At 36.8% G+C, this 288358-nt stretch overlaps 3 protein-coding genes across 4 annotated transcripts; all 3 read left to right on the plus strand.

Annotated features, from left to right (window-relative positions):
* The first annotated feature begins 14460 nt into the window (after positions 1-14460).
* On the plus strand, positions 14461-220466 carry igsf9bb (immunoglobulin superfamily, member 9Bb). Of its 2 annotated transcripts, XM_030154685.1 has the most exons (21): positions 14461-14724; positions 76232-76423; positions 96713-96859; positions 119364-119515; positions 130405-130522; positions 147904-148045; positions 153996-154141; positions 161707-161849; positions 164726-164866; positions 164964-165080; positions 167633-167783; positions 170744-170867; positions 173930-174105; positions 185059-185285; positions 188635-188719; positions 193126-193290; positions 194962-195007; positions 200142-200207; positions 208248-209885; positions 215211-215338; positions 219333-220466. In XM_030154685.1, the coding sequence occupies exons 1-21, from the start codon at positions 14661-14663 to the stop codon at positions 219545-219547; spliced, it is 4383 nt and encodes a 1460-aa protein (XP_030010545.1). In that variant the 5' UTR covers positions 14461-14660; the 3' UTR covers positions 219548-220466. The 2 variants fall into 2 exon arrangements, with proteins under 2 accessions (XP_030010545.1, XP_030010546.1); XM_030154686.1 differs by lacking the exon at positions 200142-200207.
* A 14825-nt stretch (positions 220467-235291) lies between these two features.
* On the plus strand, positions 235292-245331 carry cfap58 (cilia and flagella associated protein 58). Its single transcript, XM_030153514.1, has 18 exons — positions 235292-235297; positions 235828-236100; positions 237160-237308; positions 237390-237540; positions 238240-238434; positions 238586-238723; positions 239359-239518; positions 240356-240438; positions 240700-240891; positions 241010-241171; positions 241385-241531; positions 241817-241957; positions 242067-242290; positions 242805-242913; positions 243036-243140; positions 243379-243498; positions 244628-244752; positions 245005-245331. The coding sequence occupies exons 1-18, from the start codon at positions 235292-235294 to the stop codon at positions 245114-245116; spliced, it is 2592 nt and encodes an 863-aa protein (XP_030009374.1). The 3' UTR covers positions 245117-245331.
* Positions 245332-255726: 10395 nt separating this feature from the next.
* fez1 (fasciculation and elongation protein zeta 1 (zygin I)) lies at positions 255727-283894 on the plus strand. The gene is made up of 10 exons (XM_030154690.1): positions 255727-255999; positions 258276-258642; positions 266335-266422; positions 271216-271302; positions 271722-271887; positions 276918-277228; positions 278991-279071; positions 280078-280153; positions 280255-280320; positions 282892-283894. The coding sequence occupies exons 2-10, from the start codon at positions 258308-258310 to the stop codon at positions 282906-282908; spliced, it is 1227 nt and encodes a 408-aa protein (XP_030010550.1). The 5' UTR covers positions 255727-255999; positions 258276-258307; the 3' UTR covers positions 282909-283894.
* Positions 283895-288358: the final 4464 nt, after the last annotated feature.

The raw sequence follows: 288358 nt of genomic DNA on the forward strand, positions 1-288358 counted from the left end.
TTTTTTGTTTAAAAAAAAAAAAAAAAAAAAAAAAAAGCAAATAGGCCGTTATTTCAACATTATGGTCTTGCACTTTAAACAGCACCATATTGTGTTTCAATTTACAGTTTTATTTTCTAAAAACAGTAGAAATACATCATTTCTACATACAAATCTGGTTTTGTTCACATACTCTTCCTGTAAGAACTACATCTATATTTGATTCAATCGTTAACACAAAAATCTTTTCAAATAAACAACTTTGCATTGTGTTGTCACTTACAGTTTTTTTATGTTGCAATTTTCTGACTTTTTGGTGTTAATTTTACAGTAATTTTTTTTACAGTGTACAATCCAATACATTAACGTCTTTGGCAGAACTTCACAGCTCTTTTTTCTAAACACTCAAAATTTAAATTTGGGGTAATTTTTTTAATATATGAAAATTAAAATCTACATATAGCCCCTTTGAACACTTGAATACACTGTGGCCAAGTGTCTAAACTTAATGACAGTCCCTTAAACTACTCACCTGGATCAGACTGGATTCCCCAGAAGACCGCTGTCAATCAAAACAACAACAACTGACAATATCTAAGACTTGAATGTCACACACACACAGGTTTGATAAGACTGCAAAGACACAAACTGTCAGTTGTCTGGTTCATAATAAAACTTGTTTTTGTGGTTCTGCTGGGACACTGTAGAGGTGTGGAGGACTGTGCCGCTGGGTTGGAGCCATTTGGAGACATATTGATAAATTGCCATAGGGGGGCATTGATTCCCTTCGTGGTTCAGACTGAGTGCTCCCGGGTACATGATAAACCTGTTTCCACATTAGCCTGGTCCCACAGCAGGATGCAGACTTTTTGAAAGCCTCGATTTGCTGTTTCAGATGAACACATTGCACCACATTCTAATAAAACACACAAGTGAAGGTTTATTGCCAGAATTTTTTCATACACCTGGGCCTCTGCAGACTGGGCACTTTATTTAAATGATACATAAAGCTCATATGTACGACAAACGGTCAAGTATTCATCCCATATGTTTTAATTTTATCTGAACATTTAGTATCAAATGCTGTGACCTAACAGTAAATTATTATTTGTAGTTTCACTAAGGAGGTCAATGGGAAATTTGGCCCCAGAATATACTGTAGAGTTTTTATATATTGTACCATGACAAATGAGATTGTTGCACTGCGAAGGAAGATTCTTTACTTAATTAAAAAAACAAAACAGAGTATCGCATAAGTACTTACCTTCAAGTACAAGTACAGACACTCACTGGCCACTATATTAGGTACACCTGTTCAACTGCACATTAAAACAAATATGTTCTAGGACAATCACGTGGCAGCAACTCTGCAATTAGATGTGTGAACATAATTTAGAAGAATGAATTGATGAAAAAGTAATAAAGTAATAAAAGTCATGTATTACTTATGGGCACACCATCGTCAAAATGTTTCCTCTACAGACAGTCTTTGTCAGGGCATTACGCAGAAGAAGTGGTTGATTTTAAAACTGCAGTGCATCATGGGATAGGACTGTCTGTTATGAGCACCTGATTCCTTCATATATGTCTGCATTTTGTGTTTTTGACCCAATGTAACAATTTTTTGGACAATATTTCAATCTTAGTTGTAGAGGATTAGAAGGTACAGCTGTGGAAAATGGAAACACTCAAATATAGCACAAGGACTTTGACTGTATGTTAAGTACAGGAGTAAAATGTTGAAGCTATACTTAGATCCAGTGGTGCAAGAAAATATGATCGTAGCCGTTATGGATTTAGTCAAACTTTTAATGATTCAGCTTATGATGCTTGTTTGACTAAAGTCCACAGACATTAAAAATTCTGGAAAATGAAAATATTGTTCCATGAAAGTCTGATACTCCACAAAAAGGAAGTGGACATACTGTTGTATAAATTGACCACAAAGACTGCATATGTGTGGTCATGCATAAAAAGTAAAATAAATTAATGAATTAATAATATCAAAGCTATAAGGGCTAATCTAGAGAGAGAAAAGGATAAAAGACCATGAGGCCTTTTGGACATTCTAAAGGTGTAATTTAACACAACGTTAACAAAGAAAACATCCAGACAGTTAAAGTTTTACTGAATCCAAATGGAGTCCACACTGAATACTGACTTTACCTGTGGGGGATGTTGTGCTTCAATTCTGAGCCCATATTTCCTGCATAATTCATAATAATTGTTAGAATAAAGACACATGCATATCACAACCCTGCCAAAACAACAAAGCTGTTAGAACCAGAGACACAAGACTTGGACCCAAATGCACAACCAACAAACAGGAATAAAGTTAAAGGGTGTTTATTAAACCCGGACAGAATTAACAGTTCACAAAAAGGTTTCCTTAAGGAGTCTTCGCAGGTTAGACTGTGTGAATTCGTCACGGCGTCTGAAACCAGCAAGGGAATCTCTCTGCCCGGGTCGGGAGCACACGAGGGGAACCCGACTAGGATAAAGCAGAGAAGAGTCAGGGGACAAACCAGGTCATACACAGAGGATCCAAAAAACAGGCAACGGTACATGGGGGAAAGGCACAGTACTAACCGTGAGTCCAGGCAAAAGGTCAAAACCAGTGAGGCAGAATCAGGCAGAGGTATCAGGAGGGGATCAGGCAGGCTCAGGAAACGAGGAAACAAACCGGGTCAGGAACGAACAGGCAGGCAGGCAGACAAACAGGTTCAGAGAATCGCTGGTAAGTAAACACAACACTAGGAAGGAATACGAACTGGCAACTGACAAGAGGAGACACAGGGTTTAAATACACAAGAGGGCGGGAAGACAATTGGACACAGGTGGAGACAATCAGGGAGGAGCAAGGTAATCAGGTGAAAGGGGAACCCAAAAGGAAGTAAAAACACCAGACAAGACACATGAGGGAAAAACTACAAAATAAAACAGGAAGTGACAAACAAGACAGACAAAACATAAAAGAGTCTGGTACTGATGTGACAAAAGCTAAAGGCTGACGAAGACTTTTGGAAAGCCTTGCAAATATGCACTATATGGACAAAAGTATCGGGACACGTTGAATTCAGGTGTTGTTTTTCTGACAGGGGTCTGGGATACAAAACAATGATTACAAATGTCATTATATAGTTTAGTATTATGATAAATATCAAGGCACTTCATTGGTAAGTTTAAACTTAAAGGAAATATTGATATTGGAGCCAAAATACATTTTTGTTTGTTTATTCCTCTTTTCTGTTTTGACCTTAATTTAACCCTTTCATGCATAGTGGTCACTACAGTGGACAGTCATTCTACAGCTGTTCTCTTGTATATTCATGGGTTTTGTTGTTTTAGTTCCATATCAGCCAACACAGTGGACGCTTATGGATCATCCCATACACTGCAATTCATTCCATTACTGTAACTTTGCTGTTCTTGATAAACCTGATCTGCAGTAACATGTTTCAGTGTAAATCAATTGTTATTTGTTAGAAAAAAAGTTATTGTTTTTTTTTTTTTTTGCATATCATCTCCATGAAAAGAGTAATAATAATTAGCATTGGAATATGTTAAAATGTGAGAAAACATCAGATTTTATTACATTGTTTTTATATCAATTTCTGATATTGAGTTTAAAACACGTTTCTTTACTTCAAAAATTCAAAAAATTAAATGCATGGACATTTTTGTAACACCATGAAAAAAAACCCCAACTTGATCATATTGTTTTTTTCATGCCTATAGAGGAATAAAAACACTCAAGAAAAAAAATCTTAACTAAGGTTCTCATAATTAATGCGTGAAAGGGTTAATAGTTGTTTAGTGGGTGTGGCTGTGATGATGACGACGTGCGCAATTCATCATGGGTGTTGGTATGGCTGTTGTGAGGTTACATATACCTGCCATGTGATGTGGACGGTGTGTGTAAGGACGGCCCCAAACAATTGTCTGACCATGAACCACAGCGTGAATTCAGTTTTGTTTATTTATCGAGAGTATTTTGAACATCGACTGTGACCTGTTTTGAACGGTTGGACTTGATATTTGTCAATTAATGGATTGACATATCCAAAGACAAAGAAAACCATCCGGACATTCATTCATGGACACGTCAAAAAATACAACAGGTTGAACCCTTCTACACTATAATAGTCAACTGATTCAACTGATGTTCATAAACTATTTGGGCAAAAATATTGAGACGCATCACAGCTTGTACAATGTTCTGTTCATGCTGATTTGATACATAAACATCAATATTTCCTTAAAGTTTAATGGGAGACTTTTTTTCCTAAGTGAGATGTGAAGAAAGTAGATGGTTAATTGTGGTAGAAAAATTATTATTTACAGTCAGAGCATTAAAAGTATTTTTGAAATTTAGAGGTAGAATATTGAAAATCATAATTATGGATAGATTAAAAAAACTGTGTTGAGAGAAATTTAGTAAAAACAATCTCTGATGCATTTTGGAAGCAACAATAACAGTTTAAACGAAACTAACCGATCCAATGTAATGATATTTATCCTAATATTTAACTAGAACTATAACTACGTTTGTCAATATTTTGTATCCCAGACCCCTGTTGGAAAAGAAACATCTGAATTCAACATGTTCCAATACTTTTGTCCATGTAGTGTTTGGCCCAATCCCAATTCACCCCTAGGCCCTCCCCTTTACCCCTCCCCTTTGACCCTTGCACTTGGCACCACCCCTCGAAGAGGTAAGGGTTAGAATATTTCCCTATGAAATGGGATGACCCTTCGAGACCTGTTACACCATCAGCAGTCATCGACGCTGCTATAAACAGATGCGACAACTTTGTTTCCGAAAGACTCACCATGTCGTCAGCAGCTGTAATCATCTCTGTTCCATCACTGTAAGCCTGGATAAGTAGAGTTTAGTCAAAAAATTTGAGGCAAGTGATTGCACTTAAATGATTTGAGTAATGACCGACTAATCAATTGGTTTAAGTGGGTTCAACTTTAATGCTAAAAGTATTGAACTTAAACTATTAAGTAGAAAACACTAAAAGACAAGTTATTTGTACTTTAAATCTGTTGTAAAATCAACCCCACTATCCAACCATTCAACTCAGCATTTTAGATTACACCAACTAATTTTCCTCAATAGCAGCCAGATTAATTTATCATTGATCATACAAGTTTTCTTTAAGATAATCAAACTCATAAACCTATTCTTGACTATAATAGTTTTGAATTTATATATACTACAACATTGTAGTATGCACGGAAGTTAGCTTACTGTTATTCACTTGTATAGACAGGGCATGTAACTCATCAAATCCTTAATATTTACATTGTACAGTAACAGTTTGAGATGAACAGGAAAGCCATTGTTCTTCCTATGGCTCTGACTCATGGTGCAGCTCTACAAAAATACAAAAACAAACACAAAAAGGCCAATAAACACTGCCATACACACATTAAATACAAATTAACACTAACACCACAACCCCGCTGAACCCCTGCACAGAAAAATAACACATTTTCAACAACGTGCCCAATACCCACAATGCAATGCAAAGATAAAAAGGTGTGGTCATGACTAAAACTTTGTGATTTAATTCCATTCAACTTAAACTTTTTCGTACTTTCAACTATGTCTACAAATTAGTAGAATATACTGAACATTTTATGGTAACATCATAAAACTTAAATCATTTAAGTGCATTGTAATTAAAGCATTTTAGTAAATACAAATTCCGGGCTTACAGTGAGGCTTTGGTCATCTTTTTGCGACTATCAACCGCAAACTGCAGAAATGCGATATATAATACATTGAAACTACATTAAATGGTTGATCAAATGTTTAAGTTATTTACAAAGAAAATACGTACATTTGTGTTTTTCTTTCATCACACTGCTGCACTGTTTTGTTGTGTTTACTTCTATCTTGCTATTATTTGAACAGAATTATGGGAGATTTCTCACACTTCTCCCTTTGTAGTGTGGTCGAGAATCGGGACACCCCTACGACCACTCGTGAACGTCCAAAATGGAGGGGTAGGGGTAAGGGGGAGGGGCCAAGGGGTGGAATGTGTGTATATGCGTAATGTACATATTCACATTGCGGTGCAGTCCTGCGTTAATCTTGATGCTGTGATTATAAGAGAATTGAATTGAACCCTTTCATGCATGAATTATGAGAATATTAAAGAAGATTTTTTTTCCTGAGTGTTTTTATTCCTCTTTAGGCATGAAAAAAAGTATGAAACACTTTTATAAACCTATTTTTCATGGAGTTACAAAAATATCCACTCAGTTGGACTCAATGCGTTTAATTTTAGAAGCAAAGAAACATGTATTTACTGAAATACTGCATGAAAATTATGAAATAAAAACATGTTTAATGCTGCTAAGCTGATGTTTTCTCACATTTTAACATACCTGCATGGAGACAGTATGTAAAAAAAAAATTGTTTAAAAAATACAAAACAGTTAACCCTTTCATGCATAGTGGTCACTACAGTGGACAGTTATTCTACAGCTGTTCTCTTATATATTCATGGATTGTGTTGTTTTAGTTTCATAGCAGCTAACACATTGGACGCTTTTGCATCATCCCATACACTGCAACTGATAACATTACTGTAACTTTGCTCTTCTTGATAAACATGATCTAAAATGTTTGAGTGTAAATCAATTCCTTATTATTATTATTAGACCATAATTAACAACAAAAGTTTTTTTTTTTTTTTTTTTGCATATTATCTCCATGAAATGAGTAATGACTAGTATTAGAGTATGTTAAAATGTAAGAAAACATCAAATTAGCAGCATTAAAATGTTTTTATTTCATAGTTTTCACCAAGTATATCTGTAAATGCATGTTTCTTTGCTTCCTTAAAAATTAAACACAGCTTAGTGGACATTTTTTTAAACTCCATGAAAAACAGCATCATAAAAACAAAAAGTATTTTCATGGTTTGTTTTTTGTTTAATGCCTAAAGAAGAATAAAATCACTCAAGAAAAAAAATCTTGATTAAGGTTCTCACAATTCATGCATGAAAGGCTTAATTACAGTCTAATAACAATTAGCAATTTTTTTAAAACTCAAACATTTTACAAATTTATAGTAATGGTGTGAATTACAGTGTAGTGGATGATACATAAGTGCCCACTGTGTTGGCTGATATGGAACTAAAACAACAAAATCCATAAATATACAAGAGAACACCTTTGAACAGCTGTCCACTGTAGTGACCACTATGCATGAAAGGGTTAATACGGTAAAGTAATGCAACAGCTCTTTAGTTGTAGTCTCACCAAATGTTGCATTAATGACCACAAGAAAACACTCAACGACCCACACCTGGCTCATTACATAAAACACTACACAGTAAATTTGCCAGTGTAAAAAATGCAGTGTCAAAGTATTTTAATTCTTTCGGAATTATTCCAACAACGGACAGAGTAAAATTTAACAAGATAACATGCGGTGTTGGTGAAAATAATTGGAGTTAACAGAGGTTTTACACTGTCAGTGTCATATATTCAGTGTTAAAGTAAATTAACTCTCTCAAAGTTAATTCAACACCGATAAGAGCAAGATACCTTTCAGTGTTAAAAAATAATGACTCTGAAAAGCCCCGCCCACCAACCTCCGTGCTGAAACTGAGTGAGAAGTTGGACTCTGGCATCGCCATCTTCTTCGCATCGAAAAACTGCGTTTGTAAGTTTGTGTAAATAAACTATTGCTTTTGTTATTTCATCCAAGCAGAATCTGTGTGCAAGAATATAGTTAAGTCGTCGTTGTCACTGTTGGGTACGTGTTTTCAAATACCGAATTTCAAATGGATGACGTGATATCGGGTCGGCAGCTTTCATTTTACATGTCATTTTATGTTTACTTTTAATTGCAATATTTAATTTTTACTTGGAATAAATTGGGTCCAGACATAATTGTATCTTTTTTTGGCCCCTGCAGACACTGGGGCTATACTACATCATATGTAACACTGGTAGGAGGCAGGTAAAAATCAACACTCTTTGGAGTAATTTATTTATCAACATGTCGTGTTAAGTAGGTTTAACACTGGAAAAGTTATTTCTTAACACTTAAGTCTTCAGTGTTGAATGTGAATAACACTATGGGTGTTACTTCTCACATAGTGTAAAACTTGATTGACACTAATTAGTGTAGTGTAGTGCAAAATATTAACTCTTACTAGAGTAAAGTTGACTCTGGAAATGTAACTCTATGTTCAGTGTAAATTTTACACTTTGTAGATAGGGACCATATGCTCACTGAGGTAGTGTTAAAATTAACTCTTTAAGTGTTATATTAACACTGGCGATTTTACTGTGTAATTGCAAAGTTTCATTTTTGCTTGCAATAAATTGGGTCCAGACATAATTGTATCTTTTTTTGGCCCCTGCAGACACTGGGACTATAGTACATCATATGTAACACTGGTAGGAGGCAGTTAAAAATCAACACTCTTTGGAGTAATTTATTTATCAACATGTAGTGTTAAGTAGGTTTAACACTAGAAAAGTTTTTTCTTAACACTTAACTCTTCAGTGTTGAATCTGAATAACTCTATGGGTGTTACTTCTCACATGGTGTAAAACTTGATTGACACTAATTAGTCTAGTGTAGTGCAAAATATTAACTCTTACTAGAGTAAAGTTGACTGGAAATGTAACTCTATGTTCAGTGTAAATTTTACACTTTGTAGATAGGGACCATATGTTCACTGAGGTAGTGTTAACCCTTTCATGCATAGTGGTCACTACAGTGGACAGATATTCTCCAGCTGTTCTCTTGTATATTCATGGGTTTAGTTGTTTTAATTCCATGTCCTCCCCAGACCCAGCAATGCATTTTTGTCCTCTGTAGGGGACTAAAGTTTGACAGTTTTAATAATAATAATAATAATAATAATAATAATAATAATAATAATAATAATAAATGCTGCTCATTGCAAAGGATATTCCATTAAAAAAAATAAATAAATGAATATAATTTTAAAAATGTATCTGAAAAAACTGTTGCATTATGCAGTTTCCAATTAAGATGACTGTTTAATGTAAAAAAAAAGCTATGGACTTTCACTTTACTGTATCTCAGGAGGATATCAACCAACACAGTGGACGCTCATGCATCATCTACACTGACATTCAGACCATTAATGTAACTTTGCTGTTCTTGATAAACCAGATATGCACTAACATTTTTGAATGTAAATCAACTGCTAATTTTCTCAAACAAAAAGTTTTTTTTTTAATTTATTTTTTTTAATGTATTATCTCCATAACTAATATTAGAATATGACAAAATGTGAGAAAACATAAGATTAGCTGCATTAAAAATGTTTTTATTTCACAGTTTTCACACAGTATATCACTTTATGATGATGGGTTTTAAATATATGTGTCTTTGCTTCAAAAATTTAACGCATGCCGTCCAGCTGAATGAACGTTTTTGTAACTCTGAAAAATAGGTTCATAAAAAAAATTCAATCGCACTGTTTTTTTTTTACATGCCTAAAAAGGAATAAAAACACTCAGGAAAAAAATCTTGATTAAGGTTCTCATAATTCATGCATGAAAGGGTTAAAATTAACTCTTTAAGTGTTATATAAACACTGGCGATTTTACTGTGTAGGGAGGAACAAAAAGCAGACTGAGCAGCAGGCAGAGCACACCATGAAAGCTGAATGTGAATGCACTATTTGCACTTCATACAGCTCCTCTAAAGCATGCTGACAGTTCGCTGTGAAGGATGGCTGTTTTCCCATCATCATCGCTGTGGCCAGACTGGTTGTGTTGAACATGACGGAAAAAAAAAAACAGGAAAAAAAAACAAAAAAACAGAGGCCTTCAGCTGCATCTGTATCCAGTGATGTCTCTGTCTGACACTTCTGACACTCCAGACTCTCTCGGTTGCTTCTTGTATTCGAGCCAACACAAAGCTTTCTGAGTTGGAAGAGAGATGGAGATCAAGGAAGCCCTGGGAAAAGACAGTCACACTGAAGCAGAGGCAAACAGAGGCTGTAAGTAACTTCCCATGATGCACAGTGTTTTGTACCTGAACGTCTGCCATGAAATGACACTTCATATTAGCCTTTATGTCACTCTTTGCATGGGGAAAAAAAAAAAAAATGCACTAAACATCCTAGGAGGAGATCTTTACTGTGTTTACCAGCACATGCACAATCATGACACATGAAGTTAAGTGCAGGGAAATTAGTTGTAATCAATATTCTGCTGTGATGCGTTCAATTTTTAATATAAACCTGCAGCTGCTTCTTCATAAACACTGACGATGCACAGAAATAAGCTGGACTCAGATGTAAATGTATGGAGGCAGAGCTGATGATGCTCAGGCTGGAGGATTCCGCTCCTCTTATTGCGCAGGATGATACTGCAGCTCCTCTACGGCTTCACACTCCAACCCACCTTGAAACGGCTCCCCCTGGTGCTGCGTTCAGGCTTTGTGAGGAAAAAGTAGATGCGTGGAACTTTTTGCAACCCACAGGTAACATTAACTAAAATCCCAGATCTGGTGTCCTGTGGTTCGGTGCTGCAGGTGGAGGCTCACAGAGGGTGGTTCTGGTCTGAGAGATGAGCAGAATGAGTGGGTTTTATTAGATTAAAAGACCCGAAAACCACCTGTTGATTTGACTGTGTTCTACTGCCAGGACCATTTGAGTCTTTACAAATCTGTAAGATAATCATGGTCTTTTTTTTTTTTTTTTCTTTTTTAAATTAATTTAGACCCTGATATCTTCTTTATGTTTTTGTTTTATTTCATTTTCATCATATGGCATTTTAGGATTAATATTTTTATGCTTTAGACTGAATGAGTCTTAACAAATCTTTCAGTTATTTAGTCTGTTCTTAAGTCCAACAAAGCTTCCGTAATGATTTTAATCATATTTAACTCTTCCCATTCTTCATTTGCACACATTTTTCTTCAAAAAAATATTCTTTTTTTTATTCTTGTTCCATCAAGAAGTTAATTTCTGTGGTGAAACTTATAGACTGAAATCAGGAAATGGATTTATTGGAGGACTTATTTTACTGGAAGTTTATTAAGTCATAGTTATTATTTAGTGTCTAATACAATATGACATATATTTCTTTAGGTCTGTGTGTTTTATTTTAGGATAGTTTATGTTTTATGTCTTGTACTTTATATGTACTTAAGGTTTAATTTCTATTGTTCATGGCGAATTTGAAACATAAAAATTTTATCTTCTAATTCTGATTCTTTCTCTAATGTACAAAGAGAGAATGAAGTAACTGAATCCTCTGATTCTTGTGGTGTAAAAATATCATAGATTTTATTGATGTTATTCGAACTAAAATGCATTTGGTCTTGAATTAAAGTTAACACTGAGAGTTAGATTTATAATCTCTATACACCAATTTAGGTTTGTATGTTTTTAGGAATGTAGGTTCTTATATTTTACGTGTTTTAAGTTTTTATGTATGTTTTGGTTTGTATTGTTTGTATTGTGTATTGAAAGTATAATTTTCCCTCTAATTCTGATTCTCTCTTTAATACATAAACAAACTCTAAGATCTAATATATTTAAGGTATATTGATGTTTTTTAGGAATCATATTCTTATATTTTGCGTCTTTTAAATATAATTATGTATGTACAGTTTCTACTATTCATGAAACATTACAACTTTTTCCTGTAATTCTGTCTAAGGAGACCATGAAGTTACTGAATCCTCTGAGTCTTCTGGTGCAATAATATCATAGATTTTATCAACACATTGTTAGTTCAAAGTTTTACTTTTTAATTTGCATGTATATTTAGGTTTGTGGGCTTTTAGGAATGTATATTCTATTTTTAAACATGAAAGTATTATTTTAGTTTGTACTATTCATGCAACATTCCTTATTTTGTTCTGATTCTGTCTTTAATAAGGAGACTTTAAAGGTAGTGAATGCTCTGAGTATTCTGGTGTAATAATATTATAGATTTTATTGACACATTTTTATTTGTAACTTTTATTTTTAATCTGCATGTATATTTAGGTTTGCATTTTTTTTTAATATGTAAGTATTATTTTAGTTTGTACTATTCAAGCAACATTACTTAATTTCTTCTGATTCTGTCTTTAATGAGGAGACTCTAAAGGTAGTGAATGCTCTGAGTATTCTGGTGTAATCAAATCAAATCAAATTTTATTTATATTGTGCCAAATCATAACAAAAGTTATCTCATGACACTTTACATATAGAATTAGTCAAAACCAGACTCTAAGCCAATTTACAGAAACCCAACAGAACCCTCCAGGAACAAACGCTTGTGACTGGTGACAGAGACGAGGAAAAACTTCCCTTTAACAGCAGAAACTTCGAGCAGACCCAGACTCCTGGAAGAGGACCGTCTGCCTTGACCAGTTGGGGTTAAATAGAGAGGGTAAAGGAAGAGAAAAAGAGAGAGCGATAGAGATAGAGAGAGACTGGGGGAGAGGGGGAGAAGGGGGAAGTAGAGGGAGACACATGGATGCAGGTGATGCATCTAACTAGAACTAGAACATCTATGGAACTATATAATAAACACTATCATAACTATATGGATAAGTGAGTGATGACGATGAAGGCAGGAGAGAGGCAGGAGCACAGCAGCAGGTCCAGAGATGATCCAGGGAAAACCTGTGATGATCCAGGGAAAACCTGTGAGGTGATAAAGCACAGAGACTCCAGGGAAGAAGTCAAGTCAGTAACATTTATTCACTGGGGCGTAAATAGAAGAGAAAATTAGGGAGAGAAAAGGGCAGAGAGAAAGAGGAGCAGAGAGGAGGTCAGAGAGGAGGAGGAGCAGAGCAGAGCTCAATGTATCCAGATGAGTCTCCCAACAGTCTAAGCCTATAGCAGCAGAACTAAGAGCAGCCTGAGCTGCCCTAACAATAAGATTCATCAAAAAGAAACGTTTTTAACCTACTCTTAAACATAGAAAGGGTGTCTGCCTCCCGGACTGAGGCAGGTAATAATATGATGGATTCATAGATTTTATTTTTGATCTGCACATATATTTAGGGCGACATGGTGGTGCAGTGGTTAGCACTCGTGCCTCACAGCAAGAAGGTCCTGGGTTCAATTCCAACACCAGTCGACGGGGGGTGGGACCTTTCTGTGTGGAGTTTGCATGTTCTCCCCGTGTCTGCGTGGGTTCTCTCCAGGTACTCTGGCTTCCTCCCACCATCCAAAGACATGCACTGATAGGTTAATTGGTTAATCTAAATTGCCCATAGGTGTGAATGTGAGAGTGATTGTTTGTCTCTATTTGTCAGCCCTGCGATGAACGGGCGACTTGTCCAGGGTGTACCCCATCTTTGCCCCTATGTGCCTGGGATAGGCTCCAAGTGACCCCCGCGACCCTAGTGAGGATAAAGCGGGTTCAGAAAATGAATGAATGAATGAATGTATATTTAGGTTTTCCTTTTTAAAAAAAAAAAAAAAAAAGTTAGTATTATTTTAGTTTGTACTATTCAAGTGACATTACTTATTTTCTTCTGATTCGGTCTTAAATTAGGAGATTCTAAAGGTAGTGAATACTGTGAGTATTCTGGTGTAATAATATAGATTTTATTGACACATTTTTAATTATAACTTTTAAAAAAAAATTGAAATCTTTATTTTGAACATGTAGATAGTGACATCAAAACAAAAATCAACCAACAAAATATAAGTACTGGTACATAAAAGGTTGATAAGCAAACTAACTAACTAACTAACTAACTAACTAACTAACTAACTAAATAAATTAATACATACATACATACATACATACATAAATGAATAAATACATACATACATACATAAATGAATCAATAAATGAATACATACATACATACATACATACATACATAAATGAATAAATAAATAAATACATGCATACATACATACATACATACATACATACATACATACATACATACATACATAAATATAATAGCCCTGCGATGAACTGGCGTAATGTCCAGGGTGTACCCCGCTTTTGCTTGTAAGTAGCTGGGATAGGCTCCAAGCGACCCCTGTGACCCTAGTGAGGATAAAGCAGGTTCAGAAAATGAATGAATGAATGAATAGTAAGAATAAGATAAATAAATTAAATTAAATTAAATTATACAGTAATAACTTTTATTTTTAATTTGCATGTATATTTAAGTTTGCATGTTTTTTTATATATATATATATATATATATATGTGTAAGTATTATTTTAGTTTGTACTATTCAAGCAACATTCCTTATTTTCTTCTGATTTTGTCTTTAACTAGGAGTCTCTAAAGATAACGAATACTCCGAGTATTCCGGTGTACCATGAACGTCTCAGCCCTACCGGTAAATAGACGACTAGTTTATCCAATCAGCGTACGGATGCCTCCCACATTCGCCAATCAGGTGGTTGCGGAGGCGGGCGCGCGGCTATCTAAAGGCCGGGCTTGGTTTCACGGCGTCGTCCGCTCTCGTCCCGTTGGCGCAGGTGATCCGTCTCAGGATGCGAGAGGAGCGAGGAGGAGAGGGGAAGAGAGAGGGGAAAGCGCCGATGGAAAAGTGTCCAGGACTCGGCTAACGAAAACCCAGGATACCGGCCCGTTTTAAGTCTGTCCCGGGCCAAACGGCGATGAGAGATTGACCGAAAAGGGGCACTTTGAGATATGCTGAGCTTTAACTCTGGTCGGCGATAGTACTATGATTTGGTATGTGGCCACTTTGATAGCAAGTGTATTCAGCACCCGAGGAACGGCAGCTCAAGGTGAGTCGAAGTGCAGGATCTGTGTCCGCCGGCGTTTTGTGTTTAAGTTTCCCCCAACCCTATACATTCACCCCCCCTCTGTTTGTTTCATGTGAACTTTGAATGCATCGCTCGTATGTTAAAAAAAATTTCACTCTTACGTCATGAAGTTGATGCGTGTGTCTGTTCATCCGCGCACCTGAACGCATCCAAGTGATGCACCGTCAAATACACGAGTACTAATGCAGGATTTTGGCTTCTTATTTCCCTGAATCCCTGTGAATTTATGCAGTGATAGACGGATCTGACAAGAGTTGATAGATTTTTTGCAGTGGGATTTTGGTTTTGGACATATTCCATTTCCATGCCCACACCTGGGAGTTTCTACCTCTGCTGTTTTTTTTTTTTTTTTTTTTTTTTTTTTTGTAGAGGGTTTTCCGGGCTGCACCTGCACACCAGAACAGGGATGATGTGATGGTTAAAATGAAGCTGATGGAGATGTCATGAATACACTATAGAAGTGGATGCACTGTCCGGCTGCAGTTCAGTCTGTGTCCGCTAGAGGGAGGGGTTTCTGAGCCCGCATTGCAATATGGTTAAATTTGAGATGTTGATGATGGATTTGGTTCACTTTGATTCATTTATTTGTTTATTTTGAGCATTTAGAGCACAGGTGTCAAACATGCGTCCCGGTGGCCAAATCCAATAAGAAATAGTGACATTGCACTTTACTAACTTATTTTGGTTATTTATTCCATTTCTTTGCGTTATTTATTATTATTGTGACTTCAACTTTTTAAAATTTTTAAATTTTATGTTCTTATCCTGATTTTTATCCCGGATTGTTTTTTTTTATCTCCTCTGGTTTTTATTGTGTTCTGTTGCATTTTGTTTTTATTTATTTGATCTTATTTATTTATTTTATTCTTTTACTTATCCATGCTGCTATACTGATGAATGGTGGAACACGGAACACTTTTTGTCCTGTCTTTTTGTTCTGTCTGTAAGCGTGATCAAGTACCTGTCCTACATGTTCAACGTATGTATTGTTGTAATACCAACGCAATCAGGATGGGTTTGTGAAATACAAAAATTACACTGAAGATATTAACAATCGAGAATGTCAAAATCATTTTAATTCAGGTTCCACATACAGATCAGTTAGATGTCAAGTAGATCAGACCAGTAAAATACTCTCATATTAAACCTATAAATCAGGGGTGTCAAACTCATGTTAGTTCAGGGGCCACATACAACCCAATATGACCTGCAGTGGGCCAGATGATTAAAATAACAATAATACAAAAATAATATCAATTCCAAAATTTGTATGTCTAATTTCTATGTTTTAGAGTGAAAAAAGTAAAATTATATTATCAAAATTTTTACATCCTTTAAAAAAATGTTGAAAAACATGACCAAACAACCATGACCAAAATGAAATTTATTAAGAAAAAAAAGTGCAATTTTAACAATTTATGCCATTATTTGTCCTCAGCTTCTCATTTTCACATGTTCATTACAACTTACAGGTCACAGTGGATCTACAAATACACATAACATTTAATAACAGACAGAATATTAGTGCAATTACTCTTAATTCTCTTAAGACATTTCAGGTTGTTCATATTTGTTCGGGTGTTTCACATTTTTTTTAAAAGGCGAGTTTGTGAATGTTAACATTTTTTTGTAATTTTACTTTTTTTTTAAATACTAAAACAAAGGGAAAAATTTGTGGTTTTCATTATTTATAGGTTATAATGATAGTATTTTACTGGTCTGACCCACTTTAGATGGAATTGACCTACAATTATTTTGACATCCTTGATTGTTAATATCTTCAGTGTAATTTTTGTGTTTCACTAATTCATCTCGCGGGTCGGACTGGACCCACTGGCGGGCCGGTTTTGACCCCTGGGCCGCATGTTTGACACCCTTGCTATAAATAATGAAAACAGCAAATTTTCTCTTTGTTTTAGTGTAAAAAAAGTAAAATTACATGAAATTGTTGATATTAAAAGACTGTTATTTTACAAAATATGTGAAGAACCCTGAATGTCTTAAGATAAGTAAATGCAATTTTACCAATATTTTGCCTGTTATTAAATATTTTGTGTATTTGTAATTGTAATGTAAGTTTTAATGTACATGTGTAAATGATAAACTGATAATCTGAGGTAATCTGGTAATCTAATATTGTTAAAATTGCAGTTGTTTTTCTTAAGACGCTTCCAGTTGTTCATGTTATTCCGATTTTTGTAGATATAAACAGTATCATTATTATCATTATCATTTAATTTTACTTTTTCCACTGTTATTATTTGACTGGTTCGGCCCACTTGAGATCATATTGGGCTGAATGTGGCCCCTGGAAGAAATGAGTTTGACACCCCTGATTTAGAGAAAACATGCAAGTTCAAAATTCCAAAAACATTCATTTTAACTCAAAAAGGAGTGGGAAGAAGAAAAATTTTTTTAATCCCACCCCCATTCTCACCATTAAATTCAGTTTCAGACTACTTTATTTATGCCCGAAGGGTAATTCAGTTCACAGTTACCCTGCAATATTGGACATCCAAACAATTAGAGACAAACAAACAAATGCGAAACATTCATAGCAGCATATGACAGCCTCATACAGACACATTCACCTGTCAGTACCCATAGAACCGCAACCAGGCAATGACTAAGATGCTAAAAAATAATAAAAACACAATCCATAGCAAATCAAATCACCTTCAGTTCCTTCCCAGCGTTAAGCAGCCTGATAGCTGAGGGAATAAATGAGTTGGAATATCTGTTCGTTTTCCAAGGGGGTGCATACTAGCGCCACCCAGAGGGCATGAGAGAAAAGTCAGGGAAGAAAATGTGCCCAGGCTGATCTATAATTCCCCTGGCTTTCTGGACCACACGTTTCTAACTAAAATAACATGAACAAAACGTGTAAATAACTTAACATAACGTCTTAAATACTCACTCCTGTCCTTAGACTTCAAGCGAGATCGCTTTTAATGTGAGTTTTAAGGCTTTTAGTGTTGGTTTGGAGATTTACTGATTGGTACAGTGATTTGGCAGGGGACTGACCACTTCATCCTTGACCTCTGACCCCCTCATACATGCATGTGTGAAGAAAAAGGCAGAATCTTCCATTCAGAATATATATATAGTTGCTTATAAGTATAGTTCCTGCATGATATGAGGAAAATCTGGAATAATTTGCCACTTAATCTGAGGTCACATGATGCTAGCCGGAGCTTCATCTAACTGGTCAAATACTTTTTCTCCTATTTGACATTTAAGGCAGATGTTTTCCACTAAGATGGTGAAATGTGGCTTGTGGATGTCGTGACATCTCCTGAAAAATGGAGCAAAACTCATAAGGAGCTTAACCCTTAAGGACCCAAACAACCGCAGACGACCTAAACCATCTACTGATTTAAACTGTTTAATACCTGTTGATCCGTTAATCATATCAATACATGTAAATAATTTATGTAAAATGCGGTTTGTCATTGTTTCATGGTCATCAGATATGACCCATTTGGATGTTCAGAGGCTCCATAGTTACCATGGAAACACCGTCATCTTCTACAACATTGACTCACTAGTAAAACCCATGGAGTTGGATCAATGACAGTGGATGGAGACACTGGGTTTATGTTCAGTTAATGAAAGATTTTGCTGAAAAAGTCAGTTTTTCTTCAGTTTTCTCTGTTTTTTGTATAATAACCCTCAACCTTAATTTGAGTTTTTTATGATCATCTACATGATTAGTGAATTAAATATAGTAAAATACCTGATTTTCCCCAAAAAACAGCAAAATACAGAGGATAATATTAGAATAAATAGCAATAAATCACTTAAGAAAGGTTAAAATTGCAAGAAAAATACATTTGTGAACTGCCACCCAAGTAGCACTGGGTCTTTATGGATTAAATGATCAATTGTCAGTGAGAATCCAAAGGTGTGATATGTGTCTTTTTAAGGATAGTTTGTGTTCAAGTCTGTCTAATAAGTTGAATTTAAGTGTTTATTAGGAACAAGTGTACATGTCACATAACAGTGACTTTCTGTCATGTTGCATTTTTTCACATTATGGTTAAAAAAAAAGGAGAAAAGGTCATTTATCGTACACTAATGAAACTAATAATCAAAGTAAAGACCAAATCAAATAATACACATGCATATAAAAGACGATTCTGAGGTTTAAGGTTAAAAGATGCAAATGAAAGGAAGGTAAATGGTGAGTGATAAAAAGAAAAGTGAGTAATAACTGAAACTAAATGATTAACACGGTAGAGGAAAGGAATACTATACTCTTGTTTAGCTTAGTAATGAGGGAGAATTCTTAAGTTAATGCAATAGAGTTGGTTTTACTTTTGCTTTCAAGAATCCATCAGAAATGTGGGGACAAATAAATAAATCCCACAACCAGAACCCTGCATCTGGACTCCATGGGATTGGTTTCACTTTGTATAAGCTATAGATGCTGTTAAATTATCAATATATTAGACTTATTTGAGATTAGTTTTCATAGTTTTGTTAATTAAAATGCATCTGTAGAAAAAAGTTAGGGAAATTAATAGAAATAAAAAATTGTACCATTACTTCCACATCGTTTTCCACTGTGTGACTGGTGCTCTTTCAACAGAGTAACCTTGTCACGCCCCATTCTTCTATTAAGAGTTATACAGAGGAATAAAAATAGTGCTGTGGCAGGTTATTCTGATTATTATTTTAGCATACGAGGTCTTCGTGAGGAAAACCACAGTGAGACTTATAGTATAATTTAGCATAAAGATAACAGAATATCATAACATTCTTTATTCAGGGTTCCTGTGGGGTCTTAAAAAGTCTTGAATTTATGAATGTCATTTTATATCTTAAAAAAGTCCTGCAAAGGTATTACATTTGATATTGTAGGATTTAACCCATAAAGACCCAAACCTCCACCGGCAACCAAAACCATCTACTGAGCTTAAATGTTTAATAACTTCTGATCTAGTAATCATATAAATACATGTAAATAATTGGTGTAAAACACAGTTTGTCATCTTTTCATGGTCATCAGATATGACCCATTTGGATGTTCAAAGGCTCCGTAGTTACCATGGAAACACCCTCATCTTCTACTACGTTGATTCACCGGTAAAACCCATGGAGTGTGATAAATGACAGTGGACGGAGACACTTGTTTTTCTTCCATTTCCTCTGTTTTTATATAATAACCCTCAACTTTACTCTGAGCCTTAATGAACATCTACATGATTGGTAAATTAAATATAGGAAAATACACGATTTACACTGAAAAAATGTAAAAAAAAAAAAAGGAAGATAATTTTCAATCAATGGTGATGACTCACTTCAGAAAAGTTAAATATAGAGAAAATTCTTTTGGGAAATGCCACAAAAGTAGCACTGGGTTAAATTATGTTGCCATAAATGTGTTTAAATGTGTCTATTAAATGTCCAAACTGCAAAGAAAGTAACGTTACACGACTCAGTTCCATCTGTTCCAACCCGACTATTCATGTTGAAATTAGGAACCGACTGTTGCTAACTTTGCCCCGTTGAGAAATTACTTGGAATGGTGGGAATCAAAGTGTTGGAGTAAACAAATACATTTTCCTAAATTCTTTGAGATACAAATTTTTGCCAGTATGGCTGTGAAATAGGCATTAAATTCTATTCTAAGTCATCTTAAAAAGGTCCTAAAAAGTCTTAAATGTAACTGGTAGAAACCTGTAGGAACCCTGTTTATAACATGGGCAATCTTTACATAAAGGGTTGTTTTTCATTTGAAGCATCTACGACTTCAACATGAGTAAAATAATTTGCTAATCATTGGACCAACATGTGCTCAGATATGGTGGTGTGTGCATGTGATCTTGGCTGGAAGCTGTAGCGATGCTGCAGAGACATCACACTTCAACCTAAAAAAAAAAAAAAAAAAAAACTTGCATCCCTGCTACTTTCCCTCCCTTCCACTCATCTTCCAGAGAGGATAGATGGAGGAAATTGGGACAGCGTCTGTGCTCCGGCATCACTGATTAGATGCTGAAGAAAAAGGAGCGGCTGATGATAAAAACCTGCTTTTTTATCACAGTCTGGGAGACTTCTGATGCCAAATCTTGCAGGTGAAGTTATAGTTTTGTGTCGACGTCCCTCTGTCACGGGCTTGGCTGGATGCACGGTGAATAGTTATGTAATGTCCTGCTTAAAGAGGATACTCTTAAGCACCGCCTGCCAAAAGGAAAAGACTTAGGGAGATGTTTTTAAGCGGCTTCCCTCGTCTCTTCAACGCTCAGAAGGCAGCAAAAATTAACTTGTGGATCGAAGAGGAGTAGTGACTTGTTTGTGTTTTACGGACTTCTCCTTTCAGTCGGTGGAACTGGTTCTGCAAATGGTCCTTTACCCGTTCTTAAACGCATCGCCGGAGCTTGCGGTGCTCTGCTGCATCCGAGCGTGTGCACACAAACACAGATGAACGCACCAGCCGGCAGAGGTGGCGGTGGCGGTGGCAGCGGTGGTGGCGGGCATCCTCAACCTCGCTGCCGTCTCAAGCTGGCAGCCGGTAAATGCCTCGCCCTTTGCCAGTGACGACCCTGGACCTGAGCCAGACCGCCTCCTTCATCCCACGTCCCCCCCTCCCTCGCCTCATTTCATCCCTCCCCGTTTCCTCTCACTTTCCACAGAGTCTGACTCAGGTCCTCGCCACCTTCCCTAGCTCACCCGGTCTTCCCCTCTTTTTCGCCCCCGTCTGGTCGTCTTCCTCCGCCGTACACTCGGATGAACCCGTCTCCCTCTGGGATTTGAGTGGCCTCTCAGTGTGGAGGGAAGGGAACATGGTGGGTTGTGTTAATGGAGGCTCAGGGCGCGCTCCACAGCGACCGTCTGCTGCCATATGCAGGCACACTTGTTACCCCTGCCCACGTACACACACACACACACACACACACACACACACACACACACACACACACACACACACACACACGTCAACGCACAACCATCCCCCCGAGGAGCCGAGTGTCTTTAACCAGGATCTGAACATATGCCCACTAACAGGCTGTGTGCCCCAGACTAAGTTGGACTAATTATGACTAAGCTGGGGGATAAATGCCACTCCGGTGCTCGATAAATACATACAGTGAGCCTCAGCATGGCCAGAGGGCGGGGGCTCAGTGGGCATCAGACAACTAAGAGGATAGTGCAGAGGAACAATGGAAACAACATACAATGGTGAACTTGTTAGAATGCACTGATGGACTACATACTCTTATATGAATAACTTTATCTTAAATCATACATGGGTGCTTCTATGAAACTGGGTTCATTCTGGTACAAACAATGTGACCTAAACCAAGAGATATTTCCTTCCCCTGTCATACGTAATGTTCTTATTGTCATTATGGGGCGGTACGATGGTGCATTGGTTTGCACTTTTCACTACAAGAAGCTCCTGGGTTTCATTCCATGGGCCTTTGTGTGGAGTGTGCATGTTGTGAGAGTGAATGGTTGTGTATTCATATTTGGGTGCTTCTATGAAACTGGGTTCATTTTAGTACCTGGTACTTTCACAGCTTTTTAGACCCAATAATAAAAGAGAAATTTAGACATATTTCCCCCTAGGATGTACCTTATGATGACCTCAGATAAATGCCAAAAAATTCTACTCTTGCTCTGAGCCATCCCAAAATTAATGATTTTTTAAAAAATAAAATATTGGAGCCAAAAATAGGACCAAAATTTGGACATGAAAAGCTACCCAGGTGTCAGTGTGTTTGATCTGGAAAACATGGCTTGAAATGGTCTTATATAGCACTGTAAATAAAGACACTGTGTTAAATTTGTTGATCCTAGTGGTTTTTCTAATCCAGACGTGGGTTTTACATGACTCTCAGTCTCATTCCAGGTTTTGTGTGTAACCCATTGTGTCCACTTGTGTTACATGCAGAATCTGCCCATTTAAACACATATAAATCATGAGTGATTTTGCAAGAGCAGCCACTTTTGTGAAACACTCTGCCTTGCATAATTAATTCGATTACAAAAATGTACCTGTGAGAGAATTAAGATACTCAAAAAAAAATAGTAGCACATAATTTTCATGTCCTTTTCACCGTGTTACATGAAGATTTTTGTATTAAAAAAATAATATAAAATATATAAAAATGTGTTTTATCTGAAAAATAGTTTCTCTTTTATCTCAGTAAATATTTATTTTTAAAATAGACGCAAAGTGCTTCCAAACTTGCTTCATAACATTAGTCTACATCTGGTTTGAATTTTTAGCCCCCATGTCCTGTTTTCATCGAAACACCCATAATATAAAGTTGTGTAGCTGTGGCTCAGGAGGTCGTGGGTCGTCCAATAATTGAAGGGTTGGTTCAAATGTGCTGTTTTGTCCTTGGGAAAGACACCTCACCCACTCTCCCTCCCTCCAGTGTCATTCCCACTGGTGTATGAATGGGTGTGAATGTCTGGGGTGGATTGGCAGCCACATTTGCCCCAGGGCACATGTAGTTTACCACCACCAGAGAGTGAATGAATAATGGATCATTAATGTAAAGGGCTTTGGGTGCCTTGAAAAGCACTGTAGAAATCCAATCCATTATTATTGATAAAAAAATTCAGCTTTCTTTAGTTTGTCCACTCTGACATGGATATTCCTCTAAAACAGATATTCTTCCTCCTGCCCACATGACACTCATTTTACTAAATATCTCAGAAAAATTGACTTCGAACTGGCCCAAATGCTCAGAAAAACCATAGTTGTTGTTGTCCAGCTTGTGCACACCATGGATAATACTGGACATAACAGACGTTGAGGCTTTAATCAGTGATGAAGATGAAGCAGCAACAACATTTCAGAATGCAGCCTGTTTGTTTCTTGTAATATACTGGTGGCATTGTACCCGTGGTGCCATTGTACGATAGCATGAGAGGCTAAAATGCCCTGCTGTGGTGCAACAGTGGCATTGTACCCAAACGCCCTCCTGTGCTGCAACATCAATCGAACAACGTGCATTATATAGTAGGATTAACCCATAAAGACCCAGTACTACTTTTGTGGCAATTCCCAATCTTAAGTGATTTAGCCCCTTTTATTCTAATACAATGCTCAATATTTTGCATTCTTAAGTAAAAATCAGGTATTTTGCTATATTTAATTTACAGATTACAATTGATGTCCTTAAAAGCTCAAATCAAAGTTGAATGTCAGTACATCAAAGACAGAGAAAATGGAGGAAAAAGTTACTTTTTCACTAAAATATATCATTAACCAAACATAAAAATAAGCGTCTCAATCCACTGCCATTTATCAGACTCCATGGGTTTTACTGGTGATTCAGTGTTGTAGAAGATGACGGTGTTTCCATGGTAACTACGGAGCCTTTGAACATCCAAATGGGTCATATCTGGCGACCATGAAAAGATGACAAACTGCATTTTAAACCAATTATTTACATGGATTGGTAGGATTAGAGGATCAACAGTTATTTAACTTTTTATATCAGTAAATATTTTTGGTCACCATCATCCATAATATTGAAAAAGAGTCAATGTGAAAAAGATTTATGCCTTGGTCACACTAACAGATATTTTGTAAACTTGTAAATTTCAGGTGTAACTTCATTACACAAAGACATATTAGACATGAGGAAAATAGGGTGTGACGCCATCGTTTTCCAATTTCTCACTTTTCGCAGAACACACAGATAGACACAAACAAAAATTTAGAAAATCTACATTTTAGTTCCTTTACATGTGGACCAAATGACTAGAAAAATATGTGTTTTATTAAATATCTGCATTAGTGTGGACAGGGCATTAGAATTTCACTTGTTCTACTTAAGGTGAAAATCTCTGTGATTATAGATAAGCACAGCACACTTTACCCTTTCTGCCATTTCTGTGGTTGTCGTACTAACACTTAGCCACACTTTGAAAATTCCCAACTATATTTAACCAAAGAGCCGCTATCGTAGGTTGAAATGGAAGCCAAAGTGGAAGTATTGTTTGACTGACGGGCTCCACTTGACTCCCATGGAAAGAATGTCGACTTCCATCTACAAATAGAAAGTCAGTCATTTTTCCAGGCGTCGCTCTGGTCTCATTTGCTATATTTGGGTCCTCTAATGAGTGTACCGGCGATCCTTTTGCAAATTATTGCTCCACTAATAAGATTTTAGGGCGAATGGAGAGCCTTGATGTCTGCCATGTGGGCTTTGATTGACAGCTGGGATCCACAGCTCGGAGTCTGACTCTGTAGAGCATCTTGTTACTGAATAAAAAGTTGTTTTTTTTCTCGACTGTAGTTAAGAAATTATACCAGTAAGACGGTCAAAAGATTTAGCTTCTGAAATGTATCATGTAGTTTACTGATATTTGCCTTATGACTGTATCTTAGCTACATTAGCTAAAGTTGGCTTTAATGCAAAGATTGATGAGCTCTTCTACTAATTTGGGTTTTTATACATTTATTAAACACTATGACGTGTGTAAACACTTGGAAAATACTTCAAATAATATGGCAGTGTTTAATGTACTGAAGGATAATGACTTAGGTAGAACAACAATGCCATTTGGAGCACTACTTAAGCCAAATTAATGCAAAACTAGTGCATTGACCCATTGGGAACCACGGGTTCTAGATCCTCTGATACAGTTTACTCCTTTACTTCCTTTACTTTCTTGGTAAATTCCACTGGTATTTTCAGTTGAATAACCTCTCAGCTGATGATTCTATGATTTTGAGCATAGCAACATGATTGGCCATTGGGAGGCTATTGTATTCCAAAATTACTAATATCTCCCAAAATATTGATCCTGTCAACTTGCCGTTTTCACTAGTCTCTTCCTTGACCAAAAATACGCAAATATGCCAAACTGCAGCTGCCAGCTCTTTCCGGATTTTGTGTGATGCCCGAGACACACAGACAGAGTCCACTTCCCCTCTTATAATTTATTATTAATTATTAATGCAAAGAGCAATACAAAACTTAACTAAATGGCTTTTTTCAGGTATAATATCAGAAGTTGGAACCCAGTGGACTTCTTAAGTAAAGTATTTTTAGTATTATCTTCTCTAGTTTTACAAATCTTCATACAGATATGGAAGTAATAATCATGCAAAATTATGTGAAATGAGACATTTTATGGACAATTTTAATATTTTCTTGCTAAAGGACCACCAAACTCTCAAGTTGTGCACCTAAACTTAGTTAAAATGAAATATATGAAGATGAAGTAGGTGGTTTTAATTCAGATGACATAAAAAAACTTCTGGGGCAGAATCTGCTATTGCCATGACCCCCAACGAAACCTTGGGTAAACCCTGATTTAAGCAGCAGAACCCGCTCAAACTCTTATTTAGGCAGTTTTGGCTTCATAAGACACAACCATGGGCCTCAGCCTGACTCCATACCTGGCTTCATCCACCTTCACACCGTCTATGTCATTAACTGAGGCTGAAAGAAGCTCTTCTCAGCTGCTTGAACCTCCTACTTGGCACTTTGGTTGAACATGGAACAATGGAGGCGGCGGCAGCTGTAACCTCTCAGTGTCTGAAAGCACCTTTGTCTCTGGAAATTGGATTTCGCTGGATTACATTTATACTTGATCTCTGCTCCACACTTTAAACTCACAGTTTGCATTTCCCACACACAGCAGTTTCTCTTCCAAAAGTTACATACAATAGTCAGATAATGCAGTGGCTGAACATATTCGTCAGCTTATGTTTGACATTAATGTTCCAGAGACTCATTACTGGTTCAGTTTCTGTGTGTTTCTTGATTCAACCATGTAAAGCATTGATGTGTGTTGTTCCTGGAAGCTGCCCATTGGTTGATGTAATTCATTTGCACTTCTGACCACGTCTACCGCTGGATGATTGCATCTCAGTTGCATCTTGGTTGTTTTTACACCTGAAGTGTTTTTGATCCTCCTTAACCTGCTTCCCCTGGGTGCTTATCATTAAGAGCTGGTGTTTATTTGAGTAAAATGAGATTCATGTGGAGCTCTGAAGCTACAGAAAACAGTTTTTGGAGCTTGTTTCTGTGATTTTCTGATGGCGTCTTCTCAGTCAGAGCATGCGTAGTTTTATTTTTGGGTAAACTATGTGTGTAAATGGAGCTGGCAAGCAGTGCAGCCGCCTAATTAATTTCATTCCCAGAAACTTTCCTGGTTTGGCTGTTTTTTTGATGATCCCTACAGTATGATCACTTAATGAGTGTTCTCCCTGTAAGTGGGTGGCTACTTGGCAAAAACAAAGCTGCTGACCAAGACGTGGAAAAGGGAGATCTGTGTCTCATACACAGCGTGGATTAAAATCTCATGGGTGTTGAGCATTTTCGAACAGAAGGAGCTGTGTGTTGGCTGTTACATGTAAGTGTTGCTCAAGACATATTTGGTTTTTATCTGGGCTGTGATTTGAACTTTTACAGGTTTGATGTAGATTAGTGAGTAAAGCAGCCAAGAGATGAATGTAGACCTAAAGAGAAGCAATAGATGATTTTATTTAACCCATAAAGACCCAGTGCTACTTTTGTGTCCAAAATGAATTTTTCTCTCCATTTAACCTTTCTTAAGTGATCTATCGCCATTTATTACAATATTATCCTCTGTGTTTTTCATGTTTTTCTGTAAACCGTGTATTTTCCCATATTTAATTTAGATGTTCTTGAAAACTCAGTTAATTTAAAGGTTATTATATCAAAACAGAGAAAACTGAAGAAAAAGTGTCTTTTTCAGCAAAATATATCAATAACAAACCAAATGTCTCCATCCACTCTCTTTGATGAAACGCCATGGGTTTTACTGGTGAATCAATGTTTTAGAAGATGACAATAGTTGCTTATCCATTGGACATCTGCGCAAAACTTTACCGATATTTACTAAATGTTGAAAAAACTGAAGTGCGTAATGTCGGTTTTTCCATTAAATCACAAATTCGATGATTTGTTTATTTATTATTGTGAGATGACACGAGAAGTCACTCCATAAACATGGCAACGAATGTAAATATGCTGTTGATTTAAAGATATATTCATTATTATTATTATTATTGTTATTGTTATTATATTACCCCTTTATCTCGTACTAAATTAAAAAATGATTGGGTTTCCTGGTGTGTCCACACATACCGCGACATGTTTCTTCTTCTTTGCTTGTTGTAACGTACGTCAACATTCGTTTTTTTAATGGACACTATGAATAGCCCCACTACTTCCCGAACTTCAGGTGGATCCTTTATTTCCTGTCTTTGATTATTGGACACAATGATTAATCCAAGTGTTTCTGCTACTTCTTGATGTGACTACTGATTAATTAGGTACACCTGGATTAATCAGTGTGTCCAATAACCAAAGACAGGAAATAAAGGACCCGTCTGAAGTTCAGGAAGTAATGGGGCTGTGCATAGAGTCCATTCATCTGGCTCTAGTTGCGAAAAAAGGTCTTTCCATTGCAGTTTTGCATGTTATACTATTTGCGCTACGCCCAAAAAACCACCTCTTGCCAGCGCAAAACCTTTTAATCGAAAAATGAGAAACTGTCATTTTTCCTTTAGGTAATTTTTTATGCGTAAGTTATATTTGCGCAATTTGAGGGTCAATGGAAAAGCGACTAGTGTTTCCACGTTCACTACAGAGCCTCTGAACGTCCAAATGGATCATATCTGATGACCATGAAAAGACGACAAACTGTATTTACATGTATTGATAGGCTTAATGAATGAGACGATATTAAACATTTTAGATCAGTAGATGCTTTTGGTTACTAATGGATGTTTGAGTCTTTATGGATTAAGTATCTTCTGATGGTAAAATCCAAGATATAAGCAGAGGCGAATAGAATGAATCACCCCACACTTCAGAGAGTCTAAACTTACTTGTCCACTAATATTTTTTGCAAAATTCACCTGGGATTTCGGAGCCTGCAGATGAGGCTGCATCCTATCAGCATCCTAGAGTGTATGAATCTATTTCCATGCTCTTAGGACTTCAAACAGCTCACTCTCTTTCTGCAGTTCTTTAAAGTACAGCCTCGTATTCGACTCGTAGTGGAGGTGTGCATTTCCCCTCATTGCAGCAAACGTTTCACTTGGAATCAGAGTGAGATGGCTGAGCCCTGTGGTCCCCAATAAATCGTCCTCTTAATTCCAACATTCCACTTCCTGGATTGAGGTCACGCATGTTGTTAAAATCAGAGGGTGCATCTCAGCTTAAAACCCCTTGCACACTGAGCCGCCCTTCTCCCCCCCCAAAAAAAAAGAAAATGAACATGTTAAAGTTTGAAGATGTCGGTTGTTATTTTTAGATGTAATTTTCTTGCTGTCGGCTTCAAATTGAGCCTCCACTCCCTGGCATTTCATTATACACATCGAAATCGGATCACTTCCTAAAACCCACTACTTGATCCTTAGTTTTCTTTTTGCAATGAGAAAGACATTTAAGGGTTTAGAATAATTTTAGAGTATGACTGGGTGTATCAACAAATAATTTAATCTGGATTATGTTTTAGTAAATTGCTGCTAATAACTACTTTTTTCTTAAATGGGTCAAGCTTGTTGCAATAATTTTATTTTAAGATCAGCTTTAGTTTTATGATCAGTTCGGTTTACTTGTCACTGGAATAATATAAGCCTAACAATAGTTTATTTATACACAAACAGTGCACAATGTAGACAAATGTATTTCATTGAATATATAATTAAAATTGGTATTTTTATCCACCTGTTAGGCTTTGTGAACAAAAATTGCACACAGAAAATCTGATGGAAGTAGTTAAAATATACAAAGATTATTTCTGAAATACAGAAGTGATTTTTCTTTTATATCACCAAAATATATCATAAAGTAGATACCAATAGAAGGTGGCAAATTATGCAAAAATAGTGATGGAAATTACAACTTTAAAAAAATATATTTCTGGTGTTTTATACAAGTGAATGGATGTGATTTTCATGTTTTTAAACAAAAACTTTACAGAAACTACTGCAACCTGCAAGCAGACACAAACAAAAATTCACTCTGAACAGACTTAAATACACTTGACTCGATTTAATCGGAAATAGCATAAACAACCCATAATGCAGTGTTATAATACAAAATAGTAAAACTAGGACTGGGTGATCTCACCATCTTGGATCACGATCAGCCTTGATTCGATTCGTGATGTACTTTTCAGAAAGACTGTGCAGATTAAAAAACAGTCCTGTCAAAACTTTTCCCATTCATCTAACATCATTCATCGGTGTAATTACGATATTTTACAGAGGAAATGATGAATAATTACCATCAGTCCTTCAGCCAGATTCTAAACTCTGAGTCTGATTTATGTAAATGATTAGAATTATGCTAGTGTGAAAACTGTATTTATTCTATGATGGTGCAAAATGGGCCGCCACAGTGTCTGTTCATTAACGGAAACACTGCAGCTGGATATTTGTAATACACTTCTAGATATACTATGTAATTTTGCAGAATTTCTAGAGAGATACAATCACATCAGTCAATCAGATTTTTATTATACAGCATCAAATCATTACAAAAGTTATCTCATGACACTTTACATATAGGGTTGGTCGAAACCAGACTCTCAAACCAATTTACAGAAACCCGACAGAATCCTCCAGGAGCAAACACTTGTGAGCTGTGACAGTGGCAAGGAAAAACTTCCTTTTAACAGGAAGAAACCTGGAGCAGACCCAGACTCCTGGAGGATGGACGTCTGACAGGACCAGCTGGGGTTAAAGAGAGGGTAAAGGAAGAGAAAAAGAGAGAGGGAGACTGGGGGAGACGGGGGGAAGCAGGAAAAGACACATGGATGCACAGCAAACTGAACTTGAACTGTTAAAAAGTAGATCAGCTGGTGTTAGTATAATTACCAATAACTAGAACAAATGTTCATAACTGTTACTACTACTGCAAGTACAAGTATTAACAGTGGATGTACTACTACTGTAACTGTTACTACCAGTGATAGAAACCATTACCATCTATGTAACCATATGTAACTATATAATGAACACACATAGAGTCATCACACACAGCCTAAGACTCTATAAACCAGAGAAAACCAGAGGATCACTTAGAGTTTAGTTGTAACTCTCCTGTATTTGACATGAGAAAATTGTAATTCATATCATGGATCATGATTCAACCTCAAAATATCTGAAGTGTTGGACAGATCGCTCAGCTCTATTTGGTCCTCGGCCCATTTCAGGATCAGGATTAACTTTATTGGCACATAAGGGAAATTTTCTTGGACACAGAGCAGCAAACATATTCACCATATACTGCACAGGGTGGGGAAGCAAAATTTACAGTGAACATTTAGTTGTTTTTTCTCAGCGGGCACTACGTCAATTGTTTTGAAACCAAACATATATTGATGTCATAATCATACCTAACACTATTATCCATAGCTTTTCAGAAACTTTTGCCCATATGAGTAATCAGGAAAGCAAACGTCAAAGAGTGTGTGATTTGCTGAATGCACTCGTCACACCAAAGGAGATTTCAAAAATAGTTGGAGTGTCCATAAAGACTGTTTATAATGGAAAGAAGAGAATGACTATGAGCAAAACTATTACGAGAAAGTCTGGAAGATACTATTAAAGAAGAATGGGAGAAGTTGTCATCCGAATATTTGAGGAACACTTGCACAAGTTTCAGGAAGCGTGTGAAGGCAGTTATTGAGAAAGATAAAGGACACATAGAATAAAAACATTTTCTATTATGTCAATTTTCTTGTGGCAAATAAATTCTCATGACTTTCAATAAACTAATTGGTCATACACTGTCTTTCAATCCCTGCCTTAAAATATTGTAAATTTTGCTTCCCCACCCTGTGCATCCAGGGTGTTTGCAGAGGTCTTGAAAGTCTTAAAAAGTATGGACTTTTGATACGCTGTTTTAAAGTCTAGAATTTTGTGTGAAAATAAAGTAAAGTATGGAAAAAGATTCTCTCATAGTTGAATTTTACAGTATGCTCAAAGGCACACAGTCATGTAAGATAAGAAGTACATGAGGAAAGCATTTAAAAACTAGATATGATTTCACTAACCGGTCGGTACTGGAATGATTCTAGTGGAACCTGTTTGTGTAATATCCATGTACTTTTGTGATTTTCATATGTTTTGAAAATGTTTCTGTCAGTAAAACATAATTCACTGCGAATTATGCATTCCTACATTTTTTAAAATGAGCTTTTCTACAACACACAACAGGTACAATCTCAACCAAAAAGTAGGCACGCGAGTATGAAAGTACATAGAGTCAAGATCTTGGGGAAGAAAATAGCAGTTTTGATAAAATCTGGAATTTTTATGTAGATAAAGAGTAAGCACCCTGTACAACATATTAAAACAGATAAAAACAAAGTAGTCGTCATCCATTCTCTTTGGACATTCCTTGGAGAACAAAGTAACTTTTGCATAGAAAAAGTAGAACAGTTATTGACTGCTGTGCTGTGCATTTGACATGAATGTATCTTTGAGAGGAAAAACAACAAATAAAATCACCATTGAAAGGCTCAAGTGAATTGTTTCATGCTACCAACATAAAAAAACTTGTCACTTGGCATTCATTTATGCATCCCATATAGAAGGAATTACATTGTAAATCAGGTACTGTATATCTGAGGTATTGTCCACCTAGACCTAGACTACACCGCAAAAATCAAAATCTTGCCAAGTGTATTTTTCTCATTTCTAGTCAAAATATCTCATCAGACTTAAAATAAGACATAACTTGTAAGTGAGATACAAGAACTTATTTTAAGACAATAGATCTTGAAAAACTTGAATCTTGAATTAAGCAAAAAAAAAAAAAAAAAATGCCAATGGAACAAGTGAAAATTATCTTGGTAAGATTTCTTGAAATAAGATTTTCAAGATCTATTGTTTAAAAATAAGTTCTTACATCTCACTGAAAAGTTACTCTTTAGGTCATTATGTCTTATTTTAAGTGCGATGAGATATGACTTTGACTAGAACTGAGAAAAAAAACACTTGGTTTGATTTTGATTTTTGCTGTGTAGATGATTCAGGAAACAAAGAGAAGTTCTGTTGCAGCCTGTCTTTACAGTTGTAAGTTCCTGTTGTACTTGGTATTCCCACTTAGCTTCATGTTCAGGGAAGGCCTTCACTCCCACTCAGCTTAATGAAAAGTAGCACCCCTGTTGCTCGGGGCAAATGGTACACTTCATAAAAGTCACCAACCTTTAGATGTCAATCAATCTGGTATTTGGGCCAAGGAGCAGTGAGTGACGGCTGCTGTCAGGGCCCCGGGGGCCCAGCAGCCTCCATTTTGGTTCAGTGAACTAGTCTGTCGGGGGCTCTTGGCTGGATAAGTTGATAGGAAAGATTGTCAGCAGAGATGCTTCATGTGTGGCTGTAGATTGTTGCAGAGTCCTGTCAATTATGTATGAGGAGTCCACAGAGCTTCGGTGTTGTGCTAATGTCAGGGTGTTTCTATTTTCAGTCCCCAGAAAGATGCCTCGTCTGTGTTTATAGCACGGTTATTAACGCTGTTGCATTTGGAGCAGGTTGACTGTTAACACCTTTACCTGTCGCAGCTAGTTTTATTTATTTATACACCCCAGGTTGCTTGTAATATTACTTTTTTTCTGGCTAAAATTTGCTTAGAGGTCTTATTTATGTCTTTGTGCATAAGAAATCAATATAAGTGAATCCCCAAAGGAACTTTGTGTTGGTAAATGCAAGTTATGCAAATTTACAGGATTTCAGTTCTGTTGCAACATGTTGATGGTCATATGAACTATGTTTTCAACTCAAAAATGTCCAATTTCATCACAATTAATGCTATATTTTCATGTCACAAATGGCCAAGTTATATTTGAACTGAATTTACCTGAAAAACAAATATTCTATTCTTTTAGATTCCCCAATTTTTCTTCCAAGATTATATACTACATATCACATGTTTTATTTTTACAGGTTGCAATATGGAGTATGGTGTTGATCCATCCTGCTTATGTTACGCGAATAAACACATTAAAAATGTCACACAGTTTTCTAATAATAAGCATTTTTATAAAGACATAACAATTCTATATTGTTATTTCCTCTTTAGTATGATGATAAACTATACAATAAATAATTCTGATCCTAGTTTTTGCACAGGGATCATTTGTGGAAACAGTGACATGGCTGCCGAGCATCAGTATGATGGGATCCGTAACAACCATGTCACATCCATCCACTGCCACATTTTGTGTTTTTGTGTCAGCTGTTATTGTTTTAGATCCACAATACTAACATTTATGAATAAGAGGATAATTAGCAATAGTAAGTATATGTTTATTACTAATAAAGTACTGGTACTGACCAGAGCATCATGGGTAATGTCACGTCCGTCCACCAGCAAAAGTTTTCACATACACGTGCTATTGAAAATCCAATATTTCTGAAAATATAGCTTCCACTGTCAAATGATATCAGTAGTCTGTGTACAAATGGATTAGCATTATTTCAACACAGTTGTACGCATTTCTTACAACTTTTTTTTTTTTTTTTTACAGAAATGGCCACTCATTTGACCCCCTAAGTAAATTTTAGCCGTTTCACATATTACAGCTGTTGAAATCATAGTTAAGATTCAATACTTCAACTCTGCAAATGCACAAACTGCCCCTGATTCAGAAATTCTACCTCAGGAGATTCATTAAGCTTTGATTAGCTTTTATTGCATGGAAAACTACGAAGCTAATTTTGACTAGGTTTCCAGTTAGCGGCTGTGAGTGCATTAACTTTTGTCTGTACCATCACTCAGTGTCCGGGGGTTGTCACCTAATTCTGTGCAGGGGAGGACGGGGGGGCGGCTTCTTATCTAGTATTGCCTTCTTGTGTAACCTCAATTATTTATCTGAAGTGAAAGGAGCATGGAGTTGTGTTTGGACTACTGCTGGAGTTCAGCATGGATACAGACACTATCTCTGCTTGTCTCTGGGCTCGCGAAAAGACAAGTGTTGTGTTTTATCCTAAGCGGACTGTCTTGCAATAACCTCACAGCCTCAGATCTGCAGGGGCCTAAAGCAGATCATAGCAGTTACAGATATGAGCGTGTGCTGTATACTGATCACGGCCCGGCGTTTCAGGAAGGACGGCTGCTCTCATATCCGAATATACCGTCCCAGTGTCCTTTAGCTGACTCATCTTAAAGCCATCCAGCCAGTAATTGCTGTATCCCTGGTGCTGCAGTCAGAGTACACGAAATGGGCACATCATCAAAACATTGTCCGGTTGTATCGACATCTTGTAGTACCGCTGTGGAGTTAGCAGTAGGGACTATTGAAAATTCTATTTTCGTTTAATTCCTTTGATTAGAGCTGGGGGGGGACGTCAAGACAGAGTGATATTTCATTGCCGTTTAAAGGGCGCATTTTTCAGTCGAGGTGTGCATTTATTCGGTCGTTAGAACTGGTCATTTGAGGGGAAATGTTGGCAGAATCTAATTTTAGACTTAAAAAAAAAAAGAAACAGGGGAACACTTGTGGACACTTTTTGGTGTGCGGTATAAAGGAAAATAAAAAAGTTTATATGTTTTAAAGTTTAGATGTTAAAACTCCATCAGGATTATCATAAACTACATTTTAACTCCTTTTACCAATTGGAATTATAATAAATTCAGCAATACCTTCATGCTGTTGGGTTTCCTGAATTGATTAGTTAATAGTGATAGAAATAGGACATTTTCTGTTTTCATTCTGGTATTTTTATGCAGGTCAATGGAGGTGATTTTCATGGTCATTCCAATTCATTTGCAATAATTTTGCTTGGACCGCTTATGAGCTGAAACTAAAGCTTTACATAAACTACTGCATGTTAAAGCGGACACAAAAGGACTGAACAGACTTAACCCATAAGGACCCAGTGTGACATTTGTGTTAGTTCCAAATGAATTGTTCTCTGTATTTTAATATTTATTTATTGTAATATTATCTTCTGTATTTTGTGTTTTTTTTTCAGTGAAAATCAGGTATTTTTCTACATTTAATTTCCTAATCATGTAAATGTTCATAAAAGCTCAGAGTAAAGTTGAGGATTATTATATCAAAAATAGAGAAAATTGAAGAAAATGTGACTTTTTCAGCAAAATCTATCATTAACTGAGCATAAACCCACTGTCTCCATCCAGTGTTACTGATCTAACTCCACTGGTTTTACTGGAGAATCAATGTTGTAGAAGGTGGTGTTTCCACATTCACTATGGAGCCTCTGAACGTCCAAATGGGTCATATCTGATGACCATGAAAAGATGACAAACTGCATTTTACACCACTTATTTACATGGATTAGTGGATCAACAGGGATTAAACAGTGTCAGTAAATGATTTTGGTAGATGGTGGCTGTTTGGGTCTTTAAGGGTTGAATTCACTCAACATGATCATAAAAACCATAAACGACCCATAATGCTGTTTTATCAGATCTAGGGTTGGCTTAATATGATCTTGATTTGATATATAATCTACTTTTCAGAAGGCAAGGCAAGTTTATTTGTATAGCACATTTCAGCAACAAGGCATTTCAAGGTGCTTCAGACAGGACGTTGAAATACAACGACAGGGAAAAAGAAACACATTTAAAACATTATAAAAGAAACATGTAAAAGGTGATTAAAAACAGCAAGTAAGAAAACGACACATAAAATCCAAAAATGTAAAAGCGCACACATATTAAAGTAAGGGTTGCAGTGCAGAGTTTTGAAAGAGAATTTAAAAAAAAAAATTACAAAGTAAAAAGCCTTTTAGTCAAAGGCAGCAGTGAACAGGTCAGTCTTTAACCTTGACTTAAAAGAACTCAGACTCTCAGCAGACCTGATATTTTCTGGTAGTTTGTTCTAGATGTACAGAGCATTGAAACTGAACGCTGATTCTCCATGTTTAGTTCTGACTTTTGGAACTCAGAAGGATTGTGCAGATTAAAAAGCATTCCTGTCAAAACTTTGCCACTCAGCTAACATTCTTTCATTGGTGTAATTACAATATTTTACAGAGTAGAATGCAGTAACCTGTGAAGCTGTAGCATTAATGTCACTAATCAGTTTGTTCATAGTGATACTTTAGCACCTACACCAGGGGTGGGCAATCCTGGTCCTCAAGGGCCGGTATCCTGCATGTTTTAGATATTTTGCTCTTCCAACACATCTAGTTCAGATGATAAGCCTATCATCAAGCTCTGCAGAAGCCTGATAATGACCTTCAGGTGTGCTGGAAGAGGGAAACATCTAAAACATGCAGGATACCGGCCCCCAAGGACCAGGATTGCGCACCCCTGACCTACACTGAAGTGTTCGGTTTCAGTCCACATTAACTTGCAGAGTTAATGTAAAAAATAGTTGTAGAAATAATGATGAATAATTACTATCGGTCCCGGAGCTGCAGAGTCAGATTCTAAACTCTCGTAGGAACACTTGTGGACACCTTTAGGGGTTTCTGGCTCCTACTTCCAAGGTGCATGAAGACGAAAAAAAAAATCTACATGTTTAAACTTCATCAGGATCACCATAAACTACATTTTGACCCCATTTGCCAAATGAAGTTGAAATCAGTTCAGGAATACCTTCATGCTGTTGGTTTTACAATCTGACAGCAGAAGTGATTAAGATGAAGGGCAGGGGATTCATTCAGTGGATCGATTTGCTCTTTTACAGACATGTTTCTGAATGGAACACTGAGATATGCAGAGCCTGGACTCTTTTAAAGCTAGGCTGAAACAAGCAGTACAAGCCTGTGGGGGCAGTGTTATGATCGGGGATTGATTCAGGTGGCCAGGTCTAGGTTCACAAAAATATGTGTCCATAAAATGATGGAAATAAATGTGAAATTACGTAAGTATATTGTGCGTATGTGTGCCATAATCTAAGTTAAAGAATATTAGAGTGTAGGAGGGTGTGTATGTGTTTCTGTGTTTACTTATATGATGCTAACACCCCCATTTTTTGCCTCTTTGGGTCTGATCAGTTGGTATGTATCACTCATGTCCTGATTCACTCGTTTACATGACACTTTCCAGAAAAAAAACAAGACAACCATTTGGTAATTGAACACAGATAATGAATTATAAGTGAGTCTGTTGCTTTTGTCTCTATATTTACCCCGCCCCCTGAAGGTGAGGCAAGGGGTATTGTTTTTGGTTTGGTTTGTTTGTTTGTTAACACTTTAACAGCAAAACTATTGGTTCAATTCATACCAAATTGATTTATAGATTGCCAGTGACCCAGAATAGATGTGGTTACATTTTGGGAAAAGTAGGTCAAAGTTCACATTTTTTATGATTTTTAAAAAAAATCTTCCAATTTACTTATAATGGGCGAAATACATGCTAGGTGTGGGGTTTGTTGTGCCTGGCACCACTTGTTCTGCATTTTGTTGTGATAATACTGGTCACATTCATAGCAGTCATGTGACATATGTTTGAAACATGCTGATGTTCAGAGCAAGGTTATTATCGTTAACGAAAACTAACGAAATGACGAAAACTAGAATTGTAAAAACATTTTTGTTAACTGAAATAAATAAAAACTATAATTAAAAGAAAAAATGATAACTAACTGAAACTGTATTGTGTGTTTACAAAACTAACTAAAACGTATAAAAATTCTGGATAAAATTCCCTTCATTTTCGTCTCTCCCAATGTCAGATTGATATAAATTCAATTTATTTCCCTCAAGCAATTTTAGCTGGCCCCATACGATATTTAACGGTCTGTCACTTCTTGCCACTTGTCGTTTAATTGTCTTCTCATCCCCACTCTACCTGGAAACATAGAGACTAAAGTTGAGAGAAAGCAGCAGAGTCCTGTACGGGATTTATCTGAATTCAATGGTGAAGAAGAGAAATGATATAAAGAAACTAAAACTAAACTAAAACTAAGCATTTTGAAAATAACGAAAACTAATAAAAACTAGCAAACTTGCTCTAAAAACTAATTAAAACTAACTGAATTAGAGAAGAAAAAGTCAAAACTAAATAAAACTAAACTATAATGAAACATCCAAAACTATTATAACCTTGGTTCAGAGATCATTTCTGAAACTTTGAGTGGATAGAGCTCAATTAACATGGAAGTGGTATTTAACAGTCTTTTATGACCCATTGGTTGGATTTTCCATTAAGGAAAATTACGTTTTCATTTGTGCAATTAGACTCTCTTTGGAAGAAGAAAAAATCAAATCAGCAAAATACTTGAAAATGAAATCGATCAGGAAAATGACAGTCTCCTTAAAACTAATAATGATGCATGGATAACCTCTTGCTTATGCTGATGTTTACATCTAGCTGTGCATCTTTCTCCAGCTGTGTTTTTTATGGTATGTCTCATAGATTGCAGGCTTCGTTAGTGTGTTGGTAAACAGCTGCAGGTTTGGCGTTGGACATATGGACGGACAGATGTACACAGTAGCACAGTCCCTAATGGGAAGTTTTATTCTAATGAGCGAGTAGGCAGGGACTGTGAAGGACTCAGAACATGTTCATGAAGCTTCCTGCTGCGCTCAGCCTGATGCATCACTCTGAAGTTTTTTTCAGGCCACTTTAACATGTTGAAGTGTAGCCTCCTAGTGTGGCCACTGCATCTGTGTTCCATAAAAGTACCTGCGTATGATGGAGAGTTTGGTTGAAGTGTTGCTGAAAAAGCTGCTCTGCTCTGATATTGCTTGTCAACTCTCCAGCTCTCCACTTCCTCGGGTCTGGGGTCTCTCACCGGGATTGTCACCACACAACGTTATAATAAACCTCTGAAGTGATCCTGACATTGTTTATAGACAGCGATAATACATTCTACTTCCAGTCCCTGTCTGCAGTCAAATGCAACCAACGCGGTGAAAGGAAAACCTTCCCCGGAGTTGACAGTGCTTTCCTGTTCTGCTCCGAAATCCCAGAAGAAGTCAGATCGATGCTCGCCCACTGCCAGCTTCACAGACATGGAGACATGAACACTGGCACCGGCGGGCAGAGGAAGCCGTTAGATGCATGAGTGAATACAGTATGTTCACTGTAACAGGCAGACCGGTGTGACTGGAACGACGCTCCAGACTCCTGCAAACTCCCTCAGCTGATTTTAAGAACATGAACTAGAGCTGCTGATGAACCTGTGTGCTGCTTTACATGTCCCAAATCATATGACACTTTTACATTTTCCATATATTTTTCATACACCGCCATTCTGTAGCATAGCTGAAACAATACGCTTATTATGAATAATAGTAATATAATTATCTTAGTACTGTTTAGCATAGGGGCGGTTGATCTGGCAAAAAGATCAGATGATGATGTTTTGTAGGAGAATCACAATAATCCACAACCTGAACCACAGTTTTATCACCTATAATAAAATACAGGGAGTAACAACCAGACTATATATTTTCCTAGTGTGTGATACTTTTTGTTGTTTTTATCTGTGTATAAATTCAGAATTTTTTGCATAATTTTCAACCAAAATTTTCAGCTGTCACTAGGGCTGTGCAATTAATCAAAATTCAATTATGATTTTGATTATTACACGTAACGATTACAAAAATTATGTAATCAAGAAAAAACGATTATTAATTTTGAGTTGTTTAATTCACGCGCACGCAAGCTACCATGAGCTGCTCTGCCCCGCCCCCTTCTAAGCTCCAGCTGCCAGCTAGCCGGCAGGTCCACCCCAAGAGGAAAGTTGTACCTAGCGGCCTAGAAAAATAGCAGGAGAATCACAGCAGAAGTGCTTGGTAAAGAAAAAAGGCAAGTCAAATTCAATTGTATGGAATCACTTTGGGTTTGATGAAGAGCAAAAACCCATTACATGCAAAAAGTGTTTCGTAGTTGTGTCTGCACCGACCGGTAACACAGCAAACCTTTTAACCATCTAAAGTTTAACCACCGCCGCCTTTATCATAATCTTATGAAAAACTAAAACACAAAAAAAACTCTGTCTACAACTTCGTCCGCAATGCAATCTTCAGTCTCCGAATCTCTTTACGCTGCAACTCCCGTATTAACCTAACTGAAACCTCACGGCACGCCACTGAATTTACTATGTTTCATACTACATTGAACATACTTGAATTTATAATTTGCACTTTACGTGAGGTTTTTTTTTTTATTGCTCCAGTTCTATGGCAAGTCTAGAGCAGTTTAATTCCAGTGCACTGTTTGTTTACAAAAGGAAACATACTTGAATTTACAGTATACTTATTTGCATTCAAAGATTTTTTTGTTTCGTACAAAAGTGAACATACTTTGTTTTAATGGTTAAAAGCTTTATTTATATTTAAAGAGTATATCTTACATTGTTTTGCAAGAAAAAAAAAACAACTTTAAGGTTTACGAATAATCGTTTTTAATAATTGTGATTTCAATTATTGCTAAAATAATCGTGATTATTTTTTTTTCTATAATCAAGCAGCCCTAGCTGTCACACATTCTTTAAAACTCTGACAGCAGCCATTTTAGTAATTTTATTTGGGATTTTTTATTTATTTTTTTTAATGTCAGCAGGACCAATAGGGTCTTTTAGTCTGCATTGGTATTTATTGATTATTTATTGTCGATTATTTAAATGCATTTATTCGTAGTCGCTTCCAATGATCTTGTATTTGTGCACTGATTTATTTCTGTTTGTCACATTGCACTTTGGATATGGGCTGATGTCGGTGGTAAGCTGCAAATAATTGCCCGAATGGGATAAATCAAGTTTTCTGAATCTGAACCTGAATACAATTATAAAACGTTATAATACTGACAATATTTAGATGAAGTAAATATGAGTCAACATTTTTATCATTATACAGATAAACTGCCATAAATTAAACTGTGACTTAATTTGTCTTGTTGGAGTTTTATAATGAATCAGAGGTATTTTGACAGAAACCAAATATGTTTAGTAGTTGATGGTCTTATGGTAATTCTTTGTTTAACCAACCATTTTAGGACCTTATCTTGAACCTTTGAAAGCACTCAGAAAAAAAAAAAAAGCAACTTATCGATTAATCTGGAAAATTATTGACAGATTGGCAATGAAAACAAAGCCCTGTTATTTGATACATCAGAACAGCTACAACCTCACCTCATTCTAGTAATGTTCTCTTTTTAGTGACATTACACAATAACAATAGACCTATGCATGGTTCCATTCATATCATTTAAGTTTTTTGAACTCTCTTCGAATATTTTGTACAACGTTTTGGCAGATCTAGTCATTTTTAAGTTCTGTTTTTCTGTTGCAGATGCAGCTGTGGTTGTTGCATTCATACCGATTGCTTTTTATATTGCATTGTTTGGCGAGGCCATGTAAATCACAGCTGTTATTATACTAATGTTGGTATGCTGTCACATACCTTGTACACCAGTAGATGAAGCAACAAACCTCCCATAAAATACACCCTGAAACTGCCAGGATCTTAAATCGTACCATGATACAAATTCTGCATCACGCCACCTATGAGTTCACACCCATCCCACTTTACACCGGAGGGTTTTTCATTGCGTCGGTGTGGTTTTTGTAAAAGCTTCCTGTTAACGTACACCTTACTGCTCTGTCCTGTCCTGTATACTTTCTCTGAATACTGTACTCCATTTTACTCCCCCTCCCCTCCCGTCATCCTGAGCTGGCCAGCTTCCTCCCCTGTCTCATTTTACAGCCTGGCCCACTGATGCAGCACAGTCAGCTTCCTCCACGCCGACTTCTCCAGACCCATTAAACATTCATTGGATAGGGCCATAAGATATCTCGCCATGGCCTCAGCTGTTCTACTCTAAATTCAGCCTCAGACCCCGAGCTTCACATCATAACCCTGATATTGCAAACCAAGAGGCAGATTCTATAGGAATGGCTGTATATGCACCGGGTAGACAAACAGGACTCATTGATTGTGTTGGTGTCTGGCACAGTACAGGACACACGATACCCTCGATGCTGTACGGCAGCGCTGTCGGAGAACGTAGGGTGATAGAATTTGCAGATAAATTGTTGTGGTTTGCAGTTAATTAAGGCCAAAATAATAATAAGAGTATTTAATGATTACTTAGGCGTGTCTTTTTCATTTATCAGCATTCACAGAGGAGGTGTAACTGTAAGTACCAAAGCAAAATCACGCACTAGATTCTCTCTTTCTGCTTCATTTAGGCACAACCTCAGATTTAATAGTCATGAGATGTGACTGGAAAACAAAGTAAACGTTCATTATAGGTGTAATGATTTTCAAAATGTATAGTCTGGATACTATCAGTAAGGTTAAACTAAAGATGCACGTTCTCTGAAATGAAGCCAGTGTGAAAATATCTTTAATTGTAATACCACTGATGGCCACTAGATGCTGTTTGAAAAGGATTTTGCTCCCATAGACTTACATCAAACTTCTATCTCCCTTTATCGTCTTTGTCAAACATCTCTGACAAAGATTTTTCACTCGCGTAAGTGTAGGTTTTTTTGTTTTTTTTTTTCCAGGATTCATTCTGATCTCATTTGTTATATTTGGACCCTTTAATAAGTGCTCTAGTCCATCTTACATTTTTCTTCTGTAATAAGATTTCAGGCCAAATGGAAGTGTTAATGTCAGACCTGTTGGGTTTTGACTAACAGTTGGGATTGACAGCTCACTGGTGTGCTCGCCAGACGTTCTGCGTATTTAATGAAACAATTTTTTTTTTTTTTTTATTCAGACACATTCAGACAGCTTGACTCTCGTTGTGTTAAATAAGTTCCACTAATAAGACCACCAGAGGACTCTCTAATGCAAATTCTGAAAATTTTAACATTAGCTCACCTATCTCTGTCCATTTTGTTTGACGAAATACTAATGTTTGGCCCCAGAACTTTTGTGATTTTATTTTGTTTTAATGTTATCCTCCTCAAAAATGCTTTTCACTGCAAAGGACTTTATGTAAATTAATCTTTTTTAAGTATCTGAAAAAACTGTGGCATTATGCCTATCAAGACAGTTATTTGCTACTGGATGAACTAGTGATTTCCCAATCTGGATTTTTTGCTTCCGAACCAATCCGATTTTTTTTGGGATTAGTTTTGCCGATACCTATCCAATACCAATCCGACATGAACTTTTTACAATGAAATTTTGATTTGAATTTGGCGTCATTATTGATAGGTTATTATGCTGTTATTTTACTTGAGATCACAACTGGGCTGCATGTGGAACCTGAACTAAAACAAGTATGACACCTTTGACTCTTAATAACTTTAGTATAATTTTTGCACTTTTCAAATTCATACTGTGGGACAAATTAGAACCGTATATTTTCCACTGTTGTAGTGTGTCTATGGACAGGTCCGTACAGGTATTATATGGGGGTGTGTTCGGTGCCGTGTGTTAGTGATGTGAAGCGGGTTACTCAAGGGTTGGGTTGGGGTGGGTCAAAAGAATGTCAGTTTATTCACGGGGCAGGTTGGGTCAGATCAAATAATTCTGAAAAAGCCTAACGGGTTAAAAAAACACCCGACTCACGCATCACAACCGGACCTTTTAATGAGTATAAGTGCAGAGTGAAAGTGAAACTTATAGATGCTTTACTAGTTCCTCTAAGCCTCCCTCTGTTGTGCAGCTTTTCCCTACCTCTGGAAACTTTAATTTGAGGGGGCAGGATGCTTGCCCACCCCCCCTTCCCGAATCAGGCCCAGATTGGCCCAATCTTGTGACTAAATCTGATCCGATCTTCTAAAAAATGCCAGATTAGCAGCCGATACTGATCTGTAGGTGGGATCGGGACATCCCTAGTAGAGCCCGACCAATATGGGATTTTTGGGGCCGATGCCGATACCGATATTGGGGGCTAAAAAAAGACGATATCCAATATCTCGGCTGATATCTGATATTGGCTGATAACTGATATATTGGCCGATATATGAAATAAGAACACTGATCTACACAGGATATAGTAATCTTATATTAGATAATTGTGGACAGGGGGATAAACAGTTGCATAAATCTTTGTTTATCTCACAAAGATAATTTACACAACTTTCAAACGCAAACTATGCAATCACAAAAATAAATAGAGCAAAAAATATTACTGACCACAAAATTATGTTTTCCCTCACAAATTTTGATGTGTCTGCCTCACGGCACTACAATTTCCCATGTGGACTAAGGACTAAACTGAGCATGTGCAGAGTGAATTAGGTGAGTCCTAAATTGTTCCTGATTGGAGCAATTGCAAGAGTTACAACTGACCCGTGTTACAACTGTCCCCAGTCTCCCCTTCACTAGTAATACCCAGGTGTGCCTGCAGAACCAAACTGTGAGGTAGACAGGAAGCGCATGGAAATGGGTGTGTGTGGGGGGGTGAATAGTTCATAAAACGGGGTATGTGATTTTCAGAGGGGTGGGGGGGTTAATCGGTTGGGCTCTAATCCCTTGCATGTACTGCAAATGTCCAAATGCGTACACTTGTAGGAACTGTGCTCATCTGTTCATACTATAGTGTTCTTCACAGGTTTATTTATTGTTATGAGACTTATGAGTAGCTAACTAGCTCTTTAAAACCTAAATCAGTTCATATACTGTCTGAATATGAACCCAACCCTTTATGGCAGAGCAGAAAGTGTCGCTATATCATTAAAAAAAAAAAAAAATTATTGTTGACTATTAGCAGTTGTTTGAGTCTGTGTGTCCACGACTCTGCTAAAGCATGGGTGATGGATCAGCTTGCTCTTTTCCACGGCTGGCTTCATGGTGTTAAGTAACAACCTACTTAACCTATTGCTGACATTATCTGTTCTTAATCATCCCATTAAGAGGTCTGACTGTTGTCTCAATACAAATAGATGATAGTTTGCTGAAGAACTGACAGAAATCTAGTCATTATGTGCAGTGTAGCAGCTTTGGACAAAAAAGATGAAGAAAGAAGCTTCAGAGCAGGTAGTGCACTATGGACGTGAGGTGAGTAGGGAGTAGCTGTCATGTATAAATAGAGACATATTAGTGGGAGCTGCCATAGTGTCTCCTCCAGCATCAGGTAAAAGTTGCTTACGGTGAGAATTGGACTGCAGCATTTCGCCAGCATTACGGGATTTTTGTCCTGGATCCTCCGTAGATCCAATAATGTCGTATAATCTCATCAGAGCCAGTTGTTCAGTATCTGCCACAGTTGTAATGTTAGCGCTGTCTCCTTCCCTTCCTTTGACCTTCTTTGGTATTAAAGCGTGAGGTGTGTGGTCTTATTTGGCAGCAGTCGGAAATGTTTTCTCACTGCAACTTCCATGTTGCTCCTGTAGGCTTTCACAATGCTTGTTTATCTGGTTTTCTGTGACTTTGTCGGAGCAAAGACAGCGGCACATTATCGCCTAATGAGCAGCCGTGACTAGGACTACACTGATGAGCGATCCCTCAGATAGCTGATGGCACTCAGCTCTGCCTTTTCCTCTGTCAGATCTCAATTGGACTTTGTTTATCGATTGTGGTCGGCAAACACAGGTCAGGTCCGAGGAGACAAGATGGTGACTAAACGGAGTGATAGCTCATATAACTACAAAGATATGTTTCAAAGTGACTGTTCCCTTTGATGTCAACAGTTCGCTGCACTGGCTAGGATTGTAAATGTCTCTCTTAAGAAACACTTTCGCTTAATTGTGGGTTAAAAAGTAAAAGTGTCAATGTGAGAGCAATAACTGTATGTAAGGAATGCTGACTATAATGATATCATGAAGAAAAGATTTGGGGATTTGGGCAAAATTTTTTGTAATTGAGAGTTTCACTGTTATATAAGCTCCACTTTTCAAATGAATAATAGATTTTTATCATTAAATAAATGTCAAACCATTACCTAATGCTAATTTTAAATGGGTCAAGTAAGGTATGCGCCATGGGGAGTATGTGGCAGTAATGCTGCAAGGCTAGCAAATATTTTAAACCTGTTTATAGTGATTTTTAAAACAAGTTTGATGAAGTTGTCATAGGCCTGCAGGATGTGGTGAAAAGCCATATTGGGATTTTAGATGTTGATTTCTTTACTTGCTTGGTTATCAAATAAAATGCACAAATTTAAATTAGTAAACTGCAAATAAGTACGATAATAATAATAATACAAAAATTTAAATACTTAAAAAAAAATTCTGTTATCAGTGTCACTAAATTCTAAATATCACCAAACAAGGTTCATTCTGATGTGGACCTTTAAAATGTTGATTTTGTGATTATACATTGCACAGACTAAAGCCTGGTTTTATAGCCATTTTATGTCTTTATAGAACAATATTAGATCTTTGAGAACTTAGAAGTGTAAAAATACATTTTGACCCAAGGAATAAAAAATGGGATATGTGACACAATATTAAACTTTATTTTTTTTATAAATGTCATTGATGTATCCGTGCTGGATGATAGATAATGATAGATAATGTTAGTATTATGGATGAGTCATGAATTTTTCTTTGTGTATATGACTCAAGATATAACAAAAGTTTCTGTATTAAATCTAGTAACAGTTGGAAAGGGCATTAATGTGCACTAAAATAGAAGAAGCCATATACTCATAAAGATGTATTCACAGTTTTGCAGAAAACGACGAAACATTAATATTAAGTTAAGACTCAGTATCAATTAGACATCAAAACTCGATTTACTGAATGCATGCATGAGCCCTCCATGCCAGGGGGCGGCTGTGGACTCCGGGGGCTGTGGCGCCTTCTTTCACTGAGGTCCGCTCCTTTCTGGTGGGTGTGGGGCCCCAGTTGGCCCTCTCCCACTGGTTGGGATGCGGGGCTGTGTTGCTGGTGCCTGGTTGCCGGGGTCGGCGGCTGCCTCCTGGTGCGGATGGCTCCCTGAGACAGCGCCTCCTCTTTTACTTTTATATTTTTGTTCTGGTCTACCCGTGCTCAGCCAGTCTTCTTAAGTATGTGTGAGCTTGTGGGTTTGCATATATATGTGTGTGTGTATGTGTGTGTGCGGGTGAGTGGGTGGGGGGCGGTACTGATTTTTAAACTGATATGTAAAGCACTTTGTGCTACAGTTTTTAATGTATGAAAAGTGCTATATAAATAAAGATTATTATTATTATTATTATTATTATGTATCTCAGCTCGAAAACATACCACCCAATAGTGTGGTGTAATAATTGTTTTTTCATCGTAAAACAAGTGGAGAGAAAATAGGACTGACAACAAAAGCACAACCACTGTCTTAAATGATGAAGTGTACGTACCCAATGTGCATGCAAAGTCTGTACTTCTTGGTCCTCTCATCTCCAATAACAATACCGTAATGGTGTCTCCGTGTGGTTTGATGGTGCATGGCCTGCTGGTGCTGCAGAAAACTTTAATGATTTTTCCCCAGAATCAGCAAAAGAAGCAGCAACTACTTCCCAAAGATAGTTAGGTGCACCTGAAGTGTGACCTCTCCTGTAGTTGTGGTCGTCTTTTGTTGTCGTCAGGTGAGGCACATTAAGGGTGAACTCGCAATAAATAATAAGTGAAGTTCAGTGCTGCTGATTTGTATGCTCCGCAGTTCACCGCCGGGGTTGACCAAAGCTTACAGCGGGCCTTAAAGTAATCCTCAGAAGTGGTCGAAAAGAACAGCCAGTGGTTTTGGCTGAGAAGAACAAAGTAAAACCTGCTACAGCTTAGATAACAGTTATGTAATTGGACAGTGGCTGTAGAATCAGGAAACAGTATCTTGTTTGTGTAAATGTACTGATATGGTGTGAAATACTGTTGGACAAAATCACATGCACAGAGTTTATGTGGTTCTCAATTAAATAGATTCAATTATACACATCATATAGCTAAGAGAACATGCCTGGAGGAAACTGTTAGAGATGATCTTTAGCTCCATCTGGAAGTGCGTGACTTCAGGATTGTCAAAGTGCTGTTATTAAAAGACATCTGTTGGAATGACTTGAATATTTACAGTGTCTGGTACCAGGATCTGTTATCTTTACAGGTTCCAAAAGTCAGAATAGAACTGGGAAAGAAAGCTTTTAAATGTTCTGCTCCCACTGCCTGGAAGAACCTACAGAAGGAGATCAAACTGAAGGAGCTGGTCTCTTTTAATACATTCAGTGTCATTTTAAATGAATGGGAAAAGGACAAATTTGGGTGTATATGTTTTTTCTAATTGATTGAATCGAGTTCTGCTTTGAGATACTTTTAGTACCTTTTAAAATAATAGTGACGTTTTATATGTATGTTCTTAGCAGTTTTAAATTTGTTTTCAGTACTGACTCTCGTTGTGTTTATGTATATACGCTTTTGTGTCTTCTCGCTTAGACTACTGCAACAGCCTGTTTACATGCTTAAACAAGAAGGAGCTGGCCCGTCTACAGTTTGTCCAGAACTCTGCTGCCAGGCTCCTGACCCGCACAAACAGGAGAACCCACATCACTCCCATTCTTAAATCCCTCCACTGGCTCCCTGTTCTATATCGTCTTCATTTCAAAATTCTTGTGCTAACTTTCCGGGCCCTACATGGCCAGGCCCCTGCATACATTGCTTCCCTGATCCAGCCCTACAGCTCGACTCGTAGCTTGAGGTCTTCAGGACAGCACCTGCTGATGGTTCCACGCACCTGTTTTAGCACATGCGGTGACAGGTCTTTTAAAGCTGTGGCACCACGTCTATGGAATGACCTGCCTCTACACCTACGGTCCATGGACTCTGTAGAGAGCTTTAAAAAACACCTCAAAACCCTTCTGTTCAAAAAGGCTTTTTAGTCTCCCACCTGACCCAGGGCCACCATGAACTGATTACACTCTATGTATTCATCATAAAGTACTCCATGTGTCCCCTCCCCACCCTCTCTCTCCCCCAGTCTCTCTATATCTTTATCACTCTCTCTTTTCTCCTCCTTTACTCTCTCTCTTTAAACCCAACTGGTCAAGGCAGACAGCCATCCTTCAGGAGTCTGGGTCTGCTCGAGGTTTCTGCCCGTTAAAGGGAAGTTTTTCCTCGCCACTGTCACCAATCACAAGTGTTTGCTCCCGGAGGATTCTGTTGGGTCTCTGTAAACTTGATTTGATTCTGATTTGAATTGGTAAAGCACTTTGTGACTCTGTCTGTGAAAAGTGCTCTATAAATAAAATTTACTTACTTACTTACTTATATAATGCCGCATTTCCACTACATGGAACCGGCTCGGCTCGACTCGGCTCGACTCAACTTGGGTACCAGGTACTATTCTTGGAGACCGTTTCCATTACAGTATACTACCGACTTTACAGTACCTGGACGTCATAGTGATGCGGCGTGTTACTTCTGTGTCGTCTGCTCAGAGAGTTGCTGATAAACTCGCTTGTTTCATGTTGTCTTGTCAAGCTCATGCTGAATTTGTACGTCTGCCACCAAAGACTGAATCTCCTCGACCAACCATGGTGTAGTGTTGCGGGCTGTCATCATGTGGATTAACCTACCGTTATATTTACTGCAAACTTCCACATCTGTTTTTTATAAAACGGTGGGTCACAGAGACAACTGTCTGACCAATCAGTGGTCTGCAGTGTTTACACATCACGCTTTAGTATCTGTTCCCCAGTGTTGGAACCTCGGCGAAGGTGATACCAAAAAACTAGTACCGGGTACCAGATTCCAGGTCCTTTATCGTAATGGAAATGCAGAAAGACTGAGTCGAGTTGAGTCGAGTCGAGTCGAGCCGGTACCACATAGTGGAAACATGGCATTAGTGTGGATGTATGGATGTAAATTCCATTTTGTGTAACTTCTGCTGCTGCTGTCTTGGCCAGGACATTCTTGAAAAAGAGATTTTTAATCTCAATGAGCTTTTTTTCCTGGTTAAATAAAGGTTATAATTAGGGGTGTGTATTGGCAAGAATGTCGCGATATGATACAAATCACAATACTAGGATCATGATATATCATGATACTGTTGAAAAGGCAATTTTTTTTTTGGTTTCTTTTTTTACAATGATTATTTCCTGGAAGAACTGAAATATGCCAGAAATATGCACAAATACTAAACACGTTTTTATTTGATCACAACAGGATCTAATGCTATATCACAAAATGTTCCTGTGTTCAAACTGAAATTACATTTTACAGACATTACAGTTTAAGATCCTGCTGAAGTGTTCATATTCTATTAGTTCATAACTAATATCATAACATTATTTTTGTACAATTCCAACAAAAGAACTACAATATGCCTCTCTCAGACAGTAAAAAGTGCTTTTAGGATGCTTTAAATAACCATTATTTAATAAAACAGTGTTAAATAATAATAGATAAAATATAAACAATAAAGAAAACGAAAAAACAAAAATGAACCTCCGCCATATCTGCATTTGAATAAACACCTAAAAATATTGATACAGTACTTTTTAATATCGATACAGTATTGTGAAATGAAATATCGCGATATATTACAAAAATGATATTTTCTAACACCCCTAGTTATAATAATAATAATAATGATGATGATGATGATGATGATGATGATAACAATAATAATAATAATAATAATAATAATAATAATAAAAGCAGAGAACCTGTGCATTTTGCAGATATTTATGTTGCAGAGCTGTAGTAGAGATTAGAAATGTAAATGACAGATGATCCATGTTTATTAGTTGAATATTTTCTGCCTTTTTGGACTTGTGCTTTGTCTTGAGTGGTTCAGCTCCTCACCCAAACAAAGCACACCAGGCAGTAGTTTCAGACCGTTTATGGGCTGTATGCTTTTCCCATATTCATTCTCTCTGTTATGCTCATGCATGCTTTAACAATTTGAAACAATGAGGTGGAACATATTTACTGTAAGTTTTAGGAATGTGAGAGACAGGGGAATGTTAATGAGGTTAACAAAAATCCAGCATGTCGTACATGAGGTAATAAATGCAAATTAAATCATCATTTTTTGGATATACAGTGTTTTAGTGCTAATGTGTATTATCTAACAAGGACTGAAATACTGATCTAAAACTTTACAAAGCGAATGCGTAATGAAACCTGTGATCGACTGATATCCTGACCCATTTAAAAAAAACAAAAAAATACATGAAGCAGCTGACGCTTCTAATTTGTTCGGACAGCTGAACAGCTGCAAAATGTCCATTCATGACAAGAACCTATAACTTTGTCATCAGCCCATAATTGGTAGCATTTACTGACATGACGTTCCAGGCTTCAGTTGGAAACTCTCCAAGAGCAGCTTGGGCCAAAGTTTGATTAGGGCGTTCTCACCTTCCCGGCAGAATTGCATCACGGGTATAAATGTGCCAGAATCTGATTTGTGTTGGTGCTTGACAGGTGTGTAAGCACCTGCCATGCAGCCGTTATCGAAACAGCAGTCTTTATTGAAACAGCAGCGAGAATGCAGGTAAAAGCTCCACACAGTGTCAAGAGTGTTGTTTTCATCACCTCCAGGGTCATAATCAGACAGGAAGCAGTGCAGTAAAATTTTAGCTTCAGATTTATTTTGATTTTTGCACATTTCCACTTCCCCAATTAAAGAGACGGAACAGACTAGTATGTAGAGAAATCACACAACTAGGGTTCTAATGTGTTACCATAAGCAGTTACCCTCATTTTTTTTTTTCGTGACTATTCCTGATCCAACTTCAGCCATTTGACCTTAATTCGAGCCAGCCAGCAGGAAGTAAGAGGCTCAAAAACACTTCTTTGTCCGGCCTTCAGACACTCCATAGTAAAATCTAAGACTCTTAGGGAGACTTCAACAGGTTCAATAGTTTAAGCAGCAGTTTTCCTTAAAATGCACCCGTACCAGTAGAGTTTAGCAGGACAGTGTAGTGTCTGTCTAATTAGGCAAATCAAAGCATTTTATTTTTCAACATCTAACTGTGATTGAACTCTAATTTCAGTTATTTCCATGTATTTTTTTGTAATTTCTTGCACAACTGCAAAATTTTCAACATTTTTTCTATAAAGACGCATGAATACAACCTCAACAAAATGATCAAAGATGCTAAGATTTATTGAGCCCGTTTACGTGACCATAAAAATCTGATAACAGGGAGTGATCATACAGTTGCGATAATCACATTTGGTGTGTTAACATGCACTTTAGAAATAAGATAATTGAAAAACCCTGGTTTGGAGGTTTTCGTCTCATCGTGACGGCAGACTCAAACCTCCTATTATTGTCTTCCTTTCTATGATTTTTTTCCCACACATCTGTAGATGTAAAAGAATGAAATAAATCAGGTATTGACATTGAAGTATTGCTGAAAAATCCAGATGTGTTAATCTGACTTCTCATAATCAGATTACTGCTGTTATCTGATAAAACGTATCACATTATGCTGTTTACGCAATCATTGAATAATCTGATAACTCCAGAAATCAGATAATGATCGGAGTATTAGTGTGCATGTTAACAGGCTCATTGTCTTTTGTTCCTACTCTGACTATTTTCCATTTGTACCATCTGATTTGTCTGAGTTTCCCGCAGCCACATGTCATAGGGAATCATTTTCAATCTCTGGTAGGGAAGAGGAAACATGCAGGGGGGGCTTCAGGGTAAAGCTAGAGGGCAGAGGGCCAAGGAGACACTGTTTAGAGCAGTGTTTTTCAACCTTTTTTGAGCAAACACCACTTTGTTATCATGACACCCCCCCCCCCAAACAAAAAAAAATTTGTGAGACGAGGGGGGGATGTAGCGCTCCATTACAAATAGTTGAGTGGGGGGTGGGGTTCAGTGGTCTGTAACACATTGTTTAGCAGGGGGAGTGGGTCTGATCGAGCTGGTGGTGGTGGTGGGGTAATGCGACGGACATTATTACCGAACACTGTGGGGGTACCTTATTGCAGAGAACTGGGGTGGGGGCACGGTGATTCGCCATTGACATAACATGCAGCTTCATATTGATACTTATACACACTAACGCCCCCATTTCGATCTCAGCGCCCCCTTCTCAGCTTTCTCATTCCAAATACCCCCCAACGGTGTCCCGGTACCACCCCCCGTTGAGAAACAATGGTTTAGAGAGCTGGAAGAACTGCTTTCTAGAGGTGTTAAAGGTGCACAATCAATAGAGAAGTAGCAGCTGTTTATGTGTCATTAAGGCAGTTATTTTATTGAATATTTGGCAGAAATTTGCAAGGACACTAGTGGTAAGCATCACTAACCCCTATAGAAGTAGGTCATAGAGGAGGACAGGATTAATGGACAGAATACTTTGCGGATTCGTTGTTGACAGGAACACTGTGATAAAGCCGCTAACCTGAAGTCTGTGTCTGAAAGTTGTTGCCTGACAGAAGCCAGACAGTCACCTTGACCGGGCGGCTTTGGCTCTTTGTGTAACAACAGATGGAAATTGCATCCAGTATTAAATGCCTTTGAAAATCAGCCTGTATTATTCCACTGTCATACAAATAGTCTGGAAGTGCTAGATGTTCTGCTGTCACTTAATATTGCAGCGCCGCAAGAAAACAGCTACAAGCATTTCAACTTCTAGGCTTTGCTTTGCTCAATGCCATGTGATGCAGGAGGGATCGAATGCTGCTAAATGCTGGCAAGATGATGAGAGGCGCAACTGGAGTTTGAGGATATGGGGCTAGAATCCAGGTCAAGTCTTCTACCCTTTGCTTGTGGTGTTAAAGAACCTTCTATGTGATGGATGGAGCATAAGCTGACAAATGGCAGCTCCTCCCAGTCGATTGTTTCTATGGAAGTGTGACCTGATGGTCTTATATTGTCAATGTGAACCACAGGGATACTGCTGTTTTATCATCTAACTCCTTCACTGGAAGAAAAAGAGAAATATTATGTTATCCATAGTGGTAACATTGTCAGTATTTGAAAAATATGGACAGTATCTGGAAACTTTTTTGGATGTATTTGTAGATACCGCCATAAACGCTCAATATTGGACCTGGAAATATCAAAATTGGACCTGCATCCTTGAAGTACATTGAAAAATCACTAAATTTAATGTAAAAAAGATTTTGTGTGCTTATTCGACGTATCCCATTTGAAGATATAGGATAAAAATTTGACATTTTACATATTTATTCATCTTTTGATATGAGAAATCTTGGAGCTGGTAGCTAGTGAATAGATAGATAGATAGATAGATAGATAGATAGATAGATAGATAGATGAGAAATTAGGTATTTATATAAATATTTATATATACAGAGAATTAGAATTAAAAATTAAAAATGTTAACATTTAAATAGTATTCACATATTTATACTTTTAAAATCTGTAACAGATGAATGTAAATATTTACATATTTATTTACAATACTTAAGTTCTTATTCTTGTGATATACACTGCCTGTTCTCGCTGGGATTTAACTCTGCAAATAGTTCAGATCTTTCCCTTGGATAATTACAAGAGTGATTAAAATGTTTCAGTTCTTTAACCTTTTTACTGATGCAGTGAGGAGCTTCTCATTTCTTAAACGACCATCAGTTTGTTATAGAGCATTAAGTGTAGACTGTCTTTCAATGGAAAAATGTCAAACGGTCTGATGAGTCCAGATTGAACCTGTTCCAGAATGAAAAGAAGTGGATGAAGTAATTACCCATCATGCCTAGTACCTACAGTACAAGCACATGGGGGGAGCGTTATGATCTGGGGTTGTTGGGGTTGTTGGTCAGAACTACATCCACAATGTTATGTGTCCGAAAAATGCTGGAAATAAATGTGGTCACGTTACTGGTGGTTCAACAAAATATTAGATCTTGGGACTTTTTTTGGCCTGACTGTTGTAAAACTTAATCTACTTTACCTATAAAACAAAATTCTAAACTTTGGCTTTTACGCATTTCTTTATTTTCTCAACAGGGAATTCTTTTTGTCTCTCCCTCTTGTTTTTGTACTTTACAAACCAGATTTAGTGTGTCACTTTTTTAAGTTTAACCCTATGGTTCCTGTATATTCCAGTTTTGGTAAAGGCTATTGCAATGAGACAAAAGCCACAAGGACTAAAATCATTGCCGTGATCAGACACATGTACATGGGTATTATCAAAACTATTGATATCAAATGTACAGACATTGTTTTTCCATATTTATGATCAGAAACCAACATCCAAGATGTCAGAGGCAAAATTGCTAAATTTGTGTCAGTCCACATACTTAGGGACCTGTCTGTTTAAAAATTCTAATTGTGGTATGTAGATCCATGATATGACATACCAATCTGCAAATATTTTTCATACCTCGACAAAAGACTGAGTAAAACGTCAAAAAATGCTCACTGTATTATAATTTTACATTATTATTTTAAAGAAGATCCATATTTTATTAAGTTGAGTCACTTCTCACTCTATTTTAACATTCATTAACATGAAACCAAAGTAATAATCGACACTGGGAATATGTAATATTGTGATTTAAATATTCAAACACATAAATCTGTTAGCTGTTTCTAGTCTGTCGTCTACAGTACATCTCAAAGTTGAAAAATAATGTCCCAGATTAAATTGCGTCTTATTATTGCAATTAAAAACATCATGATATGTTCTTAGGCTAGATATAACTCCAAAAGTATTAGCAGACGCACATGTTTCTGCGTTATTGATCTAAAACTGTAATGTACTTCTCTTTCATGTCACACCGGGGAATAGATGCTCCTAATGGCTCCCTCTAATGCTTCTGGGTTAGAGATTATTTTGATGCCATTTTTAAATTCCCTGTTTGGACTTAAAATGCTGATTTTTGTTGTGTTCAGTCCTCTTTTAGTAGCTTACTGAGCTGCCACTTTATCTGACGAGATGCTTTGTATCAGTGTGGTATCAGGCTGGATTATGTCGCTGATTATGCATGACAATAATTGTCTTGTAGTCAGATGAATCCAGCAGTTAGACAAATGGGTTGATTCATACCAACATCAGGATTCAGACTAATTGAATACACCCAATTTTCAGCTGAAACTCCACCATTGTTTGATGTTTAGTGTCTGCAGCGTATTCCATAAATGACTGCTTTGAGAATTGAGATGGAAGTATCAGATGGAGATGAAATTTAAAGGCCAAGTGATAGGAAGACAGAGGAAACATTGTACGATCACAGACATTCACAGGAAAGGGGCTTTTATGCTGCAGTTTTTTGTAAAGTTATTGAAGTTATCTCGCAGGATTCAGTAGCTGTTTCTCAGTATCAAGGTTGCCGATTATGTTCTTGCAAACTCGGCGAGTATGGTCTTGGTAAGAACAGTCCCAGAGAATGGACTTCCTAAGAACGCCAGTCTCTCTGTAATTGGAACAGTTGCGTATTTGTGAACTTTCCTCTCTGGTTCTGCTGTATTTCTGCCATTTGCTCCCTAACGTATTCCCACAATCCACCACAATATGTCACTCGATTTGATTTCATACATTTGCTCGACTATTTATATGTCATTTATATTTTCATACATTTTGTATATTCTTCAAAACTGGATAAACAAATTTAGTTGAATCCCAAGTCATGATAATAAAGATGTATTTCTTGCTATTCTGCCTCTTCTGTATGTTCCAACATTGTGTCACATCTGGAGACGGTCATCTACGCAGTAAAACATTTCTGAATTAGGCTAAGTTATCACAGAAGTTGCCGTTGCCTTCGAGAAATGCATCTTGGGATATTTGCCAACCAAGTCTACATGAGTCACCAACCAGTGCATGCTTGGTTTAAGCTAGCAGACAAGAACAACATCCTGGTAATTCCATATCTTCATTGTTTGTGTGAACTTTTAAATGGAACTGATGACATTTCACAATATCACAAGAATGGAAGAACAGAAAAGAACGCATATTGAGAGACGGCCAGAAACTAGGCTGTGCATAAAACTAGGGATGCACCGATACTGATACGAGTATCGGCATTGGCTCCAGTACTGAGTGTGTGTACTCGTACTCGTAAAAGACATCCGATACAAATGCGCCGATACCACTTACGGCCGTTTGACATTCACAGTTCGGTGCAGCAGGTATGAGGAGGAGGAATAATGTGTGTGGAGTGTGAAGAGAGTGGAGATTTTTCAAAGTAAATGATGGTGATAAAAGTAACGCTGACTGACAGTAATGTTAGACACAGATACGGACGCAGCGTCCTGTCCGTCCTCTGCATACATTCCATCCGTTTACCAGGTGCTCGCGGATGCGTAAACAGAATGAAAATACCAGCGGGAGTACGGAGCAGTGCGGACCGCCGCCAACAGAAGTGAAAACGAAACTTATCACTCATTTGTCTTTTCTCTACCTGCTGAAGCTAAGCTTTTAAACCTTACCAGCGAAAACGCTGCAATATTAGTATCACATTAGTGTTGCCTCTGTCATCTCCATGTTTGTTATTACTGACTTTGTTCTTCTTCTTCTCAAAAACTTTACTCTTCTTCATGGTATTTGTCCAGTATGGTTAATTCAGAGCAGCGCCCCCTGATGGATTAATTGAGAAACGCTCATTCCAACACATTAAATGTCAGTAGCAGCACTTTGTTCCAGTCAGACTAATGACAGCGATAATAAAGCACATTTACAAAAGGAACTAAGAACTGGAATGGGTTTATTAAGTACTCGTATCGGTACTCGGTATCGGCAAGTACTCAAATGTAAGTACTCGTACTCGTACTTGGTCTGGAAAAAAGTGGTATCCATGCATCCCTACATAAAACATCTATATGTACTATTTCTACTCCTTATTAAAATAAAAAAATTACGACATTAGTGTGCTTAGAATAAAAAGTTGTAAAGTTCTGCCTAAGATGGTAATGTATTGGATCGTAGAGTAATGAACTTAATTAATTTACAGCAACGGGCCAGGGGGGATTTATGGTTTTACTGTGGCTCTGTTCTTTCTAGAAACAGACCTAAGCTAACAGAGCTATAATGTAAACTATCAGCTAACACAGCGCGTGAGGATTACAAAATGCTGTGTTTTTTTAAACAATTGTCAAAATAAGCGTCTATGAGTTTTAGTTTGAGGTAGAAAACTTGATACCCATAATACAGTGATAATACAGTTTATTCAGTGAATGGATACATAGCGTTGAGTCGTTGGTGGGTTTGTAAGATGTGTGCACTAAACAATGCCATTCATAGGATTAAATGTAGTGGCCATTTACTGTATATTAAATTCCCTTTATGCATTGCTCATCCCTGTGGATTAGTGGTCTGACGGGCAAAATGATTAATACCTCCATTAATTTCACCGGGCTGTCGTTTTATTAGCGCCACAATATGATTCCAACTTTGGAATAAGATACTTAAAGACTAAGTGCAGGTGCATGAATAATAGGCTATATGACAATGCATCAACCTTTCTATAGCCATCAATAATTTATGTCGCATTGTGTAAAAATCTCATTTATTTTTAATTTTTGTTGGCACTTAGCAGTGTCTGCATCTTGTCAGTGCTACACAGTGACAGGAAGGAGCCAGCACAGACAAGAACAGGGGACGCCTGAGTGTATTCAGTCTTTTAAGTGCCAATGCAGTGTCTCATACTGAAACACTATGCTAGACTGTGTCGCGTGTGGCCATGCATCACACTCGTATTGTTTATTTATTGCCTCTCACTAAATTTTTATGCACAGTCTCATTTGTCACCCAGAATAAATATAGAAATGCGTTTTTCGGTGAGCCTTCCACATGAAGGTAAGCCTATTGGTACTGCCATATATAGTTTTATGCTGCTATATATCACCTATTATACTGTTAACAGAAGATAAATGACCTAACTTTGGAATCCCTGGACCTGGAATCATTTATCACACATAAATCATGCTGTTCCATTCAGTTTCATTAGGCTTGGAAATGAAATGTTCTGGTGTTTGAACTTTCTCCAGCAAAAAGAGTATATTTAAAATGAAAGTTTAGTTTTATGTATGTGAAATATTTAGGATGGAAGTCAATGTGATTTTGACCTATGTGTTTTTTCCAAATTCAAATTATTACCAATCATGGGGGCTGATAATGGATATTTGGAGCTGATTTACTTTGGCAGTTATGTCAAAATTTAGAATAACACAGCCTCCAACACGTGACTTGAATGCATTTTAATTAACCTGTTAAGCTCTGGGTCATTTGTTTCCAGTCGGAATCATTTCAACAGAACACAAAACAATGAAGATGCCAGTAGCAGAAGCTTGATTCATATAAAACCAAGTTATGATCGGGAAGCGGCAAAGCTACGAAAAAATGCATAATCATCGTTTCATAATGCAACCTTTATTTTTGTTGGATCTGCTTTGTGTTAGCTTAGTGATGTTTAGTGTTAGCTTAGTGCTGGGCAGTTTGTCTCGTTGATCTGTTGTTTTATGAAATTATTCATAATGCACGCTGGTTTTCAATATTGGTTTTGTTGAACTTTTAACTGATGTTCTTCTGGTTTACATGGATGTATAGATTGTGTATATTGACACTTAGTATTTAAGCATCATGTAGGATTACCATGGCAACACAGACAGACACACAGAACTTTGCATCATTTTGTCCAAACATGAAGTGCAGACCCCTCCCAAACACATCATCATTTTTTATAACATTAAGTGAATGTTTTAGTACGTAAATAGCTCCCTAAAGTTTTATAAAGTGAAGGACAAATGAATAAAACTAGCACAACTTAAATTTGTGTGGAAATGTTATCATTAATTGTTGCAGATCAACCCCTCAGCAAAAAGTGTTTCCGTATTTTTCTGCGAGTTGTCATTCCGACTTCGCCTTTTTGACAGATGCTTCTTTTCCCTTAACCTTATTGACTCAATTAACCTTGATTCGGCATGGGATTTTTTGTTTCCATCACTTAATAGCTCATTCTTCAAGGTCCCATCAAGTCTTTTATTTTAAGTTTTAAATACTACCATCACCGCAGTTCCAAGAGAGTTTTAACAATACGAAACATGATGTATCATTACTATAATCATTACTGCATCAGTAAGTATTTCATGATGCAGGTGATTTTTAACAAGATAAGCTAAGCTAGCAGGAAATCTGCAAATTTTATTTTATTTTTTTAATTGAACAATGAATAATTGAACAGTGTATATTAGGGATGTAACGATTCCCGGTATAACGATAAACCGCGGTAAAATCGCAGACGGTTAGTATTACCGTTTAAATTCTAATTATCGTGATAACCATGTTTGATTACTGCACTTTTCCAGAGAAAACGCCTATGTAAAGATCTGCTTTTATGTCAAATATTTGAGTATAGTTTTAATTTATTACAATTTAAGTTTTACATACCTAATATTTGGAACCAATATTCACTTTTAAAGTCTTTGAAAAGGTTAATTCAGCATCTTTGTATTATTTATGCAATAAATTATATACATTTTTCAAATCGGATTTTATATATTTTTTGTGTTTTCTGGCCTTTTGTGTTGATATAGTAGGTTAAAGTGAAAAAATAATAGGCAGATGATATAGATGAAGTTGTGCTGAAAAAAAAGATGCCAAACATGAGTATAGTAAACATTTGTTTATATAGTATATAAAGGGAAAATCAAAAGGACTGAAAAACGGCCAAAATAGGCTCAGACCACTAAGGGTTAATATTTGAATGTTTCTGTCAAGAGAAAGTGCATGGTGCCAATTATTTTATTTGGCTTTTTTGTTTGTTTTTTTTTTTGTTGTCAAAATACAACTTGGTTAAATTATTTCAGTGTGTGTATAAGTACTTTTTGAACATTTCGAGCACAATTTCAACAATACACCGCGATAATGATGATAACCATGATAATTTTGGTCACAATAACTGTGATATGAAATTTTCATATTGTTATATCCCTAGTGTATGTATACATACTAGTATACATCAAAGTGGGATAAAAAAAAAAAAATCCCATTTCATAATATATTTTACATTTCAAATATATAGAAACAAATGTAAGTGAAAATAAAATTAAAAAAATTAAAATAAAAAAGCTCGAGCTATAAAATAGAAATTATATAAATTAAATAAGATTATATACTTGACAGTTTTTTGATAAAATAAAATTTTGAAATCTGCAAAAATGTTAGAGCACATTTTCTAGTTACCTTGAAGCATCGACCACAGATTTCAGTCTGAAGTCCCACACTCAAGCATGAAAAAACTCTTAACGCTACATTTTGTGAACCAACAAAAGCAGCGTTTTGATAATTATAACTTCCAGTGCCAGTTGTTAGAGCTGCTGTTGCATTGAATACGACATCGCAGTATGTTTACATTACATTGCGATGATGACCCGATGAGGGAGTTCTATACCTGCAGTGGAAATGCGATGGTGTCAAAACCAAACTGAACTGAGACCAGTCGAGGCAAGTCGAGCTGATACCATCAGTGGAAAAGCAGCAATAAAGACAGACTCGTGTCCACTGCATCGTGTCCATTCAAGGATTTCCCCACAGGACTTGGCAGCTTTAGATGAAGTTCCTCTATTGTGGCTCCAGGGATGGATAATGGCCGAACACAGACCTCACAGCTGTTAAAACAGATCTGCCTTGGAATACTTCAGTGGTTTAACTCTTAGTACTTCTTTATATCCAGGCATTAGAGCCACAGAGACACTAGAGTCAACCTCAGTAAATAAGAGACAGATAAAGAGGTTCTGTTTTTCTCCTGAAGATGGACTCTTGTTTCTTTAGATCAGTGTTTCTCAGTGGGGGCACAGGGACACCGTTGGGAGGGGGGGGCGTTTGGAAAAAGAAAGTTGAGAGGGGGGCGTTAGTCTGTGTAAATATCAATAACAAGTGGCATGTTTTGTCAATGGTGAATTTCTGCTAAAAATGTGAAAAAACTCTGTCCTGTCATAGCTAGGGATGTAACGATTACTGGTATAATGATAAACCGCGGTAAAATTGCAGACGATTAGTATTACCGTTTAAATTCTAATTATCATGGTAACTGTGTTTGATTACCACACTTTTAGGGGAAAAAACCCAATGTAAAGCAATGATTTTATGTCAAATATTTGAGCATAGTTTTAATTTATTACAATTTGGATTTTATATACCTAATATATGGAACCAATATTCACTTTTAAAGTCTTTGAAAAGGTTTGTTAAGCATCTTTGTGTTATTTATGCAATAAATTATATACATTTTTCAGATCGGATTTTTCGTGTGTGTGTGTTTTCTGGCCTTTTGTGTAGATATAGTAGGTTAAAGTGAAAAAAGTAATAGGCAGATGATATGGATGAAGTTGTGCTGAAAAAAAAAGATCCCAAACATGGACACAGTAAAAATTTGTATTTATAGTATATAAGGGCAAAATCAAAAGTACTGAAAAACGGCCAAAATAGGCTCAGACTCCTAAAGGGTTAATACTTGAATGTTGAATGAATGAATGAATGAACGAATGAATAAATTTATTTTTGGTTTTACATCAATCATTGTACTCAGTACATCAATTGTAATAAACATAAAAACGAAAAAAGGAGTAGGCTAGAAGCAAAAGCTTATTTTTTTGCTGATCCTTTTCAACTAATACACTGCTTACATCAACTTAAATGTGTACAGCATCGAGCATTTACATCATAATAATAACAAATTTAAAAAAAAGTCAACAACAAAAACACACCTACCATCTCAATTCAATATTTCTGAATAATTTAAACTTAAAGTACTCTCTTTTTTTTTTTTTTTAAACTTCGCCAAAGGAATGGATAACTTAAATGCATCTTTTGAATGTTTGAATGTTGAATGTTTCTGCCAACGGAAGGTACATTGTGCCTATTATTTTTTATTTATTTCTTTATTTTTTCAAAATATAACGGTTAAATAATTTCAGTGTGTGTATTAGTACTTTTTGAACATTTTGAGCACAATTTCAACAATACCGCGATAATAATAACCGTGATAATTTTGGTCACAATAACCGTGATATGAAATTTTTATATCGTTACATCCCTAGTCATAGCTGCTGTAGAATTAGACACAGTATAACCTACTTACAGGTGATTAAAAACCAAAGAAACATAATACTGAATATCGTCTACAACATGCACAACCATGCTGCACCTTTAAATACAGATACAAGTTTTAAGATATGTTTTATAACAAATACACTGTTGCTCATAAAGTTTCAATAATTTTGTTTTCAGACATATTCCTCTTTTTATTCCTATTAAAACACATCAGTAATCACCTTTGACCTGGTGCAATGATTACATACTGAGTCCCAGTTACACTTTATCTCCTTTATCTATAAATCACATCAGCACAATTATTTCATGAGAAGAGATAAAAAAAACATATTGATTCCAACTTTATGGGCAACAGCGTAATTCAATTGAATTAGATTTTTAATTCAGTTATATCTATATAGTCTTGATAATAGGTGATTATCTCATGTCACTTCATAAATTGAAGTCAAAGCATCAAAGCTACACTGTCTAACACTGATATAGTCATTTATAGATATTATATTATGGAAATGCAACATGTAGCTGAAAAAATGTTCAGCTCTCACTAAAATTGTTGTGTGAGTAAAACGATGTCCCTTCATTATGACCTACTTGTGTTGATCGCTCATTCATTGGTAACATCTAGGAATTGTGTTATGATAGACATAATGGATAGTAAGAAAAAATTGCATTTAAGACCAAATCCACCAACAAACAGGTCAAGCCTTTACACAGTGTAAAAATAGTGAAACTTTACCAAATCTGAGTCACTAATAATGAAAAATTCAGTCCAAATGCTGGTTGGCTGTAGTTTCCAAGATACAGTCTTGGGTCAAATAGTGAATTTGTGTGAATTAATGAGAAAATGGGTTTTACTTAAAAACAATGTTTGTCTCCCAGCTACCACATCTACTTTAAAACATTATCTTTATAGAGGAACTTTTATTAATCTATTATATCATTGTACATACAGTCGCGGAAAAAATTATTAGACCACCCTTGTTTTTCTTCCGTTTCTTGTTCATTTTAATCTCTGGTACAACTAAAGGTGCATTTGTTTGGACAAATATAATGATAACAACAAAAATAGCTCATAAGAGTTTAATTTCAGAGCTGATATCTATCCCTTTTCCATGTTTTCTTGATAATAACCAAAATCACTTCAGTTCTTACATCAATATCTATGGCATTGTACTGACAAAAACAGTGCTTTTAGGCATTCTGTGTTTTCTTTTCTGTCTGTTTTAGTCACATGATAAACACAGGAGTTAGTACTTGATTGTTTTTGATGACTTTTGATGCTCTAATAATTTTTTTCCGTGACTGTAAATCAGTATATATACATTGAAAACACCAGCTAACCAGCACTTTGGTGATTTATTTTCCACTTCATCTTATCTAAGTTTGTAAGAATTAATCTCAGAGGCAATTTCTAAAAAAAATTGGAGACCAGTGTTATATAAAACTCTGTTGGGAGAGAACAACAAGTGAGCAAACACACTGGTTGCACTAGTGCTTTTTAATCAGTCAGTGTCTTCAAAGCATAATGTACCTTACACACTTGCTACAATACTCCTGCGACTGTCATAAATACCCAGTGAGCAGGCCCTCCCTCTCTCTTCCGCCTTCGTTTATACCCCTGATACCGTGCGAGTGTGTATATGTTTGAGTGCACCTCGGCGGTTCTATCTTGCGATGGTGGCCTCCCCTGAGTCTTTGATTGTAAATGAGCTAAAGCCCTTATGGGGGGAGACGGCGAGCGAATCAGCGCTCCGTCTTCGGCAGCTCGCGCTCCCTCTCCGTCTCATCTGTATAAACAGTGAAGTCATACCTTCCAACGGGCCTGTTTTTGTGCTATCGGCGATGATGTCACCGGCAGCCAATCAACACGTAGTGCTGCTTGATACAGAGTGTGTGTGTGTTCATGTATGTGTGTGTGCATGAGGTGGGGGATGGGGGTGGGGAAGAGAGGGGGGTGGGGGTTCACCACTGGGAAAAGCACACTTGTTCAGTTATTATCTGGTTCTGCCAGCGAGCATGAGAGCATACATGCACATCACATCATGAATCCACAGGCTTCATGTGATGCAGCTCAGCCCCTAATGATGTACGAAGGTGATTGGTCCATATAGAAATAATTTTATAGTGTATTTTAACATTTTATGCACAGAAATGGCTACAAAATCTGCCGAAACACAGCTCCTCTGTTACTTGTTGATGCAAATTTCGCTCTGAATCTGTGTGTTTTTAATTAATTAGTCCTGCAATTACATTTAGACCTAATTACCAGATAAAAATCTTCTGTTTAGTGCAAAAAGCTAGAGCTAGACAATTAGTCGGTGACCTCAGTTCAAGGTGACTGTGGAGGGTTTTCATGCCTTCACTCCACAGACTTAATATGCATTTGAAAGCTCATGCTGTCAAGTCAAGGTGGATAATTTGGGTTAACGCTGTTGAAAAATTATGGCCAGCCTTGAATGATATTCAATTTTTGCAGGAACGTAATTTGTTTGGTCTGTTCTATGAAAGAGCGGATTCTGGCAATTGCAGAGCAGATAAATATAAAGTGTTCGGACTGAATGGAATCCTGTCTGTTTTTCTTCCTCTTTTAGACAAAACATAACCTCTGTTTAAGTTACCTGGATACAATATACACCAATAATATACCAAATAGGGATGTAACGATTACCGGTATAATGATAAACCGCGGAAAAATTGCAGACGGTTAGTATTACCGTTTAAATTCTAATTATCATGATAACCGTGTTTGATTAACACACTTTTAGGGGAAAAAACCCTATGTAAAGATGTCAAATATTTGAGTGTAGTTTTAATTTATTACAATTTTAATTTTATATACCTAATATTTGGAACCAGTATTCACTTTTAAAGTCTTTGAAAAGGTTCGTTAAGCATCTTTATGTTATTTATGCAATAAAGTATATACATTTTTCAAATCGGATTTTAAATATTTTTTGTGTTTTTTGTCCTTTTGTGTTGATATAGTAGGTTAAAGTGAAAAAATAATAGACAGATGATATAGATGAAGTTGTGCTGAAAAAAAAGATACCAAACATGGGTATAGTAAACATTTGTTCTTATAGTATATAAAGACAAATCAAAAGGACTGAAAAACAGCCAAAATAGGCTCAGACCACTAAGGGTTAATATTTGAATATTTCTGCAAACAGAATATGCATTGTGCCTTATTATTTTATTTTATTTTATTTTATTTTATTTTTCTTAAATATAACTTGGTTAAATTATTTCAGTGTGTGTATTAGTATTTTTTGAACATTTTGAGCACAATTTCAATAATATCGCGATAATAATGATAACCGTGATAGGAAATTTTCATATCGTTACATCCCTAATACCAAAACACATGTGGAATCAAGACAGATGTTATTTTCATCATCCTGATTTCTCCCAGGTGAACTGGTAGTGATAACATGTTGCACAATAGTGTTACCTTTTACAGAAACAAAATAGTCCTGTGAATGTATTTGAGTTTAATGCAACATAAATGCACATCTACATTATGGAGCAGCAGTGTGGACATTGCATTTCTCTGATTACTTTTGACCTCTGAATTTTATAGGTGAAAAAGACTCAACATGGCTCTTCCTTTTCTGAAGCTGTTTTGCTGATGTAAATGTGTCGATTCACTCTACGTCAAGGGCTTTGTGTAAAAAAAAAAAAAAAAAATCAATATCAGTATCAGCACCCTCTAATCAAACATGTGCGACCCACTTGTCCTTCAGTTGGAGTCTGACATATCATTTCCATAAGGTATCCTGAAGGTATCCCTCTATTCAGAACCAAGGTTTAAGCCATGTGGACTGCAGAGGGTTTAGAAATTTACCCCCATGTCTGTATTTCATGTGTGTCCTCTGGGGATTATTAAAATCTGCTTTTTGTTTAACTTCATTGGCATTATTCCCTGGTTGTGATGTCAGGACTCACCCTTTGCAGATAAAAAAATGTGATCATGTCATCCATCTCATCATCTTTTGAGACTTGCTTTTTCAGTAAACCCTGTAACTCCTGGTACATTATTTCAATTATTGAAATAAATTATGTCAAGTATTTCAAACAGGCTGCTGTGAATTTGCGTCTGTTTCAATGTCTTAAAAGCTGCTGTGAGTGTGTGCTTGTGTTCCTTTTCTTCAGTGGTTTTGCTTTACTGTGTGTTTTAGGCTCAAAACAGGTGGAATAACAGAAAAAGACAAAGAGAGGAATTGAAGTTTTGCAGGTTTTTACTAAATAACACACTCAGAATGTATATGAGTAATGGAGTTAGGATGGTGAACATGAGTAACACATTAAACAACTAGAAGCACTCGGAGAGCGCAGACCTTTGCCAAGGCTGATCAGTGGCCCCCCCTGTGGGCCCCCCCCACGCCAAGGAGGTTATGTTTTTGCCAGGGTTTGTTTGTTTGTTTGTTTGTTTGTTTGTCTGTCTGTTTGTCTGTCCGTTAGTGTGCAACATAACTCAAACAGTTATGGACAGATTTTGATGAAATTTTCAGGGTTTGTTGGAAATGGGCCCCCCCGTGGGCCCCCCCACCCCCGATCACCACCAAAATTTAATCATTTCTTCCTTATCCCATTTCCAACAAACCCTGAAAATTTCATCAAAATCTGTCCATAACTTTTTGAGTTATGTTGCACACTAAGGGACAGACAAACAAACAAACAAACAAACCCTGGCAAAAACATAACCTCCTTGGCGGAGGTAATAACAAGTGTTTGAATTTTGGCCCTGTAGTTTTTGTTTTGGGGCTCTTTTTTTCTAAATCAGTCCAGCTGCTTTTTAGTTGAACTCCAAAAAGCAGTTACATGGTCAAAACTTAGTAAAAACTCACAGTAAAAAAAAAAAAAGACAGAAAGAAAAGAAAGTCATGTCAATACTGCAAATAACAGCAAAAAAAAGACAAGGAAAATAATGTAAAAAAACAAAACAAAACAAAACAAACCGTCTATTTTTATAGTGAGTTGGTCTCACTCATTGCTCTGTGTTTTGCCCCCGATTACAATTGAGCAAATTGTTGAATTTTTATGAATATTTAAAATAAATCATACATCCAGTATCGTCAGTGGCTAAAGGGTTGATGCAACTGCCATCTATTCCTCTTCATCGCTTTTACATCCCAAACAAAGTGACAAAATATTTTTCCAGTGATATGTAGCATCAAAGAAAAAGTGGAAAAAAAAAAAAGACGAACTAAATACAGTAATAACAAACTCATCTCCTCCAGTATTTCCCTCCTTAGTCTTTCTTTAGATGGAGCATCCGCATCATCCTTTCCATGGAGTGGACATGATTAATGATCCCTATGAAGAGGTCCACAGTAGGGGTTTCATTTAAGCAAAGCTTTGATGACAGATTTCGTACTTGCAACTAGGAAGTACATTCATGGTACAGAACTGTACAATAATCCTAGTCCAACATTCTGTTTTTTGGGTTTGTAAAGTTCTAATGACCACACATATGCATTTGTCAGTCTCTGTATTAACATGTGAAGTGCAGCAGGAAAAACAAAAGCTTCAGGGGAAAAGACTGCTTCTGTAAACCAAAGTGGTAGTATTTAGTGCAGGGGTCTCAAACATGCGGCCCGGGGGCCAAATGCGGCCCGCCAAAGTTCCAATTCGGCCTGTGGGATGAATTTGCAAAGTGCAAAAATTCCACAGTCAAGGCTGTCGAACTCATTTTAGTTCAGGTTCAATATGATCTCAAGTAAAATAATAATAACCTACAAAAAAAGAATGACTCCATATTTTCCTCTCGGTTTGATGTGAAAAAAATAGTATTACAATATGCCTACAAATAATGACAACTTCAAATTTTTGTTGTTTTCATTTTAGTGCATAAAATAACATTAAATTATGAAAATATTAACTATCCTGTAACAACAGAATGGGAATAACCTGAACAAATATGAACAATCTGAAATGTCTAAAGAAAATTAAGCACAATTTTAACCATTTTCTGCCAGTTACTAAGTATTTAGTGTTTTTGTAGATCCCATCCTTAATGCACATGTAGAAATGATGAGTTGAGGCATAATATTGTTAGAATTGCACTTATTTTTGTTAAGAATTTTCAGTTTTTTCAGGTTATACACATCTTTTTCATTTGGATAGTTTATAAAAGTAAGTATTTTCATAATTTAATGGGGGTTTTTTTGCACTAAAACACAAACAAAAATTTGGAGTTGCCATTATTTATAGATTATTATGCTATTATTTTACTGGTTTGGCCCACTTGAGATAAAATCCGTCTGAATGTGGCCCCTGAAAGAAACTGAGTTTGAGACCCCTGATTTAGTGTGACCTCCCTTTGTACTTAACATGTCTTTGACCCTTTTGTTCAGACAATATGATGTTTACTGCATTAATTTTCTGAAGTTTTCTACCAGGTTTCATTCAACACGTCAGATATTTCTAATTCTTCGTGCTTCTTCTTGTCATGGGGTCTGAGGTCATATTAAATTGTGGCTTTAACCTTTACAACACCTTCAGTTGAGTTTTTTTGTGTGTTTTTTTTAAGATTGTGCACATATTTCCTGTATTTTCGTGTTGTTTGTGAAGAATAGAGAATGAGAAATAAATATTTATACTCATTTCAACCTTAAAATATCAACAGGTAAAGGTGGAATGTAACTTTTGCGCAGTACCGTTTAATCCTCCCAAACTACTTCTAAAATCTTAATTTATCTTCATTAGAGTGACTGTGTTTGCTGTTGAGTTTAACAGCTGAACGTCTTTTACTGCTGCCTTTATGGACTTGTTTACCAGTTTAGATCTGAACTAAAAACACAGGAGTCACACAGAAACACAGCTGGCTTGGTGGTTGAGGCGGATGCAGAATTAGTGTTATCATCGTGTGAATCTGGTTGGTTTGAATAACGCTTCAGGGCTTCACTTGCTTGAGGCAAAAGCTTATCTAGACCTGATATGCTGATACTGATGTTAGTGCATATCTCCTGATATTGTGTTTTAGCTGGTAAATCAGAAAGAAACTAATGGAAAAAACCCAATCGGACTCTTTCGGAGCCTCTGTTGAAGTGTCTTGTGATTTTCTGATGTTCCTGAACGAGACAGTTTCTCAAATATTCCCACCTGGACATAAGAATCATGAAGATTTTGTGCGATACTGCTGCTCTTATCGATACAGAATTATTAGTATTATTTTTTTTATAATTTATTTATTTTTATTTCTTTTTCACATGTTCATGGACATAAAATACAACAAACAGTTGAGGGTTGAGGGTTGCAATATTCAACAAACGATATCCATAAATAAAACAATAAAAGGAAAATAAGGGCATTACAATACCATTTCAGCGCCAGTCCATTTGTCCCATTTTCTATTAAACTCATCTTTTTTTAATCTTAAGGTATAAGTCATTTTTTCCATCATCCATATTTCCGATACTATATCCAACCATTATTTATATTTAGGTGAGTCCATAGCAAGCCAGTATCAATACAGTATTTTGCCCAAGGAGATAAGGCTTGCGGAATCAATGACATCTTTTAAATCACTTCTTAAAACACATTTTATAGACTTGCCTTTATGTGATATCTGTCCCTTTTTAGTTTTAATTTTTTAAATATGAATTTTATCCTGTTTGGTTATTAATTTATGTTCTCATACATGATGTTTTATCTCATTCCTTCATTTTTACATTGATTTGACAGCATCATGTTATGTTATCCCTGCCCTCTTTACTCCGATTCACTTAATTTATTTGAAATGTCATGTTTTTGTATTTGCTGTACATATCTCTCTTATTGTGTTGCTTCTGTTTTAGTGTCTTTACTTGCATCTTGTATCCTGCTGTTGTGCCCTTCTGCTTTGTCTGTCAAAGCACTTTGTCAACTTCGTTTTTAAAGGTGCTATATAAATAAAGCTATTATTATTATTATTATTATTATTTTAATTGTTTTCTTATGTAGACAGGTGAACGTCTTATACAGAAATTGAATTAGTGAGAAAAGTTTGCAAGACAGCCGTTATGCTGCTGTAATCCACAGGAAATCTGTCTCCTATTTTTTAGGGGTGTTGGAAAATATTGGTTCTGCAATATATCACGATATTTCATTTCACAATACTGTATCGATATTAAAAAGTACTGCATCGATATTTTTAGGTATTTATTCAAATGCAGATATGGTGGATTTTGATTTTTTGTTTCTTTTTTTTCCTTTATTGTTTATATCTTATTTATTATTATTTAACCCTGTTTTATTAAATAATGGTTATTTGAAGCATCCTAAAAGCACTTTTTACTGTTTTTACGGAGAGTGGCAGATGTTAGTTCCTTTGGAAACTAGGAGAATTAGAAAAATTTTGTGATATAGTATTAGATCCTGTTCTGATCAAATAAAAATGTGTTTAGTATTTGTGCATATTTCTGGTGTAATTCAATTCTTCCAGGAAATAATCTTTAAAAAAAAAAGAAAACAAACAAAAAATTGCCTTTTTAACAGTATCATGATATATCGTGATATATCTTATCGTGATCCTAGTATTGTGATTTGTATCATATTGCCAGATTCTTGCTGATACACAGCCCTACTATTTTTGTAATTATTTCTCCAATTAGACACCTCAACATTCAGACAGTGTTGTCGTCCTCTCAGCCTCTTTCTGACTCCTCTTTTCAGATCCACATCGAGGCTGGAGTTGGACTCAGAACAGGGGTAAAGTAATTCATCCGAACGTGTTTTCACAGACTCATATTTCAACTACTCATTTCTACAGAAAACCCCACTCCTGCTCCCTCTTTTCTTTAGATATTTTTAATTATAAATGAAGTCTGCCTCCCGTCGATTTATTGCGCTCACAACTTCATGTATTGCCTTCTGCTGTTTGCGCTCACTAATGAGTCGACGGCTGGCTGTATGCCGTGGTGTCAGCGCTGAAGAACCTCCCTGACTGCCAGCTTCCTTACAGGCCGCAGAGGGACGAGCAGCGAGTACATCTGATTAGCCGTTATCGACTGGTAAAATGCTACCACACCGGGTTTCCGCTCATAAAGCCAGGCTACATAGTAATTAGCCTGGAATCGATGCAACTGTCCAGCAGCTATCCCAGACACACAGCTCCATCAGCGAAGCTACCAGTGAATCCTTTTTCCAAAGCGTTAACGGTCCAAGGTGCTGTTGAACATCATTACCGCTACATTACCTCTCTTTTAAAGTTTTTATCTGCCCACATACTGTCAGACGAATGAGATGAAAAAGATTCTGTCAAGATGAATCACATTCATGTCACACACGGCGGCCGTTAATCTTCCTCCTCCCAACCCACTGGCCTTGGCTGGGTATTGAATTTGTCTCTGGCAGCCACTGCCATCCTGAATGATGGAACTTGTAGCTTAGCACATGTTTGCCTTATCACACGTAAACACTCACTCGCTGGGTGAGACAGTGATTTCTTTACAGCCTTTTTTTTTTCCTCCGTTGTTTTCTCATCAGAACCATCTCGAACACGGCATTTGGGTTAAACCAGAGGAATTAGCTGAAGTTGTTTAATACCAGTCGACTGATGTGACAATGTAATCACAACGTTTGACAGCTTAATGATTACGGATGAGGAATGTTGATAAGGAACGTCAGGAATGGAATGAAAAAGTATAAGACTATTTGAGAAGTTGACAGACTGCTGTCAAGTGCTGTTGAGCGAGTGGCTTCTTTCCAGTGTCGCTGAAGAATAGACTAGTAATTGTTGTTTTCCATACGGTTGAAGTAAAATAAGTTCAACTGGAAATGTTAGGTCTGACACAGCTTGTTTTATACAAATAGAGAATCCAGTTTGCTAGTATGTAATACTCTTGTCTTCCTCTTTTTCACTTCCTTTTTCATTGTTCTGTGGCTTGTTACCCTCCGTCAACATAAATGTGTAAAATGTTTTCACATCTTAGTCCCTAAACCAAACCTGGGAAGCATGTGAATCTCAGTAAATGTGCACATTATTATCTGCAAGGTGAAACAAATGACTAAAAAGACAGTAATTGCTTTAAGGGGAACCAGGCTAAAATAACAGAACCGTCTTCTCTAAAGACGCCAAGTTAAAATACATTTACTGAAACAGAACACAGGGTTCCTATACAAGTATGGAAAGTATGGAATTTGATTTTATAACTTTCCAGGTCTGGAAAAATATGGAAAATAGAAACAAATGTGTAGAAAATGTTCATGTTTCCTACTATTACTGCTGTTCTATTTTCTAAAACATAAAATTATGAATATCTAAAAAAAATGAAATGGATTGATCTGTTTTTTTAAGGCATTTGCTAGTGCAGCTAAAATGTTTGTGTGAGAGCACAAACATTTGGGCAGATTAACCAGTTGAATGCCCAGCCTTCTGCTCTTATCCTCCTCCAACCCATTTTAAAGCCCGCCCAGGTGTTGTCAAGTTTCACTGCTGCTTCGATGGACAGGTGATGTCCGCACAGTGTTCGTGAGGGAGCTGTTCAACATGCCTTGTATGATAATTGGCAGGACTCATAATGGGTAGAAGTAAATTCTCTGACGAATCCTAAATATAAAGACTGGTTGGCTGGTTGGAATTTTTTTTACTGAGACAAATGGAAATGGAAATTAGCGTCTGGAAAAAATATGGAATTTCTAAATTTCAGATGTGTAGGAACCCTGAGAACAGGACAAAAACAGTGTAAATTGAAAGGTAGTTCACCCCTACTGATGCTGTATAAAAGTACTGCAGTAGTTTATCTATATTCTATAAGTTAAATACAGGGTGTCCCAAAAAAACGTATACACACTTTAAATAAGTGTAAAGAAGGTGTTTATTAAAATTCCTTTAATTTTCAAAATGTAATAGAATTTACAAACATCATTTTATTGTTTTGTCACCACCTGTTCTCAAACCGGCGTCCGTTCTGGTCCAGGCATTGCTGACATTGCCAAGCAATGGAATCACACACATCACGAAACTATTCCCTTGGTATTTATGTGCATTCACGTTCAATGGCTGCTCTCAATTCAGCAACTGTTGCAGGTCACATAGTGTAGACGTTTTTTTTTAGGTATCCACATAAAAACAAGTCTAGTGGTGTGAAGTCTGGTGAACACGGAGGGTATTCAATGAAACCCCTCCGTCCAGTCCACCTGTTTGGCAAGTTCACCAGACCTCACACCACCAGACTTTTTTTATGGGGATACCTAAAAGACAAAGTCTACGCTATGAGACCTGCAACAGTCGCTGAATTGACTGTCTGGTGTCTGGACCAGAACGGACGTCAGTTTGAGAACAGGCGGTGACAAAACAATAAAATGATGTTTGTAATTTCTATTACATTTTGAAAATGAACCCTTTCATGCATGAATTATGAGAACCTTAATCAAGATTTTTTTTTCCTGAGTATTTTTATTCCTCTTTAGGCATGAAAAAAACAATGTGATTTTTTAAAAATTTTTTTTATGAACCTATTTTTCATGTATTAACAAAAATGTCCACTCAGCTGGCAGGGTTCCTGCAGGGTCTTAAAAAGTCTTAAAAGTCTTGAATTTACAAATCTGCATTTAATACCTTAAAAAAGTCTTCAGAAGGTATTAAATTTGATATGGTAGATCTTAAATTATGTTTCCTCAAACTTCTTGGCTTTACTGTGTTTAAATGTCTGCTAAGAAAGTAAAGTTAGTTGACTCAGTTCCTCCCGTTCCAACCCGACAATTTATATTGAAATTAGGAACCAATTATCGCTAACTTTACAGCCCTGGTGAGAAATGACTCGGAACATTGGAAATTAAGTCGCTGGAATAAATAAATACATTTTCCTAAATTCTAGGAGAATTTTTGCCAGTAAGGCTGTGAAATAGGCATTAAATTCTGTTCTAAGTAGTCTTAAAAAGTTTTAAATTTAACTTGTAGAAACCTGTAGGAACCCTGAGCTGGACACCGTGTGTTTAATTTTTGAAGCAAAGAAACTTGTATTTACTGTCATACTGTGTGAAAACTATGAAATACACTTTTAAAAATGTTGCTAATCTGATGTTTTCTCACATTTTAACATACTATAATAGTAGTTATTAGTCAAATAATGTGCAAAACACAACAACTTTTAGTTGTTTTTTTTTTTTTTTTTTTTTAAAACCTGTTAATTACAGTCTAATAGCAATTAGCAATTGATTTACACTCAAATATGTTGCTACAGATCAGGTTTCTCAAGAACTGCAAAGTTACAGTAACAGAATAAATTGCAGTGTATTATGGGATGGTGCGTAAGTATCCGCTGTGTTGGTTGATATGCAACTAAAACAACAAAATCCATGAATACACAAGAGAACAGCTGTAGAATAACTGTCCTCTGCAGTGACCGCTATGCATGAAAGGGTTAAATGAATTTTAATAAACACCTTCTTTACAATTATTTAAAGTGTGTATACATTTTTTTGGGACACCCTGTATATGCAATCTCACAACACACCACTGAAGTTCACAAACACAAATAAACACAACGGTTTAGAGTAGGATTATATAGAAATCCTAGTCATTTCAAAGAGCCAATCAGTAGTAGACTGAAGTGGCACCTCCAACCAATCAGGAGGAGGCTCAGAAACTGGACAAAGAAAGGGCCAATAAACGCTAAACACAGGAAACAATTAGAAAAGGTAATAATGCTAATGCTAATGCTAATTCTGATTTGTCAGTGCCAGCTCTAACTACGAAACGTAAATCTTCCTTCACATAAACATCTGAGTTGAGGGATCCGTGTGGTTCTGACCCGTCGGTTCTGTCCGTTCAGGTGCCCACGGAGTGCGAGAGGAGCCCCAGTTCATTACGGCACGTGCAGGAGAGAACGTCATCCTGGGATGCGACGTGTCCCGCCCCCTGAACGGCCAGCCCTACGTGGTGGAGTGGTTCAAGTATGGAATGCCCATCCCCTTCTTCATCAACTTCCGCTTCTACCCTCCTCATGTGGACCCGGAGTACGCCGGTAAGACCGCCGTCTCAAGCACACATTTTAGGAAGTCTGATCTTCTTAGGTTAATTCAATTTTCTGAGGCGTCACTGGAAAGTATAAAAAGCTACAACAAAGAAGGAAGACGTCAAAGATGAATAAAGTAAATAACTGCTGTCGTCTATAGTTGGAGGAATGTGTAGACGATAATAGAAGACTTTTAAAACGAGTGTGGAAACTAACTGGATTTGGTTACAGATATGAATATGGGTCATAAACTGTGGAGGAGAACTTGTTCAGACTTTGATGAGAAAACATCTTTAATTTTTACAGTTCTTAAAAACTGATTTAATTAGAGATGACTGATAAGAAATGAATAAAGTTAATTTAAGTTTCACTTTTAAATGCTTTTGTCTCCTCCTTGTCCTCTTTCTTTTCCTTTTTGTTCCACTTCTTCATCCTCTTTCTCTTCCTCTTCTTTTCCCTCTTCTTCTTACCCTTCTCTCTGTTCTTCATACTCTTCTTCCTGTTCTTGCTCTTCTTCCTCCTCTTCCTCTTCTTCTTGCTCTTCCTCTTCTTCCTGTTCTTGATCCTCTTCTCTCTGTCCTTGCTCTTCTTCTTCCTCATCTTCATTCTTTTCTTCTTGCTCTTCTTCCTGTTCTTGCTCTTCTTCTTCCTCCTCTTCATCTTCTTCTTACTCTTCTTCTTCCTCATCTTCATCCTTTTCTTCTCGCTCTTCTTCTTCCTTTTGTTCTTGCTCTTCTTGCTCTTCTTCTTCCTCCTCTAGCTCTTCATCTTGCTCTTCTTCCTGTTCTTCTCGCTCTTCTTCTTTCTGTTGTTCTTGCTCTTCTTCTTCTTCCTGTTGTTCTTGCTCTTCTTCTCACTCTTCTTCCTGTTGTTCTTGCTCTTCTTCTTCTTCCTCCTTTTGGTCCTCTTCTTGCTCTTCTTCTTCCTGTTTTTCTTGCTCTTCTTTCTCTTCTTCTTCTTTTTCTTCCTCCTCTTCCTCTTCCTCTTCCTGTTCTTCTTGCTCTTCATCTTCTTCCTCCTCTTCCTCTTCTTCTTCTTCCTCTTCTTCCCCCTCTTCCTCCTCTTCAACTTATTCCCGTCAATGTAATTTTACAACAGTGCCAGTTCAAGAACAGAACATTTACTGCTAAGCCTGCTACATCTCTTGTACTACATTATTTATTTTACAAGTTTTTTAAGGAATCCTATTTTCCCTCCCATACTTTGTAGTCTTTCTGTCTGTGTGGATGTTAAATCAAATTGAGAATTATCTTATAAAATCTTAGGTGGCACCCACAAGACCCTCTTCCTTGTTAAACTTGCCTTGTGAAATTTTAATTATATTTCGCATCAGTTTTGTCTCTCTTTTTGAGTCAATAATAATCCAAATATCAGATTATCAGAGTATATCAGTAGCTGGCAGTACTGATGCTAGTATTTTTTAGTCTTGTGCAGAGTTTTCCCATCAGTAAAAGAACTTGTATTTAGTCTAGACAGTAAACTGTCACCTTTTCCCTGACGGTACTGGGTCGGATCAGTGGTGTGCTTACTAATGGACACAGTAATAAATATGTTTACTAACTAATGTTGACAGCTTTAATGAGATGACATTTCCTTTGGAGGCAGAGACTCTTTCCACCTCAGTTTATTTATGTGCGGCGCTCAAGGTGAAGTTTGTAGCAAAGGTGAAAGGGATTTTCCCCTGCCCTGCTCTTGAATTCCTTTCCTCTGATCATTACATTGCAGAAATAATCCCCCCTTTCTGTTATGTGTTTGATTCAGAGAGCTTTTATCATCCGCTCCTTCTGTCATTCTGTCACTGCAAATTAAATACAGTGTGCAGGCAAATTTACCCACAAATATTTAGTAGAACCTGTGGAAAGTTTCTGTACTTTGCACGCTATTACTGAGACAGAGTTATAAACAACAGCAGCAATTTAGAACAAAACAGAATGATTTTAGAGGATTATTTTGTGCCAGTTATTTGCTTGTGATAATAAACTATTGGATTCATTTATTAATTACTGAAATTCAGTGCAACATGGTGAACCAGTATAACACCAGTAAGTTTATTGGTATTGTGAGCATAAACAGCTTTACTGAACAACTGTGAGGTAGAATTTGACTAATTATTGGACTGGTCCAATATTGAATCCAATATCGACCATTTTCATGCATTCATCATGCGTCGATGCCATTTTTTTAAATTGACATCCAATAGACTAAATATATGGACCGTGTATTTGTAAATGTAGCTGCCTCTGTGGTCTTTCCTTTTTATTATGACACCAGTTTTCGTCATGCAATAATTTAATAATAATTTTAACTGCAATTGTATGCGGCAATTTGTGCTGTTCTTATGTGTATTAGATGCTTTTTACAGCAAGGCTTATTCCCTCATTTACATTGCATGAATGTAAATTATGTGCTGTCTGCTTGGCACTGCAGTTTGCAGTAAATTCAACCCTTTGTGGGTGGTTTGTGCATTATATACAGTATCTCTGGGCCCCTGGAAGTCATGCAAGCCTTTTGTGGACCTTGCTCTTTGTTTTCAGAGAAGTTGATAGAAACTAGAGCCTGACCGATTAATCGGGCCGATTGTAGCGTATCATCGATTATTCAACATCGGTCAGTATGTAACTCAGTGGTTCTCAACCTTTTTTGGCTTGAAACCATATTTTAACATCACACATTTCTGGTGACCCCAGACATTAAAAACAGAGATATTTTATGGCTAAAATTAATTTGTTTTTGATCATGTAATTGTTTGCTATACTATGTTGCAAATAAATGTTAATTTTAGATGACATTTAGTCTATATAATGTATATTATTGTGGATGGAGGCAGTAAAGCCAGGTGTAGATTACTGCACAAAGTGAGAATTTTATTTTCCTTGGTCAGGATATGTACAGTCAGTCCAGCTTGGATTTACAAGGCTGACAATTAATACTGAACAAACAATAACTCAAACTATGAATTATGAAAGAGCTGCAGCATCTGAAACCAACCACAATGAACATTTGAAAGATAAACAGTACCACAGTGCTTCAGTTTCAGCTTCAGAGTTTGTCATGTCTTTTATGGATTGTGATTGTCTATGCCAACTCACCATATATTTTTTATCACTATGTCTTTGTTTTTGTTTTTTAAATCAATTACTAGACATTTCAGGTGACCTCATTTGAATTCCAGGCGACCCCACGTGGGGTCCCGACCCGAAGGTTGAAAAACACTGATGTAACCTATGTATTAACTTTTTTGCGCTGAGATTCTGTTGCTCACTGCTCCTGTGTGTCTGTGGTGCGTGCAGAGTTATAGGAATAGTAAAGTGTGTCAGTTTCACTTTCACTTCCGCTCCAATTATCGTGCTACCCCCCCATCACGGACTGCTATATACCGATATATTGGATATCAACCGATATATCAGATATCGGCTTATTTTTAGCCCCCAATATCGGCATCGGCCCCAAAAATCCCATACCGGTCGAACTCTGATAGAAACTGAAAAAAAACTTGTGTTCTTGTAAGTTACAATAGGTAATTTCACCAATCTTTAATCAATAACCACTTCTGTCTGAGGAGTGTTTAGATCCAAGAGAAGCAAAATCAATGACTTAGTATTTAATATGGTTGTTAATATTGGAAATCTTTAAAAAATAAGGGTTACTGTAGTAATCATTTACTTTGACTGTGACACATTAGGTTTAGCGCTTTTGATGAATTGGCTGAAATCTGAATCAGATACAGGCAAAACATTTCTTTTAAAAGTGCCCTTTCCAGCTTGTCTACCCACCACAACAGGAAGAAAAATAGTCTGACAGACTAAGAGATTGTGGTAAAAATACAGACGCTTTGTGTAATCTTTTCTGCATCCTTACACACTCTGTCTTCATTGATTAGATCGCAGAGCACAAGCACCTGACAGGAAAGGCTGCTGAGTTTAGGAAGCTTTGGTTTGAGTTACACAAGTCTGACCACAAAAAGAGAGCAGCCAGTTATGGATGTAACCCCAATTCCCTGAAGATAGGAATCACACCATCCACTGTGGGAACTGAGGATTTTCATATCATGGTGAAAACCCACTCAGCAGAATGAAAAGTTGCATTTGTATGTTTATGCAATCTCAATGTAATTTATCATTGAAGGACTTTCCCTTTTTTTTCTTTTTTTTTTTATCTCTTCTTAAAGGGGTTAAATGTATGATTGATATCGCAAATTCTCAACAGTAGGAGAATGTTTGTTACCAGAACGTATTTAGGACCAACACCGCCAATGAATCAACACTATGTATCCACAGACTGTATCACTCACTGAATAAAGTATAAAGCCCATTGTTTGCATTCATCTGTATTATGGTATCATCAAGTTTTCGTCATCAAAATTAAACTCATGGCTGCTTATTTTGACAATCATTCTAAATAACACTGTGTCTTATAATCTTCACATGCTGTGTCAGCTGATAGTTTACATTATAGCTTTGTTAGCTTAGCTCTGTTTTTAGACAGAAAAGTAAAACCACAAATCACCTTTGTTTTCTGTACAGTTTTGTTGATAGCTGCACTAAAGATCTGTTCGGAATCATCCAAACAAGGTCAGAATTTACAGATTAGTCTGAACCATGGATCATCAAACGGCAGCTTAGCAAAGATAATCACATCCTATAATAACTTTATATTAGGGCTGGGCAAGTTAATGCGTTATTACCGTGTTAATGCATTCATTAAATAACGCAGACAATTTTTAAAATCTCACGTTAATGCCGTTTTATTATAACTCATATTATTCTGCCCCTGCTTGTGTGCGTGTAGCGATTAGCTCGGCAGATAGACAACAGGTTTACCAAGAAAAGCCAGACGCCCAAAACTTCCCTCCAAATCTTTTACTTGAGACTCACTGTAAAACTGCAACATACATACAAAATATGTCTCAGTTCTGTTCATTGCCTTAGTACATTTACATGGCATTATACATTTAAATGAATGGGGAAAAAGATTGCTCGCTCAATGAGAAAATCCATAGACATGCTAACAATTAGCATTTACAGATTCATTTAAGATTTACAATGTCTTTTTATCCAGCAACAAAGGTTCACATCAGAGATATTTTATACTATTCATTCTTACAACAACTGAACATAAAATACTCACAGGCAAACTTTTTTTGGGCCATACAAACAGAGTGAAAGAAACGTGTCTGTTAGTTCCTTCTTATGTCTGAACTGGCTACGGTAACACTGCAAGGACAAAACATACATTAGTGCAACTTATTCCGTCCACTAGAGGGCCCCCTTTGGTTGCTTTTAACAACTGAACATCACATATTATTTTGAAAGTCCGTTGCTCTGGCTCTGTGAATATACGTAGGTAAACCATGGGTTACAGGAAGAGGGGGGATGTTAATCAGGGTTGGTTTGCCAATCAGCATCATCATGTGTTTCAACCAATGACAGCATTTGGGGTGGGCTTAAGACTCCTGTCAGTCACTCTCAACCGGAAATAAAATGGTGGGGACATAAACGTGGAGAAAAGTACCGGTCTTTTCATTTTCATTTTCATTTTAAATGTCTTCAGATAGTGGGGTTGAGAAGGACAAAGTTGTTTGTAAGCACTGCAATGTGGGATTATTTTTTCTATCACCAGAGTACTTCAATTCTGAAATATGACTTAAAGGCAATACACGCTGTTGATGCCGGCAACCCCCCCCCCATATAACTATACGATTAATCATGATTAATTGCAGAAATCCACGCGATTAATTGCAATTAAGAATTTCAATTGTTGCCCAGCACTACTTTATACCTTCCTAAGCCTTGGATACAAACTCACCCGAGTAGAAAAAATGCCACAATTTCAGCATCAAATTCTACAGGTTTAATTTAGAGCTGTTACCAGTGGAGAAAATACTATGGCCTCTATTTGTATCACTCCTTTTCTTTGACTCTTAAAATTGTTTCTTATTGGTTGTCATCCCATCTTGTCACTTTCTGATGCTTTGGTCAAATGTGGTGGTTAGATGTGTTAGTTTTCCTCATTTTGGGAGTCTGGCAGAGTAGCTCATTACTCCCTCTAGTGGTCACACTATTTCTCCAGCTTGTAGTAAATAAATTCAGTTCATATCTCTACAACTCAATACATTGGCATCTTTGGCAGAACTTCACAGCTTTTTATTATTAACACCTATGATAATTTTAAGGCCTTTTTTTCAAAATATTGAAAGTAGAAATACTAAATATACATATAAAGTGCAGAAACAATTTTTTCCTGGGTTATGGTGAGTTAAAACTATTAAACTGTGACATATAGGATGTGGCTGTAAATATATGGTTGTCATGGATAATATATAAGCTTTTTGGTAGTTAATGTACAGCAATATGACTTAATACAGCTTTACATCTGAACCAAGCAACAAAGTGTCAAAGTGTGCCTTCGTTCAGCGACAGCTGAATGAATAATGATATTAAGCTCCTGCTGTGAATCAGCGTGACAACAATGTTCCATCATGGAAAGAGGTCACAAGTTATGGTCCAAGCTGCTGAGATAACAGAGGCTTACATTGTACCCTCTTTAGATTGGGACGATGTCGAGGGCCAATGAGTTGTGCCAACCATTGGAGTCCCATATCCTAGTTACCCATCTGCCCCTGGTTTCAAACAAGCCATTGTCTTATTTTTGAAACAGGAAGTAGAGGAAAACATCCATGAGAGCGACTGAGGCAGATAAACAATGTTACTGTTTAATAAAAAGTGTTCAGCGGAAGAGATGGACATCGAGCAGTAACCAAGCAGGAAGAGGGCAAAAGAGATGGAAGATGAAAGTGGAAATGAATGGACAGAGAAAAGGGATTGTACTATGTTACACTGTTAAAAAATAGACCTTTTCTTGCTTATTAGGCCTGCATTTGGCCTTAAAATCTAAAAAGCTGAGGATAGAGGAAGGTTTTGGATTGGTTTTACCATAATATCTGCACATAAATATTGATAGATAAAACAAAAAAATATAAATAACAAATATAAAATCCTCAAAACCCATAACACAGCAGCCATTTCACACATGAGTTGAAAATGTGAGTTAACTGTAAGAATTTAGTTGCAAAATTACTGCGGATGGACCTTCTTGATATTATCCAACAAGGACGGAGTGATCTTGCAATCTCAGATGGTAATTGATCTTAATTTTAGAGCGATAGTACAGATTGCTATTGAATAACAGCACTGCCCAAACTTTCCTATTCACTTGCCATTTGTATCAGTGTAATTAGTGTATTTTAGAGGAGTGATATTGTGTTTTTTTAAATGGAATTATCCATTTTAAAACATTTCCCTGTGCTCTACATAAACTGTAAATGCTATGCTTGTGTCTGAATTCTTCATTAATTCAACTCCACAGGTTCATCTTCAACAATACTTCTTAGTAATGACACCAGAAAGGTCATTTTTAGTGTTGGTCCTTTAAATGCAAGTGAGCCACTTCATACCCCGCCCCCTCCTGGTTGTTGACTGTGCACTCTGTCCTGTTCAGCCACTTGTGTTCGTTAATACAACCAACAACTGAACGTTTTAGGTAATCGGCTTGAAGTTTGGACACATTTTCAGTATGGACTATAACTGATGCTTCTGACAAACAATTATGGCGTACTTGGAGAAATGTTCGTCGGATGTCTTGACCTTATATGTGCAAATGTCTTGACGTAGCTAGTTATGAAATGTAACAAATTAAGAAGTAATTGAAACGGGTTGTAGAAATTCACACAACTTTTGCCGGAATGAATATAAAGATAGTTTTGCAGCACCTGGAGTGTTCAAATTCCAACTTTCTGAACTATTAGGGTCCAAATACACAAATAAATGAATCAAAGACTAATAAACGTGGGTTTAGCAAAATATGACTCTTTATAAAGATTGTTTCATCATAAGCTCCTAACTTTAACATCATCTGAGTAAGCAATTCTTAGACTTTGTTCGTTAGCATAGTCTGTCTTAACCTGCAGAGTTTGTGCATTGTGTGGTTACACTGAGGAACACAAATAAATATTGACCGATGAAATGACGACTGATCCAGCTTCTGAACGCCAGTGTGTCAAATTTACACAGTTTCAGAATTAAGTACAAATCTCAGAAGAAACAAATTATGATTACAGTCCGTGTAATTTATATCTCAACCCAATAAAGCAGCTTTTCAGTTACTGAAACGTAAACTGAGGGTGCACAGACCCACAAACAGCTGTAACTGTAGGCAGCTCTAGTCAAGGCCTGGAAAAGCATCTCCAGGAGGAAACTCAGCGTTCGGTGATGGAAACTGCAAAGTATTAACAACAATCCTCATATTTCTATCTTAGTTTGTCCAATTACTTTTGAAGCACCGAGAATGGAGGGATAAAATTGGTTGTCACACCTCAATGGTTAATACAATATTTGTGTTTAAGCCCTTGAGTCAAAGGTGGGGTCTGAGATGTTTTTCTGGAGCATTTTTTATTATATTCCTTGAAATCCCCTTCACACCCCGATTACAACTAATTAATTGAATGCTCTAACACAAAAATTTAAAAAATCAGTCACCTGTGGAACGGGCAGGACTGAAAAAACACCATCCAATCATTTTGAGTGCTCACTTGAAATGATTGAACGGTGATATGTCGATCAAACTCAACTGCCCCCCCCGCACGTACCCCTCTTCGCGTTCCCAGAGGCTGGAAGCGCTTGTACAGGAAGCTTAGCCAGAACCTGGCTATATTAGTTATATTAGGATGGAAAGTTCACCAGCAAACTGTTTTGTCACTAACATAAACTGCTAGGAAATGTAACATTAGTCACATAGGTCTGAACTGGGGCTGTTCTGGAAGAGTAGGGGTGTTGGAGGAAACTGAATGAGGTATGCATGGATATGTGAGCTGGAGGCTCAGCTGGGGCCATAGTCGGGGTAGGAGCCTGAGGCGTACGGGAGCGAAGCAGAGGACGGAGCCTCAGCCGGTGTCGGAGACGGTTCGGCCAGGCCGGACCGGACCGTAGACGGTCCAACCCGGGTACAGAACAGAGAAGAGCCTCAGTCGGCGAATTGTTGCTGTGCAGCACTCGTGAACCCTCGGGAACAAGCATTGCACGTGTCACTACTCTGGAGGCATGGCTTCGGAGGGACGCCTGACGAAAGGGGTTTGGACTTTTGAACTGAGTATTTTCAAAATGTAGCTTGCTCAAACTGTTTTTCTAAGATCTCTGCTGAAAGTCGACACCCCAATCACGTCTGGATTTGTTCATTTCAGATCCAACTGTGGTGGCAAATTTATGACATTTGTGTCACTGTCCAAATACTTTTAGACCTGACTGTTTGTACACTTTGGAAAAAGTGTTTACTTCACTAGTTATTGTCTAAATATTGCAACAGTATTGCCCCGAAATGATGCAAAAATGCAGTTAGTCTGACAGCAACAACAAGAAGCCACCAAAAACAACCCACACCAAGTCCTCCGTAAAAAGTGCATTATGGGAGATTTTCATGTGCTCTTGTGATGATGTAAAGTTTATGTTTGGTATTTAGTGCAGGGAGATGAGGCAGAAGGCAAAAGAAAAGCATTTCTCTTAAAGTCATCAAAAATTTTGACATTTAAGATGACTTACGGTGGCAGACATTTCCTGCAGATAATAAATGTGCTTCCCTCTCTTCTGATATATGGATGGGAATGAAGTTTACTCCAGACAAACTGAGACAAACTGACTTCAGTTAGACATTTATTACAGTTTATTACACAGTGGCATTGGTTCAACTGTTAACATCAGATTCTCCATCCAAAAACTTTAGAAAACATTCATCACATCCATCCTTTTTTCATTGTAAGGAAGGGCCACACACGTCATAAAAATATGGAAAAACTGCAGAAGGAGGGAAGTGCTTGGATTTAATTTATTATCATCATCTGCACATGAATTATGCCAGCCACTCAAATGTCTTCAGCCAAAATTAGCATCGTATCAGATGCCCACCAGGGTTTTCCCGAGGTTTCTGGAGTACTCATGGGCTGCAGTTGAAGCCATTCTTGTGTGCCATAAAATAATAATCACAAAATAACATTGTTAAACAATAGAGAGTGGATCTTAACTGTGATTTAGTACAACCACAAATGACAGTGTAATGTTGTGAGAACTCCAGACATAATTTTTGCTGCTGCGAGTGTTTTAAAGGTACGAAAAACTCTTGATATTCTGGAAGATATAAACCCTCACATACAACAGCAGTTCCTCAGAGAAAAAATGTTCCTTCCTAAATGGTAGGAAGACTAATAACTACATTCAGTCACATGAAGTGGGTTGTGAGAAGGGATTCCCCATTGTCTGCCATATTATCCAGTCACCAAGGTAACTCGTATAGATTGTCTATTACCCCGTCCACACTAATAGGATCATTTGGGATATTTTTCTCTAAGTTTTAGCCTCTCGTCCACAGGTAAATCGTATGTTATGTCCAAAAAAAGTCTAAATTTTTAGAAAATATATGGGGAAAGTGATGAACCTTTCCATCAGAGATTCATGTGTGCCCACTGTTGCTTTGCGTAACGCATGTGTATCTGTAAGCATTACAACAGTAACAATAATGTCAAGTACAGTTTAACTTGACGTTGGTGCACCACTTCAGACAAAAGCATCTACATCTCCTGTGTCCAGTATTTAAAAACCTCCAGAAATAATCCTTTGGGTTGAACCAGCAGGTGGTGGAACAGTTTCCAGTATGGGGTTGTTATCCGTGGATACATATGGAAGTTTTCCTTACACTCTTTGAGGTGCTATTTCTGAGTGGCCTCCTTTGTTCTCACATTGAAGGGGAAACAATTGTTGTGCCTGGATCAAGGGAATCAGACTTTTCTTTCCCCATTCCCAAAGAAGACCATCTCTGCTCGAGTTTGCATCCAATTTAATCAGTTTATTTACAATTAATTAATTTTAATATCTTCAGGGTTAGATTGAAACCACTCACCTAACAAAGAAAAGCATAACAAGCTAGAATGGACTGCTGAATTTCTAGATTGGTTGAGATAGTTTTACAAATTTTTAGATAGGCAAAAAATTAATTTCATTCTACAGACCTCTACACCCAGCTATGTCCTTTTTTGTAAGCCAACACTATCAGCATGCATTGAACGATCGAGGACCCCCACCCCCACCACCCCCTCCATCATATACCCCTTATCCCTGCACGATGATCACTTCACACTTTATACACTACCTCACAATATTAAGTGCAATACAGGCCAGTGCCCAGTCAGACTTCCTCCTGTTGGATTTTGCACATGCACAAGTGTTTTTATACATAGGTCTTTTCTTATTCTTTATCTTTATTATTAAACAAAAGTCTTTTTTATGTACATATTGTTTATATATAGATCTGTTGGGCTAAATCTGGGACCTCGGGTACCAAATTTTGTACCATCTCATGTGTAAATGTGTGCTGGTATGACAATAAAAAGATAATAATAATAAAAAAAAAAAATCTTTGAATCCTTGAAAAATTAGAAGACAGGTTAGAGCTCCCCCATCAGGTAGGGAGGAAGAAAAGTACAGAAGATGAACAATCCATTAACAATAATACAGTCGGTGGAAGTCTTTTTGAGTGTTTTCAGTTGTTTTTGCGTTCTCATGTGTACAGATATCTAGTAAAATGTCCAGAGATAAAAAAAAAAAAAGACCTAGAAAAAAAGCTATCTACATGAGTGTGGATAGGGCATTTGACTCAAGATACACCCTTCCATACTCAACACTTCTCTTCCCTTGGTGTTCATTTAACCTGAACGCTCAGGCCTAGTACAGCTGCTGTTATTACGTTGCATCGTGCCGCTGTGGTGGTGAAAAGTGACCCCAAAGCATCAGAAGCAGCCTCACGCAACGCTGGAAATTTCAACCCCAGGCCAGTCCTCCTGTGGTATCAGAGTGAATGCCAGTCACGACAAGCAGAGCCGGGTGACAGAGTCAATAGAAGAGACAAAACTAGACTCACTGGATGAAAAGAACAAGATTGGAGGCACAGCTGGACTCGTGCTGTAATTATTCCTTTGACTGAAGTTTGTTGGAGTGATGTGTTTTCACTGCCTTTGATACTTTACTGCTGTTTCTGCATAATGTCATTTTAGATGAAATTCTACTCAGTCATCTGTCATCAGCTACAGCTTATCTAGAATGGTAATTTCTGAACAAGTAGAGAGTATATCTGCTGTAATTTAACCATGAATTATACTGTGTAAAGCACCTAAAGGTTACAATTAATCAGAATAGTGCATTCAAGACAGCAATGGACACTGCATTACCATCTTAACCCATAAAGACCCAAACACCCACTGGTGACCAAAACCATCTGCTGATCTAAACTGTCTAATACCTGTTGATGCATTAATCTTATCAATACATGTAAATAATTGGTGTAAAATGCAGTTTGTCATCTTTTCATGGTCATCAGATATGACCCATTTGGACATTCAGAGGCTCTGTAGCCAATGTGGAAACACCGTCATCTTCTACAACATTGATTCACCAGTAAAACCCACAGAGTTGGATCAATGACAGTTGATGGAAAGGGTTCATTTGCTGAAAATGTCACTTTTTCTTCAGTTTTCTCTGCTTTGATGTAATAACCTTTGAATTTACTCTGAGTTTTTATGAGGAGCTAAATTAAGTATATGAAATTAAATATAGGAAAATACATGATTTACAGTGGAAAATACAAAAATACAGAGGATAATATGATAACTAGAAAAGCACTTGGAGGGCGCAGACCTCCGCCCAGGCAGATCAGTACCCCCCTGGATCACCACCAAAACTGAATCATTTGTTCCCTGTGCCAGTATCAACATTTCCTGAAAATTTCATCAAAATCTGTCCATAACTTTTGGAGTTATCTTGCTAAGAAACAAACAAACAAACAAACAAACCCTGATGAGTAATACCCTCCTTGGTGGAGGTAATAAATTACAATAAATCATTTAAGTAAAGGTTAAATAGAGAGAAGAGTTAAGTTGGGAACTGCCACAAAAGTAGTCCTGGGTCTTTATGGGTTAAAGGGTACCTGAAATGAATTTTCATTGCTAGCTATTTTAAAAGATCTCATGTAATACATCAGGTAACCGCTTGTCAATAGCCCCTTGCCAAATATACACGAGTACAAAGTCGCGTCTCTGTCAGTCCTTCATGGTCAGTGACATGTTGCCTCCTTCATGGGCTGTTCCAGCGCCGGTAGTGATGCAGACCCGTTGATTTGTCCGATTACCTGGGCTGCGAAGGACTGGTCACTGACCCCGTACAGCAGACACCAGTCTAATGCCGCATGGTACCAGCTCGGCACGACTTGAAGTAAAAGGACCTGGAATCTGGTACCCGGTACTAGTTTTTTGGTGTCTGCTCCGGTGAGGTTCCAAAACGGGGGAAGACATACTAAAACGTGACGTGTAAACACTGCAGACCACTGATTGGTCAGAGAGTTGTCTCTGCATCATTGTGTCATCAATGTGTGACCTGCCATTTAAAAAAAACTGATTCAGAAGTTTGCAGTTAATCCACAAGATGGCAGCCCGCAAAAGTACACCGCGGTCGGTCGAGGAGGTTCAGACATTTCTGTCCTTGGTGGCTGACAAAAAAATTCAGCGTGAGCTTGACGGGACAACACACAACGAGCAAGTTTATCAGCAACTCTCTGAGCAGACGTCATAGAAGTTGTGTGCTGCGACACTAGGATATCTAAGTACTCTAAAGTTGGTAGTTTCCGGTAATGGAAACGGTCTCCAGGAATAGTATCGGGTACGCGAGTCGAGTCGAGTTGAGCTGAGCCAAGCTGATTTCACGTTGTGGAAATGCAGAAAAAGATGACACATTATCGGCCAGTGCTGCGTGGCATCCGTAGGACAATGGTGGAGTGCAAAGCTTGCAGCTGCACAAACATCAAGAGTAAACATGTGCTCTCCACTCAGTCTTGCTCACTGACTGCTGCTTGTTTACTCGCACTTGATTACTCGCTGGTATATCACTTCCAGCCGACAATGGCTACTCCCCATAGATTCTGCCCCCCCCCCCCCCGTAAATCATATAATAAAAAGTTCATGTGTTGTGAATTTATGGCTTTTTTTTTTTTTTTTTTTTACTGAATTTGCACCTCTTTTGCTTATAATACATAAAGGACAATTAATGTCGTAATCCTGACCAGTTCAGTTACTCTTTAAAACTAAATCAGGCCAGCTGCAACTCCTCTGATAATATTGACTCTTAATTATGAAAGTAGAGAGTAGAATATGTTACTGCTGCTGTTAGTTTCCCTAGTGGTCACTCATGGTACTGCAATGACAAAAATCCAATCGTCGACAACTGCATTTGCAAACAACTGGATATTAATGTGATTATGATGAGCTGTAAGAACAATGGGCATGCATTTTAAACCTCCTGATAGCTCAGATGTTCATTTTCTACACTAGTCCATGTGTACACTGGGCTGCATAACAGAAACGTTTGCATTTCATTGGAAGGAACAGCTGCCATGTTTTATTTCAGCCTTCAGTTCAAGTAAAGCAGCACATCCATGACTTTAATTAACCCATGAAGTTGACTAGCAACTGTGTTAATGCACAAATTACATTTTGGGTGCGTCATCGTACAGAACATCACAATCTGTTGTCTAAAAGCGGATGGGATGCTGTCTTCAGGTTGATGCTTCCATTAGGCACAAACTATTGGAATATCTTGTCGTGTTATTTCAGATCAGTACATGTTCCTGAATCACTGGAAACTGTTTGAAATGAGTAATTGATGCTGTGGGGTTTTGCTCTGTTTAATTTGCTGTTGTGCAATGTACCGATATGCGAGTTTCATGAAGTTTTGCACACTCTGTGTTGTGTATGTGACACTAACATAATTGCTACTGAAAGCAGATAAGAATGAGTTCTGAATGAGCAGCAGGATGTTCTGTTAAATGATACTAAGGACCTTCTGTGACTTCTTACTTCAGTTTCTTTTTAGTTTTTCTCAGACTAACTTTCCAACTCCTCGTGATGCTTTCAGAAATGTTTGACTTCCTTCCCATTATTTTAATTTTTGCTCCCTTCCATCAGTGAAATGTGGGTAAATAAAAGCTTAAACATGGGCACTTCTCTGCAGGCTTCAGTGTCACTGTCGCTTCTCCACAAACAAAGACTTGGACTTTTTCACAACTAAAAGGGACATTTCTGGACATATTTAGTTTCCTGGGGATTGAATGCTTTCTTCTGAGCGCTTGACCTCTTCATATAGTCAACAGGGAATATTTGACGCTTCATCTCGGGATGAACGTCTCGAAATAACCCAATAATATTATTGTATAATAAAAAATATGACACAGTAGCCCACTCTTAATAATGTAAGTGAGAAGACTTGTATACTTTTTCACACAGTGTTTTCCGTGTTTATTTGAGTGTCGCAGCTTTGATTATAGAAAGTGGACACTCATCACTATTATTCTTTCTTTCTTTCTTTCTTTCTTTCTTTCTGTTTTTCCATCCTTTCTTCTTTCCTTCCTTCCTTTCCTTCTTGCCGTATTTCCTTCCCTCCATCTTTTCTTCTTTCTTTCCATCTTTCTGTCTGTCCTTATTTCTTTCCTTTCCCCCATCTTTCTTTATTTCTTTCATACATGGTAAAGACCATAAACAGAACATAGAACATAACATAAAATGTGTCTATGAGTACAGCTTTAACTTACAGTTTTGGAAAAAATTCTTAGACCATCAAAAGTCATCAAAAACAATGGTTATGCAATCAAGTACTAACTCCTGTGTGTATCATGTGACTAAAACAGACAGAGAAGAAAACATGGAATGCCTAAAAGCACTGTTTTTGTCAGTACAGTGCCATAGCTATTGATGTAAGAACTGAAGCGATTTTGGTTATTATCAAGAAAACCATGGAAAATGGATAGATATCAGCCCTGAAATTAAACTATTATGAGCTATTTTTGTTGTTATCCTTGTATTTGTCCAAACAAATGTGCCTTTAGTTATACCAGGCATTAAAATGGACAAGAAATTGAAGAAAACAAGGGTGGTCTAATAATTTTTTCCACAACTGTAGATAAGTAAACGAGGATAAGACCAGCATGCCAGGACCCAGACTCACAGGGGTTTTCCAACACTCTGACGTTCCAGCAGTACTAAAAACCTTTGCACAAACTTCTGCAGGTTAAAGTGAACTAACTGAAAACTTGTAAAAAATCGCAACAAACAGACTGAAATAAACCCACTGGCTTAGTTACTGGGATACCCATGATGCAACACTCTCTGTATCATAGAAGTGAACCAAAAAGCTTTGAAACCCTGATTAAAAATGACGCTCATATCTTAACTAGAATGCACTGTGAGCGGCCGGATCTACCATTTCCTGTTTAATGTAAAAACTGTGACAGAAGTTCTTTTATTGGACGCCTCTGTCACCTCTGTGTTGGAAAGTTAAAACTGAAAACCGGATATTTTTTTTTTTACCCACAACATCCCGGTCCAGCCCTGCAGCTCCCCTTAAAGGTCAGAAAATGAGTTGTGTAGCTGTGAATCCCACTGTACTTTGACCTGTTTTTCACAGAAATAATCTGAAGGGCTGGATTGCATGTTGATGGCATCACCCGGGCTTCAACTCTAAAAGGCTGCACAAAGACGGTTTTGATGAGACTGTACCCTGCCCAGATCTGAGAAAACCAGCTGGACGGCAGCTTTATTCTCGGTTCTAGATGGACCGAGTGTCGCACACTGAGGATCATTGTAAACTGCTGCCATATTGTCATCAGTCTGCTCTGATGTCCTGTGCATCTGTGGTCTGTAGCACTTTGTGAACAGTAAATGAAAACCTGTTTTACACCAGGCAGAAGGAAAACTCAGCCAACGTAACATTTATAGACACTGGGTGAAAAGACATGGTTTGCTTTTGTCTGTTGATAATCGTTCATCTTATGTTCAGTACTCGTGCAAACAAATCAAAGACAGTCGTGTAGAAGAAAGGGCATTATCATGATATAATATATATCAATGCATACATTTTTTTTTGTTTTGTTTTGTTTTTGAGGTTCACATTGCCCACATTCTCTGTGAAAAACATTTCTTTGTTTTTTCTTTTTTTTTGCTCATAATAGTCCTGACTGTTCTGGCTCTCGATCTTTGAGATGTTCAGATTTTTCTCATTTTAACCATAAAGAAGGGTCACAAGTCTATGTTTTTCATCACTTTCATCTTGAAAATCATTGTACTCTTTGTCTTAAAATCAAAATGAAGTCTTCTTTCATTCTTTACATTCTGTTACTTTTTTGTGAGAAATGTAGAAGTTGAAATGAACATCTGGTTTCTTCAAGTTTCACAAAGCCTTTAAGCTCAGAAAGATCTAGAGCTATTTTGTGTGAAATTTTCTAAAAATTATATGATTTATTGGCATCTATTATAATATTATCCTCTGCTTTTTGCTTATTTTTCAGGTGTTTTTTCCATATTTGATTCACTAATCACGTAAATATTCATAAAACCTCAGAGTAATTTCAAAGGTTATTGTATGAAATCATAGAAAACTAAAGAAAAAGTGACTTTTTCTGCAAAGTATATCATTAACTACACATGAAACAAGTATCTAGAAGCACTATCATTTATCAAACTATATGGGTTTTATTGGTGAATCAGTGTTGCAGGAGATAATGGTGTTTCCACATTCACTGCAGAGCCTCATGGATGTCCAAATGGGTTAAATGTGATGACCACGAAAAGATGAGAAACTGCATTTTACTTTATTTATTTACATGTAACAATAGGATTAGTGGATCAGAAGTTATTCCACATTTTAGATCAGCGGCTGTTTAGGTCTTTGGGGGTTAAACTAGGCAGGAATAATGATGTGACATTTTGATATTGACTGTTTAATATGTGTTTATCTTGATACTGTTTTGCCCAGACCTCTTAGATAGTCAGCAGTCTGAGAGTCCTCAAACTGTGTGAGTAAATAAATGAGAATAGAATGGAAGAGGACGATGTGATAGAGTGGAAAGATAAAAAAAAGATGTGCAGTATTATCTTTGATGAGGCATTTCTATTAAATGGTAGACATCTTTCTACATGCAGAAGCTGCCACTGCATCAAATGGAACCTCAGATATGACAAGAAGTTAATGTGCTTCAACACATTCATTTTAATGGTGGATAAAACCGTTCAAGTGGAACCGCTTCATCAAAACTACTATCGAGGAGTTCACATTTTAGAAATAATTGATAGATTGTTGACATTTCCATAAGCACAAGCTGTAAGGGACATTGGACATCACTGATGAGAAAATGGGAGTAAAACCGAAAATGCGAGTATCCTGATGGTTTTTGGTTTGTCAAGTGATTAAAAATATCCCCAGTTTTTCGTAAACGGCGAGCAGAGCCACTGATGTGACCTTGGAGGGCAAAGCATGGAGACCACAGCAGAAACTGATAGTAAATACAATGTACATCTTTATCAGTGGTATGGGATATTTTTGACATTCAGGGGAAATAGAGCGTATCTTTCTTTTTCCTTTGAGAAAGAAAATAAGGGGCATAAGCGACGGTAAAATATAAATTAACAAAAAACAGCTGTTTAAGTTCACATTAACAGCATTTTTACTTTAATATCAAAAACAAAATGACACAGATTGATTTGTCCACGGACGGTGTGTTTATGACGAGTGTGAATCTGTGTTTGCGCTGGAATTATGTAGTCAGTACAAGTGCCGTTTTGACAGACAAGATGAAATGCTTATGCACCATGACATATGACTAATAAATATGCAAAGAGCAAAGTGCAGAAAATTGTACACAAAGGAGGTAATTTGTTGCACGCTGGGGTTCGTCTCCACTTTGAACAATTAATTTAACACTTCTTCAAAGTATATTCAATAAATGCATGGCCTCAATAGATTTTTGGTGTTTTCAGTCCATTATAAAATGAATTTTCTCCATTTTATCTCAATTTACATGACTGTAATTCCGTGGAAAAAGAGAAAAGGAGTGCCGCTCTGCTTTCATTTTTTTCAGTGGAGGTTAGAGTATCACTGTGTGTTTGCACAGACACCCTCATGCATGGTTTCTTGTTCATTTAGTTTTATGCTTGAATACATCAAGTCAAAAAAGGACATCCAGTAAACTGTTTGGACAAATTGTTTAATCTTGGGCACAGAGAAATGGGAGGGGAACCAAAGGGCAGGCGTCGTATGAGCAAACACAGTCACAGAGACGATCCATGTACTGTATACAGTAGAATTAATATGCAGCTCACACTCATTAAGTCAGATACTCATGGTGTCTCCTCGCTCATTTCCTTCCAGTCAGCTGAGAGAAGAGACAGACATGGTTGGAAGCTGGACAAATATAATCTGATATATAAATAGCCTAACCAGGACACACACAGTCACGCAAACACACACCAACTAGGGAACAAACATCAATTTGACTGTCTTCCTTAACTCTCAGAGACAGCCGCCAGTGAGGCTGATGCATTTACTTACCTGGCGTGTTGTTCTGCTGGAGGGACTCAAGAAGACAAACACAGAAAATTAGTGTGGAATACTCTCAAAGTGGGAAGGATATGGTGGGGTGAGGGATTAATGAGGGATAGCCGGGCTTTGATAATACCGAGGTTTTGAGCCGGCGTGTGCTCCCTGAAAGCCTTTTGTTTAGACCTTATTGCCAGTCGCCATCTGTTATGATCCAGTTGCCAGATTGCCTAGAGCAACATCATCAATCCCCCCCTTTCAGCTTTTGATCTGTAAAAGTAAAATGCGGCTACTCCTGACTCCATACTCGCAGAGTCAAAAGCCAATATCTGTTATGATGGATTGTGACTCCACGTAACCCTGAGGGCCCTCTGTTGTCATGTTGGCCACTTCCCTCTCCTCAAAGGAAGTAATGACCTGTCCTTGCCTCAGTGCATCTCTAAAATAGACACACACATGGAGATGAGGACATCCCAATAGCACCCGAGCTTAAGTGACAGATTTCAGTGTGCATACACAACTGCAGCTCCACTTTGATGTAGATGCAGAGTTGAGCTGTAACAGCGAGCGGTGTCTTTGTTTAGAAACAGGTTTGATGCACTGAGATGTTAACACCTACGCTAACACATCACGGTGCACCCTGTGAACCCTGCATATTTATATCTGAACTGTCTAAAAGTTGATTTTCCCTTTAACATTCATGTGGTGTTTCTCCTCTCTCTCTTGCTCTTTGTTCACCTCTTACCTCTTTCCCTCCATTTCCTTCATTAAATTCAATCCGCCCATCCTTCTCACCTCTCCGTGTCCCTTCCTGCTGACACCTCATCTTTGTCTCTCTCGCCGCCAGGCCGGGCCAGTCTGCACGGCAAGTCCTCCCTGCGGATAGAGAATGTGCGTTCGGACGACCAGGGCTGGTACGAGTGTAAGGTGCTGATGTTGGAGCAGCAGTTTGACACCTTCCACAATGGCAGCTGGGTGCATCTGACTGTCAACGGTAAGAACAGCGTGCAGATGCTAGATTAATGCAGGGCCTTGAAAAATCTAAAACTGTTTTATTCATTTATTTATAACCTTTATTTAACCAGGAAAAAAGCTCATTGAGATTAAAAATCTATTTTTCAAGAGTGTCCTAACAAGACAGCCGCAGCAGAAGTTAATACAAAATACAAAATAGAAATCACAGCCATACATCCACATTAAAAATATACATAAAACACAATAAAAGTCAGTTCTAAAACCATACATAAAACACTAAAATAAGAACATACATTTCAAACACCACCATTATTTTAAAAGGAACTAAAAGTAGACAACAATGTTCCTTAAAAGCATCTCAAAGCAGAACTCAATTCATTTATTTGAAAAACATCTACATCCAGATTTATCCTTTTCCCATTCATTTAAAATGACTTTGATTTTATTTAAAGAGACCAGTCCTTCAGTTTAGTCTCCTGTAAGTTGTTCCAGGCAGTGAAAGTAGAACATTTAAAAGCTTTCTTCTCCAGTTCTGTTCTGACTTTGGAACTTGTGGAAAAATCTAATAATCAGGTTTATTTAGGTCTTGAACTATCTTAGGTCAGATCATCATGAAGTCAGTGTATCTTTAATAAAGTTGTTGGAAATGCACTCTGGTGGTTTTGAGCTCAATAGCCTCTTCTTTTCCACTGCAGGAACTTTACCAGGAACTTTTAAAAACCTTGCCATGTTTCCATATAAAATATCCAGGTAAAAAGATTTCCTACGACCCTAAACCTTCCTTGAAAAAAGTTTCTGGTAGGGGGTAGGATGTTTCATAAAAGTTTTAAAAGTCTTGAATTCACAAATCTGCATTTACTACCTTAAAGAAGTTTTTAAATGTATTAGATGTGGCAGGTCTGAAGTTATGTTGCCATAAACTTGTTGGCTGTGTTGTATTTAATGTGTCTGGGAAATGTCCAAGCTGCAAAGAAAGTAACATTATTCTATTCAAGTTTCACCCGTTCCAACTCGACATTTTATATTGAAATTAGGAACCAATTATTGCTAACTTTGCAGCCCTCAGTGAGAAATGACTTGGAATGGTGGAAATCAAGGTACTGGAGTAAATAAATGTATTTTCCTAAATTCAAGGAGTCAGTTTTTGCCTGTATGCCCGTGAAATAAGCTGTGAAATGGGCTTTGAATTCTGTTCTAAGTTTTAAATTTAATTTGTAGAAACCTGTGGGAACCCTGTGTTCCTACAGCGTCCATTTTCAGAATATACTCTTGAGTGTATTTGTCTCTTTGCTCCTACAAATGCATTATAATCATCCGTCTGTCCATCTGAATAAAGAGTGAATTCGGCCAATATGCTCAAAAGAACATGGGCTTCATAAGAACGCATTTTCTGAATACGCTTAGGAGAAATTCTAAACAGCCAAGCCTCATTTGAATGAATTTTCGTGAAGTTTGAGGTCCGATGGAAATGCCAGTCACACAGGTTACCAGGAATTCTTTTATGCAGGTGATTAAGTTTCCGGTAATAAAAGTTCCTGGGAATCTGGTGGAATCGAGGCTTTTTTTAATGCTGTCAAATGGAGCATTTTCCAATTAAACCATTGGATACACTGATTATTATTCTGGTTTATAAGGATTCTTTGGATATGAATGTTCCAGCTGTGGTAGAAATGGATGAATCCAAAGAAAAGTCCACATTATCAACAGACAACCTTTTCCAGAGTTATTTGAAGGAACAAAAGAGGGAGGCTTTGTTCACACAGTGGAACGTTTGCCTCCAGTGAAAAACTATTTTTAATCAGAGTTTGCAGCTGCATGTAAACAGAAGTATTAGGGGACTGTTCATTTTCATTAGTCATGTAAACAGCTTATTAGGTATTTTGTCTTTTTTAGAATAAAGCCAATAAACACAATATTATGTGCATGTTAAAGTCAATGTAACAGAAGTATGAAATAAAACCAGCATGAAAGAAATAAGCTAGTCTGGTGTTGTCCCTTATCAAAAAAGGATGAAAAATGTACAGTACTGTGCAAAAGTCTTTGGCCACCTTTATCTTTGTTGTTTTTTCAGGGTTGAAATGAGTATATAAATTTATTTCTCATTCTCCTTTCCTCAGATACAACAAGAAAATACAGGAAATATGTGCAAAGCCTTAAAAGACTCACAAAGAACTGAACTAAATGGGTTTTAAAGGTTAAAGTCACTATTTAGTGTGACCCCTGACCCCATGACAAGAAGCAGCCTGGTGTAAAACATCAGTAAATCAATGCCATGAATCTCACATTGCCTGAAAAGGCTTCAAGACATGTTAAGTGCAAAGGGAGGTTACATGAAATACAACTTTGGTTTATAGAAGCTGTTTTTTCCCTGAAACTTTTGTTTTTACTGCTGTACATACTAGTACTTTATATGTCCAGGTTGGAGCTTAATACAGAGACCGAGAAATGCATGTGTGTGATCATTACAACATTTACTAAACCAACAAACCAAATCTTAGACCAGGACATCTGCATACATTGTATCTCTAGAAATACTGAGGAAAATATTTTGAATGTTGCATTCATCTAATATGGGTGAGTGTAAGTTGAATGAGATCTGGTTTGAAGATGGTACTTAAAAAGTATGCCACATCTTCTGCAAGAAAATGCTCAAATCAGGATGTTAGATGTAAAGGCTTTAGAGCACAGGTGTCAAACATGCGGCCTGGGGGCCAAATCCGGCCCGCCAAAGGGTCCAGTCCGGCCCTTGGGAGGAATTTGTGAAATGCAAAAATTACACTAAGATATTAACAATCCTTTTAGTTCAGGTTCCACATTCAGACCAATTCAATCTCAAGTGGGTCAGACCAGTAAAGTACTATCATAATATCATATAAATAATGACAACTCCAAATTTTTCTCTTTGTAAATGTAAATATTTTCATGTATTTACACTACAACACTACAAGTATAATTTCACAAACAATGTAAATAACCTGAACAAATATGAACAACCTGAAATGTCTTAAAGCTATACCTACCGATGTGGCATTTCTCACAGCACTTAGTAAAAGTTTGAACATGAACAACCCGCCTCCCTCCAAAGCCCCGCCCCCTTCCTTCTGCCTGAGCTCTGAGGCTCCTCCTCCTCTCTCCTCATGCGCGATGGAAACGGAGGAGGAAGCAGAGGTGGAGGTCCGGTCCGTTTTGGCGTGTCCGCGCACCCCTCCCTCAGTAATCAGATGCATCATCCACCTGCCGCGGGCCCGCGGCTCCTGTTCCATCAGTAGACCTGGTCTGTGCAGCGCTGGGTCAGTGTCACTGCAGTGCCCAGGGGATGGGCGCGCACACTGTGAACGCACGGCCTCCGCAAATTTTCCGTGGACATTTGAAGTTTCATAGTCCATACAATTATCATCCTACATCATCTTACATGTGTGACACCATGTAACTGCACCTGTATGAGTCCCACCGTCATAAAAGCTGAGCTTTATGCAGACCTGTTCAGTCCAGTACAGCTGACTTCCGGACTTTTATCTCCATCCTTCATTCATCAGACTCCCGTTTGTTCCCCTCAGTTGTCATTTCTGTTCATAAATCCGTTTATTCCCTTCCACATGTGCATGTCAGTTCTATCCAAACACATCCTAGACAGTAGACTGTGGTCAGTGACAGGAGAAGCAGCGCCAGTGAAGCGTCAGATTCAGAGGGACACATATCGGATGTGAGACGGCGATAATGGATCGGATGCTGGACGGCCGTAATGGATGATTGACAGGAGGCTCAGTCAGGTTCGGCCAATTATTTTATTCGGACCGACTAAAATGATTGGTCAGACTGTTATTAGAAATATATGAGAATTAAACATTTTTGAGTTTCAATACCTGGTGGATTTCTTTTACATTTTAGTTTGACACACACTTATTAGGAGCATTTTAAGATGACAAAAGAAAAGCGTAAAAATGCCACATCATACGGTATAGCTTTAAGAGACGTAAGTACAATTTTAACAAGATTCTGCCTGTTACTAAATGTTTTGTGTATTTGTAGATCCACTGTGATCTGTAAGTTATAATATACATGTGTAAATGATAAACTGAAGCATAATGTTGTTAAAATTACACTTATTTTTTCAGTTTGTTCATGTTATTCACATCTTTTGAAAGGATAGTTTGTAGATGTAAACCTTTTCATAATTTAAATCAACTTTTTTTTTTAGAGAAAAGTTTGGAGTTGACATTCTTTATATATTATTATGTTATTATTTTACCAGTTCGGCCCACTTCAGATCAAATTTAGCTGAATGTGGCCCCTGAACTAAAATGAGTTTGACACCCCTGCTTTAGAGAGAAAAACATAAAGAAACTAAATAATAAATCCTCAGCAAACACTCATCCTCATCAAAACCTGTTTTTAATCCACGTCAGGAGCATTAGACTTCAACACAACATGTCAAAAAGGTCTTCAGTTACATTCACAAAGGTTCTCTAAAAGTTGCAGAAAAAGTGTAGATAATTGCAATAACTTTAGAAAATGCCCCCAGGTCAAGTTTACAATTTCTAGTGCGAGCACTTTTTTTTTTAATTAACTACATAATCTTCTATCGAATGTCAGATATTTCCCAGAACTCAGTGTTATATCATCAAGTGGCTTGTTTTGTTTTACCAGCTTTATTCATTTTGCAATCGCATACAAACAGTGTTCAACATTTCCCATGAAATTAGAGATAACTTTTGAATTAATTTTATGTCAAATTAAAAAAAGAGTAGAAGTTTTAGTTTAGTGGTGGATAACATCATTCACTTCAGCAGAAGTACTGAAAGTCCTATGTGACAATATTCCACTGCAAGTTCAGCATTCACACTGTTTTATCAGTAAAATGAATGAAAATTGTTCTTTGCATTTTATTAATATGATGATATTCAGTCATTTTACTGCTGCTTTAATACAGGTTGAGCTCATTTGTATGACTTAACAAACTATTTGTAGTTTAATCTAAATCAATACATCATATTTTATAAGATTAACTTGTGTTTGTAGAATCATTGTCCTGTGAGAACCTCACATTTTCAACTTGACATGAGCATTTATTCGCAACCCATACATTTTCTTTGCTGGGCCACAGCCAATAGCAGAAGCTTCATTCATATAAAACCAAGTTATGATCAGAAAACAGTAAAGGTAATACAAAATTCTTATTCATCGCTTCATAATGTGACCTTAATTTTACACTTCTTTGTCTCATTCAGTGAGTTTCAGGAGTAGAGAAATAATACTTAGTACTGTTAGTACTGTTGGATCTGCTTAGTGTTAGCATAGCGCTGCAAAGCTTGTGTCAATGGTCTGCTGTTTTATTAAATTATTCATGACATACGCTGGTCTCAGACTGTTAGCTTGTTTTAGATACTTGCTCATTTAAGTGTTTGTGGTTTGGATTGGGTTTTGTTTTCCAACAACTGGTTTTGTTGAGCTTTTAGCTGACGTTCTTCTGGTTATGTATAGCATGTGTATATTGCTAAAAATGTTGCATAGTATTACCACGGCAACAAAGGCGGAATGGCAGGGGCAACCGGGCTTAAGAAGATACCCCATTTCATCCTTCAGTTTATCGCAAACATTAAAAATCTACTTATTTCTAGCATTCACACTGTTTTATCAGTAAAATGAATGAAAATTGTTCTTGTGTTTTACTAATATGATGATATTCAGTCATTTTACTGCTGCTTTAATACAGGTTGAGCTCATTTGTATGACATAATAAAGTATTTGTAGTTTAATCTAAATCAGTACATCATATTTTGAAAGATTGTCTTGTGTTTGTAGAATCATTGTCCTGTGAGAACCTCACATTTTCAACTTGACATAAGCATGTTTTTGCAACCCATACATTTTCTTAACTTGATAAACCCTGGGCCATAGCCAATAGCAGAAGCTTCCTTTATATAAAACCACATTATGATCAGAAAACAGCAAAAGTAAAAAAATTCTTATTTTTCGCTTTATAATGTGACCTTTATTTTACACTTCTTTGTCTCATTCAGTGAGTTTCAGGAGTCGAGAAATAATACTTAGTACTGTTAGTACTGTTGGATCTGCTTAGTGTTAGCTTAGCGCTGCTTAGTGTTAGCATAGCGCTGCAAAGCTTGTGTCAATGGTCTGCTGTTTTATTAAATTATTCATGACATACGCTGGTCTCAGACTGTTAGCTTGTTTTAGATACTTGCCCATTTAAGTGTTTGTGGTTTGGATTGGGTTTTGTTTTCCAACAACTGGTTTTGTTGAGCTTTTAGTTGACATTCTTCTGGTCATGTATAGCATGTGTATATTGCTAAAAATGTTGCATAGTATTACAATGGCAACAAAGACGGAAAGGCAGGGGCTACTGGGCTTAAGAGGGGACCCCATTTCATCCTTCAGTTTATCGCAAACATTAAAAATCTACTTATTTCAAGACATATAGACAAAGGAGAGGAAAAACTGAATGCTGACACAAGTATGAGTAAAAGTATGAAGTTGCTTGAAATGGAAGCACTTTAATAAGTAAAAATGGATTAAAAAGTAAAAAAAAAGTCCTGGGAATGAGAACATAAAGGTAAAGTTTGTGTCAGGTTTTAAATCAGTTTTGAGTCAGAACCACAACGTCAAAGCCGAAGAGGTTCAGGTCCCATAGCAGCAGATGAAACGTATCGTCAACAGGTTTTGCTCTTTGTAGCATCAGAACCGATTTATTTCAGTCTGCGCTGTGTCCGGAGCATCTTGGATTCAAGCCTCGCGGTAGCATCAACAACCGTGTATCATGTCAAGTTGTTAAGTCATTCCTTAACAAAACACAAGGTGCTATAAACGCCTCCTGAGAAAAACACCAGATAAGCACCTGAGTGGAGAAACATGTAACCAACACAAGCATCCGAGGGACCTGAAAACGCAAACTGAGAATATTCTCACGCTTCCTACTTGGGAAATCAAGCATTCATTAAGTCACTTTATCAGGCAGCAAATGATGACGCCAGTTGCCGTGGTAACAGACACACCAGAGTCTTGTACACATACACACACATTCACATCACCCGCCGCCACCTTTCTCATGGTCACGGCACATTAGTTCAGTTTCATCAGAGTTGCCTTTCTGTTTGACTTCGCCCTTCTCCTCTCTCTCTCCCAGAAGTGTTTTAAGGCCTCTGGCTTCTGCTTCGTTTCTCCTTCCTGTCTGTCACTCCTCCTCCTCCACCTCCACTCCCCCTTTTCCTCCGTCCTTTAGAGCCTTGTTGTCAGATCAAGCGTGAGCGGCAGCACTTCTATCAGCTGCCCCAGTCAGACAGGCAGCAGTAGTGTCGGACAGGACACAGCTGACCGGTTTGCCAGTTTTAGTGACCAAAATGAAGTTTTTACAAATGCTGCTGTTATCAGAGGTCAGTACCACTGTAACAGCTCCTAATATGTTTGCCTTTATTAGATTAGATTAGACTTTATTGATCCCACAATGAGGAAATTCAGTGATCAAGGAAGCAACAGAATAAAGTGCAAGAATAAAGTGCATGCATACAAAAAACTAACAATATAAAAGAAAATAGATAATAATAGTAACTAGAAAAGCACCTTAACCCCAGATATCCGCCAAGACAGATCAGCACCCCCCCACCCCCCCGCACCCCCGCCCCCCCGCCCATCACCACCAAAGTTTAATAATTTGTTCCTTGTGGCAGTATCAACATTTCCTGAAATTTCATTCAAATCCGTCCATAACTTTTTGAGTTATCTTGCTGACAGACAAACAAACAAACAAGCAAAAAGATGAACCCCAATGAAAACATAACCTCCTTGGTGGAGATAATAAAAACCATACAGACTATACATATTAACAACAAAGAAGACTTGCAAGAATGTCAGACACATGCAGTCACAGAAAAAATTATTAGACCACCCCTTGTTTTCTTCAGTTTCTTGTTCATTTTAATGCCTGGTGCAACTAAAGATACATTTGTTTGGACAAATATAACGATAACAACAAAAATAGCACATAAGAGTTTAACTTAAGGGCTGATATCTATCCATTTTCCATGGTTTTCTTGATAATAACCAAAATCCCTTCAGTTCTTACATCAATATCTATGATGTTGTACTGACAAAAACAGTGCTTTTAGGCATTCCATGTTTTTTTTCTCTCTGTTTCAGTCACATGATACACACAGGAGTTAGTACTTGATTCCATAACCATTGTTTTTGATGACTTTTGATGGTCTAATAATTTGGTCTAATAATTTTTTTTCTGTAAACAAGAATACATTTTGAGTTTGTAGAACATAACTGCCTAAGCATCCAAACCAAACTTGCCTGAGTTTATCACCATGTGTTTAGTTTTCTGTCTTGTTTTTTAAATTTTTTATTTTAAAAAAAATCACTTTCTAGAGCAGAACTACAGAAGAATTTGATATTTTTCTACCCATAAACTACTGAATTCTTCTTCTGACAACAGTAAATGCAAAGAAAATAAGCTAACATCAAGAACCTGTACTATTTTTACCCTGGCCCCTGAAGGGAAGGTAAAGGGTATTGTTTTTGGTTTGGTTTGCTTCTTTGATTGTTAACACTCTAGCAGCAAAACTATTGGTTGAATTCATACCAAATTGGGTTTATATATTGCCAGTGATCCAGAATAGATCTGATTACATTTTGGGAACAGTAGGTCAAAGTTCACATTTTTTATGACTTTTTAAAATCTTTTTTTTCTCCCCATTTACTTATAATGGGTAAAATTTCACATGTCTGTAGCAGCAAAACTATTGGTTGAATTCATACCAAATTGGGTTTATAGATTGCCAATGGCCCAGAATAGATGTGGTTACATTTTGGAAAAAGTAGGTCAAAGTTCAAATTTTTTATGAATTTTTAAAATTGTTTTTCTTCTCCCATTTACTTAGAATGGGCGAAATTTCAAATGTCAATAAAAACATCAATTTTGTTTCAGTTTACTTCAGACTTGGCACATAGATAGAGGCAATTGATACGCTGACATCAGCACACATAGATATGATGATGTCAGCTGGATCGATGCCAAAATAAGCTACAATACATGTGAGTGACAGGGTTTGTTGTTTGACCATGCTTTGACTTGGGTCTTGTTTTCTGTAAAGGCATTTAATTCTTGATAACGAGAACCTAAGATGTAAAGTAGCCACCAGAAAATGGAGGGCAACTCTAAGCTAATTTTACCTGAGTATACAGGACAGCCACTGCCTTTAGCTTTATGACGATGTCCTGCTTCATCGACAGGCTTGTTCCAGTGGTGCAGAGGTAGACCAGGGGACCAGGGCTCTGCAGAGTTCCTGCCACTTTAGTGCTCACTGATGTCATTTATATGCAGCCGCCATAGAGAAAACTCCAGCAGGATTTTCAGGAGGAAGCCATCAAGGCAGGTTGGCCAGCTGTGTTTCAGTCTGCAACATGGCAGATGTACTGTCGCAGGGCGGGTGTCAACCGCCAGACAGGCCCATGTGGACCGACTGGAAAGAGCCCGTGGTCACTGCGAGGTCATTTCATACAGTGACTAGAACAAAGTGTATAAGGAAAGGATGACAATATAAGTCAGCAATTATCTGGTTAAGAGACTAATCTTAGAGTGCATGTTTAACCCTTTCATTCATAGTGGTCACTATAGTGGACAGCTGTTTTAGTGCTGTCCTCGTGTATATTCATGGGTTTTGTTGTTTTAGTTGCATATCAGCCGACACAGTGGACACTTATGCACCATCCCATAATACAGTAATGGTATGAATGTCAGTGTAACATTGCTGTTCTTGTTAAACCTGATCTGCAGTAATATATTTGTGTTAATCAATTGCTAGTTGTTATCAAACTGTAATTAACAGTTTTCTCAAACAAAAGTTTTTTGCATATAATCTCCATGAAGTGAGTAATAACTAGTATTAGAGTGTGTTAAATTGTGAGAAAACATCAGATTAGCTGTATTAAAAATGTTTTTATTTCATAGTTTTCACATACACAACAAACAAAAAGTTAAGGATATTTAAATTTTTTGGGTTATTTTTTCAGTTGGGATTCTTGCACAGCACTTTTCACTTTTTTTGTGTGTGAATTGAAACATTTTTTTAGTGACCAGACATAGTTTTATTTACAAATGGCAAAAGACAAAAAAAAATAATATCCTTTAATTTGTTTTGTAGTGTAGTTTATCACTTTCTGATATTTGCCCTTTAAATGTTTCTTTGCTTCAAAAATTAACCGCATGGTGTCCAGCTGAGTGGAGATTTTTGTGACTCGATAAAAAAGCATCTGTAATGGGACTAGTACAAAGGCTGAACCCAAATGCAAGACCAGAACACAGATGACCAATTGAGAGTGTTTATTAAAACACAATCACAGTAGGAAAAACACAGCACAAAGTAGTTAACACGTCTATGAAGGCGTGTGATACTGGACTCTTCGTCCGGGCTGTGAGCGGGGAATATGGATGGTCAGCACGGCCAAGCCGGAGGATTCCCGTCAACACCCCGACTAGGGCAAAACAGAGGATAGTCAAAAAACAAGCCAGGTCATACACAGGAGGGCAATTCAGGAGGCAACGGGACATGAGGGAAAGGCTACTCACGGTCAAGGTCCAGGCGAGGGTCAAAACACAAGGTAACACGTTGGAGGCTGAGGTAGTCAGGGAATAGGCAGAATCAGAAGTCGAAGTACGAACCAGGTCAGAACCAGACGAGCAGGCAGACAAGGAACAGGCAGAATCGGTGGTCGGAAGGCAAAACGGGCAGACAGACTGACAGGTATCCAAAAACGCTGGTAAGTGAGCACACAAAGGTAGAACACAAACTGGCAAAGAAACAGGGGAAAACACAGGGTTTAAATACACAAGAGGGTGGGAAGACAATTGGACACAGGTGGAGATAATCAGGGAGGAGTCAGGTAATCAGGAGCAGGTGAAACAATCAAGGAGGGGAAGTAAAGACACCAGACATGACACAAGAGGGACACTTAACAAAATAAAACAGGAAATGACAGACAAAACAGAAAAGACAGACACAGTCTGGGAGCAGACATGACAGCATGTCCATTAAAAAAAATTCATACCTAAAGAGGAAAAAAAAGATTCAGGAAAGAAATCTTGACTAAGTTTCTCATAATTCATGCATTAAAGGGTTAATTTGCTCTTTCACATTGTGTCTGGTTTCTCTGGTGTTCAGATTTCCAACATCGGAGGCCAGTAGTAACTATTTATGAAACACAGAGAAGGTTTGATATGATGATAGACAGAGACACCATTATTCACGCACCTTTGTAAAGACTCAATATGGTGTCTTACTATGTGGAAGGGTCTTTTGAATAAGCTATTGCATCAGTATTAAATTTTTCAAAAAAGGGGGAAAACTTACACCACTGAATTGGACAATGGTGTCAATATTTCCTGATTTTGGTCGGTATTGCCACATTATCTGTCGTGTTTTTCATAAATGTGTATGTTTGAGTCAGTGTTCAATCAAACATAATGTGATGAAGAACTGAAAGACAGAGGAACCTTCATTATAAATATAAAAAAATACTTCCTATTTTGATATTTATAATGAAGATTTCTCTGTTAATTGGAGGAAAAATAACAACAAAAACAAAATAAAGAAACAGAAAGCAACTTCGGTATCAGCCAAAATGTCATTTAACTATGGGTATTGGCCAAGAATTTTGCAATCGGTGTATATAGAAGGAAACTTGGGGAAAAAAGTTTTAACACATGGGAGAGATGGTAAAGATAAATACGAAAGTGCCACAAATACAACAGACTAATAAGGAGCCTGCAGTGTTTACTTAACAAATGCAGGACAACATAAAAACTGTATTAAATGTAAATCAGCAACGGAATCCTACAATATCTGATGAGCTGCAGACACAAAACCTTCAACAAATTAGAAATCATTGGAAACAAAATTATAAGATCCAGATCAGAGGTTTAATTGAGATTGTATATTGTTGTATTTGATCTAACAAGCTAACTTTTAATCCGCGATGATGATGATGAAGAAGAACTGACACTTAACACTTACATAAAATTAGTGAATGGAAACGCAGACACACACACACACACACAGATATGTATATTTTCTTTTGCAGATTATATGAAAATTTTGTTGAAATTTGCATTTAGATGGAATCCTGCCTACTGAGAGGACAGGTGTGTTCAACATATTTTTTTAAATTGTTTTTTAACCAGGAAAGAGTAGTTGATTGTTCCAACCAATCAAAGTATTATATGAAATACAAGGCAAGTAAAAAATGACAAATGTAAGGAAGCTGTTGAAAATATGTAAATAAATTAGGAAAAACATTTACAGCTAGATGTTTCTTTAGACCAGCTCATTAAGCATCACATCAGTTCTGAATAAATCTTGAAACCAAAGACTATAACCACCAAACTATTTTGACACATACAGTTTTGAAGATTTGAAGGAAGCAGACCTAAGATATCACTATAGATGAGAATAGTTTTTCATTTACTAACCAGCTCCAGTGGTCACCAAAAATGATGTGGCACAGCAGGAAAAAGGAAAACCCCAAGTAACGGCATTTTACATCCAAAAGGTCAAAGGTGAACATCAGTGTGACATCCTAAAGTTGTGTTTTATCCATTGTTCATCATCATATTCCCATTAGCTTAGTGTCTACTTGAAAATATTCCCTGGATTCATACATGTTGGTAAAGACAACTTCCATGTTTTACACTTAAAATCCTCAGTACTAGGGGAGACTGGACAGACAGGGATATCTTCCTGAGACCTAGCAATGCATTTTTGTCCTCTGTAGGGGACAAAAATTTCACAGTTTTACTTTAAAAATGCTGTCCATTGCAAAGGACGTTCCATTAAAAAATATGTAAATAAATAAATACAAATAATTTGTACAATATATCGGAAAAAACTCTTGCGTTAGGCAGTTTCCAATTAAGACAACTGTTTAATATAAAAAAGCTAAAACTTTCCCTTTGTTGGGTCTCAGGAGGATATATATTGTTTGTTTTCAGTAGAAAGCTGTAGCTGGTGAATGTCTTAGTCCAGCCACCCACTCTTTACATTGACTCAAATAAAGACTTTGTCATTTTGGGTATTGCAGGTATTATGTAATTAGAGTGAATCAGTTTTTTGAGAGGTACTTGCTTAGATGCTGAATCTGTCTTCCATCATCTGTATGAATATGTGTCATTTACAGAAGCTACCTGTTATTACCAGAGCATCAACACGGCCAGTTAACGCATACTTTTGCAAAGAATCGTTTAGGCTCAGGGCCCGGTACATACTCATGCTGGATAATGAACAGCGCTACTATTTATAGTTACCAATCTGCGATCTACCTCTCCCTATCATTGTCAAACATCAGTGGTTGTCAGTGATTACTCTGAGCACGTCTCTCAACACTGAGGAAAGAAACGATGCATATAGATTCAGGCTGAGAGCGCAGCATCGCACTCATTCTTTTCCCTCTACGAATTCCCATCTCTGTTCTGTTCCTGTGAACTTACATTGCCCTCAGACTCTTTCTAAACAGACTCTGGATACAGAACAGACTGAGGAAGTGTTAGGAAGATGATGTAATTATTGCGTAGATCATTTAATTCACTGTGAAATTGCAGATAAGCTTTATTTTATGCAGAACTGAGCTCCCATACTACTTCTATTAATTAGGTCTGTTATGAATACATAGTCGTTGTATTAAAATGACTCAAGGAAATAACAATTATTTTGCCAAATTGTGATTATTGTTCCATTTTATAGTGACGTTTCCATTAATACTTCCACAGATGTAGGTTTTGGTCTGGGCATTTGGGAATTGGGGTGTAATTTATGCAATGGTGGAAATGCCTTTATTAATGTGAATGAAAACACAAACACAGATATTCAGTATCACATTTATGTATTCCCCTGTGCCCTAATAGCCCTAAATATGTACACAAGTATTGTAGTTGATTTAGTGATAGCAAGCAGCTTGTTGTCACTTGCAGCCCCTTACATAGTGGAGATAAATTCTACCATTGTAGCTCATTATCGTGGATAAACCTCTGGTGTGTGTTGTATAATGTGCAGGCAGTTCAACAATATAATCCAATTTAAGTGTTATTTTATGATCTCAGTCACTGCAGGTGTATGTATCTCCCATCTCTCCCATTTTTAACAGAAAGGTGCTACAGGAAGTTGAAGTTTACAAACAGGGTTCTCATGGGGTCTTAAAAAGTCTTAAAGGAGTGATATTTTGCTTTTTTAAATGGAATTATTATTATTTTAAAGAATTTCCCTGTGGTCTACATAAACTGTAAATGCTATGCTTGGTTCTGAATTCTTCTTTAATTCAACTCCACAGGTCATTCCTCAACAATATTTCTGAGTAATGACACCAGAAAGGTGGTTTTAGCACTGGCCCTTTAAATGCAAATGAGTCACTTCACACCCCACCCCCTCCAGGTTGTTGACCATGCTTTTCTGTCCTGTTCAGCCACTTGTGTGCGTTAATACAACCCACAACTGAACATTTTAGGTAATTGGCTCGAAGTTTGGACATATTTTCAGTATGGACGACAACCGCTGCTGCTGACAAACAATTATGTCGTACTCAGAGAAATGTTTGTTGGAAGTCTTGACCTAATATGTCCAAATGTTGTGATGTAACTAGTTATAAAACGTAACAAATAAAGAAGTAATTAAAACGGGTTGTAGAAATCCACTTGATTTTTGCCAGAATGAATATTACGATAACTTTGCAGCACTTGGAGGGTTCAAATTCAAACTTTATGAACTATTAGGGTCCAAATAAATGTACCAAAGACTAATAAAAGTGGGTTTAACAAAATATGACCCCTTCAAAAGTCTTGAATTTACAAATTTGCTTTTAATACCTTAAAAAACTCTTTAAAAGGTATTACTTTTGATGTGGTAGGTTAAGTTATGTTGCCATAAACTTGTTTGCTGTATAGTGTTTAAATGTGTGGAAATGTCCAGCCTGACAATTTATATTGAAATTAGGAACCAGGTATTGCTAACTTTGCAGCCCAGGTTGAGAAATGATCACAGAAGTGAAACGTAAGCTTGGGGAAGTGCAAAGTTAATAATGGCTGTTTGGAGAAAAGATCATTCATGACCTGGTTAACACGTGGAGGGGAACGGAAGAAATCAATTCAACTTAGAATGATGGAGTAAATAAATGCATTTTCCTAAATTCTAGGAGTCACAATTTTTTGCCAGTATGGCCAGGCTGTGATATTGGCATTAAATTCTGTTCTAAGGTCTCAAAAAGTCTTAAATTTAACATACCTGTGAAACCTGACTAAATAAAACCTCTGTTAAACAATGAATTGTTTCTATCCACTGAAATGCTTTTATTACCTCCGCCAAGGAGGTTATGTTTTTGCCAGGGTTTGTTTGTCTGTCTGTTTGTTTGTCTGTCCGTTAGTGTGCAACATAACTCAAAAAGTTATGGACAGATATTGATGAAATTTTCAGGGTTTGTTGGAAATGGGATAAGGAAGAAATGATTAACTTTTGGGGGTGATCGGGGGTGGGGGGGCCCACGGGGGGGCCCACTGATCAGCCTTGGCAGAGGTCTGCGCTCTCCGAGTGCTTCTAGTTATAAAATGGAAAAGGAAGTCTTTCCGGTGTAGAAAAGTGGATTTTGTTGGGAAATTTCAGTAAAATCGCTGCACAATCACAGACATTGTTGGTTTACCCCCAGTTTATAGTAGTCCTGCGCAAATTGGGCTACGACCTATAACGGTGTCATAAAATGGACGGAGAAAGACAAGTTAATCAGTTATAGGAGTTACTTATTTGGCAATTAATCTATGACTTAAATTCATCATGACAGCCCTACTATTGATTATATCACTGGAGCCATTGAGATAGAGTTTTTCTGCAGTCCCACTTGGAAATGGTAGAAGTGTGACTGATGATGGGAAGGAGACGGTATGAGGTTGATCACTGAAACTGAAACTGAACTTCACAGTCCAGTAGCCCAGTTTCTGTCTCCCTGGGACATTACTATAGACTTTCTTTCCTTCTAGGATGATTTAGAGTCCCGCTGTTTCCTCCTTTTTCCCTCACAGTGCAGGCCCCAATCCAGTGTGAGGTGATGCCAAAGATGCAAGGTTCATATCTCCCAGGGTTAGTCGTCAACTGGCCCCCCTAAAATAGCTCCAGCACACCCTCCCGCTCGCCATCCCTGTTTTCTGCTGCAGAACTCTGCAGTGGCTGCACAACAGCCTCCTTATTCCTCCCTCTATCTCTCTCTCTCTCTCCAGCTTCACTCTTTTATTCTGTTCCTTTTCCTCCTGTTTTTACCTCTCGACTTCTCTCCTCCTTATTTTAGTCCATCTCGTTGTGTGTTTTTGAGTGTTATTTGCATAGACGTGCTCACTTTGCCTCAGCGCAGGTCGAGGTCTTTGAGGAAAAAAGGGATAAAAGTGTCATTGTGCCCCAACTCCGTCATGGTCTAAAAACAGATTTATACATGACCACTGGCTACTGCTTATCCTATATAGGATTAACAAACATTGCCTGAATGCAGTGTCAAAATGACAAGGACAAAACATGGCATTAGCTTGTTAGAGACGTCATCAACTTCTTTAAATTTATTGATATTATGCTGTTTTTTTTTCCTCAAAATTGAAGCATTTTACCAACAAATATTTTGCATTCTACTGTACAAAGACAATCAAGGCCTTTTACAACACGTCAACACTTTGACAGGTTAATAACAGTTTAGTATTCTCTGCCACTGCCTGCTGGGAACCTCAGCAGTAGCATAGCATTTTCTGTCACATAGAGTCTGCCACTGTACACAATAGGTCAATGACATTCTGACCCTACAATGGTAATCACCATCATGGTAAATTTATGGATCACACTCATTACCTGCAGATTTTGCACAACAGGATACAATGACTCATGATAATGCACCCTGTACACAACACTGGATATTAGCCAACACACACTTACATGCATTTGTTAGTGCATTTAACAAACAATGAATCTATATTAAAAACAAACACAGATTTAATGATCCTCTAAGCCCATGTTTTAAGAGTTTTAATTATAGGGTAGAAAAAATAACTTTAACCCAGTAATTCTCATCTGGTGGGTGTTGACCCAAAAGTGGGTCACAAACCTGTTTTCAGACCTGTCATGGGCCTTTTTCTGGGTAAAAAAATAATAATGTTAAAGGTGCCCTGCCACACAAAATTGTTTTTACTTGTATTTTTATATTTCTGGTTACCCCAGACATTCAAAACAGAGACATATTTTTTGCTAAAATAATTTGTTTTGGATCATGTAATAGTTTGCTATACTATGTTGCAAATAAATGTTAATTTTAGACGACATGTAGACTATATAATGTATATTATTATGGATGGAGGCAGAAAAGCCAGGTGTAGATTACTGCACAAAGCGAGAATTTTATTTTCCTTGGTCAGAATATGTACAGTCAGTCCAGCTTGGATTTACAAGGCTGACAATTAATACTGAACAAACAAGAACTCAAACTGTGAATTATGAAAGAGCTGCAGCATCTGAAACTGACCACAATGAACATTTGACAGATAAACAGTACCACAGTGCTTCAGTTTCAGCTTCACAGTTTGTCATGTCTTTTATGTATTGAGATTGTCTCTCTCAACTCACCATAAATTTTTTTATTGGTAAGTTTTTATTTTCATTTTTATCAATTACTAAAAATTTTAGGTGACCCCATTTAAATTCCAGGCGACCCCAAGGTTGAAAAACACTGTTAGGTCCATAGGTGTTTATGTAGTGAATTTGAAAAAGGATCACTACCTCCTCTGTCTGCTGTTGCCACTGAAAAAAATAAGCAGAGAATTCAGGTCAATTAGAAAAGCTGGTCAGTGTGACGTGTTACTGCCTGAGCTCATTACTATTCATGAGCTTGCTCAGGTGCGACCACACCCACAGAATTTGTTTAGCTCGGTAACAGTTTTCATATACAGCAAGCTGGGGCGCCGTAAAGGGGGGGTAAACATGACAAATTCATGGGGCCCATAGAGCAGTGGAGGGGCCCCAGTGGATACAGGCTAGAAGTTGTAAAAATTCCATGGAAGGTCCACGGTACAAGAGAGGCGTAGAAGCTGTGAGTCGGACATTCAAAGCATGTTAAGTTTCATTTTCGGTTTCAACCAGTTCGTCTACTTGTTGTGCACTGTAAAGGATGCTGAAAAGCCAGGCTCTCATTGGCTAGCTGTTAGCCAATCAGAGTCAAGCAGATTAGCATGTTGAATATTCATAAGAACTGGCGCAAACTGAACTGAGTCTTCCACCAGGCTTTCTATCAAGGTTATTATCGTTAACGAAAACTAATGAAATGACGAAAACTAGAATTGAAAAAACATTTTCGTTAACTGAAATAAATAAAAACTGTAATTAAAAGAAAAAAACAATAACTAACTGAAACTGTATTGTGTGCTTTCAAAACTAACGAAAATATTTAGAAATTATGGATAATTCCCTTCGTTTTCATTTTTGTCAATGTCGGACTGATATGAAATCAATTTATTCCGCTCGAGCAATTTTAGCTGGTGGCACCATCCGACACTTCACAGTCCGTGACTTCTCGTCACTTGTCATTTCGAGTCGTCTTCTCATCCCCACTCTACCTGACAACATAAAGATTAAAGTTGGGAGAAAGCAGCAGAGTCCTGTATGGGATTTATTTGAACATGACAGCGAGGAAGATAAAAGATATGAAAAAACTAAAGCTAATACTAAAACTAAACTAAAACTAAGCATTTAGAAAAAAATCTAAACCAATAAAAACTAGCAAACCTGCTCTAAAAATTAATTAAAACTAACTGAATTAGAGAAAAAAAAAGTAAAAACTAAATAAAACTAAACTATGATGAAAAATCCAAAACTATTATTACCTTGCTTTCTATACCGTGTTAGAATGGATGGAAACTTGGTAACCGAGGCATTTTTTCCACAAAAAATGTTACAGAGTCCATGGTAGAACTTCAGACATTACAAGTGTGGCAGGGCACCTTCAAGAAAACAATCCTTTGTTTTAACTCTTATGGAGCTGAGTGTCATCCATTCCCACTCCTCAACAGTAGGTGGCAGTAATGCACTGTAATGCTAATTAACACCAGACATTTCACAGCATAAAAGAAGAGCCAAAAGTTTCGATTGAAATCATGGTGAAACTCAGGTATGACAATAACTACATCAGATATGGTTTTACCTACATTGAAAACAAAAACCATAGTGTGTTTAGTACTTGAATAAATGACTGAATGTACTTTTAATTTTCAACTGAATGTACTTTTGGTTTTGGTTAAAATGTACCTAATTTAGTGTTTAAGGGAATATTTCCATATTTAGCTTCATCACCTGCTGGTCAGTTTAGTTTATCATTAAAGTTATCTTCTGTGTTTTCATACTGTGATATTTTGGATTATCTAACATTCAAAACACACCATCTTTTTATTAAATATATTTCAGAAGTTTAACTGTTATCAATTTAGGTCTCAGCTTGTCATTTAGAGGGTGATAGTGGGTCATGAAGCCAGACCAGTTGAGAACCACTTCTTTAGTAACAAATATATTATAACAATCTAATTCCAGGCTTGAAATGTTATGGACGAAGGTTTCTGCAGAGCATATTGACATAAATGTGAAGTCGCAGCTATAATCTGAGAAGTGGAAATTAGTGGAGTAGAAGTAACAAATGAAGGTGCTTATGAAGGACGTCATTGTATAATATATTGTATATCAGTGAATATAGTTGTGTATTTTTATCTGTATTTGTAAGTATTCCATTGAGTTGCAAGTTTCTAATTGTTAAGTCAGGATTTTATGTGAATTTCACAGCTAAAGTTTTCAGGTGATAAAGTTAAAAAAGTGTTAGGTTGTGTACGACAGGGAAAGAATTGTTAAAACCTCCCAAACAAGCTAATTAAGATACATGTATAAAGATATTTTTTGATTTGCATTCAGACCTGAATTAATTTCACAGTGTAACTTGTGAATGCAGAAGACGGCTATTAAGTATTGGAAGCCAATGTGTCCTTGAATGCACCACTGAGGAAAAATATAAAAATAGTCCTGACATCTGCAGTTCACATGACAATAATGGAACTTTTACACAAAGTAAAGGTGACTTTACCTACATTAAGCAAGTTTCAAGGATCTGCAAAGGGATTTTTTTAGTGTATTTTTATTATTTTTTTTGGTAATAAAAGGTAAGGGAATGAAGCCAAAGACACATTTTTATTTACTATTCTCATTAGGATCACCCTCATTATTTGCTGATAAAGAAGTTAATAAATAAAACTCTGCTCTGGTGTTTAGAAATTTAACTTTAATATTATCTTTTAGGATACATCATTTTATTTCCGAGTCTAGTGCAAAAACAAGATAATGAAAGATAATAATCAAGAATTTAAGAGATGTTCAGCATTTTTGCTTCATATCAAGAGGTCAGTAAGTGGTAGACATTTTTAGACAAGCCTAAGAACATTTGTGACATTGATGGCATATTTTAAGATGTTTCTGTCAGTATTTAGCTATATTTAACTCTACTATGCAAAAGTCTCCACCTTCATCTTTGCTGTTTTTGCAGGGTTGAAATGTGCCAGTGTATTTTTTTTTTTCCTCATGCTCATTTTTTCAGATACAAAAAAATACAGGACAGCCTTAAAAGACACACAAAAAAATGAACTAAGTGGGTTTCAACGGTTGAATTGAATATGTGCTATGACCTCTGACCCCATGACAAGAAGGAGCACAATTAGAAACATCTGAAACATCAAAATATTAATGGAATAAATCTCATATTGTCTGAACGATTAATGCAAAGGGAGGTCAAACTAAATAGTACCACTTTGACTTATAGAATAGTTCCCTAAAACTTGTATTTCCTGCTGTACATACTTCAAATATAACCAAATTGGATCTAAATACAGAGACAGAAATGCATATGTGTGGTCATTAGAACTTTACTAAACCAACAAACCTAATGTTGAATGAGGACTTTTGATGTAAATGTGTTAGCATTACAAAATTTGGACTTTCATGGGCGACTGTGGCTCACTTGGTAGAGGGTCGACCAATAACCGAAGAGTTGGCAGTTCGAATCCTGGGTCCCACTGTCCACATGTCGAAGTGTCCTTGGGCAAGACATTGAACCCTACATTGCTCCCAGTATGGCCTGGCAGGGCCTTGCATTGCAGCAGCCGCCCACTGGTGTATGAGTGTGTGTGTGAATGGGTGAATGTGAGGCTTCATGTGAAGGTGTAGAAAATGCGCTATACAAGTGCAGTCCGTTTACCATTTTTATTTGCTGCCGCCATCTCTGTGGCGTGGCCAAGCTGGAGGCGTTGAATTAGCAGTATGGCCTGGCTTTTGGTTGCAGATGAAATGACATGTTAGCAACTGAGAGGCTACGGGATTACACATGTAAGCAGATCAGCCTCAATTCTAAGGTGATTAGATTGAGAATATCAAAAGGGGAATTATGAGCAAAATCTGTATTGGATCACCAACGTTGACATTGGCATATATGAAGAACAGAAGGGCTCGGTTTGTGTTAAATGTGCTTGTGCCGCTAGAAAGCATGGCTTAGGTTCTTTATTGAGGGAGATGTGCCAATCTGTCCTTTTATCCTTTCTCATAATCTAGACGAGAGGATTTCTGACAACGGTTTTTAGAAAATTCAACACGCTTGGCATTGCTCAGCAAGTAAGTGTTACAAAAAAATAAAATGAGGGTAAGGCAAAATATGTCGTTAAGTGTGTCTCATTATGGATAGAGCTAGAATGAATAAAGAAATGTACAATGCAACTCAAACTTCGTTGCCCTTGAAGGAAGAGAACGTGAAGTTTTTCAGTTTGTGAACAAAGAAACGGTTGCTGCTTTAGAAAAAATTTCACTAGCTTGCATGTTCAGAGGTTTCATGTACGCTCTTTTTCCTCCATTGGGTTCCACTGTATTCAACCCACCTGTCTGTGCAAAGTTAAGTGTTCAAATACAGACTGTGAGAGTTGTGGAAGCAGACAGGCAGAAGAGTAAAGGTAAAGGTTTATGCACATGAATTATTCAGTGGTGTCTTGGTGTCTTGTTTGATTGACCAGTCTCCTGTTATTATGTGCACTTGGCTGGTACCTCAGAGGATGTATAATACATTTTTAACGGTTTCTTTTACATGCTTTCAAGTGTCTCCTCGGTGAAAACGTTGGAGGTTTAGATGTGCAAGTGGGTTTGCAGTCGGTGTCTGCTGGGTTTCTGTAGATTGTAAACAGTGTTAGACATTAGAAGTTTAGGGCTTGACATGTCCTAAAAAATAGTTTGGGTTTAGTGCTTGGTTGAAGCTGACTGAAAATGATGTTATTTCAAGAATGTAATGTTAAGATAAACCACCTTCCATCACCCAGTATTGTTTGTTTTTAACATCAAGAGAATTAAAGTGTACCTCCAACATCTGAATCAGTTGTTAAAAGTTCAAGTATGATAAATAAACTGTGAATCTTGTCCTTGTTTTCTGACCCCCAGCTCCCCCAACGTTCACGGATACTCCACCCCAGTATGTGGAGGCCAAGGAGGGGGGCAGCATCACTTTGACCTGCACGGCATTCGGCAACCCCAAACCCTCGGTCAGCTGGCTGCGAGAAGGCAACCTCATGGTCAGCAGTGCCAAGTACAAGGTATATGTCGCTTTGTGTCATTTGTTTTATTGATGTTGTAATTGACTGTTTTAGGCCAATAATAGCACTGCAAGAGTTACAATCTGGCATAAATAAATAGGGGAAGATTTGCACTATATTTGGTGACATAGGACGTGAATACAAAAGAATTATTGCATCACTTGTAACTTTATCCTCATGTGGCTGGTACTTAATAGTATAGACACACTTACATGTAGTTAAACCTTATGTATATTATTTTGCTTTCGCTTATTCATTACCTATACATGGTTTGTTTTCATATTTAAAGTGGTTCTATGTAGTATTGATATTCTAAACTTTCACCAGCAGGGGAAAGTCTGGTACCAGATCACACTTAAGATAAGATAAGATATGCCTTTATTAGTCCCACAAGGGGAAATTTCAGGTTTCCAGTGGCAAAGTAAAAGCACACAAGAGCAAAGAAGTGCAAAAAAAAAAGATATACACAATCAAGAAAGCTATATCGGCTAAAATTTACTTAGGGGGTCAAATGAGTGGCCATTTTTGTCAAAAAAAAAAGTTGTAAGAAATGCATAGAACTGTGTTGAAATAATGCTAATACATTTGTGCGCAGACTACTGATATTATTTGACAGTGGAAGCTATATTTTCAGAAATATTGGATTTTGAATAGCACGTGTATGTGAAAACTTTTGCTGGTGGACGGACGTGACATTACCCATGATGCTCTGGTCAGTACCAGTACTTTATTAGTAATAAACTTCTATACTTACTATTGCTAATTCTCCTCTTCTTCATAAATGTTAGTATTGTGAATCTAAAACAATAACAGCTGACACAAAAACACAAAATGTGGCAGTGGACGGATGTGACATGGTTGTTACAGATCCCATCATACTGATGCTCAGCAGCCATGTCACCGTTTCCACAAATGATCCTTGTGCAAAAACTAGGATCAGAATTATTTATTGTATAGTTTATCATCATACTAAAGAGTAAATAACAATATAGAATTGTTATTTCTTTATAAAAATGCTTATTATTAGAAAACTGTTGATTTAAAAAGTGACGTGTGGCATTTTTAATGTATGTATTGGCGTAACATAAGCAGGATGGATCAGCACCATACTCCATACTGAACCTGTAAAAATAAAACATGTGATATGTAGGATAGAATCTTGTAAGAAAAACTGGGGAATCTAGAAGAATAGAATATTTGTTTTTCAGGTAAATTCAGTTAAAATATAACTTGGCCATTTGTGACATGAAAATATAGCATTAATTGTGATGATATTGGACATTTTTGAGCTGAAAACATAGTTCATATTACCATCAACATGTTGAACAGAACTGAAATCCTGTAAATTTGCAGAACTTGCATTTACCAACACAGAGTTCCTTTGGGGATTCACTTACATTGATTTCTTATGCACAAAGGCATAAATAAGACCTCTAAGCAAATTTTAGCCGATATACATTATTTACAGCTGTGCACATGCTGATCATGCCACAGGTTTATTGCATGTTTTACTGTACTGTTAATTGTACGGTTATTGCACAGAATTTTTGGAGCAGTTATTGTGGAGCCAAAACCACCAATGAATCAACAGACAGTATATCTACAGACTGTATCACTGAATAAAGTACAAAGCTCCTTGTTTACACACATCTGTATTATCTATGGTGTCATCAGGTTTACTTCTTCAAATTAAAACTCATAGGGTTAGCTGATAGTTTACATTATAGCTCTGTTTTTAGACAGAAAACAGCCTCAGTAAAAGCATAAATCACATCTATTTTCTGTACAGTTTGTGTTGTCAGTAGCATAATTAAGATCTGTTTGGAATTGTCTAACACACAGGAGTCAAACATGCGGCCCAGGGGCCAAATCCAGCCCACCAAAGGGTCCAGTCCGGCCCTTAGGATGAATTAATGAAATGCAAAAATTACACTAAGATATTTACAATACCTTTAGTTCAGGTTCCACATTCAGACCAATTCAATCTCAAGTGGGCAGGATTCAGTCAAATACTATCATAAGCTCCACATTTTTCTCTTTGTAAATGTAAATATTTTCATGTATTTGCACTAAAACAAAGCATGATTTCACAAAAACGTGACTAACCTGAACAAATATGAACAACCTGAAATGTTTTAAGAGAAGTAAGTACAATTTTAACAATATTCTGCCTGTTACTAAAGGTTTTGTGTGTTTGTAGATCCACTGTGATCTGTAAGTTAGAATGTACATGTGTAAATGATAAACTGAGGCAGAATATTGTTAAAATTACACTTATTTTTTCAGTTTGTTCATGTTATTCACATCTTTTGAGAGGATAGTTTGTTGATGTAAATCTTTTCATAATGTAAATTTACTTTTTTTGCTCTAATATTAGAGGAAAGTTTGGAGTTGACATTATTTCCATATTATTATGTTATTATTTTACTGGTTCGGCCCACTTCAGATCAAATTTAGCTGAATGTGGCCCCTGAACTAAAATGAGTTTGACACCGCTGGTCTAAGAAATGGCAACTTAGCAAAGAAAATAACATCCCATAGTAACTTTATACCTTCAGAAGCCTCAGTCAATCTCACCTTTGTAGAAGAAACGCGGCCATTTCAACATCAAACTCCGTTCTTTTCATTTAGAGTTGTGTCTAGTGGTGAAAACAACAACAACAGTGCTTGTAGCTTTTATCAATTTATCACTTTCTTTGACTCTAGAAGTTGTTTCTTAATGGTTCTCATCCCACCTCATCACTTTCTGGTACTTGGGTCAAAAGTCCTGTGGTGTTAGTTTTTGTCACCATGGGACACCGGCAGAGTGACTCACTACTCCCTCTAGTGGTCACATAAATCCCACGGCCTGTCGCTGGAAATAAACTCAGTTCACATCTCTACAATCCAATGCATTTGCATTTTTGGTAAAACACTGTCTTTACTCTAACACTGAGAATTTTAAGTCATTTTTTAAAATATATTTGAAAGTAGAAACACTATATTTAGCCTCTTTACACATGAGCAACTTGGGCTGCTTGATTATAGGAAAAAACAATAATCATGATTATTTTAGCAAAAATTGAAATCACGATTATTCAAAACGACTATTTGTTAACCTTAAAGTTGTTTATTTTTTTCTTGCAAAACAATGTAAAATATACTCTTTAAACATAAATAAAGCTTTTAAACACTAAAACAAAGTATGTTCATTTTTGTACGAAACAAAAAAAAAATCTTTGAATGCAAATAAGTACACTGTAAATTCAAGTATGTTTCCTTTTGTAAACAAATAGTGCACTGGAATTAAACTGCTATAGACTTGCCATAGAACTGGAGCAATAAAAAAAAAAAAAAAAAAACCTCACGTAAAGAGCAAATTATAAATTCAAGTATGTTCAGTGTAGTAGCAGCTCATGTAAAATGATGTCTTGAAGGCAAAACATAGCGTTTGTCCAGTGTATTCACCAATTGTCTGAAGCTCGAGTTGTCAGTGGTGTTAATGGAGCACACACCTTTAACCAGGTAATGGCCAATGGATTCTGTTATCTTTTCTCTCCGATGTTGATGAGTAGGGAGTTGCAGCGTAAAGAGATTCGGAGACTGAAGATTGCATTGCGGACAAAGTTGTAGACGGAGTTGGTTTTTTTTGTGTTTTGGTTTTTCATAAGATTATCATAAAAGTTGCGATGGTTCAACTTTAGATGGTTAAAAAGGTTTGTTGTGTTACCGTTCGATGCGGACACAACTACGAAACACTTTTTGCACGTGATGTGTTTTTGCTCTTCGTCTTCTTCATCAAACCCAAAGTGATTCCATACAATTGAATTTAACTTGCCTTTTTTATTTACCAAGCGCTTCTGCTGTGATTCTCCTGCCATTTTTCAAGACCGCTAGGTATAACTGTCCTGGTGGGGTGGACCTGCCGGCTAGCTGGCAGCTGTAGCTTAGAGGGGGGCGGGGCCAAGCAGCTCATGGTACCTTGCGTGCGCGTGAATTAAAACAACTCCAAATTAATAATCGTTTTTTCTCGATTACGTAATTTTTGTAATCGTTGAGTGTAATAATCGAAATCGTAATTGAATTTCGATTAATTGCGCAGCCCTATGAGCAACCTTGACAACCAGCTTTGACAGCCTCTGCAGCTGTATTTTGTTTTAGACCTTTTAATTTTTAGTTGGTTTTTAAACATTTCCCTATCATTTTCGTATTATTCTCACTTGTGTCTTACTTTAATCTCTTTAAGTTTTAAATTAAAGGTAAAAATTCAGTGGTAATTACATTTCTATTCTTCAAACTTTAAACGCCGTCTCCCTAGCCCTTCTAAATTTACTTTGGTTTTGCTTTAATGTGTTAGAAAGCGCTGCATATTGGCTTACACACTCTCATCCTCGGTGCAGTATGTGGCGTTGAGCGCTGCATGATGGAAAGGATACGACTCCCCCACATTAGATCAATTATTCAAATGAACCCAGCTTTGTTCATAAAAGAGTTACACATCTGAATTTTTTCCCATATCAGGCAGCAGCTTTTCACCAGAGCAAAACGTTACATATTCTGTACATTCATTTGCTCTAATTCGACTAATCTGACTAGTGATTGAGTTGCTGTTTAATTGTTTTATTCATTTGGCTTTGACATGAACGTCTGCAGCCTGTACTCATGTATTTATTCAACACGCGCTCTGGAAAATCAGGAAAACGGTGAACATGCCTTATCGCTGTTACATAATGCTCTGCTCTCTGCTGTCAGCTGAGCATGTTTGAGGAAATTGATTTGGTGATTTACATACACAACCTCAGAATCACAATCAAATCAAAGAATATTCTGCAAAATATTAGTGCAGAATTACCTTTTTTAATGTAAAAGAAGCCGTAGAGGTGGGTGATATGGACTACGAAAAAATCACTCTCATGTCATGCTATAAATCATGTAGATTCAACTACAAAAACAGTTTAAATAATCTTTCAGTTCTTTTTTCTTTTATTTGGATGAAACTACGAGTCAAAAACTTAAGAATGAAAACAGTAAAACATTATTTTTTTTCCCAAATGAAAACAGTAACACTTCCAAGATAAACTACAGTGTGCAAGTGCCTGAAAACTGTGCAATTTCATCTTCAAGACAAATAGGATCAATGTTTTACTGGCTTTAGTAGGTTAAAACCCCTGGTTAAACACATTTTTACCATCAGTGTAAACCGTTATATAGCACAACTACCTCCCTATATTCCAAGATTATATAAAATGAAGGTTGGAGGAATATAATCATGTGGTGGTGAGGTCGGAAAACATGTCCTTTGAGGGGATTTACAGTGTTTTTCTTTCTCTATTCAGAATGAAATACTTACCATAGAAACATATTTTCTGTATTTAAAAAGCTTTTGCAGAAACTTGTCACATTTTTACAAAAGCAGAACATTCAACATCAGTAGTCAATAACAAAATGAAGCATAAAGACTTTTCTAAGGCTGGAATTAAAAGTATCAGACTGTGGTATGCACTAAAGGTGATAGTTAAACACTTTAGATGGATGTGCACCAGATGACTTTTAAAGCTTTTTCAATGTCGTTGATAAATTTCTATTGTAGGAAATAAAATAAAATGAGAGTTTTGATGGAGATGAGGTTACTGTTATCTGGATCCTTTGGGTTAAGATAATCTGTCATCCACCGGTGAGTTTACTCTGTTCTGCTCAATTTAGCTTTGTTTCTGCAGTTAAGTCATACCCCATGGGCTGTGCCCCATGGGAGCTTTTTATTTCAATCCTCTTTGAATTGTACCACCATTTATATGCATATATTTATCAATTTAAAGTAGGGCTGCACGATTTTGGCAAAAATAAAAATCCCGATTTTTTCCTCTAAAAATTCGATTTTCGATTTTGATTTTGATTTTTGGGTAAAACTACAAAAGACAACAGAAGTCAGCATGTCGTTTTCGTGAGCAGCCCACAATGCTAGGCACTGCTCTGACCTCAAATCTGTGATGGTATCACGTGATGAACCCACAGAAGTTTATTTTTTCTTAATTAAATCTTTATTGAATGAAGTAGAGTATACAAACAATGTATACAACAAGAAAATAACATAAATTTGCCAGGGGGAATACACTGTAATACAATGCCCAAATCAGAGCAAATACTTATGTTTTTTATAGCCTTTTTTATACCTGCCTTTTTGTTTCCAGATTTATCTAACAGCTTTAAATAAAGTTCAACATCTTTCAAAAAATTAATATTTGGTTTTGTGCTACAGAACTTACATTTGTGAATGAAAAATTTAGCAAGTAAGAGGACTAAATTAATTACTTATATATACATATATATATATATATACACACACACACACACACACACACACACACACATATAAATAAATAAATAAATAAATAAATAAAAATTTCTTTTTTTTTTTTTCCTTTTTTTTTTTTTCTGGGCATCTGGGCCCACAGAAGTGATACCAGTGTAAGTCAGTGACAGGCATCAGTCGTGCGTGCGTGGACCACGTTAATATGAGTGATCCACATGCGGTTCTATTTAAACTGGGGGATCCGTGCGTGGAACAGACCGACCCAGGACACACTGGAGGGATTCTATGTGTGGAGCTGGTGGATGTGTGTGGGCACAGGGCTGTGTGGGCTCCTCTGCTGAGGCTGATGACCCGGACCCGGACCTGGATCGGAAGAAGACAGTATGGTACGGATCTGGGACAACGTAAGATGAGTGATCCGCATGCAGTTCTATTTCAGTTGCGGGATCCATGCGTGAAGCCACGGCTTACACTGCTATAAGTACTGCGGGCTCATGAACACATTTAAAGTCCGGTCATTACACGGATTTCTGTGACAGACCGCTGTCACTGATAGGAGGAGGAGCCTACGGTAGTCGGCAAGCGCGCGGCCCGCAGGCACGAGAGATGAAATCGATTTTACGATTTCCCTTTTTTAAAAATCGTCCAAATTAAAAAATCCGATTTCGATTTAAAATTGATTAATCGTGCAGCCCTAATTTAAAGACAATTTCACACAATGGGAAAGTCGCAGTTTGTTTTGAATAGTAAGTAACATGTAAGTAAAACTAGAAAAGCACTCAGGGAGCGCAGACATCCGCCAAGGCAGACCACCCCCTGATCACCACCAAAATTTAATCTTGAGTTCCTCGTGCCAGTATCAACATTTCCTGAAAATTTCATCAAAATCCTTCCATAACTTTTTGAGTTATCTTGCTAACAGACAAACAAACAAACAAACAACCCCCCCCCCATCACTACCAAAATGTAATTATTTATTCTTTGTGCCAGTATCAACAATTCCTGAAAATTTCATACCCCCCCCATCACCACCAAAATTTAATCCTTAGTTCCTTGAGCCAGTATCAACATTTCCTGAAAATTTCCTCCAAATCTATCTATAACTTTCTGAATTATCTTGCTAAAAGACAGACAGACAAACAAACAAACCCAGATGAAAACGTAACCTCCGCCATTACTTGGCAGAGGTAATAAACTCTATGGACTGCATCCCTCACCATATCCCTAACACCAAAACAACCATTATCTTGACATATTTCTCCTCAAAATTAAAAAAAAAAAAAAATCCCTCTAGCCTTTCCTTACACAGGAGGAACAAAGGCTTTTTGCATGCATAATTGTTATGCTAAAATGAGCTACTAAACTCCCCTGAAGTGGTCAAATTGTATTTGTTTACATAAGAACGAAATAAAAATAACAAGTCGAAATTTAAATGACCACCAACAGGGTGAAAGGAAGCACACCATGACGCCTACGACAAACTAAAACCCACATTTATATAGAAAACAAACTCAAACTGGCTGAAAACACAATATAGAGGCTGAACTCCATAGGTTTGAAGAAAACAGGAGGAAAGAGGTACAAAATAAATGCTTGAAGAACACCTACAATAACAGTAGTCACTTTTCCATTGGACATCTGCGCAAAACGTTGCCGATATTTACTAAATGTCATAAAAACAGAAGTGCGTAATGTCGGGTTTTCCATTAAATCACAAATGCTATGATCTGTTTATTCATTATCACGAGATGACACGAGAAGTCATTCCATAAACATGGCGGCGAATGTAAATATCATGTTGATTTACAAACATATTCATTATTATTATATATTAACCCTCTATCCCGTACTAAATTAAAAAATTGTTCAGTTTCCTGGTGCGTCCACGCCATGTTTCTTTTAAAACTCTTCTTCTTCACTTGATGTAATGTCCACCAACATCTTTTTTTTTTTTTTTAATTTACGTGATTGTAGTCGAGTAAAAAGCTCTTTCCATTGCAGTTTTGCTTGATATACCAATTGCACTACGCCCGAAAAAACACCTCTCTTAATTGAAAAATGAGAGTTTTGGCGAAATTGTCATTTTTCCATTAGGTCAACTTTTATGTGCGAGTTATATTCGAGGGTCAATGGAAAAGCAACTAGTAAGTGCACAGTAAGTCAGGACAAAGGTTTTAGATCAGAAATACATGAGATAAGGGCTAATGGGCAATCGAACTAAAAACTCAAGGAAGTGGACTATAACACAGGGCATTATGGGTAAACAGATTGCGGAAATGGAAGTTGCCCTGGATTATCTAATGGATGAGCACAGTTTCTTTTTCATTGCTTGTCTTGTTTTCTCTTTCAGTAATTCTTAATGTGTTGCCACCACAGACACAGGCCCATTGTACTGTTATTTATGTGACTTTAAGGTCTTAAACTTTAAGGGTGAAAAATGTGTTCAAAAGACATAAACTTCCTCAAGCCTGCAGATACCGTGGGAATATCTGGAGGAAGCAGGGCAGAGAAAAATGGCAAAAACCACCTCAAACAAGACCCATTTGCTTCCATTCACATGTTCCACTGTAAAGCATCACAATGTGCATTAAATATGTTGATTGTAATGTACCTGTAAATGTAAGATGTGGTAAAAATTCAGTCTTGTGACACCTTTGAGCTCCGGAAAGTCCATATCTTCAAAATATATCCCATTACACAAACACTGATTTACAATTTGAAACTATTTCACTTCTTATTACCTCTCAGTTCAGCCCTGAGGGTGATATTATGTGGTGACACGCTCTGTTCGGGCTGCAGTTATTGAGATTTGTGCTGGTGGGCGTCACATAGGTAGTTTCACAGTTACAGTCCTTTGTGCCTTTTCTGCTGCTTCTTAAAGAACATTCCTATTGTCATCGTTTTTAGGCCACAAAGTAACCTTGTCCCTGCGTCCCCAGAAATATATCCACAAATGAAACTTTTTAGGGTTCACGATCATAGAGGTTCATCTGCTGATTAATTTTCACACACATAATGTATTTAATTTTGTTTTTTCTGTAATGCTGCGACTACATTACAAACCTAACACTAGTTTCATTCTCGACATATTCCTTAATATTTCCTTTTTGTTTGCTTTGTCAGCTTTGTAAATGAAAACCACACAAGCCAGACATGACATAAATAAGAATTAAATATGCAATGGATGCAGATAGCTGACAATGATGGATAACAATAGAAGTTAAATACTGTTCAGCTCAGTAGTGTGCAGCTAATTGTACCCTAGCTGCTTATGTTCGTAATAAGAATAGAAACTTAATTTGATATGATAAAAAAAAAAAAATCTTTAAACCATAGCAGAAGAAGGAAATGAACAGCCGTTTTGGGAAATTTGGAAATACTGCTTTTAGTTGTTGAATTTTAGTTTTGTGCAGCTGTTTCTATACTTGCGAATAGAAATGGTCATGATGGTTAAATGTAATATTTTTGTGGCAACCTAAAAATAAGTTTTTCCTCTTCGTTTAACTTTTTATTGTAACATTGTCATCTGTATTATTCAGTGAAAATTCAGTATTTTCCTGTATTTAATTCACTGATTATGTAGATGTTCATAAGAACTTGAAGTAGATTCAAAGGTTTTTATATTAAACATTATTAACAGTAAAATTTGTTTTGTACTTTCAACTCGTTTTGCTTCTAAAGCTCTGAATGATCTGAATTACTGAATATAGAAATTCAGTCTGTTGAGAAAAGCCCTGACTGTTTTTTGTACAGAATTTTTATTCTGTATCTGAGAACAAGGAAAGTTAGAGTTTTGGCTTTTTTACATTAAATAATTGCCTTGAGTGGAAACGATATGGTACAAGTTTTTTCAGATACATTTTTTTTTATTTGATGAATGTCCTTTCCAGTGGACAGTGTTCTTTTTTTTTTTTTTATATATATATATATATATAGAATGTCCTTTGCAGTGCACAATGTTTTTTTTTTTTTTGCTTTGTTTTTAGTTTTTTTTTTGTTTATGTGTGTGTTTATTATTTTATGGAATGTCCTTTGCAGTGGACAGTGTTTTTTTTGTTTTGTTTTGTTTTGTTTTTCTAAAGTAAACCTGTAAAACTTGTCCATTAAAAAGGACAAAAATGCACTGCTGGGTCTAAGGAGGACATAGTGATTTGACTTTACTGTTGATTTTGAAACTTGTGACCAGAAAGTGACACAGTATGACAGGTATGAGAGTATAAATGGAAATTATATTAATTTATTCACTCATTTCATAAGATAAAAGAAAGACACAGAAAAGAAAATGCTGCTTTTCCATGTCACCAAATCGACCACATTCTGAATGAGAAGGAGCAGAAAGAAGAAACATCTTATATTTTCAGCCCCACTTTAATAAAATATTTGTGCATTTACAGTAGTTATTCCAAACAGAATTGTGACATTAACCCCTTTATACAATATCTGCCCTCACTTACTGCTGAAATGCATCATTGGCAAAAAAAACAAAAGACACATATAAAGCTGTGCCAGTGCAAACACGTACTTATGATGCTTAAATGAAAGCAAAGTATTCTAATTACTGCTACAGGCCTAACAGTTTCATGCTAATCCGTTCGTCCAGGTGTCTGATGGGAGTTTGACGGTGCTATCCATCACCCGGGAGGACCGCGGGGCCTACACGTGTCGAGCCTTCAGCCCTCAGGGGGAGGCCATCCACACCACACGGCTGCTAGTACAAGGTAGGTCCAGGGTGGACGTGATGTCATGTCCACTGTCTTGTCAGCTCTAGTCAAACACATTCAAATATAATCCGATAAAAGCCATAAAAATATAAATATTTACAGACCATCCCGGGCCTGTAGATTGGTCTGTATCCCATTTATCACTTGACTTCTTTCCGTCTTCATTCAATGTGAAATACGGTTGAAACGAAGGCAAACTGAGCAACAACTCGCCGAACACTAAGTGACTTAATTTTTCCGGTTGACATGTTTTTGGAGACACAGTATCTCGGTTCTCCAGCAAGACTGTTAAAGATTTTCGGCTACACTTCAGAGGTTTGCAGAATATCAACATATTGAACGACGCACTTGAATCTTGTACATTTTCTGTTTACTTTGGTCTGTCTTTCATGTGCTTTTTTATCTTTATTTTTATTCATTTGCTATTTTTGCTGTCTCTTTGATGCCTTGCCATGTTAACTCCGTCAGGCTGGTGCTTTTAAGTCTTGGTTCCTTTTGAAAGTTGTGAGGACGATGTGGATGAACTGGACTTTTCTTTGTGTTACTGACATACAAGTCGCAGAAAAAAATGATTAGGTCATCAAAAGTCATCAAAAACAATGGTTATGTAATCGAGTACTAACTCCTGTGTGTATCATGTGACTAAAACAGACAGAAAAGAAAACATGGAATGCCTAAAAGCACTGTTTTTGTCAGTACAATGCCATAGGTATTGATGTAAGAACTTAAGTGATATTGGTTATTATCTTTTTTTTTTTTTTTTTTTTTTTTTGTCCAGCATCATAACAGCAGAATGGTAATTGCACTGAACAAATTTGCTTTGCCAAGGGAAACTTCATAAAGTATATGAAGCTCCCCTTGATATTCTACTGTCTTTATTTTGAGTTTTGTCAAACCACATTTCGATGCCAGACTTGACATGAAGGAACAGGGGGAAGGAGAAGAAAGAGGGAGGAGAGAAGGAGAGAATGAAGGGGGGAGAAAAAGGAAGAAGAAGGTGGCGAAGACCCCCACAAGGGAATATCACCAGTACCAACAATAACAACCATGGTGATAATTATAATGGTAATAATAACTAGAACGAGAACTGAGTAAACTAGGCAGAAGAGAAAGAAAGGAAGAAATTACAATAAAATAAAATAAATAAGACCTATTAAATGAGGAATGTAAGAAAAGAAAGAGATTTTGGTTATTATCAAGAAAACCATGGAAAATGGATAGATATCAGATCTTAAATTAAACTCTTATGAGCTATTTTTGTTGTTATTACTATATTTGTCCAAACAAATGTACCTTTAGTTGTACCAGGCATTAAAATGAACAAGAAATTGAAGAAAACAAGGGTGGTCTAATAATTTTTTCCATGACTGTATTTTTATTAGCTTACTGGCCGACTGTTGTCGTCGTTGTCTGTCGTCGTCATCTGGCGTCCGCTACAAAACTTTCAATCGTCTTCTTCTCCGAAACTACAATTCCAATTGAGTTCAAACTGGGTATACAGCTTCTTTATGATGATGTCAGCAAAAGTTAGTGAAATTATTTGGATCCGGATCTGATTCTGGATTTGGTGCCACTTTGAAAAATTTCCCCATTATAAGAGATAGGAAGTGGATCGATGCAATAACTCAGTAAATATAAATGATATCCAGTGTAAATTTCTACAGTCCAGCCCTGATGGGGAGATGACCAAAACATAATGTCCACATGCTGTTCAGGATCTTCTTCTGGATCCAGGAACTTACGGAAAATTTAACATGGGCTCTTATGGGGACAAAATTTCAATCGTCTTCTTCTCCGAAACTACAGTTCTGATTGACTTCAAACTCGGTATACAGCTTCTTTATGATGATGTCAACACAAGGTATTGAAATTATTTTGATCTGGATCTGATTCTGGATTTGGTGCGACTTTGAAAAATGTTCCCATTATAAGAGATAGGAAGTGGACTGATACAATAAATCAGTAAGTATCAATGATATCAAGTTGGAATTTGAATTTTTTACAGATCTGATTGGAATATGACCAAAACATGGGCTATTTCTGTAATATAATAAATACACATAAGTGGGTGATAATAAATGGCATCTGGATACATTTCCCAAAGCTTTTAATTTGGCCGGTAAGCTACAGGGCCATTGGTCCTATTTTTTTTTATTGCAATAAGGCATAAGACAATGGCGCACTTTTGGTGACACTGTCTATCTGTCTTTACATTTCATTACTTGTCACTTTATAGTCCCTAAACCTGAAAAATAATGGGACCCAACCCATTTCAGTACTGGCACAAACGTAGGGGCTCTAGAGAATATATTATTAGGGGCTTTTTAAAAGTTTTTTGGACTGGAGGGACAAATGCAGTCTTAGCACAATGTGGTGACAAGTGGCTCAATGAGCATGAATACATTATTGAGTATGTGGGAGGAATAAAGTATCAGCAGTCCAAGTTTGGGCAGACTTTTGCGGTGGCGAAACACAACACGACTTCCTTCCAAGTCATGTTACATTCAGGCCAACATAGCAGAGGAAAAGCTATGGTGCAATGTCACAAGTATCATGCACAATGCAATGGTGTGTGTGGGTGTTTGAAGTGTAAAAAACCAAAAAAACCCAAAACAGATTCAGTTTCAGTATTTTGACATTATTAGATTTAGATGTATTTATTTTACGTGGACAGATGCACTGTATTAAAGGCCTATAGCAAAACAGTCATTTTTACCTGTCAAAAGAAAAAAAACAATCCTTGGTCTTTCCACCTCCAAAAAGGAAAGTCAATTAATGTATATTATAGAAATCTAGGAAACTGGAGTGATGATAACGGTAATGAAAATAAGAAAAAGGAGAAGAGAGAGGGGAGGAGAGGAGGAAAAAGAAAGTAAAGGCTGTCACTATTGTATTTGGGATTATTGATTTTGCTTTTTTTTGTCTCTCATTTTCCCTTTTCCTTTCCTTTCTTTCTGTCCTCTTTTTTCCCTTAAGCTTCTTTCTATACCATTATTTAAAACCCTTTACTGATTTCTCGCTTTTGACCCTTGTACTTACTAGATTGTCAATTTTGTTTTCATTCCCTCTTCTGTCTCCACCTGAATATGCCCAACTCGCACAAAATAACCATAAATAATCACACATATATACACACACACAAACACACACACCTGTAAATAGCCCTCTGTTTGCACCCGTCTTTGTTTTGCCTAATGTCCTCGTCTTATGAACTTTTTTTTTTTTGTGGTCTGTTTGTTTGTTTTTGTTTCCCCTGTCACAATATTTGTTTAACTCTAAATAAATAAAAGTTGAAAAAAAAAGAAAAAAAACAGATACAAATATAATACAGGTAATAAAAACTCTACAATCTATAAGAAAATATCACATGTGAGAATAGTGTTTTCTATTAACCCAATAAATTTTTCCTCAACTTTTTACCTTTCTTAAGGGATTTATTGGCATTAATTCTATTATTATGCTCCATATTTTCCATGTTTAAGTGAAAATCTGGTATTTTCCTATATTTAATGTTCTTATTATGTAGTTGTTTGTTAAAGGTCAGATTAAATTTGAGGATTATTATATCCAAAACAGAGAAAACTGAAGAAAAAGATTGTTTTCTGCAAAATATATTGTTAACTGAACATAAAATAACTGTCTCCAACCACAGCCGTTGATCAAACTCCATAGGTTTTACTAATGAATCAAAGTTGTAGAAGATGAGAGTGTTTTTTTACGTTCACTACGGAGCCTCTGAACGTCCAAATGGGTCATATCTGATGACCATGAAAAGATGATAAACTGCATTTTACAACAATTATTTGCATGGATAGATTTGATTAGTGGATCAACAAGTATTTAATATTTTATATCAATAAATGATTTTGGTTGCCAGTGGATGTTTGGGTCTTTATGGGTTAAAAAACATTAAAATAGTGTTGTATTCTCAACTTGTTTGGGAGCACTTTGTGACCAGGAAGTGACACAGTATGAGACGTGACAGTATCATTGAAGCCACATAACTCTGTGTATTTTTTCTGATATTATATTGACTCTCAAAACATTGTATTGATTTTTTATTAAGAATTTATGTGCAAAAATTTGTCACCCATCTTATGTTTTGAGGTGTAGCCTAGGTGTCAAGATGATTTAAAAAAAAAGCTGATGTTTGATAAATTGGCTCGTATCATACCCATCATCTCCTACATCTGTATTTGCACGAGATAAGAGAAGTGTGTTTTTTACTCAGATTTACTGACATTTTCCCCCGAGTCTCATGTCAAAATTCACCACACAAACAGATAACTGTTGAAAGACAGAAAAAGGCATCTTATCGCCTTTTGGGATGTTGCGATTCTGAAGGAAGTTTGCTCTTTAAGTTTGGTCTTTCTGTGAATATATCTGCTATACTCCTGAGTTTCCACCCAGAACAACTTCAGCTTTCATGCAAAATGTAGCTTAAAACCCCATGGAAGACAACACAGCACTGCTCTGCTTACATAAAACTCAGGATAAAACAGAAAAATAAACTGATGAGATTTGACGAAACAACTGAATTTAGGTTTAAAATGACAGTGAAACAGTAAAACAAGTTAATACAAGACTGAAGGACAGTATTTGACAATACTTAGTATGTCATTGTATGAATTGTTCAATATCATCAGTTCATTTAAAGGTAGGGTAGGAGATGTTTTTCCTGGAGCATTTTTTTTTTACTATATTGGTGAAAATCCCTTTCACACCCCAACTGCAGCCAATTAATGGAACTGCTCTAACACAAAAATAAAACATTTTAGTCACCTGTGGAATGGACAGGACTGAAAAAACACCATCCAACCATTTTAACAATCAAAATGATTGAATGGTGATATGTCTATCAAACTTAGGGGCCGTTTACATGGCGTAGGATTCAGTCGACTCCGGGAAGATTTCATCGCGGATTAGCCTTCTGTTAACATGGAAACGGTGCCTTGAGTGCCTGAATCCGGAAACTTTTGATACCAGGGTCCAGGGTGGAATGTTATCGATACGCTCCGCACTTCAGCTCCGTGTTAACGCGAATCGGAGCGTTCCGGGGTAAAATATGACGTCACTGCATGCGCGCGCAGCCAAAAACCGCCAGTTAACCCACTCCAGGCCAGTTGGTGGCGGTAATGCGCCTCCAAGCTGGTTTGCCAGCCTCTATGACACAATAAAGTTGCAGAAAAAGAAGGAACAACCACAACAACAACGGCCGGTTTCAGAACAACATACATGCTGCTAACTGTGCTCAGTTTGCTGTCGCTTCTCCATCAAAAGTTAGACTTACTGCGTCTACTCTCTTACCAGCGGAGACGCATTTCTTATATTCGCCAATGCCTGAGTCAATCCCTAACGTACCATCGAAGGAGGACAGTTAGGAGATCGCCAGCTACTGGTCTGGCATGGCCACTACAGCGTATTCAGCCGTCCTCGTGGACTCATGTTAACGCAGATCGTTATCATAGCGGCTTCGTCTTAATGCGGAATGATTTTATAACGCAAAGGAGAAATCTTTGCAGAATTAGATCCTAGCGTTGCCGTGTAAACGTACCCTCAACTGCCATTTGTCCCTCCCCCCTCTGGTACAATACGGTAGTCTGGAGGCGTGGCTTTGGGGGGAAGTCTGAAGAAAGGGGTTTGGACTTTTGCATTGTGTATTTTCAAAATGTAGCTTGCTCGAAGTGTTTTTTCCAGGATCTCCTACCTCACCTTTAAATTCATCAGTAGATGTGAAACTGAACATCAAACTAATCATTAAAATGTAGGTGGGAGCAATTTTTATCTTTTGGAGGAATTATTCTCCTTATTCTCCTTCTTATTCACACCAGACTAGTGCTATATATCTTTAATTTAACCAGGTGAAATCCTCATTGAGATTAAACATTTCTTTTCCAGGAGTGACCGGGCCAAGAGGGAAATATAGACATAGTTACAACAAATCAAAACACAACAAACCACTTTTATATGCTAAATAAATATATACAATATCTTGTTATGTACAGTAAAACCTCCAGATAAATGAAGAGTTCAAGAAGTACACCGGTGCAAACACTACCTGTGAACCTCAGGTAATTTATTATAATTGCAGAGCTCGAATATGATCTCACTGTATGTGATCTTATGCAACACTTTTTTTCTCCGTGCCAAGAAATTCAGCCCATTTCTTGGTCGAGGATGATGGAGGCTTCACTGGTGGTTAATGACAGTTTTACAAGTGTTTTCTGTGAAAATTCATGTCAGGTTATAGCATGGATGTTCACTGAAAGAGCAAATGTAAATCCTTCAATAGAGCAATATCTTAAAAGATGATAACAGATATAGTAGGAGCATTTTTTTTCTCTCTTTCAACAGTTTTCTGTAAATGGTGAACCTCCCTTTCACATCCAAACCTGGGAATAATATTAAACTCAAGTAACAAACAGACTTTGCTTGTACTGCAAAATATCACAAGAGGTCCACAGATCATAGTAGTCCTGGTTGAACAGACATAATATCATCAGCCATTACCAGTACCAGCGTCTGCCAGTATTTATAGGTAATTTCTAAAATAAGCTTTTGTCATGAGATCTGATCTTTCTCTAATGCCTAAACCCCAAACTCGTAGATAGCAAAGTTGAAATCTGTCTAAAGCACAAGTGTCAAACATATGACCCGTGGGCCAAAACCGGCTCGCCAAAAAGGGTCCAATCCAGCCCATGGGATAAATATGTGAGATACAAAAATTACACAGAAGATATTAACGATCAGGGGTGTAAAAATCATGTTAGTTCATATTCCACATTCAGAGTAATATGATCTAAAGCGGATCAGACCAGTAAAATCTATATCATAATACTGGAAGGTCTCAGAGTCTGTGTGTGTGTGTGTGTGTGTGTGTGTGTGTCTGCATAGTTCTGATGAATGTAGACGTTTTAACCTGGTCAGTTTCAAATCAAATCAAATTAAAGTTTATTTATATAGCACTTTACAACAACATAAAGAAGCCCAAAGTGCTTTACATCTAAAAGCATGATTAAACAAATGTTTACAGAATGCAAACCTCCGCCAAGCACCCTGAATGGTGTGCATGTGTGGATCGACTGTTTCTTTTTAAACTATGGATGTGCAAAACAAATTTCATAATGATATTTCATTAATTGCATTTTTTTGGATTTTTTGAAAATGGTGCATAAAAAATAAAAGTCAACAGAGCATAACAGAAGAGAACTGGAACGGAACGATATTTCGTACAAAGTTGAAGCTTGGTACCAGTCGTGTGTGTCAAATTATACTAAATTCCAATCAATATTTGTTGAGTTATAATGAAAAATGTGTCGTAATGGGATTTTCAGTGTTAAATTGAAATGTCCACAGAGTCCACATTCCACAGTGGATGTGGACAATTTTGTGCCAGATACAAAATGTTGTTATAAGCTACGGGTGGATCAAATTGGAGGCTAATCAGAGTCGTTTTGAATTTTTTATGAATTTTCAAAAATTGCTCAATGATGAGAGATAGGAAAATGTGAGATTTTGTGACCTTGCTGTGACCTTGAACTTTGGCCTACTTGGCCCAAAATTTAATGAGTTGGTCCCAGGGCCTAGGTCTATCTGTGGGTAAAATTTGGTAAAGATAGTTCTAATAGTTTTCCCGTAAAGTTGCTAACAATCAAACAAACAAACACGCAAACAAACACACAAAGCAAAGTGATCACAATACCTCTTGGTGGAGGTAATGATTATAAGATAAAAACAGGTTAATCATGTACCATAAATATGCATAAAGCAATAGGACACAACACACAGTGATAAAAGAGACCACAGATTAAAACCTAAGAGTGTCTCAGTGCTAAGGGTTAAAAGCCAGTCTAAACAGGTGAGTCTTTAACCTGGACTTGAAGAGGGGCAGGTCGGTGAGGACTTGCAAGTCAGGAGGCAACGAGTTCCACAGTTTTGGTGTAGCAACAGCAAATGAACGATCACGCCATTGTTTATATCGGGACCTGGGGACATCCAAAACCATCTGAGAGGACGATCGGAGGGCTCTGCTGGGGCAGTGGTACCTACAGTTGAGGAATAGTCCCATCTCCACATTAAATATCTCAGCAAGTTGATAGGACCTAAATTTTGGGAGATATAAGTCATTTTGGAATAAAATAGTCTTACAATCACGTTGCTCAGTTGACCAGATGACCGGAAGCACAGTACTATGCTGCATGATGGGATATTAACTTAAAAACAGGATGACACATTAACTAACTTCAGTCCCTAGATATCGGTATTAATATGATATTAATACGCTAGTCCTACCATAATAACCTTTAAAAAATGTAAATTCCATAAAAATGTTGACATTTACAAACTGTCCTGTCACACAAAATGTGAATAACCTCAACGAATATGAACAACTTGAAATATCGTAATAGGAGTGTAATTTTAACAATATTCTGTTTTGTGCATTTGTAGATCCACTGTAATCTGTGCACTTGTGTAAATGATAAATTGAGGCGTAATATTGTTAAAATTACACTTATTTTTCCTAAGAAATATCAGGTTGTTCATGCTATTTACATTTTTTAAGGAAGCTTTGTAGATGTAAACACTTTCATAATGTAAACTGACTTTTTTCATTGTTATGTAACTGGTCTGACCCACTTGAGATTATATTGGGCTGAATGTGGATGTGGCCCCTGAACTAAAATGAGTTTGACACCCCTGGTCTAAAGTTTGTTCAAAAATCAGCAGTATGATGCTGTTTGATACAGGACTGTGAGATGACAAATTTTATGCATATAGTGGTGTGTTCTTTCTGCTGTGGTAGTTTTTCAAAGATTACATTTCAATAATTACAGTATTTCACATTATAGGTAGTCATTAACCCTTGTTCTGTTACTACACCAATACACAGCCCAAATGTGACCGTCTGTGATTAATGATCTGAAGCTAATGTTGAGGCCGATATTATCTTTTCATTACAGCTACAGAAGAATCCTGCTGTTTAATAAAAAGCCTGCATGTCTGGGTGTTTTCAGCTGAGGTCAGACATTTAGCAGCTCTGCCAAATGCATTCACACTCAGTTTTTCACATTTCATTTCAACATATATATATATATATATTCTCTCGACAAACCTGACTCAGTCGTACAGGGTTTCCCCCGAGGAATGGGCAAAAACCTTGAAAATGTAAACTTTTGACCCCCTGAGAATGTGTTAAAATAAATAAAAGCTGTAACTTCTCTCTGCTGTTCTAACAAAATTTCTCATCATCAAAAAGGAGAAGTCGGGGTAACCGAACGAACAGAGGGAATATATATACATAGAAATGAAATGCTGAAATTTTGGAGAGGGTTCTGAGTTGTAATGCATTCGCCTGAGGTGTATGTAAATTTCAAACCTCAAATGTACTTGTGTAAACTCCCGGAACAACTACAGGCAGAAAGTTTCCTGCTGAGGTGAGTTTGGAAGAGAACAGGTTAGATCAGAAGAGAAGCTCTATGCGGAGGGAGATCAGGAAGAAATTGTTTTAATAATCAAGATGAAGCACATTTGTGGATGTGCTATTACCTAGTAGAAATGTTTTCTCCCCCAAAAATCAATGAAGCACACAGCAAGCTACCAGACCTGCACACCCGCAAGGACACAGAACAAGATATATATAGACCCACAAGAGAAACACAAACCATGAGGACGGCAACAGCTTTTGTCCTTGTTTGCACTTTTAGTTAAGTGCATAATTATGATAAAATGGTATTAAGGCTCCTTAAGAATTAAACAAGTGTAATGTATCTTCATTGCACTGTAAAAGAGTCATAACCTTTGTTATATCAGCTCATGCCTCGAGCTTCTTGTCACATCCGTGTGAATACAACAGTCTGAGCAGAGCTTAAATAGTTCATAATGCAGCAGTATGTTTAAGACAGAGGTTAGAGCATGTTGAAATGAGCTAACAACTGAGTTTTACATCAGGATATTTAAAAATTGATGGGGCATAACAATTGTATTTATGCTTTGGAGCAGTTTAATATTTATAGAAGCTCACTGGAAAAATAAAGAGTCATAGGATGTGGAGCCTTTTGCCTCCAGCTCTAAATGAAATGTCAGCATCTGTAACTAAAGCAATCTGTCTGTATCAGTCCATGGTCTGCCACAAAATCAAGACACATTTAGCAAATGAATCATTTATCGTCTCTGATGTGCGCATCATGCTCACATAAACGCTGTCACTTTTCTTTCCCCCCACTTGAAATGGAAAGTAAACACAGTTTCAGATGCATTTTGAGTATACCCTCAGATTCGATACGCCTCGCCAAAGAGGATAAATGATAAAGCAGCAAACATGGCGTTCCAGGTCATCTAATTTAAAGATTGCTGTCCCAGATGAACACAGCTCAGTGGTCGTGACCTCATCTGAACCGAGGGAATTGAGGCTCGGGCTCTAACTGAAATGTTTTCAGCCTGTTTTCACCAGATGGATTCTCACCAGACACGTTCACTTCATGAAAAAGAAAAGAACAGAGGCCGGTTTCACGTCAATAGACTCCGACTAAGGCTTAGATTGAACCAGAAGTCAGATTTCAGACATGGATGTACGTGTTTGATTGTTCCTTCTCTTAATTAGGATTAATTCGTTGAGTAAATTCTGCTAAATTAAAAACATGTGTCACCACTTCACACCACTCACTTCACTTCACTTCACTCCAACAGGAAAACATTCACTTTAAGGGTGAATTTTAGCTGTTACAAGACATTTTATTGATGGAATTTAATTAGTGTTTGTTAAGTAATCTGGAAAATCTTCAGGATGGTCACATTTGACTAAATTATTGACTGTCTCAGCATTACTTAATATTTCTTAGCTGAGCCAACACTTTATTTTCCTCTTTTTTGTCTATTTGGGCCACTGATTAGTTTAATAAATTAAGATAATATATTTATTTCTTCACTAGATTAATCTAAAGAACAAAACTGACACTGATCTATTCATAGACTGTGGATGGAGGATCTGTGACATCACACATTGGGTTCTGAACTGTTTTGAAGCCAGTAGTTTACCATTTGGCCGTCACCATGTTGGCTTTTTGATGCTGGTTTTGATGATATTTGATATTTGCACAAAAGGACAGAGCTGTTTGAGCATGAGCCCAAAGATACTGAGGAGTCCAATCTGGCTGGTTTCACTGTGGATGAAAACATAAGGCTAACCTGGAGATAATTAGCTTAAGCCTCAATCACGTATAATTGTGAACCAATCGTATCAACTTCCTGATGTTTACAATAGTTAATCTTCTGGTTTAGAGTGGATTTCTTAGCTGTGATGGAAGAGATTAATTATATGTTTGGGGAGTTTGGTTGTTTTTTAGCTCACCAGCTGAAAGGCCATGAGCTGTTGTGAAGGCGCTGTGCTTGTGTTCGTCATCTGCATCGTCGTTAGCAATTTCTTCAAACATCTCCTCTGATGAAACTACTGCTCAAATTAATTCAAATTTTATATGAAACATGAAACATTTGGATTTTTTAATATTAAAAATGTGCCTTTACTTATCATGGGCCATATTTTGATGGCTCATAACATGGAAATAATTGCAGATACCAGTATACTTACTATTGAACACTGATAGGAAGCCATATATAGACTTTCATTCAATTAGCTGAATTATCCTCCAGTGAAAGTACCACCCACTTCTATTGGGAGATTGATTACCTGCATCAAGACCACAGGACTCTTAACATAGTCACATTCAAGCTGTTATTGAATCTTGATAGAACATGCTGGTGAGCTACAAGGCCATTGGTCCAATTTTGCCTTTTAGCTTTGAAGCTAAAGAAGAAATGAGATTTTAAAATGTGTTTCTTCCATGTTTTGGCATAATGAGGGACTGTAGAACTGCAGTAAATGGACTTCGACTGTCACTTGTTTCACAAAATGATCATGTAGTTAATGTTAGATCTGATCAGGTCAACTGTGGAAACTGATGTTAAAAATCATCACAGAAAACTCTACCAACTCTTTTCACAAAATATTTGTTTATTCATTGAGCCACTTCTGGCATTCAGACAGATCAAACTCTGGTTACACTGAAAGACTGAAGTATTGTGTATGTTGTCAGTAAATCATTGATGAGGTCATGGGTTTATGCTAATTGCTAGGCTAAGAACATTGTAAAATGTTAAACCCTATCAATTAGTACTTAAAATAGTCATTTTATGGTGTTGTTAATGTAACCTATCAAGCACAACTACAGTGAATGAAAAAAAATGTGTTATTAAATAAACAAAAGCTTTGAAAGTCCAACTCAGCAGGCGCATAATTAGAGCTAACACTCAAAACCAAACACGACAGACATCAAACCTCCTCCTCGCCCTGAGATCTTGTTAGTGGAAGAAGAGGAAAGACTTTGAAGCTCTAAATAAAACAAATCAGTCCAGAATGACTCCTGGAAAAAAACATATTGATGTAATATTTTCAGTAAGTAGTTCAATGTAGGTCTGAGAGCCAGTTTTTTTTTTTTTTTTTTTTGGAGTAGCATCTAGTGGCGTCAGCTGTTATTACAACTTTAAAATACTTCCACATTGGCATCATTTTGGATGCAAAGTCCTCTTGGGTCCAACACTGTACACCTGTCTGAAACCCTTCATGAAACCAGCTACATTTGCTTCTTCTAATGCTTTGTAGTTTTGCTCCAGACAGATTTTATTTTGAAGAACACAACACATCTCCCTCTCCTGGTCTTTGCATGAATAAATACTGTATATGATGTGTGCCAGCGTGCATCCATCAAACTGATGCTACATAAAAGAAATTTCCTCAGTTTACTCGGTTGTTATTTGCGTGTGATTATCATAGAGCCGTGTTTGCAGAGATCCAATATTTCCCGGGCTGAGCCGCAGCGGTCGGTTGACCCATCCTGTATAATTTACGGCAGAGACGGATTAATAGAGGCCCTCCTGGAAAGCCACTGAGCAGCAGATCAGCTAAGAGACAACAGTGCCAACAAATCTCCACCACTCAGCTGGTTCCAAATAGGGCGGGTTGGCACTTGTATAAACACACACACGCGCACGCACACACACACACACACACACACACACACACACAGGCAGACAGACAGACAGACACTCCCACTCATAGAGCTACAAACACAGCCATCCAGCTCAAGCCTCGTCCTGCTTGTCCCACTCAGGGGTTGGCAGATGGAAATGCTTTGCCTGTTAAAGGATCAGGCCACGGGCCACAGATCAGAACTAACATATGGGACTAACAGTTTATAGTTGCAACACTGGCTCATCTCTTCAGTTTTTGTGTGTGTCTGTTGTTATTTTGTGAGATTTTTAGAAATTTAAGTTGTTTGACATTTAGGTTTTTTTTGGTTTTTTTTGTTTGGAAATTTGGAAAACATCAGGTTTAAAGACATGTCAACATTAAGCTTTTACAGTATATGAGCCCTCCCTCAATGTATATATATACAAGCAAGGAATGGATGAACATGTGAATATGAAGTTGGAGATTGTTACTTAAGCATGAGCTGTAATTAACCCTTTCATGCATGAATTGTGAGAACCTTAGTCAAGATTTTTTTCTTTATTTATTTACTTTCTTTCTTTTTCTTTTTCTTTATTTTTTTCTTTATTTATTATTTCTTTATTTATTTCTTTATTTATTCTCTATTCTCTATTTATTTCTTTATTTCTTTATTCCTCCTTAGGCATGAAAAAAACAATGTGATCAAGTTTGTTTTTTTTCCTATGGAGTTACAAAAATATCCATGCATTTAATTTCTGAAGTAAAGAAACATGTTTAAAACCCAATATTAGAAAGTGATATGAAAACAATGAAATAAAAACATTTTTAATGCTGCTAATCTGATGTCTTCTCACATTTTAACATATTCTAATGCTAGTAATTACTCACTTCATGAAGATAACATGCAAAAAAAACTTCTTGTCTAACAAATAACAATTGATTTACACTCAAACATGTTCGTGCAGATCAGGTTTATCAAGAACAGCAAAGTTACAATAATGGTCTGAATGTCAGTGTATGGGATGGTGCATAAGTGTCCACTGTGTTGGCTGATATGGAACTAAAACAACAAAACCCATGAATATACAAGAGAACAGCTGGAGAAGAACTGTCCACTGTGAGTGGCCTATGCATGAAAGGGTTAAAAATAAAGTTGTCCTCTGAAGAGGGGTTGTGATGGCGGGTTGCTTCTCCAGTATGTCTGTTGTGTTTGCCTTTTATCGTCCCATCCATACTAACTTGGATTAGAGCTGCACGATGTATCGTTTGAGCATCATCATCGTAATGTATTTGTGCACAATAGTGACATTGCAGGTCCTGCAATGTAGGAGGCAAATGAACTCAACGTGTTCTCATCTAATTTCAACCTGGGTACCTGACACACACTGGACACAGCGATCCACCAATCACAGTTGTTCTTAATCAGTTTGCCGAAACAGACCACACTGCATGAAAAAGCAGATTATCGGCCCCATAGATACCCGCCAACTTCAATGATTCCCGGTAATTATCGTGAGTTTACAGAGAAGTTCATCTTTGCCTTAAACTGCCCATGGAGTGAGTCGCTGGTAACAACATTGAAAAATGAGCAACGAACAAGAGAAGATCACCGAAAAGGAAGGCTTGGTGCCAAAAAGAAAACCAAAATCAGTTGTCTGGAATTATTTCAGCTACAAGAAGGATGATACTGAAACATGTTCTGTGTCGACAGTGCCTTGCACCTGTTGCCACAATGAGAGGAAACACAACTAATTTGTTTGACCATTTACATCAGCACCACACAGCTAATATGTAGGCTACTTCTGGGTATTTTTTCATATTGCAATATATATCGCAGGGTTAAAAAAAATCGTAATGTCAGTTTTTTCCAATATCGTGCAGCCCTAACTTGGATGTTGCTCTACAGAGACATTCTCTTCTGCGTTTTACAAAATGTCTCTGTCAACACGACAATGCAAAAACAACAAATATGAACATGAACATGAATTAATGATAAAAGTGACCGGTAGTCGCTGATTGTTTTGTTGTGGCTCATTTTATAAATGTAATGTGAAATGGTCAGAGCATTATCTGATCTGTCATAGATTCAGAGAAGGAGCTTTAGAGATGTGGAGGCTGCAGGAAAACCATCACACTGTCAAAATACTGACAGTCCTGAATTCAGTTTTATATTTAAATATGATGAGTATTTCTTATGACATTTGTTTCACTCTAACAGAATAAAAAATGATAGTGGTTGGTTCTAACAATGCTTTTCTACTTCCCTAATAAAGAATATTATATTAATATTGTATGATTACTGATGTGTATAAATTTGAATAGAAAGAGGAATGTGTCTGAAAATAAAAAATATTGCAATTTTTTTGCCAACTGTGTATAGTATGGTCTAATGGTGGTGGAAATTTTGATTCTCATATACACTGTAACGCAGAGTTCTACATGGATGCAGTACATTTGCAGCCTACATGAAAATTATACCATACTAATACTTACTATTAACCCATAAAGACCCAGTGTTACTTTCGTGGCAGTTCCCAACTACATTTTTCTCTAAATTTCACCTTTCTTAAAATATTTTATCATCAGTTATTATAACATTGTCCTCTGTATTTTGTGTTTTTTCAGTGAAAACCATGTATTTTCTTGTATTTAATTTACTGATCATGTAGATCTTCATAAAAGCTCACGGAGAACAACAGAGAAAACTGAAAAAATAGACTTTTTCAGCTATGATATCAATAACTGAACATAAAAACAAGTGTCTCCATCCACTCTTATTGATCAAACTCCTTGAGTTTTAGTGGTGAGACAATGTTGTAGAAGATGGCGGTGTTTCCACGGTAACTATGGAGCCACTGAACATCCAAATGGGTCATATCTGATGACCATGAAAAGATGATAAGCTTCATTTTACACCAATTATTTGCATGTATTGATAGGAATAATGGTTCAGAAGTTATTAAAAATGTTAGATCAGTAGATGGTTTTACTTATTTATACATTATTTATCAGGGGCCATGTACAATTTTAAACATAAATGTTGCCCTTTGGTGCATCGTACCAGAGTTAGCCATTGGTTTGGTCACCAGCTGCTGTTTGGGTCTTTATGGGTTAATTTGTTCAGCCTCTCCTGGACAATAAAATGTGAAAGTTATGTTGGTATATTGCCCTCGTGCATTCAATCATGGGTTAGCTCCAGGTTGATGTTATTTCTTTGTTGAGATTTAATATATGGAGGTGGAGGCCCACAGCAGGTGATAAACATCACACCTAGCATGTTGAAAACGAACATCTGGGAACATTATAGATTTTATGAACTTCCTGAGATGTGTGAACTAAGACGCGCTGTTTGTAAAATCTGCGTCACTAAAGCCAGACTCGCCAAATTGTTTGTGATTTTGAAGCCAGTCATGTAACGAAAACTCTGACCTTCCCTTGAGATCAAACATACCATGCATCACACATGTTTATGGTGAGACAGATTGCAGCAAATGGTTCGTCTTATGAAGTATCACAATGTAAAGCATCCATACGTGCAAGGAGGATGATCCACACAACACAGCAACGCATTGTTATAATCTGTTACTCAGTGTTAAGGTCAGTGCTACACTACTGTGAACTCAAAGTGGAAGGTCTTCTTTCTAATCCGGGATTGTATGGATTGTATGTTTACATGCCCTGAAATGCTGCACACGACCTTTGAACCAGCAGGTTACTAATCCTGTATTCTGTCTGTCTCAGTGGTAGTAGTAGTAGTAGTAGTAGTAGTAGTAGTGGATGTGACATACCTGCAAGTGGTCCTGTCCTTTCCATTCAATACTTAAGTAGTATTTTAACTAATATTGTATCTGGGTTGTATTCCAATTCATTCATAAGATAAAATAGTGCTGTTGTTAATGTTATACTATACCGCTTTTATTTGCATAGCACATTTTACCAACACAAAGTCTCCAAAGTGCTGCATGGAGTACAAACTAGCATAAATAAAATAAAAAACGATAAAAAATTTAATTAAATAGAAACATATGTACATATGATTCAGAAAGAGGTGTTTCAGGCTAAGAGCTCCAATCATTAGTCATCATATTAAGTCACTGTGTATAAAAAATAAAAGAAACAAATGGGATTTTATAGACTTTGACACATGTTCCCAGTGCTCTAAGATATAAACATGTCTTGATTTCAAGTCATAGCAACGGTAACTTCTGAGAAATGACATTGGTATTTTTCTCAAAATTGCATCACAGGTGTTTTCTTATTTGTCTTCTATTAATTTTATCCCTAACAAAAATGTGAGGAAAGCTGGAATCCTTTCCATCCCTCTTTGTCTGTTTCGACTCCTGTGTAATGATTGTTGTTGTGTGTCGTCCCCCAGGCCCGCCGTTCATAGTATCACCACCGGAGAACATCACAGTGAACATCTCGCAGGACGCCTTCTTTACCTGCCAGGCGGAGGCCTATCCTCGCAACCTGACCTACACCTGGTTCTGGGAGGAGGACAACGTCTTCTTCAAGAAGTAAAGTTATGATCGGGTTCATTATTGTCTGCCATATCACCCTCACCTGTCACTGTGATGTGCTGCTTTTATTCTCTTTTATCTCGTGCTCTCTACACACTGGGTAGGTTTTCCTCCAGGTCCTTGACTTTCCCACAATTAAAAACGGGCTTATTCTCCTGTCGGTGCCCCTGACCACAGTACTGATGAAGAAATGGAGTTGGGACCCAAACACCTGATGCATGCTAATGCTAATGCTAATGCTAGGTGCTGGATGTATCAGGATGGGAAAATGCAAGGACTGTTGATAATAAAATGACTTACCCTTTTAACTGTAAACTTTAACCTTTAGGTTTTTTTTTTTTTTAACTTTATTTATACATTTTAGCATTTAACATATCACACAGTAAGACAAAAATACATAAAACAAACTAACATAAAAAAAAAAAAACTTACACAGTATTTATACAAAGTACTTACAGAGTCCAAAGATAAACGTGAACACAAATAAACTTAAAAAAAACAACAACAAATAAACCCCACAAAACTTCACCACACAAAGTAGAATACACACACGAGATCTAGAGTTGGTACCCAAACGCCTGATGCATGCTAATGCTAATGCTAGATGCTGGATGCATCAAGATGGGTAAAATGCAGAGACTGTTGATAATAAAATGCCTTAACCTTTTAATCATAACCTTTAACCTTTAGCTTTATTTATTTTTATTTTTTTTACTTTATTCATACATTTTAGCATTTATCATATCACACAGTAAGACAAAAATACATAAAACAAACTAATGTAAAATAAATGAACACAAGGTTTATACAAAGTACTTCTAGAGTCCAAAGATAAACATGAACACAAATAAACTTTTGTAAAAAAAAAAAAAAAAAAAAAAAAAAAAAAAACACAAAACTTCATCACACAAAGTAAAATACACACACAACATGTGGAGTTGGTACCCAAACACTAGATGCATGCTAATGATAATGCTAATGCTAATGCCAGGGGCAGGATGTATCAGGATGGGTAAAATGCAGAGACTGTTGATGATAATAAAATGACTTAACCTTTTAACCATAACCTTTAACCAGTAGTTTTTATGGTGGATGATAACTTTGAGGTAATCTAAGGTCATCTAAGGTCTATTGGCATCAGATTAATGGATAAAATATGGGGGAAAATTTGCAGATGTGAAGTAATGTGATGTAAAAAAAAAAAAAAATAAATAAAGAAAAAAATAAGCAGCATGAGCACATTTTAACCTGATGCAAGTCATGTATTTTTTTTGCCCTGGGGGGATTTGCACCGTCATTTTTGTCTTTATTGTGCTTTATGTTTTATTTCACACTAATCAGACACTGAATCACACATCAGAGTTATAGTTAAAAAAACATTTTGAGTCCTTGAGTGAAGATAATACTCTTCAAAATCTGTTTGTTCCTGACTCAAGCATGTTTTCTATGGTTATTACTGTAATTCACCCAATCGTGTTGGTATTTGATCTGGTTGTTATTTATTCTGGACCTGTTCAGCGTCAAAGTAGCCTTCATTTTGCTACCTTGTAAACCTCTTTTCAACAGACATCATGACTGGATATTGATTTGATTTTGAGTAAATCACCTTAACGATAAAAAGCTCTTCCCTCATCTTGTACTATGGATTTCCAGAAATGTCATTCGGTCTCCACATCTTCCTCTGAAGCCAACCACGATGACATTTCCAAGTTAATACTTTGAAACTGTCCATTCATGTCCGTTCTTTTCACCCACAAGCTGCCCCACAGCTGCATAAATTAGAGTTAAGTCAGGTTTATGACGCACACTCACTGTGCATCGCATTAAATCAAAGTCTGCCTCAGTACATTGGGTTTGATGAGGAGGAAGTGGACGGGATGGAGTCACCTCTCATGCATATGTGTAAATAAAGTAAACAAAGACAAGATTTTCCCCAGTTACTGACACTGACTTTTCATGACAGCAAAAATCCCAAAATATTAGAGGATAAGATTTGCAAATGTATTCTATAAAATGAAAATCAATTATTCCAATAAAACAATTGGGGTAATTATTTCTTTAAAGTCAGTGCAGGGGCAGTGATATTGTGCTGTCGCTGTTGATATAAAATTGTTTGATTTCATTTAGCTTCATTTTTTTCTTTCTCCTTTAAAGATGTAACTTGGGAATATTGGATAAACAGAAACAAATCTTGTCATCTGTCCTAGAAGACAGATTTGAGGGTATGTTTGCGATGATAATTTAAAAAGAGGAACTTGATGTTTTCTGAATGACAAACCATGGATCAACAAAGGAATATTGAGTAAAGATAAACACATCACATAATAACTTTATACCTTCATAAGCCTCATAATCAAATGCACTCATGTAGAAGAAATGCTGCCATTTCAGCATCAAATGCCATTCTTTTCATTTACAGCTGCATCCAGTAGTGAAAGCAATGGCTTCTATTTTTATCACTTCTTTTCTTTGACTCTAAAAGTTGTTTCTTAATGGTTCTCATCCCATCTGGTCACTTTCTGATGCTTTAGTCAAAGGCCTGTGGTGATAGTTTTCCTCACCATGGGAGACTGGCAGAGTGACTCACTACGCCCTCCAGTGGTCACATAAATTCCAGGCCTGTTGCTGCAAAACAAATTCAGTTCATATGTCTACAAGTTAGCATACTGACATCTTTGGTGGAACTTCAGACTCTTTATACTGAACTTTTTAGATAATTTTTTAAGATCTGAAATTACAAAGCCCTGCGATGAACTGGCGACATGTCCAGGGTGAACCCTGCCTTTGCCCGTAAGTAGCTGGGATAGGTTCCAGTGACCCCCGTGACCCTAGTGAGGATAAAGCAGGTTCAGAAAATTAATAAATGAATGAAATTACAAAAAAAATAGGACCAATGGCTCTGTAGCTTACCGGACAAATTAAAAGCGTGGGGAAATGTATCCAGATGCCATTTATTATCACCCAGTTATGTGTATTTATTATATTACAGAAATAGCCCATGTTTTGGTCATATTCCAATCAGATCTGTAAAAAATTCAAATTCCAACTTGATATCATTGATACTTACTGATTTATTGGATCAATCCACTTCCTATCTGTTATAATGGGAAAAATTTTTCAAAGTCGCACCAAATCCAGAATCAGATCCGGATGGAAATAATTTCAATAGCTTGTGTTGACATCATCAAAAAGAAGCTGTATAACAAGTTTGAAGTCAATCGGAATTATAATTTCGGAAAAGAAAACGATTGAAATTTTGTAACAGACGACGACAGACGACGATGACGGACGCCGCATGACGACAATAGCTTACGGTCTGTCGGCCGGTAAGCTAATGACATATTGACCCTTTAATCCAGTGGTTCCCAACCTTTTTTGGCTCGTGACCCCATTTTAATATCACAAATTTCTGGAGAAAATGGAGATATATAAATTTTTTTTTTTGCTAAAATTAATGTTTTTGATCATGTAATAGTTTGCTATACTATGTTGCAAATAAACATTCATTTTAGATGACATTTAGGCTATATAATATATATTATTATGGATGGAGGCAGAAAAGCCAGGTGTAGATTACTGCACAAAGTGAGAATTTTATTCTCCTTGGTCAGGATATGTACAGTCAGTCCATCTTGTATTTACATAGCTGACAATTAATACTGAACAAACAAGAACTCAAACTATGAATTATTAAAGAGCTGCAGCATCTGAAACCGATCACAATGAACATCATGAATGAACATCATGAATACACAATGAACCACATGAAAATCTCTCTCAACTCACCATATATTTTTTATTAGTAAATTTCAATTTTTATTTTTATGAAACACTAGAAATTTCAGGCGACCCCATTTAAATTCCAGGTGACCCCACGTGGGGTTCCGACCCCAAGGTTGAAAAACACTGCTTTAATCAATGTCGCTGTTCTACCAGGATCTCAATGGGGATGAACAAAGGATAAATACAATGACATAAATATCCTTATGTGATGCAAACATTGTGAAAGCATAAATTAAGTGTTGTTTTCTCTAATTGTGAGTGGAGATGCTGAACACCAACGTCCATCGTCCTGTGCTGGTGAATCGACACACTGTCGTGCATAGAGAACAGATGACAAAAGGCTCCAGTAATCAGTAATGCTTTCACATTGTATTTCAGTTCTGCAATCAAATGCAGCTCGGCCCAGTTTGACTCGTGGCCACAGGCTTTATGTTGTTCAGTCGGTGTCAGCCTGAACCAGAGCTTCGTGAGATTTTCTTTTAACCAAATGCCCAATGTTACAATATTTGTATAAAAATGATGCATAACAATGAAGCAGGGGTATAACTGCTTTCAGTGCCTCCAGACACAGGGACTGATACTGATGTCAATTTTTTTAAGCTAATTCACACAGTTTTCTCTGTAAATTATTGCCTTTGGTCAACAAACTTCTTCATTTTCTCCTTACATTTTAGTCAAAGTAGCCTGCAGAAATGTGAACCTGATATTTAAATGCACATTCTTTCCAAAATCCTGTATCCTTTTTATTGTTTCTTTTGAAAAAGCAGCTTTCATAACCAACTTGTGAGAGTTGTCTACTTAGAGTTTTGTGCATAAAATCCCCCAAGTCAGTGTTCAGTCAGCGGAAATTCTGCTTTGCAAAGAACAGCTGGTTAAAATATGAAAATATGTATTTTTGTAAAATATTTTGCAATTTCATCTTTGTCAGTTCTGCTTCTTTTGAGTCCGTGTAGTCAATCTCTGCTCATTACACAGTTTCACTGGAAAACGCAAACAGATTTGATAAATATCTGCTCCCTTAAATACTGCTAGTGGCCAGTGAATAGTCAGAGCCGACCCTAAACTCATCTCTGTTCTCACTGAAATAAGAATAATTTACCTTTACAGAAGTTTTAATGACCCTCTGATTTTTACAATTAAAGGATATATTTGCTGTGTGAAATCTAAGACGTGGTACTCTAACACAATCAGATTGATATAATATAATCTGAAAATATTGCTCATTGTAAGGCTTGATGTCATTTGTCCTGACCCATCAAAAACACAATCTTCTCTCAAAATGTTGCACTCAGTATCGTCTCCAAAACTGTGATGGCAATTTTCATTCTCAAGTCACAGATACAGACACAGTGAATCTAACAATAACACCTTTTGGATCAGAAAAATAGGATTTTTAGGGATGAATGTGCTGCTGAAAAATCTGCAGCCGCCGTGCGTGACGATAAGTCAAGCGTGAACCTAAATCTGTGTGATCCCCTTCCCAAGCACAGATGCTGCAAGATGGAAATGTTGACTTTTAAAAGTCTGGAAACTCATTAGTACTGGTATCGATTAATCATCCACACGCTGGTGTTTTCTGTTTTCTTTTATTGGACAGTAACTACAAAAGAGGAGAGCGAGCTTTCTGTGATGCCTGCAGACTTACAGTTCCTCTGCAACCAGTCATTCTGCTGTGAATCATGAGTCAGGCAGTGTGCACAACATTAATAATCCAAATCCAGAGCTTCCCAGAGGAATGTACACAAACTGTGGCTCTGGCTAAATGTACTGTGGTCATCTTCAGGACTTTTCCATCATGCATCTGTGACTGTTTACATCTACCCATAAATACTCTCCACTTTGCTCACCAGCCTGTGACTTTTGCCCCATGATGATAGAAAATGTGTTTTCTAGAAAATAGTTTTACATGCTGTGCAGCGACCGAACAGATTATTCATTGGCTTGACTTGGCAGAGGTTCAAATGGATGGAAAATGGTTTGGAATTTGGCCTGAAAATTGCATTATTTCTGCACAAACGTACAAACTGTGAAAGAATTATACTGTGTGGAAGGTATTTTGTACAAGATAAAACTCAATGAAGGCCTTTAATTTGGACCAAAAACAGATAAACGACTAACCTCCAGACTTTTAACTCTGCTGTTTCCCTTCTTTTTATTTTCACAGCGACCTAAAGCGCAGAGTCAGTATTCTTATCGATGGTTCCCTGATCATCGCCCAAGTCAAGCCAGAGGATGCTGGGAAATACACTTGTGCGCCTAGCAACAGCCTGGGCAGACCACCGACTGCCTTTGCCTACCTAACAGTGCAATGTGAGTGTTCTACTTACCCGGAGTAAAATACAATCAGTGTTTTGGTTGTTTATAATTGCAAATGAGTGGAGGAATAGAACTGTACTTGTTGCTCCTGCAAAAGTGACAAGAAGAAATTGGTGGAGTCAGTAAAAGGTTCCATGTGTGGTGTTTAGTGACATCTACTGGTGAAGTTACAGATTGCAAACAGCTGAAAACCCCTCACCTCACCCTCCTCAACAGTGGTTGCAAAAAAAAAAAAAAAAAAAAAAAAAAAAACCTTCATAGAGCCAGTATTTAATGAGTTTTTATCCATGTTCCACTAATCTTGTCATTACATGTAAATTATTCAGGTAAACTGTAGTGTCTCAGCTTTTCATGCATCAGATAAATCCCATGTAGTTTAAATGTAGACATTTGTTTTGAGGTTCACGTAATGATATATTTTGTTGTAAAAGTTTTTTTTCTGCTTTGATATGAACCCCTTTGCATTAACTCTGAGCTTTTATGAACCTCTACTGGATAAATAAATTAAATATAGGAAAATATGTGTGTTACCATGAAAATACAGAATGAAATAATGAATGGTGATAGTTAACCTAGGAAAGGTTAGATGTAGAGAAAAATTAATTTGGAAGACAACACAAAACTGCTCGTATCACTGAAGTTACTTATTAATTTATTAATACGAACTGTTTGAGTATGTTATTTATTATGCGTGCAGCTGAGGCTGTGTAACAGATTTATTTTCCAACATGTTTTTTTCTTGTCAGTGATGACACTGAATTGAAACTAGTTGGAGGTTTTTAGCAATTAACATAAAACTAAAACCCATAAAACTCAAAAAGATAAAATATATGAGAACGGAGAATGGAGGGGACCCGCTTGCACAATATATTCTAAGGTAACAAAAATACAAGTAATCATAATACATGATTATCTCAAGGCCCTTCACAAATTCACTTTAATTAAAAAAGACTGTGCAGAGAAAACCTAACAAACCCTCAAGCAGCAAAGCCCAAGGTGACATTTGGGAGGAAAAAAATCTTTAACAGAATGAAAACTAATGAATGACATATTCCAATCCCTGTAAATCTTCCACATTGGACCTATTGAACCATTTCTTGTCACTGAAAAGTGTCAATGGTGTCTTTAGACTTAAAACGTATATAATAATCTAAAATTCATATTCTAACAACACCTCTGAAAGCAACAGAATGTCTTAAGTAAAAACCATGAACTCCATGTGCATATACTCTGAGTTTCTCACCAAACCTGCCACTACAAAGAAAAGAAAAACGTCAACCTAAACCCAGATAAGTCCAGTAATAGCTGTGACATCACAAATCTGTTTAGGAAGTATGACATGCTGTAGGAGGTATTGGTATACAGACCTTACCCTTTAAACCTTAAAGACCCAGTGCTACTTTTGTGGCAGTTCTTAAATTATTTTTTCTCTCTATTTAAGCTTTATTAAGTGATTTATCACCATTTATTATAATATCCTCTGTATTTTGCATTTTTTCAGTGTAAATCATGTATTTTCCTATATTTAATTCACTGATCATGTAAATGCTCATAAAAGCTCAGATTAAAGTTGAGGGTTATTATATCAGAAACAGTGAAAACTGAAGAAAAAGTGACTTTTTCAGCAAATATATCAATGACTGAGTGTAAAAACCAGCATCTCCAATCACTATCATGAATGAAAATACACAGGTTTTAGTGGTGAACTTGTGTTTCAGAGGATGACGGTGTTTCCACATTCACTAAGGAGCCTCTGAACGTCCAAATAGGTCATATCTGATGACTAGGAAAAGATGACAAACTGCATTTACCGTAGTTATTTCACCATATTGATAGATTTAGTGGTTCAGAAGATATTAAACTTTTTAAATCAGTAGATGATTTTGGTTGCCAATGGCTGTTTGGGCCTTTATGGGTTAAAAAAAGAGATAAATGTGTGTCTTTAGGGGAAACAGCTTCAGATGTCTTATGGTTGGAAAAGGATTTTAACAGTTTGATTATGAATATTTGGGGTCAAATCACCTGCAGCTTTAACACGATGCTGAAAGACCTGAGGCCATCGTAACTACAGCGAGTGATGTACGAGATGACTAATGGTTATTTCTGCATATTGTTAAGAAGGAATTGCGTTTCAGAGACAGACTGGATGCTTCTGTCTGCTGCGTTTGTCCTGTTTGGGAGGAAAAAGCATCCTCTTCACTGTGGAATTGATTTGGACACTTTACCAGACTGAAGGCAAACTCTGTTCCACCTCTCAGCCAAACATCTAATCCCGCCCAAACCGTTTCCTGTCCAACATATACTTATTTATTTCCCATGTTTGCCTTTCTCCTCCTTCTCCTCCTTCTGATTTCTGCCTGTATTCTGGATTTATTCACGTTCCCGCCGACACATCCCTCTGCCTGCTTCTGTCTTCATCATGTGTTGCCACTGCCTCATTCACTCCTCCCATAAAACACTTCACCAGTCACTCCCAGCGCCAGATACATGACACGTCGGGGTCTGTTTTTTTTTTTTTTTTTGTCGTCAGCTGTGAGCGAATCGACAAACGCAGGACATTTTTTTTTTCTCCCAGATTTTAGCTCTGCCGACTTTCTCCGGCCGCTTGCAGTAGTCAAGGCAACAGACATTTCGCATTCCCTCGCTCTCCTGCCTCCTCCGACGGCTGCATGTTAGATTGTGGCGTGTGTGTCCGAGTGTGTGCGCGATTGACGAACTGAGGCAGGCAACAGCAGTCGTGAGAGGGAGGGATGGCGAAGGGAGTCGGGGGTGGGATTACATCATCGCTGTAAGACAGGGCACTTTTCTCTATCAGACTGCAGAGGGCTCTCCGTCTCTGTGTCCTATTCTTTCTCCTCTGTTTGCATTGTTTCATCTTTATCCCGTCCTCTCAATCCGTTTGTTTCACGTCCTTTCACTCTCATGTCCAAATCTTTTCTCCCACAGCCTCATTTTCTCGCCGTCCTCCTCTGCGTCTTACTCCCTTTCTCCCTGAAGTCCTCGCTGCTGAATAACTTCCCTAAAGCGTCTTGCAGTGGGAACCAGCGTGTCGTGAGCGATAGCGCCGTCTGAGAGCTATATTTAGAAACTTGGCTGATATTCTGGTCTGTGGTGCTGGCGGAGGCACTCCTCTGGGCTCGTTGTGGCAGAGCGATGCCGGGCTGGCGGTCAGGACTTTGGAGGACGGCAGTTGTAGTACAAAGTTGTGTTGGCAACAGTGCGGTCAATTGATCTCCCTGAGTCCTCAGTGTTTCAACTCCTCACACACCTTCAGAGAGTGTGTTACCAAATGGATGCTTATAATAGGCGTGGGGATTCCTTCAAATAATTTAGTAGCGTTTTCCAAATATACCAGACTGCTATTATTGAATGATGAAAAAGTGCAGTAACGTGGGAAACAGAGAATCAGGGATGTAATGAATTGAGATGTATTTGAATCTCGACAGCCTAGTGAAAATTCACACCTTTGATGTTTATATTTGGTTTTCCATATGGTTAAGAGAAAAAAGAGAAAGAAAGAAAAAAGGGATGACTGCTCCGATTTGTTTAAGCAGAGAATTAAAAATAGATCAAGGAGAGAGGTGTGATTGTTGACTTGTTTCAAGAGTTTAGTTAACCCTATAAAGCCTGAATTGTTAAATCACTGACAGAAAATTCCAGTTCTTTGAAACTGGAACCTTTATTGGTCCTTCTGAATGACCAAAACCCCTTCTTTTTTTTCAAATATCAATTTCCATGTATGAGTTTCAATTTTGTATCATACTTAATACATCGGATCTCAATGCTCAAATATTATTTTTGAACAAACAAAAACATAATATAACACAAACATGTGTAATAAATTGGTAATTCCTTTTCAAAATCCTTCCTCATCAATGACAATCTTGTAGTGTCACTGGAAAGGCCTCTGGTGAACGAATTCCTCCCCCCTGGTGGATTATCTGTGTATTGCATGTATCTAATTGTATACATCAGGTTTCTCAAGAAAACAAATATCACACTGATCATGTAGAGGGCGTCAAAACTTATGTATCAAATATGATAAGTTTGGCATTATAGAGTTAAAGCTCAAGCAGTGTTAGAATAGAAGTATTACAAGGATACACTGATATATCAGTATCAGTATTGAACAATATGTGCTGATGTTAGCCAATATCAAATATTTATGTGTGGGGTTATATTAAATATTATTCAGTATGTTTGCATGTTTCAATCTGGGTTCATTTAAAGGTAATATGATGAAGGACTTGAAAGACTTTTTTTTTTAACAATACTGTGATATTTCTGAAGCTTTGATTATGGCATGCGTTTGCCATGGAATTGTTCTGATAAGCACTGTCACGACATTTATTTCCGCCCATAGTAGCCGCCTACTTTCAGTATAAGAAATAGCCATGTTTGTTTTTTGTTTTTTTTGGTTTTTTTTAACAATTTTTTTTCACCACGTTTTTAAGTCATCTTCAGTCATAACCATTTAAGATGTCATAATGGTTCACAGCCATTTCTTCCAGGTTTGGACTCTTTTTAACACATAATTTAATCATGCTTAAAGTGCTATATAAATAAACTTTTGATTTGATTTTGATTTGATTTTTTAGTAGTCATTCCATCCCTTTGTTTTCATTCCTTGATTCAGGCCAGTAATTTGATCCATCTAAAACAGATTTACATATTTTCCACAACCACAGGATGCATCATCTGACATGGCTGTTTAAACTTTATTTTTGTGGCAACTTCCAAATTAATTTCTCTCTCCAGTCAACCTTTCCGAAGTGATTTATCTCCATTTATTATAATATTATTCTCTGCATTTTGTTTTTTTGTTTTTTTAAAGTGAAATTCAAGTATTTTCTACATTTCTGCTTCTACTTGTACCTACTAATCTTGTAGATGCTCATAAAAGCTTCAAAGGTTATTATGTTAAAACTGAGAAAACTGAAGAAAAAGTGGTTTTCCTTCCAAATATATCATTGACTGAACATAAAAACAAGCATCTACAACCACTGTCATCTGTCAAACTATCTGGGTTTTATTGGTGAATAAATAATAAATGACGATAACTCCAAATTGAGTTAAATTAAAGTATTTTGATATAAAGTAAAATTCAATTTTGAAAATATTTACACTTACAAACTGTTCTTTCTCAGTAAAATGTGAACAAATATGCACAACCTGAAATATCTTATGAAAAATAAGTGCAATTCTAACAACATTCTGCCTGTTACTGAGCGTTTTGTGCATTTGTAGATTCACTGTGATCTGTAAGTTGTGTTAATAATAAGCAGGGACATAATATTGTTGAAATTGCTCTTATTTTTCTCAAGAAATTTCCGATTGGTCATGGTTGTTCAGGTTTCTCACATTTTCATAATGTAATTTTACATATTTCACACCAAAACAATGATGAAATTTGGGGTTATTTTTGGAAGCTGTTATGCCTATTATTTTAATTGAGATCACACTGGGCTGCATGTGGCCCCTGAACTAAAATGAGTTTGACACCCCTGGTATAAACGGTTGTTAAAAATGAAATTCCTTGCTCTCTCTCTGCTAATTCGTCTCCTGTCGTCTGCTTCGATGACTGTCGTTCGTCGCCTGCTTCATTGTGTTCACAGTCACACCACCTGCTATTCTTTTCTCATCCTCCTCTCTCCTCTGTCGCCTTCTCTCAACCTTGCGTCATCCAGTCACATCTCTCTCTCCCTCTCTCACCTGTCCTCTTTCCCACGCTTCTGCTCAGCCTCGCTCATCCTTCTTCTATCGCTCGGCTGATAGCATCCTCCTCCTCTTCCTCCTCCTCCTCCTCCTTATCACACACTGCCTACACTGAATCTCTCCTCCTCGACCTCATTTAGACACCACGCTGTTCTCCCCTCTTTCCATAATTCAGGATTTAGAGAATAAAGTTTAAAATTCTCTTCTGTTAGCCCCTTTTTTTTTCCCTCCACCAGATGGACTTTTTATTGTTCCTCTGTGCCTGCCTTCACCCACAGGCGAGATATGAGGCATATCAGAAGAAAGAAAATATATATAGGCACTAATGTTTGTTAAATACAGTAGTAAAATCCAAACCAGTCTGAGCTGATGTTATATGACAGTGATGATGTGACACAATGTGAAACTGTGCTCTGTTTTTATAAGAGGATGAAGCTGATAAATGTGAAAAGTGAAAGGTCTTAACCGTATAACGCCAAACATATCATATTTGATACATGAGTTTTGAAGCCCTCTACATGATCAGTGTGATTTTTTTTTTTTCTTGAAAAACTTGATGTGTATAATTAGATACATGCAATACACAGATAATCCACCAGGGGGGAGGAATTTGTTCACCAGAGGCCTTTCCAGTGACACTACAAGATTGTCATTAATGAGGAAGGAGGCTGAACTTTGCCAATTTTGAAAAGGAATTACCAATTTGTTAGACATGCTTGTGTTATATTATGTTTTTGTTTGTTCAGAAATTATAATATTTGAGCATTGAGACCTGATGTATCAAATATGATACAAAATTGAAACTCATACATCTAAATTTTGTTGTTGTTGTTCAGAAGGACCAATAAAGGCTCCAGTTTCAAAGAACTGGAGTTAATCGACAATGGTCTAATGGTTCAGGCTTTACAGGGTTTAACGAATGAGACAAAAAAGTTGGAACAAGCAGATGTTAACACATTAGCTAACTCACCTTAATTCCCACTGTATCTGGATGAATTCACCTGATATCAAATATGGCTTTTATGAGGTGTTTTACATCATCACTCTGTGTTCATTTTTCAGCTCTTTATTTATGCTGTTCATTTCAGAAGAAGGTAAATAAAGTAATGATTTACGTTGACACATAACTGATCAATGCACTGTTGTAAATGGATCAGGAGCTAAAAGCACAATGTAATAATAATAGTAATACATTTTATTTATAATGCACATTTCATTCAGTGAATCTCAGAGTGCTACAATAGAAAAGGACAGATCCCAAAAACATAAACATTGTGTTTTGCCTACAATGTACCGTAGGTAAAACACTGAGTATGGAAAGCAATCATTGTATTTGAGTTAAATCAATTAATTTTACTGAACATTAATGAAATAACTTACAGTAAATAAACCTATAAGCTCCACTGTTATGAACAATATGACATGAGTCAACAACCAGACTAGCAATTTTGTCTTCCTTAGATAAAGAGCAAAAACGTGATTCTCTGTGAATGTAAACGTAGTCATTGTAAGACATTCTTTTTTTCCATAGTGTATATAGTATGTCTTCAAATACAAAGCTTTGCCAACTCTTTAATTTATTTAGAAAACCACCCTTGAAATGATGTGCACTGAAGTTGCACAGTGAGTTGTGGAGCAGAATAAAATTTACAAACACACAAAAGCACACAAATGCAGCTCTGAGACCAGCGGTGCTGCAAGTAAATGCATTTATCATCTTATGATGAGTCTACTTCCCTGCACAGATATTACAGGCACCAGGCTTCACACACTACCAGGAGGCTCTTTTTACATGTGTTTTTTTTTTTTGCTGTCTCTTTCTGGTTGTGCTGCCGTTTGACCAGATCCTGCCCGAGTGGTAAACATGCCATCAGTCATCTATGTGGCCATCGGTCTGCCCGGCTTCATCCGCTGTCCTGTTGATGCCAACCCCCCTGTAACTCTGGTTAAGTGGAAGAAAGATGGCCTCCCCCTTAGGATAGATAAGGTGAGCTGGGTCGTAGCCGCCGCTTTGGTTCCACTCACTTAACTCGTCTCAGAATGGAAATCAGAGTGCACCCTCTCCAGCTTCAGCACAGTCCTTCACCTTCAGCTCAGAGAAAACACCCAGACATTCTTTTTTTTTTTTAGCAACTGTGAAGTTATAAACTATGTTTGCAGGCTTACATCCAAAAGGTATTTCACTGCAGATGATGAATGTATGCATATAAATACATTCAAATTGCATACATTAAAATTTCTAATATATTCTTACGTAGCTCAAAAAGTGTAAATTATATTATATTTTGGATTACATTATTACTTAGAACTGTAGCAAACACATATTATTGTTGAATGTAATAGTGTGAATGAATGTGGAATTTACACCTAAAATGGACTGAACCACAAGTCTCTGAATGTTTATTCATGCCCTGTCTACACCAACACAGATATTTTTATAAATGTTTTTTTTTTGTGACCACACAGCCTTTGTTTTACAAAATATCTCTGCCCACACGTCAGTGCAAAAACAACTGTAAACTGGAACAAACACTCGGAAAAACCATTCTGACAGACTTTAAACCATGGATGTAAGACACACAGAGGATATTTTGCTTTTTTAAATGGAATTATGCATTTTCAAACATTTCCCTGTGGTCTACATAAACTGTAAATGTTATGCTTGGGTCTGAATTCTTCATTAATTCAACTCCACAGGTCCATCTTCAACAATATTTCTGAGTAATGACACCAGAAAGGTCATTTTGAGCACTGGCCCTTTAAATGCAAATGAGCCACTTCACACCCCACCCCCTCCAGGTTGTTGACTGTGCTTCTCTGTCTCGTTCAGCCACTTGTGTTTGTTAATACAACCAACAACTGAACATTTTAGGTAATCGGCTCAAAGTTTGGACATATTTTCAGTATGGACTACAACCGCTGTTGCTGACAAACAATCATGTCGTACTCTGAGAAATTTTTGTTGGAACTCTTGACCTTATATGTGCAAATGTCGTGATGTAACTAGTTATAGACGTAACAAATTAAGAAGGAATTAAAACAGGTTGTAGAAATCCACTTGATTTTTGCCAAAATGAGTATAAAGATAGTTTTGCAGCACCTGGAGGGTTCAAATTCAAACTTTATGGACTATTAGGGTCCAAATACACAAATAAATGAACCAAAGACTAATAAACGTGGGTTTAGCAAAATATGACCCCTTTAATCTATCGTGAAGTTGAGCAGCAACAATGGGTCAAAGTTATTAACGAAAGTTACCTTAAGATTTTATTTAGGTTGTAGATTTCATAACAACAGGTCGAGTCCATCTCCAAATGTGTACATGTACCTTGATCTACTGTTGGTCAGACACTAACTTGTACACCTATGTATGACCTGTATTTGATGTTGCATGTGCAGGGTCTTAACAAATATGCAACAGTTACACACAGGTTTGGATGTAGAACCATTGTTTTTTTTATCTCAGTTTTCCGTCCACACAGATACACAAAACCTAAAACACTGTACATGTGTGGACAAAGACGAGTCCAAATGTAGATAAAGGTGTCTGTTTTGCAAATTATCAACTTTAGTGTAGACCGGCCATAGACCTGCTGTAGAGATGTCAATTATAAGTAAATGTAAAAGCAAAACACTGTGATGTAGAGCTGCATGTGATGATTACAGTCATCATCAGTTCATCTGTTGACTATTTTCTTGATTAATCGAGTTACTGTTTGTTTAATAAAATATCACAAAAAGGTCAAACTAGTGTTTCCCAAAGACCAATGTGGCATCGTCAAATGTTTTGTTTGGGTTGGAAATCAATAATAATCAGTGTTATTCATTTTAATATCACACAAAAGGAAATAAAATATTTGATAATTAGCTGGAAGCAGAATATACCCTATTTTTAATTAAAAATTTACACAAACTGATTGTCACGAATCAAAATAGTTGTTGTTTAATGAAATATTCAACAAATGACCAATTAACTGATCAGTTGTTGCAACTTGACTGTGATGTTTTGTTTGACAAAAAGAATGAAGACCAGTTTTTCCTGCTTGTTTGTTTTCCACTGTATCCATTTCAAGTGAAAATCAGTAAAGAAAGTTGAAACTAACATTGATTTGCACTTCCACAGTTATCTACTTAATATAACTAAACAAAGTAATTGATCAACTAATTCTCTGAAATGTATATATAATTGAAAGAGTGAATGATAGGGACTTTAATTTGAGAGATTGCTTAAAAGGATTGGTTTACGAAGAATGTAACAGTAGTCTCTTTTCCATTCAACATCTGCACAAAACTTTATCGATATTTACTAAATGTTGATAAAACAGAAGTGCATGATGTCAGTTTATTTATTATCACAAGATGACATGAGAAGTCATTCCATAAACATGGCGACTAACGTAAATATGGTGTTGATTTCCAGATATATTAATTATTATTATATATTACCCCTCTATCTCGTACCAAATTAAAAAAATGATTGGGTTTTCCAGTGTGTCCATACATACCGCGACATGTTTCTTCTTCTTCTTCGCTTGTTGTAATGTACTGTACGTCAACATCCACTTTTTTAATTTACCTGACTCTAGTTGCGAAAAAAGGTCTTTCCATTGCGCCATGCCCGAAAAATCACCTCTTGCCAGTGCAAAAACTTTAAATAGAAAAATGAGACTTTTGTTGAAATTGTCGTTTTTCCATTAGGTAAATTTTTAATGCGCAAGTTATAGTTGCGCAATTTGAGGGTCAATGGAAAAGTGACTAGTGTAACAAAATACATTTCAAAGTAGTGCATCCCCAAAATTAATTATAAATCATATCTGTTAGTTTTCTGTGATGATACTAATTTCCGTTATAAATGTGACTCAGTACCCTGGTTGGAGCCAAATGGACGATGGGAGCATCCGTGTGGCAGAGGTGACGGAGGACTCTCTCGGCACCTACACCTGCATGCCTTACAATGCCCTGGGTACTATGGGATGGTCCCCTCCCGCTCCCCTGGTGCTAAAGGTACAACCATCGTAACCGCATCCACGACTTATCGAAGTGGACGGTGGCATCAGCTGAGTTTTGACTTTTGCTGCTTTTTTGTTTTCTCCATGGGCAGGACCCTCCCAAATTCTCAGTGGTTCCTGGAGGGGAGTACAGGCAGGAGGCTGGGAGAGAACTGGTCATCCCCTGTGAGGCGGAGGGAGACCCCTTCCCCAACATCACATGGAGGAAGGTGAGAATCCGAATGAACCCACTCTTCCCTCTTCATCTGAGTGTGACATGTGATTAGGAGACTCTTCTGTGTGTTTGTCATCAGTGTTTTATGTTATATTTTCTGAATTGTGAGCCTGAAGTGGGTACTTAAATGTTCATTACACCAACTACTATATGTCATTTTAGCCTTTTTAATCACATTTTAATGATGCCTATAAAATATGCAATCAAGTGATCGCACTAGACTCTCTGAATTGTTTGCTTCATTCCGTCTTTAATTTTAATTGGAATTAGCTATTTTTATGTGTCCCGTTATAAAAAAAACAGCATTAGTTGTTTAAAATAAAGACTGATCTGCGTTACATATCCTCTTGAAACGCAGGAAAGTAAAAGTTTTGGCTTTTTTGCGTTACGTAATTGTTATTTGATTGGAAACAGCATAATATAATGTTTTTTTCCAGATATTTCTTTATAATTTATGGAATGTCCTTTACAGGAGACAGCGTGAAACTCACATCCCCTACAGAGGATTGAAATGCAGGATATATTAACCTATAAAGACCCAGTGCTACTTTGGTGTCAGTTTCCAAATGAATTTTTCTCTATATTTAACCTTTCTTAAGTGATTTATCACCATTTATTGTGATATTATCCTCTTTATTTTGCATATTTTCAGTGTAAATCATGTATTTTCCTGTATTTAAATTCACTGATCATGTAGCTGTTCAATAAAGTTCAGAGTAGATTTAAAATTTGTTCTATCAAAATAGAGAAAACTGAAGAAAAGGTGAGTTTTTCTGTAAAATCTATCATTAACAGAACATAAAACAAGTGTCTCCATCCACTGTCATTGATCCAACTCCATGGGTTTTTACTGGTGAATCAATGTCATAGAACAGGGGTGTCAAACTCATTATAGTTCAGGGGCCACATTTAGCAAAATTTAATCTGAAGTGGGCCAGACCAGTAAAATGATAACATAAAAATATATAAATAATGCCAACTCCAAACTTTCCTCTATGTTTTAGTGTGAAAAAAGTAAGATTACATTATGAAAATGTTCACATTTACAAACTATCCTTCAAAACCATGTGAATAACATGAACAAACTGAATAAATAAGTACAATTTTAGCAATATGAACATTTTAGCTATATGTTCAGCCCTGCGATGAACTGGCGACTTGTCCAGGGTGTACCCCGCCTTCGCCCCTATGTAGCTGGGATAGGCTCCAAGTGACCCCCGTGACCCTAGTGAGGATAAAGCGGGTTCAGAAAATGAATGAATGAATGAATTTTAGCAATATTATGCTTCAGTTTATCATTTACAGACATAATATTGTTAAAATTACACTTACATCTCTTAAGACATTTCAGGCAGTTCATATTTGTTCAGCTTATTCACAGTTTTTGAAGAAAAATTTGGAGTTGTGAGTATTTATAGGTTATCACCATCGTATTTTACTGATCCGACCCACTTTAGATCATATCGGTCTGAATGTTGAAACTGAACTAAAATGATTGTTAATATCTTCGTGTAATTTTTGCATTTCACATACTGATCCAAAGGGCCGGACTCAACCCTTTGGTGGGCCGGATTTGGTCCCCAGCCGCATGTTTGACACCTGTGTTGTAGAAGATGACAGTGTTTCCATGTTCACTACAGAGCCTCTGAAAAGATGATAAACTGTATTTTACACCAATTATTTACATGTATTGCTATGAATAGTAGATCAGCAGGTATTAAATATTTTAGATTTGTAGATGGTTTTGTTCGTCAGTGGCTGTTTGGGTCTTTATGGGTTAAAACAATACAGGGTGTGCATAAAGTCTATTTATAATTTAACAAATTATCACAAAAGCAAATGAATAGATAAATCTGTGGAGATTATGAGATAAAAAAAAACAGATATTGTAGTTTTTTTGGGTTTTTTTTGCCTCATTTCATCCACCTCTATATGGGCACCATTAGTTGGAAGAACCACATCCAGACGGTACTGGATTTCTTGCCATGTTGGCTGTAGCATAGCCTCATCAATGGTGTCATTGGCATCAGTGATCTTTTGCTTCAGGTCGCTGATGTCCCGTATCTTTGTTCAATTCACGATATCTTTAACATAACCTCATAGGAAGAAATCCAGGGGAGTGATATCTGGTGAACGAGGTGTCCTTCCAATCCACCGGTCTGGAAATGTTTGATTTAGGAACCCGCTAACATGCAGTCCCCAATATGGTGGTGCAACATTTACCTGGAAAATGATGGTTGGTTGAAGGTCATCCAGTTGTGTAGCCACATATTTAGTCAAAAGGTCAAGGTAAACATTTGTAGGAATTGATCTCTCATTGAAGAAAAATGGACCAATGATTTGATGGTACATGATTAAAACTTTTAACAACCACAGAGTACATAGAACAAATCAAAACATATCTCATCAGTTACTTTTCTGATACATTTTTTAAATTGTAAAAAGACTTTCTGGACACCCTGTATAATGATAGAGGACATTAGTAGTGCCAGGTTAAGTGTCTGATAGATGTTTATGTTGTTCTACTTTATTTTTCACGGTCTGCAGGTAGGGAAGCCAAGTAAAAGCAAGCACAATGTTCTGCCCCGAGGCAACTTACAGTTCAAGTCACTCACAAAGGAGGACCACGGGGAGTGGGAGTGTGTCGCCACCAACGTTGCCACGAGCATCACTGCCAGCACGCACGTCCAAGTCATAGGTATCCACATATTTGCTTTACATCTCTATCTCCATCTACACTACAAACAAAAAGTTAAGGGTATTTTTAATTTTTGGGCTATTTTTTTCAGTTGGAATTCTTGCACAGCGCTTTTTACTTTTTTGTGTGTGAATTGAATTGAAACACATTTTTTAACGACCAGACAGTTTTATTTACAAATGGCAAAAATGACACAAAAAAAAAGAAATATCCTTAACTTTTCTACTGTCAATGTTGAAAGTAAATGAAACTCTCTTTTATGGGTCTGGGAGGATCCTCATCCTCTTATGGCTCCGATCCTTCTAAACCATTTCAATTCTAAATCTAAGCTGGGACTTTTTATGTAATTACCTTTTGGAAGTTTAACAGAAAAATAAATCCTCTGGACTCTTAAGAATACATTATTCATGAAAACTGAAACGCTGCTTTGTTAATTTGCTTCTTACAGTATGATGTTGCACATGTTGCAGCTGTAGACAAAACTCATCCGTTGTTGCAGGACCTAACATTGTAGGGCTTAACGATAGAAATCTGTTAAATTAAAGTTACAGTTTTGGGGAAATTAGACGATTCTCACATGATTTCACAACTCCAGCTGTCTTCTTTACAGTATCTGGTGTGATGTGTGCTACAGGACTAGTTAACACATTTTCTCGTGACTCAAGAGCAACAGTTAATGGTGTTAATGCACCTTTAAACTCACTTTCCAACTGCTGCAAGAGAGGAGTGCGCTGTCCTTGGTGTATGAACGATACAACCTGACTGTCAGATAAACGCTTTACAACTCCAAAGACATTTTATTCCTCATCCACAGGTTTATTGACATCAAGAACGCTGAAACTGAAACATGCAATAGCCTAATTAATGCCTCACTTGTTTTTAACATTTACAGAAATACATCAAAAATATACTGATTCCATATTTTACACGAGTTAGGTCGCATTAGACTTGTTTTTACTGTTATAACTATTTAACTATGTATGTATTTTACTATTTATACTATGTTTTAGCTTTAAAATGTTATATATTGAATGGATGTTTAACATGAATAGAATAGAATAGAATAGAATAGAATAGAATAGAATAGAATAGAATAGAATAGAATAGAATAGAATAGAATTCCTTTATTGTCATTATACATATGTGCAACGAAATTAAACGAGACAATTCTTGTTGTGTGTAGTGCAAAACAGTTTAAAAGAAAAGAAAAAAGTGTCAGTACAGAATAAAAACAAGCATGTCAACCAACCAAGAAACAGTAGAGATAAATATATATTGCACTTTGTCCCTGGCTGGACACTAAGGATATATGTTAAATGTATATCCTTATTTGACGTATTGTTACTGTATGTTCAATGTTCAATTTTTTTGCTTGCATTATGCAAAAAATCTGACAATGGAACAAGTGAAAATTATCTTGGTAAGATTTCTTGAAATAAGATTTTCAAGATCTATCGTCTAAAAATAAGTTCTTATATCTCACTGAAAAGTTACTCTTTAGGTGATTGTCTTATTTTAAGTGTGATGAGATATTTTGACTAGAAATGAGAAAAATATGCTTGGTAAGATTTAGATTTTTGCAGTGAACATAAGATAGCAAACTATTACATGATCAAAAACAAATTAATTTTAGCAAAAAAAAAAGTCTCCCTTTTGAATGTCTGGGGTCGCCAGAAATTTGTGGTGTTAAAATGGGGTCACGAGCCAAACAAAGGTTGGGAACCAGTGTCTTAAAGTGACAACAACTGAAATGGATTTAAACTAGAAATTTTAGAAAACAGAAACTTTCAACATGTAAAATTTTAATCAAAGTATTTTTATTCAGTCTTTCAAACACACAAAAAGTAAGACAAACATGGAGACGTATAACAAAAATTATAAGACACCACAAAAAAGAAAAATAAATAAATAAATAAAATAAAGGGTTCCACTATGTAATTACCCAATCACTTTGTACACAGGTGCATTGCCAGCTGTTCTACATAAGAAATAAAAGGGTCCCATTCCACATTAAACTTTCCCATTGATCCATTCAATGTGTATCTAATCTTTTCAATCTTAAGGAAAAACATGACATCACATATCCATGTGCCAAAGGAGAAGGGTTTGTCATATCTCCAATTAAAAAGAATGAGTCACCATGCTAAAAGGGAGGAGTAGGTTATACTATTTAACTGTGGCCTTTGTAGAGGGAGATCATCTAATGGTACGCCAAAAAGTCTGATAAAAGGCCAGGGGTTAGACCTGACATACCTGAATACACTTCAAATATTGAAGACCAGAATGCAGTTAGATTTGAACATGACCAAAAAATCAACATACAAAATTAATTGCAACAAAAGAAGAGCCATGAAGAGTGAGAATAAATGAGCTAATCTTGGAAAAATCAAGTCTTTTTGTCTCTTGGCACACAACACAGTAATATTTGTATTTTATTTTGCACTGCCTGAAATTTATTTACACAAGAACTTTTAATAATCCTACTATATAATGCACATTCTGTGTCCATCCGATGTCCACTTGATGTGTGATTGATGTTGCAGCACGGGAGGGTGTTTGGGTACAATGCCGCTGTTGCACCACAGGAGGGCATTTTGGCACCACGGGTACAATGCCGCTAATAATAATAATAATAATAATAATAATAACAACAATAATAAGAATACACCAATTTTATATAGCGCTTTTCTAGGTACTCAAAGACGCTTTTACACATACATTCAACAAAAAATCGGTTTGTCTTAAGGTTCACTGTAAAACTGATAACAATAATAATGATAATAGTGTAACACGTTGTGATCAGATGATTATTATACCATTAAATCTACTGTAACCCACATTGATGACACTGACACCATTATATAAAGTTGTACATACAGCGTTTATTTCACTTTTATTGATGCTAAATGACTAATTTATCCTTCTAAAATCCCCTCTGTCACTTTTTTTCCTTCCTGCAGGCACAAGCCCTCACGCCCCCACCAACGTCCACGTGGTGGCATCCTCCACCTGGGCCAATGTGTCCTGGGAGGCGGGCTATGACGGAGGCTACCAGCAGACATTCTCAGTCTGGTATGGCCATGTGTGAGTCATCCCAGCATGCTTTGCTTTCTGCTTTTTCTTCTTCCGATACTTCTTCTGTTACTTCTAAAAATGTCTTTCCAGGGTTGTGTTCAGAACAGTTGTGAAAACGTAGAGATGGAAATACATGGAGATCCGATGTGAGTGCGTTTTCATCTCTAATCTTGGAGTTTGTGGAGCAACGCTTGAAAACGGTTGCAACTCAACTGAACATGACCCAAAAGTTCTCTGTCCTGCTGCTGCTGCTGCTTTGCTGCTGTTTAAGTGGGGAAAAGGCCTGGGTTGAAATGTTACGATCAGTGGAGATGTATTCAGACTCAACTAGGACACGTCAACATAATAAAATAAAAGTAAATACTATTTTAGGACTTGGTGAAGAAGTGTGAGGTGCCGTATCAACCGAGGTCTGATAAAGAACCATCTGCATTCTGATTGGTGTAGATGTTGATTTCAACCAGGACGAGATTATTCATTTCAATGAGTCTTTCCTGGTGAAATAAAGGTTAAATAAAAACATGGACAAACATTTGGTGGATGAAGACAAAGTTTGGCAAGACTACTAGACTATGCCTAGGGACACAGATGGAAATTAGCACTGTTGCTACATTCTGGCATATTTACAGCTGCAGTTGTTGTAGATGTTCATTAATATGCACTGTCCCTAATTAATAAATAAATAAATAAATAAGTAAATAAGTAAGTAAGTAAGTAAGTAAGTAAATAAATAAATATTTTAGTTCACTGTTGCCCATAAAGTTTGAAAAATTTTGTTTTCAGACACATTTTCCCTTCTTTTACACATCACCTTTGACCAGTTGCAAATTATTTGTTAATTTATTTATTTTGAACATGCAAAGAAACAAAATAAAACAAAATAAAGCAAAATAAGACAAAAACAAAATAACATTTAAATGAACAGAATCTATCTTCAAGTACGTGCAAGTCTGAATTTTGCATGGTCGAAAAAGGAGTAGGAAGAAGTATAAACTTATGCTGTTATGAAATGATACCATACTGAGTCCCAATAAAATCCAGTAACTGGGAGTAATCAGATAACTGTAGTAATTGAATATGATGTGTTTACATGCAGTTCAGAAATACGATTATCGAAAAACGCCAGCTCAGTCAATTATCAGATTTCTTTTAGAGTACATACATACGTCGTGATGGTAGACTCAAACTACCTATTATTATTATCTTGTACTCACGTTTGACTGTTACCTCTGTTTTCCACTTTTTTTTTTTTTTTTTTTTTTTTTTGCACATGCGCAGATGTGTAAAGAACGAAATCACTTAGATTAACAGTTCAACAGGTATACATGCATGAAGACATCAGAGTACTGGGGAGCAATCCAGATGTGTTAATCCCATTTCTCATAATCAGATTACTGCTGTTATGTGATGAAGTATATCAGATTATGCTGTTTATATGATCACTTGAATAATCTGATAACTCCAGAAATCAGGTATTGATTAAGTGATTAGTGTGTTAGTGTGCATTTACATGGGTAGTGTCACAATCGTTTCATGAGAAGTGGTGAAAATATTTGATTCCAACTTTATGGGCAAAAGTGTACGATGAAATATGATGTAATTAGTACTCTGTCTCAGGTTATTTTCAATATAAAGTCATGAAAAATGCTGATTAAAGTATACATGCAAATCTAATCTAATAGTTAAGATCTACACACATGAACTCTACGCATAAATTAGTGAAAACACGCTTAATATCCTGCTGTAACTTCAAATTTACAAGTAAAATCTAGCAGCAGTAGTAGTTTGAATGAAATATTTAATAGTACTTAACAATTGTGGTGTGTTAATGCAATAGACAGTAGAATGATTAATCAAGAGAAATTCATCAAAAAGCAAAAAAAAGAAACAATCTTCTCCCTTCTTCACAGGCCTTTTATTAAAGAGTTTCTTCTTTAACTTGTGAACCAAAAGTCGTGGTCAGAAGAAACACTACATCAATAATTTATCACTTATCCACTGGGATGTCTTGAGCTGATCCACCATGATCGGATCAACTGTAATGAGTGCCGTCGTAGCTGTTTTTATTTTACTCTTTGTGCTTTATTAAAGCAGTGATTGAACCACAGACTATCACAGACACAATCACAGACAGCGGCTTTAATTAAGAATATTCATAGTGACAGCAGCGGTGCTGAGTGATGTGAGAAGAACAGCTCTGGGAAATAATAACAAATAAAACACGACCATTTTATATCTATGTCTGTCACTTGCTGTCAGTTAAACAGAAGTATTTAAACTTAACTGCATTAGTTTAATACAAAGCATTAGTTCATGTTGTCAATAAATGGAAGCTGGTGAAATCCTGCCACAACAGACGGACAGTGACGTTCCTCTAATTGTAGATATTCTATAAAAAGCTCCCGTTTAAGGTTCGAACAAAGCTGTAAAGTGATGTTTTCTTCATGCAGATCTTTTCAGCTGTCAGCGCGCATCTACATTGGTTTAACTTCCTTAACTAACATTTAAATAGATGATGTATTTCAGTCTAAATGTGCACCATGCAGCTGTATGTGAATAAAAACCCTAACAAAGAAATTCTACAAGCACCAGATTGTCAATATAAGGCGACCAGAAACAAATAATGGCCGTCTGTGTGTGAGTTGCAGCTCTTGCATGTGTAATTTCATGCTTTATTTGTTGATCGGGGGCTTTTTACGCTCATTGTATGGCTAGCAAAAAAGTGCAAAGCTGACTGCAGCATGGGCTGATTACATCAAGTGGAAATCATGATGTGAATGGAGTGAAAGGTCAAAGATTCATGTTAGAAATGTATTAATGCTAAAATGAGGTCGTTTAGGGACCAGTGATGAAGTGTTGCCATACTCATATTACATGATGTTGCATTGTGCTGTGTAATGTGTTAAACTCTATGATGTTCTGATAAATAATGAAAGAAAAGACCAAGCTTTAGTTTGTATCGTCATGAGGGAAGCCTTAGTCTAAAAGAATCAAGTCACTGAAATCCATTATGCTCACAACCTCCTGAGTCACTTTTTAATGTTTCCCATCTCAACGCGGCGTCTGAACAGGCTGAAGAGGGAGCGTTTAGGTCCGCATGACTGGCTTTCCATACCCGTGCCTGGAGGCCATGACTGGATGGTGGTGCCCGGCCTGGAGCCAGAGACGACGTACCAGTTCAGCGTCCTGGCCCAGAACAAACTCGGCACAGGCCCCTTCAGCGAGGTTGTCACTGTGAACACACTAGGTGAGACACGCACACACACACACACACACACACATACATACACACACACGCACACACACATACACACACACACGTATGTTCAAGAAATCAAAGGCAAGGACCAAAACAAAAGACAAATGCATATCTGTAACTGGAGTAAAATTATGGAATTACCTTGACAAAGAATTAAAAACATGCACATCATTCACCACATTTGAAAGGATGTTTAAAACTAAGGTATTCAATAAATATAAACTATTAGGATAAAGTAAGCTAATTATCAGTATGAAGATTTTGCTCAGATTACATTATTCATTTTATTATACTATTGTTTAACCCTAAGGGGTCTGAGATTATTTTGGCCATTTTTGAGTGCTTTTGATTTTGCCTTTATATGTTATATAAAGAAATGTGTACTATACCAATGTTTGGTATCTTTTTTTTTCAGCACAACTTCATCTATCTCATCTGCGTATTATTTTTTCACTTTAACCTACTCAACAGAGAAGTCCAAAAAACACACAAAAAATATGAAATCCGATTTGAAAAATGCATATAATTTATTGCATAAATAACACAAAGATGCTTAATGAACTTTTTCAATGACTTTAAAAGTGAATATTGGTTCCAAATATTAGGTATATAAAATTAAATTTGTAATAAATTAAGACTATACTCAAATATTTGACATAAAAGCATATCTTTACATAAGCATTTTCTCCGGTTTTCTCAGTCACCCCACCCCTTCTGCTCCTTCCGATCTTTCCGGTATCCACGTCTGGTTCTGGTGGGGGTCATCCTCACCCTTACCCGTAATGTTAATGCAGTCTGTGGATTAGAATCCGCAGATTTGGCCAGTGTTTTTTTCCGTTTTGAAAAAGGACAAAAAATTATGTAGATATGGTCAGAAATATAACCCCCCCCCCCCGCCTCAGTTTCAGACCTTTATTCACGTTTGTTTGCTCCGGTTTCAAACCATCATATGTCCGGTTGTATTTGCTCTATCAACATCAAATAAAAAGTGGGAGAGTGTTTCAAGTCCACACTTTCGAATGTAATTGTCCCCAGTGGTCTATGTGACCGACTTCCGACGCTACGACGTGTTGAAAATGTCATGTGATTGAGTCACAGGGCCATGACTATGGACCCCTAAAGGTTAAAACTGTGCCATTTTGTTATCTTGTTTTGTTTCTGCAACTTTCCTTCTTGTAAGTAGGGTAGGCATTAATAAGCTGTTGCTGCAGCCTATGCCTTTTCACCCATGTTTGGTATAGAGATCTGAACTGTTTGTATGTATATGTCAGGGTAGAGACTGCGATCTGGTAGGATCGGCGATTCTACCAGTAGAGACTCCAATCGTAGTCTCTACCAGTAGAAACTCCGATCAGAGTCTCTACTGGTAGAAACTCCGATCCGAACCCTAACCCTAACCCTAACCCTAACCCCTAACCCTAACCCTAACCCTAACCCTAACCCTAACCCTAACCCTTCTACTGGCAGGATCGGAGTTTCTACCAGTAGAAACTCTGATCGGAGTCTCTACTGGTAGAATCGCCGATCCTACCAGATCGCAGTCTCTACCCATACATATATATCATGTTCTGTAAAATGGACAAAGAAATTACTACTACTACTACAACTACATACACACACACACACACATACACACACACACACACACACACACACACACCCAGTCAACCAGAATGGGGGGATCAGTAAGAAAAAAACAGACTCTGGTGGAGGCAACCGAAGCAACCAGAAAACCTATTATTAATAAAATGAAAATGTCAAGGCTTTTTGGTCCTTCTTTGTCTATAGATAAATATAATAATAATAATAATAATAAAAATGATAATAACAGACAGTACAAAGAGCTTCACAACACGAAAGGAAAAGATTAGCAGTAAAAGTAAGTACTGAAGTGACATTTTGGCCGATAGTTGATGCAGATACTGATGTTATTCTCAGCAACTTTTTTTTGTTTGTTTTTTTTATTAATACTCTTTCAAAGAAATTGTCATTAAAAATATGAACAAGTTCATAGCTTAAAGTATTTCAGCCTGTCTTGACATTATCAATAAATGAACACAGAATCAAACATGCACATTTATGAAAAAAAAAAAACCAAAACACTTTATTATAACAACCGTAATTATCAGACGTTGCCATCTGTGAAAAGATATCTGATATGACAAGGCTGATATCAGTAAATATCACCAGTACTGATGCCTGGTTACTACATAGGTGGATCCCAAGATACATTGCATCAAAAACATGCACAGTTAAAACAAAATAATAACAGCAAAAATGACTCTACAAACACTCAGAAATGTTACATATATGCAAGGAAATTGAAAACAGATTAAGAAACAGGTTTATTTTAAGACAGAGCAATAAAAGTGAGTTTTTAAACAAGAAAAAAGAAAAATGTAGTTTAGTTTTATTTCGAGCACGCAAAATCATCAGATAACAAAGAACAATACGACACGGACAAACGAAATTACCTGCACTCGAAAAGGAGTGGGAAGAAGTATAACTTATAGACTCCCACTCCCTTTTTCACAAACTCATAATTAAATTGATGCTGCATCCATTGCTTTGTTAACACACTTTCTTTTTTTTTCATTTTTGCAGTAACACAAAATATCCATGCAAACCGCTCACTATAAGCTTTTTTTAGTCACCTCATACACAATCAGACTTGTATAATCAACCTTTTTTTTAAAAATATAAACTATAATATGTACATGCACTTTAATATTTAGTATTACTAAATGTGATAATATCTCCTAATCATGATAGTCTGTGTTAATTAAACTGAATCGACTTGAGTAAAAAAATTGATGAGTAAAATGTTAAAATAAACGCTGAAATGAATTCTTAACTGGTGAAGAGAGGCCAGGGCTGGGGTGATAATGTTCATCAATCGTAGATGTTGCAGAGGCGTTGTGAACTAAGCACAGGGGATACAAATAAGAAGTTGAAATAATCTAATCCAGATGTGATAGATGTTCAGTATCACTCTCACCTTAGCAAATACCTGAAAATACTTTGACACATAAATAGATTGTGCAAAATAAAACATGACTTGAATATTGTTGTTACAGCAACAGAGAAGTAATTTTAGAAAGTACTGTTGTGTTTCACACCTTGGATCCAAACAACACCTTTAACCTGAATGTTGTGATGTTTCACAGCCTAAAGAATTCACAACCTTTAGCGTTAGACATGATTATTCTCATGTTTGACATTTTTTTATCTTTAGCATACAAATAATTATCATGTGTAGAAGAGTTTCCACAAGTCAGTAAAAACTGACTTTAGGATAAAAATGCATTAAAAGAAAGAAAAGAAAAAACAAAAAATGCATTGAAAGAATCATTTTGACAGGTTTATAAATGGGTTTGATAATGAACTTAATAAGGATAATAAGAGTAAAAGATACATGCAGTTTTTTGCAGGAGTTTAACGCACTAATGCTGTGTCAAAGTACTGCGCTGTGAAAAAAACATACACGTATACATAAATAGTGCTTTTATATTTTTATATCCGTACCTTTCTAAAATTCTTTTATGTACAACACTGCTGCTGTTTTATCGTTGCACTTCTTGAAACCAAGGCAACAAAATCTCGTTTCCATGACTACTGTATAGTGCAAGTTTGAATGACAAAGTCCAAGTTACAAAAAGTTCAGCCTGACTTTTAATTATGTTTGTCAGAAAAATGTGAAAAAAGTACAAAATGAAACCATCTTTGCAGCCAGGAGCTCACTGATGAAGGCATGTTTTTAATGACAGATGTCACTTTTGTGAACGTTGCTTTTTCTTACAAACAGTGGTGCGCAAAATTATTAGAACATTCGACTTGTGTAAGAGGTATCATTGTGTTTTTTTGTTTTAATTGTCCATTAAAGTACCCATAAAATAAAATGAAATACCTACAAAGTCATCATTATGCTATATACACTGTAGAATAGATCCATCATAAGGAGGTTTAGGTCATTTTATAAAAACACAAGCTCAGCCTATTTCACTGTCACAATCATGTTTGTTCATGGAAGGATCCAGATATCTTGTGTGATTATTTTCAGGTGTGATTGTGGTTAAACTGATCGTGAGTCTTATGACACAATGATGTGATTCTGTTGAATGGACAAGGTCTATCCTGATAAAAATAGTAGGACTCACGTCATCTGATATTTATTGAGCTCAGTGCAAATATTTAAGATAAGATAAAATATACTTTATTGATTCCCCAAGGGAGAAATTCAAATGTACAGCAGCACAAGACAATAAACAGTCACGGAAAAAATTATTAGACCACCCCTTGTTTTCTTCAATTTCTTGTTCATTTTAATGCCTGGTACAACTAAAGGTACATTTGCTTGGACAAATATAATGATAACAACAAAAATAGCGCTTAAGAGTTTAATTTCAGAGCTGATATCTATCCATTTTCTGTAGTTTTCTTGATAATAACCAAAATCACTTAAGTTCTTACATCAATAGCTATGGCATTGTACTGCCAAAAATAGTGCTTTTAGGCATTCCATGTTTTCTTTTCTGTCTGTTTTAGTCGCATGATACACACAGGAGTTAGTACTTGATTGCATAACCATTGTTTTTAATGACTTTTGATGGTCTAATAATTTTTTCCATGACTGTACATCAAATACAGGGGAAAAATAAAAGGATAAAAATATAAACATTTGTTGAGCAAATCTGTATATTTCATGAATATTATGAAATGAATCATGTTTTGGAGGCAAAAAAGGTCAATATTTTAACAACTGTCTGGTGTTGTAGTTGTTTTGGCCGCTATTACAGGGTGGGGAAGCAAAATTTACAATGAACATTTAGTTGTTTTTTCTCAGCAGGCACTACGTCAATTGTTTTGAAACCAAACATATATTGATGTCATAATCATACCTAACACTATTATCCATACCTTTTCAGAAACTTTTGCCCATATGAGTAATCAGGAAAGCAAACGTCAAAGAGTGTGTGATTTGCTGAATGCACTCGTCACACCAAAGGAGATTTCAAAAATAGTTGGAGTGTCCATAAAGAATGTAAAGAAGAGAATGACTATGAGCAAAACTATTACGAGAAAGTCTGGAAGATACTATTAAAGAAGAATGGGAGAAGTTGTCACCCGAATATTTGAGGAACACTTGCGCAAGTTTCAGGAGGCGTGTGAAGGCAGTTATTGAGAAAAAAGGAGGACACATAGAAAAAAAACATTTTCTATTATGTAAATTTTCTTGTGGTAAATAAATTCTCATGACTTTCAATAAACTAATTGGTCATACACTGCCTTTCAATCCCTGCCTCAAAATATTGTAAATTTTGCTTCCCCACCCTGTATAGGTAAATATTCAAGTTCAGCAAGATCAGACTCAAGAACAGCACATTTACGTGCAAGAAAATGCTCAAATTAGGAATGCTGGTTACAAAAGGCGTCAAGAGTTCTATAGGATAACTCCTGAAATTACAGCTAAATATGTGTCCAGAGTTCAACCTTGTTGGAGAGAATGTGGAGATGTCAGTGTAAATCACGTACATGTCTTTTGGCTATGTCCTAAACTTGCATCATTTTGTGATAATGTATATTCAACAATTGGTAAGATATTGGGTTATGCAATCCCTAAAGCATGTTTGGTGATGTATTTCAGATATATTATTGGTAATGATGTCATAAAAAATGGTAGATATTTGTTTAAAATACTATTAGCAGCCTGTAAAAAGGCTATGACCAAAAAATGCCGCAGGTTAGAACCACCTACAACTAACGACTGGCTACAAATTGTGAATGGAATATTTGAGATGGAGATTCTGACCCATAGATTAAGGACTGAAGAAGAGCAGTGTCATGATAAATGGAAGAAATGGACAATTTTCATTTTAACACCACATTACTAAAACCATTTGTTAGTCACCAAGGTTTTTTATTGTCAGTGTATCCCAAATGTCCCTCATGCTTGTATTGTACAGAAATCAAACAATAAAAATAAAGCAACAAAAAAAAACAGAGTTGGATGGGAATTTAGAAAAACATCTGAAGTTGCTTTAATTATGATCTCAAATATCTTAGAATATCTTTAATTTAATTTAACTTGGAATCTGCAGAATCATAGGACAGTGAATGAGTCTGGATCCTAAAGCATGTTGATAGACCAAACAGAAGTCAATGTGTGAATAAATTATCAGATTATTTTAGATTTTATACATCGTCTCAAAATAGAAATGCATCATAACACATGCAGTTAAAAAGTATGTCTTTTCAATGCAGCATCTCCCAAATAAAACTTACATACGAGGCAGAAAACAACTACTTTTTGGAAACTAAATGTGAGTTTTGCTTGAGTCAGTGAGCATTGTATCGTTCCTCACAGCAGTAATGAAGTGAGGCAAAAGAGGCTCCTATTAACTGTAAATGAAGCTGTCACAGATTATTACTTAAAAATAAGTGACGTGCTGAAAATTGGGATAACTATTCATGCTGCATCACCTTTTGTGTCAGTCGAGGAGCAGAGACAAAGAAGGCAAAGATTTGGCTCGGAGGCTGCTTGTGCTTTTTTTTTTTTTTCTCCTTCTAAAACCTTTTTAACAAAGTCATTTGCAAATTATATATATACCGTATCATGCTTTTGCCGCTTAAAGCTTTTGCAGAATCCTATCAAAAGAAAGAAATGGCTTGTGTTATTTGTTTTTCATGGGGGATAACCACTTGTATATATCTATTTAAAGACTCATATCTGCAGAATCCAGTCAAAATAGCTGTAGAAGGAAACCAAGACATGAATATAAGGGTTTAAGGAATCAGAGGCAAGTGTGATTTGGTACATATGGTCATTTGCATCGAATCAGAGTCTAGTTATGATACATGTCAGAGTTTAACCCATAAAGACCCAGTGGTACTTTTGTGGCAGTTCCCAAATGATTTTTTCTTCTATATTTAACTTCTCTTAAAGCTATACCTACCGATGTGGCACTTCTCACAGCACTTAGTAAAAGTTTGAACATGAACAACCCACCTCCCTCCAAAGCCCCACCCACTTCCATCTGCCTGAGCTCTGAGGCTCCTCCTCCTCTCTGCTCCTCTCATCTGATGCGCGATGGAAACGGAGGAGGAAGCAGAGGTGGAGGTCCGATCCGTTTTGGCGTGTCCGCGGACTCCTCCCTCAGTAATCAGATGCATCATCCACCTGCCGCGGGCCCGCGGCTCCTGTTCCATCAGTAGACCTGGTCTGTGCAGTACTGGGTCAGTGTCTTCACTGCAGTGCCCAGGGGACGCGCACTGTGAACGCGCGGCCTCCGCGAATTTTCCGTGGACATTTGAAGTTTCATAGTCCATACAATTATCATCCTACATCATCTTACATTGTGTGACACCATGTAATTATACCTGTATGAGTCCCACCGTCATAAAAGCTGAGCTTTATGCAGACCTGTTCAGTCCAGTACAGCTGACTTCCAGACTTTTATCTCCATCCTTCATTCATCAGACTCCCGTTTGTGCCCCTCAGTTGTTGTTTCTGTTCATAAATCCGTTTTTTCCCTTCCACATGTGCATGTCAGTTCTATCCAAACACATCCTAGACAGTAGGCTGTGGTCAGTGACAGGAGAAGCAGCGCCAGTGAAGCGTCAGATTCAGAGGGACACATATCGGATGTGAGACGGCGATAATGGATCGGATGCTGGACGGCCATAATGGATGATTGACAGGAGGGTCAGTCAGGTTCGGCCAATTATTTTATTCGGACCGACTAAAATGATTGGTCAGACTTTTATTAGAAATATATAAGAATTAAACATTTTTGAGTTGCAATACCTGGTGGATTTCTTTTACATTTTAGTTTGACACACACTTATTAGGAGCATTTTAAGATGACAAAAGAAAAGTGTAAAAATGCCACATCATACGGTATAGCTTTAAATGATTTATCACCATTTATTGTAATATTATGCTCTCTATTAGAAGTTTTTTCAGTGTAAATCATGTATTTTTTTTTTTATTTAATTGGCTAATCAAAGCTCAGAGTAAATTCAAAGCTTATTAAGAGAAAAAAAATGAGGAAAAAGGTACATTTTCAGCAAAAATATCATTGAGTAAACATAAAAACAAGTATCTCCATCCACTGGTATTGATCCATCTCCATGGGTTTTACTGGTGAATCATTGTTGTAGAAGATGACAGTGTTTCCGCGTTCACTACAGAGCCTCTGAACGTCCAAATGGGTCATATCTGATGACCATAAAAAGATGACAAACTGTATTTTACACCAATTATTTACATGTATTGGTAGAATTAATGGATCAGCAGGTATTAAACATTTTAGATCAGTAGATGGTTTTGGTCGGTGGTATGTGTTTGGGTCTGTATGGGTTAAAGTCTGATTCAGTAAAATGTAGCCGGAGGATTCTCTTTGTATAACTGTGACATTCATATTTTATTTATTTTATTTATCCAGGATAGTCCCAGTGAGACGTTACTTCTCCTGGTCTAAACAGCAGCACCAACAGTTTCACATAAAATACACTAAATATATAAAACATAAGACAGATGGCGAACGAAGAACAAAAAGACAGGTAGTATTAATATTTCAAAGCTCTCAGCAGTAGGGGTCAGTCTGGAACCAGAACACACTTAGGACCAAAGCCACCAATGAATCAACACTATGTACCCACAGACTGTATCGCTCACTGAATAAAGTATGAAGCTCAGTTTACACACATCTGTATTATGGTATCATCACGTTTTCTTCTTCAAATTAAAACTCAGACTCTTATTTTGACAGTCGTTCTTAATAACACTGTCTTCTAATCTTCACGTGCTGCATCAGCTGATAGTTTACATTATAGCTCTGTTAGCTTAGCTCTGTTTTAACACAGAAATCAGACACATTAAAACCACAAATCACCTCTGTTTTCTGTATGATTTGTGTTGTCAATAGCTGAATTAAAGATCTGTTTGAAATTGTCCAAACACGGTCAGAACTGTCACAATTTAGTCTGAATCGTCTATCAACAAACAGCAACTTAGCAAAGAAAATATCACAACTTTATACCTTCATAAACCTCATAATCAAACTCACCAGTGTAGAAGAAATGCTGCCATTTCAGCATCAAACTCCATTCTTTTCATTGAGGTGGTGAAAACAGTGGCTTCTATTTTTATCACTTCTTTTCTTTGACTCTAAAAGTTGTTTCCAGTGGTTCTCATCATATTTGGTCACTTTCTGATGCTTTGGCCCCATGGTGTTAGTTTTCCTCACCATGGGAGACCGGCAGAGTGACTCACTACTCCCTCTAGTGGTCACATAAATCCCCCGACCCTTAGCCAGAAATAAATTCAGTTCATATCGCTACCCAAGTTCAAAGCTCTTTATTCGAAACACTAATGATTTCAGGTCATTTTTAAATATTCTACAGAAGTGCTACAGTTAGCTCCTGTAAGGATGAAGCTGCATTAAAGGGGTCATATTTTGCTAAACCCACTTTTATTAGTCTTTGGTTCATTTATTTGTGTATTTGGGGACCTTAACAGTTCAAAAAGTTTGAATTTAAACCCTCCAGGTGCTGCTAAGCTATCTTTATATTCATTTTGGCAAAAATTGAGTGGATTTCTACAACCTGTTTCAATTCCTTCTTAATTTGTTCCGTTTTATAACTAGTTAAATCATGACATTTTGCATATATAAGGTCAAGACTTCTGACAAACATTTCTCAGAGTACGCCATAATTGTTTGTCAGCCGCAGTGGTTGTCGTCCATACTGAAAATGTGTCCAAACTTCGAGCCGATTGCCTAAAATGTTCAGCTGTTGGTTGTATTAACAAACTCAGGTTCTTGAACGGGACAGATGGTCAACAACCTGGAGGGGATGGGGCATGAAGTGGGTCATTTGCATTTAAAGGGCCAGCGCTCAAAACGACCTTTCTCCTGTCATTAGTCAAAAATAGGGTTGAAGATGGACCTGTGGAGTTTACGGTAATTAACCCTTAGGGGTCTGAGTCTATTTTGGCCATTTTTCAGAACTTTTGATTTTGCCTTTATATATTATATAAAGAAATGTTTACTATACCCATGTTTGGTATCTTTTTTTGTCAGCACAACTTCATCTATCTCATCTGCTTATTATTTTTCCACTTTAGCCTACTATATCAACATAAAAGGACAAAATACACACAAAAATAAAAAATCTGATTTTGAATAATTGATATGATTTATTGCATAAACAACACGAAGATGCTTAACAAACCTTTTCAAAGACTTTAAAAGTGAATATTCGTTCCACATAGTAGGTATATAAAATCAAAATTGCAATCAAATAAAACTATACTCAAATATTTGACATAAAAGCATATCTTTACATCTGCGTTTTCTCAACCCCCTGGTCCTCCCGGTTTCCACATCTGGTTCAGGTGGGGGTCATTCTCAGCCTTACCTGTAATGCTAATGCAGTCTGTGGATTAGAGTCTGCAGATTCAGACATTTTTCTTCCATTTTGAAAAAGGACAAAAATGATGACGATATGGTAAGAAATATAACACCCCCCACCTCATTTCCATACTTTTACTCATGCTTGTTTGCTCTGGAGTCAAAACATCATATCATCGGTATTTGCTCTATCAACATCAAATAAAAGGTGGGAGAGTGTTTCAATGCTGCACTTTCGAATGCCATTGTCCCCAGTGGTCTATGTGACCAACTTCCGACACTACGAAGTGTTGTAAATGTCATGTGATTCAATCACATGGCCGTGACCATGGACCCCTATGGGTTAATGAAGAATTCAGACCCAAGGATTGCATTTACAGTTAATGTAGACAACAGGGAAATGTTTTAAAATGCATAATTCTATTTAAAAAAGCAGAATATCACTCCTCTAATATAAGTAACATCATTGAAATATAATACACATAAAATGAGTGCTGCTCATAAACTTTCTCCTGTGTCTTTCCTCCAGTATTTCCTATAAGTACCCCTGAACCATTGGTGCTGCTTACCCCACCACGGTGCCTCACAGCCAATCGCACGCAGCAGGGAGTTCTGCTCACCTGGATCCCACCTGCCAATCACACAGCACCTATCCAGCATTATGTCATGGAGTTTCGACTGGGGGAGCGATGGGAGGTTTTGGACGACAGCATTCCTGCCGGAGAGACAGAGCTGCTCGCCAGAGACCTCATCCCGGTAAAAGATGGGACGTGGGCTGTAGAATGTAGACAGTATTATACACTATTTACCCAGGCTTAAAGATGTGTCTCAGAGGCAGTGGAGAGTTAACGCTTCTAATTAATTAGCAAAAAATGAGGACATTTAGTGCTGTAGACAGCCATTAATTTCGGTACGAATCAACACTGTGAGCTTGTTGATACAGTTACTGAAACGCGGGAGTCAGGTATGAAGTAATGTCTCATAATTCTTTTCATTTTCCAGGGACAGAAGTTGCAAATTAGTTAAATGCTATATATTTTTTGTGCATAATGTCCGATGTTCTATATGTCCACTATGTTTCACTGCATTGTCCAAGATAAATAAATGGGTAAATAAAAATAAATCAACTTTAAGCTACGTCCAGAGCAAAAACTTACAATTAAATGAACTGAAATTTGCATCTACGTACAGTAGATGTTGATCTGCAATGATCTTCCAGTCCCTAAGGAACCAAAGTTTAATTTTTAGAGGTGAATAGTCTTTAGGCAATTCAACATTTTTCTGCCACTTTTGACATTTTATATTTTGCGCAAGAGGCAATTTTCAGCAGCATTTCATATTATCCTTTCTTATTCATAGGTCTTTTTGAAGAAGCATCTAGTGGTCATCAACAGTATTACAACTTTAAGGTCCACTGTGGCTTGATTTTTGAGCTCAGGTTCTTCCGTCTTGATCCCCAAAAATTTTCACTCTTTACTTAAATCTTACCAGAGAACTTGTCTTTTACAGGATTTTAATAAAATACAGTATGAGTTAAGATTTTTAAAAAAGATGAAAAATGGCCTCAAATATATGCATAAGATGTAATTTTGCGGAGTGTTAAAGCTCACCAAGAGGCTTCAAAGGGGAAAAAAACTGGTCCATTTCTAACTTTAGCAAAGCAATTTAACATAAGGCGTAAAGATGTTAGTTCCGTGTTTCTTCCTCTGTTCTTATTCATATCTGTTCTGTTTTCTCAATGTTTCCTCCAGTAGGTTCTTAAAATAGTAAGACTGTAGAGCACATGTATTTCGTGCTTTGTCAACATTTTTAACTTAATTAGCTTCTTGCAATCACAAATTAGGTAAAAAAAAAAAAAAAGAAAGAAACATATCCACCTTGGTTGTCATAGTAACAGTGCAGGTATGTGTTCGAGGATAAGGTTCACTTTCTGGCTGTTTCTGTGGGTGCTGCTGTGGCAGTGGAAGTCCTACTGTTGCTCTAAAGCCTTTGTAGATGTAGGTGTCCTGTTGTATTTTAACTCTTTATACTTGTGTTTCTTTAACTTTTTTTTGTGTATTGTAGTTTGCCTATGTTCCAGAGAAAATTACAACTGAAAAAGAAAATAAAATCAAGCAGAGCGTGAATATGACGGGGCAATTTTTTTTTTTTTCCTTTTGCCTTTTTCGCTCTGGCAAATGGAAATCTATATGTGTTTACTTATTCATGAGTTTTGACACAATAGCTCTTTCTCTGAATCTCACCCCTTTGCTCGTGTTGGCTAATTTTTCTGCCGTGACATGTTTTAGTTCCTTTCTTTAATGTAACCACCACTTTCAGCTCAATGCAGATGCTTTTATCTCTGCTTTCACTGCACAGCGAACGCCCACTCACACTTCTCTCCTGCTCTCTCTCAACATACACTACACCTAGCTTGTATAACTTTTCCACTGTGAATTTGTGTATCTGTATCTGAGATAATTGGACTAGTATGGATTCTCAGTTTGTTCCCATATGTACGTGTGTGTTTGTTTTGTCAGTTGTCAGCGCTTGAGTCATCGCTCAGCAGTCAAGGACACGGTGTATCTCTCAATATAAGTTCAACTTGCAGTGTTTGTTTCAATAATAATGCCAGTCTTCTGCTATTCTGAACTAACCACTATATTTGTTCCAGTTTCAGAGCTGCAGTTCTGTGTCTGACCCTCTTATTTGCCTTTATTTTACTTATTCATGCAGATTTTTACAGTTGCAATTTCTATTCCCTGTATGGAATAGTGCAAATAATATATATATATATATTTATTTTATGTTAATTAGCAGTAACATTTGTGTTATAGTTATATTATATTATATATATTGTATTGTAGCTAACTACAGAAACATCCCCAGTGCTAAGCTAACACTAAGCAGTTCCAAAGGTACATGTATTATGTCTCCACCGAGACAAAGAAGAGCAAAAATAAAGGTTGCATTTTGACGCAGTGACTATGACTTTTGTCTTACTATTGCTGTTGTCTGATAATGGCTTCATTTTATATGAATGAAGCTTCTGTTATTGGCTAATTCATTATTTTGTTACATTGAAACAATTCTGTCCTAATTTCATTGTAGACACAATGACAATAAAGTCTATTCTATTCTATTCTATTCTATTCTATTCTATTCTATTCTATTCTATTCTATTCTATTCTATTCTGTTCTGTTCTGTTCTATTCTATTCTATTCTATTCTATTCTATTCTATTCTATCACTGGAAAAAAATGACCCGGGGCTTAACAGGTTATTAAAGCCTCTGTAAATGTTGCTGTCTGAATAAACTCTAGGGTGGATAAATAAGTAAGTAAGTACATTTTATTTATAGAGCACTTTTCACAGACAGAGAGTCACAAAGTGCTTTACAGTGCAAAATACTATTAAAATACCATTTAAAAATATAAGAAAATACAATAAAAATAAGTGATAATAATAGTAATATAAATGGTTAAAATAAATGATGAATGACAGTGGATGGAGACACTTGGTTTATGTTCAGTTAATGATATATTTTGCTGGGGAAAAAAAAAAAAAAAAAAAAAAAAAATATATATATATATATATATATATATATATATATATATATATATATATATATATATATATATATATATATATATATATATATAAATGTATATGAAAGTGAATCTGAGATCATCATCATTTATAACAAATTTTCCATGATTTTACTGACATAAGGGAACGGAAATTATAATTTGCTTGCATCATGTAAGTGATAGACATGATAAAAAAAAAAGAAAGAGTGGTGGTAAAAAGCCTGATCCAGTTGAAAGTATGATGATAATGGTCTGACCTCTGCTCATATTGAACCATAAGAAACTCTTGAGTGATGCAAACAATATTACGAATATTGATGTTTCATGTTTGCAATTAGGTCTTCCAAAATCTTACACACTTCACCTTGGAGGGGTAAGATGACAGGTACTATGGAGAGGTTTTATAAAGTGTTTGAGAAGTAGATGCTGAATGTGGAGTCTTAAATATAATGCAGACAGTATCACTTGTTTTCAAAGCCTAGCAAGAACCAACCTTGATCAATGAATGAGTGCTGATCTGTGTGTTCTGCTTCTAGGAGGCGTGGTATGAGTTCCGTGTCATGGCCGTCATGGATGACATGATCAGCGAACCGAGTAACTTTGTAGGCGTGTCCAGCACAGGTGAGGTATCACATTCTACAGTCGATTTTAACCCATAAAGACCCAAACAGCCACCGACGACCAAAACCATCTACAGATCTAAAATGGTGAATAACTTCTGATGCACTCCTACCAATACTTGTAAATAATAGGTGGAAAATGCAGTTTATCGTCTTTTCATGGTCATCAGATATGACCCATTTGGATGTTCGGAGGTTCCGTAGTTACCGTGAGAACACCGGCATCTTCTATAACATTATTTCACCAGTAAAACCCATGGAGTTTGATAAATGACAGTGGATGGACACACTTGGTTTATGTTCAGTTAATGATATAGTTTGCTGAAAAAATCCCTTTTTCTTCAGTTTTCTCTGTTTTTGATATAATAACCCTTAAGTTTAATCTGAGCTTTAATGAACATGTACATGATCAATAAATTCAATATAGGAAAATACCTGATGTTCACAAAAAAACCCACAAAATACAGTGGATTATGTCCTAATAAATTGTGATAAATCACTAAAGAATTGTTGAATATAGAAAATAAAATATTTTGGAAGTGACACAAAAGTAACACTGGGTCTTTATGGGTTAATACAGGGGTTCCCAAAGTGGGGCATGCGTACCCCCAGGGGTACTTGGAAGAAGCTCAGGGGGTACTTGAATTTTTTTGGAAAAATACATTAAATAAGTCATCATGTACTGAATACAAAATAAATCATGAGAATTAATGCTGAAATATAAAACACAATAAATACATTCATATAATAGTTTTATTGTCAATCATCTTGTTTAAGCTTTGGTAACATTTTAGGTACATTTTTACTCTATATTATTCAAAATGACTTTATTTGAAAAGCTAAGTAATTATTTTTTGTTGATGAACTCTTCATTTATTAATTAATGGCCAATTTAATTCATTTTTAGTATCAGTGAAATAGGGCGCTTTTCAGTTTATATTTTGCACACAAAAGTTACTTTAAAAAATGTGTAATTTTTTATATATTACTGTTAAATATGTGATGTTTGTTTACAAAGTTTTGAAAATATAGACACCTTTGGCACAGGAACAAATTTTGCCAAACTTTTTTCAATCAAAAATGCTGAAACGAGAGTTGGGGGTACTTGGAAAAACAGTGTATTTCAGGGGGTAGTCCATTGTAAAAAGTTGGAGAACCACTGGGTTTATGTATTTGATGTACATGGATACCTGTGCCCGTATACTTTACATATGTGTAATAAATCATAAGGCGGATCTGCTGGAAGTCCAACTCACTGCTCTGAGTTTTTCTCATCAATGCTCGAGTTAAAACCAACAACCCCTGGCACTAACCTGCATCTTAAACCTCAGGCTATCGTCACATTTCTCAGCCGAGGAGGAGCTGTAGATGTATTGCATACGCAGCATCTGAAACTTTACATTTCGGCTACTCAGCATTATTACATTTTAGCTCGCCTTACGCGTACTCTCCTTTAAAGGTATGACATCATTCTTCTTCCTTCTACAGATTGCATCGGACTGCTGTGTGCTAAAAAAAGATTCATTAAACCATTTTTTCCTTTTTTTGTTTTTGGTCGCAGTTCTGAAAGTCTGTTTGAATCTGAAATTAAACCCCTTAAAATGGGATGTTGCTACTGCAGAGGTCATTGAGTACACATCATTTGGTAAGAGCAGCTGTTGGTAGCATTTACAGAGAAGATTTTCTCATGGAGCCTTGGGTTTCTGATAGTGCACTGCTGCCCCCTGCTGGTAAAGACTTTATGCAAAGTGTTGATCAAAGCCTCCTGCTTAAATCTGTGTTGTGTCAAATGTTCATCTCCTTTCACTCTTAATGTAGTCAGTATTCAGCTCAAAGCACGTTACACACTGACTTTACCCTTTCAAAGATCCCCAAGGTGCTTTTTGGATACCTGATACCAACATGTTTCGAGACCGAGTGCATTTTGCTGTATCATGCTTCAATCCTCCTTGCAACTCAGCACATAAACCAGTTGTAACAAGTTTGTAATAAAGGTTGGCACATTGCACCCCCTGGTCCTCGCTGTATGATTCATTAGTATGTGGGTCACTAAAACAATTCAGGCTTTTATAAATGAGGACGGGAAGCAGCTCGCAGACTTCTATAGGTTGGGATCTTGTTGGAAAGAGATAATTCCTCTGTAGAGGGAAAGAAAATACAAAGTTCAGATTGTTATATCGCATTGTTTTATATGGGTGCAGTGTTCCCTATTAATTATGACCCTGAGAATAACTTTTAAGACTCTGAGATGCATCACAACACAACTTTTGCAGCACTGCAGTCTCAAATACAGTGAAGCTAAATGTGATCGCACAGTCAGGGAAAACATTATTAGACCACCCTTGTTTTCTTCAATTTCTTGTTCATTTTAATGCCTGGTACAACTAAAGGTACATTTGCTTGAACAAATATAATGATAACAACAAAAATAGCTCTTAAGAGGTTAATTTCAGAGCTGATATCTATCCATTTCCCATGGTTTTCTTGATAATTACTAAAATCACTTCAGTTCTTACATCAATATCTATGGCATTGTGCTGACAAAAACAGTGCTTTTAGGCATTCCATGTCTTCTTTTCTGTCTGTTTTAGTCACATGATACACACAGGAGTTAGTACTTGATTGCATAACTATTGTTTTTGATGACTTTTGATGGTCTAATAATTTTTTCCGCAACTGTGTAAAGACTGGAGGCACAGTCTGTAGGTTATGATCTGAACAGAAGTAAGAGACAAAAACACCACTTTTGGTTGAAATTTGCGTAAAACTTCCTCTGTGGCATGCTGTATTGCATTATTGTGATGCTCTACTCAGTTTGTAATGATTTTGTAATTGCCTCTTATAAATATGGGGCTGAAAAAGCAATTGAAATTTTAGTGGAAAAGTATTTTTGCGGCTAAGCAGGATTCTCCAGATGTAAAGGAATATAAACCCCAGTAAAAATAAAATCGGCTGTATTTTTTTGACAATGAAAATACAATGTAGAAATATCTTAAAGCAGCATAATACGGGGTGCTTGTGCAGGTCTTGTAAGTCTTTAAAGTATGGAATTTTGATACACAGTTCTTTGAAACTGGAGCCTTTATTGGTCCTTCTGAACAAGCAAAAACATTTTTTTTTTTCAAATATCAATTTCCATGTATGAGTTTTAATTTTGTGTCATATTTGATACATCTGGTCTCAATGCTCAAGTATTCTTATTTTTGAACAAACAAAAACATAATATAACACAAACACATCTGACAAATTGGTAATTCCTTTTCAAAATTGGCAAAGTTCTGCCTCCTTCCTCATTAATGACAATCTTTTAGTGTCACTTGAAATGACATTGAATTCCTCCCCCCTGGTGGATTATTTGTGTATTGCATGTATCTAATTGTATACGTCAGGTTTTTCAAGGGAAAAAATATCACACTGATCATGTAGAGGGCTTCAAAGCTCATGTATCATATATGATTCAGCATTATAGGGTTAAGAAATGTACGCTTTTTTTTTGAGTTCTTCACATGTGAAAAATTTTCATAATTTTACTTTTTACATTAAAAGACAAAAATTTGGAGTTATTTATAGGCTATTTATCGGAGATGTGCTATTATTCTACTGGTCAGACCTGCTTGAGATCATGTTGGAATGTACAGTATGTGGCCCCTGAGCAAAAATAAGTTTGACATCCCTGCTTTAGATTAAATGACCACACAGAAAAGCCTATTTATTCCTCTTCTTCTTGTATCTCTGTAGCATAATTTGCAAAGTACACTTTTCCTGCACATGTTTGTCTGTTGCCTTCATGCAAATATCCTGCATCCATCGGTGTGGGTTTCATTTGGACGTCTCATTAAACAGCGGTTTGTGGTTCCTCCAGGCTTGACCAAAAACCTGAGTGGGCCAATATCACATCATTTTGACCCTTGACATTGATCCGGCCTATTATGAGGGCTTCAAAACTCATGCATCAAATATGATATGTTTGGTGTTATAGGGTTATCAGTGCAGACTTAATCAGCAGCTGGATAAAGTGACAAAGTGAGTTTTGAAAAAGTCTGGACTTTTAATTGGATAAAGAGCAAGCACCCTGATAATATGATTGGTATGCATATCATCCTCTCCTGATGCACATCTTCCAAGGGCAAAAATTGAAACTCCTTATCAGTTTTTCAACTCATGTCATTCAATAGCTACTTAATCAGAGCACAGACCGCCCTCACAAAGGACAGCGTGCTCTTTTCCAGTGTACTCACATCTGCACTCTAATCTTACGGTAAATATCACTCCCAAATTCAGAGCCAGAAAATGAATGTTGACATTAGAATCGGTCTTTGGGGATGCCACATCAAGTCAAGTAGCAACAGTCGTATCTTTGGTTTCCTGTCCACACTCACACATGACACTCCTCTCTTCATCCTGTAGAATTCTTCCCCCCTCCAGAGATGGTGGAGGAGGGTGGACTGGCGCGACCAGTGGTGGCTGGCATCGTGGCCACCATCTGCTTCTTGGCAGCAGCCGTCCTGTTCAGCACGATGGCCGCTTGCTTCGTCAACAAGCAGCGCCGGCGAAAGCTCAAGAGGAAAAGAGGTAAAGAACGGGAGCCAGACACTGGAAACTATCTCTGCATTTCACTATTATATAGGAACTTTAAAGGTGTCATATTTTGCTAAACCCACTTTTATTAGTCTTTGGTTAATTTATTTGTGTATTTGGACCCTAATAGTACATAAAGTTTGAATTTGAAGTGCTGCAAAGCCATCTTTATATTACGTCCGCCAAAAATCGAGTAGATTTCTACAACCTGTTTCAATTCCTGCTTAGTTTGTTATGTTTTCTAACTAGTTACATCACAACATTTGCACATATAAGGTCAAGACTTCCGACAAACTTTTCTCCGAGTACAACATACTTGTTTGTCAGCAGCAGCGGTTGTAGTCCATACTGAAAATATGTTCAAACTTTGAGCCGATTACCTAAAATGTTCAGTTGTTGGTTGTATTAACAAACACAAGTAGCTGAATGGGACAGAACAGTAAAGTCAAAAACCTAGAGGGGGTGGGGCATGAAGTGGTTCATTTGCATTTAAAGGGCCAGCGCTCAAAACGACCTTTCTGGTGTCATTACTCAGAAATAGGATTGAAGATGGACCTGTGGAGTTGAATTAATGAAGAATTCAGACCCAAGCACAGCATTTACAGTTTATGTAGACCACAGGGAAAGGTTTGAAAAAAAGCAAAATATCAGTCCTTTAATAAAACCTTTACTACTTACAAACACTCACATACAGTGGATGATTCATACAGTGTTACTGCTGCTGTATGAGTCATATCCTCTTGACTGTATGTATAAAAACAAAGTGGCTTTGTATAGCATCCACATATCAACAACCAAATTAGCACGAATGTACCCTGATGTTGACCCTACATGTGATAAATGTAACGGTGCTCCAGGCTCACTCCATCACATGTATTGGACATGTTCCTCTTTAGGTAACTTTTGGACATCAGTTTTCCATACGCTGTCAGTAGCCCTTCATCACCAAATCGAGCCCAGTCCGTTGACCGGTATCTTTGGCATTGCTCCAGATTTAGATCTCCCTAAAGTCATCCTCAACTTCCTGGCTTTTGCTTCTTTACTAACTCAATGAGCTATTTCACTGAAGTGGAGGGATTCACATCCTCCTTCTTATTCACATTGGCTCAGGGACATGATGTCCTGCATGCGAGGATCAGAGAATAAATTTTACAAAATATGGTGCCCCTTCTTGGTATTTTATGAGAAATAATCTCTGAGTAGCCCCCCCCCCCTTCCCTTTTTCATTTTTTTTTTTTTTTTTATAGTAGTTTTTTATGTACATATTTTTTTATAGAATTTTTTTCCCTTTCTCTTTTTTCTGTTGTTTTGTGTTTTTTTTGTTATTGTTCATTTATACTGCACTTATTTATACTTTCTAAACATGGTTGTTAATTTTTTTTTTTTTTTTATAATTTTCATTCTGTATTTTCATACATTTTTTCAGTGGTTGTTTGTGTTTGTCCATGTTTGGGTAGGGTTATGTGTTGTGTCATGGGTGGATGTTGTTCAGAACATGAAAAATTATCTTCCTGTATAGTGAATGTTTTATTCATGTTCTGTTATCAATAAACAGACCTTTGAAAAAAAAACAAAACAAAACAAAGTGGCTTAAATGGAGTGATGACAGCGGATGAATAGGTACTCACTATAATGTATAAATGGCCTGTTTTTCTCCTATCCCAGATCCCCCTCTTTCCATAACCCACTGCAGAAAAAGCATGGAAACTCCGTAAGTAAATGCAGCATGACACACAAAGCCATTTCACTGACACTTTACACAAGAAAACAGTAGTAACAGAGCAAAGAAACTATTTTATTATATTTAGGAGTTTCCTGCCTGGACTACACTTCTGATTGAGCTGTAAAATCTCTATAATAACTCATCCCCTTAAAATAATAAGCTTGCAATATGTAAATGAACTTGTAAATCCATTGAAGTACTCTATAAGACATATTTAAATACATGAGATGGTCAAGTGGAGGTCAGTTGTGCATTTTTTTCTGACTTACTCAGCAGCTAAATTACAAAAGGCTGTTTTTTTCTCATTATCTGAAGAAGAAGAAGGAGGTCGACAAATAGGTAGTGTTATGTTTTTCAGGTATCATTACTGACTTTGAGGGAAAATAATAGCACAAAAAGTTAAAGTTGCTCAGACTTGTTATGGTTAGTTCTAGCTTTATTGACAAATTAATGTAGATTTGATTTGTTGATTGGTTCATTCATTTAGGCATTTGTTATATTGACTTACATGCTCAGTTCAATACTTATCCAGTTCATAATATAAGTAAAAAATAGATCCTTTATGACAGTATTAATCAGTTATCTGCATTTTCATCTCGGATAATGGATTGTTAAAGACTAATATAGTAACAATACTTTCAGTCAGCTTCTGATTACTGTTAGATATCAGTCCTGAGTATTTTTTGTACCTTATTTAATGTGTTATTGAAGAAAAAACAAATGCAGTTGCTTTATTTCATCATTAGAACAGAACCGTGAGTGCATCTAAACTCATTGTACATAATATTACATGCAGGTGCAGTTACTTCGGTGCTAAATGTGGATAAGAAAAACAACGGACATGTTTGAGAATTAACGTTTTGTTTAGACATTGTGACCAATTGATTGTTTTCAAGGTTGTTTCACACACTTATTATTTTGTGTGGGTATTGTCGGTTCTATCTGGGTCAAATGAAAACCATCCGTCCCTACTGAAAAGACTCATTAGATGACAGATTTGTTGAACAGCGAGGGGCTCTTAGTGGCTCGCCAGGTTCAGCCTCAGAGCGTTATTCTTGTGTGACAGGTCTTGTGTTCTGTTCTACATCCGACAATCCATCCTAACAGCAAGCAGTTTAAGAGTCCAGGTAGAATGAGGAGAGGAGAACAGACCTGAGACTGTTTTAGCTAAATATGCTCAAACCATGAACCTCGCAGTATGTTTTTAAGTTTGTAACAAAACTTCAACATAAAACCTTGTATGTTTTCCAGAACTCTGTCTATTTAATCTAACGGGTTTGATTTCTATTCCACATTTCACTGTAAAATTACTTCAAATGTGAACTTAATAACCACATGTAGCAAAAAGAGTGATTGGACTCTCATGACCAGGTTAACTCCTGTAGTGGAAGGTTTTACTCTTGTAGTAGTCCATAACTTTTTTTATTGATTATTACTGTCTACACTACTGAACATGAACTATGCACGAGAAAGTTTTTGACTAGGGATGCACCGATACCACTTTTTTCCAGACCGAGTACAAATACAAGTACTTACATTTGATTACTTGCCAATACTGAGTACCGATATGAGTACTTAATAATACTGTTACAGTTCTTAGTTACTTTTGAAAATGTCCTGTGTTGTCATCGTCATTAGTCGACTGTAACAAAGTGCTGCTACTGACATTTAATGCATTGGAACGAGTGTTTCTCAATCAATCCACCAGAGGGCGCCACTCTCAATTAACCATACTTGCCAAATACCACGAAGAAGATTAGAATTTTTTGAGAAGAAGAAGAAGAAAGTCAGTAATAACAAACATGGTGATGACAGAGGAGGTAATACTAATGTGGATGCTATTGTTGATATTGATGAGGGTAGTTGGAAAGATCCTCTACCTCAGTGGTTTCCCAACCTTTTTTGGCTCATGACCCCATTTTAACATCAACTAGAAGCACTCGGAGAGCGCAGACCTCCGCCAAGGCTGATCAGTGGCCCCCCCCCGTGGGCCCCCCCCCCCACCCCGATCACCACCAAAATTTAATAATTTCTTCCTTATCCCATTTCCAACAAACCCTGAAAATTCATCCAAATCTGTCCATAACTTTTTGAGTTATGTTGCACACTAACGATCAGTGCCCCCCCCCACCCCCGCCCCCCCCACCCCCCCCCCCCCCCCGTGGGCCCCCCCACCCCCGATCACCACCAAAATTTAATCATTTCTTCCTTATCCCATTTCCAACAAACCCTGAAAATTTCATCCAAATCTGTCCATAACTTTTGGAGTTATGTTGCACACTAACGATCAGTGGCCCCCCCCCCGTGGGCCCCCCCCACCCCCGATCACCACCAAAATTTAATCATTTCTTCCTTATCCCATTTCCAACAAACCCTGAAAATTTCATTCAAATCTGTCCATAACTTTTGGAGTTATGTTGCACACTAACGGACAGACAAACAAACAAACAAACAAACAGACAAACAAACAAACAAACCCTGGCAAAAACATAACCTCCTTGGCGGAGGTAAAAATTGCAGGCGAACCTAGACATTCAAAACGGAGGCATTTTATTTGGCTAAAATTAATTTGTTTTTGATCGTGTAATAGTTTGCTTTAATATGTTGCAAATAAACATTAATTTTAGGCAACATTTAGACTATATAATGTAAATTTTTATTCGTAAGTTTAAATTTCTTACCAATTACTAGAAATTTCAGGCAACCCCATTTGAATTCCAGGTGGTGTCCCGACCCCAAGGTTGAAAAACACTGCTCTACCTCCACGGTTCCCAGTGATACTGCTTCTCCATCTGGGTTCGCACAGAGCCTTATATATAAGATAATATGATGATCTTTATATGGCTCTGGATACGCATCTGCTAGCTCCCATAAAACGGACCGAATTACTCGTGGAATGTACGCAGTGGATGGACAATACACTCCATCTGTATCCATCTGTGTCTTTCACGTAACTTTCAGTCACCGTTACTTTTGTCACCGTCGTTTATTTTTAAAAACCTCCACACTGCTGACATTACTCCTCCGCTGCGTACCTGCTACACTATGAGGTGAACGTCACATTGCCGTCAAATTGTATCGGTGTGTTTGTATCAGAGCGCTATTACTACAAACACTCAGTATTGGACCGATACCCAATACTGGTATCGGTATCGGTGCATCCTTATTTTCTGCATACGCTCAGTCATGGGTTTCTTCCTATAAGGTTTTTCTAAATCTACAGCTGTTTCTCAGTCTCAGTGATCCTTCCCTCATCGTCATTTCTTCTGATCAATTCGATTATGAATGGAACAAGGTCAGAAAAGGACCTGATAGAAATAGAAATGTCCTCAAATTAGTGGATCAGTATTGCATTGACTCACATGACAGTGTGATTTGATAGAAATATTATCTATATTATAAAAGCCAAGTGGATTCTATGTGCGTGCGTGTGTGTGTGTGTGTGTATGTGTGTCGGGATTCACAAACAATTCAAAAAGAGCCGACTGCTGCAGTTTGGTATACTTATGTATTTTTGGTCACGGAACAGACTAGCAAAAATGGCAAGTTGATAGGACTAATATTTTGGGAGATATTAGTAATTTTGGAATATAATAGCCTTACAATCACGTTGCTATGGCCAGAACGCTTTGGCGGTGACTGCTGGACAAATGTGGTACAGCACACACGAATACACAACAGCATAAAAACTACCACATCTAGAATGCACTAGTTATACATATATATGTATTATTATATAATAGAAATACATATTTTTGATAATAAAGCTGACGGGGCATTAATGTGTTCCACTGCAACAGGAAACAAACTTCATTTCAGTTTATCCCAAAAGTTGATATTTATAAATCAGTTTTAAAACCATTTCACTTCCATGTGCCTATGACCGAACTCTTCATTAATTCATATTTTACTGTATTTAATGTCAGTAAATTCAGTAAGATTCTTTTCTTCTACTCATCATATTAAACTTTTGTGCATTACATTTCTCTGTAAATCATAATTTAATTTATTCTGTGCTTTATTTGCTCCTCGTGTACGAAATGTTCTATATAATGGAAATGAACTTGTTTGGTCTTGCTTCAGTAAGGTGACATTATAATTACATTTAACTGCATTGTAGTGACTGGTTCTTCTTTGAGGATTTATTTGCAGTTAAAAGTCAGCTCTTCTTCATTTAGCGACATTAAAAAAAAAAAAGCCTCACACCAAGGATTCTGAGTAGTTAAACAACACAGAAGATCTACAGACACATCCTTGAAATTTAAAGGAAGGATTGTGTGCACTGGAACAGTCTGATGATGTAGCTTTATGCTTGAAGGATCTTTACTTGAGATTGAGAAACAGCCTTTATGTCCAATATATAATAAAAAAAGCTGATTCTTCTACTACTACTGCTACCACTCCAACTAAAGGAGGATGAATTCCTCCACAAATTGTGTTATTTCAAGTCTCCTCATACCTTACTTATAAAATCGATTAGATCTGCTATCATAAAGGTCATCTGAACCTGTTACAAGCACAAATGAAAGTGATTATCAGTGAAATGTGTGTTTATTGCTGTTAAAGGAACCATAAAAGTATAAATAAATTAGAGAATATACTGTATGTGGATATGCACTTGGTTTTTTCAGCTGGATTCTGTTATGTTTCAATTTTAAAATTCCACATGTGGAGAAGTTTAACATTTATGTTGTTGAACCTGTCATTTTGGTTTGCCATGTATGTGAATATAGACTGACTGAGACAAAATGCAAAGAAAATAATGTTGCAGGTTTTGTGCAGCTGTCAACGCTGCATGACTGGAAGGACGTGAGATGTCAATTTTCACAAAACTTCAATTTCTCCCTACTTCTGCCTGTTCCGTCCTGCATTTTCATCCATGCGTGTCAAACAGGACGGTGCAACACGCAACCAAAGCACGCCGAATATCCCGCACTGACTGATAAAGCCTGTTACTTGAGAATTGTCCCATCGGTTTGTCAAACTCACGTTTCCTTTCTTTGCCTTTAGTTCTGCTCTAGGTTTTCTTCTCTTCTGCTTCATACTGTTAAAACTATTTGCTCATTTCCTGTCGCTTTCCCGCCTCATCGACAGCCTTCCTGTTTATGTCCAAATTTTACAGGAGTCCGCTTAGCTTCATTCCCAGTGTTGACCCCTACTGGGAGGGGCCACATCCTTCCAGTCCTCAGTGAGTGTGCCAGCTGTTATCCCCTGTTCTTGCACACTGTGTAACCCCCCCCCTTCCCCTTCACTTGTGCATCAGCCCCGCCCCAGCTCCTCCGAATCCTGACCTGGCTGCATGTTTCTGGCTAAAATCTCCCCCACAAAAGCACAGCACCAACACCAGGCATTGTGTTTTCACAAGTTAAAAATGATTCCCTATGAGGAGGTGGCATACATTAATCCACCTTCAGACCTCTGGGGAGTGTGTCAAAATAATACATGATTAAAAATATACTTAATAATTTACCACACCACTGGAAAAGTTGCAAAGACAAAATAAAATAAATGCCTACTCATTTCTCAGCTTGTTTGTGTAACCTTCAGGGTTTAGATGTTTATACTGTTGTATGGGTACAAAACACACTTTTAACTACACTGCAAATATCAAAATCTTACCAAGTATATTTTTCTGATTTCCAGTCAGAAAATCTCATCACATTTAAAATAAGACATAATCACCTAAAGAGTAACTTTTCAGTGAGATATAAGAACTTATTTTTAGACAATAGATCATGAAAATTGTATTTCAAGAAATCTTACCAAGATAATTTTCACTTGTTCCATTGGCAGATTTTTTGCTTGAATTAAGCAAAAATAAATAAATAAATAAATCTTGAATTAAGCAAAAAAAAAAATCTGCCAGTGGAACAAGTGAAAATTATCTTTTCAAGATTTTCAAGATCTATTGTCTAAAAATAAGTTCTTATATCTCACTTAAAAGTTACTCTTTAGGTGATTGTCTTATTTTAAATGTGATGAGATATTTTTACTAGAAATGACAAAAATACACTTGGTAAGAGTTAGATTTTTGCGGTGTAATTCTTAAGGCTGCAGGGCTAAATAGTTTTTGATATCACTGGGCAAAAAAATCCTCATCTTTTTTCAGTATTTTATATTTCAAGTGGTATGACTGTAAATGAGATTGATGAGGGAGATTTTGGGGAGGTTTTAGTCCCTCATAGATGTTTCCACAGAGGTAGGGAGTTAATTACAGCCACCAGTGTCATGTTTATTAAACTGATCACTGTAAAGTTCAGTCATATGTGACTTGATACAGAAGTTTGTATCTTCTCTTAGCAGCATCAAACACCATCAGATCACCTCTTTTTAAAAAGAGTCCAGCCAAAAGAAAGTCCTAGACAAAATATTTCATTGGACCACCTTGAGCTTTCATTAAAAGATGCATTCACCATGGTGTCATTTATGTCACAACAAATTCCACAGCTTTTATTTCCATCCATAGTTGGATGCTTCTATGAAACTGGGTTCATTTTGGTACCTGCACTTTACCAGCTTTTTAGGCCCAGTAATAAAAGAGAAATTTAGACATTATTTCCCCCCAGGATGTACCTCATGATGACCTCAGATAAATGCAAAAAAATTATACTTTTATATTATTTTGGGGCTAAAAATAGAACCAAAATTGGGACATGAAGAGATACCTATGTGTCAGTGCATGTGATCTGGAAAATATGGCTTGTGATGGTCTTATATAGGGCTATTAATAAAGATACTGTGTTAAATTTGACGATCCTAGTGGTTTTTCTAATCCAGACATGGATCAGCAGTCTCATTCCAGGTTTTGTGTGTAACCCATCATGTCCACTTGCGTTACATGCGGAACCTGCCCATTGAAACACAAATAAATTGTGGGTGATTTTGCAACAGTGGTCATTTTTGTGAAACACTCTGCCTTGCATAATTAGTTGGATTCCCAAAATGTACCTGTGAGAGAATAAAAAGATATTCGAAAAACAGTAGCGAGTAATTTTGGCGTTCTTTTTACCGTGTTACATGTGGATTTTTGTATAAAAATAATGTGTTTTATCTGAAAAATAGTTTCTTTTTTATCTCAGTAAGTATTTATTTTTTAAAATAGGCCCAAATTGCTTCCAAACTTGCTTCATAACATTAACCTACATCTGGTTTGAATTTTTAGCCCCCATGTCCTGTTTTTAGGGACCAGTTTCATAGAAGCACCCAGTTGCATTCATTTTTGTCCAGATTTTGTATTGATGATAGAGTCGGACAGCAGTGTAAAATGTTCTCCATCACATCCCATAGATTCTTAACGTGGTTCAGGTCTAGACTTTGTGGTTGTGCAGTCCATGTGTAAAATGACGTCTCCTGTTCCTGAACCACTCTAACAATCTGCTCCTGATGAATCCTGGTGTTGTCCTAGAATATAAAGGTGTCATCAGCGAAGAAACAAATCCACTGATGTTCACTCTGGTCATTCAGTATATTCAGGTTCAGCTGACCTCATTTTATGGACACATTACATCGTGAACCTAGACCTGACCAACTGAATGAACCATAGATCATAACACTACCCCCAGAGGCTTGTACTGTAGGCACTAGGCATGATGGGTAATCACTTAGAACAGTTAATCTGGACTCATCAGACCACATGACCTTTTTCCATTAAAACACAGTCCAATCTTTATGCTTTAAACAAACAGATGGATGTTTAAGAAATGAGAAGCTCCTCTTTGGATCAGTTAAAGTGTTAAACATATTAAATACTGTAGTAATTATCCTTACTGACTTAAGTACAGGTGGGGACTTTATTTGGCCCGGCTGTGTATTTAGTTTCCTGATTTGAGGAGATATCAGTATTTTCCCATGATCTCAACTCCTGCAGCTTTAACTAACACATGATAGCTCATGATAAGATGAACATGCAAGATAGATCGTTAATTCCTGTTGTTCACCATGATCAGATTTTTTGACACTCCTGTATGTAGGGAATGTTAATCTACACTTACTCTTTATACTATTTGATAACTTAGTCCTATATTTCACAAACATTCATTTTATTTTCATCCATTTCTATAAGCAGTCACAAAAAAACTGCATTAATTCATTGTGAACAACAGGAAATCATGATGCATCTTGTTTTAATTTATGTATTAAATCATCATGAATCATAGCGAAATGTTTTGTACCCTTACTGAAGTGTTTTTTTTTTTTTGTTTGTTTTTTATTAATAAGTTGTCCACTGTGGTTGATTGTGGTCTTATATAAACAGGCAAAAATAATTACTGATCTAACTAGTATGAAGACATTAAAAGCTTATAACAGTAATATATGTGTTAAAAAAAAAAGAACAAGCCCATGTGTATTTTTATTTTGTCCAAATGATGAACACTGAGGTTATTTTTAAGACATAAATATATTTTAAATATTACACTAATCTGAATTTCAATTAACTAAATATACTTATATAGTCAAAGAATTGCAGCTGTTGTGTTTATTTATTCAGATCAGAGAATTTAAGTTGTTTTATGTCATTAAGAAATCAATATCCTATTTTGCTGTACTTCTTTGATTGTGATTTTGTTTTCTGTGCACACTCTTCCTCTGCCTTGTGAACACCTTCTGTTTGTGATTCGATCAGCTCCTTTAAACCACTTCGGCACTTTGTATCAACCTGAACCACTTTCTTTATGTCACCCCTGAATCCTGAATGAAAAGACACTACTTTTTCTTTCCCATCGAAGAAGCATCAGTCATTGTACCAGTGGATGTCTTCTAATTATCAATCTGCACCATCAATATTTATGACACAATGTGTAAAGAGGATGATTTTCTGTTCTTTTGTTTCAGTATTTCATATAAATGTACTAAATATTAAACACTATTTCAAGGAGTTTGTCTTAATTCAGAGACCATTGCCAGATATTTTGGTGACTATAAAGAACACCAGCAGCAGCTTTGCTAACTGTAGTGTGTATTTAGTAATTTAATAAATGTTTTCAGCTTGTACTTAAAAGTATCGACCATTATTCCTATTGGTTACAATTACATTTATTAAAAAAGGGAGGTGTGGTGGCATCATTCACACCAAAATGTTACTAAAATAAATAGAGGCTGGTTATGGGTTTTAATGTGATGAATATAATACCAGTGCACCAGCAGGAATCATGGTCAATTCAATGAATAAAACATGTCCTTTGAGGATAATTGTTGCAATGTAAGCAGACTTTTTAACAGCACATGTGTCTATGTTCTTGTATTTATGATGACAGTTTATGAAAACAATCTTCAGTATTATATGTCTCAAACTAAATAAAGCGCATAGCCACATTTGGCATAATCTAGTGTATGTAAAAGTGTTTTAACTGGCAGCTCTCTGATAGTTATTACAAGCACAATAAAATTCCAATAAAAAAATGAAAAATATCCCATAGAATTTTGTAAAATGCGTACAGATATCCATATGTTCTGAGGTGTTATTTAACCCATAAGGACCCAGTATGACTTTTGTGTCAGTTCCTAATGAATTTTTCTCTCTTTTTAACCTTTAGCGATTTATCACCATTTATTATATTATCCTCTGAATTTTGCATTTTTTCCAGTGAAAATCATCTATTTTCCTATGTTTAATTGACTGATCATGTAGATGTTCATAAAAACTTGGAGTAAAGTCGAAGGTTATTGTGTCAAAAAAAAGAAAAAACTGAAGAAAAGGTGACTTTTTCAGGAAAATCTATCATTAACTGAACATAAGCCCAGTGTGTCCATCAACTGTCATTGATCCAACTCCATGGGTTTTACTGGTGAATCAGTGTTGTAGAAGATGACAGTGTTTGCACGGTAACTATGGAGCCTCTGAACATCCAAATGGGTCATATCTGATGGCCATGAAAAGATGACAAACTGCATTTTACACCAATTATTTACATGAATTGATAAGATTAGTGGATTAACAGTTTAGATCAGTAGATTCTTTTGGTCGATGGTGGATGTTTGGGTCTTTATTGGTTAAAACAAGTTTTTTTCTGTGCTGTTATTGGCGCTCGTACTAGTCAAACCGACAAAAAGCAGCACAACAAGCTTTTTTTATTAAAATACATTTGACCTGGTTGACAGATTTAAGCACATTTAAGGCTATCCTTTAGTTGTCCCTTCTTTCCAGTCATAACAGAGCTTAGCATTGTGTTTTAAGACAGCTGGCCTCTGACTCACTGTTACTTTTTCAGTGTTCATGCATCTTTTGCCAGCTTTGTCCTCTTGGGATGTTGTCATGACCCTGGAGTTGTGTGTCCTCATATCTGATTAATTAGCTTAAGGAAATTTACATCCTCTTCATCCCAACATTAGGAATTAAGTAGCATTAACACTAGGTTTGTATTTTTTTTCCAAACTAGAGTGGTTTCCAACAGCTTATCACATTTAATTGAAGCACCTTATGAAAGCCACAAACTACCTTTACCTTAGAAGTAGGTAACATTTCCTGGAAATGCTTAACCAGCAAACTCAGTTTCATCACATTTTGATCCTGGCATATTTTTGCCCATTTACTTACATTAATGGAACTGCAGTGCTGCCTACAGGGTGGGGAAGCAAAATTTACAATGAACATTTAGTTGTTTTTTCTCAGCAGGCACTACGTCAGTTGTTTTGAAACCAAACATATATTGATGTTATAATCATACCTAACACTATTATCCATACCTTTTCAGAAACTTTTGCCCATATGAGTAATCAGGAAAGCAAACGTCAAAGAGTGTGTGATTTGCTGAATGCACTCGTCACACCAAAGGAGATTTCAAAAATAGTTGGAGTGTCCATAAGACTGTTTATAATGTAAAGAAGAGAATGACTATGAGCAAAACTATTACGAGAAAGTCTGGAAGTGGAGGAAGCAACAAAAAACGTACCAAAGCTTTTATTAAAGCTCTCAAATCCAAAATCCTAAAGGATCCAACCAAATCCATGAGAAAAATGGCAATTGAACTTGAGGTAGACAACAAGACCATTAGAAATGCAGTAAAATATGATTTGAAGTTAAAATCTTACACAAGAACACCAAAACACTTGTTGACAACAGCAACAAATCCAACTTTAGCAATTTTTGGGAATCATGTTTATGGCCGCCTTCTAGCCCAGATCTAAACCCTCTGGATTCTGCTATTTGGGGCATTTTAGAACATGCTCCCAATAGAACGTCACACCGCAATGTCAACTTTCTTAAGATACTATTAAAGAAGAATGGGAGAAGTTGTCACCCGAATATTTGAGGAACACTTGCGCAAGTTTCAGGAAGCATGTGAAGGCAGTTATTGAGAAAGAAGGAAGACACATAGAATAAAAACATTTTCTATTATGTAAATTTTCTTGTGGCAAATAAATTCTCATGACTTTCAATAAACTAATTGGTCATACACTGTCTTTCAATCCCTGCCTCAAAATATTGTAAATTTTGCTTTCCCACCCTGTACTCTTGTGATTTGCTGATCTCCACATAACTTCTACCAAATGTACGCTCTATTTTGGCCAATTATTTAAACTATAAGAGTTTCTGAGCTCTGTCGCTAACATGTCAATGCTGCTGTTGTTCTGTATAACTGCTGCCAGATCTTGAAAACCAGGGTAGATTTTTATTCATCACTCCCCAATATCTAAATGTAAACATGTCTGCAGGTATTGATGAGAGTGGAGCCTTTAAATGTATTCTGCTGCTGTAATAAAATATGAGTTGCCTGACTCAACTTAAGCTCTTTCTTTCTTGTTCTTGTTTTATTAATGATCAGCCATTTCTTCAGTTTTTGGATGTCATCGCCTCAAAATCTGAAAGTCTTTTTATTATGTGTTGGAATAAACAAAACTAACAATACCATAAGATAAGTGTAAAGTGGTGTTACGATTGACATACTAGCCTTCAAATGTAGACATTTATGGTTTTATGCTGTTAAAACTAATAGAACTGTGCATGAATAAAAGAAAAATGTTTTTAGTGTGATATCCTCCTCTTTTACATTCCCACTTGACTTGCGTTATCAAACTTCTGATACTGTGGTCTTCAAGGTTAAGTTGCACAAATATGTTGAGCAGTTACCCAAAAAAAGCACATGATCTTGTCTTGCATGTCGTATAGAATACTGACAAATGAAGAGATCCTCTGGTATAGCTGCTAATACACAAAAATCCTGGCAAACGGCATGTACTTTCATAAAGTTCATATCAACTGAGGTCCCATTTACACGACAACGTCTCACCCAAAAACACAGAATTATTTCCTTTGCCTTGTGAAAATGAAATTCCCTGTTTACTTTGGGATGCTGTAGTGTGCATGCCAGGCCAGCAGGTGGTGATGTAATAACTTTGTAGTGACAGACCCCATGTCACCATTACATGTTCCGCCACAGACACAAAGAAGTACACCCAGCAGTTGTTATTGTTGTCCAATTCACTGATGGCAATATGAATGAAAGTCTAATAGGTATTCACAAACTTACCCATTGACATGATAATGAGGGCTGTTGCATTGTAGAAGAATTCCACTCTGGAGGTTGTGTTAGCTCATCTAAAATGACATTTCTATATAAACCGGAAGCCAAAACACAACAAAACCTTTACGTTCCACCATAAAACTGATGTCGTGTAAATAGGCCCTCAGATTTTACAAATGATGATTCATATGTCAGATTGTTCATAGCACATTTTTGTAACTGCAGACATATTTATCAGGTTTATGAATATTTTATGATCACACAGGAGGTAGAACGCGCTGAAAATGGTCACAGGTTTAGACAGCTATTTTAACAAACATGCCTCATACAGTTATTTGTTATGTCAGTTTCCTTCTGTTCTGTGTTGATAAAGACCATTAAGTACCATTACCAACATGACAAACAGCTGGAATGGCACCTCAACAGTGAATGAATTGAAGGTCATTTTATTTCTGCTTTTTTTTCTGACATGTAAATATGTGCGATGAGGATATCTTAATGAGACATTACTTTAACATTGTTCAGTCATTTTTCTTGTATCTCAGTCAAGATGTTTATTTATAATCAAAAACATAATTTGCGGTTAATTTCTCTGTTTCAGTCAGTTGCCAATAAAGAAGTGGTTCAAGTAAATAATCTGTCTTGTGTGAAACTGTCATCTTTATTTGCAGTTTATTCTTACTAGCCTCAAGAATGAATTTCCCCAGAAGTATGTAGTTTGTTAATTCCAGTAAATAGTTATACATGTTCTTTACTTTTCTCTGTAGATCATCTTCAGGGAAGGTGAGCCCAGAGAGTGTCCATTCGAAGGAATCTCCATCAGAATCATCTGAAGATAGTCATGACCAGCGTGGGAAAAAACCACCCCCAAGTCCAGGGAAGAAGGAGGAATTGTCTTTATACAAGAAGACCAAAAGAGCAATAACAAGCAAGAAGTACAGCATCTCCAAGCATGAAGCCGAAGCCACAACACCAATTGAACTCATCAGCCGAGGCCCAGATGGGCGCTTTGTCATAGATCCAACAGATATAGAGATGTCTGTAAAGCCTCGGCGAATCGAGGGCTTCCCCTTTGTGGAGGAGTCAGATCTTTATCCCGAATTTCGACAGTCAGATGAAGAGAATGATGATCCCAGGCCTCTGCCGCCAGTTATGGCGACTCTACGGCCTCACCAGATTTCCCCGATCTCCAGTCAAGAGTCTTACCTGCAACCTCCAGCCTACAGCCCTCGTTTCCAGAGGCCCTTCGAAGGTATGACCATCATGGAGAGCAGTCGGCTCCAGGCCACAGGGCAGATCCGAGGCTCTCTACACCACAGGGCTTTCTATGGCTATCTAGGCCCCCCCGGGGATCATGATCCTCCACCTCCTTTTTACATGCCTGACACCAGCCCCCTGAGCTCTGTCATGTCCTCCCCTCCATATCTTGCAGAAGGTCCATTTGGTCACCCTATGATTCCTGAAGAAATGGGAGAGGGTGATTTTCCACAATATACTGTGTCTGGCTTCCCTCTTCCTTTGACACTCACTTCTTCCTCTCGTTCTCCGGAAATTTGGCAGGGACTGGATTTTACCTTTGCAAGTCTAGAAGGGCCCCAATTCATTTTTCCACCGCATCACCCCTTGCATCTCCGCCACGACTCCCCTTATCCTCCTCCACCTCATGTTCTTCCCCTTAGTGCTTTCCAGCCCTCCTCTCTCCCAATGCCAACTTACCCAACTGTTCTACCACTGGAGGCCCCAAAGAGCCACCCAAGCAAGTCTCCCAGCAAGGCCAAGCCTCATGGCTCCCCAGCCAAGCATTTAGCTATGCAAGAGGCACATTTAGGGCAGCTAAGACACACAAGCCACGGCATGGGTGTGCCTGTTTTGCCTTACACCGATCCAATGGCCCAAATTGTCCCTAGCACATTCAGTAGCCTGGACACTCGATGGTTTGAAACCCCCCCTCGTTTCAGTCCCAGACAGGCTCGTAGGATGGATTCTGGCATGCATCAGGTGGTACTCCAGCCTTCTCGACTCTCACCCCTCACCCAAAGCCCCCTTAGTTCTCATGAGGGCTCCCCAGAGATTGTAGTACGTCCCCGTCCACGTCCCAGCATTGTCCAACCGCCTATACCTCCGGAGATGTCTGAGATTACCCTCCTCCCTCCTTCCACAGCCAGCTTCTCAAGAAGATCTTCCCCTTCCTCCTCACCTGCCCAAGGCCAGAGTAGCAGGAGAGCAAGTCCCAGCTACCGTTCCCACATGGCCTTTGCCACTTCTGCAACCAGCTACCCAGCCTCCCAGTCCCCGTCACCCCCCATGGAAAGCAGCAACATTTTTGGGCAGATGCCATCTCAGAGGAGGACTGAGGAGGAGATCCTTCCATCTGAGCCCTCTCCACCCCAGTTGTCAGCTTCAGGGTAGGTGCAATAGGCATGCAGAGAGAGGGAAACCATTTGAGTCATCTGCCCCAACCCATAATGCTTTGATGTGTCAAGTTGCTCTGACATTTTAGTTTCTAAATTGCTTTTTAATATCCATCAATTAAACTTTTACACAATAGTTTTATAGTTCAGTTTGAGCTTCATTTTCACTTTTCTTTTGTGAAAAATGTCAAAGAAGTACCATTTTACTGTCATTTAATGAGCCCTGAAAGTTTTCAGTTCATCTTTAATTCGGTCAATGCTGCTTTTCATGTCAGACATCAAGTTAGAGTATTCACCCATTACATCTGTGAAGCATTGTTCCAAAATTATCACTGTTAGAAATGTATCACATTTGAATATAAAAAAAAACAAAAAAAAAAAAACTTAAAAGTAATTGTCAAACAACTGATAATTCACTGCATTTGCTTCACAGATGACATTACAGACCTTTTGGGGCTACAGTAGAGCTTTGATGAAATATACCGCTGCCAGTACATTTGTTTAATTTGTTTGGCACAAGCCCCTAAAAGCCTGGGAATCAGCAAGACATCACCACAGGACCCCTGTTTTTCCATCTCTATCATGTGTTACCCTGCTTTCACCTAACAGGAGGAATCCCATAATATCCATTCAATTGATTCCACATATAAAACACCCATTGTTATGTCTAGCTCCAAGCCTTTGAAGATGCCTTAATCATGCAGAAGGATGCTTTAAGAAGAGTTCATCTTGGCAGGCCCTGCGGCCCATCCTCGGCCTTAGTAACCTGACTGCCTAACCAATTCTCCCCTTACCTTCCACCCTTTCAGATTTTTTCCTACCCTACTTACCTTTCTGTAACCCTCCTCTCCCCAACCCTTTTAATTGCCCCAGGACACCCCCAGGTCTGACTACCAAGGGAAGGTTGTTGGGCAAAGTGTGTCACAGGGCCTGTCCGCTTCTCATGTACTGCAATGTCTCCATCATTATGAATTAGGGGCAGTATGGTGGTTCTTGATGGCTCCTGGAGTCTTACCTGCTTTGTTTTTGATTGATCTCAGCTATCTGGGCAGCGTTGTTGTGACCAGGTCCTCTACACCGCAATAGGTAAGGGTTGGATCCATGTCTGAAAGGGGGGGGTTAGCAGGTGGGACTTTTTTGATCACCTCGTCCTTTAAAGGGGAATACAAGACTTTGAGTCTTTGTTTGATTTGTTCCTTCCTTCAGTCAACCGTGTAGTTCATTTCAGTTATTTCCTTTTTTTTCTTTTTCTCAAAACTGGCTATGCATTTTAAGTTCTGCAGTCTTCAGTACAGTGTGCATTCTGACTGAAGCACATGTCATTTTTTAGCCAGAGTATTAGGTCAAGAGATGTATCACCAACATGAATTCATGCTTGAGTGGTTTGCTAACTGACCACAGTCACTTTCAGCTTTTCGACAATTTAACAATAGAAATATCTCAACATTGACAAAGCTACTTTAGAATTATACATATGATAATACTTTCAATCACTTCACATGGTTTATGTGAAGGGATATGAGAAAATTAATTAAGAAAATATTACTTTTCATGAATTTCAGTAGAGGGTATGCACATGACATTGCAGTCAGGCTCACATAGTTGTAGAAGGAAAACTTATTGAATGGTAGCATTCACCTTGAAAAATGGCACAAAGCTGTTGCACAGTTGCATGTAAACAACTGCTGCTTGGTTGGTCACGTAGCTGAAATTAACTTATGCCTTGAGTCTCGCTTTGCTTTGCTACGTTTTCATTTAATTGTGCCAATTAATGCCAAAAACGCACACACTTAGTAGCAGCAGCATGCTACCCACTACCGTTGACTGGGACTTGAAAAAAACAGTGTTTTGTGGATGACATATGCAGTTTAATGTGGAAAAAAATTCTGCCCAAGCATCAAGGCTGTTGTATAGCTTGTGGCCTTTCTTTGTATTTCTCTGGCATGCAAATCAGTTCAACACCTTGAAATATCAGGGAACCTACTTCCTGCCACATGTCAGTGAACCACAGCTTCTTTGGCAAGAATCACTAAGTAGTCTTAATTAATTTTAATCACTTGTTTTACAAGAAAAAAATACAGTCAACTCAAAAGTTGCACCATTGAAAGTAGGTTATATACTATGTATTAACAGCCAAATGTAGTTAAAGTATTAAAGGTCAGTATTCATTTTGCAGTAAAATGGTCTCTAAGTAAAAATATCAAATTACACTCCACTACTGTCAGTAATGTACATGTATTAGGTTACTATTCTGTTTATTTTAGATTTGATTTTGTATTTTTGTGTGAGGAAGTACAAGCAATTATTTCTCTTTTTACTTTGGAACCCTTTAGACCCAGAGAGTATATTTTAATTCCAGAGCACCACTCCCCATTGTTGTTCATTTAGGCTGGCTCAACATAGGATAGATCATCAGAAGGCCATGTGCCTTGCCCTGATCAGTGACTTGACTTGTCTCACTTGGCTTTTAGCAGGGAGTCGACTTGACTTGCTTAAGTAAGTGCGAGTTCCTGTGATAAAAATTGAGATTTGAAGGTTCAGTCTCAAGACCTACTTGTTGCTTGTACATTTGTGACCGACTCCCACCTCAGCCAAATGAAGCCATGCTGCTAAATGTTTTGCCACTTGATTGTGAGAGTAGAGAGAACACAACTCTATCAAATACCACACGTCTATAGAAGGGCTGTTAGCTTCAGACATGTATCTACCACAACAGGACGGATCACTATTGAGTTGGAGGAAGACTGTACACTGTACCACCTTCCTAAATTTATCACTAACTATTCCAATCATGTTCCAGGTTCAAGAACATGTCCTTGTGTAGTATTTCCTCCTGAAATGCAAAGGTCAACCTCACCACTAAGCCATGTTTTACTATCCCAGGAAAGGAATGGATTGCTAAGTTTTTAGCTCATGCTTTGCCTGATAGTTCTGATGGAGTTCCAGATGTCGAAGATATATAGTGTTTTTTGTGAATCCAGTGGTTGACAAGTTGAACCATCAGCCCTTTTCAGTTTCTGCTACTGTTGGCTACATGGAATTTGTGGTTGAGAAGATGGTAGAAACTAAAGTGATGGCCTTTCTCAGGATGCCTTTGGTCTTTTTTCTTATAACATGAACCTCACCTTTGAATGAGCCTTTTTGATGCAGAGTCTATTCTAGAGAGTCCAGTCCAGTATTTGTTATTTTTATGCTCTGAATGTGAGTCTAGTACCAGTAGGGGTTAAGAGTCCTGCTTTATTTGGCTTTTGGTCCCTAGATGGAGCTCAGAAAAGAGCAGCACTACAAAAATAGAGCATTTTCTTTCTTGATTACTTCTATTACTAGCAGTTGTGATCAGATAAAGTCCATAAGGTGGCCACACAGTCCCAGAAATGCAGCATCTCTAATAAGCAACATGCCATTGTCATTATGTACGATTGGTTTTTGACTCGCGTCTTTAAAGAAAAGCCTGGTCATGTTTGTAGACAGTTCTGGCATGTAGTTTATTCATGTGGAAATTATATTACTTTCCAATAACAAATTTAGCACTCTCCTCAAGCGTGACACATTTTACCATTTCTATTTTACAGATGCTTATGTTGTTCAACACCAATTAAAATATTTTGGAAACCAGTCTCCAAGAAATATTTTATAAGATTGGCGTTATGATGGTACTTGAAGCTGTGTGTCCACTGGGAGGCATCCTTCACAGCTCTTTTTTTCCTGTCATCCATTAACTGTCAAGCAAATATGCTGTTGCATGGTCCTGGCAGTGCAGAAAGCTTAGCATGTGTTTAGTCGTCGTAGCACCAAACTAAACCAGTTAAAAAGTATCATAACTCAGATTCAGGTATTGATCACAGGGCAACAGCAGGAGCCGTGACCAGAACTTCCCCTTTGTTTGGCATAAAAAAACTTGATTCCTGGTGGACACATGGCCTTAATCTCATGTATAAAGCATCTGTGTAAAGCATGAATCAGACCATCTACTGTAAGTCTTACAGTTGCAGTTGTAAGTTTGGACTGCAGAACAGTTCTCACTGTCTTGTGAAGCAAGTGTCCTGCCAAACCAGCTTATGCACTTCTTTTGATCCTAAAGGAACAAAGATTTTACCAAGGACTTTGAGAGGCAGGGCACGCACCGGGGCCTGAGAATCCCCCGTACGTTTGAGTGAACTGCCCGATGAAGTGCTTTTGAATGTATTCCCCTTTAAAGTCGTGTTCCATGTGCAAACTGCCATGCATGCCATCGCTAAATATTGCTCTTCCGTTTCCAAAAAAGAAACAATTATATGGAAAAACTCTTGTTACATTTGTTGTCCTAGTGCTTCGCTTTTCTTTGGCTTATTTTTCATTATGTGACTGTTCCCGAGTAGTCATTTTCCCCTCCCGCCATCTCTCCCCCTGTCAGCATGGTGAAGCCCATTGTAGACAGTATCCATGTCTATGAATACATATTGATAATGCTTTGTTGCTCAGCTGTGGTTTTCCCCCCTCTACTAACGACCTTCGGTTTCTCTCTGCAGCCACGGTGGGAAGATGGCCTCTCTGTAATGCTAATTGTTTTCTGTGCCTTGAGAGAACCACGTGTGTGTTTGTGGCAGAAATTTGTGGGTTGCCAAGTCACAAGTGCCTCCGTGAATGGGAGGGAGGTCTGTAGATGAAATCATGAGCAGCTGAGAAAGTACACTCCACACCAGAGACACATTTGCATCTGTTATTTTCAGAGTGGATGTCATTTTAGCAGTATCAGTCTGCAAAAATATTCTAATAATAAAACCCTCCTTGTAGTTTGTAATGGTCATTCTTGGTACGTTTTCCTCTGAAACCAACAGTGCAAGTGTACTGTATCTACATGACAACTTGGAAAGTAAGCGCTGACTTAACCAACATCATCAGGTAAACAGGACGGTTCAGTTGTTACATTTTGCTTACAATTTATGTTCATTTTGATAAAGATTGTTTGGATCAATTTGAGCAGAAGAATAATAAAACATTTCAAAGTGCTAAATTGATTGTATAATCTGAATTTAGCAGCTATTTACAACATAAATCATCAGTAAATTTAATTCTGATTAAATCCAGATGATTTATGATGTTATGTATTAATATATTACACCGATCTTAAAAACTTGCTGGATTTCAGAGCATAGATCTGTGGTGTCTCACATTGATCCTTTGGCAATGTGCTGCACCTCTTGCTTAGCACAAGCAGTGCTGTCTTTTGAGATTTTGTGGGGTTCTGATTTTGTGGCGCTCCGTAGTGCTGACAGACAGTCCGCAGACTGCGTTTGGCCTGGAGTTACCCGAGTTTCCCTCTCTCTGTTTTTTATCCAGAAAACGTCGAGGTGCGCCGAGTGCCCTTTCGGGGTCTGAGAGGATTGATGCACTGAGATACCAACGTATTAAAAAGGCCAAGAAGATGACGATGAACAACAATAACTCCAAGACCAGAAAGAAAGCAGGTGTGAACACTGTACCAGAGTGAACTTATTCTTTATATTTCTGTTTACCTGCGTAGTATTTAATCCTTCAATGCTAATACGTAAACGGCATATTCTGCTCTGTTTCCTATTAAAACAACTACTAACTAATTTATTTACACATTTTACTACAGGTATGCTCAGTTGGGGGAAATCAAAGATCCTCTCTTGTAGAGATGGATGCTCCAAAGAAAAACCTGCGTTTCTTGTCAGAACAAGAACAAACACAATATTGAAAGTTGACATTTTCTAGAAGATGTTTTAGATGGAAAGATGGAGGCTTTTCGTGTACTGGAGCATTTGCCACCAGAGGAAAACCTCTAAAAAACAAACTAAACAAAACAAAAAAGACTGTTTTAATCAGGGTATGCATGGCTGGATGTGAACAGGAATATTACTAAAATTCTTTTTTTTTTTTACTCACCATTCAGACAGCTTATTAGGAATGTTAAACAAGCACTAAAACAACAATATTATGTGCATGTAAATGTACAGCAGTCATTGTGTCGTAATGATAGCAAAGTGGAATTGTAATGAACATTAAGTAGGAAAGGAACATATTCTCAACACAACTTTATTTATAAAGCACTTAAAGAACAACACAGTTGGCCAAAGTGCTGTACACAGGCATAAAAACAAATAAAACACATAAAAGAATTCATAGAAACAGTAAAAGTAATTATACAGTATATTGAAACAATAAAAGCCAACTTCTCAAAGTGAGTTAAAGGGGTCATATTTTGCTAAACCCACTTTTATTAGTCTTCGGTCCATTTATTTGTGTATTTGGGGACCCTAACAGTTCAAAAAGTTTGAATTTGAACTCTCCAGGTGCTGCAAAGGTATCTTTCTATTAATTTTGCAAAAAGATTTCTAACAACCCGTTTTAATTCCTGCTTAATTTGGTACGTTTTATAACTAGTTACGTCATGACATTTGCACATATAAGGTCAAGACTTCTGACGAACACTTCTCAGAGTACGCCATAATTGTTCGTCAGCAGCAGCGGTTGTAGTAAAAACTGAAAATATGTCCAAACTTTGCGCCAGTTACCTAAAATGTTCAGTTGTTGGTTGAACGGGACAGAGAAGCCCGGTCAATAACCTGGAGGGGGTGGGGTGTGAAGTGGCTCATTTGCATTTAAAGGGCCAGCACTCAAAACAACCTTTCTGGTGCCATTCCTCAAATATTGTTGAAGATGGACCTGTGGAGTTGAATTAATGAAGAATTCAGACCCAAGCAGAGCATTTACAGTTTATGTAGACCACAGGGAAATGTTTTAAAATGCATAATTCCATTTAAAAAGGCAAAACATCACTCCTTTAAAAGCCAAAGAGAAAAATTATGCTCTAAGAGAGGATTCAAAAACAGATATTGAGTCACTTGCCTGATGTACAAAAGTAGTTCGTGCCACAGTTTGGGGACAGTGACTGAAAAAGCCCTGTCAACTCTCAGCTTCCTCTTTGTCTCAGGGATGACAAACAGTTACTGATCTGCTGATCTGAGAGAGCATGAAGGAATGTATGGCTGGTCAGGTCAGACAGATAATATGGGACATTTAAAAACCAATAGAAGAATTTTATAATCAATTCAGAAATGAACCCGATATATATTATGTAATGCTGCATCATTCTATTGCATTTCAGTTTCCAGATTCATTTCTGCACTGTTTATTAAAAATACACTAAGTTCAAGTCATAATTCATATCCTTTTTAACGTTAGTTTATAAATCAGTTGTATGATCTGTAAATCTGTGTGATTTTTGTCCCCAAAAGAAGTAGTCCCATTTGACTTTATCCATCTTTAAAGACATAAGAAATGCTGATTTTTCCCTTCAAAATACTGATTTATTCATCATGTTTTGCTTTGTCCTGAATTAGCACAAAGTCATTTCTTGATAAATAAAAAGTTAGATTTTCAAAAGGATGGAAATGGCAGAGTTTATCATGAAGTGAATAATATGAATGGTCATGTCATTGGGATGTTGTAGAACAGGGGTGTCAAACATGCGGCCCAGGGGCCAAAACCGGCCCACCAAAGGGTCCAATCTGGCCTGTGGGACGAATTTGTGAAATGCAAAATTTATCCTGAAGATATTAACAGTCAAAGGGTGTCAAAACCATTCTAGCTCAGGCACCACGCACAGATCAGTTGAATCTCAAGTGGGTCGGACCAATAAAATACTAATCATCATAATAACCTATAGACCGATGCTACATGACATCACAGGTCACGTGATTTATGTTTACGCAGCCATATTGGAAGGCAACCCACAAACTAGAAAGAGGAATCTCAGGCTTGTTAGACAGATAACTGTGCTTAATAATTGTAGTCATGGTTAACTTTTGTGCAGTAATACGCGGCTCAAACAGAGCAGGACATGGTGAGAAGTCTTTCTGCAGGATCCCCTCTGTTTTAACCAACCAGGGAGAAAAATATAAGGAACTCAGTGCCCAGAGACAGAGTACTGAGTATGGTAGCAGACCTACGATCACCTGTTAGCTGTATATTGCATATAACCATTAGAGGTGGTGAACAAGAGGGATGCAACGGGACAGGTTATCCGCAGTTTGGTACGTATTGTTGGCTTCCTGATAAAACCTGCTAAGTGACATTTTTGGTTGGGAATAAAAACCTGCTATCTCCCCTATTATAGCTTCAAATTTCAGTCTCCTGTGAAAGTTGTTTACATTCCATCATAAGGACCAACATTTAAGGAACAGATATTTTTTTGTCATATTTCACAGTTTCCTGTTATATAAACAGTTTTTTGTTTCTCCTGTAAAATTTGCCAAAAGTCACATAGCAGGTTTTATCAGGAAGCCGACAATATTGTGGTTCTTAGGTCGCGGTTCGGGCACAAGGGCCTGCTGGGGCGGGACGCAGAGCCCAAGCTGTGCGCCATGTCCCGGGGCTCAAACGGGCTGGGAGCGGGGTGTGGCGTCCGGTGTTCTGGCTTGACCAGCGTCTGCCAGCCTCTGCGTCCCAGCCAGCCTCTGCGTCCGGTGCTCTGGCTCGACGGACACCGGTACTGGCCGTTCTCTGCATCTGTGCCGTGCTGTGAACCATGACTGAAGAGCAAAAGCAGGTGACTATAGGTCTTCTTAATGTAGTGGTATCAGTATGAAGGAAGGTCAAACAAAAGATGTGTTCACGCATCTAAAATAATGATTTTTTTGGTACGTAATATATCTGAAAAATGTAAATGTTATAAATTTTAGGTGTTCCTGCTCCCACTCAGCATGTGTCTTTTTAAGGGTCAAACCAATCAATCACAGCCAGTTTCTCAGCATACCGTTGCCTTTCAGCAGGATTCAGAGTTTGAAAATCGTGTACGATATATAAACGACATACTGTTACTTATAACTCGTTAAAAATATCTGATCACTGATAAAGGAGCTGCTAAACACACAGTCTATCACTCTGTTGCCTCCACTCTTGCCTTGCAAAATGGTGGCGTATCTGTTTGCTTCCGGTATTGATGACGTAAGTGGCATTGGTCTATAAATAATGACATCTCCAAATGTTTTTGTTTTAATGTAAAAAGTAAAATTACATGAAGATGTTTGCATTTACAAATTATTCTTACACAAAAAAATGTCAATAACCACAACTTTTATGAACAACATGAAATGCCTAAGAGAAGTAAGTGGAATTTTAACAATATACTGCCTGTAATACATGTTTTGCGTCTTTGTAGATCTGTGTAAATGATAAACTGATGCATAATATTGTTGAAATTGCACTGATTTTTAAATAATTTCAGGTTGTTCGTGTTATTTACATTTTCGTGTTATTTACATTTTTTAAAGGATTTTTTTAAAGGATAGATAGAAATAATATCATCCCTTACTGATGTGACCCAGTTGAGGTCATATTGGGTTGTATGTAGCCCTGTTGTAGACTTTCCTATAAACATTGTCTCCGTATGATTGGATGGAATCAGTGAGTCGCCTGTGGTCTTCCCTCTTCCAGGTGTTTCCACCTCTCAGACCCAGCAGGCCTACACCTCTCAGGTACTCCAGCCCGAAGAAGCTCTCTACCTCCGCAAGAAGAAGAAACGGCCCATCCTCCATGACCCATACACTCGCTTTTCTGCTCTGCTCTATCGCCGCCCACAGCAGGAGGATCAGAAGGCTATTTTGGCTAGCATGGACAACATAGACCTAGACCATGCCACCCTCCTCTGAAAGCCCTTCCAGACGAGGTCGTGTACATGCAATATGCCCCATTCCAAAAATAAAACTAGCAAAAACCCAGTTGAAAAAATAGCTATAAAAATATTTGCAATGTATTATCAACAAAAGGGGTATAGCACGAAATTTTAGCTTTCAGATTCGGTGGATTCAGTAGCTATGCCCTGGGTCAGTTCAATTTGCATTAATTTTACCACATATAAATCACATAAATTCTACTCAGAGGTGAAACACTTTTTTAGTAAAACCCATTCAGTAATGTCTGTGTCCTCAAACTAGTGTCTTTGATTACAGAACTTGGTAAATAGAAGCTTACAGCATCCTCTGAAAGTAATCAGACCAATGTAACTACTGATTGGGAAAACCAAAGGCACAAGAATGACTCGTACGCTTAAAAATCGAGCTGCATTCCCTTTTGAAAATATGTTTAGACTTTTACAGATTAAATCAGAATTATAGCTGCCAGAGTTTCCCCAAAGTTTTACTCCAGTGCAAAATGTTTTACTCAAAAAGAGGCAATACTCGATCATTAATTCCATTTTTACTGTTTTAATTGGGCCTTTCTTACTCCAGGGTTGCCTTTTTTCCCCCCATTTGAAGCTTCTCCAGGCTTGGGTCATGTTTCTTGTGCTGAGCCAATTCCCAGTAAACCACGCGGGTCTCCGTTTACAGCACCTTCTACCAGTTCCCCTCCGCCAGCAATGTCTCTTATCTGCCGAGAATCTCGCCTCACAACTATGGGTGTTCTCACTTCCTACAAAATATACCTCAGAGCACAGGACACGAGACCACATGACCACCAGGATCAGCCAGCAGAGCAAACTAGCCCCACTTTAGTCATCACTGGGCTTCGCTTGGTTTTCTTACAGCGATATATACGTCTGCTGCACACTTTAATTTTATTTAGCGTATTTATCTTACACATAGCACATTTTCTTCCTCGTCAGTCAGGAAGAAATGGCAAATCAAAACACCAAACTTCACTTCATGAGGCGGAAAGACTTTATTATGTGCTTTAATACTTTCAGATTTCCTATTTAATCGATGAACGAGCTTACATCTGCAGCCACTGACACAATCTTTTTCACATTAGCAGGCACAATAAGAAGGACTACGACCATGTCAACAGAAAGAATTGGTGACTTGTAAAGATCAAGCCCTTTAGTTTCTCAGATGTCATAAAAAAAGAAAAAAAGATTTGCACTGGAGCAAAATCTTGTCCATCCCATGTATTTGTGCTGGTTTCTTTACAATCGTTCCAGTTCTTCTACTTTAGGTAGCGTAGAGGGCTCCAAATCCTATTCACAACTATAGTTATGCCAAAAACATCCAGTTGAAATACTGAAAAAAAAAAAAATCAACAACAACCATACATAAGAGAGGATAGGATTTTGTGCCATAGTATATGATAGTATTTTTTCATACATATTAGAGGGCATCTATAGCTTTGTTTGGCCTTAAGGAGCTTCTGGTTGGTTGGCTGCTTTATTTGTGTTTGATTTTTTTTATTTTTTCTTTGTGTATTTTTGTGCGTGTGAGGAAGTAACTGACTCTTTCGGCCATTTTTCTATATTCACAGCCTTGATATTTTATCTCCTTACATGCTTTTCATTATAAATGGTAAGGCTGAACAGTTATACCTTGAAACAATATGTGGCATTGAAAGCAACATGATGTGAGCCAAGCTTTTTTTTTTTTTTATTGTAAACTCCACTGGCAAAAGCAGTTCTGTTTACATTTTACTTTTGAAGATTTAATCAATTAATGTAATGAAATTGCCCTGCGAATAGACAATGAAATGTAGGTACTAATGGGCTACAGAGCAATTCTAATTCCACTCTGGACAAGAAAAGGTGCCATAACATCAGATGATCTGCTCTAATCACACATTTCACACGCTTCAGCTTTAGCTCAGTCAGTAGAGAGTGGGTGTTTCTTCAGAAAGTGTATTCATTTGTGTTACAATAACATATCTTGAACTCCCGACATTACACTGATGTGTTTGGAGCGGGTATGTATAGCGACGTGTATTCATTATTTTGATGTAAACTACTTAATTGTGATTTTGACCAAACTTTGTGTCACAACTCCAACTCCAACACGGTCTTGTAAAATGAAGTGACTATACTGCACAGTATAGAGGGGTACAATCCTGCTCTGACAATTGACTTTGCTGATACTTGCAAAAATCTCTGAATGTGTAAATGCATATGGTGGCTGATTTGCGCTATAGATCAGTTCACATAGCTCACTAATCAATCACTGACGACTTATTTTAGTCACCCACCACTGTATTGGATGGTGTGTCCACTAGTGTTGTACTCCAGATCAATCTCAAGGCCACATTCTGACGATCTTGGACTCATAGAGGCCTTGAGATTTAATTTCAAGACGAGTCAAGAGCTTAAGTGCGAGGATGTCATTATATATCGTATTGTATCACTGTGATTTGAAACTTTTTTTTTTGCAAACTTTTCATTTGGCTTAGGTTCTATGTAGTATTCATGTTCCAAACTCTCACCAGCAGGGGTCAGTCTGGTACCAGAACACACTTAAGACTTAAACCACCAACAGATCAACGCTATCTATCCACAGACTGTTTTACCCACTGAGTAAAATATAAAGCTCATTGTTTCCACACATCTGTATTATGGCATCATCAAGGTTTTTTTCATCAAACTAAAACTCATAGATGCTTATTTTGACAATCGCTCAAAATAACACTGTGTCTTAAAATTGTTTTGTTCTGCATCAGCTGATAGTTTACATTTTATCTCTGTTAGCTTAACTCTACTTTTGTTGTCAATAGCTGCACTAAAGATCATCCAAACAAGGTCAGAACTGTCTCAGTTTAGTCTGAACTGTGAATCAACAAATGGCAACTTAGCAGAGATTATAACATCACATAATAACTTTATACCTTCATAAGCTTCAGAATCAAACTCACCCGTGTAGAAGAAACACTATGATTTCAAAATCAAACTCCATTGTTTTCATTCAGAACTGTGTCCAGTGGTGAAAAACAACAACTTCTATTTTTATCATTTCTTATCTTTGACTCCAAATATTGTTTCTTAGTGGTTTTTCTCCCTTCTGGTCACTTTCTAGTGCTTTGGTCAAAGTCCCTGTGGTGTTAGTTTTCCTCACCGATGGGAAACCGGCAGAGTGACTCACTACTCCCTCTAGTGGTCACATAAATCCCCCAGCCTGTCACTGGAAATATATTTAATTCATATCTCTACAATCAAATGCATTGACATCTTTAGTAGAAATTCAGAACTCTTTACTCTTAACATTAATGATAATTTTAGGTCATTTTTTTTTTAATACAGTCACAGAAAAAATTATTAGACCAGCCCTTGTTTTCTTTAATTTCTCGTTCATTTTAATACCTGGTACAACTAAAGATACATTTGTTTGGGCAAATATAATGATAACAACAAAAATAGCTTATGAGAGTGTAATTTAAGAGCTGATATCTATCCATTTTCCATGTTTTCTTTTTTTTTTTTTTATAATAACCAAAATCACTTCAGTTCTTACATAAATATCTATGGCATTCTATGGACAAAAACAGTGCTTTTAGGCATTCCATGTTCTTTTCTGTCTGTTTTAGTCACATGATACACACAGGAGTTAGTACTCGATTGCATAACCATTGTTTTTGATTACTTTTGCGGGTCTAATAATTTTTTTCACGACTGTATTTAAAACTACAAATGCTACATATTGCCCCTTTAAATTAACCATGATTTCTGTAGTTTTTCCAATATGTTACCCATAATGCCCTTGCTGTACATCTGGTCTTGACTACAACACTAGTGTCCACACAGCAGATTGTTTCCCAGACAGAAGCAGAAATAAGTGACATAATGACTCCAACATTATGGTTATTCTGACTTTTCAATGAAGAAGCCATTTCCTCATAGGTGCTGTAGTAGAGGTGTTTATCGAGGCTCATCTTGGAGCCTAAGGTGCTAAGAAAACCATAAAGTGATGCTGTACTAATGAGTGACCCCTCTCTAAAAAAATATGCCACTTCTACTCTCATGACTACATAACAGCAGCTGTATTTTTTTGTCTTTTTTGATATTAGGGACTTGTTGGAGGTTGGACAGTTGGAATCAAAATCACAGCGAAAGAGAAACATGGACCTCTTCTTCCATAAAGACCGTACGCATGGCAACACTTTGTAGGTCAGATGCACACTGTGGCTGTGCCGTATTACTGTTAAATATTGTTTCTATGCTCCCTATTAGGAGGTAATTACAATATTGGAGAATCGCAGCAGAAGAAGAGCACCACGGTTTCCTTTCTAAAGGACGTTCTGGTTAATTGTATGTTTCCCTGCAGACCGTCTGATCTTTGTGTTGCTGTGGGTCCTCGTAGAATTATGTTGGCAATTAATTCTATGAATGAAGACAATGGGTTATTTTGCGGAAAGGCTTTAGCATTGTACTGAGGCTGCAGACAGTAATAGAGAAGCTGAAATCACAGGCATTGGCTATTTTCATAGAGAATATTTTGACAGAAGCGGAGATGTTAACAATAACAATCACCTCCGTAGAGATGAATCAACTCCATTTAACCACTTTGTATGAATGAAATTACATACACTGTACTAAATCAGTAGTATTTCAGTAATGGTTTGATATCTGTGCTTTTCGCAAGTCGAAATATTTGCTGTGGAAAAGGCCAACTGCAGTTTGTGTTTGAAAAGACAAGGTAAATGCACCTAAAAGGAACAGTCTGATTGCTATAAAATAAGTTAATTCACTTGTATGAGCTTTCAGTTTATGTCAATAAGAAATGGCCAAGATAAAGCTGAACAGTAACAATAACGTTACTTTAAAAGTGCACACAATAAACTACGCATTGTGCATCTGTGCAGTCATATCTGCACATATTGCCAACATTGTACTGGAATTACTAAACTGGAAAAGTTGTAGTGACTGCTTTTCCACATTTTGAAAAAAACTCAGAAACAAGACAAAGACCTAAATGTACTACAGATTGAAATTTGTAAATACAATTAGTCTATATATTGTAAAATGTACAATAAGAAATTGCATATTTTATATTAAAAAAATTGGTTAATATGCATGCAGCTACAGAGGTTAATATGGAATATATAATTTAATTTACATGGAAGCGTTGTTTTATGTAGAAGCTCCTTCAGAGATCAGTATAAAGGATTAATTTCTCCACATTAGAGGTTTGAGTCTCTCCAACCTTTACCTGTTCCATTCTTTGGGAGACTACATCTAAAAATGATAAAACAACTGAACCAAATGCACTAAGTTGTACATTCTTCTGTACAAAGCAACGGTTCAGGGGTGATTTCTGAATGTAGACAGAATAAATGCTATTAAAACTTCTGAAGAAAACTCTAAAATGTTAAATCAGTGAGTGGGAATTTGCAGCTTTGTGTGAGTGTGCAGCTACGTCATCACCAAGGGCTTTAATGAGACTTAAAATGTGATACAAGAAGAGACTGAATAAAACGTCTCAAGGATAAGGGTGAGATGTCAGCGTGAGGCCACATCTGCCTCAACAAAGAAGTACTGTACACCGCTAAACGTGCCACAGAAAGATATGTCCATGTACATAGTGAACAGAGAAAGATGTTTGCATTGTAAACATTTGATCCCTACTGATAAATATGGGGTTGTTTTAATCAGTTTAACCCATAAAGACCCAAACATCCACTGGCCGCCATTTACTGCTAAAAAATGTTAAAATACCTGTTGATCCATTAATCCTATCAATCCATGTAAATAATTGGTGTAAAATGCAGTTTGTCGTCTTTTCATGGTCATCAGATATGACCCGTTTGGACGTTCAGAGGCTCCGTAGTTACTGTGGAAACACCTTCATCTTCTACAACATTGATTCACCAGTAAAACCCATGAAGTTTGATCAATGACCGGACGGAGACACTTATTTTATGTTCAGTTGACGATATATTTTAGTGAGAAAAAGTCTTTTTCTTCATTTTTGTCTGTTTTGGAAGTAATAACCCTCAATTTTAACCTGAGCTTTAATGACCATCCACATAATCAGTATATTTAATATAGGAAAATACCTGATTTTTACTTAAAAATGCAAAATACTGAGCATAATATAGGGTGTCCCAAAAATTTGACATTATTTCATCACTTAATAATTTGTTTAAAATTCATTTGCCCTTTTTGCTCAAAAAAGTGTAATCATTTTTATTGTTCTGCTTTCAGGAATAGACATGCCGTTTACTGCAACAGAAAAGGCGTTCTGTGTTATTGAAGTACACCCAAACTCAGTCAAATGTGCATATGCTGCGTGAATTTGTTAGAAAATTTCATAAACAAGCGCCAACAGGAAAGCAGATTTGGACATGGCATAAGAAGTTTCAAGAGGAAGGCTGTTTGTGTCAGGGGAAAAAGGATATGGACGCACACATTGAACATTTGTAATAACTTTGGAACATTATAAAATTACCACCCCCAAGAATTTTTTGTTTGAAATTTGTAGAATAAAATATAACATGTCGGAAATAAATCCTATTTAGTATCATTTCTCCTGACCATGTTGTCACTCCGATATGGACATCTCAAATTGATGTAAATTTTTTGGGACACCCTGTATTAGAGTAAATAGTCATACAGTCACAGAAAAAATCATTAGGTCATCAAAAATCATCAGAAACAATGATTATGTAATCAAGTACAAACTCCTGTGTGTATCGTGACTAAAACAGACAGAAAAGAAAACACGGAATGCCTTAAATCAGTTTTTGGCAGTACAATGCCATAGATATTGATGTAAGAACTGAAGTGATTTTGGTTATTATCAAGAAAACTATTGAAAATGGGTATCTGAAATTAAACTCTTATGAGCTATTTTTGTTGTCATTACATTTGTCCAAACAAATGTACCTTTTAGTTGTATCAGGTATTAAAATGACCAAGAAACTGAAGAAAACAAGGGTGGTCTAATATTTTTTTCCGCGACTGTAAATAACTCAAGGTTTAAAATAGAGAAAACTTAATTTGGGAACTGCCACAAAAGCAGCACTGGGTCTTTATGGGTTAATCCTAAATCCTAAGGTGAAATAAAATGCAAAGAAAAAAGGTAGGAATGCCTTTAAAATGACGGTGGAGAGGATAGACGAGCATGCATTTTAATCCTAAAAAATCAAAATAGACACTGTTTTATTAAGAGTCATAGGTGAAACTTAAAAACCATTTGTCAGAGTAGCATTGAGATGCAATAAAAGCACATGCGATGCAGTTAAAAAGACCCAGGATTGTTTCTAGAGGACTTGGTAATTACATCTGTCCAAGTGATACTTCTATTTTTTTACAGCTGGAAGTTCACAAACTATGATCTGGATGTAAAAGAAACAAAGTGATTTACCAGAATCTGGTTCCAGAGTATTGTCACCAGCCCCCAGTTCATCATATGCAAGTGCAACATCTTCTAAAATTACAGCAACGATTCACGGTTGATGGTAGACAACAGTAGATGAGTAGTTCCTGTTATCGTGGTGCCAGGAGAAACACATCTCTCACCTTTTTACACATTTATTAAAGGTCTATTTGTAAAGAAAATCTCAGTACTGTATCACTTTTCACTCAAGATAAGAACAAACAGAGTCCGCTTTTACACAGTAGAGACTTAATCACCTTATTATTGTGATCAGCTACATTTTTTACTACATTATTCACCCAAAAATGGCAAAGAATCACTCATTGCACAATTGTTTGGCTTCTGTCTTCACAAAAAGACACAAGAGAAAAAGTTTTAAGGCCGGGAGTCACTTCTCTTGGACAAATGTAAGCCGTAAAATATGTGGTTTTCATGTTGATATGCTGTGGTGTAATATATAGTTTAATCATATCATAAGCTTATCTGTAAATAAACTCATATAATGCACTTTCTGGACAGGTCACATCTGATGAAATTTACATTTTGGACGTTAAAATGGGCTGTGAATTCAATACAGTGTTACAAAGCAAATCATCGAAATTAAGTTCACTCTTTCATTTTAACATATCAGGTTTTAAAGACTTTTTCACAATAGACTAAATCATTATAAATAAAGTGGATACAATTAAAAAAAAAATAGACATGAATAAATGAAATTAAGGTCCGGGATCAGTGTATGTTTTGGTAATTGGATTTTTCTTTTGTGTTTTTTCAGAAACAAAGGAAAAACTAGTGGTTAATTGATTTTCATTTTAAAATAAAGGAATTAAAATTGATTTTTTTTTTTTCAATATCAAAACAGATCAACCAAATTTAAAAAACGGATTGATTTTTGTTTTCTCTTTCTAATAACAAAAAAGAAAGTTACTACCTGACAGAAATGGAAAAACGGACAAAAAAGCAGCAGTTTTTTTTTTTGTTTGTTTGTTTGTTTTTTTCATTTTCTGAGACCGGATATTGTCATTTTCAAGTAAAGAGCGCTAATGGCTAGGTCACAAAAATTCTTACGAATGATAGGTTTGTACAAATCTTCCAGTTTGTACGAAATCTGGACATCGTAGACATGCTCCCTCCATGAATGTCTACAAACTCCAGATTTTCTACAAACTGGAAGATTCGTACAAACCCATTATTTGTAAGAATCTTTGTGACCTCGATGGCATTAGCACGCTTTACTTGAAAATGACATCATCCAGTCTCAGAAAATGAAAAAAAAAAAAAACAGCTGTTCTTTGTCTGTTATTCCATTTCTGTCAGGTAGTAACTTTATTTTTTTTGTTATTAGAAGGAGAAAATGAAAATCAATCCTTTTTAAAAAAAATTGTATTCATCTGTTTTGACACTGAAAAAGAAAAACACCTTGAAATTCAATTTGAATTCTTCTATTTTAAAACAACAATCAATTAACTACTAGTTTTTCTTTTGTTTCTGATAAAAAAAAAAAAAAATCCAAATACCAAATAATACACTGACTGCCCAGTAGAAGAAGATCTTACCTCATAAATCCAGCTCCATGATCAGTCTGTCTTTCTGTGCGATATAATGTACCAACTTTTGTCCACACTTAAATGTACAAAAAGGCATTAAAAGAGTTCAGATTAAAAAAACAAAAACAACAACTTTACAGTGTAAATACTCTCGAATAAACATACCTTGTTACATATATTTTTTGTAGAAGAAAATGACGCACATCAAGTATACTGTACTGAAGACTGAGTGGGATCTGAGTAGTGTAGGGTCTGCTTCTGTGACACATTATACCATGGTGTAACAGACCACCGTCTATATGTGAGTGACCGAAAAATCTTCTAAATACTAGAAATTAGTTTAAGAATTTAATATAGAGCCAAGAAATATATAGAAAAAATATATATATAAATAAATAAAAAAATATATATATATTGTCATGGAACCAAAATGGTTATATGAGTATCTATATTTGGGGACAGTACTTGTTTTAAAGAATGTATAAGTCTATATTCTATTATTTTTCTATTTATTTGTTGCTTTATACTGTAGCAATGCAGAATCTTACACAAAGTAGAGGAATATAACATCCGTCTGAGCTTTTCAGTTCTGTACAAAAACAAAAGATGGTGCACCGTAATGGCTGTCACTGTACTGTATATCTCACTGTCTATTTCCACAGAGACACTCAGAGAGGGATAGAGCAAACTAGTTTTTATAGCAGCGTCCGTTTGGTGTGAATATCCGATGTGATTGTTGAATTATCCGTGGGCCGTCATCTTCCCACACTGATCATGCTTTTCTCACGAGGGGGAGCTCCTCTCTAGTTTAAAGGGGTCATATTTTGCTAAACCCACTTTTATTAGTCTTTGGTTCATTTATTTGTGTATTTGGACCCTAATAGTTCATAAAGTTTGAATTTGAACCCTCCAGGTGCTGCAAAGATATCTTTGTTTTCATTTTGGTGAAAATCGAGTGGATTTCTACAACCTGTTTCAATTCCTTCTTAATTTGTTTTGTTTTATAACTAGTTACGTCATGACATTTGCACATGTAAGGTCAAGACTTCCGACGAACATTTCACAGAGTACGACATAATTGTTTATCAGCAACAGCGGTTGTAATAAAAACTGAAAATATGTTCAAACTTTGAGCCAATTACCTAAAATGTTCAGTTGTTGGTTGTATTACTTAACACAAGTGGTTGAACAGGACAGAGCGCACTGTCAACAACCTGGAGGGGGCGGGGCATGAAGTGGCTCATGTGCATTTAAAGGGCCAGCGCTCAAAATGACCTTTCTGGTGTCATTACTCAGAAATATTATTCAAGATGAACCTGTAGAGTTGAATTAATGAAGAATTCAGACCCAAGCATTTACAGTTTATGTTGACCACAGGGAAATGTTTTAAAATCCATAATTCCATTTAAAAAAGCAAAATATCACTCCTTTAATATTTGATTTATTTGTGCTTTCAGGCTTCTGCAGTCACACATTCAACCTGTTTTTAATGTTTTTTGGCATGAAAGACCAATGAGGCTCTTGTTTTGTTTGTTTTTTCCCCCTCTTCTACGGTGCTCCCTTGTGATCTGTATCACAGCAGAGCACAGAAATATAAATGTACATTCATTCTAGTTCACAGACTGTGCAAATAGAAATGTTTTACAGCGTATATATTTACAGTATGTATGTTAACAGACACAGTGCTTCATGATGCTGCTTTGAACTGACTTAAGGGGATCCAAATGTTGGGTTTTATTTGTGTGTTTTCTTTCTCGTTGTAACCAGGAGCATGTGCAACTTAATGCTATTCAGATTTTTGCCACATTGTTTGACATGAACTTGCCTTTTTGCTCAAAAGTGGAGGTTGAGCATTGCAGCAGCTGCTAAGTTCCTTCAGACTTCAGTGAGATTCAATCAGTGCTGTACATTGCCAAAAAAAAAAACAAAAAAAAAAACATCACATACATTCTGACAACTGGTGCTATTTAAACACATCTGTGGTGCTTTATTTCAGTTAGTTATTTCCTTGCTTCAGACAAAATGTAGCTACACAATCCTGTACTGTACTGTACTGCAGGTCACCGCCTGGCCAGTAAAGTCATACAAAACCAGATGTGATTTCACTGAGGAAATCATTTGGCTCATTTTTATCTGGTTTTAGTCAGGAGATTTCTTCAGGGAATCCACAGATCGGATAGGAGAAGAGATCTGAATGAAATCTCAAAGCAAGGAAATTTAACCGGACATTTAATTTGATTGAGTTTACAGCTGTCTGATTATTTTTGTGTCGAAACTTCACAGTGCTTTAAAGTCAAAATGTATTGGTGGTTGCAAATAGCATACACATATTGTGTTTGGTGCTGAGCCACAGTAAAACAAAAAAACAAAAAAAAAAAAAAAAGTGGAGTTTTTAATACTCCCAGTGGTATTTATCAGTTAAACACCCCCTTGAGTCTTTATCAGGTCGAGTAAACATACTAACTTCACCTACAAGTACTGTACATCCAGCATTAGCAAGACTTCACCTCATCTTGAAGTTGGTATAAAAAATAAATAAATAAATAATAATTACAATGGTGCTTGTGCAGGAAAACGACTCCTTATCCCACCACTAGAGGGAGCTCGTTACCTGTGAGGTACTTGTAGTATTAGTATGTTTAAGGACTAAAATGAAGAATCATAAATATTCCTCAAAAGTTTGCTGCGAACACTCAACTCAACCTTTTGGAGCCTCTTTAGTTCTAAAAACTTCATTTATATCCAAGTGTCATTAGAAGCATATGTTTGTTTTTTTTTTATTTTATTTCTGAGACACTAAATGCAATACAAGTGGAAGTAGTACAAAAAATACTGAACTCATTGTCTCCTAGTAATTGTTCAGTCTTCCTGAGATGCGTAGAACTGGGTTGAGTTACAGACTTCATCTCCAGTGGATTGTTTTAGTATGACTTTTTGGAAACATAAAATAACAAAACAAAAAAAAACAAAAAAAAAAAAAGAGAGAGACAAAAAAAACCAACACAGAAATGTTTGAGTGTGTTCATTGTTAGCTACAGACGTAGACAACTCAGTACCTCAAAATGTCTTTTCATGGAAATCTTTAATCCAGATATGTAACTTCCCTTTTTTGTTCACCATCTCTGAGAAGTCAGTACTCATGCTTTTTATATTTGTTGGCACAAACACTAACAAGAATGTATGGCTATTGTAATTCCTGCTCACCCCCACTCTTCCTAAAAATTGAAGCTTTTAAAGCAACTAAATTGTCAGTTTTTGTATTTCAAATGTCTTGGTATGCTTGTTGTAGTTGTATATTCATAATGGTGTATATTACATCAAATTTTATTTATTAAAATGTTTAAATTTTCTATAATGATTTTTCACATTATTGAGTGAAAATGTGTTTATTATTTAATGACCTTTTCTCATTTTCAGCACAAAAAAAACCCAGCCAGTTTTCCTGCTTCTCCTTGGAAATTGAGGTTGGATACATTTTGCATGACTAAATTCACATTAGCATACTGCGTTCCTGATTAATTTAACTAAAAAACAGTCTTTTTTCATCCCATGCAGCGTGATGGATGACCACATTTCAAGAGGCAATTAGATTTCCATCACAAATGAATAGAAAATAATTACGCTTTGGAGGAAGACAAATTGTATTCAGATATTACAGTTTGCAAGTGACAGCCAAGATGTAAAGTTTTACCGTGTGTCATTTATAGTACATAAAACCTGCTGAAATTACTAAAGCAAAGGTTAGAATAAAAGACCAGCTGCATTTATTATTGTTATAGTTACGTTTTTACAGTGAAAAATGGAAAGTATTAGATGCACTAAATCGGAATCTGACATTAGCAGGTTAAATTCAATGGATCCAAAGTAATTACCAGGACAGAAATACCCATAAATATCAACAGGATAAAAGTTTAATCTGATGGAGATTAGGAGAATTCACATGCTATCAAAACTAATACAGTACTGTGCATAAGTCTTGACTATTTACAACCATATATGTGCATTTCTCAATCTCTATCAATATATGTAGACCTGGAATATACAGGAAATGTGTAAACAGCATTAAAAAGTAATTTATGAAAAAACATGAATGCTATAATGGATTATCTGGATAGAGAGTGGAAGAAAATAATATAACAGCTGAAGTGTAAGTTGAGCATTGAGTTCAATAATACACTATACTATATAATTATTTAAGAAAAACTGACAAATAGTGATTTGTGCACGTATTTCTTGCATTTTCCTTTATAACTTTAGAGACTTGGGTCAGGCATGCAGGTTTTCTTTTTCATTCTTTTCTTTTATAGGACTTCTGCACAGTACTGAACAACTCACAAAGGAGAAATAAATACCATCTGTTTATTGTGAAGTCATGGAGGATAATGTGGATGTTGAGTTTGCAAAGCAAGTTAGTCACTGGTGGATGAATAGAGATTTAAGTGCAGAAAATTATCTTATTTACAGCGACGTAACGAAGGAAATATACTGATGTGGAACTCACAGAAGGACATATTATCCCATAAAGACCCAAACAGCCACTGACAACCTAAACCATCTACTGATGTACACCGTTTAGTCCCTGTTGATCCATTAATTTTATCAATACATGTCAATAATTGGTGTAAAATGCGTTTTTTTCATCTTTTCATGGTCATCAGATATGACCCATTTGGACACTGGGATGCTCCGTAGTTACTGTGGAAACACTGTCATCTTCTACAACAGTGATTCACCAGTAAAACCCATGGAGTTGGAACAATGACAGTGGATGGAGACACTTGCTTTGACATTCAGTTAATGATAGATTTTACTGAAAAAGTTATTTTTTCTTCAGTTTTGTATGTTTTTGATATAATAACCCTCAACTTCAATCTGAGCTTTTATGAACATTTACATGATCAGTAAAGTAAATATAGGAAAATACATGGTTTACACTAAAAAAAACTCAAAATTAAGAGGATAATGCCATAATAAATGGTGACAAATCACTTAAGAAAGGTTAAATATAGAGACAAATTCATTTGGGAACTGCCACAAAAGTAGAACTGGGTCTTTATGGGTTAAACTTTGAGTTGATTATTTAATACGCAAATAATTGAAACTGATAATTTTATTGTCAGTTCAATTAACTTTACTGGTGAAAGCAGTGATAACTGATAGGTGTTTCAGTGTGGTGTCTGCACAATTGCAAGCTACCGTATATCAAAATGAAAAAATGTTATCTACACCTATTAATAACCTCTTGGAGGAGAAACAAACAATATAAATGAATATAATGGTAAGTTTTACTGTGTTCAGTATAACACCTGCATACGTCATAACATCTCCACAAAATGCACAGGTTTCTATTCATATGATGGTTATTTTTCTATGGTGTTACTCAGAATTAAAAGACTCTACTATTGCAAATAAAAAAAATATAGTATGGTGTTTAAGTTCTATAAACATGGGAAATGGACTCAATTACTGCTTCCCTATTGATGATGTCTTGTGGTGTGAGTTTGATGTGATTAGAAATTCATTTTGTACGTAGACAGATACTTTAGAGCAGCTTAACCTACGGCGCACCTATCTAATGGCATCAATAATAATTATGTCTAATCAGCATCTGATAAGACACACACATCAGGTGGATGGAAACTCAATAAGCAGATGAGCCCAGCAACAGATTTGTTACCAAAATTTGAGAGGAACAGGTGTGTTGCACATGGAGAGTTTTAGAACCTTATTTTTGCTTCAACTTTTAATGAACTGAAATCAAATATTTTTGTTCATTATATAGAAGAGGTTGTTTAAATGTTTGTCAGTTGCTTAGACTTATTTTACCTGTAACTTCCAAAAAATAAAATTCATGACAAAATACAATTCAAGCCAGCACAAAGAGATGATGACGCTGAATACATTTAAATGATTAAAGCGAATTTACAACAGGAGCCACTGCTACTTGGTCACACCTCATAATATTTTGACACTTGAAATTACATAAAATGAGTAAATAATGATTTTAGAGGCATTGATTTATATGTTTTAAAGGACTGAAATATACTAAGAAACTATCCTAAATCTTGCCAAAACATCCCTTTACCCCATCATTAAGCAGAATCATTTCATAAGTCATTCAGAGGCAAGAGTGTAAGTTGTATGAATTAACACTTGGACACCTTGAACTATTTTTCTAGCAACTTACAAATTAATTTCTGTTTACATCTAACTAATCCTAAATGATTCATCACCATTTGTTATTATATCATCCTCTGTATTTTGCATTTTTCATTGTAAATCATGTTTTTTCCTATATTCATTTGACCAATTATTGATTTTTAGGGGAAATTCAGAGATTATGAATTAATACTTAAAGATCTAGAACTATTTTTCTGGCAACTTACGAATTAATTTCTGTCTAAATCTAACCAATCCTAAGTGATTTATCACCATTTATTATCATATTATCCTCTACATTTTGCATTTTTCTGTATAAATCATGTATTTTCCAATATTTATTTTAGTGATTATTAATGTTCAGGATAAATTCAAAGATTATTATATAAAAACATAGAAAACTGAAGAAAAGGTAACTTTCAACAAAATACATCATTAAAGAAAAAACGCTCGAGGGAACAATGAGCATGAGGAGTCCACGGGAATACCGTTTCCCTGCTGAAGAGACAACCCCTTTTCTCGCGAGATCAGCCGTTGCCTGGCAACCACTGTCAACTCTTCCAATTACGAGATACTTTGTGTAAATTACGGAACTAAAGCGCTAACACAGCAGTTGACACTCACAATGGAGGTAAGTCCGTTTATAAGTGTTTTCAAGGTTTACCACGTAGGTGTATCTGAGGGATATAAATTAAATAAATGTAGTAAATTGACAATAAAGCGGTACAAACTCCACGTCTAGTCTTAAAGTGTTGTTAGCGTCTTTGCTAATGTTTTCATTATTAGCGCATATTTGGCGTTAAATGCTACTTAGTTGAGTTTGAAGTGTGATATCTTTGACATACTCCTTGTCATCTGGATAAATCTGGTGGTGCTACTGTATTTGTGCTATAAACAGTGCAATAAACCACATCCCTATCCAACCTGTGGCGTGATTAGCATGTACACTGCTATAAATAGTATATATATAGCTTTTTTGATTTGTCCTTATTTTTAATTTTGTACTTCTTTTGCTCTTGTGTGCTTTTGTACTTTGCTGCTGTAAATCTGGAATTTCCCCTTGTGGGACTAATAAAGGCTTATCTTATCTTATCTTATCTTATCTTATCTTATTGTGTGTGTATGTATGTATGTATGTATGTATGTATTTATTTTTTCCAGGAGTTCGAGGAGAAAAAGACAGAGGACGCCTTTGAGTCCCTGGAGGAGTTCCAGATGATTCTCAGTGAACTAGCTGGGGATCAGAGCACGGACAAGATCAGGGTCGAATATGAAAAACTCCTCCATGCTCTCAAGAAATCACAAGACAACGAGAAGAGGCTGATGTCCAAGTGCAGGGAGCTAAATGCAGAGATTATGGTGACCTCCACCAAAGTAGCAACTGCCCTGAAGCTGTCCCAGGAAGATGAGACCACCATAACCTCACTGAAAAGGGTACTATAACCCTCAAAGATATAAATACACATCAGCAAATAAAAGCATCTGCTGATCTAAAATGTTTAATACATGTTTGAACCACCAATCCTACGAATACAGTTAAATAATTCAGGTAAAATATAGTTTTCCAGCTTTACAGAAGCATCAGGTATGACCCATTTGACTCATCAGACATTGTGGTGAATTTGGGAGCACCGTTATCTTCTATAAAACTGATTCACCAGTAAAAACCCATGTAGCTTGACAAATGACAGTGCTTGAAGATGCTTGTTTTTATGTTAATTTAATGACATTCTGCTGAAAAAGTCTTTTTTTTTTTTACTTTTTTAATGTCATAACCTTTGGATTTTACTTAAAGCTTTTATGAACATCTACATGATCAATAAATTAACTATAAAGTAGGAAAATACTTGATGTGAACTGAGGAATGCAAAGGATAATATTTCAATTTATAGTGATAGAATGTAGGGAAAAATCCATGATTGACAGCTAAATTACACCCCTCCTCCCACCGATTTCATTTAACTTGTCAAGCACATCTTTTGTGATTATATATCTTATTTTATTCATCTTTTATTAATACAGGAAGGTTGTATTGAGATAAAATATCCTTTTCTTCCATGGAATCCTGGTTGAAACAGCAGCAACTGTTTCACATTCACATTATATAAGTTATATAAATATTGTATCATTATATAAGTACATAGGAGTAACATAAGAAAGATAGTAAAAGATGAATAAAGGACACATAAAGAAGACAAAAATATCACACACCTCTATAAAAGTTTATGTAAAGCAGCAGTATGTGTCTTAAGAAAGGAGTACTTGGAATATGCTGAGGATAATATTACAATAAATGGTGATAAATCACTTAATGATGGTTAAATGTAGAGAGAAATTCATTTGGAAGTCTTTTTTTTGATCATGTAGAATATTTCCTTTTTCATCTCATAATTAGGAGTAAATCGTGGAACAATTGTGTGTTACATTCAACATTCTGAAAAGTGATGGATATGTGGTACCTGTTATGTCTTACATTTCTTTCTTGCACTGAAGGAACTTGATAAAGCCTGGAAAATGGTTGATGCTGCTCATGAGAAAGAGAAGAGAGACAAAGAAACCATCAAGAATTTAAAAGAAGAAGTTGCAGACTTAACAAAAATAGCTGAACAGCAAACTGGGTTTACCACAGACCAAGAGCAGAGGTGAGTCCGTGCATTAAAAAGATACTGCACTTGAAGCTAAAGTTAAACTCAGGCTGTCGATGCTGTGATGTGTTTTCTCAGTGATCTACTTAGAATGAATGAGGAGCTGACCAGTGAGAGGGATCAGCTGCTGACAACAGCAGAAAGTCTGAGGGAGAAATTAAACAAGGCTTCTGCAGCCCAGCAGGAAATAGAAGCACAAAGAGAAAGTGCTTTGGAAAATATTTCACAGGTAAAATTAAGTACACTTTGATAGTCTAGAGCTGACTTCTAATGTAAATCCAATGTAACTAAGGTATTTGGTGGTCTGACTTAACCCATAAAGACCCAAACATCCATCACCAACCAAAATCATCTACTGATTTAAACTGTTTAATACCAGTTGATCAGCTTATTCTATCAATACACATAGATAATGGGTGTAAAATGCAGTTTGTCATCTTTTCATGGTCATCAGATATGACCCATTTGATGTTCAGAGGCTCCGTAGTGAACGTCTACATCGATTCAGCAGTAAAACACATGGAGTTGGATCAGTGACAGTAGATGGAGACGCTTGGTTTATGCTCAGTTAATGATACATTTTGCTGAAAAAGTCACTTTTTCTTCAATTTTCTATGTTTGATATAGTAATCCTCAACTTTACTCTGAGCTTTTATGAATATCTACATGATTAGTAAATTAAATGTTGGAAAATACTTGATTTTCACTGAAAAAACACAAAATACAGAAGATAATATTACAATAAATGGTGATAAACCACTTAATAACGGTTAAATATAGAGAAAAATTATTTTGAGAACTGCCATAAATGCCACACTGGGTCCTTATGGGTTAAAGGCGTATCTGACAATATTATACCTTACATTATCTAAAATGCCATATAAAGCATTGTTGTAGCTCTGTTACTGTTTTTTCTGCTTAAACTCAGCTTCAGCAGGAGCTTCAGGTCCAGCAGAATGAGATTTCTCGGGAGATGAGGTTAAAGGAGAAGCTGGACAAAGAGGTGAAGCAGCTCCATGCTGACATGGAGGCCAAGATGGGTGAGATCAAAACCCTGAGTTCACAGGGTCAAAAGGCCAAAGAGGAGCAACAGAGGCTGGAGCAGCAGCTGAAAGATCTGAAGGTGAACAGAGGGGAGGTGTATGATGTACTTTATCATCTGTTCAAACTCAGTCATCTTCATTTTATTGAGTGTTATTTGTTCTCAGCAAACAAAATCCATAGTTTTGACTTCTTCTTATATATAAATCCTTTGCTGATTCTTTCACTCACAGATCTTGAATGAGAGAACCATGAAAGACCTGGAGCAGATACAAATGAAAAACTCCAAGCTGCAGCAGGAGTATGAGCAACTCTCATCAGCCAAAGAACATCTGCTATTGGAAAATCAGCAGAACACGTACGAGCTAAAGGTGAACATTGTCTTTATGACAAGTTTGTGGGATTTTCATTGTGTCTAAAAGAGATTACAATAGAAATAGTACATTATTAACAGTCTTCTGTGATGACCGTTGTATTCTTGGGAGCCATAAAATTTAATTTGAGGCAAGAGGGGACAACATTTTTCGTTTCTCCAAATGTTATCCTTGTTTTACTTGATGTAAAAGCTTGAGCCTGAAATTCTAAATATGTGGAAAGCAGTTTACAGCTATAAAACTCAAAAATATAGTTCCATGTCAGTCATTGAATCATAAATGAATCAAAAGGCTGGGAAATTCACATCTCTGCTCAGCATACTTAGAATAAATATACAATATGCTGATAAATGTATGTTCTGAGTAGAAACCTTGATATTTGTTAATTAATCCTAGAAGTTTTACTACTGTTGTCATAGGATTGTGAATTGTCTTTTAATCACTAGAGGGCAGTAATTACACAGCACATATACAATAAACCTATGAAAGGACCACAAATACCTTAACGCTTTAATTCTGTCAAATTGATGGAGCTGCTATACAGAGGTGGAAATTCCTTCCCTCCAATCCTCCTTCCCTCTCCTTTCACTGCTAATAATGACTTCTTTCTCCCATTTCTGCTGTTAAATCAGATGAAAGAGGAGGAGGTGAGTCAGATGCGACAGGAGATTTCCAAGCAAACAAAGATGCGAGAAGCTATCCAGAAGAAGTATCATCAGATGGAAGATCAGAAAGCTGATGTAGATGTACAAAGAGAGACACTTAAAGCACAAATTGTTGGTTTGGAGAAAGGTGAGGGAACTTGTTTTGCATCTCAGAGTTGAAGTTGTTCAGTGTCTTCTGTTTGTATCCAACGGGAGAGTTAAAAACTCTTTACATTTCCATCTATAAATAAATAGGATGTGTGAACAAATCATTAAGCATTCATCATTTATTTAGTTATTTACACATTTATTTATTTATTTACTTATCATTATAAATATCTCAATATGTGTAGATCAGTGTCAAATATATTAAAAATTAAACAGCTGAAATACATTATAAGGTTGTTCTGTTTCACTTATTTGGCCCTTTTTTTTGCTTAGAATTCATATTTTCAGCTTATATATCAGATTTTGCATTTACATTTTACGTTTATGCATTTGGCAGATGTTTTTTTCCAAAATGACTTACAGGGGAAGATTAACAATTAAGCTCTCTCCCTCGTTCTCTCTCGTTCTCTCTCTCTCTCTCTTCTCTCGGTCTGTGTCTCTGTCTCTACTTTATTTGTAAAGCACTTTAAACCAACCACAGCGGACCAAAGTGCTGTACAGAAGGATAAATAAAAACCAAAATAAAAGAATAAAATACAAGAATAAAGACATAAAACAACTGTACAATTAAAAACAATGAAAATAAAACATAAACCAATACCAAATATAAAATATTCCATGTTCCTTCAGTCCGTGTGTGGTCCTCCCTCTGTTGTGATTTATGCGTCACCATGATGTTTGTTAAGAAACAAGCTCCGCCAGTTCAGTGCAATGTCTTATCCAGATTTCTCGGAAGATTTAAGCTTTCTTAATGACTTTACATGATCATGTGAAAGACATCTGGTACACAACCATCTCTATGCTAATCCCTCTGCAGATCTGGAATCTTCTCAGAAACAAGTTGATGCAGATAAGAAAGCCATAGATGAGCTAATCAGAGAGAGAGACATCTTAAATAAGGTATGTGATGCACAGAACAAACATACTGGGAGACAGAGGGTGAGTTATGGTCTATATGTTGATATATCATTAAAAAAGATGACTTCAGAAAGTGACAAGAAGAGCTGTTGGAAGAACATCAAAGCTGAAAAACTGATGTGGATTGTTATGTACAGTTCTATATTATTAAAAATACACTTCACAATGTCTGCTTCTTAGCAAACAAGTACTTGATTTTCAACATAAATATGTATTTACTTGTGTTGCTGTTTGTTTCTATAGAACATAATCAAGTCTGCACAGTCGACCGAGAAACAGCAGAACCTTGTGAAGCTCCTTGAACAGGACAAGAAGACTCTGGAACATGAGATCAACGGCTACCGCCAGGAGGCCCAGAAGCAGCGCAAGATCATCCAACAGCTCGAAAAGGAACGAGACCGCTACATTAACGAGACCAGCAGCCTCATGCACAAGGCAGGTTATGAAGACGCTCTGAAACATCAGATTTTAAAGTGATTTTCTGAAAAAAAAAAAAAAAAGCATACAGGGCTTTTGTGTAACAGCGGTAAACAGTGTTTTCTCTGTTCTTTAGGTGCAACAAAAAATGAATGATGTTGAAGTTAGAGAGATGGAGATATTCGATTGGAGGAAAAAGGTCACAGAGGCAGAGTGCAAACTTAAACAGCAAGAAAACCTGTTGGAGTCTGTTGTGACTGAAAGAAACCTCTACAGTAAAAACCTCATCGAGACTCAGGTAAGGACGGTTTGTTTTTTATTATTTAGTCAGCTGATAATGTCCTACAGCCAGTACATAAAATAGTCCAGGAAAAAGGATTGTAATTTCAAAAAAAGAATAATTACTTAGCCTATTTCTGCTTTTCCATCCTTTTGGTTTGACTCAAGAAATACGTTTTTGTTTTGCATTTTCTGATCATCCTCTCCTTCCTTACCTGCCTCCTTACCTCAGGAAGAGATTGCAGAAATGAAGAGGAAGATGAGGACTATGAACAACCAGGTCACTCGGCTGAGAGATGATATCACCGGGAAGGAGATGGCCATCGCCAAAGATCAACAGGAGCATAAGCGCTTAGAGAAGGATAACGAGGGTCTAAAGGTAGTGGGCTCTGGCTTTCATTTCCCTTTGTTACTTTGCTTTTCTACTTTTGTGAGTATCATCAACATATATTTATACAGAGGGTGAGAAAAAGGAATAGAAACAAAGTAGTTGGACCAAATTCGTTTATTTTATTATGTGAAACTGGCTAAAATAGCACTGAGGCTTAAGACTTTGTAGTTTTTTTCTAGTACATAACAATCATCTTCAGTAGACATCTCTAGATCAGTATGGCTAATTTGTGTATTTGTGCATGCATCTACCCTTTTCTGTTTCCTGCCACAGGGAGAACTGCAGATGATCAAGCAGCAACTGGAGGAAACAAAGCAACTTGTTGACAGCCAGAAAGCTGAACAGCACAAACTGCAGAAGATTATAGCCGATGCAGATGCAGAGCAGGTCCAACAGAGGAAACAACTGGAGCAGGTAAGAGAAGAAAGGATGTCAAATACTGAGGGGAACTAGTTACAAGTTGAACTGCTACTGCAGTTTATTTTGCGGTATTTAATTATTCCCATGTCAAACTTCTCTAAAGGTGATCAGAGAACGGGATAACCTGGGAAAACAGCTTTTACGCCGCAACGATGAGAGAAGACTGTTGTACGAGAAGATCCGGATCCAGCAGTCAGTCCTGAGCAAAGGGGACTTCCACTACAGCCAGAGGATGGAGGACATCCGACTGCTCAAACTGGAGATCAAGAGGCTGAGGCGTAAGAAGAGCATCCTGGACAAGACCATACCCAACACAGAGGATCTGAGGTAAAAATAAATAAATAAATAAATAAATAAATAAATAAATAAATAAATAAATAAATAAAAATCTGCACATACTTGTACAGATTTAAATAAGAAAAATATCTGATTTCATAGATATCATTATGGAAAATAAAGAATTATAATAAAGTTGAAAAGTTACTTGTTTGTTTCTGTGCAATTGTTCTCAACATACCAAGACAAGCACCATGACTACTCCTCTGAAGTAATTTTGGAGGAAATTTATTGTTTAATGAACCCTCAAAGACCTTAACAGGTGCTGGTGACCAAAGGCATCTTCTGATCTAAAATGTTTAGTAACTTTTGAACCAATAATCCTATAAATGCATCAAAATAATTCAGGGTGTTCCGATGCCCTGTCGTGAATGTGGAACGTCATTGATTTAACAATAAAACACAGGAACTTTGGTAGATGATAGTGGTTGGAGATGCTTATTTTTTTATATTCAGTTAAAATACCAAGTACTTTTGAAACTTAAACCCAGTTTGTGTGTCGCAGACAAGACCTCTTCCACCTGCAGAGGGAGCTAATTAAAGAGAGGACGAGGAACACCATACTGGAGGAGCAGTTAAAACCCATAAATATTCACAGGTGGAGACGACTGGAGGTGAAGAACTTGTTTAGAAGCTTTGACATGGGTTAGCTTAAAGCTAGCTTTTAACATTTGGCTCTTTATGGTTTGCTTCATATCTTCGGCTGATCAATACTTTGTGCCTGACTCTCCAACAGGGCAGTGACCCCGGAAAATATGAACTCATTCTGAAGATTCAGTCATTACAGAAACGACTAATTACCAAGACCCAAGAGCTAGAGGAGCATGAACTCATATTAAAGGTGAACACACACACTCACACACACACACACACATATATATACATATATATATATATATATATATATATATATATATATATATATATATATATATATATATATATATATATATATATATAAAGATAGATAGATAGATAGATAAAAGCACAAATGCACCCTTTACTGCATGCCACAATGAGTATTTTGCCTCCAAATGCACTGCAGGATGTTAAATTATCTTTTTGTCATTTCCCTTAAGGAAAAGGAGAAGCTGTACATGGAGCTGAAGCAGGTTCTAGCCAGGCAGCCCGGTCCAGAGGCAGCAGAACAGCTCCAGCGCTGCCAGTGGACGATCAGAGACAGGACCAAAAAACTCAAGGTCCAAATGAGTCACTACTTTCTGTCTTTTATTTTTTATTTATTTTTCACACATTTTTCCATTTTTTCCTTTGCCTTCTCTTAATATTTATACCAGAGATGTTAAACATATGGCCCAGGGGCCAAAACCAACTCTCCAAAGGGTTCAATCTTGCCCACCAGATGAATTTGCAAAGTGCAAAAATTACACAGAAGACGTTTACAGTCAATAGTGTCACTGAGTCTTTGCAAGTTATTTCAGTCATAAAGTTAATGCTATATTGTTCAGTTCCAGCTGCCTGTTTTTGTGCCTCTGTAGATTGACTGTGATCTGCATGTTGTAGTTCATAGGTAAATGACAAACTGAGACATAATTATATTAAAATTGCACTTATTTTCTCAGGAAATGTCAGGTTACTCACATTTTTTGTTAAAGGATAGTTTCTATTTTCTTATTTATTTATTTTGCACAACAACAAATCAAACATTAGGACAAATAACAAAGCAAATTATGCAGGTGAGATCAAAAAACCCTGTAGGGCTTATAAAATTAATCTCACCTCATTACAGCATGAGCTTAAAAAAAGACAATAGGAATAAAACAATAATATACAATGTTCAGTTCATAAATGTAAACATTATAAACTGTAATTTTACTTTTTTGCACTAAAACAAAGAGGAAGATTTGGGAGTTGTCATTATTTATAAGTTTTTATGCTATTATTTTACTGATGCAGTCTGTTTGAGGTCAAATGGGGCTGAAAGTTTCCTCTGATCTAAAATGCATTTGACATCCATGATTTAGACTCTGCTTCTGCTGTGTCCTGTCTTCATTTCTTCATAGTCTATTTTTAAAACTATATTAGATCTGTTATTTTTTTTTGTAGTTATATCTTTCTGATTGTCAGTTCTCCTCCAACTGACATAAACAAAAGTACCTAAACATTGCACCACATTAAATTATTTAAGATCCTGTGTTTCTATGTCCATGATCCATAAAATTCAATCTATTAATATAATTTTGAAACCTACTAAGACCTGTACTCCTGATGTATACAGTAGATCTGTAGAATAGGGGGACACTTTTGACGATGCTACAGTACTGCTTCTCTTGTCTAGATTCCACGACAGACCCATGTTTTCCTCCACAGGTGCTGGTTGCAGAGCTTAGAATGGTCGACTCCAGGATGAATGAGTACAAGCATGAGAATCAAAGACTGGCTGATGAGCTAGCAAACATCAAGAAGAAATACCTCAGTCAGAAAAAGCTTCACAGGTGAGGTTAGACTATGTTTGTACAGGTTTATGATATTCTAATTGTAGTAAAAAAAGAAGAGATGTAAAGCTTCCCCCTGTATTTTATGCATGTTCAATCAATCAATCAGTTCTTATTTATATAGTGTCAAATCATAACAAAAGTTATCTCATGGCACTTTACACATAGAGCCGGTCAAAACCAGACTCTACAGACTTCTACCCTTTATGAGTTTGTGGTTTGTTTATTCTGGTGTTCTGGATCTCTTACCAGTGAGCAGAGGACCAAGAGCAAAGTGGACCAGCTGGAACCACTGCCTCAACTCACCAACAAACCACACTTCACTGGAGGAGGGTTCAGAATCGACAACCCTGTGAGAAGATAAGGGCTGCAAACAGTGCAATAAGTTCACCCTGAATATTCTCTTCTATGGTGATCAATCGAAGTAGAATATACACCACATTTATCCACAAGTGCTAATATGTTTTAATGAAGCAATCAGAAAGCAAAGGACTACATTCAATCAATTATCCTGATTATCTTCAAGGATATTTTTGGAAAAACATTTATACAACACTCTAAACCCATTTCTGATTAGGCAATGATGCATTCACATACAGGGGTTGGACAAAATAATGGAAACACCTTAAAAAATCAACAAAATATAATTTAATATGGTGTAGGTCCGCCTTTTGCGGCAATTACAGCCTCAATTCTCCGAGGTATTGATTCATACAACTTGTGAATTGTTTCCAAAGGAATTTTAAGCCATTCTTCAGTTAGAATACCCTCCAACTCTTTTAGAGACGATGGCGGTGGAAATCGACGTCTTACTTGAATCTCTAAAACTGACCATAAATGCTCAATAATGTTGAGGTCTGGGGACTGTGCCGGCCATACGAGATGCTCAACTTCATTAGAATGTTCCTCATGCCATTCTTTAACAATTCTAGCTGTATGGATTGGGGCATTATCATCTTGAGGTGAAGGTGTTTCCATTATTTTGTCCAACCCCTGTAAATTCATCGTATTCCTGATTGATGAAAACTAATGCCATTTTCAGATCTATCACAGGAAATATTCTTCATGCATTGCTTTATACATCTCTGAAAAAGGTATTTGTGGTTTGAAGTACTAATGTGCTTCTCCATGCTGAGGCTTCGAAGCATGTGTCGAATAATCCAGGAAGATTTTGGTGAGATTTTGCATGTTTCAAGGCTTGTATTGTTCACGCTGATTGACGTCATCAATGATCTTTGACGCCTCTCTGTGATTGGCGTGCAATTCATGGCACAAGCTGTGATGTCTTAAAAGCAGTCTGTGCCATTATCGTAATGTCTAAGAGAGAACTTCAACAGATGCTGCATAATGAAGAGATTGTGCATTCGAGTCAGACTTTGTCATTTTCTCCATATCACGACCCGTCCAACTCTCTGTATATTTTTCTATCTTTAATGCATTTATCAAAAAATGCTACAATGCCTCAAATACAGTCGTGGAAAAAAATGATTAGACCATCAAAAGTCATCAAAAACAATGGTCATGCAATCAAGTACTAACTCCTGTGTGTATCTTGTGACTAAAACAGACAGAAAAGAAAACATGGAATGCCTAAAAGCACTGTTTTTGCCAGTACAATGCCATAGTTACAGATGTAAGAACTGAAGTGATTTTGGTTATTATCAAGAAAAACATGGAAAATGGCTAGATATCAGCTCTGAAATTAATCTACAATGAGCCATTTTTGTTGTTATTATTATATTTGTCCAAACGAATGTACCTTTAGTTGTACCAGGCATTAAAATGAACAAGAAATTGAAGAAAACAAGGGTGGTCTAATAATTTTTTCCCCGACTGTACATACAATGAATCAATAAATGTTTTCAAAGCCAATCTATTAACATAATCATATTCACAACCATCCCAAACAGATTAGTTTCCACTTTACCCTCCGTCCCTGCCATCATTCTAGTGGAAAAACAGACACTATATTAATGAGTATAGTATTTGTTTATTGGCATTAGCCTATCATTTATGCACAGTTCCATTCAAAGCTTCTCACACAAAAGCCGTGGCATTATTATAATCACTTCAGTTGGATGGAAAGCTCCAATACTTCATGTAGCTTCATTATGCCATCAGTAGTTTAAAGAATTATGTAATGAGTTATTCTGTGAAGTTTAAAGTGCATGGATATGGGAAACAGCAGGTCAGACCCCATTATATTCAGACAATATTATGCTTAATCAAAGCTCTGGGGGTTATACGACAGAGAAAAACTGAAACTGTGGTTTGGGGACTGATTTTTATACCTGTAGGGAAAAAAAACATTCTATTGGATGACCACAATTGTCTGTAATTCGGGTAAAATCTACATCACCTGTAGCTGCAATTGCTTCCTCACAAGAATATTCAAATGATTACTTGATATCTTAATAATAAAAATCTTAATAAATATTTAATTTTTTTTTTCTGTATGAAACAAGGTAAAAAGGTTTAGTACATCTAAAGATTCGGAGGATCTTAAAAATGCACGACTAATGGAAAGGGTTTAAGAGAATCTAAACAGATTACACAGAAAAGTGAAAAAAAGACAACTACAGCCTGATTAGTATTCTGTTTCTTCCTGCTTCTGTCAGCACCATCTGTGACAATGAAGCCAACAGATTTTTTAAACACCAGTGGAGCAAATTTATGTAATAAAATAGTATGAAAAAATAATCACTTTAAACACTTCTATTGGAAGAAAGACACCAAAAGTGGTTGAATTTGATTTACAGCAGGTAATATGATGCAGTCTGGGCAAAAAAAACATAGTTTCATTTGACTTTTGGTGTTTTCTTATAAAACAGAACAGGTAGGACATATGATGGGGTTTTATTGGTGAAAATTGAAAACAGGTGCATATACAGGTGATACTGATGACACCTGATTACTGTGCAATCACCAACCAATCAGACGCCTTCCACGTGGGGTTTATAAGGCTCATGTGAACGCTTTCATTCTGGTTTGGCTTTCATGATGACACCATCTTACCTTCTTTGAACTGGTCTGAACCGAGAACACAAGAGATGGGTAAAAGTTTGAGGGCAGCAAAATTTTATTCAAGATACTTTTCAACTAGAGATGGGCAGATGAAGCCTCATGAAGCTTTGGAGGTTTCTTCCTGATTGTACCAAAAATAAATAAATAAAAATTCAAAGACACACCCTACCAGTGACGTTAACTGGTCATCTGCGATTATAAAAGCCACAGACTTAAGAATTCACACGTCATGTTGATTCCAGTTCCAACACAAAAGCCTTCAAGTCAGTCTAAAGAGGTTGTGTCTTCATTGTGAAAATCATTCTCAACGCATGGAAGTGTTAAAACATGTTGAAAATTAACCCATAAAGACCCAAACATCTAACACTGACCAAAACCATCTACTGATAGAAATGTTTAATTCCTGTTGATCCATTAATCTTATCAATACAAGTAAATAATTAGTGTAAAATCCAGTTTTTCATATTTTCATGGTCATCAGATATGACCCATTTGGATGTTCAGAGACTCCGACATTACTGTGGAAACACCGTCATCTTCTACTACATTGATTCACCAGTAAAACCCATGGACTTTGAAATATGGGAGTGGATGGAAATGCTTGGTTTATATACAACTGATTTTACATTTGACTGAAAAACACTTTTTCTGCAGTTTTCTCTGTTTTTGATACAATAACCTTCAACTTTAATCTGACCTTTATGAACATCTACATGAGTGTATTAAATATTGGAAAATACCTGATTTATACTGATAAAATACAAAATACTACGGAAGAGGATTAGGGCCACTGGGAAAAAATAAATAAATAAATAACTTCCAATATTTTTTTTTGTTGTTCTGAGAAAAAAAAGTCAGAATTCTGAGATAGAAATCACAATTCCGAGATAAGTCAGAATTCTGGGATAAAAGTCAGAATTCTAAGATAAAAGTCAGAATTCTGAGATAGAAGTCAGAATTCTGAGAAAAACAAAAAGAATTCCTCTTCCATAAAGTATAGAGGACAATATTGTAAATAAATGGTGATAAATCACTTAAGAATGGTTAGATGTAGAGAAAATGTCATTTTGGAACTGACATAAAAGTAGCGCTGGGTCTTTATGGGTTAATTGACTAGATATTTAACTGTTCTTTTACTAATTAATTGTGGGTGACATCAGGTCGAAGTGTTCCCATATTTCATTGTGACATATGAAGCCTCAACTATCATCAGTCACGTGATCACAGAATTGATACAAACGTCGACACAGTCTGCTTCAGTAGAGTGAAAACAGCCTCGAAGCCTCAGTGTCAAACATCCCATCTTTAATATTTTCATGCTGTGAAACTTTTCAGGTTGTCAGTTTATTCACTTACAGAAGCTGCAGTAAAACAGTTTAACAAGCAGCACAAGAGCTTAACTTTTCAGTCTGTTAAAACTGGACCCTGTTAAAAATGTGCCGTCTGCCTTTTAGAAAATCTGGCATATTTAACCTAAAGACGTTAACTGAGTCGATACAGACGGGTTTCTCTTGGGCATTTTAATGAGTAACACTGTCATTCATTTGACGTTTCAAAGCACTTTAGGAGGCGCACTAGAAATGTGCTGAAAACCTCCTGTTAAATTTGTGTAAATGAATCAAGTCTTTAATGCTCCACGGCAGTTTATTTATAGATAATAAATATATGGATTATTGATCTGTCTCTGTCAAGCATGATTTTTAACATCTGCACCTGAAGTCCAAAGGGGGGAAGTAACACAGTACACATGCCTCACTGCACTTAGACACAAGGTTATAATAGTTTTGGATTTTTCATTATAATTTAGGTTTATTTAGTTATGACTTTTTTTTCTCTAATTCAGTTAGCTTTAATTAGATTTTAGAGCAGGTTTGCTAGTTTTTATTTTTTTCTAAATGCTTAGTTTTAGTTTAGTTTTAGTAGTTTTTTCATAACTTTTATCTTCCTCGCCGTCATATTCAAATAAATCCCAGACAGGACTCTGCTGCTTTCTCCCATCTTTAGTCTCCACGTTGCCAGGTAGAGTGGGCACGAGAAGATGACTCTAAAACGACAAGTGACCGTGAAGTGCCATATGGTGCCGCCAGCTAAAATTGCCCGAGCAAAATAAATTGAATTCATATCAATCCGACGTTAGTTGCTTTTCCATTGACCCTCAAATTGCACAAATATAAATTGCACATAAAAATTTACCTAATGAAAAAACAATAATTTCGCCAAAAGTCTCATTTTTCGATTCAAATTTTTTTGTGCTGGCAAGAGGTGGTTTTTCGGGCGTAGCGCAAATGGTATATCATGCAAAACTGCAATGGAAAGACCTTTTTTCGCAACTAGAGTCATGTGAATTAAAAAAAACGGATGTTGACGTACGTTACAACAAGCGAAGAAGAAGAAGAAACTTGTCGCGGTATGTGTGGACACACCAGGAAACCCAATCATTTTTTAATTTAGTATAAGATAGAGGGGTAATATATAATAATAATAAATGTATCTGTAAATCAACACCATATGTACATTCGTCGCCATGTTTATGGAATGACTTCTCGTGTCATCTCTCGATAATAAACAAATCATCGCATTTGTGATTTAATGGAAAAACCGACATTACGCACTTCTGTTTTTTTGACATTTAGTAAATATTGGTAAAGTTTTGCGCAGATGTCCAATGGAAAAGCGACTATTGGCGAAGACAAAAACTAACAGAATTTTATCCATAATTTTTATACATTGTAGTTAGTTTTGTAAGCACACAATACAGTTTCAGTTAGTTATCTTTTTCTTTTAATTATAGTTTTTATTTATTGCAGTTAACGAAAATGTTTTTTCAATTCTAGTTTTTGTCATTTTGTCTAGTTTTTGTTAACGATACTAACCTTGCTTAGACACGTGCTTGTTTTTGAGGCCTTTACTGTTGCTGAACATCTTAAATACATCTGTACTTTTAACTGTTTTTCAGAACAGACTTGTTGGTTTGTTGTTGATAAATTTGGGAGGAATATCACTCATATGGCGTTTTCTGTCAGAGAGGGGTGATGATTCCCTAATGCATAAGGTCTAAGACTTCATGTAAACAAGGACTACAGAGCAACACATGAAATGTATAAATTATAGTGGTGATATTTATGTTATATCCAAGTACCTCAGGGGTGTCCAAATCTGGTCCTTGAGGGCCAGTATCCTGCATGTTCTCTTCCAGCACACCTGACAGCCATTACACAGTTATCAGGCTTCTGCAGAGCTTGATGGTGAGCTGATCATTAATCGAATCAGGTGTGCTGGAAGAGGGAAATCCTACTATATAATACACGTTGTGTCCCATCGATGTTGCAGCACAGGAGGGCGTTTGTATGGGTTTTCCCCAGCCTTCACAGGCCCGATTATCGCCAAACTCACCAAATGAATAGAAACATTACCTGACTATCTACTAGGCACAATTTTATGTCCGTATTCAAATGTTGTGAGGTATGCTGGGCGATTTTAGCCTCTCTCCACTTTGAATTCTTCACCCCTGCCGTCATACTCCATTTTCGGAAGTGGTTATGCGGCCGTTCATGAAATTTCTACTGCTAGCAGTCGATGCTACAATGTGAAGGCTACAGTTCACTACCACTGGATGAATTTAATCATGCTTGACAGGCCATACAAATACATGCTCTTCCCTTCATGCCTCACATGTTGGCTCAAATTATTACCGGCACAATACATGATTAAATGGTAGTTTACAAATGTATAGTGGTGGCAGACAGGTTCTACTTATCATGCTATCGTACACAGGAAATTTGCCTGAGTAAAATTTACTCAAATTGATGAAAATTTTACTCTACTCAGATAACATTTGGTCCCTCTCTAAAAAGAATAAAAGTTACTCTTTGGGTAGAGCTCTCCAAGCTCAATTTCAAGCCAAATTTACTCATTATAGAGCAAAATGTATTCTTTTTTAGGAAAATACATTTGACTCTAGAAAAAATACTCAGTAATTTTTCCTGTGTACAATGGCACCACGGGTACAATGCCGCTAGTATCTAAAACATGCAGGATACCGGCCCTCGAGGACTTAATTTGGACACCCCTGAACTACCTCAACCACACGGTTTGCTGTAGTGGTCTTTGGAGCCCTGTTGTATGCATCGTGGATTTGGATGGTTCTATATGTATCAGCTGGATGAGGGGGAAATCTGGAGATGCACTCAACTGTATCTCTGCTCAGTTACAATGATTGAGAGGTTTTGAGTATTGTCATTCCACATTATCTTGACTGAAAAGGATCAAAATGGGAAAAAGATTCAATAGGAATGCTTCCCCTCTAAAGAGTAAGGACCACCTCCCTCAGAGAGGCTATTTTCAGCACTGTACAGCTGTCAAACTCACCAGAGGAATGCTATTATCTGGGTAGAACCTAGCCCACGATGACTACAAGTCCTCCACCAACCCACAAGGGTGACCAAGGCTTTCATCAATTCTGTAAAATTGGCTCTAGTTCATTTGAATACCATCCTACATAACTACCCAAAGGAAAAAAATCAGAAATAACATGAATGTCTGAATACGCTAGATGACTAATTTTACCAGGAAAGCTTTTTCCTTGTACATTTGTTCTTGCCATGCAGACCATGATAAGGTCACTCTGCATTTAGATACATGGATGGCACCTGGGTCAAGATAAGTGTTAACATTTTCTTTTGTTGGAAGCTCCAAGAATAAGACCGGATTCTTTTCGGTCTCATTTTTATAAATTTATTATTGACTTGATCTGACCACAAACAAAATACAACTTAGTGCTGAGGATCCACACCCCAAGTAGGAAAATGGATCCAGGCATTCCAACACACATCACTTTTATAATCCTTGTAAACTGATCTTCAAACTATAGGCTGACCCCCTTGTGCTAGGTGGGTTGGGTCACAGAAAAAATGGACTGGTGTCATCTGACTCTAAAGTCAAGCAGATGTGACACCTCAACTCTATGTAAAACCCTAAACTGACAATATGTTTACATCTTATCTCCTGTGATTTATGATCCTATGTGGGCATGTGTATTTAAAAGTGTGTAAACCTAAGTCCTGTGATCATAAATCTGTCCATTTAGCATGTTGACTAAGATGTGACCCATACTATCCTAAGAACTTTACCACTCACTAGTGCAGTGGTTCCCAACCTTTTTTGGCTCGTGACCCCATTTTAACATCAAAAATTTCTGCTGACCCCAGACATTCAAAATGGAGGGTTTTTTTTTTTTGCTAAAATTAATTTGTTTTTGATCATGTAATAGTTTGCAATACTACGTTGCAAATAAACGTTAATTTTAGAGGACATTTCATCAATGTAATGCATATTATTATGGACGGAGGCAGAAAAGCCAGGTGTAGATCACTGCACAAAGTGAGAATTTTATTGTTTTATGCACAGTCGGTCCAGCTTGTATTTACAATGCTGATAATTAATACTGAACAAACAATAACGCAAACTATAAATTATGAAAGAGCTGCAGCATCTGAAACTGGCCACAATGAACATTTGACAGATAAACAGTACCACAGTGCTTCAGTTTCAGCTTCAGAGTTTGTCATGTCTTTTATGTATTGGGACTGTCTCTCTCAACTCACCATATATTCTTTATTAGTAAGTTTTTTTTGTTTTTTTTTAATCAATTACTAGAAATTTCAGGCGACCCCATTTGAATTCCAGGTGACCCCATGTGGGGTCCCGAGCCCAAGGTTGAAAAACACTGCACTAGTGAAACAAAGAAATCTAGTGAAACAAAGGAATCCTAACTACCATTGACTAATATGTGATTAAACTAAAGACTTCAAAAATCAAAATTAAAATAATATTTCATAAGGAAAGGAAACCTGGACACCATCACCACATGCATCAACATAATGGACCATGACATCAACTTCATGGGGGGGTGTCTATGAAAACAACCTGCCCTTCATGGAATACAATATTCACATCAACATTGAGGGAGGATTAACCATAAACATCTTCAAGAAACCAACCCATCTCTTGTTTAATTCTCACCACCCACTGGAATACAACTTGGGTCGTCAGAACCCTCAATCACAAACCAAAGGAAATCCCTACAGAGACTGAAAAGAAGATGTAAAAACAACAGGTCAGGGAAGCTATGGAGATCTGTGGCTTACCCTATCTGAGTGCCTTACTCAAGGGCACGTCAGCCAACAGACCCTTCTTCAACCTTCTGGGCCACATTGTCTGGATTGAAACTTGGACCTCTACAGGTTGATAAGTCTACTTTTCCTCACCAGCGAGCAGAACTGATGAAGCCTCTTGGATGAAATGAAAAAAAAACAGCCCAGTTGAACTTTGAAAACAAGCCTATGAATGAACGACGACCTGGTCGATGAGAATTTACAGATATGTCCATCGGTTTGGTTTTTGTTTTGTTTTTATTTTTACAAAAGTGTTCCCACAACTACTCCCCCTACTGGTGAGAGTTTGGAATATCAATTCTACATAATACCTCTTCTAAAATAATGATCTTTGACCTCGAGGATTGCTGTTTGAAAACTGAGTGTGACCACCCCACAACCAGACATCTTCAGATCGTAACTGTCTTTAAATGACAAAGTCTTAAGTAGTGATTCAGAGTAAACACAAATGTTTTCAAAGAATTAATGAGCAAATCTGTAAAAATCAGACCATACTGCATCTCTTCTCTTCCTAATTTGAGTACTGTCCTGAAAGATCTGTACTTGTACTTGTACTCTCTACGCTCTTTCTCTCTCTTGTGGAGTAATTCCTTTGCTGCTGTGATTATAGTATTACCATGGTAACCAGTATCAGTGCAGTGCGGTGCTGGGTGAGCGGTGTTGCCGTAGTAATGGGAGGCCTCTGACAGGAATGATGCCTTTTTATTCCTCATCTCGGCTTCTTTCTTTCAGTCTTGTGTGGTGATTTTGTGGGACATTATTGGCTGGTTGATGGTTCAAACACTGCTTCACAATGGTGTATTGTCTCTAAAGAAATACAGTTTGTGCACATGTATCTGAATACTGGATCTAGTGTTCAGTCATGCTGTGATTTATTTTTTGCCCCATATTTTTCACAAGCTAGGTGCAATTCTCCTGTGTATTGACGTCATGTATTCTCTTCTTCCATTGTCTCTGCCTGCTCTACCTGCCAATTTCTAAAATTGTCTATTTTTGGGGGAGTGAAAAACACACTTTCTGTATGCCAGGTAACATGATTTGCTTGGCTAATCACATTCCTTTGTTAAAAAACGTCTTGATCAAAATTCTAGGCCGCAGGAAAGAGCAAAATGCACCAGTGTTTTTACAGATACACGTCACTATACAGGAAGACACTGGGTGGCTTTTTTCCCCTCAGTTCTCTCAAACCACTGGGCTGTAAAAGCATAATCTGTCAAATCTGCTCAGATCTGAAGGCTGGATGTTCCCAGCTTCAAACATGGGCATATTATAATATTTCCCAGTCTGAGTGCACTCTAGGTGTGATAATAGCATGAGAAGTGTTACATGAGTGGATATGTTTATACTTGCAGATCTGAGGCTTTTAGTCAGGACGCCTAACACCTAAACCTCAGATTGAAACCAGGGATTATGCAGATTTTACAGAACTGGGTCTGATGGGAGGAGGACTTAATACTGAGCGTACGTTACTTTATCATATTCCATTACCATCCACTTTTTTTTTTTCTGTTAGTAGTGTCATCCATTTTGGTATAATGAGCAGATTTAACATCAGGTTCAAGGTAGGCGGATGCACAATATGTTACCTCGCTACACCCTCCTCCTCCTCCTCCTCCTCCCCTCCTCCTCTTCGCTCATGAATATTGGGGGATTAATGCACTGAGGGAGGAGGCATGGACAAAGAGAGAAAAAGAGGAAAGCGAAGGAAGAAAGGAGTGAGTGTGGGAGGGGGTGAGCTGATATCGTCAGAGGCCCGGCAGTGCGCAGGCTCTGTGTGAGCTGGGCTGGATGCCTATTGATTGGAAAACAACGGGCTGTGTGAGGACAGATAAGGGAGGCTGTGGGCTAACGGGGAAGGGAAGGGATACAGACCAAAGCTCAGGCCACGCTGCCATCTTTCTCCCCCTGATATTTTCATTCTTTCACCCTGGAATGAATGTAACTGGCTCTGCTCGACAGTGGGTTTCACAGCAGAAGGAGGCACAGATTTTCCTTGTCTGAGGAGGTGCTGCCTACACAAGCCATAACAGCAGCGGCTCATCTATTCCAGGTAATTTTATCTGTCTTAATGCGCTGTATACACATTCTGTCGTTTGTTATCCATGCTCCGTGCTTAGTCCTGACCTCTCTCTGGTTCTACATCATCTCTCTCCATCCTCGCCTTGTAACCATGGTTTCTCCATCTCTCCTTCCTCCATCCTCACTGCTCTTCTCTCCCTCCCCCACTCTTCTTTTTTTTTTCTCCCAGAGATGAGCTGATGACATGGACTTGCTTGATTTCCATTTCTGCCATAGCCATTTAGTTGCACTAAAGTGAGGCAAATTTGAATTATCTGACATATTTTCAAGACGAATGTATTAAAATCCCTTCTTAGTAGTTCAGTAAACAGCCATAAAAACAAATCATTTCATGTTGTATGCTGATGCTCACATGTGAATTTTAATAGAAGCTGATTTGGTTTAATTTAGAATAAGAAAATAAAGAGTTTTCACACTAAATTAAAGTGAAAACATGCAGGTATAATGTATTTAAATGCTTCAAAACCTACAAGTGAACTATCATTCCACCTATAAATGCATATAAATAACATTTTAGGCACCAAGGGATCACATTGTATTGCATTCATTCTGATTGCCTTCATACTTGCATTCTTGTTTAGCTCAGAAACACCTGAGACCACCACTCTGAAGGTCACATTAAAAAAAAGCTGACACACTGCATGTAGCGCCCAGTGGACAGATGTTTACCACTCATACCTGCACATGTTAGACCCTGACCTTCCATATTATATGTACAACCCACTGCACAGATATACATTACATCCACCCCAACCGCACGCGTTAATGCAAGTTGGAAAGTGATGGCTTTGACTTTGTCCAAAACAAAACATTCAGCATTTTTCACATCCATTTGCTAAAATGACCTACCAGTAAATAGAACAGAACAGTGGGACGGAGAAATGCTATTAGTATAATTGAAATGTGATCTGCCAAATTTTCATCAAACAGCGCCTCTGTGCCAGTTTCCAAAATCCCTGTGGCAAGGTTAGACAGCTACTAATCTTCACGTCCAGATTTCTTGTTTGGCCAGACAAAATGACCCTAATTGTGTCTATTGACTGCAAATTAGTCAGTCACCGTCACTTAAAGGAGCCAAGGTGAGGAAAGTCTCTGCAATATTACATGTGACCTCCTTTTTCAGGTAGATATAATCCAAATTACAAAGAAAAAACAAAACAACATATAGCTGAGAGCCTCAGAGACAGGGTGATGGGATCCTGGAAAACAATATCCGGCTGTTGATAGAGCAGCACTTTGCTGAGTGGTGTGATGAGGAGGAAGAGGCTTGCACAAGCTTGTTTTTAAATGGACTCCTCTCTACTCACCCACTTAGACCAGGCCACGGTCCAGCAAAGCGCAAAGGCTCAAATCTGGGCCTCGCTACTGTAATTACACTGCGTCAGACAGAACAACAGAGAAACAACTTTTCTTAAAGTCTGCAGTATTGAATCCTCTGAAAGTCGTGTTTGAGTTTTAGTTTCACGCACATGAATTCATCCAAAGAAACTAGTATTGTAGACGTTGAGTAAAAAAATCTACTTTCATCACTTAATTCTGGAGACTAATGTTGACACTAATAACGACTTTGGGATCAATTAGAAATTACACAGCTCTATAAGACAAAAACCTCGTCTTACAAATGACTTTTCTATGCAATAAATGCTCTTATAAATTAAATGTCCCAGAATCTTTGGGAAGCTCATCAGTCAATTCCCAGTGCAGGTCCTTAATTAACTGGTTTGCCAGTAAAGCCAACTGGTAGCGTTCCCCATGGGACCTGGTCCCCTTCTGGCACATATACCTCCATCTCCTCTTTGTCCAGACATTATGGTGCCACTCCACATGAGGTGGGACTGGTTATGATTTAAGAGGTGCCTGGAAAAATCCTTCTGGGAAATTGGACAAACTCCCAGATGGGGAAGGAATATTCAAGAAATTATCTATGCATGGATGAATGGATAAATATTTGGCACAAATACAAAGATTAGATTGATATTTAACTTATTGGCCAGCTATTTGTAGGCTGAGTCTCAGTGTTTTTAATCACAATCCATAGTTTGACTTCTGATCTTGTGCAGACTGATGGATTTTTTCTACTTGTGCAATGAAAACACAACATTTACATTTAAGATGCCACTATTTCCAGTTCATTATAGCTGGATTTATTGGATAATTGAATTTGTAATGGCCGGTGTGCACTTAAACACATTTCTGTTGATTTTATGCCATTCTTCTGTCATTTAGAATACTCTGTTTTGATTTCAGGCCCCAGTGATTTAACCCGACCGGGGACAGAAATGGAAGCCCCCCTCGTGTGTTTGGACGAGGAGTTCGAAGACCTCCGGCCCTGTCGGATGGACGAGCTGGACCATGAAGCCCTCAACCACTCCACCTACTCCTCCACAAACACCACCACCATCGTCCCCCTGGCCCCCATCACCCGTGAAGACTTCTCTGAGCTGGAAAACTTCTCAGAGATGATGAGCTTCAAGTCCATGGAGGATCTGGTCAACGAGTTTGACGAGAAGCTAAACGTCTGTTTTCATAATTACAACACCAAGACCGAAGGCCTGGCACCGATACGCAACCAATCACACAACCAGGAGGATGAGGAGAGGCTGCAGGATGAAGAGTGAGCAAATTTTACGCTGAATTCTAATGTTTTAACCTTTTACATGTGCTACTTTGAGAGCCTGTTCCTGCCACACAATCAGACTTAACACATATGCATAAGTAACTACCCACTAGTGATCAGAAAATGCTCTGATAGGAGTCAGATTGGAGTATTTTTACCTTTCATCTCAAGCTCTGTTACAAAAAACTTAAAACAACTATGAATACAGAGTTGTGTATGAAACAAACATGCATGAATTATACAGTTAGAAGTATAAAACATGTGACAAATGGCATAAATTTAAAAAAGGGGAAAATTTAAACAATGGATCAGCAACACAGGACTTGAGTGTAACATCAACACAAGTACAGTCTATCCAATAGTTAAGAATAAAAGAATAAGAAATAGAATGAAATGGATTTAATTAAATAAAAAAATCTTATTAGAGTGATTGAAAAGATTTTGATCCTGAGGTTAGTTTTTTCAGTTTGAGTGGGAGTGAACGGATTTGTGCCTCCATTACTATAAACTAATGCTATTTTTAGATGTGAGCCACCTCTGCATGATATTCTAGCAATTTAAGCACACTTTAGAGCTTGCTTTTGATTAGTTGAATTAAGAAACAAAAGGTAAAAACGTCCTAATTTTAGTCCCTATTATGGGTGAGGTTTGAATAAAATTGGAAGCTCATATTACCCATGATGCAGCTCGGTGACATCTGTGATTAAAGCTCCCTGGATTGTACAGGCTAATGTCCTCTATGTCAACAGTTTTGTAAGCCAAACTTTTTTTGTGTGTGTGAATCTTCTCCAGACATATGGAGGTCGTTGTGTAATTATTTCACGCTTTGGGTTGGTGTTGTTTCCTATAATGAGTAAACTGGGGCTTCATGCGTAAAATCTGGGGAGCGCCCCTTTATTCACGACCCTGCCATTTGGTTCATTCACCACACACTTGAAGCCAAAACACCAGCACCGGGAGCCAATCACATGGCACAAGACAAACACATTTTAACACACTGTCACTGCAGTTCACTGCCGGCGTGAACCGCAACATCCCAAGCGACCAGTCAATCACAAGCCTGACCCCACCCTCCACGGTCCACAGCCGGGCGTGCTGAATTATTCAATGTGCAGTGTTGTACGCCTCAGTTGTCTTTGGCTGTGTTGGTGTGTCTGTCTCTGACTTTGCTGCTCTACCAGCTGACTGCCAGATCCTCCTCCATTTGCTTGCAGCCTCTGATGTAGAAACAGACACAGTCACAGTGTGTGAACATGACTTGTGCTAAAAATATCCCTAATGTAGGTGTAGAAGGAAAGGGAATTACATGATTTTTCGAACTATTTAGAATCCCTGTTCATTAAAGGAGCTCAGAGTGATCATTAAAGTACACAACACAAGGATGTGGGTGGTGACAGTCCTACAGTCGTCCATAATACACTAATCTGTATGTAACGATGGAGACAGAAGTCTAACGTCAGACTCTAATTTGGCTGTGGCATGTGGTGGAAAAATCGGTCAATAGAGAACACCAAAGTCAAAACTGGTCTTACGTGTGAGTTGTATTCACCCCTTGCAATCAGGACCCCTCTCTAACAAAAGCACAAAGCTAATGTGTTGGAGGAAAAGGGGTAAGGAGGAGCACAGGCAGTGAGTTTTTATACCGGCTAAAATTTACTTAGGGGGTCAAATGAGTGGCCATTTTTGTCAAAAACAAAAAAAAGTTGTAAGAAATGCATAGAACTGTGTTGAAATAATGCTAATACATTTGTGCACAGACTACTGATATTATTTGACAGTGGAAGCTATAGTTTCAGAAATATTGGATTTTGAATAGCACGTGTATGTGAAAACTTTTGCTGGTGGACGGACGTGACCTTACCCATGATGATCTGGTCAGTACAAGTACTTTATTAGGAATAAACTTCTATACTTACTATTGCTAATTCTCCTCTTATTCATAAATGCTAGTATTGTGGATCTAAAACAATAACAGCGGACACAAAAACACAAAATGTGGCAGTGGACGGATGTGACATGGTTCTAAAGGATCCCATCATACTGATGCGCTGCAGCCATGTCACCGTTTCCACAAATGATCCCTGTGCAAAAACTAAAAACTGTTGATTTAAAAAGTGACGTGTGACATTCTTTATGTATGTATTGGCGTAACATAAGCAGGATGGATCAGCACCATACTCCATATTGCAACCTGTAAAAATAAAACATGTGATATGTAGGATAGAATCTTGTAAGAAAAATTGGGGAATCTAAAAGAATAGAATATTTGTTTTTCAGGTAAATTCAGTTAAAATATAACTTGGCCATTTGTGACATGAAAATATAGCATTAATTGTGATGAAATTGGACATTTTTGAGCTGAAAACATAGTTCATATGACCGTCAACATGTTGCAACAGAACTGAAATCCTGTAAATTTGCATAACTTGCATTTACCAACACAGAGTTCCTTTGGGGGTTCACTTCTATTGATTTCTTTTGCACAAAGACATAAATAAGACCTCTAAGCAAATTTTAGCCGATACACATTAGATATGGCATAACACACATGATTCTTACAGAAATTAGGGAAAAGTTAAAGTCCGCTGACAAGTGGTCCAAAAACATCATGGAACCATCATGAGACAGACAGGAGACACTCAGGGTCACTCTACTTAGCATGTGTGTCAGTGAGAGACAAAACACTCCATGTCCTTCAACTGTAGAATTGGTTCAAGAATGTATTGTGACGTTAGATACTGATAGTGTAGGAGGCTCTGTGTCAGCGTAATCACAGGGAGAATAGAAAAGGTTTGAAGTATGAGGCACACAAGTTATATAATGATATGAATATACCTAGTCAGATAAGAATCACACAAATGTCAGATATGAGTGGCCTAAATGACCTGGGTTTGACAGTTGCATAAGTGACATAATTTTTCCACTACAGGCACATATAAGAAAACCAATACAGCCACTGGTGAGAAGGTTATTATTGTTAATGAAAACTAGCAAAATGATGAAAACTAGAATTGAAAAAAACATTTTCATTAACTGAAATAAATAAAAACTATAATTAAAAGAAAAAATAACTAACTGAAACTGTATTGTGTGCTTATAAAACTAACTAAAACGTCTGAAAATTATGGATAAAATTCCCTTCGTTTTTGTCTTTGTCAATGTTGAGTTGATATGAAATCGATTTATTTTGCTCGAGCAATTTTAGTTGGTGCCACCATACGACACTCCACGGGTCGTCACTTCTCGTCACTTGTGGTTTAGAGTCATCTTCTGGTCCCCACTCTACCTGGAAACATGGAGACTAAAGTAGGAAGAAAGCACCAGAGTCCTGTATGGGATTTATTTGAATACAACGTCGAGGAAGATAAAAGATATGAAAAAAACTAATATTAAAAGTTAACTAAAACTAAGCACTTGGAAAACAAAACTAATACTAATAAAAACTAGCAAACCTGCTCCAAAAACGAATTAAAACTAACTGAATTAGAGAAAAAAAGTCAAAACTAAATAAAACTAAACTATAATGAAAACTCCAAAACTATTATAACGTTGCTGGTGAGCACATATGATCCCACTTCTAAGGTGTTTGACTTATAAAATGGTTTCAATATTCCCTGTAAGTGTAGATCCAAACATAATGAATCTGGTTATTTATCCCTTTAACAACGCCAATCTCTCCGGTGCTGCATTTTGCACTTTACAGCTTTCAAATTACTGTAACTCCTGAACCGTTTGCACTATACCCCAAATTCAAACAGCATCAGAAAGCTGAGATCCTGAGCACTTAATGACAGCCATGTGGGATGCTATTAAAAGTAGAAAGGAACTGTTTCAGAGGCTTCCACAAAGGCTAAAAAAAAAAGCTCAGAAATAACAAAAAATATAAATACTGGATGTTCAAGGCCGAAAAGCATATTTGAGCAGATGTAAAATAGTTGAAAGTTTATGTCTACAATCTTAAAAAGTTTCGTTATAGACATTTACAGTTTTTTCTGACAACAAACATGGTAAAAAGTTCAGGTTTTTTTTTTTTTACTAAAACGCACTGTTTTAGCATTTATTATTTATAATAATGTTAATTAATGGTCAGTTATTGCGAGTTAAGTTCTTCCTGAAAACAAAGGTGCAAAAGAATTGGCAAAAAAAGACCGTTTCTGACACTTATTTATTGCAAAGAAAACATGACGATACCTGAGCAGCCTGTTAAAATGGCACTCATAAAAGGGTTAATGTAAAGTAAAATGTAATGATAAACACTGATCGCTTCACTCAAGGTTTTCATGTGAGTCTCAGTGACGTAGAGTTTCCCACATAAATCCCCATCAAAATTCTAAATCTGCTGTTTGGTTGAAAACAGTGTGTCACACATTTTAGACTAATCCCTGCAGTTGCTTGATTAGAAACCATGATATGAGCTGATGGAGAGCTAGAATATTAAACAGAACGGCTTCTCTTCGGTGGCTGCAGGCCAACAAACACAGCAGGACGGCTTTGTAACATGGAGTTCCAGTTTGTGTTGGCCAGACGACGCACTGGGTCTGTTTGGGACGGTGTGTGCTGTTGAGTTTGCATAATTTAGGTGTTAATGAGTTCTATATTTACTTTTCTGAATTTATATTTTGAAGGTGTTCATACCACATCTCTTCAGAGGTTAAATGGTCAATCTAAATTCAGCCATGGGTGTGAATGGTTGTTCGACACATCCAGGGTAGACTCTGCCTTTGGCTGCTGGTAGCTGTGGTGGACTCCAGGATCCCTGCAAACCACTGGAGGACTAAGAGGCTCAGAGAATGAATGAATGAATGAATGAATGAATGAATGAATGAATGATCACCACATTTTGCAAAAGTGATGTTTAACTTGAAAAGCGCAGACCTCTGCCAAGGCAGATCAGTGACCCCCGCCCCCCCGATCACCACCAAAATTTAATCATTTGTTCCTTGTGCCAATATCAACATTTCCTGAAAATTTCATCAAAATCCGTCCATAACTTTTTTAGTTATCTTGCAAACAAACAAACAAACAAGTGTTCAGAGAACGCAAACCTCCGCCAAGCACCCCGAACACTGTGCATCAACTATTTCTTTTTAAATTAAACAGTTTCAAGGTTGTTCTATACAGCAGAAAAAGTTGAAGCTTGGTACCAGTCATGTGTATGTCAAATTATATTAAATCCTCTATCAATATTTGTGGAGTTATAATGAAAAATATGTCGTAAATGGGATTTTCAGTGTTAAATTGAAATGTCCACAGAGTCCACATTCCACAGTGGATGTGGACAATTTTGTGCCAGATACAAGATATTGTTATAGGCTATGGGTGGATCAAATTGGAGGCTAATCAGAGTCGCTTTGAATTTTTTATGAATTTTTGAAAATTGCTCAATGATGAGAGATAGGAAAATTTGAGATTTTGTGACCTTGCTGTGACCTTGAACTTTGGCCTACTTGGCCCAAAATTTAATGGGTTCATCCCTGGGCCAAGGCCTATCTGTGGGTAAAATTTGGTAAAGATGGTTGTAATAGTTTTCCCGTAAAGTTGCTAACAAACAAACAAACACACAAAGCAAAGTGATCACAATACCTCCTGGTGGGGGTAACTAGAAAAGCAGTAGGAGAGCACAGACCTCCGCCAAAGCAGATCAGTCCCCCCCCCCCTTATCACCACCAAAATTTAATCATTTGTTCCTTGTGCCAGCATCAACATTTCCTGAAAATTTCATCAAACTCCATTAATAACTTTTTGAGTTATCTTGCTAACAGACAGACAAACCCTGATGAAAACATAACCTCCTTGTAAGTAGGTAATGAAGTATCAGTTGACAACGCTGTCTACGCTCCTTTCACCTGTTCTGAGGTGTTTGATCACATGATCTTATACAGTACATTCTGCCAAGTTGTTAAATAGTACATGTTTAAGTTCAATTTACCTGTGAACGACAAATAACAGAACTTTTATTTTGCGACCGTCCATAATAATGGATACTTTTTTTTTTTTTTGTAATCCACTGTTTCCATGACTAGTGTGAATGGGTTTAATGCCCAAAAATGGAAACTTGAAGCTGTTTTGACTTGAAGTTTATCTGTATTCCATCATTTCAGATATATACCTACATCTACAAATACCAATGACTGATGCACTGATGATTGCTAGTTTATTTAGTTTCTTATTTGATTTGATTTCGTTGTTTTCTTGAGTTAATGGAAACGTGAATGTCCTCCTGGGGATCAATAGTGTATCTGCATCTGTCAATTAGTGTAAAGAAAAGGGGTTAAAAAAGGCAAGCAAACAATACAGATATGGCCACGGAAAAAATTATTAGACCACCCATGTTTTCTTCGATTTCTTGTTCATTTTAATGCCTGGTACAACTAAAGGTACATTTGTTTGGACAAATATAATGATAACAACAAAAATAGCTCATAAGAGTTTAACTCCAAAGCTGATATCTATCCATTTTCCATGTTTTCTTGATAATAACCAAAATCCCTTCAGTTCTTACATCAACATCTATGGCATTGTACTGCCAAAAACAGTGCTTTTAGGCATTCCGTGTTTTCTTTTTTGTCTGTTTTAGTCACATGATACACACAGGAGTTAGTACTTGATTGTATAACCGTTGTTTCTGATGACTTTTGATGGTCTAATAATTTTTTCCGCGACTGTACATATGCAAAGAATCCTTGTAAAAGCAGAATAATACCAGTATATCCCACATGCATTAATTGGAAAATGATCCATTCTGGGGAAAAAGGCAAATTCAGAATGTTTTTCACATGACATGTAAAATTCACAAATCCTTTGGAATAATAGTGGAATATTTGTGTGCATGTTAGCTCATTCACTTAAGTCTTTTAGACTTTTGGTCTAATAATTTTTTCGGCAACAGTAAGATTCAGCAATCAAATGTTTTCTGAAAGTTCGACAACTGAGGAAAGATTTGTTAGATTTAAGTCAATCTAATTCAACTGGTTTCTAGTAGAAAGCAGTATTTCTTGGTGTATTTGTTGGTGTACTTCTTATTTCTCGGTGTCTTGCTGGGACTCTGGCCTGTTGACGTCCTTTCGCTGCAGCTTCAGCGTCCGTGGCTGGTGAGGTAAACTGTGAGCTGAATGGTTTCCACTGTGTACCCGGGTGTGGGCAGTGCCACTGTGAACGGGGCAGGAGGCCTGAGCCAACCTCCGAGTGGAGGAGGAAAAACTCTGAAACAAAAGGCTGGGAAACAAAGGAGTCTTCTCTCCCAGCTTTATGTCACTCCTCGTTCTGAGACAGACGCTCGCACTGGGCTGCAGAGTCCGTCGACACAATGATGTGAGAAGCTTTATCTAAATCTGTGCTACGGATACCTTTTCAGGAGTTGTAAGCTGTTTTTTTTCCTGTTGTGCATTGTTTCTCTGCAGCCTCCAGCTCTGCACATTAACCACCATCATTGACTTGCCACATTGAAATATTGACTGAGTTGCAGGCTGCTGAAGATGACGCTGACCGGACCGCCTTACAACCAGGAGATAAAACACCAAACCCATTCTAATGCTCTTATGTAACGGTCTAACTAAACTGTGTGTGGAAACACCGGCTTAAAATAGTAGAGTCTTTAGAACGACGACTAAAAATAGAACTTTGATGCTTGTGTGTTATTTGTTTTGTAGTACCTTGCTGACATGTGTGCATGTGTGTGGTGTTTTTCAGTGTGTGGGATGCTCTAACAGACAACTACATCTCCACTTGGGACGGTCCTGACTCGGAGGGACTCAACGGAAACCTCTCTGACCAGGAGGTAAATGTTAAGCTTCAGAAAACAAGCAATGAATGTGGAGGTTTTTTGTGTGTGTGTCAGTTGGCCTCGAGCTAGATTTGTCTTTTTTGTGGTAATTCAGTGCTTAAATTTTCACACTAGAACTTTACTTTAACCCTTTCATGCACCCTTAATCAAGATTTTTTTTCCTGACTGTTTTTATTCCTCTTTAGGCATGAAAAAAACATGCCTAGAGAAAATTTTCTTATGAACCTATTTTTCATGGAGCTGCAAAAATATCCACTCAGCTGGACACCATGCATTTAATTTTTGAAGCAAATAAACATGTATTTACTGATATATTGTGTGAAAACTATGAAATGAAAACATTTTTAATGCTTATTGTAGGTAATTCATTTCTCAGACAGGGGTAGTTGTTTGTTTACACGCTTTACTAGTTAGTCTGATAAATGAATTACCTACAATAATTATATGTGGAAGACGGTATGAACCTTTACCAGACATTTTTAATGCTGCTAATCTAATCTTTTCTCACATTTTAACATGCTAATACCAGTCCTTACTCAATTCATGGAGATATAATGTAAAAAAAAAAGGCAACAACTTTAGTTAAAAAAAACCCTGTTAATTACAGACTAATAACAATAAAAGCAATTGATTTACACTTAAACATGTTACTCTAGATCAGGTTTATCAAAAATAGTAAAGTTACAGTAATGGTTTAAATTGCAGTGTGTGAGATGATATGTAAGCGTCCACTGTGTCGGCTGATACGGAACTAAAATAACAAAATCCATGAATATACAATAGAACAGCTGGAGAAAAGCTGTCCACTATAGTGACCACTATGCATGAAAGGGTTAATACTGTTTTATACTCTGCTTAAATCTAATTCATTGCCACACAAACCATATTAAATAATAATTCTACATTCCACCGTTCATTCTATGTTCAAACAGAACAATTTTCCAGAGTTGTGAGCAAATTTTCATGGGTCACAAAGAATCCAATTTTGCTTAAGTCACCTTTAGATTTATTTAGAAAGGGTCACGACTCCACCAAACTGAGCTCACTCGGATAAAACCAACTGCACTAAAACACCAGCACAGTTAGAATGAATGCGAGTTCTCCTGTTTTATTAAATTACCTTCTAAAATTTTATTAATGGATTTGGCGTATATATGAATTTTATTTCTGCATTTATTTGGACACAATTATTTTAATCCTAAATAGGTGAAACATTTAACTAGTGCAATACACATCTTAAAAATGCATAATAAAATACTTAATATATGCACTAGTTAAACTGATTTTCATGTATTACTCCATTTTTTTTTTTTTTTTTTTTGGTTACTTGTGAAAATGACATTGACATGCACCAGCTAACTGCTTCATTCTCTCTGAGTTTTATTCTCTCGCTGACACTTAAAGACATGCTTGACCAGCCTTGACCGGTTTAGTGTTCAGTGCAGCGCCACCCCCCCATCCTTAATTGGCTGTCACACATGAGGACAGGCAGTGGGCACTTAACAGTCCAGGCCATGTTCAGGCTGGTCAAGGCTGTAGCAGACGCTTTTGCCTCATGGGCTTGTTGTGAATTTCCATGCACATGGTTCTCATACTTAACAAGTGAATATGTGGAGCATGATCATACTTTCAAGTAAAGATGAGGTAGATGTTTAATTCTAACATCAGTCTTTATTAGTATTTGTTTATGGTTAACTATGACAACCCTGACCCTGAAGGGTAGGACTAAATAAGTTTATACATCTTCCTACTCCTTTTCAACCATGCAAATTTAGACTTGTTTGTACTTGAAGTCAGATTCAGTTCCTTTAAATGTCATTTTGTTTTCGTTTTTAATTTTGTTTCTTTGCATTTTCAAAATAAATAAATAATAGATAAATAAATATTAAACAAAAACATATTTCTCTCACTGCTCATTTTAGTTGTAGTTTTCATTCACATATATAAAAGCAACTACACTAAATGATGCAACATAAAACAATGTTCACAACATTCCTGCGTGCCATTGTATTATCTGCAGCGTCACTGGTTATTAATGCACGATTTATTTAAAGTTTAGCTTCTGAATTTGCTCTGGGTCCTAATTCTGGTTTGGACATTGTTAATGGTTCATGTTGTAGAAGAATAAAAACAATTTAACTAAAAATCAAGCCAATGTGTAAGATTTAAAGGGCACTAAGCACATGAATTAAATATGATTGAATATACACAATATACACTCTATATAATATAAAAGAGAATCGCTGTTTTTCTTGCCTTTTTTTTAGACTGAGCTCATTGTATTTTCAGTCTGCCGTGTTCTACAATAGTCCAAAACTAACTTCCTCTTTTCATTCTATAATGAGTCCTATCCAACATTAAGGTGCATTAACATCTCCTATATGTTTGAGTGTGAAAGACAGTTATTATTTGCTTTAATTAAAAAAAAAAAAAAAAAAAAAAAAAAAAGAAGTCCAGAGCAAACCCAACAGGCGCCGCCATTAATGTGGGATTTTTGCATTTTTAGAAGCCGATATAGGGGAGGTTGAGATGAGAACAGAGCAGTGTATTCTGCAACTTCACCACTAGATGTCACTATATAGCTCACTGAGGCTTTATTAAACTGGTTCATCACATATGTTTTCATCCTACCTACATCCTACATGGGGTGACTTTGTGGAACAGTCTGGAGCGAGAAGTAAAGCAAAGTACAAACATAAATATATTCAAAAAGTGATATTAAAAATGATTTCTAAATAGGTATATGGAAGATGAGAGATAAAAATAGTATTGCCCCAAATACCATTTGCGATTTCTTTGGATTAAAAGAGTAATAATAATTTCACAGATCTTTATATTTGTAAATGGACTAAAGTGGGGACAAATGTGAAGTCTAGATGGACTTGGGTTGCGGGTGTGAAATTATGGAGTGGACTTGATGATGAATTTAAGTTGTTCACTTCTTTGACAAAGTTTAAAAAATGCCTTTAGTTTAAAATCATTTAGGAACATTGAAATGAGATGGTAGATATGTTTTTGTTGTTGATTTTTTTTTTTTTTTTTTTTAATGATGTGAATGTTCAATGCTGTACACATTTAAATTAATGTAAGCAGTGTATCAGGTGAAAAGGATAGGCAAAAAAATAGTCTTTTGCTTCTAGCCTATTCCTTTTTTGGTTTTTATGTTTATTATAGTTATTGTACTATGTGCAATGATTAATGTACAAACCAAAAATGAATTCATTCATTCATCCTACAGTATTCAGTTTCTACAAATCAAGGGTTTCCTCAATACCTGGAAAAACTATGAAAAGAATCAATACCTCAAAATAAAACTACCCATTAAAACAACTAAAAAGAAAATGATGCCGAACTCTGGTTAAACTCTCATACAGTAAGTCCTTGATATCAAGATGTTTAGGTGATGAAGATGTTATAATGACAAGACCGCAGAATTTTTTAATTGAAACTTCATGGTTGTTGATGCATAGCAGAAAATGTGAAAAATATAAAACATAAGCAACAGTATGAAAAAAAAAAAACATAATTGAATAAGAAAATGTACGTAATAAAACATGACAAGGACAAAATAAGCAGCAAAATGAATGAAAATGATAGAAAAAAAATGTTAAATAGCTAAAAATTTCACAAAAACGGCCAAGTCATCAATAAAATGGACAAAATGAATAAAAAATGAAATAAGAGAATAAGCAGCAAGAAACAAAAAAGCCACAAACTGAACAAAAATAAAGAAAAACTAATAAAATAAGCAACAAAATTCACAAATTTTTGAAAAAAAATGTTAAATAGCCAAAAAAATAACAAAAACGCCCAAAGTCATCAGTAAAATGGACAAAATGAATAAAAAATGTAATAAAAGAATAAGTAGCAAGAAACACAAAAGCCATAAACTGAATAAAAATAGAGAAAAGGTAATAAAATAAGGAACAAAATGAACAAGAATGATAGAAAAAAGTTAAATAGCCAAAAATTTCACAAAAACGGCCAAAGTCATCAATAAAATTCACAAAATGAATAAAAAATTTAATAAAAGAATAAGCAGCAAGAAATAAAAAAGCCACAAACTGAACAAAAATACAGAAATGATAATAAAATACGCAACAAAATGAACAAAAATGATAGAAAAACTGTTAAATAGCCAAAAGAATAACAAAAGTGCCCAAAGTCATCAATAAAATGGACAAAATAAAGGAATAAGCAGCAAGAAACAGAGCCACAAATGGAACAAAAATAAAGAAAAACCAATAAAATAAGCAACAAAATGAACAAAAATGATAGAAAAAAGTTAAATAGCCAAAAATTTTACAAAAGTGGCCAGCGTCATCCATAAAATTCACAAAATGAATAAAAAATTTAATAAAAGAATAAGCAGCAAGAAACAAAAAAGCCACAAACTGAACAAAAATAGAGAAAAGGTAATAAAATAAGGAACAAAATGAACAAAAAGATAGAAAAAAAGTTAAATAGCCAAAAAAATTTTTCCAAACCAATCTGTGGTTCATGAAGGTTATCTAATGGAGACACACTGGTACATGGTTGCACTAAGACCCTTATAAATTCCAACCAGTTGGAACAACACTTGTTAGTCTGTCTAATCAAACCATGGTGACTTTAGAACAGTCTGGTCATTTTTCACTGAAGTATTCTCTGGTGTAAGCGTGGTGTGTGAATGGAAAAGCCACAACATCCATCTCAGATAACATAGTAACGTATGCCATATCAGTCATGAGCAGTAATTAGATTCAGCCCTGTCATTATTTAACAAGTGTTCGTCTCACATTCTGCAGATCCACGAAAAAGAGGAAGAGGAGATGAACGAGAAGAACGACAACGCCAACTGTCTGAATGACGAGCCTCTCATCACAGCTGATCAGGTGTGGGCGTGTTGGCGTCTCAAAGATCAAACATGGTCGTCCGTCTGTGTCTGCTCTATTTCATGAACATAAAAAAAATGCAGCGCCATGTCTGGTTTCAGTGTCCTCTGACGTGTCACATCATCGACCGTAGGCCCTAACTCTAATGTAGTTTCAGTTGTGGGATACTGGTATATGAGGTGAAACGCCTGATGTTGCTTATGACAGCTTATGTAGCCACAAACCTGCATCTGCTGTATGCTATAACAGCTGCGTACGCATTAATAATGCATTTAAGGATGTTATGGCTTCTTACTTTACTCTAACAAATGGATGTTTATGGATGTGAGTGTACTTACGCCTGGCTCCGCATCTTTTTCCCATCCATCCACCCGTCTCCCCATTTACCCTCCCGTCCGTCTCACTCCCTCGTCTCCAAGGTTATTGAGGAAATAGTAGAGATGATGGAGAACTCTCCAGATCCAGGTGAAACAGAAGAGGAAGATGAGGAGGAGAGTAGCCACTGCTCCTCCAGGACCAACCCTTCACTCCTGGAGGAGATCCGGCAGTTGTCGCAGGCCTCCAACAACAACTGCTCCTATGAAGGTACAGCTGGAAGACATCCATGTTATCGTCTTTCCAGAAACACTCACTGTCACCTTGGACAGTGTAGGGGAAAGCTTTTCTTCATTTGTCAGCCAAGTTTATCCTCACCTTGTCTGGAGGTTTGAGGTTACTGTAGAGTTGAGGATGACTCAGAACATCAGTTGGAAATGAGAATGTGGAGCAAATGCAATCTTCACATGAGCTCAGTCTTTTTCAGGGTTCCTGCAGGGTCTTAAAAAGTCTTAAAAGTCTTGAATTTACAACTCTGCATTTAGTACCTTACTGATAATGTAGATGTTCATTAAAAACTCTGTAAATTCAAATGTTATTGTATCAAAAAAGAGAAAATTGCTGAACCAGTGACTTTTTTTTTTTTTTTGAGCAAAATATATTATTAACTTAATGTAAATACAACCACCACTCAAAAATCATTTGTCCAATCCATTTTTTTTTATAAAGCACTTTAAAACAACTGCAGTGGACCAAAGTGCTGTACAGTAGAATAATTAAAACCAAAACAGAAGAATAAAATACAGAATAGATTTAAGGACATAGAAACTGTACAACAAGGAAGAAGTGCTATACAGAAGAATAAATAAAACCCAAATAAAAGAATAAAATACAAGATAGATTAAAAAGCCATACAATTAAAAACGACAAAATAAATAAATAAATAAAATAGATAAATAAGAACAATAAACCACTACCAAATAAAAACAATAGAATATTAGATACATATAGAAATTTGTGGTGAATCTGAGAGAAAATGATGTTTTCATGTTCCTTACTCATTCTCTAAATGTTCAAATGGATCATATCTGATGCAAATAAAAAAATAATCTTTTAGAAGTATTACATTTGATATGGTAGGTCTGAAGTTATGTTTCCATAAATTTCACCATATTGTGTTTAAATGGGTCTGGGAAATGTCCAAACTGCAAAGGAAGTATGTTAGTCTACTCAGTTCCAGCCGTTCCAACCTGACGATTTATGTTGAATTTAGGAACCAGTTGTTGCTACCTTTTTCAGCGTCCGGTGAAAAATGACCACAGAACATTCAGCCCAACACACATGTAGCTGTTAGTCATGTGCACGTTGCCCAAGAAAGCTGACTTTTGGAACTTTAAGGCACAGCTCGCAAGCGAAAATTAAGCATGGGGAAGTACAAATTTATTAATGCCTGGTTGGAGAAAAGATCATTCACAACCTGCTTGACATGAGTTTTCCTAAATTCTCGGCGTCATGAATTTTTGACACTATGACCGTGAAATAGGCATTAAATTCTGTTCTTAGTAGTGTTAAAAAGTCTTAAACTTAAATTGTACAAACCCATAGGATCCCCGTTTTTCTTCTGGCACATTTTGATGCACAGGCTACCTCTAGAACAGGGGTGTCAAACATGCGGCTTGTGGGCCAAAACTGGCCCACCAATGGGTCTAATCTGGTCTGTGGAATTTGTGAAAAGCAAAAATTACCCTGAAGATATTAATGATCACAAGCTTGACCAGTAGAATGCTATAATCTACAAAAAAAAAGGCAACTCCGAATTTTTCTCTTTGTTTTGGTGTAAAAAAAAAAAAAAAAAAAAAAAAAAAATTAGCCTACGTGAAAATGTTTAACATTTACAAACAGTCCTTTCACAAAAAATAGGAATAACCTGAACAACCATGAACAACATCATGAACAACGTTAAATGTCTTAAGAAAAATAAGTGTTATTTTATCAATATAATCACTGTTACTAAACGTTTTGTGCATTTGTAGATTCTCTGCGATCTGCGTTAGAAGTGTAAATAAGAAGCTGAGGCATATTATGAAATTGAAATTGTACTTTTACTTTTTTGCATTATTTTTTGCTTCTTATTATTTCTAGGTTATTATGTAATTATTTTACTGGAGGTCATATTGGACTGTGTGTGGTCCCTGAACAGATGTCTACGTAATAGTCGTGGTTACACTTTGGTTAGACTTACTCCTGCCAATTTATTCAGGTGAAAAAGTATCGAAGGGCAAAAGGGAAAACTAATAAACACAGCATAAAATGGGACACAAACCCTGTCTCCAGTGTGGAAATCCCTATACTTCAGTGTTCTACCACAACCATCTGTTTATTAATGGTTTTACAAACATCACCTGACCCATGTTGTTACTTTTTTATGTCTATTTGGTGCCCTGCCCATTAAAACCTGATTATACCTGGTCATTGAGAACAGATCAAGTGACAACATGGAAGTGAAAATGGGCTTGAATTTGCTGCTCATGTAAAAAAAACAAAACAAAACAAAACAAAAAAACTTATCTCTAAAAGGTGGGACAAAATATGAATATGGAAAGATAGCGTAACATACAATATGTTAGAATTTTGGATTGAACTGCAGCCAAATATCAGGACTTTTATTAACCACTGCAGGCAAACTAAATCAATTTTACATGGTGTGTCTCTGAAAATTAACTAAAATAACTTGTTAATGATCTACAGCGCAATCAATAAATCACAGTTAATGCATTGTTAGTTGCTCTGATTATGTACCAAACAAAAATGATGAATTACTGTCTCTTGTTCAGCTGAAAATATAACTGAAGGCCAACTGTTCCATCAGCATAATCAGTCTTTATATGATGGGTACCCTTTAGTTACCAATTAATGTTTATCCTTGAGGCATGTCACTAAACATCAGTACCATCCCAAAGGCGAGGCCCTCTTAGAATGAGACCTTGCCATTGGCAGGACATGACAAATATAATCATCCTAGTTTATAGAAGATCCAACATGAAGGTGGGTTATGATGAGGCTTATCGATGTCAAAAACAGCCTCGGAGTCTATGGACGTTCAGCTCAAGGACGAATAAGCACAATAAATCTAAGTGTGATTATTTTTTAGCACCATGTGCAGTCCCTAAATGTAATTTTTAGGGAGCGGCAGGGCAGATGATGCGTCACACTGGCATAAGGAGGCAGCAGGAGGACATGGGGTTTGATTGACTAATCCATATCATCATCTGATAGGTGACAGTTCAAAAGGACTCCGCCTTAGTGCACCCTACGTCTGAACATATTGGAGCTCACCGTGTTTCCTCTGAGTCACGTTTATTTGTCCAATATGTGAAAGGCTGAGAAATCTTTTGGCACAATTCTCTGTATGACTTAATGGATTCTGACAGCTTTGCAGGAGCAGACAATGACATTATTGTTTGTAAAGCTGAAGCAGTGAATTGATACAAGAAACCCAGCGCATACTTTTATTTATCTAGATGAAACCAATAACAGGCTTCTTTAATCAGTAGAAAATGTACAGATAAACCCATTTTATTCTTATATTCTTAACTCTTTAAAACCTGACGTGTCATCGCTGACACACCCTGTGCATATACATGTTGGATGGCTGTAACTCTTTCACTGTTTGTGCAATTGGAAAAATTCTGACCTTAAAACAACTAGCAATAAGCAGTAAATGGTTTGAAATAAATGAAACAAATGTATAAATCCATAATAAATACATAGTTCTCATTATTAGTTTAGTTTTAACTAGAAAAGCACTCGGAGAGTGCAGACCTCCGCCGTGACAGATCAGCCCCCCCATCACCACCAAAATTTAATCATTTGTTCCTTGTGCCAGTATCAACATTTCCCGAAAATTTCATGAAAATCCGTCCATAACTTTTTGAGTTATCTTGCTAACCAACCAACCAACCAACCAACCAACCAACCAAACAAACAAACCCTGGCAAAAACATAACCTCCTTGGTGGAGGTAATTATAACTAACAACTCTTTTTACTAATTACATGTCTATTAGATGCTACCCATCACCCAATTTTGACCTATTACTTTGGATTGTGTTAATGTATAGCCCATTTTACACAACACTTCTGTTGCGGGAATATTTCACCTTTATTCTGGAACAACATCTGTGTTAATGAAATGGTGGAATCATTTGGTCCCACCTTTATTGTGGCTTTGGATGGTCTCTGGAGGTAGTAACAGAGCCCTGACAAAGGTGGAATCATGATTCCGGAATGCTATGTAAAAGGAACACCTCTCGTTCTGCAACCAAGGTGTCGTTTTGATGACGTATTGCGTGTGCGGGCTGTGTACAGTAAACAAACATATCAACGCGACCAGAAAGATGTCGAACTGGGGAGATGCCAAGATCCGTGAGCTGTTGTCGCTTCGGGTGGAGGACTCTATCCATGCTAACATTTGTGGAGCGGTGAAAGATGGGCCGACTCTGGAGAGGGTAGCAACATCGCTATGCTCAGGGTATTTCCGACACAGACGTGATACGTCACACTATACGCTGTGCCGCCCCTTTGATTCCGGAATGCAGGTCCGCTGTGTAATGCTGCATTCCAGAGTGCTGGCTGGTAGAATATATCTCACTTGGAGTTAACTACATCCCACCTCAAAGTATTCCAGGCGATCCATGTTAAATATAAACAACAAATATGGAGATCGCAAATCTAAGCTCCTATTTGCTTTGTTACTGAAGAGGCATTTTGACTGTCGACACTACAGTGTTCTCATATACGCAAAGGAGATGCAAGAGGCGAAATGACGGATGAGCTAATCAAACATTGTGAGGCTTTTTTTCATTGCGAACTTGTGCACTTTTAGCCACCATTGTTGTGTTGACATCACGTTCTAGTTTGCAGTGAAGTCGGGGCACTTCAGTGTGGCCCCACTTTGCAACTAGGGCCTCCGACTTCAACAGGCATTCCGATGCATTTTACTGAGTTGGACGTCAGAAACTTCCCACCTCCCAGTGCTTTGGAATGCAGCTTAAAAGGTCCAACCTGTCCTATGTGTTGGTCCTTTGTCTTGGGTGTGGAAATCAGTCAGTGGTGGAAAAAAGGTGGGATCACCATGTCACCTTTTTTCCGGGATCTCTGTGTAAAAGTGGCTTATTTAATTGAATATAAAAACAATGTTCTAAATTGCCTAGTGTCACATTTGGAAACTTGTCAATGTCTTAGCAGTTTGGGTTTTTATACAGTACATACTATGGCTTCATTGTACTGACTCTTTTTCCAGGCCTGAGTCTGATGCCCAGCTCTGCCCTGGTGGAGCTGCTGCACCGGGTGGAGGCCGCCATTCGTGAGTACTCAGAGGAGCTGGTCAGCCAACTGGCCCGGCGCGACGAGCTGGAGTTTGAGAAGGAGGTGAAGAACACATTCATCACGGCTTTGATGGAGGTGCAGAACAGGCAGAAGGAGCAGCGGGACAGCAGCAAACGCCGGCGCCGGGACAAGGCCTTGAGTCTGCAGGGAGGGACGACATCCGTGACCGGGGGGAACACCGGGTCCATGGGCCGCACGGAGAAAACCGGAACCATGCCCGTCAAGGTAAAACCATGGATGGACTGAACACCAGTTATATTAGGTTGGAAATTTTATTTAGGTTTTTTTTTTCAGTTTAGGTTCTGTTTTAATTATAGTTAATTTTGCAAGTTTGTAAGTAATTTTAATTTTATATTTATTTTGAAGAATTTATTTCCTTTGAATCCATATGAGTGCGTCTATGAAACTGAGCCCTAAAAACAGGACATGGGGGCTGAAAATTTAAACAAGATGTAGACTAATGTTATGAAGCAAGTTTGGAAGCACTTTGGGTCTATTTTAAAAATGAATATTTACTGAGATAAAAGATAAACTACTTTTCAGATAAAACACATTTTTTATTATTTTTATACAAAAATCTGCGTCTTAATTTTGAGATGGCTCACAGCAAGAGAATAATTTTTTTGCATTTATCTGAGGTTATCATTAGGTACATCCTTTTATTCTTGGGTCTATAAAGTTGGCAAAGTCCCAGGTACCAAAATTGACCCAGTTACATTGAAGCACCCATATTGAAACAACTATTCCTGTTTCAACACAAAAATGTGAAGGAATTCAACCATTATTGACAACAACCAACAACAGGTGACATGATGCTTGGCATGTCTGCCTCACCACTAAAATGTTCTGGGTTCAAGTTTACCTGTTTTCTCCATGGTTTCCCCCACCATTAAAAAACCATTAAAAAATGAGTACATACATAGGTTAATTCCCCTGTTAATGCCCCTGACCACGGTGTTGATGAAGACCTGGAGTTTGTCCTGGAGCAGCTCCTAGTGTATGCTCATACTATTGCTAATGCTAGTGCTAATGCTAACACTAATGCTAAGACACAGAGACTGAAATTCTCTACAGGGATAATAATGCAAGTTTTAAAAAAAAAAAGAACAATTAATGAAAATGCAGTATTAAGTATTACAAAAACAAACAAAACAAGACGTTCGAATATTTCATGCTTGACATTAAGTAATAATAGATAAACTATCATAAGAATGGATTATAGTTGATACAAAATTGCAATCATTGAAGAATCTACTAGTTTTAATTTGCATTTAATGATATGATAATAATTTGCAAAACCATTGTTTTTTTTCAAGGCCAGATATTGTGCAAAACCATTTTATTTTTCCACATCACTGACAATTAGCACCGGGTTAAAACAGAAATGAAGCTCATTCTACTTGTGTTTTTATTAAGCTTTCTTTAAGTTACTGAAATGATCAGTTCCCTGCTTTAGTTTTCAGTGGTGATAATAATTTTGGTTTCCACATACTCGTGTTTGATTTCATTACACCGGCCTTAATTCCTTTGTTATGTTATGTTTCCACTCAGCTGTATTACAGAAATGACAGAAAAGTGAGCTTCCAGTGCTTGGAAGTTCACCCTCCTCCCACCTGACTGTTAGCATAATGGATCTCAGGTCCATTAGCCTCTAGTCTGTTCCAGGAACACTCCTAAAGTGGAAGCGACCTATCAGATGCATACAGTAACAGCCCAGTCCACTCTGTCCTGTAACAGACAGTCTAATGGATGCATACTCATGCCATGCACAAGATGGCGTTTTTATCTGCTGACCGCCACATACCTGAGGCTGAAGTAATCCGAACAATAAATTGAACTGTCTTTGACTTTTCCAGTGACATGGTTTTGAAGCTGAAATATCAGCATGTGAAATGACTTGATCAGATTTTCTCCTATCAGAAAGACTGAGACGCAGCATGAAACAGCGCTCTGTAAATGTGCTGTTTGTCCTCTTTGTGACCTGCAGCGCTTCAGCATGGAGGGACTGTCCAACATCCTGCAGACGGGCATCAGACAGACATTTGGAAGCACAGGGAATGAAAAACAAGTAAGGTCAAATGACTTCAAAATGGCTGGAGTGGGACGCAAGAATAAACCAGTTATCCTCAGAATGAAAGAATAAAATGTGCACAAACTAAGATCAGATAACACATGTATCAGATATTAACCAAAAGATATAATTATACCTTCAGTTGAGTGAATTGTTGAATGAACTCTCCTTTTAACATCAATGTGGTGCACAGTTGAGGTCATACTCAGGGATTATTGACCTACTGTAGGTAATCTGATCCTGTGTATGGTGTAAGCTATGCAAACTATGCAACGCTTCAGTACGCTGCAAGAAACGTCACTCTTAAAGGCCTACGCTCTTATGTTAGGTCCATTTTTATCAAAGGACAAGCAGATAATTAGCATGAGCATACACCAAATTTCCATAAAACATGCATGTGGGGTGTTAAAATGTTTTGTTTTGGTTTTTTTTGCCTCTGTCTTTGTGAGCATTGGGAGATTTAGACTGTATTTTCTTCTGGAGGTAGTAATAAACACCTCCTCAGATGATTCCAAGTCTCATCTAGAAGATTATCACAATTCTTTTGAGTCATAAATTACTATGGAGTCTGTTAATCTGCAGCATTTGAAACAGATAACCATGATAATGATGTTTATGATAATGTTTTTCTTGTGTAACATTTGGAAATGTTTGCATCTTGGGATTCTGTGTTTTTAGACTGATCATTTCTAACATTATTAGTGTTATTAAGTATTGAATTTCTACAGAAAATGTACCAAAGATTATTTCAAAACCATTTTTTTGATTTACAGTATAAGCACATACACAAATCTTACTGTTTATTTCATGTATGTTCTATACTTGCATCTTGCTTCCATATTTCTGCATGTGATAGTGTTGTTGTATATGCCATAATATCCTGTATCAGACGTCACCAATGACAGATTTCCATGTTTTTTGTTGATCGTATTTGGTTTTCTGTAATTCTGTTTTCTGTTCTTTTTTAAGGTTAATTTATAGATATTTTATAACTGTTTTTCAGTATTTAAACACAGTCATTCCATATGAGAAGAAAGGCACCCCTCCAACTGTCGATGACCTGCAGATGCTCACAAAAAGTAAGCGCAAATTCAATAACATTTGTAAAAATAAATATTACTGCCTGGAAAGATTACATTTTTATATATATATATTTTTTTTTTTGTTTTTGTTCAATCAGTTCTTTATGCCATCAAGGAGGACAGTGACAAGGTGCCTACACTGCTAACTGACTACATATTAAAAGGTAAGAAATAATTGTATTTTCATCCATTTACACTGATTTTATAGAGTATTTCACTAAGCTTTTAGTTGGGATACAACAATTCAGGTTAATTTTTTTCTGAAGATAACTCATTAAACATATCCTATAGTTAGGTTTCTTGTATGACAGAATTAGAAAAAAATATATCATAGTTTTTAAAGATTGTTTTTATTCTAATCTGTGTTGTGTTGAGTCTGTTTTGTGTTTTTTTGGTTGTTTGTTGTTGCCAATGTGGACCCAAACTAAAAACCCTAAGTTCATTTCTAATAAATTTTCCCCAATAGTGATTTCAGATTCATTTTTAATTCATCGGGTATATTTATGATGCTTGGTGCTTTTTTATTAAGTTATTTAGTGCTAGAATTATTATATATAGTATGGCCTGAGACCTACATTGTATTTATTTTTATTTTTATTTTTATTTTTTTCATTCTTTTATCATAGTTTGGATTATGTGACATTTTATTTCTGATTTTTTACATCAGGGACAAAGCCCTGTTGGCAAAACTTGGCTCATTTACAGTTTCTTATGTTTTGTTAAATAATGAACACCGTCCCTGTCAATTAAAGTTAAAAATAAAATACAGTATGAACAATAATAAAACAGTAAATATTGTTTTCCGTTGTTGTTTCCGGTCATAAAAACAGACTTGGGACTACAGTTGGTCATTTCAGCTGTCAGTCACCCATCAAATATGACAAGGATCCAATCAGGAACCTTAGTCAGACCTGGCTCCAAATTTCAGTACAGACTCCACATGGCTGCTCCTGTGACCTCTGTGTTTAAGCTTTATTTTTATAGAATGGGAGGAAACAGCATTAGTGTCCATCTTTATGTATAGTCAATGGCACTAACATTTGAGCTGTCTTAAACCTGTAAAGCCTGAACCATTAAATCATTGACAGAAAATTCCAGTTCTTTGAAACTGGAGCCTTTATTGGTCCTTCTGAAGAACTAAAAAATGTTTTTTCAAATATCAATTTCCATGTATGAGTTTCAATTTGTATCATATTTGATGCATCGGGTCTCAATGCTCAAATATTATTATTTTTGAACAAACAAAAACTTAATATAACACAAACATGTCTAAAAAACTGGTAATTCCTTTTCAAAAATTGGCAAAGTTCTGCCTCCTTCCTCATTAATGACAATCTTATAGCGTCACTGGAAAGGCCTCTGGTGATCGAATTCCTCCCCCTGGTGGATTATCCGTGTATTGCATGTGTCTAATTGTATACATCAGGTTTTTCAAGAAAACAAATGTCACATTGATAATGTAGAGGGCTTCATGTATCAAATATGATACATTTGGTGTTATAGGGTTAAGAATCATATTTAAGTTAATTTGAGGTAACTTAACTTGCTTTAGAAGTGTCCTTAACTGGTGTCACAGTTGCATCATTGCTGAATAGAATAAAAAAGTAAACTCACTTATGTGAAATTGGATTTGCTAAATCTACTCACTAGATCAGGGGTCTCAAACATGTGACCCGGGGGCGAAATGTGACCCACCAAAGGTTCCAATGTGGCCCGTGGGATGAATTTTCAAAGTACAAAAATTCCACAATCAAGGCTATGGAACTCATTTTAGTTCAGGTTCCACATACAGACCAATATGATCTCAAGTAAAACAATTGCATAATTACCTACAAAAAATAATGACTCCATATTTTCTTCTCAGTTTGATGTGGAAAAAATATTACACTATGCCTGTAAATAATGACAACTTCAAATTTTTGTCTTTTAGTGCAAAAAAATAACATTAAATTATGAAAATATTTACATTTACAAACTATCCTGTAACGATAAAATGTTAATAACCTGAGCAAATATGAACCTGAAATGTCTGAAGAAAATTAAGCATAATTTTAACAATATTCTGCCTGTTACTAAGTGTTTAGTCTCTTTGTAGATCCGATCTAAAACGCACATGTATAAATGATAAGTTGAGGCAGAATATTATTAAAATTGCACTTACTCTTCCTCAAGAAATTTCAGTTTTTTCAGGTTATACACTGTTTTTTTTTTTGTCTGGATAGTTTATAAAAGTAAGTATTTTCATAATTTAATGGGGTTTTTTTGGCACTAAAACTAAGACAACTAGAAGAACTTGGAGAGCGCAGACCTCCGCCAAGGCTGATCAGTGGCCCCCCCCGTGGGCCCCCCCACCCCCGATCACCACCAAAATTTAATCATTTCTTCCTCATCCCATTTCCAACAAACCCTGAAAATTTCATCCAAATCTGTCCAGAACTTTTTGAGTTATGTTGCACACTAACGGACAGACAAACAAACAAGCAAACAAACAAACAGACAGACAAACAAACAAACCCTGGCAAAAACATAACCTCCTTGGCGGAGGTCAAAATTTGGAGTTGTCATTCTTTATTGGTTATGATGTTATTATTTTACTGGTCCGGCCCACTGCAGATCAAATCGGGCTGAATGCGGCCCCTGAAAGAAAATGAGTTCGAGACCCCTGCACTAGATTAGACTAACTCGTATCCAAACCTCAGACTCCTCATTACTCCGTGTTTCTTCTTCGTTTCCAGTCTTGTGTCCTACCTAAAGCTCCGCCAGGCCAGGGGCCGCAGCGTGACGAAGACTTCTCCCCCTGAGGGCTTTTCCACCACCCCACCCCCCCTCGCCTCTGGCCCGAGCTGCATGACCTCCCCCCCTTTTACCATTATCAACCATGGATCCTCACCATCGACATTATTGTATTCACCTCAACTATGACGACTGCCTTTCGCTGAGCTCACCTTCTCCTCCTCCTGCACATTAAAGCTCAGGCCTGACCCAACATGGCCGCCACCCCAATACTTCAACGAGCGGGAAGGCCAGTCCGGCTTGTTCAGGACTTCACTAATGGAGCATGACATGCTATTAATGATCACAACACCACTCTGGTACAGGGATTAATGTTAACTCTGGTTTCTGTAGTTTTCATTATTTTACTTTTTCTTTTCTGACAGAATTTTGATGTTGCCAAGTTTAAAATAACCTGTCTATGGATTCTGTCCTTTTCATTGATCCACACTGTTAACCAAACACCATCCTGCATTCACATCTGATTATCTCCCCGTATGTTTCAGATGGAAAAAAAAATCATCATTTGAATACAAAAGCCATGCACCTTTGTCTGCCAACTTAGTACTGTAGCTCCATGTGAATGACAAGAAAACTATTACGGGTGCAGTGTGTGCATTGAAAAGCTAGTATTGTTTTGTTTCAGTATCGGAATATCCAGTGCTCTTCTGATATTTTTTGTAATTTCTTTTTCATTTGTATCTAAATCTTTGATATAAATTCTCTTGTTGATTTTCTATTTTTATTTACCGTATCTTTGGAGCGTCAGACTGCTGTGCATTCCACCCTGTTCAGCCATGTGAAGGTGTGTCACCAACTTTTCCTTAGATTTCATCCCCTGTTGAGATGAGCTCATTTGACTTAAGGCGTGCATATTTGCATATTAGCATATTTATGACTTCCTTTGTGCCATGTAGGTGAATGTTACATCGCTAATTGCAAATTCTAATAAACATTCAACCCTAATAACGTCTCCTTGATTGCTTTTCTTTGTTTTAAGTCTAGAATATTTTAATTGAGAAGACTAAAATATAATTAAGTTTAACCCTTTCATGCTGAATTATGAGAACCTTACTCAAGATTTTTTTCTTGTGTTTTAATTCCTCTTTAGGCAGGAAAAAAAAATGCCATTGAATTTTTTTTTTTTTTTTTTTTTATGAACCTATTTCTCACAGAGATGCAAAAATGTCCACTCAGCCGGACACCATGTATTTAATTTTTTAAGCAAAGAAACATGTATTTACAGACATACTGTGTGAAAACTATGGATTTTTTTTTTTTTTTTTTAACCTGTCTTGTCCAGCATCATAACAGCAGAATGGTAGTCTGGCTGCCTTTTTGTGCTGAACAAATTTGTTTTGCCAAGAGAAACTTCAATGAGGCTTCCTTTGATATTCTACTGTCCTTATTATGAGTTTTGTTGGATCACATTTCGATTCCGGACCTGACAACGAAACATGTATTTACTGACATACTGTGTGAAAACTATGATTTTTTTTTTTTTTTTAAATGCTGCTCATCTGATATTTTGTCAGTTTAACATACTCTAATACTTGTTATTACTCACTTTATGGAGATAATATGCAAAAAAAAAAGTGTTTGTTCAATTACAGTCTAATAATAATAACAATTGATTTACACTCAAACATGTTACTGCAGATCAGGTTTATCAAGAACAGCAAAATTACAGTCATGGTTCCAATGTCGGTGTATGGGATGATCCACTGTGTCGGCTGATATGGAACTAAAACAACAAAATCCATGAACACACAAGAGAACAGCTGTAGAATAGCTGTCCACTGTAGTGACCACTATGCATGAAATGGTTAATATTTTTTAGTATTTGGGTATCTTCGACCCACAGTTTTCTCTCAAAGCTGCTCTGCTGCTCTCTAGTGGTTGATTTTAAGTATCATTATGGAACATGATAAACATGTTTACAGTCACTGAAAAAATTATCAGACCACCCTTGTTTTCTTCATTTTCTTGTTTATTTTAATGTATGGTACAACTAAAGATACATTTGTTTGGACAAATATAATAACAACAAAAATAGCTCATAAGAGTTTAATTTAAGAGCTGATATCTATCCATTTTCCATGGTTTTCCATCTGTTTTAGTCACATGATACATAGGAGTAAGCATTTGATTGCATAATCATTGTTTTTGATTACTTTTGATGGTCCAATAATTTTTTTCCCGCGACTTTATTTTGTTTCCATTTAGTTTATTACCTTAATCAACAGGAACAGTGATTGTTGATTTACTTACAGTTTCTCATGTTTCTGTTGATCAAATTTAGCCAATTTTCATCGTTTGTCCCTGGTCTGATGTCAAAAGGCAGCCCAAAATCACAAATAATGTCACAAATAATTCAAATCTGTTATAAAGAGATGGGAAAATGTAATTAAATACAAAGCAAATCTATGCTACAAATCTGTGCTATACAACAACTCTAGCACCCAATAACTAAATAAAATGCACTAAGAATCATAAATCTACCTGATGAGAAGAACATGGGTCTGAAATCAGTGCTGGGGTAAATGTATTTAATCCATTTTTTAAAGGTTTGACAGGTATGGAAGCTGCTTGGGTTCTGATCCAGGACTTTAGTGTAGTATTATTCATCTGTGCTCTGCTCATCAGACTGAAATGTGGCATGGTTATCAGATGTATTTATAATTTAGCTTCCGTTTTTGTTCTCCGCAGTCCTAAAAAAAATCTAAAATTACATACAGGATTGATTCAACAAATGAATCAGATTACAGAGATGAAAGTCTATCATTTCTATTTTGAACAGTGAGTAAGATTTAAAGGAATTTAGGAGGCTCTAATTGCAGAAACCCAATATGATATTGATTCTTAAATGTATAATCACACAAAAATGAGAATATTTATTCGTAGATATAAATGGATCATTTTAAACAGAGGTTGTCCCACCATGTTTATGTCCTATTTATATTTAAATGTATTTTCTGTGGGATCCAGCGTTAAGATGCATTACCATGTCCTAACATGTTTGAGTTATTATCCCATTAACTAACATCAGAACAGATAAAACCATGACTTTAGAAAGGAAGTGTAGTATTTTTGCAACATTCATACACTTAATATTTTAATATAGACAAGTCTTGTATCTCCACACTCTATTAGAGTTATTACAGGTCTGGCACCATCCAACACTGATCTGGAAAAGGGGAAAAGAAGCTCCCTGGCCTATTTTTCCCATGTGTGTCCTTAAACGAATTGCACTTGTCTTATTCAGTGCAGGATAGAGGTTACTGTAGTTTGGTGCATTGTGCACATGAAGAAGCACACCTTGGTATTAACCCTTTCATGCATAGTGGTCACTACAGTGGACTGCTATTCCACAGCTGTTCTCTTGTATATTCATGGACTTTGTTGTTTTACTTGCATATCAGCCAACACAGTGGACGCTTATTGGTCAAAACACAGTTATGTCCCAGCTGGATGAAACCAGAACCTCCCTCATATAATACATGGATTCAAAAAGTTTGGGATATTTACCAGATGGAGCAGATCACACACTTGCTCCGGCTTCAGAAAACCATATTTACTAAAAGATGGGAACCTATGTTACCTTTACAACTGCAATAATATTTGCTGGTGATGCAAGAATACTCCATGTTATCAAAGTGCTGTCAATCTACCTCTGACGAACATGTATATCTACAGCCTTTTTTATTTTTATTTTTTTATTTTTTGAAGTGAACATTGTTTGCTATAATTGTTACTGCTTTCTTAAATTTCATTATATGTGTCTGTGGAGGTGTATGAGAATATATTTGCAGCTGTGTAGGGGGAAAAGAAATTAATTGAACTGTATAATTGAATGTATAATTGTACTGTACTAAAAAAAAAAAAAAAGAGAGAAAATTTAATAAAAATTAAGTTAAAAAAAAACAAACACAGTCATGTCCCGTCAGAGAGCGAACTTTCATTGATTGCCATTCCAACATTTATTTCAATATAAAGTAGCTCCTTTTTTTGGATAATCTCTTATGGTCCAACTAAAGCAAAAATGAATTTAAAAGTAAAAATGTGGGTCATTTAGCAACACTAATCTGTCAAATTGCCTCTAAAATGTCCTGTCAGAGAGATTTTGAATACTGCGTTTTGACCCATATGCACCATCCCATATACTGTAATTCATACCATTACTATAACTTTCCTGTTCTCGATAAACCTGATCTGCAGAAACATATGAGTGTAAATAAATTGCTGATTGTTATTAGACTGTAATTTTTTTTTCAACAAAAAGTTGTTGTTTTTTTTTTGCATATAATCTGAGTAATAACTAGTATTATAGTATGTTAAAAATGTGAGAAAATGTCAGATTAGCAGCATTAAAAAAAAATGATTTCATAGTTTCAGTCAGTAAATGCATGTTTCTTTGCTTCAAAAATTAAACGTATCCATCTGAGTGGGTATTTTTGTAACTCCATGAAAAATAGATTCATAAAAAAATTTCAATCACATTGTTTTTTTCATGTATAAAGAGGAATAAAAACACACAGGGAAAAAAAATCTTGAATAAGGTTTTCATAATTCATGCATGAAAGGGTTAAAATGATAAAATCCCTTAAAATAAAAATAAAACTAATTTCCAGTGTGTAGTTGCAGCTTGGAGGTTGTTCTTTCACATACATCCTCTGAAACAGATTCTAACTGTAGACTGCAGTTAACTTATCTTCAAAACATTAACCCATAAAGACCCAGTACTACTTATGTGGCAGTTTCAAAATGTTTTTTTCTTTATATTTAACTTTTTGTAAGTGATTTATCACCATTTATCCTAATATTATCCTCTGTATTTTGTGTTTTAACTATAAAAATCATGTTTTTTCCTATATTTAATTCACTGATCATGTAGATGTTCATAAAACTCAGATTATAGTTTAGAGTCATTATATTAGAAACAGAGAAAACTGAAGAAAAAGTGACTTTTTCAGCAAAATACAGTCATGGGAAAGAAATTATTAGGCCACTTGTGTATTCTTCAATTTCTTATTCTTATTTCTTATGTTTTCTTTTCTGTCTGTTTTAGTCACATACACACAGGAGTTAGTACTTGATTGCATAACCATTGTTTTTGATGACTTTTGATGATCTAATATTTTTTTTATGCAACTTTATATCACTAACTAAACATAAACTAAGTGTCTCCATCCACTGTCATCGATCCAACTCCATGGGTTTTACTGGTGAATCAATGTTGTAGAAGATGACAGTGTTTCCACGTTCACTATGGAGCTTCTGAACGTTCAAAGGGGTCATATCTGATGATCATGAAAAGATGACAAACTGTATTTTACATCAGTTATTTACATGTATTAATAGGATTAGTGGATTAACAGGTATTAAAAACAGTTTAGATCCGTAGATGCTTTTGGTCACCAGTGGATGTTT

This window comes from Sphaeramia orbicularis, chromosome 14 (assembly GCF_902148855.1).
Source record: "Sphaeramia orbicularis chromosome 14, fSphaOr1.1, whole genome shotgun sequence".
In the NCBI taxonomy this organism is placed as follows: Eukaryota; Metazoa; Chordata; class Actinopteri; order Kurtiformes; family Apogonidae; genus Sphaeramia; species Sphaeramia orbicularis.

Bases quoted from the DNA above. Each gene is read 5' to 3' on its own strand.
- igsf9bb (XM_030154685.1), top strand. From the start codon at position 14,661: ATGATTTGGTATGTGGCCACTTTGATAGCAAGTGTATTCAGCACCCGA. The intron at 14,725-76,231 runs GTGAGTCGAAGT...CTGTCCGTTCAG, and splicing joins CCGAGGAACGGCAGCTCAAG to GTGCCCACGGAGTGCGAGAG. The intron at 195,008-200,141 runs GTAAGTAAATGC...CAAATTTTACAG, and splicing joins AGAAAAAGCATGGAAACTCC to GAGTCCGCTTAGCTTCATTC.
- cfap58 (XM_030153514.1), top strand. The intron at 238,435-238,585 runs GTGAACAGAGGG...TTTCACTCACAG, and splicing joins AGCAGCTGAAAGATCTGAAG to ATCTTGAATGAGAGAACCAT. The intron at 240,439-240,699 runs GTATGTGATGCA...TTGTTTCTATAG, and splicing joins AGAGAGACATCTTAAATAAG to AACATAATCAAGTCTGCACA.
- fez1 (XM_030154690.1), top strand. From the start codon at position 258,308: ATGGAAGCCCCCCTCGTGTGTTTGGACGAGGAGTTCGAAGACCTCCGG. The intron at 258,643-266,334 runs GTGAGCAAATTT...GGTGTTTTTCAG, and splicing joins GAGAGGCTGCAGGATGAAGA to TGTGTGGGATGCTCTAACAG. The intron at 280,154-280,254 runs GTAAGCGCAAAT...TTGTTCAATCAG, and splicing joins CCTGCAGATGCTCACAAAAA to TTCTTTATGCCATCAAGGAG.